Genomic DNA, 288,358 nt, shown 5'->3' with positions numbered 1-288,358 from the left:
TCGGTACGCATCGGATATCACGTAACGGTAAATCAAAAGAGTTCGCTGCGGTAGTTTCCATTCCGTATTATTTTTTCGGCGCAAACGAAGCGAGTGGTTTCATGCTACTGTGCGCATGCGTTTGCCGCCTTGGTTTTTCCCATAGCATCATTCCGATTACATGTGAACAAAACGAAAGCACAAGTGCAACGTAGTTTTAAACCATTTTTTGGATACAATTATCAAGTCGCAATGTCTGAACCTGAATCAAAACCCCGTAAGGTAAATGGAAGAGGTAAACATCAAAAAGAATGGGAGCAAATGTCAGGACGATACGAGGGATTAATACAAGCTTCGAAGAAAGGTGTGGAATATTCTTATTGTGTCGCTTGCAAAAAAGACCTTAAAGTGGCTGCCTCCGGTTTCTATGATTTAAAGACTCATTTTGATACTAAGAAGCACGCTGAAAAAGTAGCCGTCTCGAAAACCTACAGATCAACGGATGTTCATTTTGCTCCTAAAAAAGAACCAGAAGATTCCTCAACAGCTGCAGAAGTGATGTTTTGCCATTTCATCGCAGAGCACAACGTACCTCCAACAGTTGCCGACCACTTCACATTGCTTGTGAAAAACATGTTTCCAAATTACAAGGCTGCAAAGGTTTGTAGGCTTTTCTGTCCCTTTTATGAAAATTAAATTTCAAGCATATTTGCAAGTGAAGAAGAACTATGATGGCAAATGTTGTGACTTTGTCTCATCAAAAGATATGCTAGTTTCAGCAAAGAAGGCAACAGTAGCATACAACAAAGAGCACAGTGGTAGTTAAAGCAACACTGGTTTACGTAATTTTTTAAGCAAGTAATTTGTGTGTATAGAAGATTATAATGACATTAGTGTGAAATAGAAAAATGTTAATCTGGTTATAATTAATAATGTCCAACTATGTACATAAATAAACGCCTTTGAAAAAAAAAATGGTGTAAGGTTTTTTTGTGTTTTGTAAGGAAAAATACGGCGGTTTGTAAGGCCATGGAGCCTTGGAGGTTGACAGGTATGATTGTGACAATTGACCTGTAATCAAGCAAACTCCCCTCACCTGAGGCAGGGCTCAGGAAGGAGGGGCAGAGGCCCTAACAAGAGGACCCTATCCCTGTGTCGAAACAGTTTTTGAGATCTGTTGCCTTGCAATGGCAGTCTTCATCCACCCACTTCTCCAGAGGAAGCCATTCAGCTTTTCATGTTTTTACGTTCCTACATACAAGCTCAGAGTAGTATAATAAATTCAATGAGCTAAAACTACTGCCATAACGGACATCTAAATGTGTGCTGACAATGCAATAACTATGTAAAAAAAATAGGCGTTTGACTATAAATAAAAATTAAAGTAGAGTCCGGAGTGGTATGTTATTGATTAATTGATTGAATAATTTTATTTCAAGCAATAATAACAAAAACAGCAAGAATAGGGCAAAACAAATTACACTAGTACCAGTAATGTTGATTATAACAAAAATTAAATACATACATACGTAGCTCGAAAAGGAGTGGGAAGTCACTTCCCAACATCGTCATCATCATTGCACTATCACAACCACCATCACTACCACCGCCATCATCGTCGTCATCACCGCCATCCCCATATATTGGTTGTACATTCAAAGTCATAATTTATGTAATAACAGCTTTACTGGTGCCAATGGTGAGAATTGTTAAAATGGGATGTGTTAAAATGTGTATCATTCTGTTAGAGCCCCACAGCAGGCCTGTATACCTTTTTCCTTTTTTTCCCCCCTCAGTCATCAGCACTCATTCCACACACCTGTTCTGCACACCTGGTCATTACCACAGCCTCCCTACATAAGCACACACAGCCCTCTGCTCCATTGCGAGTTTGTTAGCCTTCACTGCAACTTACGAGCGTTCCTAGATACCTTGCCTTGCCGGATTTTTGATACACCTTTTGACCTCTTGGATTTTTGCCTCTAGCCTGCTCCTCGTCTGTGCCTCTGTCTCTGCCTATTTTCTGTGACCTGAACCCTGCTACAGGACCGGAGATAGCCGCATCCTGCCTGGGGCCTTCGCCTTGCTCGTCCCCCCCCTGCTCGAACAGCCTTCCGTGCCGCTCCAAGAGCCAAGACCTCTTCCTCTCAAAACCATTGTTAATAAATCTGCTCTGAGCACTGCATTATTGGGTCCGTTTGTTCTCTGAGCCTTGTCACATTCATAATCCAATTATTTGTGGACCTGCTGCCATAGGGAAACAACCCCCATGCAATAGGACCACTCATTCCTACGTGTCCTAGCTGTGCATTAAAAGACAAGATTTGGGAACCTGAGCCAAAGGGTTAGCCTCTAGCGTCAGAGCTCCCACTTGCCAGCCCTATACTTCAAGTTATATTGAATGTGTAGACATATAAACATGTTTGCGTACTAGTTCATCTATATAGATATGTATAACCATTTAACTATCGCCATCAGCACCGGCATTCTATTTTACTCAAAGACTTGTTCATAACAATAAAATCTAGACTCAGTTTGATTAGCGCAATAGTGACAACACCAACGATGAAAATGACAGTTATGGCCACAACAATAATGACAACAATGCAACAACAGCCATGATAACAGTGATGACATCAATGAAGACAACAAAACACTTATACGACACCTCTACTAATCATAATGATTACACAGATAATAACAATAATAGTCGCAGTGATAACACCAATATATCAGTAATAATATGTATAAGTAACTATAACACATGTAATAATTATATATATACTCCCACAAACATTTAGAGACCATCCACGACATTTAGAGACGACTTTCTGTGCACTGTGACCATACCAGATGTTTATAAAACAATTTCAATCTCCGAATACTTTGGCACTGCTTACATTTTAAATCCAGACTGTTCTAGAGTTTTACCTCACATACAGACACACAGAATCCTTTACGAGTACTGCAAAATTTTGGCATTGAAAAGTCCTCTCAAATGATAAGATTGCTCGCGCACTGTAAAAATGCATTGTGAGTTTAAGGGTAATAATCTATGAAATGCTTTAAATAATATATATATATATATATATATATATGTACTGTATATACAGGAGGTCACAGGAGCACTGTGGCCTGTTACCCCCACACTGGAGAAGTGGCTCCAGCAGATACCTGGAGAACCATCAGACATTTCTGCAGATATACTACGCAGGACCTTCAAGCTGCCATGCCTCTGGTAGAGGACCCGAGCGTGAGATGAACAGCCACCCACACTAAAAGGGGGGGATGGGGGGTTATTTTGCAGTATTTGCTTTGAGGATGTTGACAGAGAAGTACAGAGAAGGTCAAACGGGGCTTCATTGTGTCTTTGTAGATCTGGAGAAGGCTTATGACAAGGTGCCCCGAGAGGAACAGTGGTTTTGTATGAGGAAGTCTGGAGTGGCAGAGAAGTATGTTCAAGTGCTTCAGAACATGTATGAGGACTGTAAGACTGTGATGAAGTGTGTGTTTCTTGTTCACTATGGTAATGGACAGGATGACAGACGAGGTTAGACAGGAATCTCCATGGACTATGATGTTTGCAGATGACATTGTGATCTGTAGTAAGAACAGTAAAGAGAGGGAGGAGAAACTAGAGGTGTGGAGATCTACCTTGGCAAGGAGGGGAATGAAGGTTAGCCGTAGCAAGACGGAGTATCTGTGTTTAAATGAGAGGGACCCAAGCGGAAGACTGAGGTTACAGGGAGAAGTGTTACAAGCCGCCGTCAGCGGTACTGATTTAGTCATTTCATATCCTGTTTTATTTTGGTAGGGTACTCTCTGTTCACTTCAGTCAGCTTTGTCATCCTCCCCTAATCACCTGAGTGCCTGCACCTGGTTCCTATTAGAAGCACTCCTTAAAAACCCTTCTTGTCTGTTGTCATTTGCCAGTGCGTTTTCAGTGTTTTGAGATCATTTGGAATCTACGCCACAGCCAACCTTGAAGTTAAGTTTTTTGCCTTGCTATGTTTTTGCCTTTGACTGTTTGTGTTGGAACTTTGAATTTTGTCATCACGTCCCTTTTCCTGAATTAAATGTTTATTGGACAGTGTTAATCTCTTGTCTCGTGCATTTGAGTCCAGCTGTGTGTGCCCCAACCCGTGACAGAACGCACTGGTCAACATGGACTCAGCCGAGACAGAAAGACTAAGGGCCGCTCTGGGCGCCCAAGGAACCAGATTGAAGAAGCAGGAAGAACAGCTCCATGCACTCAGTCAGGCAGTGGAGCAGCTTTCAAAAGAACAGCGCGGAGGGCAAGAGGGTGTGGCTCTTCAGATCCAGCAGCTGGCTCAGACCCTGCAGCTGACATTGAGTCACCTGGAATCACCACCAGTCACCACCGCACCTGTCGCTGCTTCAGCGCAAGCCCCTCCTTCGCTGACTCCTGGGAACGGGCGGGCTTCGCTCCCCCACCTAGCGCCTCCTGACAAATTCTCGGGGGAAACTGGTGACTGTCGCACTTTCCTTTTTCAGTGCAACCTCCACTTCAAGCTCATGCCTCAGGTTTATGGAACTGATGCTGCCAAGTTGGCATTTATGGTCTCTCATCTCTCAGGCCGAGCAGCCGAATGGGCGACCACCGAGTGGGACAGACATTCCCCAGCATGCCGCTCGACAGAGGATTTCACCTTGGCCCTCCGAAGAGTGTTTGATCGGGCAGCCCCAACAAGGGAGGCAGTGTGGGCTCTGGAGAACCTGCGGCAGAGTCGGCTCAGCGTGGCAGACTACGCCATCAAGTTTCGGGCTGCTGCAGCAGGAAGTGACTGGAACGACGCAGCGCTGCGTGACTCATTCCGTCGAGGCCTTTCTGACACTATTAAGGACCATCTGGCACCGTATGAGAACCCAGCAGACCTAGATTCATTGGTGGATTTGGCGTCAAGAATCGACTTTCGTCTTCGGGAGCGAGAGAAGGAGAGGCGCCACACCACCCTGATACGCCAGGACCCTCGCCCCCAACCGCTCGAGGCAAATCCACCCTCCACTGCAGCTGAGGAGCCCATGCAGATTGGCCGCGCCCGACTCACCCAGGAGGAGAGACAGCGGCGTCTGCGAGCGAGGCTTTGCTTCTATTGCGGAAAGGAGGGACATCAGCGTGCGTCATGCCCGGTAATAATGTCACGTTTGACTAGGTCTCCTCCTATCAAAGTCCTAACCCACAACACAACTAACTATCCGCGGCGAACACCCACAGTAATCATGTTAAAGTTGCGAGCGCACCAGCACAAATTCAATGCACTCATAGATTCGGGAGCAGATGAGAACTTGATAGACCGTTCACTTGTCAAAACCTTACACCTGACTACTGTTCCACTTGCCACCCGTCATGACGCGCGCCTTGACAGGGAGGGACCTGGTACGAATCACCCATAGAACAGAGACCATGACCATGATCATAGGCAACCATGTAGAGAGACTGGCGTTTCATATAATTGGTTCACCAATGCACCCATTAGTTCTCGGTTTCCCATGGCTAAGGAAACACAGCCCAACTGTGAACTGGTCCACAGGGGTGATTACTGCATGGGGAAAAGAGTGTGATAAGGGGTGCCTGGTAGATGCGGTTGGTCTTGAATCCAGTTCCGGGGCACTGGACGGGCCAGGTGTGAGTGAGACCCTGCCAAATGTGCCTTCGTGCTATCATCACCTGCGTGAAGTGTTTAGTAAGACCAAAGCTATGTCGCTGCCACCTCACCGTGAATTCGACTGCCCTATTGACCTTGTTCCTTGGTCACCCATACCAAGGGGGCGTATGTATTCACTTTCCCACAAAGAAACAACAGACATGGACACTTACATTAAAGACTCACTAAAATCCGGGATAATTAGGCCGTCATCTTCGCCAGCAGGCGCGGGGTTTTTCTTTGTTGACAAGAAAGATGGTTCTTTGCGTCCATGTATCGACTACAGTCCACTGAATGCTATAACAATTAAGAACCGCTACCCTCTCCCTTTAATGTCAACTGCGTTCGAACACCTCCAGGGGGCGCGAATTTTCACAAAGCTCGACCTGCGAAACGCATACCATCTGGTCAGAATCCGAGAGGGTGACGAGTGGAAGACGGGGTTCAACACACCATCTGGTCATTTCGAATACCTTGTAATGCCATTCGGGCTTGCTAATGCTCCAGCGGTTTTTCAGAACATGATAAACACTGTATTAAGAGATTACCCAAACCGCTTTGTTTTTGTATATTTGAATGACATCTTGATATATTCTCAGTCTCTCGACGAACACATTCACCATGTCACGCAAGTTCTCCGAACCCTGTTAGAAAACAAGCTGTATGTAAAGGCTGAAAAGAGCGAGTTCCATGTGCACACCGTCAGCTTTCTTGGTCACATAATTTCACCTGGCAAAATGGAAATGGACCCCTCTAAAGTGAGCGCAGTTCGGGATTGGCCCGTGCCCACCAATAGGAGGAAGCTGCAGCAATTCTTGGGTTTTGCTAATTTTTATAGAAAGTTTATCCGGAATTTCAGCACCGTAGCAGCCCCACTGCATGCTCTAACGTCGCTAACTACGCCATTCAGATGGACGCCCCCGGCCGCCGAGGCCTTCCGCCGTCTGAAAGAGGCATTCGTCTCGGCGCCAGTGCTCACCATACCAGAACCGCAGCGACAATTCGTGGTGGAGGTTGATGCCTCAAACGTGGGTCTTGGTGCAATCCTCTCGCAGCGGTCCGGGAAGGACAACCGCCTCCACCCGTGTGCCTTCCTATCTCGGAAAATGACACCAGCTGAGCAAAACTACAATGTCGGTGACAAGGAGTTGCTTGCGGTCAAAGTGGCACTCGAGGAATGGAGGCACTGGTTGGAGGGGGCTCCTCTTCCCCTCATCGTGTGGACTGACCACAAGAACCTGGAGTACATTCGTAAAGCTAAAAGACTCAATCCCAGGCAGGCCAGGTGGTCATTGTTTTTTAGTCGTTTCAACTTTGCTCTGTCTTACAGACCCGGCTCTAAGAATGGGAAGCCGGATGCCCTCTCACGCCTCCATGACCCGACACCTATGGCCAAAGACCCCGAACCCATCCTTCCACCTTCCCGTGTGGTTGGAGCGGTGTCTTGGCCTATAGAAGACCAGGTAAAACGCGAACTCGGTGCGAGCCCGGTACCCAGGGGTTGCCCCCCTGGACGACTGTATGTACCCAATGGTATGAGGTCGCAGGTCATTCATTGGGCTCACACCTCGCGGCTTACTTGTTATCCTGGTTCCCAAAGAACTGCTTATGTTCTAGAGCAGCGTTTTTGGTGGCCTGGCCTGCGGCGTGACGTCAAGGAGTATGTGGCAGCCTGCACAGTGTGTGCTTGCAACAAGACGTCGACAAAGCGCCCCTACGGACTACTCCAACCGCTCCCAGTGCCTAGCAGGCCATGGTCACATATTTCCGTTGACTTTGTCACAGGTTTGCCACCCTCTAAGGGGAATACAGCAATCATGACTATCGTAGACCGGTTTTCAAAAATGGTCCATTTTGTGCCCTTATCAAAGTTACCTTCGGCCAAGGAGACTGCTCAGGTGATACTCAGTCAAGTGGTGCGGCTCCATGGAATCCCAACAGACATCGTATCGGACAGAGGCCCCCAGTTTACATCAAGGTTCTGGAAGGAGTTCTGTTCCCATCAAGGTTTCTGGAAGGAGTTCTGTTCCCTCCTGGGGGCCTCGGTCAGCCTAACATCTGGCTACCACCCGGAGTCGAACGGTCAAACGGAACGAATCAACCAGGACCTGGAAACCGGCCTCCGCTGCCTGGTGTCACAGAACCCCACCACCTGGAGTGAACACTTGTTGTGGGTGGAGTACGCCCACAATTCTCTGCCTACTGCTGCCACTGGTCTTTCCCCTTTCCACTGCGCCCTAGGCTTCCAGCCTCCCACATTCCCCAGCTGCGAGGGGGAGGTGCGGGTGCCATCGGCACATGCTATGGTTAAGAGATGCCGGCGGGTGTGGGCAGCTGCGTCCAAAATCTTGATGCGGGGGGTCACCCGCATGAAGGCTGCAGCCGATCGCCGGCGGCGTCTGGCACCGGGATACAAACCTGGGCAGCGCGTATGGCTCTCCACCAAGGATCTACCATTGAGAGTAGATTCGAAAAAGCTTGCGCCGAGGTTTGTGGGACCTTTTCCCATTTCGAAGGTCATTAACCCTGTCTCTGTCCGCCTCCGCCTGCCCAGGTCTCTCCGTGTTCACCCGACCTTCCACGTTAGCCGACTCAAGCCCGTGTCTGAGAGCCCCTTGGTGCCGCCTGTCGCCCTTCCTCCACCGCCAAGGATGGTGGATGGCGGTCCGGTCTACACCGTCAGAAAGCTCTTGGCTGCCCGGAACCGCGGCAGGGGTCGCCAGTTCTTGGTGGACTGGGAGGGATATGGGCCTGAGGAGAGATCGTGGGTGCCGGCCAGCAACATCGTCGACAAGACCCTCATTGAAGATTTTGACCGTGCTGCCTCTTCTCGGCGTGGTCCGTCGGGAGCCGGACCTAGAGGGGGGGGTACTGTTACAAGCCGCCGTCAGCGGTACTGATTTAGTCATTTCATATCCTGTTTTATTTTGGTAGGGTACTCTCTGTTCACTTCAGTAAGCTTTGTCATCCTCCCCTAATCACCTGAGTGCCTGCACCTGGTTCCTATTAGAAGCACTCCTTAAAAACCCTTCTTGTCTGTTGTCATTTGCCAGTGCGTTTTCAGTGTTTTGAGATCATTTGGAATCTACGCCACAGCCAACCTTGAAGTTAAGTTTTTTGCCTTGCTATGTTTTTGCCTTTGACTGTTTGTGTTGGAACTTTGAATTTTGTCATCACGTCCCTTTTCCTGAATTAAATGTTTATTGGACAGTGTTAATCTCTTGTCTCGTGCATTTGAGTCCAGCCGTGTGTGCCCCAACCCGTGACAAGAAGAGACCAAGAAGGTGGAAGAGTTTAAGTATTTAGGCTCAACAGAGCTCCAGAGCAATGGAGAGAGTGGAAAAGAACTGAAAAAGGGTGGGCAGGCAGGCTGGAACGAGTGGAGAAAAGTGTCAGGTGTGATGTGTGATAGAAGGGTTTCAGCTAAATTGAAAGGATAGGTTTATAAAACTGTGGTGAGACCAGCGATGTTGTTTGGTCTGGAGACAGCGCCACAGAGGAAAGACATGGAGGCAGAGCTGGAGGTGGCAGAGATGAAGATGCTAAGGTTCTCTTTGGGAGTGACGAGAATGGATAGGATCAGGAATGAGCATATCAGAGGGACAGTGCATGTTAGAGGATTTAGCGATAAAGTCAGAGAGGCCAGACTGAGGTGGTTTGGGCAAGTCCAGAGGAGAGATAGTGAGTATATTAGCAAAAGGATACTGAATGTCCATATGCCAGGCAGGAGGTCTAGAGGAAGACCAAAGAGGATGTTTATGGCTGTAGTTAAAGAGGACATGAAGGTAGTTAGTGTGAGAGCAGACGATGCAGAGGACAGGGTAAGATGGAGACAAATGATTCGCTGTAGCGACCCCTGAAGGGAAAAGTCGAAAGGAAAAGAAGAATAAGATACTTTAGAACTGGTGTCACATGACCACATACAGTACATGGACATCATATTTTGGATATTGTTCCTGTATGTTGTTGTTAGGCAGTGTTGTTAATCTTACTGAAAAAAAGTAATTAATTATAGTTACAAATTACTTCTCCCAAAAACTAATTGCGTTAGTAACTCAATTACCTGAATGTAAGAGTAATTAGTTACTTGGCAAAGTAATTGGTGATAATTACTTCTTTTTTTTTCCCTCAAAAAAAAAACAAAAAACAAAAAAACATTGGCCACACTATGTGAAGTTTTTTTGTGGAGGTTTTTGGTACAATTGGCCCGAGCCCAATTCTTTACCCTAATTTACCCTTTACCCTGAATCAACTGTTAAAAGTTGTTAAAATTGCTCCCATTATTGCATTAGTTCCCTTCTCTCTACTTTCGACATATGAAAGTTTTAAAACTGTTTCATCATTTAAAGAAAGATTCAAGTCAAGATTTTGCCGATTTAGAAGTATTTTAGATAAAAAGTTCGCTAGGAAGGTTCTCTACAACAGAGCCGTCCTAAAAAGCCTACTGCTTTAAGATGGCGGCTGTCTACTAACGCATTTAGTGCCATATCTGTCATTTTGCATCTAGTTATATCTATATACAGTACATGTGATATCTACCATGTCTACCATATCTACCATAACATGCGGACATAGTTTGTCGGCTATCGGCTACAACATGTATTATTGGAGCTACCTAGCATCGCGTTTGCTCGGCGTCACAACTTTCTTGCCTCCTCCCCGCTCCTGCTCTGCTCTGTCGTCTCGGTGAGTCCGTCTCCCTCAGACTTTTCGACCAATATAGTAACGCATGCCTTTCCGTCCTCAGTAACGGTAACGGCGTTGCCAAGATGAGAAAAGTAATTATTTAGATTACCCACTACTGAAAAAAATAACGCCGTTAGTAACGCCGTTATATTGTAACGCCGTTATTAACAACACTGTTGTTAGGTAATAATAAGGGTTTATTTTTCATTGTATTTATTTTAGTTATTTATTTATTTATTTATTGTGTGTTAACAATAGTAATTTACCCTAAAACCTTACTATTCACTAATTTACTATGCAATATCAATTTAACAATTACTATTCCATTCCTTTAATTACCAGTAGAGGGGGTTGTAGGGCTTTACGTTGCTTACCTACATGACTTAATTCAATGTTTGCAAATGTTCATCCTTTTACAGTTTTGATCATTTGAATCTTGAATTAACAAGACTCTATTGAATTTAGTATGCAAATAACCTGGTGGTAATTTTGTGTGTTCAAAATTGTGACTGACGAGCATGCAGTTTTCACAGACAAAATGCATGCAATACACCTCTTTTGATATAAATAAAAACCAAAAAGTCCAATAAATTAAATGCTTGACCGAACTTCATCATAACCACGCCTACTCAATCACTGTTGGTTGAAAGCACCTGTTAAGGTTCGATAAGTCATCAAAGGAGCTCACCTCTACGTTTCTGTAGTCCATCTGCACTGACTCGGGGATCAGCGCGACCAAATTTGTGAAGAAATGGCCAACATAGAAGAGATGATGGGAAGGTTTTTTTTATTTGGCAAGATGTACAGTGTTGAGTTACGAGAGAAAAGCTTTGATAACTGGCCTTTTCGAGAAGACTGCAACTGTACACCTGAAATGGTAAGGCGGCTGCTCTCTAATTTATCAATTGAAGTCCGTTTGTACTAGGACTCGGTCGTAAAATGAATCAAATTTAATCAATGCTGACATCTAGCGGTATGTGTTGTACATTACATGGATAAAATTAGGTTCGCATGGGCCCAGTTGGTTTATGTCTTAATTTTACGACATTTCTGTATACTGAAACGTAATTGAAGCTGTTTAATGTGCGCAGATGGCCAAGGCTGGCTTTGTGCACTGCCCCAGTGAGAATGAACCTGATGTCGTCAGCTGTTTCTTCTGCCTTATTGAGTTGGAGGGCTGGGAACCGGCTGACGACCCCTGGTGTGTGTAACTTCCCAATTTCCTTTTTTATTTTATAATATTGTTTTGTATACCCCTTAAGCCGTTACAGGGCAAATACATATATTTTATTTCTGAATAAATGAAATGTGAATAAAATTAAAACAGAAATACTATCTGGTTATGAGCCCCAGCAAAACATGTTTAAACCCTGGTATTTATCTAATTGTCTGACAGTGACAGACGTCCAATTCATTTAAACTAGGAGGACTGGCTGCTATATATGCTAATCTAGCCGTGCTGCCAGCCTCTTCCAGTCAAAATGGATTGGACGTCTAGTGCCGTCAATGGCAACCAATGAGGTAAATGACTGCTCTAAGGTTAATTACAAGTTCTAAAAGGTTTTCACTGGCGCACAGTTGTGCAAGCACGCTTTGTTTTGTGTTTAATCTGTCAGTTTTAATTTTGGTGCATTTGAATAACAGCTGGGTTTTCATTTTGCTTCTAGAAACCCTTAAATTTGATATGACATTACATTTTTGACACAGGTTTGAACACACAAAACGCTCGCCTTCTTGTGAATTCCTTCTCATGGGGAAAGATTTCAGCGATCTGACAGTGGCTGAGTTCTATCGCTTGGAATTGGCGAGGGTGAAGATCTACGTTGTGAGTGACTGGGGAGCATTGTCGTGTCCTTCTGAGTGGAGTTTAATAGCCTTTTCTTTTGTGTAGAGAAAACTGATTCATAGGAAGATGGAATGTCTACGGGATGCAATAGATGTGACCCTGAAAGACATTAATTCTCAACAGAATTCTATATGAGACATTCAAATTGTGAGGATTTTTATGATTGCAAGTCATGAATTGTTTGTTTAGAAAGTAAATAAAAATGTTTCATTGTTGCGACATTGCTTTTGAAGCAATTATTGCTTTTTTTTGGTGTGTGTGTGCGCTTAATGTCGACATAAATCAAATGAGCTCCTAACTAAACAAAAACTCCACCAAAGCAATCTTAAATGAAAGCCCACATTGAGCTAGATTACAATGTAGTCTATATTCCCTCCTTTCAACCACATACTTACCATATCCGTGAACGTGTAGCCATCTCCAGCATCTCTTTTCAAACCTTGACCCTGGACAGATGGCCTAAAGCCCCTCCCTCTCAATACCAACTGTTGCCTCAGTAACATCTGTTACATATAGTGAGAGACCATCACAACATTCTCCTTACCCTATTGGAGCGGTGATATTTATTAGAAGAAATAGATATGTTGATATGAGCACCTTTTTATAACTCAAGAGGGCCGGTTAGACGTTTTAATGATTTTAAATGCATGTTCTAATGGAGTCAGTGGGACTCATTTTGTGGAGAGCTCACCATAGGCGGGTTAGTGAGATGGGATTAAAGAGATGCTGTATGTCTATTCTGACCTTCACTCCTCTAGATTAATGTCTAATGTAACACTCTGGCCACTCAGCCTAGATCAGCTGCTTAAGTCTCCTTCAGGGGGAAACTTTTTTTTTTTTTTTTTTTTTTTTTTTTTTTTTTTTTTTAAATCAAAGAAGCCAAAGTGACTCGTCGCAATATGTTGCATTACCATTGTTTCAAGCTCGCTACTGGGGGGGATTCTCCCTCTTGTCAATAAAAAGCATAAAAAATAATGGGACTACTGACAATCCAAAAATAAGGGAATGTTTGTGGAATTCACATACATTGACCATGAAGTGCATGTTTACAATTTTTATGATAGTGACACTAATCTTCCTGTGACAATCCATTTATTCATGTGAATGTGCATGACCATGACATGAGTTCTGAGCAGCAACAGATGTTGAGTGACAGGCTTATCTGGGCATGGGAATGGTGTTAATTTGTTTTGGATAATCACCGATCCTGAGAGAATATATTGTATTGCCGTCCGAAACCCCGTTTTGTGAAAAAGAGACAGTCCTATGTTCTCAGCATTGAAATATGGCAGGTCGCGCATATCTACTTTGGCTCATTAGTTTTTCAAGACTTACTGTTACACGTAACTGCTAAGCTCAACGTTGCCAAACAAAACTAAAATTTCATTGACGCTTTTCAAGTCCGTAAACATTAAGCCACGTCTTTGCTACCTTGGCCTGTGCAGTAGTAGGGATGGGAATTGATAAGATTTTTACGATTCCGATTCCATTATCGATATTGCTCAACGATTCGATTCTTTATCGATTCTAATTTGGACTAATAGACTGTATGACGTTCTGGGTTCAATTTTTTTGGGGGGGGGTTTCATTGCCTCGGGGTGTCGGAACACAAGGAGTGGAGAGTGGAGTTTTGGTCTTTGGCACTTTTAATCCAACTTGGCAACAGGCACAACAACATACAGGCAATGGCACATGATATGAGAATCAATGAGCAGATGAGGGCATGCGTGGAAAGATATTGATGTATTTGTATGTGTGTGTGGAAGAAGACTGGAATGTGTGGGTATATGTGTGGTTCTGAAAGGAAAGAAAATTACATCATATTAGTCCTGATGCAATAAACAATGCAAATTGACTGTAAAGCAGTCACTTGCCACGTTTACATGGAGCCAAATATTCCAATTACAATCGGAATATTTGTTCAAACCGAATAAATGTGTTCCATATAAACACCTCATTCGGAATGAACAGGCCCAAACCGAATGGAATTTCATTCCGATTCACAGGGGTGGAATATTCCTTTTCCCAAACCGATTAGAAGTAAAATTACAGGTTACACGAAGCCGGAATAGACCGGAGCGTTGACCAGATTAGAAACCGGTGGAAAACCGGCTACTACAAGGCAAAAGAGCAAAACAGCAGAAGCGGATACGACCCCACAAACACAACAAGTGGGTTAAAGTTAAAACGGCAGCACTCCGACGATCGATCTCCATGTTTTGCAACGTGACGCTTTGTTTTGATTAATCTGCGCATGTCAGACAGCAGTTGTCAAACGTCCTTTCGGAATAAAGGCAGTCACATGTAAACGCTGGATCGGAATAGATGAAGTGACATGTAAACAGCTGATCTGAAATTTCCATTCGGAATGATTTGAATCGGTATGAATAAAAGTCAGCATGTTAACGTGGCTACTAACACACATACATGACTCGCACAGTATAATGAACACAAAGGTGGGGGGGGGGGGTGCGAGAGCGCGCGCGCACAACCCGGAAGCACGCTGCGTGCACATGCGAGCATCTTGGCCATAAAAGTGGCGAAAACTAAGCACTTTACACTCATATGGATGTACAACATCATCTTAAGATGCTAAACTAACACATTCCCTCTTAACACAAATATGCAACAGGAATATAATGTAAACAATGCTCTCCTCGATGCAACGAGGATGAGCTGGAGCAACCAGCCGACGTTGCAATAAACACACAAAACGGTCACGCTGATAACGGCTCTAATTTATCATAAGATAAAAGAAAGTTCAAAAGAAAACATGGAACCGATATGTGCATATTTGCGTTGAAGGAATTATTACTGAAGTATCAAAGCCTGAACTCAACAATGTTTTTATCCTTGATTCATCGAAAGCTTTTGATCGGATCAATCATAGGAAAGTTTTTCTTATTCTGACACAAAGGAGGATGCCCAAATATATCATCCGTATTCTAGCCTTTTGGTATGCAAATCAACTTGATCACATTAAATGGGGTAGCACGGTTTCTTCTTGCTTTAAAGTAATGGTGTGAGACAAGGAGGAATACTCTAACCATATCTCTTCAATCTTTACATGGATGAATTGTTCAGCCGTCTCAATAGATGTAATACTGGCTGTGTTGTAGGAAGCACTCTCATTAACCATCTGATGTACACGGATGATGTGGTGGTGCTCTCTCCATGCAGTGCTGGCTTACAGGAGTTACTCTCATCATGTTCTCAGTGTGGTGACGAATTTGACATCAAATACAATGCAGAAAATAGGAACATTATGATTATACGATCTCAAGAAGATAGGGGGCTGTATTCCCTCGCTTCTTTCTGGGCAAAAAAGCGCTGAATGTCTGCAATGAGGCTAAATATCTCGGCCACTTTTTAACTGCTGATTTGTCAGATGACAAGGACATTTACCATCAATGCAGTAAACTTTATGCACAAGCAAACATGCTAAAGAGAAATTTTTTTTAGGTGTTCCTTCCATGTGAAAACATTGTTCAGGGCATATTGCACACCCTTCTACACCGCTCACCTGTGAATCAGTTACTTAGCTAAGTCCATACAGAGGCTAAATGTAGACTATAATGATGCCTTGAGGCTGTTACTGCGGGTGCAGAGATGCATAGGCGGATCAACTATTCAGGCGAAGTAGACGATCGCCTTAGGCGCCCAACCAGTAGGGGGCCCCCAACCAGCTGCCCTTGCACCAACGAGCAGCGGCTTGGGCCACCGGAGCCAGCAGCACCCCCAACTATTCGTCATGTATAATTATGTCAGCATATCAAACAAACAAATAACAAAACAAAAAAGAAAGCCATTTGAATGCTGCATTTATATTATCTCCCCCCCCACACACACACACACTACAATAGACTATTCCACGACGACGACGGACAGAGTATCAGTCGCTTAGCTTCATTTAGCGCCGTTCAGCATCGCTTAGCTCCGCTTAGCTGTTCGTTAGCTTCACTCAGCTCTCCCGCGGTTTTCACACTACTAAGCTCGCTATTTTTACAGCTCTCTTGCTACTTTGCACGCCGGCTATCGTTTATTTCGAACACATGAGCGAACGTGCTCTCCTTGAGAGCCAAAGTGCAGTGAGGGAGAAGTTGAGAACAGGCCTCTAATGCCTCTTTTAACTTTCTTCTTCTTCACACCGAACATAAAATACACGACAGCACACCCTGTGGTGAAACAATGTTTCAGTTCAGTTCCAATCAGTCATACAATAACACTCAACAGCTGGTTAACAGCAAAAGCATGTCATGTTCGTCATATAAATAATGATTTCTGGAGTTAATCCCACATACTTCAGAATTAATATAATATGTGGAGTAAATACCACATAATACATATTCTACACTAAGAATAGCTTTCAAATGACACTTCATGACAAATATGATTGGCAATGAATAATATAATTATTATACTATTATATAGGGGTGTAACGGTACACAAAAATGTCGGTTCGGTACGAACCTCGGTTTTGAGGTCACAGTTCGGTTCATTTTCGGTACAGTAAAAAAACAAAATGCAAAATATAAATGTGCTAGTTCTTTATTACACACTTTTGTGCTTTCAACAATAGAAACAGTAGCCTATACAAAGCTAAAATTCTGCTCAAAAAGTAGTGGGTATTTACTGTAAAGATAATAATCCAACAACAATTTGCCTTTCGGACCCCGCGTATTGGTCAGCTTTTTTTTCAGAAAGAAAAGTCCTGTGCTAAAGAGAAAAGCAATCCCAATGACAAAGATTTTAACATGTATTTTACAAATGAAATGCCTTAATGAATCTTTTTTTTCTTCTTATGAACGGTTTTCAAAAGCTTTATTGGTGGATTTTCTCAAGTTAAAGCGCCACACAGAAATTAATTGTGTAAATTAAATTGTGTAAGCAGGATCTGTCTATTATTCTTATTTAATTACAGGTGTTTTAGCTCATTTCAATTTATTTTATTTAAATGGGCTATTATTTACTTTATTATGTGTTTGTATTTTACAAATGTGATGTAGTATTCATTTATATTGTATATTTTATGTTGTATAACTTTAGTTCCTATGTGAATATTAGTTCCTACTTGTTTTGTTGTGGTAGGAGGGCTTTGTATTGAACACGGGGCCGTGTTGGTTATTATTATAGCAGAGAAGACAACTTTAAATCAACAAAGACAAGTCAACTGTGCCCCGATCGACCACTCAAGAGACCTGATGGACCCAAAAAGTAAGTTACATTGCATATTAGTTTGAAAATCGACCGGATCCACTGTATTTATACACGAGTGACTTCCGGTCTGCTAGCTAGTAGTATTGACGCAGGAGGGCCGCGTCTCGCGTCAAATAATCAACTCTGCCGTTCTCATGTGTCGTGTTGAGCCGCTTCTGGGACGCGTCTAACATGCGGCCGCACTGCGACTGGTGTGCATTGGCTGATTGACTTTAATGCCCGCGTTTCACTGCATTCTCGCGGCGGCCACATTGTCGCGCCATTGACGATTCTTACTGTCCTACCGTGTTGGTCCTCATTATAGTAGAGAATACTGAGTAAATATAATCTGCACAAACTGTAACCCGATCGACCCGCAGCCTCGAAAAGTAAGGGTTACAGAATCTCGTTCGGTACGCCTCCGTTCCGAACCGACCACCAAGTACCGAAACGGTTCAATACGAATACATGTACCGTTACACCCTTTCTATTATATATAGTAGTACACTATAATAATATTGCTACATTTTTTTTTTTTTTTTAAGAATTGTTTTGAATAAGGGCAGAAAGGCAAAGTCGGTGTTCTGAATCTGTTTACTTTCCATTCTTTTGCACTAGTAAATGCTATCAGCATTGTTTATTTGTGATTAATTATTGTTATTTACATGATTATTTGTACTTTTATAAAGAATTTAAGTGTTCCAAAATAGTTTTATGAATTAATAAGTGTCAACAAAAATTTCATTGCTAAATTAGTAAAAAAAAAAAAAAAAAGAAAATTATTAGATTAGTCGATTAATCGTAAAACTAGTAAGCTGACTAATAAGGAGAAAATTTGTCGTTTAGGACAGCCCTAGTGTACCAGAACATATTTCTTCCACACCCTTCTCACCTTTTTAACCCCTGACACATGAAAAGGGCCCCTGGATATGTCCGCCTTAGGCCCCAAAATTGCCAAGTCCGCCACTGCCTAGATGGTACAGCGCCAGCCAATTATTTGTCAGTTCTGGGTTACCCACCTTTTAAAGCGTTAAGAAATCTTATGTATAAGTTCATGTGTCGATTAAATGAGTCTGAAAATAGTATTTTAATGAAAATAGCGGACCCTAAAAATAGTTATAGATGTAGGTCAAGCATGTAGCGCCATTGACGAAAAAGCCTGTTTGTTGTGCACAGATAGTTTGTGCCTTTTTCATGTTCTTTCTTTTGTAGTTTCTCTTCCTGTGTTTTCTTATGTCATTTTTCTGTTGGTTTGTGTGCTATGGACACCCTGTGTGACTCCGGAATAAAGATCATGTATAAGAACTTTATGACATGAAGAGGAAATACTTACATTCGTTCATGGACGCACGCAGATTAAAAGGGTGGCCACACTTTGCTCGAAATGCGCACCTTACGCCTATTCTCGGTCCCAGAATACGCAGCGCTTGTGACGTAGGACAATAACAGGAAGTAACTGACTGGTTGCTATGGGAAGGAATGCATACCCAAGGAACTTTTCTAACTGGAGTATTAAGAGTGCTAGTAAAATCGTTCAGAATTATTTTAGATGCATATATGTTATTTTATTTTTTTCATAGAGTATTCGACGAGAAATATGATAGACCCATCAATAGACTTTTGGGGAAAAATCACAATTTCTTTAAGTAGTCTCAGGAATAATGACTTGGCCTGTGAAAAATAAGTTCATGATCACTCGGCGATGACTGCTCAGATTATACTTGGTGGGTTGTCCCACTTTGAGTAACATGTAGTGTTTCTTGTTGAATTGAATGAGTGTAACATGCGTAAATAACGTGACATAAATTGTTCTGTTTGGAATCGATAAGAAAATCTTTAGATAAACTGTCAAACGATTCCATGGAAATGAAACACACGGAGCTGGTTCTCTATAGGAACCGGTTCTCGATTCCCATTCCTAAGCATTAGTGACATTTCCTTAAAGCGAACTGCCGTAGGAAGTGTTAAATTGCTCTTAAAGTGTTTTGGAATCAGTTTGTGGTCTATAAACTGTTAACATAGGCAAATTACAATCACTTTTAAGGGAGCATCAATTAGTCACAGATATTCAAACCCTCTCTCAAGTTGAGTGAGTTATGTTGTAGCGAACACTGCAATTTAAATACGTGGCGCCTGTCAGACAGCCAAATAGTTTACTTTCTGTAGTCTTTTCAGCAAAACGCCCCCCCCCCCACCCATTTCTCCCCCGTCTTTGTATGCAACAGCACATTGCACCACAGTGAACTGACTTTTTGTGTGTCCTCCGCAATTCATTACGAGCCATAAATGTGATTTAATAATTCTCACTGCCCACAATGAGCAAGCAGAGCTTTTTAGTTCTTCCTATTATAATTGGTACACGGAGACAAAGGGGACCATATAAATGGCTTTCAATGCAGTTTTTCAAATTAATCAGCGTTTGCTAAACAAACTGTAAACGGTAATAAGTGTGGCAGATGGACAAACGGACAGATGTTGCAAGCCGAAAGTTTACAACCTGAGCCTTCCATTAGGCCCATCTGTTGCTGCTGAACCTGGTACCGCCCTCTTCCCTCCTCCACCGGCCTGGGTCTTCCTATTCTCTCTGCTTCTCTCATCAGCATCCATCACTGCACTCTTCTTCTGTTAAGCGGCCCCATTTAACCTCCTGCCTGACCTGCTCTAACCTTTGGCAGACAATTAGCCGCTTATTATCACATGTAAGCACAAGCTTATTTTACCTTACAATTTAGGCATTCCCTGCACTCTCTATTTTGACTTTTTTTTCCTATGTATTATGTCCTGATATTTAGGCGTAATTTTTTTTTGTTTGTTTTTTGGGGGGCGTTTTCAAAGAGGTTAAGTAATCAAAACCAGTGAATGTTAAATTGTGAAATGAGTACATCTAGTGGTGTGCATACTGTCTCTATAGTAGACACATGTATAACTGATAATAACGATTACAAATTTGTGCCTTGCACTCAATCAGATGCAGTTTGTAGCTATGCATTCAGCTGGTACATTTTACTTTTGGATAATGGTATGTATTGATAACACTTGTTGATTTCAGAATTGAATTGTTTTTATGTTTGTAAAAAAAAAAAAGTACAGATTTAACTTTTTGTACAATGTTTTAATGGAATCATTTGAGTACAGTTTTTTTTATGTGGTACTTGGAGAGTAAGCCTTATCTGAAGCAGTGTAAAAAGTTTTAAAAAACCACTATCCTATACTATGAGTAGTAAAGTCTTGACCCTAATTTAACAATTTGCTTCTGTACATTTTTGTACTTCTGATCCTGCTATAACCATCTGCTTTTAATTAAATATCTGTGAATTTAAGTATAGAGAAATTAATGTGTTTATCATTCAGTGGCAACAAGTAAAGCACAGTCCCTTACTGTTTTAACAGTGAAACACTTACTACATTTTGAAGTTCTGCTTTGTGAGAAGGCAATTTATTGTTACCTTTCCTACTTCCACCATAGCATTCATCAGATTATACAGAGACTCTACGATTGCCTTCCTTTTGGGTTCTCCTCCCCCCTTCTTTTTAAACTTATCCCACATCCCCTGCAGTTGCTCAGCCTCAGACACACTGGCCCTCCTACCTTGGCTGTTTTTGTGCCCTCTTCCAAAAGGGACCTCCATCTGTCCCCACACTCGGCCTATTGTGGAGTGCCAAAGCCCGGCAACTTCCACAATGCAGTGGGCGGGCAAAGGGGGGCCAGGGTAAACACGACAGCATCCAGATCCCATTAGAAGCTCTTTAACTTCCACACGCTAATACTGTGAGAGAACCCTGGGTGGAGAAGGCCCACCCCGTCTCCTCTTGCACACAATGTCACCTCTTGCATCCAGCCATACGTAGGTAATGAGTCAATGTTGGTCAATGTTTTTCTAGTGAATATTTAATATGTACGATGAATTGTCATGGAAGCGGCTGTAAAAGTATGCAATATGTTTCTGTTCATAATTCGCACATCATCATATCTGCTGTCCATCCTTCACCAGCTGTTCCTAAGGCTTCTCCATTTCAGGGTTCACCTCTAAACCTGTGAGTGCGTGCGTGCATGCGCCCCAAGAGGAGGGAGGGGATCACTGTGTTGGGCCCAGCTTAAAGGCTGAGGGATTACTGGCACACAGACACTGATTAAAGCCTTCCAACCTCCTATGGCCCCATTAATACAATCTTAATCACAATGCTTTATCCCTCAATCTAGCTCCTATGGATCAAGGCCTTTTCATTTTAGTGACGGGCCACTGTTGTTTGGCTTGTGGATTAAGCATGCGCGCCACTCACAAACTCTAATATAAAATAAGAAGATGGACATCAGAATTCAGGAATAGTATACAATTATGAATCTCAACGAAGTACTAATGTGACTGTGTTCTGTGAGCACATGGCATGACCCTCCCTTCATGGAAATCTTGTTTTCCCCTTCTCATTAGAACTCTGTTTAGATTTAGATTTGCCTGATGAATAGGACCTGGAGTGCTACCTGTACAGCTGGGGTCCCCAAACTATGCGGCCCGCCTCCACATTTGGTCCGGCCCCCTGAACAATACCAGAGAGCATTTTGATCTGTGAAAAACCCAGAGAGGGTTATTTGGTTATTATCTATTTAATTAATAGTGTTATTATTGGAAAGCCCCATTGCATGTTTGTGCTTTAGTTTAATTGTTACTACGCTGGCCCTTCAAGAAAAGCGACGCGCTCCCATCATTGGCGCGCACGAGTTAGTCTCTCCTCCGAGGCGTAGCAAGGGTCCCCGGGGGCCCCAAGCATCAAGCAACATGGGGCCCTTCGAGCGTGTGCCAGTAAGGGGGACTGTTGGACTTGGAGCAATAGCATATTTAATAAAAGTATAATAACACCTCGGTCTCATAGGGCGCTTTTTAGGACACTCAAAGTGGCCGGCTTCTACTACATTAGGACATAAAACTACAGTAACATAGAACACTCACCGCTGTCTTACTTTTCTCCTCTTCTGCTTTTTTTTTCTTTCTTTTGTCGCTTCCAGAAGGACAACTTCATTTTGGATATACGCCAATTAAAAAAAATCAAATCGTCGCTCGCTCTGAATCACATGGGGGGGGGGTGTAGAGCGAGTGAAGGGCCCCTTAGACAAGTTAGACAAGGCTTTCACTGGCACTGTCGAACTTGTCGCTGGGACAGTGCAGTAAAGCTGCGTGTGCTAAATCTGTTGACCCTCTGGGGCCCCTGCTTGCTGGGGGCCCTATGCAATTGCCTGGTTTGCCTAATGGGACGCAACGCCTCTGTCTCTCCTACCTTCACTGCCGGTGTACAGGAGTCACTTTTTCCTCCTTTCACTGCCTGCGGTTCGTTCCTCAAGCTGCCGTCCTGTTTAGTGGCAATCCAAGTGTTGTGTGTGAATGAGAGAGGTGGGTATATTGCAGAGGTATGCCTTGGCAGTGCATAAACACGTTTGGCAGATGAGTTACCTGCTTAGGGTCCCTTGTATTCGTTAGCCCCACGAGCTAACCGCTAGCCGTCGTGTGCTAACCGTTATCCGCTAGCGCTAATCGCTAATGCTAATCGTTGGCCCCTTTGGCTACATGGTGGAGGCTGAATTTTGTTTGTTGTTCACTCATCTAAATTGTTATTTTCCTGCTTAATGTGTATGCTCATTATTGTGAATGATTAGCATTGTATGCATTATGTAAGCAGTGTATTTCATTTATATTTAATGTTGTTCCCGTTAATTTAGATATGTTTATAATACAGTATATGTTTATAGGTTATAGACCCTACTCACCTACGTCACAAAATGGGCGTGTCGCTGTTTCCGGCCGCCATATTGTACCTATTTTTTAGACCTATTCTCATTGTTTTCAATTAATCGAGCAAGTTATAGAGCAATTCATGGAAGCCCCGGTGTTATCTGACGCTGTAAACTCATTGGATGCGTTGCATAAAAGGCGTTACGTGGAAAAGCTTCAGTTTATCCATTCGCCAGATCCGTATTTGATGCCTAAATCGATGTTTTTTGACCCGCTCCTGACATTTACAACTATCTTGTCCACACAAAATCAGCCTATTCTCACGAAAGTTCGAAAAACTTTAAGAGCTTGGAGGCTTATAAATGCTACGTTGCAGGTTGGGTCAAACAGGTCCTCGTACACGAAAATTCGGCAGGAATCTTGTGCTCGGAAGGTGAGTTACGAAATTTTCAATTCAAAATCTTTTGTTCTTGCTAACATCCACTGTCAAGTCTAATGTATTTCATGTCATTTGTCAATGGAGCTAGGACTTTTAATGTTTATATGGTTTAGCGATAGCACTCTCACTACATACATATATAATATGTAATAAATATGAAGTGCGATAGCACTACTCCAGATTGTCCCTAGTTGAATTTATTTTTTGGCTTTTGACCTCAATAGTGAAATTGTAAATTAATTGTATGACAACTGTCTGATTATCCCCTTATAATTATATATTTTCAGGTAGTTCATTCACAACGTCTGAGTGTATGTTGTCGGCGATTAGTCTAGCAATGATCTTAATTGAGGTTGTCAGCCCAAAACCCTCTAAATATATATTAAATGCATCTTACCAGATATAAAATGACTACTACATCATCTGTGGTAGTCGTTTGGAGCCCAGTTTTCTCGTCGAATTGCAGCAGTCAATCTCGGCCTCCTCTTCGGGTCTCTCGGAAAACGGTAAAACTTCAAGTCTCTCCGTCTATCTTCTCTGTTTTTGCAACCGACCGCCACACACGACTGCACCATTTTGATTATTAATGTTAACGAGCAGAAAAACACGCCATAATAGGAAGAATTTACGAAGCGCTAATGCATTAATATGACGAGTATACGGACAACATGGCGCGGGGGCGTGGCTGTGACGTCACGTGAGTAGGGTCTATATATATTACTGACATGTTATATGGTTATCTTGTATTCACAGAAACCACAATACAACAAAATAAATCTCATACTCCTTTCATCATGATTAAAGGAAACAAATAAATCCTGAACGTCCCCTGTTGATTCTCTGATCGGAGTCAGTCACAACTCCATAGCGTCGCCAGCTTTATACCACACACCCACTGAGGGATCCCCAGTCAAATTAACCCTCTTTTTCAGTTATTATTATGTATTATTATTATATAATGTATTTATTATTTTATTCACTTTTTGTTCCGTGAAGAATCCAAACAGGGTTATTTGATTGTGGCTTTCTGAAAAACAATACAATTTTACGTTTAGGCACTCCTGCAATCGTCACACTTTTTCTGTTCCAAACTGACCCCGGCCCCTCATCAGAGAAGGGAAAAGTTATGTGGCCCCCACAGGAAAAAGTTTGGGGACCCCTGCTGTACATTCATTCATTCATTCATTCATTTTCCATGCCGCTTTTCCTCACGAGGGTCGTGGAGTTGCTGGAGCCTATCCCAGCTAACTACGGGCAGTAGGCAGGGGACACCCTGAACTGGTTGCCACCCAATCGCAGGGCACATGGAGACATACAACCACGCACACACTCATTCCTACGGGCAATTTAGAGTGTTCAATCAGCCTACCATGCATGTTTTTGGGATGTGGGCGGAAACCGGAGTTCCCGGAGGAAACCCACGCAGGCACGGGGAAAACATGCAAACTCCACACAGGAAGGCCGAAGCCCAGGATTGAACCCTTGATCTCAGAACTGTGAGCCCGACGTGCTAACCACTCAGCCCCCTGCTGTACAGTAAAGTGAAAATACATTGTGTCAATGGTCTTTCGTGCTCTGTATGAAGTCTTATTAAGTCTGGACTATTTCTATTCAAGCCATATTTGAAATGGACATATCAAGGAAAATGGACTTTAGAACTGCTTGTTCACATGTACTGTAGTTGGGTAAAAAACAAAAATGCACAAATGTGAATATTGTAATCTCATAAATTATTTCATACAGTCGCAAAGTATTAAAAGTACTCGGGGTTTCACATATGCTTTTATTTTTTTTAGTATTCTATTTATATTTTGTGTTATTCTACTGTCAAATACTGCATTTGTCTAAAGAAGGGAGTCCCCAAACTTTTTCCTGTGAGGGCCACATAACTTTTTCCTTCTCTGATGAGGGGCCGGGGTCAGTTTGTAACAGAAAAAGTGTGACGATTGCAGGAGTGCCTAAACGTAAAATTGTATTGTTTTTCAGAAAGCCACAATCAAATAACCCTTTCTGGATTCTTCACGGAACAAAAGTAGATAAAATAAAAATAATTATGATATAATATAATGTAATGTATTATAATAATAACACTATTAATTAAATAGATAATAACCAAATAACCCTGTCTGGGTTCTTCACAGAAAAAGCCAGGAAATAAATAACACAAGTAGAAAAAAAAAAATGTTCAGGGGGCCGGACCAAATGTGGAGGCGGGCCGTAGTTTGGGGACCCCTGGTCTAAAGTGTGAAAACAAAATACCCTACTTTTTGCTGAATGTTATTGAAAATTGCAATCTTTGAAGAAAGTCATATTTGTCAGTTTCAGAAAGCTTTAATTACAGTCATTACACATGGAAGTTTTCCTTAAGTATAATTAGTATTTAAAGGTTCAATATTATGGAAAACACTTTTTCTTTTCCTCTTTGATTTCTGAATGAAATGCAAATTGTACTTCCATTAGAAAATAAGACATTAAGCAACAGTTCTTTACTCCTTTGCCAAGGAAAGACACCTTGGACTCAAGCTCTTATTCAGGATTTGCTTTTCACAAGCAATGCGAGCTTTGTAGCCAATGTCGAGAATCTATCTGTGTGCGGTGGCTCTCGATGCACTCCATGAGAAGCTCACCCAAGTTCTTGAACAGGTTTCACATGACAATCCTCTCAAGGATGTGGCTATTCTTGTTGCTGGTACACCTTTTCCTTCCACACATTCTGTGAATTCATCACTCTTTGAACAATAATCTCTTACCCTTCTTGTAAAGCGTGTTAATTACTCTTTTGACATCTGTTAAATTGGCATCTCCATGATTGTGTAATCTGCTCATCCAGTCAGTCTAAGCACGGGTGTCAAACATGTGGCCCAAGGGCCAAAAGCGACCTGCCAGGGCTTTCAATCTGGCATGCAGGGTAGTTTTTTTTTTTTTTTTGACAGACACGTTTTAGTTCATTCGTAAATAACGTGCAGAATTGAATGCTCTCTTTTTTTCTTTTTTTTTTTTTTTTTTGACACGAGCGCCATAAAACTAGAAACTCTTTTATGTCTGCAGTTGGCTACGAACCTGATAGTCATAGTGCGTCCATCATGTTTCTCTATGCAGAAGCGTCTGCGTGATATCAAAATGTCAGTCGCTGCGCCATGCGAATTTCAGCCCATGCAGACATCGTGTGGAGAGGCGTGATGAACACATGGAACAGTGCTGAACTTGCTAATGTGTTGAGTATAGCCTAGGTTAGTGTGCGCTCCTGCAGAAGCCACGCCTGTGATTACATAATTTTTATTTGTATTTTATTTGTTAGGCAATTTCAGTATTATTGATAGTCACTGCAATCCACTGTCTACTAACGTATTTTGATGCAAACATTTACAAGGCAGGGGGACAAGTGCACTTTCATTTGGAAATGTTCTCAATTTAGTTTGCAGGGTGTGATGATGTCCTGTGGAAGTTATCTCAAGATGGACATGGAAATGTACTTGTTTCAATTTATATCTACGTCATAGTTTGTTTTGTGATGAGCCAATGAACTGATAATGTATAGTAAATAGAGCAAAATGTTTTTGAGATTTGCACATAGGAAAACACTGACTCATGGTATTGCTAAAATTGCTCTTATTTTTTATTAAGACTTTGTTAATTTAAAAAACGATTTGCAACAAGGTAACATACATAAATGTGAATATATTTGTGAATATTGTATTTATTCGGAAAAATTTGTTTGGAAAAAAGGAATTATTATGTATAACTTATTAGGCCAAACATATACTGGCTCAGCCCTCTTGAGATCTAACTGCCATGAATGTGGCCCCTAAACCAAAATGACTTTAACACCCCTGCTCTAAAGTCTCTGGAAACCTTTTGTAGTTGTTTTTTTTTTTTTTTTTTAACTGATTAGGGTGTGACACGAGTTTCCAATATGAAACCTTTTCACAATTGTCTAATGTTTATTGTCACTGAACTTTGGGTTTAATCATATGTATTGCAAAAAAATTGATGCTTCTAAGCAGACCTGTAATGCCAACCAAGAATTGAAAGTCATTGGTTGGCTCACAAATCTGCTACAAATTTGCCAAAAGTAAATTGCCACTCTGATAGGCTGCTGATTCCATAAGTGAAAATACAAACTTGTCTTTATAAAGGGTTTGCTTTTCTCCTCAGACTCTTCAGAGCTTCTTGAAAACAAAAAGCTGCTTACCTAGCTTCAACTCGGTTGCCATGGTGACAAAACGCTACTGCAGCGGCTTTGGAGTTCAGCGGGCAGTGTGAGCATTGTCACATTTGCATGAAATAGAACCAGCTCCTCAAAAGCAAGTAATTTCAAATGTGTTGGAATGTTATGTATTTTGACCATAGATGGTCAGCAACCTTTTATTAACTTATTGTCTCCCATTGATGGAACTAGACGTCCAATCAATTCTGACTGGGGAGGATTGGCAGTTATCGATCACTGCTTAAAACTTCATTGAAAAAGGTGTTCAATATAATATGTTTCAACAATGAGAATCAGACAAAACATTAGATCCAATTATTTTTTGTTTTGTTTTTTTTTAATACAATTTACAGCGTTACATGTATACATTGATGTCACTTACTGCTATTCTTTTTTTTTTTCTTTTGCATTCATTAATCGCCCATAATAACGAGGAAAGGGTGATGATGAAAATCCTATTTCTTAAGGACAAAGTATTCACATCCCGGTAGATGAAAGCGTTCGCATCCGTCTTGTGATCTCACTGCAAAGTTCATTGACGTGGATTATTCCCAGCGACCTGCGTGTCCTGTATGTTAAAATTTAGGGGAATAATACATGCTCCCTGCCCCCACCACAGTCAAAACGGCACAAAGAGGGTGTGCGCAGGCTAACTCTGCCAGTACTTTCTCACAGGCCAAATGTCTGCCTGTATGCAAAGCTATGTGTCATTCGTATATGCCACTGCTGACACACAGGAGCAGAGAGGATGAACTTGTGAATGAATAGCAAGGACCCCAGTCACCTTTTCTGCCCTCAGCCACCCTTTGCACTTCTACTTTTTTCCTTCAGCACACTGATCCCCTTTTCTCTCTCCCAACCCGCATGCTCTCACTCTCCTCTTTTTCCCTTCCCAAATTGGCCCAGCTGTCCATCAGCCCCCCCGCAGTTCCCCCAGCTGTCTGCCCTCCCCAAACGGGAGAACCCCACAACAATACGGGTCACAGGTCAAGAGAAAGAACAGGCTGCGCTCACAATAGACTAGTGGCGCCCTGTAAAACAATCATTCCCTTTTTCTCCTCCAGCCTTTCACCACTGTTGCCTGAACTGGAAAAGACAAACCTTTAGAGAGGTATCTGAAGAGGGGGAACATTCTTTTGGACAACAGCCACCAAGGCACCTTCCTCTTCAACAATTGCCTGAAGGACCACGATGATAAACACTGTCGTACACACCGAGCTGCGTGGTTGCACTCCGCCACCCTGTGCTTTGTTCATCTCAAGGGCCATCAAGTCCCTCAACGTGCTCATTAAAGTCAAAACTCAATCTTTTGACACTAGAGGAGTGATACAAATGTGCTAGGAACCTAGCCAGATTACATCCGCCCAATCTGATAAAACGGATCGGGGATGCATTTTAAAGCTCCCTATTTGGTCTGTTCGGGTCGCATTTGAAAATGTTTTCAATTATTTTAGCATAATCCCCCCCCCCCCTTTTTTTTTTTTTTTTTTGGACAGTGAATGACAAATGACTTTTTGCCCAACAGTGTTTTGGCATGGGTTGGATGAGAAAGTGGGACATGTGGGAGAAACAGAGAAAAGCCAGTGACACGTTCACCTGTTCACCCAGTGCTGTTTCCCATGGCCACAACAGGGTCCCACATGACCTACTATAGACCCAAAAAGAATGTAACACATCATGCACTCGCACATCCTGCAACAGATTTCCCGTTGGGGATTCAACTTGCTAAAAAATATACAATATATAAACGTGGGATGAGAACCAACTTTCTGTGATACGTGTAAGGCAAGTGTTTTTTTTTTTTTTTTGTTAAAAACTAAAAACCCTTTATTTTTGTAACTACAATTTTAAAGTGATCAATCAATTGATTTGTATTGTGATTTTCATGAATAATATGCAAATCCAGGTGATTTATATTAATTCAAATCTGACCATTTGTGCATACACACATTATTAGTACATACTGTAGATATTGAAATTAATGTCGTACTGTAGATATTTATTTTATAGCAAAATGATAGAACACTACGTTAAATTATATTGTGCCAAATAAGCCTTGTAGAAATAAGGATTTTTATAAACAATGTAATATATTGTATGTTGGGATCAATGAAGTATTTGTCATTTTTTAAAATCCTTTTTATATACTTATTTATATAAAGGAAAATTACAGAATGCCAAACAAAATAACTAAATAGCATATAATATAAGAATATTTATTCAATTAAGTGCGAAACAGCAACATATTTACAATGACACCAAAAAAATAGTGGCATCCAATGAACAATTACCTGAAAGACGTCAAATAAATAACTTAAATACAGATAAGCTGCCAGTGACTGACTGATGACAAACCAAAGAAGACAGAGAAGAAAAAAACAGTGCTGAGAGAATACAGTATTTTCTAAACGAGACAGGATCCAAATAAATATTAAATACGCTTATAAATAAAATGTTTTGCTTTTCCTATGCTGAGAAGATCAGTGCAGGCTACAAATACAATTCAGGATGGATGGAAAGATTTAATTTTGTTACAAATCGCACTTGTGAGACTCTTGACTGTTGTCTCCATAAATCAACAGCAAAGCATGACAAAACTAAATAAATAAAACATCAAACATGACAGGTATCAGGCAGAGGAATGTAACGTAACGAGTCTTTCTTTCTCTATTTGAGGGGTCACTGCTCTCTCAGATAAGCAATATCCCAAAATGCAAACCAGTGCAGTCTCTATACAGTCAGTGAATGTGTCGTTTTCACATGGAGCCCATCTGAGAGGCCAGCAGATGAGATGACGTGAAGGAGTCAAAGGCCACATCCAGGGGAAGCTCATAGCGGGATCCCTGAAAAAGCGGGTGGCCCTGGTGCCCCCCAGGTAGGCCGGCAGTTGCCGAAGCAGTGTAATGGTGGGACGAGAGGTAGTGGGCGTGGTGGGTGGCGTGGCTGGTGTAGTTCCTCTCGGATTCTTGTGACGAAGGCTCCTGCTTTAGCGCAAAGTTTCCACTGATGCTGAGGGGGGGCGTGAGGGCTCCGTCGTACGGCGGGGTGCCACCGCTGCACTCGTTAGGGGAGGGGTTGTCGAACCCCTGCCCCTTGAATCCCTTCATGTGGAGGAGATGGGATGCCTCCAGGGAGCCGTAAGGCGGGCTAGGGAGCCCTGGGGATGGGTAGCTGAGGGCATGACTAGCCTGACCGCCCACCCCGCTCAACCCCGGGGGTCCGCACTTGTCCTCGAGCTTGTTGATGTGCAACGGCGTGGGACCAAGTTGCAGGCAGCCGGCAACAAGGTTGCTGGTGGGCTGGGAGAGACCTTTGCACAACATTTCCATGAAGCCGTGGCTCTCCGGCGACTGACCGTTCTCTAAGACCTCCGACAGCGCCCAGATGTAGTTGCGGGCCAGCCGTAACGTTTCTATCTTTGACAGCTTCTGTGTTTTGGAGTAGCAGGGCATCACTCTGCGCAAATTGTCCAACGCGTCGTTCAAGCCATGCATGCGTGAGCGTTCTCTGGCGTTGGCCTTCATTCGGCGAGCACGGAAGCGCTCCTGACGGGCTTTGGTCATCTTCTTCTTCTTTGGACCCCTTCTTTTCGGAACAATTTCTCCATTTGGTCCAGTCATCTCTTCATCCTCTTCCTCCTCCTCTTCCATGTCCTCACTACCCATCTCGGAACATGAGTGTCTGCTTCCTTCAATCAGGACTCGATGCCCCCTCATGTCGGGGCTTTCCTCCCCATCCTGAGAGCTGCCATCTTCGTCCAGCCAGGCGAGGGAGCCTACCAGCTCATTCATGTCGCCACTCTTTCCAAATGGCTTGGTCATCATTTTGATCTGGCAAAAAAAAAAAGGACAATGCGCAGAGTCAATTAAAGAATCCTTTGCGACTTCAAATCACATTTTGAATAAGCATTTTATGTCCCATTTCAGCATTAAACAGCGGATTCTTCAGAACTGAGATGAACATAATACGCTGTAAAATAATGAGTGCATGATTGCCCCCCTTTTTGTTGCGCTGTAGTCAGCGCCGGGACGCTGTCAATCTGGGACATGACAGGATTTAGCCGGCAAATAAAATCCAAAGATTAAACCGGCAAGATGTAGAGCAACAAACATGTAGGCAACTCATGCTCTGCATATAAGTCGCATGAAACTGATTTTTTTTTTTTTTTTAAAGGAATGTGTGTATTCGAGCTATATAGTTTTTGTAATCATAATCAAATCTTGAAGAAAAATAAATTCTATGGTATAGGGGCAAAATGTTCCCAATAATAATAGTGCACCAATGTTAAAATGTGGAATGAATTACAGTACTGCATGAATTGAATACAAACCATAGTCTATAAAAGGTCACTAAACACTTCAATAATGCACTTTTTTCTATTTTCTGTTTAGCCTTGGTGTGGTTGATATCAACTGTATCTAATTTGGACGTAAAATGGAGCTTACCTTTTTTGGATTGTTCAGAAAATTGGGGGGAAAATGTTGAAAAACGAAGTCCAAAGTCTGTGCGTTTATCTCGTCCGTCCACAAGTCCCAAACTCAGATGGCCGTCATGGAGGCGCGTGGATACTTCATCCCAAAGTGACTAAAGCGGGCTGAGATTTTTTGCCTTAAGCCCCGTAAGCCCCTCCCTCCCACGCCACACCCTCAACCCATTGAAACACGCGTGGCAGTCTCGTGGCCAGAAGTTTTACAACATTTGTCAGAGGAAGAGAGAGAGCACGCCCCGGTGCATGCGTAATCACAGTTTTATTTGGGGGCTTCACAAAGAGAGAATGGTGCTTTGGGAGAGAGAATTACGCACGGAAGCCTCCCATTAGAAAAATCGAATTTGAGCATTAGAAAAATAGAACTTGTGTTGTGGTCATCAGGTAATTTAGGAGGGTCGGGTTTTTTTGTTGTTTTTTTTGTTTTTTGTTGTTGTTTTTTTTTTTCAAAGTACATATTAAAACAGTTATAATTGTTACGTTAAGGGAGCATGAAACCATTTGTGTAATATCGAAATTTCCCCTTTCATCTGTTTTTGGCAATACATTTCAAATACTGCACAGATTACTTTTTCAATCTTTAAATAAAACTCTTTTCAAAACAATTTTTTTGCAGCATTTATTTTAGTCATGTGCAATACATTGTTATTATTTAACTTTTCTTCTGAGCTGCGGTGATAGCGTTCGAACTAATAAAACCTATAGGTAACTACGCCAATATTGTACATAATGGAGCTATGTAGTATCTAGGTAGTGTTTGGTGTAGGTACAATCTTGGGGGGGGGGGGGGGGGGCAATTGCGATGCATATGTAACGAATAATTAGAAAACGTAACAAATGCATCAGCAAGTTGTTTTCACGAAAACATATATTCTAATATCCATTCAACGCGTGCTCGCTCACAACGTGTTTAAAAAGAATTATCAAATAAAACATGTTGGCCATGAGTTAATCTAACAAGATGTGATATACAGTACAGTAGCATTTGAGACAAACCGTTTTAAAGCATCGTTACTCGCGTGAACCATTTTAATCGATTGTCTATCTCATCATTAGTCGGTTGGATTAGGAATTTTCCACTTCATTAGTCAGCCAGTGTACGTCTGCTTGTGGCCAAGCGAGGAGACGCTCCTCCATGCGCGCGTATTTAAGTGCTTGTGACAGCTTGGTGCGCCGGGAGCAGGTGTGTGCGTAATGTGCGCCGTCGTTTGATTGTTTGGAGTGCGCGTTATATTCCGTTTAAACCGAAAAAAAGTGAATGAGAGAGGAGATTGGATTTTTCCCCCTGAATATTTTAATATACTTGAAATTTGCGCTGAGGTTTTTTTTTTTTTTTCCAGTAACACCGATGGAAGGCTATGACATGACAGTAAAGCTCATGTTGTTTTTACACGCTCCATATTGAAGAGTTTTCACAGTTTGTAGGGCCATAATGAAGGCCTGGCGCCCCCGTGCGTGGCGAGGCACGGCCCGGTGGGGGTTCACATTGTCCTCTCGGAGGTCTCGCGCCACGCACGTGCCCCCACATTGATCCCTTTGTGCACCAGACGAGGGGGAGGTGATGGGGCTCCCAACTTTGCCAAGACCCAGAAGTTTGCATGCAGCCTCTTGTTGCGCGCGGGGCGACTTAAAGAGGATCACGTGACTCGTCCGCAACTTGGTGCTGGAGCGGCGCTCGCCCAACGATTTATTGAACAGACCTGACAGATGGCTGCGTTTTTAGAGGCGTCGGGGGTTTGTTGAGCTGGGGCTGAGGCTGGGGCTGGGTATGGGAGAGAAGGGGGGCATCTGTTGCTTGGATGCTCACGCGTCACTCGCTTGTCCGTGGATCATGTCTCGTGCTGAAACAGCATTTGGACATCCAGTAACGACACTAATCACTTCGGCCAGCGTGCAGGCCATTAAGGCATGCGGACAAAGAGGACGCTTGCGTGTGTGCGCGTGTCGGTGTATGCGTGTGCATGGTCGTGTTGGGGCAGTAAATTGAAAAAAAAGGAATCAGTGACCAGTTAAAGGTTAATTCTGAAAAATTATAATCAGATTAATTAACTATTTACTGTATTCTAAAAGTAATTTAAGTAAAATAATCAAGTTCAGTACCACTGCGGTACTATCATCAGGTGACCTTAAACACAGAGAGACTGAGCAAAAAGTGTGTTATTTATTCATATCAAATAGTTTTCTTCATTTGTCTGAAAGAACCTTTATTTTTTAAAACCAGGTGCATCTACATTTCCCTCAGTGCACCATTCACAAACTGTTTGATAAGACCACATTTTATGTACTCGCAGAGAAATTGAAGAACTTCTAAACTCTAAAGGGTCCACATACATTCTCCTGCAATTATAGGAACAAAAACAAATGGCGGCTTTAGTAACAAAATATAGAGCGATTGCATGTGTACAGACGAGGTGTACTGAATGCAATGTGTCCAGGCACTCCCCAGGTACTGTACATGCACCCCTTTCCCCTTACATACAGTACCCTCCCATATGTCCCATGAGTGAGCGTGGCCTCCATCACACCTGCAGCCTACACTGGGAATTGGATCCTCGTCTTCTCCCACAATCCCCACTGCTCACTCAAATGAATGGCAGTCGAATGGAAAGGGAATTGCATCCTGCTCCCATTTGCAGTAACACAGAAAGCCAACCTTCTGGAAGAGGTCATATTGGGTGCATACATCTCATCTGATTTTTTAAAATGATTATTTAATCATGAGTTACTGCTACTACATGGCGCTTGTATCTCAAATTTGTGCTCGGAAGTCAGGGGGAAAAAATCATCTGAATCACAGCTCGTATCTTAAAAAAAGTCAGGACACTCAAATCTTAAGGCAGGTTTTTAAGTTCAATACAAATCACAAAGAGTAACCTTTTAACTATTGCCTTTTTGTTGTTTTTTAAAGATGTTCATAACAGGGGGAGTCTTGTCCTGGCTCTTTAAGTTCTGTTGTTGCTATTAATGAGGAGAACCCCCTTCCTGACAAAAAAAAAAAAAAATCACTGCCACAAGTGAGTTGTCTCTCACTCCTGTCCCCAGGGGCTCAGAGTGAAATGGGAGGGATCCTTGCTCTGTGCTGACAGATGGGTCCTTGTTCCTGTCTTTTTCTTCATCTCCTTCTTTTGCGAAAACACAGTCACACTCACACACACCAAGACTGCACGAATACAATGGGAATTAAAGCTCTCCACACACATTCACCCTTGCACCGCTGCTGAAAGCTGAACCCCTTGTAGACATCATAAAAGATGGAGGGAGCAGGGTGGGTCTTACTAAAGGGTGGGCTGCATGGCACAGAGCAATGCAAATGCATTATTATGCAATGAGAAAAAACATTTTTGCACTAAATTTGTAGAATATGTTGAATAAAATTGCATATATTGACTTTAGTTTGTGTGCATACAGTAAATTTGCGTGTGTGTGTTAATAATTTCCTAAGCTGTTTTCTGGTTTTGATTTTAGCTCAGGCCGAAACATTACACCAAATAAGGTAGAACCAAATATGTAGCTGTTTTATTAAATTGCAAGTAGGCCAGTACGGCATAAGAAGATGTCACTTGTATATAAAACATATCGTTTGCAACTCTAGCGCTTGACTAAGATTCTTCAAAGTGTGTTTTGGTAAGATTCTGCACAATTCACGGCAATATAAGCAGATTGTTTGCAAGCTAATTCCGCCTTCCTTTGGGCTAATGGATTTGGAGAACATTCCGGTCGCACAGATAGCAACAGAATGGGAATCTGGCTTGAGGGCAATTCTCACTAAGTGGGGAGAGAGCCATTAAACAAAGGTGCCTGTGGTTTCATATTCAGGATACTTTACAACCTTCGTCCCAGGACATCAACAGTGTTTTTGGGTGTGCTGTGGGAGGGGGCAGAAGAGGGGGAGGAGGATCCATCTGCCACGCTACCGGTCCTGGGGGAGACGGGCATATCCCAGGGGTGTTTTGGAGAGAGGGGCTGAAAGGATTACACCCAACCACTAATCAACGGCGGTAATCTGCGGGCCCCCATACAAAATCCCATCCAAACAACAATTTGGGACAAAACATAATAGCTGCCTGCATTTGTGTTGTTTAATCATACAAATGTAAGGTATAGATTCTGTATATACAGGTGATTTTTAATGGGACACTCACTCCACTATGGAGGTGTGATTGGCAAAGAGCCATAGTGTATCTGTGATCAGGTGCGAATATCCCACAAGTGGCCTTGTTTGATTCCCAGTGTGACCATTATGCAAATACACCAACGCGGCAAGCCCATGACATAAATTAGACTAACCGTTAAACGCACTTTACTAATACATTCACATTCTCTTGTAGTTTCTCTTAATATTTTTACACCATTACCTTCTGACACAGTGAAAATAGTCCTCGATTTGATTTCGCACAACTGGCAAAACTCTTTGTCGCTGACTTTTTTTCAAAGCAGGAGGGTACTAAGGTGCATATGCTTGGCTTTTGTCCTGGCACAAAGCAGGATATCATTTTGCAACTTGTTTCACGCTCTCTTAGCAACACAGTTTTGATGTCTGGGGATCATGGACAGGGTCCTAGAGATTGTTTGAGGTGGCTTTAATGCTCCACCGGCCTATCCAAGAGGCTGCTTAATAATGATGCCAGTCCTCCGGGGCACAGGGAACTGGAGCACCCTGGCCTGCAACTATACTATACCTCCTGCGTATGCCCATTGGCTAGGCTGCCGCTAAGCTCCCGATCCCATTGCTTCATTGTTTAGCGGCCTCGCTCTGCCAATATTAAGCCCGGCTAATGTGATCTAGAGGCAGCTGGAGCAGCCCTGATTATTACCATGACACAGCCAACTGAGGGGTGTAATATCATTAAAAATAAATCAGGTGGTTTGGAGATTTGCTCAGGCAAGGGGGGTGAGCATTGGTAAGAGGGGCTTTGAATGGCATTAGGGGGAAGAGCTGCCATAATTTCATTAGCCAGTGGGAATATCTCAGAGGATCTGTTGAAACATTTCCTTCAAGTTACAGTAATTTAATTTCCCTTTCACACTCAACAAAGAATGAATAAAAAGGAATTTGTATGTTACCATTCCAAATAAACTGATACATAATTGCAAAAGAATATGACCAAGTATGCTTCGAAAATGACAACCGGATTAAAAGTCATTTTGTTAATTAAAACAGTAGCAATCTATTTGAAAGCGGGCGTACTCTATAGCATTATTGATGTTGTGTTGGATTATTGTTGGAGATGATAGAGGGAAAAATATAAGGGTGCTCTGTTAATCTTCTTAAAGTGTTTGACACTGATGCTGTCTGCTCGGCAGACCCGTCACAATCAGATGGCCAATGAATAGGCATCAATACAATACCAAGCTAATCTAGACCCTTGGTCAAGTTTTGAGACTTTCTCATTCGATTAAATGTTGAAAAGTCTCAAAACCCATATGTCCGCAGGCGTACATCCCAACAAACAAGTATGTAGTGTTTCATAACATTCGCTGAAGTTGAGGGGAGACATAGGGTTTGCTTTTTGCAATTTTATTCCGTGTTTGTTACTTTTGCTGTTTGAAACTTTTTTATATCAGATCTGTGATTGAGACTTGACAAACAAGTGCCGTTAGTCTCGCAGCTTGACTCTGATGTCGCCTTTTGTTTAGGGTTCAGCACACATAAATAAGGTCATTTCAGGGCCCGTTGAGTGTGCGATGGATTGTGCCCCCAAGTGACACTTGCATTAATTAGATACAGTAGATAGGTGGATGGGCAGATGAATGGATGTGATGCGATGAGATACTTCATGCAAGATAATAGTGACCTCTTGTGGTGAAACATGTAGCTACAAAGTTTTTCGCTCAATAACGATAATGTACAAAGTATACAGTACAAACATTAGGAGCAAGGGTAGAATAGGGTAGGATTTTTTTTTTAGATTAATATATACTAGAGATATTTAAAATAAATAAATAAATACAATACTCACATAGCTAAGCTTCTAATTGTAAACCTTCTCCTTATTGTAAACCAGTGGTGTCAAACTCGTTTTGGTTCGCAGGCCATTCAGGGCAATTAGATCTCAAGTGGGCCGAACCAATATATTTTTTGCCTGGTATGTTATAAATAACACTTAATTTTTCCCATCAATGATCGACATTCCCTTTTGCAGAAAAAAATCATTAAACATGTGACTTCACATGAAATTGTCTTACAAACAATATTATGATGTGATATATCCTAGCGTTGACCTGCAAAACACACTCATTTATCTTTGACTTGTCCGCGGTTTCAGTATTGTTCCGCACATCCACCGTGTCTCACCATGAGATTTCCACAAGAGCTGAACTTTCCGCACAGCGTACTCACTGAAATTTTTTCATCCATGCAGACATTTCCGCACAGAGAAACATCGCAGACAACAACTGGCGGGGGTTTGTAACAGACTGCAGCCACAAAAGACAGCAAAGTATTGCACTCGCTCACCAAAGTCCAAACATGTCTGGTTTTATGGCACTTGTGACAAAATAAAGCAATGTGATGCTGTATGTACTATAAGAATGAATTAAAATGTGCCTGTAAGACAGTTCAACTCTGCCAGCCAGATTAGACCCCATGGGGGGCCGGAACCAGTCCACGGACCATTCGTTTGACTCCTCTGTTCTAAACCCTTCATCTAAACTCTTCCTCCACTTCCTGAAGCGCTCTCTCTCTTTTTCACATGTTCCACGTATTCACCCCTGCAGTCCCTCAGCATCATATGTATCATCATCTAAGTTTTTTTTTTTCCCTCAACCCATTTCTTTATCGCAGTGACACACTTAGTAAGTGGTTCTCATCAGTAGCCACTTCTTAAATTGTGGCAGTCCAGGGGAGGTTGAGAATGGCTCCTAAAAGAGAACACTCCATCAAAAACTCAAACGCACCTGAGGCCCAACCCAGACTTGGTCCTCCTTTTCCTTGCCTGCCTGCAGCACCAAAGGCAGCCCCGGAGCAGAAACCTAAGATGCTACGAATATCAGATTCACCGTTTGACCCTGCTACTTTGGAGGTAAGTGACCTCAATCATCTGCCTATTGTATCAGATTAAACAGAATTTTGTTGTCAGATGACATAGAAACCACAAAAGGGGATAATTATAAATGTATAACATGGTGCATAGTGATGGCAGCAACGATCTGTGGTGATATAAAAGCTAAAATAAGAACTAGGGCACCAAGAATGATGCCATCAGTGTCGATTGAGGCTGACTCTGTCATGCCAAGCATAGAAAGGGAAACAAAATAATGAAAGCTCTGTTAAACTTGTCATTTTCAATTGGACCAATTAAATAAAAGAACAGACATTAGTGCAGATGTAAATAAATAAATAAATAAAAGCTTTTTCTGTCTTTTTGTACTCATGTTCAAGCCAACGCTAATTATGTATGAAATACTGTTTTGGCGCCATCGTGTGGCATTTTGGTGCCAAGGGAAAATGCATAATTATGAGTAAAGAGGAGGTTCATTATAGTCTTGCCATAGCCTTGTCTAACAGGAAAAGACCTTTGCTGATATCCTGATGCATTTTATTGGCAATTATAATAATCAATTACACCATTTTCTGTTTGCCATTTTAGTGGTGGAATGGTTACTTTGCAACTGTTCTTATAGATTGCATGCAAATATATTGTACTCTAAAAAAATTAAACAGAATCGTATTTAGATCATGGTTATTGATGCAACTAACAACTGACAACTTTATAATATTGTTTTTAATGTAGTTTATTTTGTATTCTGTGCATGAATTATATGTCCTCATTAATGTATGATGCGACAATATCGTGTAGGGCAGGGTTGATTGTCACACTTTTCCTCTTTCATGAATACTTTCAATCAACACTTCTCAGAATAATCATTCACTTTTAACAGGTTGGCTTAATAACTTGGCTCGGATTTGACAGCCTGTTCCATCCATCCATTTTCAGCTCCTCTTATCCTTGTTAGGGTCACAGGGTGCGGGAGCCAGTCCTAGCTGACTTTGGGTGAAAGGCGGACTACAGCCTAAACGGGTCCAGTCAGTCGTAGAGCACACACAGAGACAGACAACCCATTGACACTCACATTTACACTGCCACTGAGTAGGAATCGACTCTACAATGCCTGAGCGAAAAGCATAACTACTTGCTAGCAAAGAACTGGCTAGCTAGAAAATGTGAATAAAACTGTTGATTTGTCTTTGTACTTTTTAATGGTAGCAAATTTTTAATAACAATATAACTTTTGTGTAAAAGCTCACGAAAAGAATAGTAAACATCTTAAAATTCTTAAAATAACTTTAATAAAAGTAATTTTCTACTACCTCAAAGTAATGAGTGACATTACAGTAAAATCTTGGCACAACTATGGTCATTTCAATTCTGATATTGTGCTGATGGTCGAATTATAGCAAGTGTGACAACCAATCCATGGGACAACCGACCCTGCTCACCCTTTCTGCATGCGCATTTTGTGTCCGAAGACATCCACTGCTGCTCATGTTGCTTGCGCTTGGCAAATGTATATGATGTATGTGATGTATAATATTTCCATCATTCTTGCATGAGCATTGACTACCATCCACACTGCAAATTTGGAGCTTATTTTTAAATATTGGGGAAAGCTGGGGAAACCCCACATCAGCACAGGCGGCATCCAATTTCTGCACAAAATATAGGTTTGTATTCTTTTTTTTTTTTTTTTTTTTTTTTTTTTACTTACAAGCTACTTGATGGACATAAAAATCATTGAATCAATCATCAGTCACTGGCAGCACTCACAGTCCAACTTTATTGGACATGTCACTCTAAACAGCAGTCATTGAGTACTTTTTAAACCAGATGCTATTGAAAATTGTTGAATAAAAAAGACAGCCTTTTCTCGTAAAATAACTGCTGGTTCATCTGAAAACTGAGTCACTTTAACTCTTTCACATTTCAGGGACAGTGGTCACTATATTGGACAGCTATTCAAAAATTGACACTTCAGACATTTAGCCCTTTGTAAAGTAATTTACTTTTGGTAATTTAAAAAACATTTTTTTAAATCTTAAGACCTTTAACCCTTTATAGCAGGGGTCCCCAAACTACGGCCCACATTTGGTCCGGCCCTCTGAACAATACCAGAGAGCATTTTGATTTTTTTTTTTTTTTTTTTCAATAGTGTTATTTATTTCCTGGCTTTTTCTGTGAGGAACCCAGAGAGGGTTGTTTGGTTATTGTCTATTTAATTATATTATATTATATTATATTATATTATAATTTTTATTTTATTTACTTTTGTTCCGTGAAGAATCCAGAAAGTGTTATTTGATTGTGGCTTTCTGAAAAACAGTACATTTTTACATTTAGGCACTCCTGCAATCGTCACATTTTTTCTGTTACAAATTGACACCGGCCCCTCATCAGAGAAGGGAAAAGTTATGTGGCCCTTACAGGAAAAAGTTTGGGGACCCCTGCTTTACATTTAGGTTTGAATGACTATATTTGGTCATTTAAAAACAAACCATACATTGACAATTATATATATTTTATTGAAAACTAATAATTAAAAAAAATAAATAAATAACATAATTCGTGCATGAAAGAGTTAATGTATCTATCAAAATTAATATGCCTTTAAGATTTGGATAACGTAAAATATGGCAAACGTCACTTTGGTGACGTAACGACGTAAGGTAATGTGGTAATCCTCACCCCGCCCATCGACCGTACCGTCACTCCTCCTGAATCTGACGAGTACTTGTAGTCAGTGTCACATTCTTTTCTGCCAACATCGCGGACACACCTCAGTAGTCTCAAACATGGTGAGTTTTCTTTCCATTCGACATAAAAACAAACAAACAATCACGTTCAGTAATTATGGGTTCAGGGCGTCGTTTTAGTGATCAATTTTCGGTAATAAAGTGTTGATTTCAAAATGTCGTTGTGCTGTCTGCCTGCTAGCGGAAGTGCAACTTTTTTCAAGCTACTGTTGGCTTGTACCTTTTCTTCTGAACAGTCTCGCTATTACCTGGCAAAAAAAAAAAAAAAAACTATTGTGAACGTGTGTTTGAGTAATGCTAAACATGTATGAATCTGCTAGTGTTAGAAAAGAGACCTAATTGTATAAGCGGACGATTATGTTTCAAGCAGTAGTGAATAGGAGCTAACATTGCTAGCGTCGTTCAAGAAAACATTTACATCTCGTGAAATGTCTCCAACAGTCGGACTTCTCGGACGATCAAATCCAGGGTGAGTACTAAACATTTTTTCTACACCATTCTTCATCGTGCATGCTATCATTGTTGCTTGGTTCCAATGCCACTTTGCCACTTGTCGCCACTCTCACCCTGCTTTTTCTTCTCCTGTCACAATAGTAGCACTTTCCATTGATTCCCCCCTTTTATTTCCTTCAATGTGTCATCCTTTTCCACTTGCTACTGCTTGTATTTTTTCACAGATTGAATTTAACCCGGAACAGAAACATGGTAAGTGGGCACAAGGGTAAAAAATTTGGCTAATTTTGGCTTGTGCAGGGTTCGGTTTACATGTTCGTCTTGGCGGGTTTGTAGTTGGTGAGAATGAGATGCGTTGAGTTGTTTTATACGTCCAAGTCGTGCACATGTTTCATGTGACATGGCTAAATTTGCTGGCTATGTAATGTGGTCAATCGTGCGTTTGATGTGCCGTAACTACAAACGGTAATCGTGCAGAGTATTTTCTCATTCCTGGTTTGTGTAAGGTGACCATCAACTTTGGCTCATCTATATCAAGATGGTCATTCGCAAGCGCTTCCCCTTTTTTGGTGCTGTACACAGTGATGTGTTGTATGTTTAATCACCGTCGACATAATAGGCTGTGTCCCTTCTTGCTCTCCCCTCCTCCTTTCTTCCACTCCTCCATTACCAAATATGGTGCTGGGGAAAGGTTGTCTAATGCCAAAAGGGAAGAGGCGCATTCCTTCAACAGGAAAAAAAACTCACTACACTGCCTGAGCGACCTGGGCTTGGTTTTTGCTCAGCCCGATTTCTCTCCAATTCAGAATTAACATTTCAATCTATTGCATACCTTTGCAAGCACTTTTACTAGTTATTGTTGCTTTTATTTATTTATTTTTTTTAATTTTATTTTTTAAATATATATAAAGCAACATTTAGTAAAGCTGTGTAAATTTTTTGACGACTAGCCAAACCAAGACCTGATCGATATGAACTCTTAATTTCATATTTTTGAGCAACACACTAAAATATTGATGGAAAACAGAAGTCTGCTGGTAGACTTTGACCAGTTTAATGTAATCCACTGATAAGTTGCATTAATTATTGTTCACCCCATTGTATTCGTGTCAGTGGCACAGATGACAACAAATATTCAGTGATAGTCAGTGTTGGCCCTTTGTTGGTTTAGTGTGTATAATTTATCCCTGTCAGTGATCATCAGTAGTATAGAAGTTGATTTACTAAAAAGTTCTTTAATGGTGACCATGTCAAAAAATGAAAATGACTGCATTAATGTAATTTTACATGGAAATGAATTTTGTACTTGTATCTCGCTGTTTTTTTTTTTTATTTTTATTTTTTTTTAAACCATCTCATAGTTATTCCATCCATCCGATACACTTTACATTTTCTCCAAACAGCAATTCTGGGTGGGACGTCACAACCATAATTGATGTTAATGCCTCGCTTTCTCGTGCTGCGCTAGCTAGTACATGTTGACAGAACGGTCACACAGCGACAAAAAGAATAAAAAGTCTGATGAACATGCTACCAGACAGCTCATTCTGTGTGTGTGTGTGTGTGACATCCTGTTCTGTGTGGTGATTTATTTTATTTATTTTATTTTGCGGGCGGGGCAAAGGCAGCTGTGAAAGGAAGGCTAATTAGGATCTGCTTCATTTATTAATGTATAAAGCCTTTTATGTCCCCTTTTTATTAATGGTTCTGACTAAAAATTATGGTCTTTTATTTTAAAGTCGCTCATTGTACTATTTCATAACACCTTTAAACTGATGGTATGCTAAGACTTGTACACAAACTCAAATTGTTGATGGAATTTTCAGAGCTCAATGTGAGAGCGAGAAAATTGTTTCCACTTTTGATCAATGTGTTAACTTTTTAGTCATTGTCAATTGTAGGCAGAATTGTTGGTACAACTCTGTCAGTGAGAAATTTTGCTCTTGTGGAAGTTAAGAGTTTCACATGGAGGTGTATTGAAGGCTAGGGTGTTACAATATAAGGTGTCTTTGTAGTACGTAAAGCAGAACCTGAGCTTTACGCCTGTAAGCGTCCTTTTTTTGGTTTATAACCGGGATGTAAATATGGTCAGTTTGCATGTTGGCAGTGTGACCACGATGTAGTTTGCAAGTCATTTATTTATATAGCCCTTCCATTATTCTCTCACTATCCTTGTGTGGCTGAAAATCTCTTCCAACCCATGCACGTCAAACTTTGTTTGATTTATGTCCCTTCTTTTTATGTGGATTGTATTTTATTTTACAGAATTTAAGGAGGCATTCCTGCTGTTTGACAGAACAGGAGAGGGAATGATCTGTTACAGTCAGTGTGGGGATGTAATGCGCTCCCTGGGACAGAACCCTGTCACCGCTGATGTTCTCAAGGTTCTGGGCAACCCAAAAGCTGAGGGTGAGATTTTAATATTATTCCCTCCTATTCAGCGAGTTTAAATGTAAAGGCAAGGAATTGTCATCCGGAGCAGACACTTAAATAGTGCGTTCTCTTGGTCGTTAGAGATGAATACCAAGATGCTGGACTTTGAGAGGTTCTTGCCCATGCTTCAAGCCATCGCTAAAAATAAAGATCAGGGTTCCATGGAAGACTTTGTAGAGGGACTTCGAGTCTTTGACAAGGAAGGCAACGGCACAGTAATGGGTGCAGAGCTGCGTCACGTCCTCACCACACTCGGTAGGGCGTAGTCATTTTTTTTTTTTTTTTTTAAAACCTCCTCTAAAAAGATGTTGTTTTGTTTTTTTTATTGCCAGTATAACACATTTCTGACACCTTCCAGGTGAGAAAATGACAGAGGAAGAAGTGGAGACTCTCCTGGCGGGACACGAAGACGCCAATGGCTGCATCAATTACGAAGGTGAGATTACGCTGTCAAAATGGATGAGAAGTTCACCTGAGGAAGGGTGAAGTCATTTGAAGAAGCAAGTGCAATAAACGTAGTACTGTATTTTTCGGACCATACGTCGCACCTGAGTATAAGTCGCATCAGCCAAAAAATGCGCAATGAAAAGGAAAAAAACAAGTAAGTCGCACCGGAGTATAAGTCGCATTTTTTGGGGAAAATGTATTTGATAGAATCCAGCACAAAGAACAGACATATCATCTAGAGAGGCCATTTAAAATACAATAGAGAACAACAGGCTGAATAGGTGTACGGTATGCTAACATTACATTACGCTTGGAGTTAGATCGGGTCTAAAAAATCCAGCCCGACCCAACCGGCCGGCGTGTATTGAAGCCAGACGTGGCCCGAGCCTTATCAATTAACTTGATGCTTGCCTGAGCCCCAAACCCCCGAAATTTTATGTTTTATTTTTGAGGACTCAGGAGAAGGAGGAAATGCGTGGATGCGTTTTGTGTGATCACATTTGTGACAATGAGGTGCATATATGCATAATGATAACAAAGCCTTTCTTTTTCTCCTAGTTAAACAAGACTGTAAGATGGATATTCAATAAACATATCTTTTATATTTGCGTGTCTGTTCTAACAGGTGGATAGTGGATTTGACATTTATTTTAATCTCGAGTTGGCAGAAAAGTTTTCTCAATGTTTAAATAGTGTACTTATTTTTAGGATCATTATAAATGCATTTGCACAATGAAATAACACTGGAAAAGTTTGTTAAATATATTTCTCATATAAGACCAAAGCGCCACATTCGTTTACATTCAGCAAAGCTGACATAGGTTTCCGTATGGCACCTTCAACAATCAATTTGAATCCTTTCCATATCCCACTCAGACCGCAGTTGTTTGCTTTTCAATTCCCCTGTCTTTAGTTTTTCACTCCTAATGCTGCTTCATATCAAAAAAGGAAATACCAGAATGCTCGCGGAGGGTGCTGCAGGGCCCTGGCAGGGGAAGATTGGAAAGAGAGCCACTGCGTTCACGTGCGCAGGCATGCACAGCGCATTCTGTTTTATCCAAATGTTTTATTTTATTTAATATCCATACATCGTTTTAGTAGATATATATGAATACAGTGCCTTGCAAAAGTATTCAGCCCCCTTGAACCTTGCAATCTTTCGCCACATTTCAGGCTTCAAACATAACGATATAAAATTTTAATTTTTTGTCAAGAATCAACAACAAGTGGGACACAATCGTGAAGTGGAACAAAATTTATTGGATAATTTAAACTTTTTTAACAAATAAAAAACTGAAAAGTGGGGCGTGCAATATTATTCGGCCCCCTTGCGTTAATACGTTGTAGCGCCACCTTTTGCTCCAATTACAGCTGCAAGTCGCTTGGGGTATGTTTCTATCAGTTTTGCACATCAAGAGACTGACATTCTTGCCCATTCTTCCTTGCAAAACAGCTCGAGCTAAATGAGGTTGGATGGAGAGTGTTTGTGAACAGCAGTCTTCAGCTCTTTCCAAAGATTCTCGATTGGATTCAGGTCTGGACTTTGACTTGGCCATTCTAACACCTGGATACGTTTATTTTTGAACCATTCCATTGTAGATTTGGCTTTATGTTTTGGATCATTGTCCTTTTGGAAGATAAATCTCCGTCCCAGTCTCGGGTCATGTGCAGATACCAACAGGTTTTCTTCCAGAATGTTCCTGTATTTGGCTGCATCCATCTTCCCGTCAATTTTAACCATCTTCCCTGTCCCTGCTGAAGAAAAGCAGGCCCAAACCATGATGCTGCCACCACCATGTTTGACAGTGGGGATGGTGTGTTCAGGGTGATGAGCTGTGTTGCTTTTACGCCAAACATATCGTTTTGCATTGTGGCCAAAAAGTTCAATTTTGGTTTCATCTGACCAGAGCACCTTCTTCCACATGTTTGGTGTGTCTCCCAGGTGGCTTGTGGCAAACTTTAAACGAGACTTTTTATGGATATCTTTGAGAAATGGCTTTCTTCTTGCCACTCTTCCATAGAGGCCAGATTTGTGCAGTGTATGACTGATTGTTGTCCTATGGACAGACTCTCCCACCTCAGCTGTAGATCTCTGCAGTTCATCCAGAGTGATCATGGGCCTCTTGGCTGCATCTCTGATCAGTTTTCTCCTTGTTTGAAAAGAAAGTTTGGAAGGACGGCCGGGTCTTGGTAGATTTGCAGTGGTCTGATGCTCCTTCCATTTCAATATGATGGCTTGCACAGTGCTCCTTGAGATGTTTAAAGCTTGGGAAATCTTTTTGTATCCAAATCCGGCTTTAAACTTCTCCACAACAGTATCTCGGACCTGCCTGGTGTGTTCCTTGGTTTTCATAATGCTCTCTGCACTTTAAACAGAACCCTGAGACTATCACAGAGCAGGTGCATTTATACGGAGACTTGATTACACACAGGTGGATTCTATTTATCATCATCGGTCATTTAGGACAACATTGGATCATTCAGAGATCCTCACTGAACTTCTGGAGTGAGTTTGCTGCACTGAAAGTAAAGGGGCCGGATAATATTGCGCGCCCCACTTTTCAGTTTTTTATTTGTTAAAAAAGTTTAAATTATCCAATAAATGTTGTTCCACTTCACGATTGTGTCCCACTTGTTGTTGAATCTTGACAAAAAAATTAGATTTCATATCTTTATGTTTGAAGCCTGAAATGTGGCGAAAGGTTGCATGATTCAAGGGGGCCGAATACTTTTGCAAGGCACTGTATATTTATTTTAAAAAAGTTAGCGAGAGAGGTCGGCCCGACCCTAAATAATCACACGTAAGTCGCTCCAGAGTATAAGACGCACCCTCTGCCAAACTATGAAAAAAAAAAAAAAAAACTGCGACTTATAGTCTGAAAAATACGGTAACCATCCTAATAAATGATGTACAATATACAGTACACAAAAAATATCCAAACCCTCTGAAGCATGAAATCATGGGTTTACACATATGACCATTTGAACTTGCTAAAATTTGCTTTTATGGATGAAAATGTAAATTTCTCTGATCATGTGGCTGCGATGTGTGACACATTCTCAAAAACTTGGCAACTTGACTGCTTCTATAGGCCTTGTATATTTTGGACCACTCACAGTGTGTAACTGTTCTTCCTCCACAGCGTTTGTGCGCCACATCATGTCTGGCTGAGGGCCGGTACGGGTATTAGGTATACCATCAGGTGGCACGGCCAGGCTTTCCTGCTTCTTAGCCGTTTTCGTCATATTTTAAAAAAATATCCACTCACAATAGGCCTCCCTAACACTTGAGTCTAGATGGTGAAAGACCATGTAGGTTCAAAGTAGATTGAACCTTTCTGTCTGGGGAAAGCCTTGTGGTCCTTTGCGAATTTAGTTCCAAAGGTTATGACCCGCCTGCTGTCCTGTTACTTTTGGCCCTTGGCTGCAGCATGTCCCTCTGAATGTGCCCAGGCACCCTTTCTGAGGGGGTGTGCTGGACACACAGGGCTTGTCATTCATGGAAGGACTGTACAGATCACACGGCAGCTCCTTGTTTGCATGCCAGCAGCAATCTTAAAGGGCTTTTCTATTCTGTCGGTGTTTTTGATATTGTAGGTGTTGTTCTTTTCACGGAAACACTAAGGCCGTTGGCTTTCCCATTTAACTTGTCGTCTTTGGGAGGATGGAGCAGTACCCCCTATTCTACTAACCAGACAACTGCAAAGAGTCACATTTGTGCTTTGTTTTCTCCTCTGTGCTGACGAAAACCTGAATTTTTAGCTGGCCGCTCCCTTGAGCTTCCCTCCTCTCTTTGCATCTCGGTTGAAGGAAAGCACTCGACGCAGACGGCTTCTCTAACCTGCTCTTGTTGGATCCTAGACGCGGCCAAACGCTTTGGCTGAATAAGCGATAGAGACTATTTCCTCACCGCATTCTCTCCTTCAGTGTCCTCTTGAACCCATCCTTCCTATTTATCGTGGGATCAATATGGGGGAAGCGCCTTTATGTGCACTTCTGACATGTTTTCTTTCTCATCTCTCCTCACAGAACTGGTCAGGATGGTCATGAACGGCTGAAGACGAAAAGAATCACACTTGTCCTTTACCCTGTCACATTTCCCCTTTTTCAAGTTGGCTTTTTACATTCCCCACACGCTATATTCCGTAGATTTGATCCATCAAAGGAACAAGACACCTAGGTCACTGTTTCCAAGCCTAACAACATACTGTACATGACCAATCGAAATGTGTTTATTATAGTCTTAAGACTTGCTTTGTTTGAGGTATTCCAAGATGCATCGCCTGAGAATATTCCCCTCTGATGGTATTTTGTAATTACTACTGCTACCAATGTGTTAAAATTTGGATGGGGACTTAATATTTATACATGCACGTACACACGGAAATGGTTTTATCTACTTTATTGGCAAATCCTTAATTCACTTCAAAGCACTGGCTTGCATTGTCACCGGCAAATCAGTATAAGAAGTCCTATGAAAACCATAGTATCTAAAGCAAGACAACATTCCTAATGTTTTTCATGCTTTTGAATTCACCCTCTTTTGCATCTGAATAAAAGTCTCCTCAAAAATTATTGTGGCCCGGAATGCATTTCTTTGTTTTTGGTATTCAATTAAGTGAAAAGGTTGTGTTGTTGGTTGTCTGACACAAGAGGGCAGTGTTGGTGTTTCTATTGTGGTTCGAGTTCGTTTTAGATTAGTATAATATTTGCAGTAAATTGACCAGGAAATACTCATTTTAAATTCGATGTTAAACTCATTGGTAGTTATTGATACCACTAAACGTCCAATCCATTTTGACTGGGAGAGGTTGGCATCAGTCGCGCCGTCAAATGCGTCCATCGTTGCTAATTCATATTTTTCGACGTGTTATTCGCTACGAGAATACAGGAGTTGTTTAACGATTATTATGTTTAACTTGTATGAGTAACAGCAGTCAAGTAACGTTATGTGCCATAACTGCATTTTTTTTGGGGGTTGCATTTATTAGATTGCGAATTAGATGCGAACATTTGTGCAAACCCCAAAAAGCACATCCAGTTTGCTTCTTGGAATCGTGACCTTTTCATTTTTTATTTTATTTTTTTTTTTTTGTGCCCAAGGAGCTGCAACTGTTTTCCTCATTAAACATCGAGTAGCTTTCGGAGTGTGGGAGCGTGCCCGTTCGTGCGTGTGCTGCCTTGTGGGTTGGCAACTAATTACTTGCTGCGTGTGTTCGTGCGCGCGCGTCGGGTCGATGGAAGTCGGGGGCTATTGATTATTGTAATCCTCCTATTTGTGAGTGTGTGATCCACACGGCGGTGCATCGGACAAGGTAGTTGCTAATGGGCCGCAGTCCGCCCAATCCTACCCTTCAACTTCCGCTGCGGCTCCAAAGTGACCCGGTTTCTATAGCGGCTGGGCAGTCAATGAGAAGTGTATGTGATCTCTGCACCGAAGCAAGACATCCTAATCGTGTACTTAGGAGTGCAAGATGGCATCAGCGCTAGGCTAGTACTCTCTTTATCAATAATATAATAGGCTGCCACCACAAATCAACCATTACCGATGACATGCACGCTGCATCTGATAAATGTGATCTCATTAACCCTTTATAATAGGACAACTGACTATTTTGGTAAAAATATTTTTTATTGGTATAACTTCTCCATGCGTGATCATTTAGGCCACGATATTAACATTTCGTAAGGTCTGACTGAAAATGTGATATACATACCCCCCCTACACACACACACACACACACACACACACACGATCAAAGTTGCATGCTTATTGAGTAGTTCTCATGCCCGCCTCAGTTTTGAGATTTTGGGTTCAATCCTGCATTTAGGCCTCCCTGTGTGGAGGTAGGGTCGGCTCCAGCACCCTCGTCAGGATGAGTGGAACAGAAAATGAATAAATATTAATAAAGTTTTAAATCAATAAAACAATAATAAAAACTTAATTACTTTGGCTACTGAAATGCAAGTGCTCCCACCCCCTCATTAATTTTCTTAGAGATCGATTACCATAGGTGGTGTTTGTTGATGACCCCAAAACATATTGATATATTGGAAAGTCAATTACAAGCAATGACATTTTCGACCACCGGGTGGGGGACCTATGCTACCCGGTGTCAAATTAATTTAAACTGAGAGGAATAGCGGTGAATGCTCAACTGTCAACCAGTTAGTTAAATGAGATATTGAGATTAAAGAATGACAAAAAATAAGATAACTTTACTACTGCCTGGCAACTTCCTCAACCTTATGGAGCGGGAAATGAAAATTGAATGTTAAAATTTGTATAAATTTAGAAACAAACATTAAGCTAATTAGCAATTTATTCAGAAATGACATTCAATTAATTCAAGATGTAAAATAACGATAATTACTGTTGAGAAAAATAATCATAAAACATTGTACATTGTCCTAGTTTATTCAGAGGGCAAGTACAATCTTTGGAGATACAGTGGGGAGAACAAGTATTTGATACACAGTCAATGGGAAAACCCATTGGCAGTGTATCAAATACTTGTTCTCCCCACTGTAGGTCAGTATCACTTTTAGAGAATCACTTATAAATACAACAAGTTTTAATTATGGGTGGGACTTTAACTGATTGATCACAATTATTTACAAAAGATTAACAAGTTGGAAAAAAAACAAAAACTTTTCTGCCGGAATTCAACAGAAGAAGAATTTTAACGAGATATTATCGCGTACTTACCTCTTTTCGATCCAAATTCTTCATGTAGCATGTAACACCGCGTGTAAAGACACAGCTGTGAATGGCCACAGCCGGATTTTGGGGGGATTTTATGAGTGAAACATGGCAATTTAACAATCGGAAATCGCAGACATCAAGGATTGGTCGAGATTTTCAGTTTCATATATTTACCCTTTTAAACTTTTTTTTTTTTTCAATTTTTCTTTGTTTGGATCCATTATTATCTAAAATATTGGGGAAAATGCGACAGTAACGAAAAAAATACAATTAGGCGATAGTTATGAGGTAGATATCAGTGACCTTTTTACAGACGCTAATTTTTTCATTGTGACGTAATTTGTTTAAAAGTTTAAAGTATGCGGGTGAATAAATTTTTAAAGTTGTTTTTTTAACTAAATATTAGACATCAAAAAATGGTTCTGAGCTAAAAATGATATTTCAAATAATAAATACGAATACTTACCTTTTATTTATGGGTAGGTTGAAACAAAAGCGATTGCGCGATGTCTGTAAACGGGTTTCCAGGGTAAAACGGGGAGTTCAGGGACTTAATGCGGCATGAATCTCATATTGTTCTATCAAACAGAACAGTTCTTTTGGCTTAAAATACAGCAGTTTATTAAAGAGGGGTGCAAGAGCAGAAACTGCTTTTTCAGCCTTGTCTGTGTTTTCCGCCATATATATTTGCATTAAACCCTAATGTGCTTGTCTTTAAATAATTCACCCACTAAATTTTTGCTAAGGTTAGTAGCGTCTCAAATTCTCAAACTGGTTCTTCTACCAGAAAAAGAAAGATGTACTCTACAGTTCATAAATTTGGGGTCCAAGCAACCCCAAACTTTTGAACCGTAGTGTATCATGTGGGATTTTTCGTTATGTACACTATGGTTCAAAAGTTTGAACGGTAGTGTACACTTGACTATTTTTTTTCTGTCTTCTTTTGACCATTTGAATGTTTTTTTTTTGTTTGTTTGTTTTTTTGTTTTTGTTTTTAAGTGCTCAAGGGGCACATTAACTTTTAGTTCTTCAACCGAGTAATTTCTTTTCTACTGTTATGTATTGAAATGTACTTACTTTTGGCAACCCCATGCCTTCCTTGACTGACATTGGGTTGCCACCTTTCAGAAATAGAAATACGGGACGCCCCACCCCCACCCCCACCCCCTCCCTTCGCGCCCAAAGCTGTACAGGCAGAAAAAAGGGACATCCCCAAAACTCCTAAAATGCATAGAAATATATCTATTCATACAGTATATATTCCGTATTGGTTCAATACGGACCGCAACATTTAATTCCCAATTACGGATTGTTCCTTTTTTCAAGGGACGAGTGGCAACCCTATCTACAACTCCAGATGCCTGAACAGAGCAAAAAGCATAATAAAGGACACTACACACCCCGGCTTCCATCTGTTCAACCTGCTACCCTCTGGCAGGCGATACCACAAGAGTATCACTATTACAAGTCATTGACTCCCCACTGATGAATTTTATATTGTGTTTTATCCTGTGTTGTGTAATTTTTTTTCTCTTTGGAATATTGGGTATTATACATACATTTCATTCCATTGTAAGTGTGTGTGCACTCTATGGGGCAGCTTTGTGTAATGACAATAAAGGCGTTCTATGCTATTCTAGTCTAGTCTATTCTATTAATTTTCCAAGATATATTATTTTAATTCAGTCGTCCACTAAAATCCTTTCCAATTATTTTTTTTCTTGATGAACATTGCTATTCGATTAATCAGGAATAATTCATTAAAAAGTCTCTATATTATTATTATTTTTTTTTTCAGTCAAGTCCCACGCCTAAATTAAATCTTTTAATTTAAAAGAATATCAATTTGCAATGTGAACGAAATCATCTTGCTAACTGAGGGTCCACCGTGTGTTTATAAAATGTTTCAAATACCTTATGGCATTTTGTGGTTTTCCTGTAAACTCTGCTTCCTGAGTTGTAAAAAACAACAAAAATCTCACAGCCTGACCACTATTCATTTTAACTGCTTATCAATTAATGCAATTTGTGTACATTTAAAAAGAAAATCTTTATTTTGTGGGCGAAATGGTTAATTTTCAAAGTTACCTCATATTGACTCAGATGTAATTAAATAAGATGTGTCATCGCCATGCCTGAGCAATTTCAGAAATATACATTCATGTAACAACATAGTTAGTATAGTAGTTACAGTTTACAGCTCCATTTTACTCACATTTGTGTGCTGTTTTGGCCATCGACGAACCCCCCCCCCCCCCCCCCCCCATTTATTAAAATTGGAATCATCGCAATTACCCCTAAAAGTGTACTTGTGTCTTTCTTGATTGTGCAATTGGCTTAAGCTATGCATGTGCTTGTCAGTGAGCATATTTTTCTCCCCAAAGAAACCATGTGAAATTCATTCAGGGTCCATCAAAAATGAGCAAAATCTATATGGCGGAAAACACAGACAAGACTGAAAAAGCAGTTTCTGCTCTCGCACTCCTCTTTAAAAGAAACTGCCATATTTTCAGCCAAAACAACGGTTGTGTTTGATAGAACAATATGTCTATATGCTGCCACAGCAGATTCATGGTGCATTAAGCCCCTGAACTATTTTTAATTTGTCTGTTATACCCTGAAAGCCCCTGTTTACAGACGTCGCGCAACAGCTTTTGTTTCAACCCAGCCATAAAACGGAGGTACCGTAATTAATTATTCATAATGTCTGTCATTTTTAGCTTAGAATCATTAATTGATGTCTCATATTTCGTTTTTTTAAAAAGAACGACTTTAAAAAATTATTCACTCACATATTTTAGACTTTTAAACAAATTATGTCACGATGAAAAAAATGGCGTCTGTAAAAAAGTCACGGATACCTACCTCATAACTGTCGCTTAATTGTATTTTTTTGTTACTGTCGCATTTTGTCCGATATGTTCGATGATAAATAATCGATCCAAACAGAAAAATAATAAAATAAAAAAACTTTTAAAAGGGTAAATATATGAAAAAAAATCTCAACCACTCCTTGATGTCTGCGATTCCTGCATTGCGACCCTTGTTATATTACCATGTTTCACCTACAAAATCCCCAAACAATCCAGCTGTGGCCATTCACAGCTGTGTCTTGACACTCAGTGATACATGCTACATGGAATTTTTGGATCGAAACAAGGTAAGTACGGGATAATATCTTGTTAAAGTCACGGTGTCTGTAATTCTGCTCTCGTGTGCTCTCACCTGCAGATAGAGGGTTTTGCTGTTTAAAAAACTTTTTTTTTTTTTTTTTAAATGCCCTCCTGTTAAAAATTTTCCTTCCCCCAGAAAATTGAGATTTTAAGCTTTCCAATGATGTATCACTCATGCATATCGGACAATTTTGAAAGTTGGCCAAATTGGGGATCTCAGAGCAGAACTTACCTAAGTAACCTGAGTGTTTTCCTCCATAAATATATATATATATATATTTTTTTTTATATATATACTTTTTATACAGCACATACCAGATTTTGCAGTTATTACTGAATGTTTAGTTCAGTGAGAGTACTTACTTTTCACAGGAACAAATTACAAATCTGTTGTCCACTCAGTTCTTTGACCTAATTTAACATTTGCACAAATGATTGATATTACTCCATCTCAAAAAGCATACGCTCGCTGGATTTCGCAGATCCTATGTGAATTATAAATTGGGATCGATACCATGTAGTGCTATTAACGTTTGTGTCTTGGACAGTGTCTTAAGATATATTGGAAATCCATGTTGAAGCATGCACGCAGTGGCTCTGGTCTGTGCTTGTTAAAGGGGAACTTTGAAGTAAGGTTGGCCAACCATGTTTTTGAATAATATCAATGGCTAAACAATTATAAGCATATTTTCATTATTTTTTTTAATGCAACCCTTCCAGATTCTTTGTTTAACCCATAGCAACGCCCTTGACAACGAAAATGCTTTTCTTCGGCAATCTTCGGAAATTACGTCACACCTAGACGTGCGAGGGAAGTCCACCATAGAACAGTATTGTTTGTTGCATTGCTTCTCGGTAAGATGCCACAGCGGTGTGTGGCGATGTTTTGTTCTCGCTCAAACGTAAAGTTGTATGAGTGGCCAAAGGATAGCAGGGCACGTAAATGGACATCTTTCGTTCGCACGAAGCGAATGAATTTCACGCCATCATCGAGTAGTGTTCTCTGCTGCAAACACTTCGAAGATGCCTGCTTCCTTAACCGGTCTGCTTATGATCAAGGATTTGCCAAAAAGTAAGTGTGATTTTTGGATAGATGACTGATGACTTTGTCAAAGCATAGCTGCCTACTGTTGTGGAATTGAACAGTATAAGCTATGAGAGCCGCTGACAGGTGACAGCTGAAAAATAGCGTGTTGGTTTAGCGTAGCCATTGAGTCAATCTCGCAGCGAATCAGCGAGCGCGCAGGTCACGCAGTGAATCATGGGAAATGTAGTCTCGGGACAACACTGAAGTGGTGCTTTGTAATCTGTTCGCTTGTGTGAAAAAACTACATTTCCTCACGCCATTAGACGCCAATTCCTGCCGAGAGCTGTGCCGAGCTGTGTTCTAACTTTTCCATAAGAACTGCTCCATGTGTTAATAAAGAGACAAGGTTGTCAGCGCGTCGTGTGTTCGATACATTTGTAAACAAAAAGCTCATAACAAGACACTATGCACAATCCGTTTAAGAGACGCTGGAGTGGGAGGCGAGGAGGAGATCGGCGAGAAGCAAAACTTCGCGGTCGAATGTGGCGGCAGTCTGCTATTATTTTGTTTTCTTATTGTTGCCACAATAAAGTGGAGAAAGCCATCGAAGACTCATCTCCTTCTTTCCCCCCAACGTTTTTATATTATTATTTTATATGCACGAGAGCTGTCGGATCTGCCAAAATGAACATGAAGTCTGATTATTATTTTTTTTAACAATGTCATCAGATAGACAAAAACATAACATTATGTGCAAATGCCTGCATCTTCAAATCATAAAAATAATAACAGCCCATATCTTACCAATGTTGTAATCTCGATGGGTCTTGTATCCATTCCATGTCAGGTAGTCTAGGTACATTGTTTGCATTCTGATTAGCGTCTGGCTAATACATGTTAGATCCAACATAAAATTCCAAGCTCCTCTTCTTCCTCCAACTCTTCAAAAACTTGGATCTCCTCCCTTGCGCTCGGTCTATCGCTTATATCGCTGTTTGAATCATTGTTTGAAGGGCTTTGTTTGGCGGCCGTATGTATGGAGCTGCCAACGCTGTTCCCGGTGTGACGTACCACTTCCGGGTTCGTCCCCTTTCAGGCTCGAACTTCGGAAACGCGATTATTTTGTCAAATATACAACATATAAATTATTTTTTCATGCTTTATTTGGAGACAATGTTTAATTACTTTACTTGTGACCCTATTTGGCATGTGAAGAAATTAGTTCACACTACAGCTTTAAGTCCACGGTGACATTCCGTATGTTGAATTCTGCTCTCCAACCGAGTGCTGGGGAAGAATGTATGTTTAGGACCCCTGCATGTCCACACTTGTTTAACAATAAAACAGAACACGCATGATGTAGGCATAGTTTATTTAATAGCAATTGTTTACCCAACCTCTTCAACATACTGTAGCAGATAGACCATTAAATGTGGGCATATTCCTAAAGCGAAAACAAGAAAAATAAGGTCTGTGAAGGTGTAATGTACTGTACAACATTTAACATGGGTAAAACTGCATTTTGCTGGTCCTATATACTGCATCCGTTTCATACACAACACGCATACGCAGAACATCGGAATACACAAATGTGAATTGTAAAATGTGATTATTTGTTTACGGTACTTTCGAACATATAAAAAGTCAATCGTGTTTGGCTTGTAAAAGACAATGGTTCTAAATGTGTTGTAAACAGAAGGGGACAGACTCACAATTTACAACATAGGGTGTACTTTAGTACAATACAGTAGTTTTCCTTTGCATTTATAATACTGTATTCAGTTGTGATTGACTCTTTCATAAACGCATTGTCCGAATAAACATGCTTTATGACAGCAACAACATAGAATGACACAATCACAAAAATATGCATATTGTTGAGTGAATACATGTCTGATGGTACCTATCACAGCTGATTACTGTATTATAATCCTTTTAGGCTTTGTTGTTTTTTTTCTTTATATTCTCCCGATATGTCTATGGCACTGGATTGTTTTCAGGTGTTTATTCTGCACATGTATCAACAGAGAGCAGAATAAATGACTGTAGTTAAGTGCAAAGAACATCATTTTCCACATGATGAATGGGAATGCATTTATTGCATAAACAATCTGAATTATGGCATTATTTTTGATATTTGCTTAAGTGCAAATGGATCACATTAGAATATTTAGTATATTTTAGAGCCACAAGTTACACACAAAGGATGTTTCATGTCTCCCATATAAATCAACTTATTTGTAATTTGCCTTTTTTCATCACCTCAGTCCTCTCAGTTATGTTAATACTGACTTGAGTGTGTATATGCATGCATGTGTGCAGGTTTGTGTGCACATGCATGTGTGTTGAGTTGTATGCCTGTTGAAGTCTGTATGCATGTGTATGACTTGCCGAAAAGTGTACTTTTGTTGGTCAGTCTGGGTAGATGAGGAATCCAGAGAAGGTGCTGTACTTGTTTGTGTTTCCCCCGTGGACCTTGCCCCCATCCAGCTGCACGCACACCTCATCGCCGACATCCAAATGCAAGATCACACTGTTGGATGCGTAGTCGTAATTTTGATCGGCGTCCTGAGCGATGGCACTTGCTCTGACCTGTTACCCGCAAAGGACGCATGCATAACAGTTAGATTCCGGCCGTAACCAAGTACATGTGCAAATGAATTAATCACTTTTTCAACAGCTCTGACCACTCGGCAACCTCTTCAAATGAACCACAGGTCAATCTTACATCACCTTTTTTTACTTACATTCAATTATCAATTGCTTTTAAACGACACTCATACATGAGCATGGAATCGGCAGCTCGGTGACCTGTGACCCCTAGAGCGTAGTCTCAGAACACAGCTCCTCTCCATTGTATTGATCTGTCGTGCTAGGAGCTCGGGTGTGGAGAACTGATTGGGATTTGGAGATAAGCGACATTGTCAGTTGACGAGAGCCGAAGAGAGCTGCTGTGATTGACCTGTTGCTTATGATCCTATAGTATGGCTCAATATGTGTGCTATTGAGTGGTCGCTGCCGAAGCCAGACAGCTTCCCATTTGCATGCTGTTTGCGAGCAGGGGCTTATTGACCCAAAGGCAGTGGATCTTTACTTGTTTGCTAACACATTTAATTGGGTTTACTCTTTCTTGATGTTTAACTACACATGCCCGGATTGAGGGTGAAAGGATTGCTCCCATTAGTGTGCTATCAGGAAAACAGCAAAAATACTGTTGCATTAAAGCCCTTTCGTGTGGGGAAATAAGTCATTAATAGAAAAGAAGAAATTTGAACCATACTGTATTCCTAAGACACTTTTGGAAGGAAAATATCAGTACTTTGCGGAAAACACAGACAAGACTAAAAAAACAGCTTTTGCTCTTGCACTCCCCTTTAAAATTAACTGCTGTATTTTAAGCCAAAAGAACTGTTGTGTTTGATAGAACATGTCTATATGCTGCCATAGCAGATTCATGGCGCGTTAAGCCCTCGAAATATTTTTCATTTGTCCGTTTTACCCTGAAAACCCCCGTTTACAGACGTCGCGCAACCGCTTTTGTTTCAACAGAGCCATGAAACGAAGGTACTTTATTATATTTATTATCCAAAATGTCTGTCATTTTTAGCCTAGAATCATTAATTGATGTCTCTATTTTGTTTAAAAAAAAACAACTTTAAAAAATTATTCACTCGCATATTTAAATTTTTAAACACATTACGTCACAATGGGAAAAAATGGTGTATGCAAAAAAGTCACGGATATCTACTTTATAACTATCGCTTAATTGTTTTTTGTTTTTTTTTGGGTACTGTCGCATTTTTCTGTATGTTAGATGATAAATAATCGATCCAAACAAAGAAAAATTGGAAAAACAACGTTTAAAAGGGTAAATATATGAAAAAGAAAATCTCGACCACTCCTTGATGTCTGCGATTTCTGCATCACGACCCTTGTTATATTATCATGTTTCACCCATAAAATCCCCCAAAAATACAGCTGTGGCCATTCCCAGCTGTCTCTTGACACTCAGTGATACATGCTACGTGGGGTTTTTGGATCTGCAGCCAGTCACAACAGTTCCATTGACCTTCTCAGTCATCAATCCTTTCCACACTTTCTGTTTTTTTTGCATTGGACTATTAGTACTATTGCTCCTTTTGAGCCGTGTTTTTTTTTTATATATGCCGGTGAGTATATATATATATATATATATATATATATATATATATATATATATATATATATATATATATATATATATATATATATATATATATATATATACACACTCACCGGCCACTTTATTAAGTACACCATGCTAGTACTTTTGCCTTCAGAACTGCCTCAATTCTTCGTGGCATAGATTCAACAAGGTGCTGGAAGCATTCCTCAGAGAGTTTGGTCCATATTGACATGATGGCATCACACAGTTGGTGATTTGAGTGACTTTGAACGTGGCATGGTTGTTGGTGCCAGAAGGGCTGGTCTGAGTATTTCAGAAACTGCTGATCCACTGGGATTTTCACGCGCAACCATCTCTAGGGTTTACAGAGAATGGTCCGAAAAAGAAAAAATATCCAGTGAGCGGCAGTTCTGTGGGCGGAAATGCCTTGTTGATGCCAGAGGAGAATGGCCAGACTGGTTCGAGCTGATGGAAAGGCAACAGTGACTCAAATAACCACCCGTTACAACCAAGGTAGGCAGAAGAGCATCTCTGAATGCACAGTACGTCAAACTTTGAGGCAGATGGGCTACAGCAGCAGAAGACCACGCAGGGTGCCACTCCTATTAGCTAAGAACAGGAAACTGAGGCTACAATTTGCACAAGCTCATCGAAATTGGACAATAGAAGATTGGAAAAACGTTGCCTGGTCTGATGAGTCTCGATTTCTGCTGCGACATTCAGATGGTAGGGTCAGAATTTGGCGTCAACAACATGAAAGCATGGATCCATCCTGACTTGTATCAATGGTTCAGGCTGGTGGTGGTGGTGTAATGGTGTGGGGAATATTTTCTTGGCACTATTTGGGCCCCTTGGTACCAACTGAGCATCGCTGGAACGCCACAGCCTACCTGAGTATTGTTGCTGACCATGTCCATCCCTTTATGACCACAATGTACCCAACCTCTGATGGCTACTTTCAGCAGGATAATGCGCCATGTCATAAAGCTGGAATAATCTCAGACTGGTTTCTTGAACATGACAATGGGTTCACTGTACTCAAATGGCCTCCACAGTCACCAGATCTCAATCCAATAGAGCATCTTTGGGATGTGGTGGAACGGGAGTTTCGCATCATGGATGTGCAGCCGACAAATCTGCACCAACTGTGTGATGCCATCATGTCAATATGGACCAAACTCTCTGAGGAATGCTTCCAGCACCTTGCTGAATCTATGCCACGAAGAATTGAGGCAGTTCTGAAGGCAAAAGGGGGTCCAACCCATTACTAGCATGGTGTACCTAATAAAGTGGCCGGTGAGTGTACATATATGTGTGTGTGTGTATATATATATATATATATATATATATATATATATATATATCAGGGGTCGCGTTAACCGAATATTTTCCGTCGTTGACCGATTTTTTTAAAACGGTGACGGAAAAAACTGAAGTCCACCTGTCATTTTGACAGGTTGCAATTCACACCCCAGACCACAGGGTGGCGAGTGAGCATATTAATTAGCTATTGTCTCTCTTGATGCATGACGTCGTTGGCCTTACTCTGAAAAATGTCAAGGCCACTGAGTGTCCGAAGTTTCTTTAAAAAGCCCCAAAACGACGATGGTGTTGATAAAAGAGAAGAAAAAACAGGGACTGCACAAGCAGGCACGCAATTCAAGTCCATGCGCACCAGGAGGAAGGTGTAAGACTCCGTTCAGGCCACAGCAGGTGAACTGTTAATTTAATTGTTCCATATTTAGCCTTACCGACTGGGGCCACAGTCAGCTGTTTTTGTCACTGCGGAGAAAAAGTTACATATTCATCTGCTTGATGTGTGATGGCACGATGTGGATTCTCTGTTAAGCTTGTTCGGACAGAATATTAATTTAAAATGAATGAAAACTAAACACTATTGAATATGTTGAAGTGGTATGCAATGTTAAGAGTCTTGTTAGTTCGAATTGCTGTGTCCAGCCGCTGTAGCTCTGCTGCTCTCTGTGAACTCTCTATTCAAGCCGGAACGCACGCGGCTCTTAAGTGTCTCTGTCACGTGACTGTGTCGTAGCCGCTAACGCGCTCGGCCAAATGGACACACAAGTACGGAAGGTGAATTATGTCAAACAAAGGGTCACCACAATGTCATTATCATCATTTTAAAAATTTAAATGACGGGTAAAAATAGATTATGACCGGATTTTTATGACCCTGTCAGTCAAAATGACAGACAACGAAAAAGTCTAGCGCAACCTCTGATATATATACAGTGCCTTGCAAAAGTATTCGGCCCCCTTGAACCTTGCAACCTTTCACCACATTTCAGGCTTCAAACATACAGTAAAGATATAAAATTTTAATTTTTTGTCAAGAATCAACAACAAGTGGGACACAATCGTGAAGTGGAACAAAATTTATTGGATAATTTAAACTTTTTTAACAAATAAAAAACTGAAAAGTGGGGCGTGCAATATTATTCGGCCCCCTTGCGTTAATACTTTGTAGCGCCACCTTTTGCTCCAATGACAGCTGCAAGTCGCTTGGGGTATGTTTCTATCAGTTTTGCACATCGGGAGACTGACATTCTTGCCCATTCTTCCTTGCAAAACAGCTCGAGCTCAGTGAGGTTGGATGGAGAGTGTTTGTGAACAGCAGTCTTCAGCTCTTTCCACAGTTTCTCAATTGGATTCAGGTCTGGACTTTGACTTGGCCATTCTAACACCTGGATACGTTTATTTTTGAACCATTCCATTGTAGATTTGGCTTTATGTTTTGGATCATTGTCCTGTTGGAAGATAAATCTCCGTCCCAGTCTCAGGTCTTGTGCAGATACCAACAGGTTTTCTTCCAGAATGTTCCTGTATTTGGCTGCATCCATCTTCCCGTCAATTTTATCCATCTTCCCTGTCCCTGCTGAAGAAAAGCAGGCCCAAACCATGATGCTGCCACCACCATGTTTGACAGTGGGGATGGTGTGTTCAGGGTGATGAGCTGTGTTGTTTTTACGCCAAACATATCGTTTTGCATTGTGGCCAAAAAGTTCAATTTTGGTTTCATCTGACGAGAGCACCTTCTTCCACATGTTTGGTGTGTCTCCCAGGTGGCTTGTGGCAAACTTTAAACGAGACTTTTTATGGATATCTTTGAGAAATGGCTTTCTTCTTGCCACTCTTCCATAAAGGCCAGATTTGTGCAGTGTACGACTGATTGTTGTCCTATGGACAGACTCTCCCACCTCAGCTGTAGATCTCTGCAGTTCATCCAGAGTGATCATGGGGCTCTTGGCTGCATCTCTGATCAGTTTTCTCCTTGTTTGAGAAGAAAGTTTGGAAGGACGGCCGGGTCTTGGTAGTTTTGCAGTGGTCTGATGCTCCTTCCATTTCAATATGATGGCTTGCACAGTGCTCCTTGAGATGTTTAAAGCTTGGGAAATCTTTTTGTATCCAAATCCGGCTTTAAACTTCTCCACAACAGTATCTTGGACCTGCCTGGTGTGTTCCTTGGTTTTCATAATGCTCTCTGCACTTTAAACAGAACCCTGAGACTATCACAGAGCAGGTGCATTTATACGGAGACTTGATTACACACAGGTGGATTCTATTTATCATCATCGGTCATTTAGGACAACATTGGATCATTCAGAGATCCTCACTGAACTTCTGGAGTGAGTTTGCTGCACTGAAAGTAAAGGGGCCGAATAATATTGCACGCCCCACTTTTCAGTTTTTTATTTGTTAAAAAAGTTTAAATTATCCAATAAATGTTGTTCCACTTCACGATTGTGTCCCACTTGTTGTTGATTCTTGACAAAAAAAATTAAATTTCATATCTTTATGTTTGAAGCCTGAAATGTGGCGAAAGGTTGCAAGATTCAAGGGGGCCGAATACTTTTGCAAGGCACTGTATATATATATATATATATATATATATGTATGTATAAATGTATGTATGTATGTATGTATGTATGTATGTATGTATGTATGTATGTATATATGTATGTATATTCAATCAATCAATTTTGTCTCTGGTGTCCAGGTGTCTTTTATACCGATAATGAGTTAAAACAGGTGCCATTAATACAGGTAATGAGTGGAGCCTTGTTAGACCTCGTTAGAAGAAGTTAGACCTCTTTGACAGCCAGAAATCTTGCTTGTTTGTAGGTGACCAAATACTTATTTTCCACTATAATTTGGAAAGAAATTCTTTAAAAATCAAACAATGTGATTTTCTGATTTTTTTTTTTCTCACATTCAGTCTCTCATGGTTGAGGTTTACCCATGTTGACAATTACAGGCCTCTCTAATCTTTTCAAGTAGGAGAACTTGCACAGTTGGTGGTTGACTAAATACTTATTCGCCCCACTGTATGTCTATATGCTGCCATAGCAGATTCATGGCGCATTAAGCCCCCAAACTATTTTTAATTTGTCCGTTTTACCCTGTAAACCTCCGTTTACAGACATCGTGCAACAGCTTTTGTTTCAATCCAGCCATAAAACGAAGGTAATTAATTATATTTATTATTCAAAATGTCTGTCATTTTTAGCTTAGAATCATTAATTGATGTCTAATATTTCGTTAAAAAAACGACTTTAAAAAATTATTCACTTGCATATTTTAAACGTTCAAACAAATTAAGTCATAATGAAAAAAAATGGTGTCTGTAAAAAAGTCACGGATATCTACCTCGTAACTATCGTTTAATTGTATTTTTTTGTTGCTGTCGCATTTTCCCCAATTTGTTAGATGATAAATAATCGATCCAAACAAAGAAAATTTGAAAAAAAAACTTTTAAAAGGGTAAATATATGAAAAACAAAATCTCGACCACTCCTTGATGTCTGCGATTTCTGCATCGCGACCCATGTTATATTACCATCTTTCACCCATAAAATCCCAAAAAAATCCAGCTGTGGCCCTTCACAGCTGACCCGTTTGAGCTCAGTAGTGTCACCTGTGCACCCACAGTCAGTCACAATCCAACTGCTACAATGGGCAAGACAAGAGAGCTTTCAAAAGACACCAGAGAAAAATTGTTGAGCTCCACAAGGCTGGAAAATGCTATGGGGCAATTGGAAAGCAGTTTGGTGAGAATAAATCAACAGTTGCAGCAATTGTTAGAAAATGGAAAAGGCTACAAATGACTGATAATCTACCTCAGACTGGGACTCCATGTAAAATCTCTCCTCGTGGGGCATCACTCATGTTAAGAAATGTTAGGTTGTGAGCTTAGAATTACACAGCAGGAGCTGGTCAATGACCTAAAGAGAGCTGGATGCACAGTTTCGAAGTCTACTGTCAGTAGAACACTAAGGTGCAATGGTTTAAAATCATGCATTGAAGGTTACCCCTGTTGAAGCCAGTACATGTGAAGGCCCATCTGAAGTTTGCCAGGGACCATCTGAATGATGCAGAGGAGTCATGGGAGAAAATCATGTGGTCAGATGAGTCCAAAGTAGAACTTTTTGGTGCAAACTACTCATTGTGTGTGAAGGAAAAAGCAGGATGAGTACAATCCCAACCAAATTTCAGTGTTCTCCATCCACGAATAATGGAGGAATAGATCAAAATTATACAAGTTTTTAATACCAATACGAACATGAACTTGACAGGCCTCCAGCCTGTAAAAAACTTTCCTTTGTCACTACACACATATCTTGAAGTGGCTGCATGGAACGTTGCAGCTAATTGTCACATGCGTTACTGCTGCAACATGGGAAGTGAACAGAACGGCCAAACAAACCATACTAAGTTTTTTGGGGAATCGTTAACGATCCCACAGTTATTTATTCCCTTCTTAGCTTAGAAATTTTGAATTTTAGAGACAATTTAATTTTTGTTTAAGCATTCTTCACCTCAAAAGATGTTTCTTTATTAAAACTTGGTGTAGCAGTCACACACTGTACGAATGTCAGCCATCATTTGCCTTGTGTCTGGCTCAGTGTCCATCTTCATAGGGTGCAGTCAATCTCTGTCACCACGTAGACAAGCCTTGCGCATCTCTTTGACAGCTGCGGAATTTGACGTGCAACTAAACTACCGCCATGTCATCACTATTATTCAGAACTTTTCTCCCCAATGAACGTGTATCAATTTGGAAAAAGTCAATCACAGAGCAACAGAGCCTGAATTATTGTAATGAAAAGATACACTGCCCACTTTTTTCTCATTCATGTGTTTTTTATTCACCATCGATCATCCGCAGAGTAATCCTCCAATGCCTAGGCAGGACTTGCACTTCGCTTTGAACAAGATGTTGCTACCCATATACTGTATATTGGAGACCTGTAATTAAACAAGCTCCTTTTCTTTCTAAGCCACATTGATTAGAGGTGCAGTGAAGTCAGCCTCCTGGGGGCAGAGCAGCCCTGCAAACTTTTTCTTCTATTTTCTCTTCGATATCCCCTAATATGTATGTATATATCCCCTAGTATGCCACTGTTCTGCTTGCTTCCCTGTGTAAGTTCTCTCTGTGATAGCGGGCTGAATAAATAAACCAGAAATGCACAACGACAAACAAAACATAATTTGTGCCTTTGGGCTATCTGATGCTGAGTCTTAGAAATGGTATTTGTGCATTCGTACTTTATTTGTTAGAGTATGCTGCACACAAGGACATGCATTTAATGTAAAGGAGATTTAATTTAATAATTAAAAAAAGGAAAACAAAAAGAAAAAACAATCCCATCAAAATCCTTTGCTCATATATGAACCCTTACACCGATAGCAGGAGCTTCTCTCACAGTAGCAAACTGAGATATGATGCCCTCTAATTGCAATATGTTTATATTTTTTCAAAATGTATCACTAACTTTCACCTTGGAAACTTTCACTTAAGATTTGCATCCCCAAGTTGTGTTTTAACATGTATTTATAATCAGACTAGGGCTGTCAAAATTATCGTGTAAACGGGCGGTAATTAATTTTCTAAATTAACCACGTTAAAATATTTGACGCAATTAACACACATGCCCCGCTCACATTAAAATGACAGCAGTGTAATGTCCGCTTGTTACTTGTTTTTTGTTGTTTGGCGCCCTCTTTTATGGGTTTGGGGAGTGAGCATGGTGTAATGACATCAACAATGGCAAGCTACTAGTTTATTTTTTGATTGAAAATTTTACAAATTTTAATAAAACGAAAACATTAAGAGGAGTTTTAATACAAAATTTCTATAACTTGTACTAACATTTATCTTTTAAGAACTACACGTTTTTCTATCCATGGATCGCTTTAAGAGAGTATTAATAATGTTAATGCCATCTTGTTGATTTATTGTTATAATAAACAAATACAGCACTTATGTACCGTATGTTGAATGTATTTATCCGTCTTGTGTCTTATCTTTTCATTCCAATAATAATTTACAGAAAAATATGGCATATTTTATAGATGGTTTGAATTGCGATTAATTACGATTAATTAATTTTTAAGCTGTAATTAACTCGATTAAAAATTTTAATCGTTTGACAGCCCTAAGTCAGACCCATCATAGCCATGTTTTAAAAAGTAAGTAATTTTCGAGCAGCTTCCACCATTTTTACAGATATGAGCAACAAAATCCAGTATTCCAGGCAGTAGGGGTAATGATGCCAATTTTTTCTAACATGTTGACTTAGCACTGGGTGTGTATTTGTTAATTAAGCAACCTGAAATTTGAATCTTAAGTGGTGGAACGTAAACGTATGCTTTGTCTTTAACATACAACCACTTCCAGCAAATATCGATGACATGAAAGATTGAATAACAGCGGCAATCAACATGGAGGGCCACGACATGTTGGGGCACCTTTGGAAGGAGTTCTCCTATCGGCTAGATCAGTGCTTACTAGGGTTGTTCCGGTCATGTTTTTTTGCTCCCGATTCAATTCCAATCATTCCCGATAATTTTTCCCGGTCATATACATTTTGGCAATGCATTAAGAAAAAAATGAATAAAACTCGGACGAATATATACATTCAACATACAGTACATAAGTACTGTATAAGTTTATTATGACAATAAATCCTCAAGATGGCATTTACATTATTAACATTCTTTCTGTGAGAGGGATCCACGGATAGAAAGATTTGTGACTTTTTATGTTGTGACTAAATATTGCCATCTAGTGTATTTGTTGAACTTTCAGTAAATGATACTGTAGGCCATGCCCAATGCATGATGGGAAGTGGAACCATGACAAGTGAAACCACGACTGTGCGTGGTGCTACCAATTCAAATATCTTCTCTGCGATGAGATACAACTTAAGGTGTCAAGAAAAAGATCAATTGCTGCCTTGCTGACCTAACTCTAACCCACATTTCATCCCATGATATTTCTAATCATAGGGAGTGAGTTTGTAAGGCTTTAGCCAATTAAAATAAGGTTCCAAAGGCTGCTAAAATTCACTCTACTCATTATACACTGCCTTTTATCTCTCTATATAGGCAAAACGGCGCCATTACAGATGGAGCGCGACAAAGCGTGAGTGGGTCGTGCAGCGCATGCATTAATTGCGTTAAATATATTAACGTGATACTTTTTTTAAAAAAATTAAATACTGCCGTTATTGGAATAAATTTGATAACCCCACCTTAAGCCTAAACTAAAGACTCTGGATAAGTGTAACATATTATGTCTGTAACGTTAAATACAATTAGAAAACGATTAAAAAATATATATATATTAAAAAAAAGGCATGGCCGATATTTTTTTGCCGATTCTGATACTTTGAAAATGACGTGATCGAACCCGATCGATGCCGATCGATCGGGACATCTCTTACCAACTTATCTGCTTACCAACTAAATTTGCAAAAGTGGCCCAGAGTCTCGTAGGTGTAGGGATCCGCACGATTATATATTTTTAAAAAAATCTTAATTTTTTTCAATTGAATATATGGAGGCGGCATGGTGGCTGAGTGGTTAGCACGTCCGCCTCACAGTTCTGAGTAAAGGATTCAATCCTGGGCTTCGGCCTTCCTGTGTGGAGTTTGCATGTTCTCCCCGTGCCTGCGTGGGTTTTAACATTGGCACTTTTAACAGACTCCAAGCATATCAGACACACGATAGAACTAATTTTTAACTCGAATTTGCTGCTGGCAAAATAAAAAGTATTCATTTTAGATGACACGCGTTTCAGAGTTAACTTTTCTCATTCAAGTCAACACCATAATTAAGTCAAGTTTATCACTGCATTTACCGTGAAAACAACAGCACAACATTTGTGACTGCCTCGGAGGTCTGCCCCTCTAAGGACCCCAAGTCAGACATAGCTGCCCTAGTGAGCGCCTATTCAAAATGTCTTTCGGTAAGAACATGTTTGCCTTTATCAATTTCAAAAATGTTAGGAGGTCCGGACAAAATGGTGTCGGGGTACGGATATGGACCAAGGCCCGCTAGTTGACGACCCCTGGGCTAGATGTTGTCTGTGCTGCCAGGGGTGGCCACTGTAGATATTTATTTCCATTTATTTACTTGAAAATATATCTGTTCATTTCACATCGTTGCACATAATCATTCTTTGTTCTCATAACTGTGTGTTTATCTGTGAACGTCTGGTAACAGTACTGCTTGCGTACAAGGACTTTTTATTTCATTGTTTTATCTAGGCAGGGACTGGCACTTGGCTGCGACTTGTTTTTTTCCACTGTTTGTGTAGACGGCAAATATATAAACACTGGCACCTGTCCTGGTTCTGCCTGCTTTTAATTACTCTTTCCTTAATAAATGTATATACAGTATCTTACGTGATTATTGCTTTCTTTTTGTTCCTGAATTGTGTGTCGTCATCTCCTGTTCATAAAGAGAATAAAATATGTAAAAAGAAAAAATCTTTTTTCTACCTTACCACATTGAGCACTTGTAAAGCATGAAATAAAACTTGAGAGTATGTTCAACACGTGTCCAAGCTGCTCGATATATTGCGTGATGATTTTGGCATATCCTTTTTGAATCACACTCAAAACTTCCCTTGTGCAAAGTTGTCTGTGCTCAAAATAAAGTGTCATTGCAAAGGACTTGAAAGAAAAACATGCTTTGCCATGGTCGCAGGTTACAGATCTCAGATTTTCTCAAATTTCAAGGGGGAAAATTAACTACTTAATCAAATATAATCTTCGTTTTGGAAAGCCCATCAAAGCACAATAAGGCCAACCAAAAATCATAATTTGCTTTATCCAATTATGTGGTTCTGCTGCCAAGGGTCACATATTGGTTAAAACGCAATACATACCTGACATAATGCATGAGTTTAAAAAAAAAAAATTGACTATAAACAATTAGACTATATATAAACAACCTAGATGCACAATTAAAAGAGGTGCTTGCATTCTGTAATGTTAGAAATTGACCTTTCACAAACTCTGTCACCTAAACAGCCATCAACCAATCATACAAAAGACGAAAAGGATCAACTAGCTGTGGACATCCAAAATGGTGAACCGATGCGCCTTTAGAGTATATAAATCGGACACGAGGTAGCCGAGGAGTATATCAGTATGAAAGTGGTTCTTTCCCTTCCCAAAACAACTGCATACCAATGGATTAAATGTCGGGATGTACGTTGGGATGTGTCATTCCCAGCATAATTATATCCAACGTAAACAAGCACACATTTGAGTTCTCTTAAGTTAAGATTAAGCAAACACCAAAGGCTAACTAGCAAGCTGTCTTGCCTAACTTGTATTGAGAGGCAAACATTAATAGAACTGGATATCAAAATTTTAGTTACTGTTACCGAATATTATGTCTTACTAGGATGTCATCGCTATAATGTCTAAGTTTAGCTGTTTCATCACCTAAAGTTAAGTACTGAACCTGTATGCTTTTGCCTCGCTAGCTTTCTCCAATTTTGGATATTTTAAATATAACCCTCCGCTGCATATTATAAACCCATTTGCCCTAATCTGGAGGATGTTACACTGGTATTGATCCAAAATAAATCACTTAAAACACTCCAGTATACATCTGCCTGCAATTGCATGTGCCATTGGAGTCCTGAAGCTTGTTGGCTTAGTAATCGTAGCTAAAGGGTAGGGAGCTTTGCGAAAGGTCAATTGTACTTAAAACCAAAAAGAGTCAATACAATTCTGCTCAATGATGGTAGTTAAATGGTAAAATCCTGAGGAATTCCCCAAACAATCCATTTACTCAGCCATGTTTAAAGGTTAGATTGTTGTTGTGCTTGACATGTTTCATGACAGCCAATATCCCAATTTGCATCTTTGGCTGCTGCTGACAGTGATGCTGCAATGGCGACTTCCTATCAATGTCAAGCATATGTCATCCTGCTCATTATTTTGGCCGAGAGGTGGCAGACGATAAAACTTCCACCCCATCGGCTTGTGGTGGATTCTCATCACTTAATGTGTGAGTTCTTTACTTCCAAAAACACACATTTTTTGCTTTTCACTTGTATGTAAAAAGAATTGTTGTTTCAGATAGAGTTGTTCCACATGTAGCAATAACAGAGGTCATTGATTAATACAGCACGGAGAGGCAGGCAGGATTAAGATAGGAAGACAACAGAGGTGTTTGATCTGGATAGAGGACACAAACTGATCCAGCATGCTGTGTTGATCCTCAAGTTAAGACTATGTGTACAAACAGTGTTGTGAAAACCCCTAGAGCTTGCCAATGGCAGTCTCCACTCGCCACCCAGCACTCTCATTAAAGGGTCTCTTGTTAACCCACCTGGGAGCAGTCAGGGAACACAGGTCAGTAGAATGTATAGGAGGGGAGCTGCATTGTTGTTTTGTATGAAAGCAGAGTTGAAAGAAAGGGATACAGAAAAGAACAAGGGGAAGTCAGGAAGAGAGGGGGTTGGGTGTCCAGAGTCACAGACTGATCAAGCAAGGCTATTTTGTGAGACCAGAGAGATGCAGAGCTATATGAAGTCTTGTTTTCATCTGTGGCGCTTTGCTCCACTGGTAATAAAACTGACAGGATTCATTCACTGTGATATACTGACCTCTTAGAGCGGAGACAATAGAAAAGGAGCTGTTAAACTTACCTAAGGGACCACAGCACATAGGAAAACTGTTCGGGAAGGGCTGGAGTGTGGGCTCCACTTTACTGAGTGTTTGTGAGCAAATTGAATATTTATTGACAAGATTGCCCGTCTCCTTTGGGAGAATAAGGATTACGACAAGTGTCTATGGAGCCATATCCCAGATTGCTATTACCTGCCACTCTGTGTTATAATTCATAATGGAATTGTCTTAGTTAGACAGACGAACAGCATGAGAAAAGCTATAGCAAATATTAAATGTAACAAACCCTAACCCTTCTCTCATATTGATAAATATTGGACTTTACTATCAGACTAATTAGGATTAATTTTATTAGATTTACTTGTATCATCTTGTTGGGAAAATTCCTACAGGTAGCAGCAAGGGATGACATTTTAAGACTACCTGACCTTTAAAGAGGCAATTAAAGAGGGCCATGACAGGTGAGAAAATGGAGAAAAGACCGAACGGGGAAACCGGCATAATTATGATAAATTCTAGAGCGTATGCAAGTATATGGTCTAAATTTCATATTTTGATATATTTTTTAAGGACATGTATAAGACTGAAACAAACCAGATTGGTGTACACAATAAATGAGAAAAATAAAATAAAATTACCCTCCATTTTCCTTATTTTTCCTTGTGTGTGGGGGCGGCGAATGTGTCAGACTCAGCTGAATACCTGTAGTTGTTGGTGACATGCAACAGCCCTGGGCTGAGCCATTGCCCCCACCAGTTGGCTGGCCTAACATGAACAAGCCGTGACTGGCGGCTCGTGCATTGATTAACAACTGCCGTAATATTTGGCCTATAAGCGCAATTAGCCGCACCTACAAAGTTTTACAAGGAAAAAAAAAATATATATATATATATATATATATATATATATACAGGGGTGCACATAAGTGCTCCGCATGCGCGCATGCGTACCGGACGTAGACAAACGCGCTGGCCCTAAACGACTTCCATACGCTTTTGCGTACCGATGGCTGACCACCGTATTTGCGGCGGACACGAGAAAATAACTTCTCAAAATGTCAAAGAGGCAGGCCACACTGAGTAATTACTTCCGTGTTCCCCCACCCCCGTCAAAAGACAGACAGACGACAGAGACGTCACCGGAGCTACCGAAAAAAAGGACTTTTGCTGAAAAGTAGGAGGTACCATGGATAGAAGCAAATGATGCTCGCACGGGAATGCGGTACAAAATGTGCTGTGAGAATCCCAATGTCGCCGATAAGAGCAGCGCATTTTATGTAGGGTCAAAGAATTTCAGCCATCCAAACTTTGAAAAGCACGAAAAAAACAGAGCATGTGGCAATTAAGCAAACTATCGATGTCAAACAGGACCCCGCTCGCCCTATGGACAAGTGGCGGAATAAAGGTAATGAACAGCGACATGCACTGACAAACGTGTTTTTGCTCGCATTTTACAATGCTAAACATGCACGTTCAATGAGGTCTTATGAGGAGGACATCCCACTTTTAAAAAGGCTTGGAGTTAATGTGGGAGCCGCATAATTTTGAATTGGTGCTTTTTATTTCTTTACAATTCACTTCAAAGTAATGGCAATTTTGTTGTGCCAGTTGATGTTAATCAAGCATTAATTGTTAATATAATTATTTAAAGTTAATTGGCTCTAAGTAAAGCTTGTCATAAATTTATCGCATCAGGCGGGTCTGCTCTCAAGCTCAATGAGGACCAAGTCACATCTCCAGGTCCTCCTCTGAGAACCTGGGCAAAAAAATTATGTGCACCCCTGTATATATATATATATATATATATATATATATATATATATATATATATATATATATATATATACTGTATATACAGTATGTATATATATTGTATAATATTGGTAGGGACGATATAACAGCATAACATGCATATACACTTTTTGCTGGGGACATGACATTAATAAGACCAAACAGGGGTCAGGGCTACATTTCTCACCAATAGGAACCTAATTAATTGATAGTCTAAATGATTAATGCAAAAGAAATCTGTATTGACTTATACTAGCTTTCACACCGCACATTTATAACGTCCTAATTTGATCATCTGTCCGAAATCTACTCGCATAATTTTCCTCATATTGTTTTGAGTGTTAAAGGCTAGTTTACAGATTAATACATCCGATTCATATAATAGCTTTAAGTAAATATTACTATTTGTGACTTATAAAGCCCATACATCTAAAAGTCGGTCATTTTTCACCTAAATCAAGAAAAAATTGCTTTCAAATAATGTTTTGAAGATTAAATATACAAACCTTTTGCCTTAAAAAGGTCTGTTAAGCTTATTTTTAGCTAATTTTCTTATTTCTGGCAGATAGTTTGACTTATTTCTAGTAGATTTACACTGAAAACAAGGGAATTTATGTTTTTTTTTTTTTCCTTTTTCATTTTTTCCCAGTTTTAAGGAGGCTGATTTTTGCAATGCATACGTATTAGTTCATGTGATACACCGTTCAATTCAAACCTTTATTTTCAAAAACTACAAATGAAACATTTTGATTTTATCTGTGTTTCTGTCTATTTTTGCTTTTACTCTTTTATTCTTAGTCTTTTTATTTTCTTACATGGTAATGTGCACTTTGAGATTTGTTTTTCAAATGTAAAGTGCGTTATAAATAAAATGTATTATTATTATTATTAAAACCTCTAGAATCAATTTATTAGCAAATTTAAATTGTAGTATTCAAACAAAACTTAAAATGAGAAGACAATCTAGATTACCATATAACAATTTTAAAATGCAAATAAGGTTGCTTAAAAGTTGATGGGGACAATTTGAGCATCCTGAAAAGTTGGTAGTGTTATGTCCCTACCGTCCCTATGCAAACCTACGCCCTTGTATTTACACAAATATATCGGAAACTCATTAGCCATTAGCAGGGGTGGGGGACATATAGCCCAACTATAATGGAACAAACAGCCAGCATTGCCAACTTGATGACTTTCTCGCTAAATCTGGCGACTTTCCAAAGCCTCTTTTTGTCAGAAACGACTAGCAACTTTTTCTGTTTTTTTCTTTTTTTCTTTTTTAACTCTTTTTTTGCTTCTCCCACGTTATTCCTCTTTCCTACAGCGTCCATTCCAATTACATGCAAATTTCCAAATATGCAAATTAGCTGGTGCCGTCATCTAGCAACTTCTAGCAACTTTTAGAACAACCAATAGCTACTTTCCTTATCGGGGAGTTGCTAACACTGCTAACGGCGAAATTTTATAAAGCAGACGAAGAGCTAAATCACTAATTCCCACACAAGACAGAATGGGCCTGATAAGTTAACTTTGATTAGATTGGTATTTTTGCTTGAACATATATTTTAAAATGAATTTTGGCATAGAATTCTTCATGCCATGGGACCTAGCGTCTCTTCTGAAGCAGTAAGTCACCTCCATAACAACACTTCCTAGACAGCAAAATAGTCTGGAACCATAACCTTTCCTTGAGCTGACTGTTGCCCCCAATGGAGTACTTTGTTTTCTGTAAAATAAAATAAATAAATAAAAGAAACAAAATGTGGGATAAAAATGACTTTCCCAAATCCTCAAATATCGCCATTATGTCATTTGGGCCTATCTTAACAGCTAGAAAAGCAAATGATGGCTTGACATCGAGCTGATCATTACTTTACCTTGCTGGTTGATCGTGTCATGTTACCAACATGGAAGCTACTGAAGCAAGACCCATGCTCTTCAATCACAAATCCCCAGACCCTCAATCCCTGTCAGGCTGCAATGATTTGTGAAAGTTAGATTGAGGTGTGAGCATGTCGGGCTCACAGAGTGGGGATTTAGGGAATGTAATAGGTATTGGATCTACGGGAATCCCACGGAAGCCCAGCCACAGTCAGCACATCCTCTTAAGATGTGGGCATCACATTACCAACTTCTTTTTACACACACACTGTCCTAAATAGCATTTGGCTCAGAGTTACACACAGTAAGTAATGATATATGTATAAATGTGTAAATATATGGAAATGCTGGATATGACATCTTTTGTTCGGGGTGTATTCACTTTTGCACTAACCATTTTTATAAAATGGTTAATTTTTTCGTTATACTAGGTTCAACCATCTAACTTTCATGGTACGAGTCAAGCAAGCTATATATAAAACTCAATTATGTTGAAATTGTAAACACTTATTGCATTATTAATGAAGATGTTGATTAAAATCTTACTTTCCAGGGAGGGTGAACTCATGATGTGCACTAAATCGCTTTAAACCATGAATTTTTCTGGTTGGTATAGTTGACACTTGATACACAACTTTAAACGTAATAGTGCTGAAATAGAATAAGGGTAAAAGTGGTGAAAATGTTCCTGTAAGCGGATATTCATATACTATTATTCAACTTCCGGGTTGAAGTACTGTATTGGCCCGAATATAAGACGGCCCTATTTATAAGACGACCCCCTCTTTTTCAAGACTCAAGTTTGAAAAAAGACTTTTTGAACACCAAATTAATTTTTATACAGAAAATAATTACAATACATCCAAAACAAGTGATTATAACAATATATTTGAGAGAAAAAGCATGTTATTTTGCCTCATTCAAATCTTAATATCTGAACATTTAAATATGTAAACTAAAGTGCAATCACATTCGTAAATGAATGGCTTCTGGTTTTTGAAATGTTAATAAACCAAACAACAAAATTGCAATAACTGCATTAACCATCAAAGTGAAGTCTAACTGTAACTGTAGTTTTGAAACAAATCTGAATAAGGAAAAACATTGCAATGAAACAATGCAAACTGATTAAACTTGAGAGTAGCTGAGATCTGTCATGACAGAACATCGCTTCAATGATATCTGGCGCCATCTAGCATCGTGAATGGGGAGAGTAGCTGAGAGCTGTTATGACAAAACATCGCTTCAATGATATCTGGCGCCATCTAGCGTCGTGAATGAGTATCATGTCTAGACCGCGACTATAAGACGACCCCCTCTTTTTCAGTTTTATTTCAATGCAAAATACATCGTCTTATATTCGGGCCCATACGTTAATTAGCGTTTATATACATTATGGTGGTTTAAATCCTGTGTGCAGTGTGTACTAGTAGTGTCAACAATAATCGATGCGGCGATGCATCCCGATGCAGGGCATGGACGATTCGATTCGATGCGGGCAACAAGCCGAATCGATTTAGCGCATTTTAAAATATATAAGTACGTTCAAGAATCTTCCCTGCGCAATTCTGGTGATGCAACAGATTTGGTTTCCCCATTTGTATTATTATTGTGTTTCATGTTTCATTTTTTACACACCGCATAACTCTGGTCAAGTTTCCTACCAACCTCGTAGAAGCCAAAATGTCTCCAGATGTCTGCTATCAATGTCTTAGGTGCATCAATAATCTTTCTCGCTCCGTCTTTCTCCGCTTCAGCCATTGTTATGTTATTTCCTATCTCTTAGAGGTTAGATATTGTGCCCGAACCCCATTAAATTCGGGTCGGGTTGGGTCGGGCCCAAAATGTTAAGCATTCACGTTCGGGTCGGGTCGGGCCGCCGTGCCGGACTAATAAATTATTTAAAAAAAAAAAAAAAAAGGGATAAAACCGAGAGCAGGCTCTCTGTATTGTGCATTTGCTTGTGCACGCACATGAACGCCGTGGCCCGCATGTTTTTTCTTTATATTGAACTTTCCCAGCGTTATTTCGTTATGTAAATGCTTTTATAATGATCATAAAAATATGTAGACGATTTAAACATTAAGAAAACTTGCGTTTTTTTCTGCCAACTGAGAATTCGTTACGAAAGACACTTTTATTTATGCACACAAAGGCAACACAAATGTGATCCTTTTGAATCTTCTCCTCTGTGTGTCTGCAAAACCACGTGTTTTTTTTTTTTTTTTTTTTTTTAATATTAAACTTTCCCGGCCGTATTTGGTTGTGTAAATGCTTTTATAATGATCATAAAAATATGTAGACTATTTAAACATTAAGAAAACTTGCATTTTTTCTGCCAACTCGAAGAAAGGAAAATAAATTGCTGCTGCTGCGTTTTTTTTCCACGTCACTCCAAAAAAAACAAAAAAACAAAACAAAACCAAAAAAAATTCGGGTTTTTCGGGCTGGCCTGCAAATCTAGTTAATTGATCGGTCTTGGGCCAGGTCGGGCTTCAATACCAGCGGGCCGTGTCGGGTCGGGCTGGATTTTTTTAGGCCCGATCCAACCTCTATTGCACATACAGTGCTGCTCGAAAGTTTGTGAACCCCACAGCGATGGTCAGATTTTTTGTAAAAAAGACTAAAATAACCTTATTAAATGTTAAGTTATACCCAAATCCACAATACTGACATTCCAAATAATGGACTGAAACAAAAGAAATAGTTATATTGTCATTCTTTATTTAACAAAAGTGGTTGATTTAAGAAAAACTCAGATATCATGTGTGCAAAAGTATGTGAACCCCTTCAGTTAATAGGATATTGCGCCTCCTTTTGCAGAGATTACCTCAACCAAACGGTTTCTGTAGTGACTAATCAGCCTCTCACATCTACTTTGGGGGATTTTTGCCCATTCTTCCTTGCAGAACGCAGTCAGTTGAGAGAGGTTTGATGGGCGTCTGGCATGAACTGCTCGCTTCAGGTCCCGCCACAGCATTTCAATGGGATTTAGGTCAGGACTTTGACTGGGCCAGTCCAGAACACGAATCTTCTTCTTTTTCAGCCATTCCTTGGTTGTATTGCTGGAATGCTTTGGATCATTATCATGTTGCATGATCCACCTTCTGCCAAGCTTTAACTTCAAAACAGATGGCGTCAGGTTATGTTCTAGGATTTGACAATATTCCTCAGAATTCATGATTCCCTGGACTATGTGGAGTTGTCCAGGTCCTGAGGATGAAAAGCAAGCCCAGATCTTGACATTCCCACCTCCATGCTTCACTGTTGGGAGAAGGTTCTTTTGGTGGTATGCAGTGTTGACTTTTCGCCAGACATGGCGGTTTTGGTTGTGACCAAACAGTTCAATTTTGCACCTACATCAGTTGATGAAAACTCTTTTTAATTTAGTCTCGACAACACAACTGTTAAAAAAACAAAAAAAAAACTGCTGAATTGATTGATTAGGAAATCAGGTTGAAATAATAGAAAATTCCAAAATGTTGAGGGGGTTCACAAACTTTTGAGCAGCACTGTATATAGTGGGCTAGGCCTACATTTTACTTTTGTTCAACATTGCAATTTAGTTAATGTTTTGTTTGCAACTGAACTGATCCCTGCATTGATATTGTGATAAAGATGCTGCTGCACTACAATATTTTCGTTGTCTTTTTCTTTAATATTTACTTGAATATTTTTATTGATGGGTCGTTGTGACTAAAATATAGTGACTGTTATTACTGATTTTGCACAGGAGTTCAGATGTTGCACTGTGTGAAAGGCTGCTATATTGTATGTATAAAAAAAAAAGAGAGAGAAAGCCCTGGTCTCATTCAAAGCACTAATTAAATGCTGTGATCTGTTTTTTTTATATTTATATATCTGACAGTATTTTCATTTGACTTCAACCAGGAGTGACACAAGAGTCAATAAAAAGTTGTTTAATGTCTGACCGCTTGTGTTGCCTCATGATTCACGAACAATATGCTTTGCTTTAGAATTTTAATGCATCCCAGGCTTTAATGCATCGCGATGCATTGCCGAATCGAACCGAATCGAATCGTGACCCTCTGAATCGAATCAAATCGAATCGTGGCCCTCCGAATCGTAATCGAATCGAATCATGAGGTCAGTGCTGATGCACACCTCTACTGTGTACATCTTAATAAAATAGAAACATGTCAGTGAAGCACAGGCTTGTGCATTCAAAAGCTCGTGTTTCCACGTGTTAGTGAATAAGGCCCATTGCAAAAGAGCTCGTTGTCGTGGTGAAGTAGGCACATGCTCTCTTTGTTGATGTGTTGTTTATCAGGCCCTGGGCAAGAACTCACAGTGGATAATCCCTCACACCCAATAATATGATCAATATGACTTGGACTTTGGAAATCGACTGTTTTGCTTTGGTCGGTCCTGGCGACGGTTCTGGCATGTGGTTTCTGGCTCGTACTTCAGCACTCGTTAGCACTTCTGGTGTCACTGGTCTCATTATTACTCATCCTGCTGATTGCTTGACAACCTGACAAAAAGGATGTAAAAGCATGTGGGGACCAGCAAAAGTTCAATCTCGGCACACTGCTGAAGTCAATCCCATTCTCCATTATTTTGAAGGGGAATGCTTTTTATTAGAAATTCCTGTTTCCTCTTTTGACACCTGTTAGTAACCTTTCTGACACACCTTTTGTACCACCTTTGATTACAGGTTTTGTGTGTGTGTGTGTGGGGGGGGTGTATTTGTGTGTGTGTTTGTAGTGTGTAGCTCCTGTCAATTACATTATTACGGTTGTTTGAAAAAAAAATATTTCGCTTGTCGTCTAAGCAGTCTTCATCAATTATTGTTTTAGGAAAATCACCAGAAGGCCTACTCTGTCCTGTGTGTCTGCCACGGTGTGGAGGTTAAATTGCAAACAGAACGCCCTAATCTTTGTTTAGCTCTCTTTCTGCTGCTACTTCCTGTTTTCTTCGCCTTCCTTTTTGATAGCTTTTTATGAATAATCTAGCTTCGACAATGGTCTTTTGAGAGCATTTAGTGAAGATGTAAAATCAACACACTGCCCATGCAGTTGATAAAAGTTTTATAACGGCAGCAGTTTGGATTACCAAAAAATTATTAAGATACGACAAAGTAGAAAGAGATTTTCTTTTGGACTATCCAGTAAATGGGCAGAATGCAGAATACTTTTCTGCCTTTCCGCGGCCGACCTTGATGACTTGTCAAGCCCAGACGTGCCGAGCGAGTGCCTATTGGTCATCGAGCCTGATCTCATCCCGTCCTTCGTTGCCAGCCTCCCCGATGCCTCGTCTAGCAGCCCACTGTCTCCCTACCTCCATGAAGTCATCCATCTTCTTCTGCATCATCTCCCTGTTTTCCCGTCAACACACTTGTCTTCTTTTTCTCTCCCTTTCATATACACCAAGTGAACATCTCAGCTTGTCCCTGTCATGTCGAGCTGCTAGCATTTCATTCATTCTCACTCACTCTGTCCTGTGTGTCTGTCACGGTGTGAAGGTTACAATGCAAACAGAACGCCAGGGTGGATTTTTCTTTGTTAAAAGTTGGGCAGGCAACAACAACGAAAAAATGCAAGCACCTTCAGCAGTATAAAACAGAATATTTAATTTGAAACTAAACATTGCAGCCCATCTACCAGTGTCCATTTTGTAAAACCCTAGCCACCACCCGAGGCTGATTATGCAGTAGCCTGTGGGCTTTACAATTTTCAAATATGATCAAGTATTCTGCAGCTTTGACCGAAACTCACACCCTTCTTTCCTCCCTAGCAGCTGGTGTTGTCAGGCCCTGTTAGGCAAAGTCCTCTATTAACGGGACTGTTTAAAAGAGGCCACCCGCCGGGTGTAAGACAGACCTCATGAGTTTAAATAATTGAGTTGAACGAAAACATAATTAATGGAGAATCAATGAACAAGCCGGGGAAAAGGGATTTACGGTAAGAGGGTATAGGGGGCGTTCAGAGGATTTAATCTATAACGGTTCAATTATTTAACAGGCAAAGATGACATGAGTGACAACACAGGACATTGGACATACCACTTGATATGTTCGAGTGCATTTGTTTAGAAATTAAAAAAAAAAAAAAAAAAAAAGATGATTTCCACAATGTACCTTTTATGTTTGCAATATTTAGATTAACAAGCATAATATGTCCAAGATGACAATTGAGTATAAGCTTGTTTTTCAAAATTTGGACTCCTCTAATAACATTAAAGTGAATAGTAATATTTGCTGCCTCTTTGCTCTCACCCCTCCAAACACACCCTTACTTCTCACAAAACCCCCCTCGCCTGTTAATTAGTGTCTGGGGAATGCAGGAGTGGATGAGTGGACTGTCAATTTTGAATTCATTATTAATTTAGCTGTGGTGTCAACTGACTGGACGACATGATGATGGACGTTCCTCTGGTGCTCTTTTGCACTTGTGTTTAGGCGATAATCAAGCTCGGTGTCTGATCTTCTCTAATTAGACTGTTCCTTTTGGTAGCGGCTGCAAACTGCCACTTGTCATTTAGCGAGAGCGCACGTGCAAATGCAAATATAGGTGGCAGGCAGGCAGGTGACTTCATACTGTATGAATCCCCCTTTAATGAGGAGAAAGATTGCGCTTTCATTCCTCATCTGTCATCTGGCCACCTGCTAAGTGGAGTGTGGTCTGAATGTGAGGGGTTCAATGCTGTAGGTGGATGTGAGTCACTATTATGTACAGTTAAACGCATCTTCTATCGGGTCACTGACAATGCAGTGACTTGCGTGACTGACTTTTGTACAGGCAGCTCAGGGATGGTAAGTATGAGCTCGAATGGCGTTCTCTCACTTTTTGTGCTCTGTGATGGACTAGTGTCGTGAAAAATGTCATATTTGATATTGTATAACCGCCTTCAGTGTTTGTCTGTGCACTGTAAAATTAAGCTGCTAAATTTAAGGTTAAATATTCACAGATGTATGTAAACAACAAAAATACACGCAAAAACAGTATAGTGGTTCAGTATTGTAAATTTCATGGTAAGTTTTTGTATCACGATAGAAAAAATGTAATCATTATTTTATACGGTGATTCATATGCAGTGTTGTTAATAACGGCGTTACTAACGGCGTTATTTTTGTCATTAGGGAGTATTATAATTAATTACGTTTCCCATCTTCGCAAAGCCCTTACAGAAGATGTGAAGGTGTGCATTACTACAATTTGGGTGAATGATAGTGACGTAAGACACGGACAGAAGAGAGCAGATGGGAAAGAGGGGGTTAGCATTAGCATTAGTGTGGCGAGCGTCATCTTGAACTCTTTGGCTTGTAGATGCTACAGTATAATCATAATTTGGTTTTTATTACCAGAATTAGTCACTTGCCCTAAACTTTTCTTTAATGACGTATCCATAAACCTTGTGTGATTTTTTTTTTTTTTTTTTTTTTTTAAATCAAAACAACCACAGCAAAGATAGGAGAGGGAAGAGATTCAGAGCCTCACCTGCATGTTGAAAAATGTATCTACAGTGGGGCAAATAAGTATTTAGTCAACCACCAATTGTGCATGTTCTCCCACTTGAAAATATTAGAGACGCCTGTAATTGTCAACATGGGTAAACCTCAACCATGAGAGACAGAATGTGGAAAAAAAAAAACAACAACAGAAAATCACATTGTTTAATTTTTAAAGAATTTATTTGCAAATCATGGTGGAAAATAAGTGTTTGGTCAATACCAAAAGTTTATCTTAGTACTTTGTTATGTACCCTTTGTTGGCAATAACGGAGGCCAAACATTTTCTGTAACTCTTCACAAGATTTTCACACACTGTTGCTGGTACTTTGGCCCATTCCTCCATGCAGATCTCCTCTAGAGCAGTGATGTTTTCGGGCTGTCGTTGGGCAACACGGACTTTGAACCCCCTCCACAATGGGGTTGAGATCTGCAGACTGGCTAGGCCACTCCAGGACCTTGAAATGCTTCTTACGAAGCCACTCCTTTGTTGCCCTGGCTGTGTGTTTGGGATCATTTTCCTGCTGAAAGACCCAGCCACGTCCGTTCTTCAATGCCCTTGCTGACGGAAAGAGATTTTCACTCAAAATCTCTCGATTCATGGCCCCATTCATTCTTTCTTTTACACAGATCAGTCATCCTGGTCCCTTTGCTGAAAAACAGCCCCAAAGCACAATATTTCCACCCCCATGCTTCACAGTGGGTATGGTGTTCTTCGGATGCAATTCAGTATTCTTTCTCCTCCAAACACGAGAACACGTGTTTCTACCAAAAAGTTCTATTTTGGTTTCATCTGACACATAACACATTCTCCCAGTCCTCTTCTGGATCATCCAAATGCTCTCTAGCGAACCGCAGACGGGCCTGGACTTTTTTCAGCAGGGGGACACGTCTGGCAGTGCAGGATTTGAGTCCCTGGCGGCGCATTGTGTTACTGATAGTAGCCTTTGTTACTGTGGTCCCAGCTCTCTGTAGGTCATTCACTACCGTGAGGTTCTGGGATTTTTGCTCACCGTTCTTGTTATCATTTTGACGCCACGGGGTGAGATCTTGCATGGAGCCCCAGATCGTGGAAGATTATCAGTGGTCTTGTATGTCTTCCATTTTCTAATAATTGCTCCCACAGTTGATTTCTGTACACCAAGCGTTTTTCCTATTGCACATTAAGTCTTCCCAGCCTGGTGCAGGTCTACAATTTTGACTCTGGTGTCCTTTGACAGCTCTTTGGTCTTGGCCATAGTGGAGGTTGGCGTGTGACTGACTGAGGTAGTGAACAGGTGTCTTTTATACCGATAATGAGTTAAAACAGGTGCCATTAATACAGGTTACAATTGGAGCCTCGTTAGACCTCGTTAGAAGAAGTTAGACCTCTTTGACAGCCAGAAATCTTGCTTGTTTGTAGGTGACCAAATACTTATTTTCCACTCTAATTTGGAAATAAATTCTTTAAAAATGTGATTTTCTGTTTTTTTTCCACATTCTGTCCCTCATGGTTGAGGTTTACCCATGTTGACAATTACAGGCCTCTCTAATCTTTTCAAGTAGGAGAACTTGCACAATTGGTGATTGACTAAATACTTATTTGCCCCACTTTATCTATATATTACAGGTGTGACCATACACCCAAGTTACGATTCAGTACGTACCTCGGTACGGGGGTCACCGTTTGGTGCGGGTTCAGTACAACAGTGAAAACAAAAAGTCTTTTTTTTTTTTTTTTTCTCAAAGCATTGGCGAACTTTTAAAAAATTTAAAAAGTTTGACCTATGTTTTTTGTTAGTTTTTTTTTAGGGGGGGGATGTAAAAGACCGTTCACTTTAATTCAGTCAGTTAATATAAACATATATGAATATTTGTCGTGAAAGACGTTATAGAACGGATGATGTAATAACGTGTAAAACATGAAAAGTAACGTCAGTTACTTTGCCTGGTAACTAATTACTCTTACATTGAGGTAACTGAGTTACTAAGTCAATTACTTTTTGAGAGAAGTCATTTGTAACTGTAACTAATTACTTTTTTAAAGTATGATTAACAACACTGTCCCTATGCAACCGGTCTTGATGGTTATGTTACTGTGCTCGTTTTTTTTTTTTTTTTCATTCTCCTCCCTTTTCAACCAGGATCATAAACTACACTGTAATCTTGGCAGTCAAGCGTGCTGACTGCCGAGCTACTAAAGATTGGTTGGAGGAATTTCTGTACGTATTGAAGGTCAGGAAAACCATACTCCCTGAGAAGTTAAAAGCGGCAGCCTAAATTTGACTGGACTGTTGGCTCAGCTATCAGCACGTTCAACTGCTGCTGAAGCAATACTGATTCAAATCCTAGTTTGTAGAGGGATGAGAATGAGAAAAAGGGTGCAGTGAGGTCACCACTATCAGACAGGTTACACATACAGTAACATACTGTTTACAGTCGTTTGCTGTAAAACAGCAGTTAAAGTGTAGCCCTTTTCATGGTAATTTATTTCTGTGTTTGTTTTTGTTGTTGTTTGTTTTTAACTTTAATATTCTGGCAAACACAGCTGCCAGTATATTACCATAAATTCAAAGTCGTTGTTTTCTCATACAGTGTACCTTGACTAGTGAATCAAACAAGTTTACTCACCAGCCCGTTCTTCTTCAGGTCCGCCCACATGCTAGTACCATCACCTCCTCTCATGAGCACATGATAGGTGAAGAAGTAAATGCCAGGCAAGGGGCAGGTAAACTTGCCAGTGCTGGGCTCGTAGTAGTTGCCCACGTTCGTTACCACATCATCAAACTTCAGCACTTCGCTTCCCTCGTGCTGCTTGCGAAGCCCTGCGTAAAAGGCTATTTTAGGGGTGTAGAGGGAGGGAGAGTAGCCGCCAGGACCTGGACCGGGAGGACCTTGTGGCCCCGGCTTGCCTGGCTCCCCAGGGGGCCCGCGTGCTCCCTGGGGGCCAGGGATCCCAGGAGGTCCTCGGATGCCGGACTTGATCTTCTTCCCAGAGTAATCCTGGGGTGGCGGAGACACCGCTGTTAATTCCTGGCCCGGCTGAGAGGTGGTGAAGGGATCGCAGACCATTCGGCAGCTTCCCAACATTTCATAATGGCTCCCTTCACTTGCCGTGTTTCCTGCTTTGGTTGTGTGGACCAGCAGGGGAATGGCAACTAGTAGAATTAAAACCATGGCTACACCGACAGCCGCTCCAATCACACGCTTCCTTCGGCTGAGGCGCGAAGCGGCCAGTGTCAGGAAGTCTTCCTCCCCCTTGACTGGAATGGTGCCCGCCAGGGTGAAGCCTCTCAGGAAACGGATACGTTGTGAAAAGGTGGACAAGGATGTGAGCAAGAGGAGTGTTTTGGTGGTACCAGTTTACTGAAAGATTAGAAAGACCAAATGGCAGAGAGCCAGAGGGACAAGGCAGATGAAAAGCTCCTAGAAAAATGATGATGTGTCCAGGGGCGATTAAAAAAAAAAAAAAGAAAGAAAGAAAAAAAAAAACTAAAAGTCTGTGGTTAGAACGATAAGAAAAATGAAGCTTTAACACTGTAGTGATTTAGATCAAAAATATTTGAGCCGAACAAAAACACTACCAAAAATCATAGTTTATCAGATGTATTTTGATTCGGTTTTAATATCTAATTCCAAATTTCATGTATTTGCATCAAAGATGAATAATAGTGGGCACTTATTGAAATGAGCACTGTCAATTTCACCTTAATGGGGAGGGACCATGCACTTACTAATTTTTCTTGGATGTTGCTCACAGACAGCTTTATTTCAAAAGCCGTTAAAAAGAAAACTTAGGCATGTGACAAAAGTTGAGCGACAATCTTCTTCTTGACATCATCGTCTTGTTTATCCTGTCCAGTACAGCTTTGGAATGCTTCCTCCTCTGGTATCTATATTTGCACTAAAGGGGGAAAACACTCCAATTTAAAGATGGCCATACACAAATGATTAAGCTATTTCATTTGTAATAACACAAATTCAGAGATTCATTACAACATACATAAACATTACACATTGTGTTTATTATTTTTCATGAGTGAACAGCATGAATATTTCAGCACAATCAAGGAATTGAAATCCATCAGGGAAATTTCTTTACTTGCACAACTGAGTCAGGAGAAAAGTAAAAGGCAGCTCACCGTCGCTCCTTATGAATCCTGGAGTGTATTTAAGACCGCAAATCCTGTGCGCATCACTCCACTCATCGGTGGGTCACGTGGGAATCTCAATTAGCACCAAATAATACGGCATTGGTGCGTGTCTAGGTAGAAGAGGGGGGTGACGTCAGAGTCAGTGCAACCCCCAAAAAACACTTTTTGGGGGAGAAAAAAAAATCCAGTCCAAAGCAGCAAATTTGATACTGTCGATGTCCACTGTGACAATGGGCTGCTGCACGTTGGGAGACACACCTGTTAGAGCTCTCGCTCTCCCTTTCACTCTTTCTCCCTCTCTTGCGCTGTCTTACTCTCTTCCTCCCCCTCCTTCCCGCAACCTCTCCCAGTATGGGGTATCAAAATTCAGGCCTGGGGGCTGTTTGCAGATTGTCACCCTTTTTCCCATCAACTTTTTCTGCCATTGACAGTCGATGATTTTACAGCATGTTCTAAAAACAAAATGTAACACTTTAAAACCATACATGTAGATTGATGAAACATTTGCTTCAAATTAAAATGAATTTAATTCATCGGTTTAATTTAAATTTATTGGTTACACAACCTAAACCATTCTTTTCCTGGGAGAATTACCAAATAAATCGAACACACTTTATGTTGAGGAAAAGAAACACATGCTGATTAGAGCCCTTAGTCACTCTATTGTACAGGGGTATGAAAAAGCATCCAAACCTTTTGGAATTTCTCTCATTTCGGCATAAAATCACCATCAAATGTGATCTGATCTTTGTCAAAATCACACAGATGTAAAAACCATGTGTGCTTTAACTAAAACCATGTTTAAAAGACTGGATGTTCATCAATCAACAGTCAGAGAAGTTGTCTACAAATAGAGAGTTTGGCACGATTGCTTCTTTCCCAAGCAGTGGCTTTCCACCAAAGATGACGCCAAGAGTTCAGCGCAGAATACTCAAAGAGGTAAAATAGAACCCTAGGGTGTCTGCTAAAGATTTACAGAAATCACTGGCATAGACCAATATCTCTGTGCACACATTCACTATATGTACAACTATGGCCAAGAATGGTGTTCATTGGACGACTCCACGGAGGAAGCCACTGCTGTCAAAAAAAAAACATTGTTGCTTGTTTAATGTTCGCAAAAAGGCACTAATACCCCTTTCCCACTGAAACTAGTGGCTCAACGCGCGTTTTTCCAAGCCGATGCAACCCACTAGCAATTGGCATCTGGCACCTTTCCCACTGACGAAAAAAGCCGTGTCTTTTTTTTTTCTTTTTCACCCGTCTAACCCCCCACCCCTCCTCAGCCGTGCGTAAGGTTCGTGACGTCACCACGCTAAGACGAGCTTCAACAAGTGCGACCGAATTCATTCAGTTCAAGGAAGTTAACAATGCAAAGCAACATGGAAGCCTCCTTTCCGCTTGTGTTCTCTGTTTTCATGCTTTTTACTGCCCGCAAAATGGTCGAAATGCAGCAAAGGATCTACACTCTGCTTGTGCTGAGGCAACGTCGGCGACGTGAATTTTGGTTTAAAATTGAGAGGAGTCGTGTACGTCACAGAAGGAGGAGAAGAGCCTTTGTTTCATCTGTTTTGGCTATTGCTAACGCTGCTACACCGACTGTTCGCCGTATGTGGATCCGGGCTAGAACACATGTTTTTTTTGTTATGACGCATCGCATCACGTACTAGCCTACGTCACTACGTAGATTAGCGTGTTGACTGTTGACCCGGGGTTTTGCTTTCACACCGCATGGCGTTTAGAGCCGAGGTGATTTTAACGCGGGTCGCTTGGCGGGTCGATTGACACGGGTCGAAGTGGGTCGCTGCACCTTTCCCACTGCCACCAAAAGCCGATTGTTGGCGGGTTGACACGGGTTTTTTGGCCAGTGGGAAAGGGGTATTAGACACTCCACAGAAGTTTTAGCAAAATATTTCGTGTACAGATTAAACCAAAGTTGAATTGTTTGGGAGTAACACACAACATCATGTGTGGAGGAAAAATGGAACAGCTCACCAACAACGGGTTAGCATCATGATTTGGGGCTGTTTTAGTGCCTCGAGGCCTGGACAACTTGCAATCATTGATGGAAGAATTCATTCAAAAGTTTTGCAGGAAAAGCTAAGGCCATCTGTCGGACAGTTGAAGCCAAAAACAGGATGGATGCTGCAACAAAACAATGATCCAAAACAAAATCAACTTCAGAATGGTTTCAGAAGACTAAAATACACGTTCTGCCAAAGTCCAGACTTGAACCCCACTGAGATGCTGTGGCATGACCTAGCGATTCATGCCAGACATCTGAGGAATCTGACTGAACTACAGCAGATTTGTAGAGAAGAATGGGCCAAGATTAGTCATGATCGATGTGCCAGACTGATGTGCAGCTACAGGAAGTGTCTGGTTGAAGTTATAGCTGCCAAATGGGGGGGGGGGGGGTCGCAAAATATTGAATGTGATGGTTCACTTACTTATTTTTCACCCTTCTGTCATTGTTTGCATACCGTCCTCATTAAAATATGAAACCCTATAAATGTTTGTGTGGTTCTAGTTAAAGCAGACACTATTTTTTAGTTGGTTTTTTTTGTTTCTTGAAAAGGATCAGAATACATTTGATGGTGATTTTATGCAGAAATGTGAGAAATTCCAAAAGGTTCAGATCCTGTTTCATACCACTGTATGACCCACAAGCTGTTTTTAATTTTTCTCCACCAACAATATTTTTTCCTACTCTTATAATTAAAGTTCTTTGCTTTGATTTAAAAAAAAAAAAAAATTTTTTTTTTTAAAGTGATACTAAGGTACTACTACGATACTACTGAAGAAAAAAAGTGGGCAAGATACTGACTTTATTCCAAGAATTATGACTATAATGTCAGAATTCTGACTTTATTCTGTCTTTAATCTCCGAATTCTGAATTCAAAGTCAGACTTTAAAGGCATAATCTTACCTCCTTTTTTTTTTTTTTTTTCATCTTCAGTGGGCCTAATTTTCTTCCGTATGATGCATCCCAGCCAATAAATTATACATAAATTAAGAAAGATACACAGGTGTATGCATTTTGTTTTTAGTTGTAATCAAAAAATGATTCAGAATATACTGCAAAAATGTTCTGGGGTTTAAATTTGGGTTTCAAAAATATCCATCAAATTCCATTATAGTCATGATGAACAGTTAAGCCTTTGGTGGAGGTCACTGTTCTGTGAATGCTTTATTTTCATCCAAGTTAGACCTAGAATTTCCATCACACTGCTACTTCCATCTCTGTTGCTTGTCCTGACTTCTTACCTGTTATTTTGACTTTAATTTCACTTTTTACAATGGAAGCTCATTGTAGCAAAATGTGTGATGAAGTGTAGTAAAACAAAAGCAGATGTTTTCATCTTCTGGTGTGTGGAGGCGAGGGCAGAGGCAGCTGACAGCAGCTGCCTGGCCATGATTTGTGAGTAACGGAGAGGAGACTGTAAATGTTCCCCTGACCATGTGTGTGCGTGAGTGTATGTGTGTGTTACGTGGCCTCATTAGTGAGACATCCCGTCCACCATTTTGAGCTGAACCTGACTTGCACAAAAGCACACATATAAGGTATACACATTCACTAAATCACAATTAGCAGTCTTATATAAACTACCTGAAAGCAATACCTGAGTTAAAGTCCAGGCGTCTCAACAGAAAATAATGTTGACAGAAGTTGGTCACCTCAAATAATTATTGCTTGAGTAACAGTTCTAAAATATCAGAGATTTACAGAGATTTAAACTTGAGCCTTTATGTTATGTATGTTGATTAAATTGTGTGTTTCTTTTGTTGTTGGAACCCCCTGCCCTGCACCAACAGTCAACAGGGAACCAAAGGCATCTACCCACAGATCCCTGAGATCCCACAATATATGATATCAAAGCAAGCGCCAGTGCATATTCCCCTAGAACAGGGGTAGCCAACTCCGGTCCTCGAGGGCCCCTATTCGGCTTGTTTTCCATGTCTCCCTCCTTGAAACACCTGAATCAAATGATCAGCTCATCAGCAAGCTATGCAGCAGCCTGATAACGATCCTGATTATTTGAGTCAGGTGTGTTGGAGTAGGGAGTGCTCTCCGATATTGTTCAGGGGGCCGGACCAAATGTCGGGGCGGGCCGTAGTTCGGGGACCCCTGTTAAAAGTGTATTATTTACCAGTATATTGAAATGCATGCCTTTTAGTTTTTATGGTGCTTTCACGTTCAAGTGGGGGCGCCCTTGCGCTTCCTCACGCGAAGAAGAACGTGCTCACGCGAAGAAGAGCGCGCTTACACGCGAAGAAGAAGAAGAAATGCCACATCCAAGCGAGTGAACGGGTTAGTGAGAGAGAGAAGCACTGCTACGACCCTACGTTCTTTGTTAATGTTTGTAAAATATCTACAGAGGCAACGCTTGTATCATCTTTTGTGTTGTTGTTGTGTGTTTCCACTCGCGATAGGACACTTAAATCCAGTTGTGTAGTGGTTTGACCGATGTGCTAATGTTAGCGAACGCATGCTAACCATTTTGTTATTACTGTATTAGCAGCTAATCATCGCTGATTTACGTTGATGCAAACCTGTTTGTTATTGGGGACGAAATTGATTTGTTTCATTTCTGTTTTTAATTTCACTCTTCAAGTGATGGTTGAATAAAGTCAGCAAATTATACCAACGTCTTCTGTATCGTCATTTCGGAGTTTAGCTAGCTGTATAGCCAGGACTAAGCCTTAGCGTCTTGGTGATGACAGTGCAGTCTATTCCCTCCCGATGCAGTTATCTCCACCTTCCCTCCCGATGCAGTTATCTCCACCTTGCAATAACTGCAAGTCGTTTTGTTGTAATTTTTCCTCATGAAGTGAAGACACACTTTCGAGCGTTTGAAACTACGTGCTGTCATTGTTATGTTTACGGCTGCAATGCTGTGCTAAACCATCGTAACCTTTCATTTTCACCCTCTTTCCTGGTGAAGTGTAGCCAAACTTTGGAGCGGGTGGTCCTTGGCGCCATGCTAGTTTGATGCGTCTGAACAACAAGACAGTCACGACGCAATATGTGTCTTTAGGATTCATTAAAGGGATCGTTAAGGCTTATTCATTGTGATGTCGAGGCCTCGAAACACTAGGAACCGGTTCGGAATTGGAATCGGATTCCAATTCCCATCCCGAGTGGTTAGTGACACTGATGTGTACAAACGTGGTCAAAGGTTCAAATCCGGGCCAGGAGCACCATCACCTTCCAGTGAGGGTCCTTAGGCAAGGTCCCTTAATGCTGCCAGACCTACCTCAGCACATGAGCAAACACAATACAGATGAAGTCAAACCAGCTCGGACATCGCCCAGGTTAGCAAGGTCTGTGTCAGTTGCTAGGGAACCAGGGCAACCTGATGTGAAATGGGCTACTGGAACAAGACGTAAGTGGACAAGGGCAGAGACTGTGGAGCTGTTGGGATGCTAACCCTTACAGGACACTCATTTAACTCATTGACTGCACTAGACATCCAAACTATATTTTACTGTTAGAGGTGAATAGATGTTCAGTCATTCGCCAACCCTAATCAAAATGGATTGGACATCTAGCACTGTCAATAGCACCGAAACATGAACATTCACTTTCAATCTTCTCAGTTTAAATAAATTGGACGTCTATCGCAATCAATGACATGTAATGAGGTAAATAATACGGGAAAAAAAATTTGAATTTGTACTTGGAGCAGTATGGAGTAGTATTGTATTTAAGTTTTTATCCATTTAGGGTTATGGTTAGATTTTTGGGCTGCACAATGACTGCGTGGTTAGTACGTCCGCCAACCAGTTCTGAGATCAAGGGTTCAATCCCAGTTCTCCGGGCTCTGGGCTTCGTTCTTCCTGTGTGGAGTTTACATGTTCTGTCTGTGCCTGCGTGTGTTTTCTCCAGGTACTCCAGTTTCTTCCCAGATCCCCAAATCATGCATGGTAAGCTGACTGACCACTTTGAATTTTCCTTATGTATGAGTGTGTGTGTGACTTGTTGTTTGTCTCCTGCATTGGACCCATCGCAAAACCACGCCCCCAAATCTGAAAAGTCGAACATCTAGCCATATATTTGCATAGTAATGCTATGTGGTTGTGACTTAAAATATCATTTTTTTAACTTTAAAATAGCAAAAACCCGATGGTTTAATGCTGTGTGTGCGCTACCTTTAATTCCGACACCAGGTGCACTGAAAGTTTGTTGGGAGATTTTTTTTGTGTGTGCCTTTTCCAAAGCCAAAAAAGAAGGCTCACCAAATGGACGCTATTAATTAGGCTCTGTCGTGGACCACATAAACAACTGAATGTCATTACAGTCACCAAAGGACATTTAAGTAAGTAAGTTAATGATCGACATGTAAAAAAATATATATATATTTGATGTTGATTTGATTTGTTAATATTTGATGACGTAGTAAAAACGTAGACTTAACTATTAACGTTAGTTTGCTACAAAAATTGAAAAAATATAACTAAGCTGTCAAGATCCCAGCACTGAAAGTCCATAGTAAACACCACAAACTTTCTACAACAAAAGGAAGATGTACTTACTTTTGGTCACAGACGCACACGAAGGAAAGTTCTCCTCACCGACACACCTGGCATTTTGTTGCGGTCAACTCGAATGCATGCCGCTCTCTCAACGTTGAGCATTTATCTACGTCGTATTCATGGTACCTCAACAAACGAACGTATCGACATACGGCGTAAAATTTGACTCCTCATCATCTCAACATATGACAAAATGCTAAAGATACGACGATTTACGACAGTGTCGCAATTTCATTGTTTTCCCGCAAGCTGGCAGCATGTCAGATTTTCTTGGGGGAGAAATCATCATGGGTCCCTAGAAGGTTAGTGCAGGTGGTAGTAGTGGTGAAAAAAGGAAGAAGGTGACGCCATTAAAGCCATTACCATTAAAATGAACAAAGAAATCATCGAAAAATATGAACGCGGTGTGCGTTTGAGTGAACTGGAATTAGATAGATCATGGCTCACCATAGCTTCCTCTTCCTCCATACCCACTGTCTCATCCAACCTCCGTTCACAAGTCTCTATAAGACTATACTATAATAATAATTTATTTGTTTTTGATATGTGTAATTGCTATTTGTAAGTTTACCTGTAGTGTTTATTTAGGATTTATCTTAGGCTGTGGATCAAATTAATCGAAATATAATGTATTCTTAGGGGGAAATTCGTTTCGCCATATGATCATTTCGACATGCTAACCAGGTCCCGGATCAAATAAAATTTGTATGTCGCGGTACCACTGTTTACACATAGACTTCACCATTAGTTGACAAGACTGCTTCCACAAACATTCCACCATGCCTTCCTGTTGGGGGCCAACCCAGGCGGAGCGTTTGGCTTTCACTGTGATCAACTCAAACACACGCTGCGTTCAAGCACTGGATTTAGGTGGAAAAAGGACAAAGGTTTTACTGCATACAAGCAGGCGGGAGTGTCTCTAGATTGATTTGGTCGAGGATTCAAGGTATTTAGTCTATAAAATGTCACATGCATGCACTTTGAAACGTTGTTAAAAAAAATGCATGGAAAAAAATGATCGTAACTTTAACTTGAAATATACAGTGGGGAAAATAAGATTTTAGTCAACCACTTATTGTGCAAGTTCTCCCACTTGAAAATATTAGAGAGGCCTGTAATTGTCAACATGGGCAAAACTCACCCATGAGAGACAGAATGTGGAAAACAAAACAAAACAAAAAAAACTGAATATCACATTGTTTGATTTTTTTTTTTAAAGAATTTATTTGCAAATCATAGTGGAAAATACGTATTTGGTCAATACCAAAAGTTCATCTCAATACTTTGTTATGTACCCTTTGTTGGCAATAACAGAGGCCAAGCGTTTTCTGTAACTTTTCACAAGCTTTTCACACACTGTTGCTGGTATTTTGGCCCATTCCTCCATGCAGAGCTCCTCTAGAGCAGTGATGTTTTGGGGCTGTCGTTGGGACTTTCAACTCCCTCCACAGATTTTCTATGGGTTTGAGATCTGGAGACTGGCTAGGCCACTCCAGGACCTTGAAATGCTTCTTACGAAGTCACTCCTTTGTTGCCCTGGCTGTGTGTTTGGGATCACTGTCATGCTGAAAGACCCAGCGACGTCTCATCTTCAATGCCCTTGCTGATGAAAGGAGATTTTCACTCAAAATCTCTCAATACATGGCCCCATTCATTCATTCCTTTACACAGATCAGTCTTCCTAGTCCCTTTGCAGAAAAACAGCCCCAAAGCATGATGTTTCCACCTCCACGCTTCACAGTGGGTATGGTGTTCTTCGGATGCAATTCAGTATTCTTTCTCCTCCAAACACCAGAACCTGTGTTTCTACCAAAACGTTCTATTTTGGTTTTATCTGACCATAACACATTCTCCCAGTCCTCTTCTGGATCACCCAAATGCTCTCTAGCGAACCACAGACAGGCCTGGACGTGTACTGGCTTTAGCAGGGGGACACCTCTGGCAGTGGTGTATGTTACTGATAGTAGCCTTTGTTACTGTGGTCCCAGCTCTCTGTAGATTATTCACTAGGTCCCCCCGTGTGGTTCTGGGATTTTTGCTCACCGTTCTTGTTATCATTTTGACACCATGGGGTGAGATCTTGCATGGAGACCCAGATCGAGGGAGATTATCAGTGGTCTTGTATGTCTTCCATTTTCTAATAAGTGCTCCCACAGTTACTTTCTTTATACCAAACGTTTTACCTATTGCAGATTCAGTCTTCCCAGCCTGGTGCAGGTCTACAGTTTTGTCTCTGGTGTCCTTTGACAGCTCTTTGGTCTTGGCCTTAGTGAAGTTTGGAGTCTGACTGACTGAGGTTGTGGACAGGTGTCTTTTATATCGATAATGAGTTAAAATAGGTGCCATTAATACGGGTATCGAGTGGAGCCTCGTTAGACCTCGTTAGAAGAAGTTAGACCTCTTTGACAGCCAGAAATCGTGCTTGTTTGTAGGTGACCAAATACTTATTTTCCACTCTAATTTGGAACTAAATTCTTTAAAAATCAAACAATGTGATTTCCTCTTTTTTTCACATTCTGTCTCTCATAGTTAAGGTTTACCCATGTTGACAATTACAGGCCTCTCCAATCTTTTCAAATAGGAGAACTTGCACAATTGGTGGTTGACTAAATACTTATTTGCCCCACTGTATGTAAAATTCAGTTGTGTAGTTATATCCAGACGGGCTGCTGTTGGCCGAGACAATGTTGAGATTCATGGGGATTTAGGATCGGATTTAAATTAGGCCATCGGAGAGACAGCCAAGGTTAGATATTTTGGAGACAAAGTTAAACTACAAATTCATATTTTAGGCAATTTCAGAGGACAGGCAGTGACTACACTGGCAGAAGAGAGATGAAAATATAGGCTTATTCTGATTTGGATGACAAGCTGAGGTGAAAAAAACATTTAACTTCACCTTTACTACGAGGGTGTGTGGCACTTGCACATCAACCATACACATACAAATTTTAAAATGTATCATTAAATTCAACTGAGTACAGCAAGGAAAGTGTCTACGCCGTGGTTGGCCAGTCTGTGATTTCACGAAAGGTCAGTTGTATTCTGAAACGTGTCACATTCACAAGTGATAATCTTTCATCTCAGGAACATCTCGGGCTGATTTAAACTCATATCAACATTTCCTGAGTGTCACGCGTCGCCCGTCTGACAGGCTCAATCGTGACTTTAAAGTTTAATGGCGACGCAGCGGGAGCAATGAAGATAGGTCTACATACAGTATTGATAACTCCCATTTCATCAAGCACCACATATCACCATCTTTCTTATGTTTGGCGACCACTAGAAATATAGATGGTTGAATAATCCTAATGATGGGCCAGATTTTACTAGAAATTGAGATGTCAGAATTTTGCTACAATTTTTGTGACGGTTTTGTTTAGAGGTCTGCCGTGAGATATTTCCAAAGTAGAATGGGTGCCTTGAGTCAATATAAATTGATGACTAGGCTGCGGCAGTATGCTCTTTATAATAATAAAAATAATAATCATTATTACTAATGTAATTATTACTATTTATAATTATTGCTTCAACTGTGCTGCAAGAGTCCGATCATCTTTGCCATCAGAGGTAATATGCTCACAATTGGATTTTTAGAGCCTGCTAAAATATTACTGAGGTGATTAATATTGAATTATGTGCATGTCTCTCAACTGTCTGCCTCTCTTTCTTCTCCCTGGTCAGCGTGACTTCATTTCAATAATATTCTCTAGGTTGACTTAATATGTCATTGCTATTGCTTTATGATGAGGCTGGTTCCTGCACAAAACTCCATTGTCACAACGGACAAAACACAAGTCATTGGAGGATAAGTAGTGGCTTGTTGGAGTAGGAGTAAACCACTTTAATGATTAATTTCACATATTAAGGTATACGAAGTAAATCTCAGTCTTTTGTGCATATGCATCATTTTTGTTCTAACTACTCTTTCTTCTGTGTAAACAAATAAAGAGAGGAACAGGAACATATTTATGGCCACATTACTCATGTTATATTTCTTCACTGCTATATGGTTGCTTAGTCCGCTTGGTTTCCGAAACTAATTTTTCAAATCAACCGACCACAGCAACATTAAATAACGCCACGCTTTTAATGTGTAACATTTAGAAACTGCACGACACAAAATAAATCAATTATTTCTTGCAAGCATGCAAAGTAATATTCTTTACAATGTGCTGTAAAAGAAAAGTATTTACCCTCTTCTCCATTTGTTTATCATTCTATTGTGGTTTTTATCATATGAACATTATGAATGAAAATGTTTTATTATTTCCAGGCTCAGTGGCGTTACCAGGATGCCAGGTGCAGGTGGGCATTAGTCTTACCTGGGGGAGGGCGGGGAGGGGAGGGGGGGGGACCAAAATAAAAAAGCTACAATGCTCAAGTAGATCGAAATCCACCGTAGGGCTACTGCACCTTAAAACATGTTTTGTTTTCTCCTTGAGATAACTGTTGTTGTTATTTGGTCTAAACAAATAAAAGTTGATTTGATTTTATTTGACTTAGAACACATCCATAACTGAAGAGTATGGACATGCAGGTGACAATGTTTTTTTTTAGGCAACCTATTGTAGTTCCTCGGTTTTATTATTATTATTATAGTTATTCTTTGTTCCGCAGCCCCTTTGAGCTAAATTTGACCCCCTTAGAATGCTTCAAAATGCACTAAAATCGGCAGGAAGCTCAAGACAGGTGCAGTCTTTGATACCGTGTAAAGACAAATTCCAAATACACTATGTAGCCCCCCCTAGCAGTCATTCTTTGTCCCACCGATGCTTTAAGCCCTACTTTGATCCCCTCAGAATGCTTTAAAACTCACCAAACTCAACAGGCAGGCGAACACTGGTGAAAACTTTAATAAAATGTAAACAAAACAAAAAAATCAAAATATGCGTAAATGTGTGTAGAGCCCCCTAGGAACAAAACCAACATTTCATTTCATTTCATTTTTTTTTTTTTTTAAGTGAAACAGGAGGTAACAACACAAGGGTTAAAACTTACAACACATCAGTGCTTTATGATTGGGATACGGTACGCGGTGCCCAGACTGCCGTTAGTACTATATCCAGTTTTCTTTGGGTGGGCAGAGCGTGTCCATGGGTGGGCACTGCCCACCCCTAACCCCCACACACCCCAGTAACGCCCCTGTCCAGGATCCCTATATGCATCTGGCCTAGGCTTATAGATGAAAACTAACCTTTTGGATAATTCTGGCACATTTTACAATGAGTTGTAATGTTATTATGCACTGTCCTTGTAAATAAATATACAAACCGCAAATTTCTTTTCCCTTATTAAGATCATCAAACAAATGCAAAGATGAATTAACAATACAGTAAATAAAAACTGAAACCCCATGATGTCTTCACATGCTCTGGGAAAGATGATCCTTACCACTTGCTAGTCTGTAATTACGAGTCCTTTTGATGTACTTCTGTTGTCATAGTAAAAAAAAAAAAAAAAAACGTAGCAGATATGAGCTTCATTTTGGTTTGTTGCATGGGCAAAACTGATTTAGACCCATTAATTCATCTACTGCAACAAGAAGAGAATGCATGCACGCATAAGGATTCTCTCTTGCCTTGTTACTGTATATGCGGGGGTGTCCCGGGAAGATGTATGCATCCTTTTACTGATGATAACTTGACATGTTGACAACTGAACTGCATTTTCACACTCCCAGTAGCATTTGATAAATAATTTTCTTCCTTCAAAGTTTAGTCAGTCAATGGGTTTAATCTACAAAGAAACCCATAGACAATTTGGTTGTCAGCTGCTGGGGAATGTATGCATTTTTCTGAGCCACCCTATATATAAATTACCAGATTCAGATCAATTAAGGAACTATGTTTAAATAATACACTTCACTGGTCCTCTGCACACATCTAAGGGTGTTTGATAAATCTCTTCTTCAGACAGCTTCACAGGTGCTGGGTGGAGTTTGTTGGCATCCTGCCCTGTGCTCTCCCGTCGCTGGTCCTGGCCCCGGGTTTTCAGCTTGGGCTGGTCTGGATGCATCTGGTCGTGCGTGGGTCCCATCGGGCGTGCGGTGGTCTCACAGGGGGGTGGCGGTGTCGCACGGGTGCCGCCCCGGGGCCGCGGCCCTTTCCTGGCTGGCCGGGGTGGGGTGGACTGGGGTGAGGGGTGGATGGGTATGCGGCGGCCACAGTTCCCTCCCAGGTTGGCCGGCCGGAGCCGCGTCTCCTTGTATCGGGTACCGGGGAGGTGCTCCCTGGTGCCAAACTGCGCACCCCTCCTGGCCTGGGGGTGGATTTGCGGGTCGCGCTTCTGTCCACATGGTCTGTCTCCGGCCCTGTCCCCATCTCCGTACGGCGGCGGCTGCCGCTGCCCTCCTGTCAGCAGTGCCTGGTGTAGCGCCTGTTCGGGGTGGGTGCTCGGGCGGTGGAGAGAGGGGTGGGCGGATGTAGGTGCGCCGGAGATGGTCTGGGGCGGGGGTTGATTGTGGCCCTGGCACTTCTCCCACCCTGCGGCCGGTCGCTCTGGTGGATGGGGCCACGCCTGCGGGAGCCTGCCTCTTAATTCACGCACTCCTCACTTTGCACTGTAAATGCAAACCCTTTCACCCTGGCACCTACATACTCAGGGTTGGTGGAGCGTCCCCTCTACCCATCCCTGAAGGCCGGTTGATGGGGGCGCTGGTGGCCCTTGGGACCACCCTGGATCCCTGGGGGATGACGATGGCTCCTTTGCTGGGCTGCGGGAGGAGGAATGAGCTGCGCAGTCTAATGCCTGGTAATTTGCAGGAAGTATACACAGGAGGAAACACTTATGCAGCTCTTGTGTAAGTGAAAAATAAACTGACCTCCTCTCGTAGAAATGTAACAATTGAGCCCTTATGAGTTGCAAAGATTCAGAGTCGGCAAGAGTTAGATGTACTGTAAACCACTCTAAATAATGTTAATAATTGATAATTGTATTTACTTCTACTAAGATGCCCAAGCAATTAGTTGGAGAGATTTTTGGACACTGGAAGTCTTTAAAATGTTACCTCGATGCATCATCACAGTGGAATTACGTCAAACCGTAAAGATGCGTTAAAGCAGGGGTCTCCAAACTAATCAACAAAGGGCCGCAGTGGGTGCAGGATTTCATTCCAACTGAACATCTTTTCACCAGTCAGGTGTCTTAAAAGTGTAATCAGTTCATTGCAGTCAGATGGTGCTTGTTTCTGCAGAAACCTCATTGGTTATATTGTCTGTGGGGAATCGGTTGGAACAAAGACCAGGACACATCGGCATTTGAGGACTGATTTGGAGACCCCTGCTTTATAGGTTTAACAAAAACACAATATTGATTTTGAAAAATTGCATCAATTTCGTGCTACATACGAGGAGGCTCCCAAGAGTGCAATATGTGGTTAAAGCACTGCTTCTCAATTGTTTTCTATTACACCCCCTTCAGGAAGACATAAACATTTTGCGCCCCCCAACTCTGCAGCCACTGTACATTTGTCAGTAAAATTATTACAAGTAAACCTCTGTATAACATAGTGTCCTTCTTAACCTTTGGAGAAAAAAATGAAATATAGATCAACTTACAATAAAATACTGTATCACTTTATGAACATTGTTTACAAAGCGTATCAATATGCTGAATAAAAAAAAATCATCCAAAGGCACATCCAAACTGTTAACATTCACTCAGCTGATACTCCAAGCAGTATCAGCTCCTTCACTATAGTGTGGGGTTGTTTTGCACTGAGCAACATTTTCACTGGAAAAAAAAAATTAAGCAACTTATCAATGTGATTGGAGTCTAATATCTTTCAGTGACGTCTTAATTGATTTGGCTTTCTGCTCTCTGCTGCCAACATTTTTAGACACAGTAAAAATAAAGGTCTTTCCTCGTCTCCCACTGTATTAGAAACTGAAGCCATACGCTACAAATTTCCTCATCTTAGCTCTTCATATCACAGTGCTCGTCACTGTGTGCTCTTGTTTGGTTAAAAAAATAATGCGGGCTCTGAAAATGAGAGGGCCACTGCCACCCACTGAGTGGATGTGCAATAACACTTTATTCTAGTTCAGCAAAAAAGTATGTTCCCAGAAGTCACATGCGCCCCCCTATACATCACTTTATGTCTCCCTAGGGGGGCGCGCCCCACTATTTGAGAAGTACTGGGTTAAAGTAATAACAGTTCTAAATTATCATTATTTTCAACAATTCATGGTGACGGTACAGTTGAATAAAAATACACTTTTGTTGTCAAGATTATCCTTGATTTCTTTTAACATTTCAATAAGAAAAGCATTCTGGCAACTTCATTTTGTCTTCTAATGATCTTTCAGGGAGTTTGTGCCCTTTGATGAAAAGGCAAATAAACAGAAAATGTGTCCATTACAAATAATGGCCTGACGTCAAGCTAATATAAAATCATTTTAACTAAAATTCAAGGGGGCTGCATTAAATCACCAGGATGCAAACTAACATTTGAATGACTATACTTGTCATACACCCATTAACACCTAAGAATTTATCATACAATTAATCAAAGTGATGCTTATATTTACTAGAGGTGTGCAAAATTTCCGATTCTTAGATTATTCACGATTCGGCCGTGGAAGATTCGAGAACGATTCACAAACATCCAAATTCCGATTATTGAAATATGCCAAGTAAAGCGGAAGTACAACACACTCAGTGCGCTGCACGGTCAATGAGGAATGAAGCGAGAGTAGCTAAACATCATGCTTCTCATTACCCGGCTCCTCGGGTAATGCCAATGCTCAACTCACGGCTCTAGCTCAACTCATGCCACGAGATAAAAAAACACAACAACATACCTGACTGCTGCCGAAAAGCTGCTACAAAGTAGCATAATGTTATGGTAGATATCATTTATATAGGACTAGATGCATTATTGATTCGGTAGCGTTAGCAGCACACCTACAAAAAGGTAGATGTGGGCGTTAGTAAATGGCCGCCATCTTAAAGCAGTACACGTACCTGCAAGGCTGTTGTAGCGAACCTTCCAAGCAAACCTAATTAACTTTTTATCTAAAATACTCCTAAATCGGTAAAATATTGACTTGAATCTATCTTTAAAATAGTTTTAAAACTTTCACATGTCGAAAGTAGACAAAAGGGAAATTATGAAATAACGGGAGCAATTTTAACAACTTTAACGGTTGATTCACAACATTGAATTAATTGAATGTAGTTTAAAGCTGCTGATACAGAATGGGGACTGGAGTTTTTTATTTACTGTTATTTTTGTATATTTGTTTACTGCTATATGTTAACTTGATACTGAAATAGTAGTTTGGTTTAGCCTGAAAGTATTTTTGAACAATTTGGGAACTAATGTACAAAACATTAAAAAAAAAAAAAAAAAAAAAAAAAGGGAGGGGGGTGCATCAATAATCGTTTTATAATCGAATCGGAGCCTCTGAATCGTAATCGAATCGTTAGGTGCCCAAAGATTCCCAGCTCTAATATTTACTATTACGTCAATTGACCTTTTGAGCTCCTGAAAATGTAGGCATTCTTTATTAAATGTGTGTAATTCCTAAATGACAATTGACATATTTTATGTGAAACCACTAACATTACAGCTTCAACTGCATCCTTTTTGATGTACAATATTTTTAGTCCACCGAGGTTACCGACCAAAAATCATGTTGAAACTTACTGATAGTCGTTTTCCAAATAATTTAGAACTTAACTGTAATTACCCAGCTTGATCCTAAAATCACGTTGCTTGTAAGCCAAATGTGTCTTAGTCAATGAACGTCTGCATGTGCAGCATGGGTCATGTGTACCTCCCATGTATCATTTTCTCCCTGACACACAGCCAGCATATGAGCTCAGACAATAAGTGTCCATTTGTAAGCTGCACGTGCATTGGTGTGTACTTGTACATCCTGGTACCGTGCTGTTCCATTAAGATCTGATTATGGTGCCTGATGCAGAGTGGCAGTGTGTAGATTGAGTTGCACAACCACTCTAATTCTCTCTATTAATAACAAGCTTCCATATTGCTGTCCCAAACCACATTTATTAATCACAATTTGTCATCTGTCCAGTGCTCCACCCTCTTCTTCCCCTAACATGTACCCTCCCTCGGCCGAGCTGTGTTCTCCCACCCCCCGTCTCCTCTTCTCTCCTTCCAAAACAGTGCCAGTTATCCCCTGCACGCACTCTACAGCCTTACAGCTAACAGAGATGGTCCAGCATACACAAGGATGCTCTCATTCTCCTCTCAATGCGCTGTCCAGCATGTACTCACTGTGCTCAGCAAGGGATGTGTTCAATCAATAATGCTACAAGATTTATTAAAAGTATAGTAGTGTAACAACAACTTGAGTTAGGATATAGATACGTAAAGATATAGTCAGATCCATAAATACTGTGACATTGACATGACTCCTGTTTTTTGCTCTGAATGCCACCACAATAAATTAGACAGGAAACGGACAAAATGTTTTGTTTTGTTTTTTTTGGGGGGGGGGTTGTTTTTTGTTTTTTAAGGGCTGTTCAGCCGTGATTTGTATTCATATCAAGTGAACTTTGCAGGAATTTTACTTCATAAAGGGACCAAAAGTATTTGGACAAAATAGCATGGCATAAATTATAAATCCTTTGAGTTATGAAGCATTTGGTTGAGCATGAGCAGCTGACATTGCCCGACACACTTTAGCATTCTATCCTGCTGCTTTTATTAGCTGCCACATTATTGATACATATGTGCAGTCTAGTTCCCGAGGCAGCCATAATTGCCCATGCCATACAACAGTTGAGCAGTCAATGCCAGTCCCTTTGCTTTTGATAATATGGAAGGTATGTATTGTATGGAATAAGAAAAAATATATATTTAAAAAAATAAAAAATAAAAACATACAAGAAATATGTAACACCTGTCTGACAATTCTTATAATTTGACTTTTTGTCAGAACACTTAGCATTTGTGCTGTTTCTTTACCTAATCACAATTTGGAGTGTTATTGTATTGAACTATCACCAGTGTTTTTAATAACGGCGTTACAATATAACGGCGTTACTAACGGCATTATTTTTTTCAGTAGTGGGTAATCTAATTAATTACTTTTCTCATCTTGACAACGCCGTTACCGTTACTGAGGACGGAAAGGCATGCGTTACTATGCGTTACTATATTGGTCGAAAAGTCTGAGGGAGACGGACTCACCGAGATGACAGAGCAGAGCAGGAGCGGGGAGGAGGCAAGAAAGTTGTGACGCCGAGCAAACGCGATGCTAGGTAGCTCCAATAATACATGTTGTAGCCGATAGCCGACAAACTACGACCGCATGTTATGGTAGATATGGTAGACATGGTAGATATCACATGTACTGTATATAGATATAACTAGATGCAAAATGACAGACATGGCACTAAATGCGTTAGTAGACAGCCGCCATCTTAAAGCAGTAGGCTTTTTAGGACGGCTCTGTTGTAGAGAACCTTCCTAGCGAACCTAAGTAACATTTTATCTAAAATACTTCTAAATCGGCAAAATCTTGACGTGAATCTATCTTTAAATGATGAAACAGTTTTAAAACTTGCATATGTCGAAAGTAGAGAGAAGGCAACTAATGCAATAATGGGAGCAATTTTAACAACTTTTAACAGTTGATTCAAGGTAAAGGGTAAATTAGGGTAAAGAATTGGGCTCGGGCCAATTGTACCAAAAACCTCCACAAAAAACTTCACATAGTGTGGCCAATGTGTTTTTTTTTGTTGTTTTTTTTTTTGAGGAAAAAAAAAAAAGTAATTATCACCAATTACTTTGCCAAGTAACTAATTACTCTTACATTCAGGTAATTGAGTTACTAATGCAATTACTTTTTGGGAGAAGTAATTTGTAACTATAATTAATTACTTTTTTTCAGTAAGATTAACAACACTGACTATCACTGCATAGATGTTGAAAGAGTGATCATGTCTACAATCAAATTTCATTCAAGCGGCCCTTGACCCTGCTAGATACTGTACATAGGTGTCAATCAACACCACATATTTGCAGTTATTCAAACTAAAGCCAAAATGACTCAACATAACAACTTGGGCGCCCTTCTCGTAGCTGTCAGTGATTAAAAAACATATACTTTATGAGTCACACCTAAGTATATGGCGGAAAACACTCAGGTGACTTGAAGTTCTGATCTGAGACCCCCAATTTGGCCAAATTTCAAAATTGTCTGATATGCATGTGTGATATCACAATGGAAAGCTTAAAATCTCCATTTTCTGGGGGAAGAAAAATTTTGAACAGAAGGGCATTTTATTAAAAAAAAAAAAAAAAAAAGGCAAACCCCTATCAAGAGGCGAGAGCACACGAGAGCAGAATTACAGACGCCATGAATTTAACGAGATATTATCGCGTACTTATCATGTTTCGATCCAAAAACTCCTTGTAGCATGTATCACTGAGTGTCAAGACACAGTTGAGAATGCCCACAGCTGGATTTGGGGGGGATTTTATGGGTGAAACATGGCAATATAACAAGGGTCGCGATGCAGAAATCGCAGATATTAAAAGGTGGTCGAGATTTTCTTTTTTATATATTTCCCCCTTTAAATATATATATTTTTTTTAATCAAATTTTCTTTGTTTGGATCGATTATCATCTAACAAAACCGAGAAAATGCGATAGTAACATAAAAAATACAATTAAGCGATAGTTTTGAGGTAGATAGCCGTGACGTTTTTACAGACACCATTTTTTTCATTGTGACGTAATTTGTTTAAAAGTTTAATATATGCACGTGAATAATTTATTTAAGTGTTTTTTTTTTTTCTTTTTTAAACAAAATATTAGACATCGATTAATGATTCTATGCTAAAAATGACTGACATTTTGAATAATAAATATAATTAATTACCTACGTTTTATGGATAGGTTGAAACAAAAGTGGTTGCACAACGTTTGTAAACAGTGGCTTTGAGGGTAAAACGGACAAATTAAAAATAGTTTGGGGCTTAATGTGCCATGAATCTGCTATGGCAGCATATAGACATATTGCTCTTTCAAACACAACAATTCTTTTGGCTTAAAATACAGCAGTTTATTTTAAAGAGGGTTGCAAGAGCACAAACGGCTTTTTCAGTCTTGTCTGTGTTTTCTGCCATATATTCAGTCACAAGCCCAGACTATCTATTTTATGATGGTCCATTCCATGTGTTATGTATCATTTTCAAATAATGTTTCGCTTTCACTGGCTGTGTACATTTTAATTCTTTATTGGGCATGATGCTGATCAATTTTGTGCTTTTTTTTAAATCCAGCCTTAAAACGTACGCTTTTCTAATTACTTCACATTCCTTGAACCCCTTCGCACTAGAAACCAAGTATGGTACTTGAAATGTTTCCTTTGAGCAAACCAGTGTTTGGAGGGTGGGGGGTATACAGAGACGATTTTCATGTGCAAATGTCAGTCAATCCGCTCACAGCAATCACAGGTCTCCTCCAGAGATGGGGGGGCTTGAGACACAGCTTGAATAATTTAGCAGCTCTGTGCCACCGTGCTTTTGGGTCACAACCTTCCAAAGTGATGACAGAAAGATGTTGGCTGATTCCCTCCACCCCAGTCACTCCCTCCGTTCGCTTCCATTACCACTTATTTGCCATCCCTGATTTGTAGCAGATAAAGCAGAGGGCCACACGGGGGATGAAAAATCATTGGTGCTGAATGAATGGTGCCATAAAGCAGAACACAAGCAAACAATGACTTTTTGATTGTACCCCCCCCTCATAATCGGTGGTGATCTTTTCTTGTGCCCAGCTGTGACATGAGCACACTGCACAGGTGATCAGACACTAACTAAAGGGATGTTCTCAAGGGAAATGGTTGAGAAGTGACACACAGCAGGAACACGTACTGTATGTCAGAGTCAAGTCTGGAAATTTAAAGAATTATCAGAGTATTTCCAACACTTTATCACAGCTAGCAGGTAGTCACAAAGGCCCCAAAGAAATCAATATGTTCTTACATTCAGACCAACACACATTTTGATCATTCAGATGGACACCCACAGTGCAGAGTGGTCATCAGTCGTGTGCAGTGCTGCTCTGACAGCAACAAGACGAGAATGAATGGAGTGTCCTGGTTGCCACACCGAGACGTGTCGTTATAGCAGCGATATTCTTCAGTCAGTCAAAATCAAGTCTGCCGTTCTGCTCCAATGGGCTCTTCTACATGAATAATAAATGAACACACAATGGCTATTTAACTCATCAAATGGTCATTGATTGGCTTTTTCCGAAACCATCTAATGAAAATACAAAATTCAGTCACTGAATAAACATGTTTCAGTGCCATTGACAGCAAGTGACAACTCATCCATACTCTGTCACCTTCAATACCAGCCTTGGGTTAAAGAGGAAATAAGGTTCGCACAAGATATTAGTCTTCAATTCACTAATCTTATTTAAGTGTCTTAAAAAGGCATTGAATTTCAACTGGTAGGACTTACGTTCCTTACAAACTAAATTACACTGTTTTTTGTGTCTTAAGAAATGCCTACTGTAATTTCCCGAATATAAAGCGCACTTTTTTTTCCCAAAATGTATTCGTAAAATCATGGGTGCGCGTTATTCACGGGTACAGGGACGGAGACAGAAAAAAATCATCATGATTCATGTTCCATTGTAAGCATGGACCAGCACAATATTACCTAATCCAAACGACAGTGATATAATAATCAAGTTTCATGTGAGAAATAATTGTTTTTATGACTGTTCATACGGCTGTTCCCTTAACTAAACTCTTCCTCCCGGGAACTACACAACTTGCCAACATTAGTTCCGCTGGTGAGTTCTGTTAAAACTCACTACAACTCCTTACTTTGTGAAAATTATTATCGTATACTGTGAGCAATTTTACCACAGAAAATTAATTTTTTTTTTTTTTTTTTTTAATATTCTTTTTTTTTTTTTTTTTTTTTTTTTATTGACAAAAGGATTTAAAAATGCTGCAACCGCGTACTTTTTAAAAGTTCGAGACACGAGACTCATATTTATTGGTGCTAAAATTAGGGTGCGCTTTATACACGGGTACAAGAATTTTCCCTAGATTTTACAGGTAAAGTTGGGGTGCGCGTTATACACGGGTGCGCCTTATATCCGGGAAATTACGGTAAGTAGTTAAAGACCATTGATTGATTGTTATTTCGAGCAATAACAACAAAAAACAAGTATGAAAAAAAATAAATAAATAAAACAGTAATGATGATTGCAACAAAAATAATAACAATACATACACGCGTAGCTCGAAAAGGAGTGGGAAGAAGCCGCGCTTTTTTGTGTCCCACCCCAATTTCACTCCAAAAATTCCATAGTAATGCAGTCACTTCCCTACAACAGCTGTACTAATCATAATGATTACATCGATAATAATAATAATAATAGTTGCAGTAATCATAATAACACCAATATATATATATATATATATATATATATATATATATATATATATATATATATATATATATATATATATATATATATATATATATATATACAGTACTGTGCAAAAGTTTTAGGCAGGACACCTGCCTAAAACGTTTGCACAGTACTGTATATTTTTATTATATTATGTATATACAGGATATACTGTATGTATATATTTTCCCCAAGTCTTCCATGATCCTAATAAATTTAATAATTAAAAAAAAATATATATATATATATATATATATATATATGTATATATATATATATATATACACATACACACACACACACATCACTAATAATACATATGAGTAACTATCACATGTGTATTAAATGTTATACATAAAACATGTAATATTTCTATATATACCCAAGACATTTAAAGACCTCTTTCTGTATATCGTGACCAGACCTCATGTTTATACAGCAATTTTAAATTTCTGGATACTATGACACTGCTTATAATGTAATCCAAACTGTTCCAGAGTTCTACCCCACATTCAGACACGCAGAATCCTTTAAGAGTAGTATGAAATTTTGGTCGTGAAAAGTTGGTAAATCTTCTCAAATTATGAGACTGTCTTTTTTTGAAGTGCAAGACCATTGTAAATTGAGGGGTAATAACTTATGAAATGTTTTAAATAAAAATATTGATGTGTTGTATTTTACAAGATCATTAAATTTTAACAGTTTTGATTGAGTAAATAAATTATGAGTATGATCTAAAAAACCCACTTTGTGTATAATCCGAATTGCTCGCTTCTGTAATCTATCTAATGGATATAATGCACTTTGGTAAGTGTTCCCCCATACTTCGACACAATATGAAAAGTATGGGAGTACCAAAGTTCAGTATAAAATACAAAGTGCATTTACATCAAGGTATTGTTTTGCTTTATTTATGATTGACAGACATTTGGAGATTTGTTTTTCGTGTATCTGATATGGGGTCTCCATGACAGCTTGTTATCAATTATAACACCGAGAAATTTAGCTTAATTTACATATTCAATTGGTAGACCTTCAATAGTTATTTTTAACTCAGAATTAGCTATTAGATTAACAAATAATATTGCCTTTGTTTTCTTAATATTTAGGGACAGTGTGTTTATATCCATCCACTTCTTTATGGTTTTTAGTTCCTTATTCACAGTATGTTACTAGCTCACTATAATTATCACTACTATAGAATATGTTGGTGTCGTCAGCAAATAAGATAAGTTTTAATGCATTGGATACGTGGAAGATATCATTTATATACACAATGAAAAGTTTTGGTCCCAACACAGACCCTTGAGGGACACCACAGCTGATGTGAAGTGTGCCAGATATGTTCTCTCCCATCTTAACATATTGTGCCCTTTCTGATAAATAGCTTATCACTCAGTCCCCAGCCACACCTCTAATTCCATATTTTTCCAACTTATTTAGTACATTCAGTCCAGTGATGCAAATAAATGCACTTTCTAACATTCTGGAAGTTCTTTTGCGAGGTTGGGTGTGAAACATACCCTGGAATTGGCATTAAATTCTGTCCTGAGTGGCTTTAAAATGGTCTTCAAAATTCTTAAATTTTACTTGTTGAAACCTGTAAGAACAGTGACAAAAGATTTTATGTTTTCATTGAAGTTATGACAAGTGAATGAGTTGGCATGAATCATGCGCCAAAATGACAAGGTCGACTACTTTGTGTTCTACTATTTAGAAGAAAGGTAAAGCAGTTACACTGTCCGTGGTTGGATAATATCTACAAATAAGGAATGTGTTATTGTTGGGTATTTGTTGTGACCTCTTGCCATGGGAATGCATGACAGGGACAGGCAGTGTGTAGGGAGGACATGAAAGATCCCTCTGAATTACAGAGTGTGATTGTTAGGTGAGTTATGGCTGTTGGCTGTCGAGACCAGCATGATAAATTTCCTTGAGTGAGAATTACACTTTCTCGTTCCGTTTACCTTCTACTATTTATCTACTTTTCTGTTACCGAACCACCCTCTCTGATCCTTATACATTTTTTGTCCTTGTACTATATGCTAAGGCCATTGGGTGTGTCCTAGAAAGGTATTTTATAGAACACAACAACAGTGTGTAAATTACAGTTTATTTACAGAAAAAAAGCTGTATGAGTTGCATTCAATGTAGTCCATCTTGTAGTCCGTAAGTAAGCAGAAGTGTAATGACTCTGTGACTTGGACAAAGCCTCTGGGATGGCAGCAAATAAACCGATATAACCTGATCAGGAGACTGCCGCTCTACCCATGCCGCCCGTGTGCTTTTCTGTAAGAGCAAATAGTGTTAAGAGGAAAGCTTCCACATATTGTGAGTCTGAAGTGAGAACAAACTGCCTTGGAGACAGTTGGATGCAGAGAGGCGGATGGCAAGATTTAGTAAGCTGAAACGCCAGAGGGATTGTTTCACAATAGCGTTTGTCTCACAAATCCATCTAAGAAGACGAGAAGGGAGCAGACACTCAGAAATAAAACAACATTCAAAGGTCATTGGATGATTTTTTTTTTTTTATTTATTCATAGCAATGAATGATGTCATTCAGTTTTATGTCCACATGTCACACATGCCCGTCAAAACACACACCCATATCAGCATTGAAAGCGTGAGTGATCATTACCAAGTATCGTTTTTGAAGCATAGTTTATGGAATGCGATGCTTTCAAATAAAGCGATATCAAAGTCATATCAACGTCCTATTTTTGAGAAGAAACAACGAAATTTCCTTTAAACATTTTGTACGATCTTCACCCTATGATCAAACTTATGTCTAGGGATGTCCCGATCCAGGTTTTTGCTCTTCCGATCCGATACCGATATTGTTTTGCACTTCTGATCTGATACCGATACTGGCTGATACCGATACCGGCCTATCTGAGCATGTGTTAAAGTTTAAAGTTATTTAGCCTCCTTAACTAGTTGTCAGACTCATGTTGAAAAGAGTTTTAGTACTCTTGATAACAACTAGCCAGCTGAATTAGGTGAGTTTGAATAACAAACAACGGTTGGTAACGAGAAACTGACCTGTTTCTTCAATGACAAACACAAAACATTTTAAATAACAAACAGAAATGGCATATTCAGTCAGTAAAACGTGCCAACAATATTGTAAACTGTCTTAAAAAAAGCAAAACACACAAACAACCTTAGTATAAAAATCCCACAAACACCCCCAAGCTATTAGATGCTTTTAATGTTTCGTGCATTAGTTACAATAATTGTATAAAAAGCCTCTCAGGTTTAAATAAACGACTATTTCAGTATCAAGTTAACATTTTAAAACAGTAAATAAAATACTCAAGTCCCAATTCTGTGTCAGCTGCTTTAAACTACATTGAATTCATTTATTTTTGCGAATCAACTGTTAAAGTTGTTAAAATTGCTCCCGTTATTCCATAATTTCCCTTCTGTCTACTTTCGACATGTGAAAGTTTTAAAACTGTTTTGAAGATAGATTCAAGTCAAGACTTTGCCGATTTAGGAGTATTTTAGATAAAAAGTTAATTAGGTTCGCTTGGAAGGTTCACAACAGCCTACTAGGGAAGTCTCCTGCTTTAAGATGGTGGCCGTTTACTAAGGTATCTAGTTTTCCATACTTCAATGTTGCAACGCCGTCGAGTCTGTCATTTTGCATCTAGTTCTATATACATATGATATCTATTATCTACAGTAAAACGATGTTGATGTAGTTTGTAGCGGCTGTCAGCAGCAGTCAGGTATTCTTGTGTTTTTTATCCAGCGGCATGAGTTGAGCTAAAGCCGTGAGTTGAGCATTGGCATTACCCGGGTCTATGAAAAGCATGATGTTTACTCTCGGGACGCAATGCGGTCCATTTCTCATTGCGTCCCGAAGACCGCGCTGTGTATTAGTTCCGCTTTACTCGACATATTTCAATAATCGGAATCTGGATGTTTGTGAATCGTTCTCGAATCTTCCACGGCCGAATCGCTCAAGGATGTAATGACGGCTGGGAATGTTGTACCGTGGTTCTAAGTGTTGGATGGTGTGTCTTTACTCACGAGAGATAATGGCTCGTCATCCAGATTGAATTCTTCGGCAATGACTCTTGTTATTCCCTGGGCTTTGGGACTGTCGAGTGCCGATTTGTAACGCATAGCAAAAGTTTCTGCCAGTGTTAGTTGCGTAGGACCTTTCTTTTTGTCTTCAGTTTTCTCAACATACGCCTTATATTGTTTGTGGTGGTATTTCGCTAAATGCTTGATTAGGTTGGTTATATTAAAACTTCTTACAGCTTTACCACCACGCTTGACTTTATTTTGGCATATGTTGCACTCTGCCTCTTCGTCTTTGTCGTCCTTTAAGGTGAAATGATCCCACACAGCTGACATTTTTATAAATAAAGTCTCTCTGTAAATTGGGAGACGGTAATGTAGTGTGTTGAAGGTGTGCCGTAAAATACGGACCAGATTTTAGGGAAACCGAAGCAAAAACTGAAATGGATTATGTAAATCAGTGTGCTGGAAAACTTCTAAAACTTCTAAAAAAAAAAAAAAAATGGATCGGAAGTCTGGATCGAAATTTTTCCGTGTCGGCCGAGCCGATACCGAAGCGCATTTTTTTGCCCATATCGGCGTCCGATCCGATCCAAATATCGGATCGGGACATCTCTACTTATGTCATTGAGGGCTTTGTTTTCTGGACACAGGAGAAGCTTTACCTCAATTCCTCCAGACCTTCCCCATTGCATAATGTTTCTGACTGACCGATCAGGTATCAGAGATGAAGTTCTTTGTGTAAATGCAGTCTGAATAATTCATACAAGACTGTCGGTGGGAGAGCGAAAGAAAGAGCAAGAGAATGGGGCATCTTAGAAATCAGCTCGCAAGGCCCCTGATCATGAATAATTGATCAGAACTGATTAAAGTTTGCCATGATTACCCCTCACCTCCTCAACAGATAAAGTGCCACACCTGTGTTAACTGCCTCCATCCTCCTCAAACACCCAATCATATTTGGGGGGGGGGGGCCGCAAGGGACTGGTCAGGCTTTATTATACCCTACCGGCTACGAATACATAGTAGTGGGCTCACCATATGTAAACTCCCTAGTTTGGATCGGTTTGATTTTTTGCTTTTCTTTGCCATTTGAGATGGTATAGCTCAGGAGATTTCATCATTGATTGCATGTATTGCTTATTGTTTTATAATTACTTAATTCAAATCGTCTTTGTTTTCAATGAGACAGTACATGTCCTCACAACAGGAAATAAAGTTCACAAAATGCTCAGGAATCGACAATGTTGTGTGCATGCATGTGTGGCCACAGTTCATACTGTACAGTATTTCCATTTTAAAGTTCAGGATGCAGATTATTTCATGTACTCAATTAAATTGGAATTTTCCTCATAAATCTGCAATGTAAATCCAGCAAAAAGCATTTAAATTCTAATGTAATCTCTCTAGCATTTAAAAAAACAAAATCAATTTTTCAATACTGTAACAACAAATTTGTCAATAAAGATGATTAATTAGTCATTTTAATGCATTAGTAAGATGCTTGAGCTTGTTTTCTTTCCAGCCTTTGCCTTCAGATAGTGGAACAGATCCGGAATTAGCCACAAAATTGTTTCAAACAGCAACAGGCTGGAACACTTGCAGCCTCTCTACAATCTCCCAGCAGAGCCGCCTTGATCGGCTTATCTTTTTCTCTATGTCTGCACATCTGCACATCAGATAATGCTCAGACACTGAGAGCCCCTCTCCCCCCGTTCAAGACCGGGATCACTTTTCTCCACTCTTAACCTTCAAAGTCCAGCAAGGCTCACATCTTTGATCTGCGCTCTGGAGCCGAGGAGAGAAACGTCTGACGGAGACGATGAGAGACGCGTGGAACGGGAGGGAAGAGAGCAAGAGTGACAGCTCATGACATGACTACAAGCTGCGACCTTTCGAGCGACCACACGGGCATGACGAGGCGGGCTCAAGGTGACAGCAGCACGGGTTACTTTGGAGGGAGACAACAAGGGCTTTGTTTGTTTGTTGTTTAGTGGTCATGGTGGGGAACTAGATTATGAAGACCTAGGTGATCAAAACACTCAAATTTTTCCACAATAAAATTACAGTTAGTTAATGATGAAGTACAAACACTTTGTAAAAGTACTTCACTAGACTTTTTTTTTTTTTTTTTGCCTTGAGATATAAATGTATTTTTAAGACCTTGCTCATAACTCAGAACACCCATATTCCCAATTTAAATAAAGTGAATTGCGTTTAGCCAGTTTAGCCTTCCCAAAAAAATTAATGTATCGATTTTATAATTAGCTTTTTTTTTTTTTAAAGAAAAAAAACCTCAAAAATGTTTTACTGTACTTTAGAAAAAACATAGAAGAATCAACCCGTTTTTGTCAAACTTTTGTTTCAGTTCAATAAACAATGTGCTCCTCATGTGCTCACCTTGATTTCCTATCTTGGGTGCAGTCAGGGCCGGCCCAGCCTATACGCAGACTATGCAGCTGCTTAAGGCCCCTGACCACTAGGGGGCCCCCAATTTGGCAATTGATTAATTTATATTCTATTTTGTTTACTACAGTTTGCTTTATTTGACTTTTGTGAGTTTTGATACTTGATTACAAGCTTAAAAAAATAAAACTTCCTTAACTTCTTTCTTTCCTCTTTTAGAAAAAGGTTTGGCGCTATCTACTGTAAGTACTGACAATCATTCGGGTGAGAAGTTTGAAGTATGCAGTGAAACAAAATCTGATTAATATACAAAATATGGATGTATAGGTTGGATTGCATGTATGGGTTTCACAGTACACTGTGACGAAATGGTGGGCCAAAAATATGGGCCCCTTTGCATTATTTTGCTTAGGGCCCCCAAATGGCCTGGGCCGGCCCTGGGTGCAGTGTATGTAGTTGCTCATAAAGATGCAGTTTTATTAATCCTTCCTTGCAGACCTCGCTACATGTGATAATAAAAAATAAACTGTTGTCCAATTGTGTCTCCGTAATAGTTGTTCAAATGGTGGTTGGGAATATTTTTTTTGTACATGTGTGTAAGGATGAATTCTTAAATACACCATGTGAGAGAATTTTATTCATGCTTAAAACACAACCATTATACATCATATTTTGTAAGCTTTTGTTATGCTTGCATGAGAACATTGTAGCATAAAGCACTATTGTTATAGCAACCTGTTTGAGTGTGCCTTCCTATAGACGGTATCACAATATGCCCAAATATGGACTGTTATGTTCCTGTTTTCCAATATGCCCTGAATGAATACAATGAGCGACTGTGGTTTATCAGGCTAAGCTTATCTTCGTTCTAGCCGGAACCGGCGTTCAAGGTCTCAGCTCAAAAATGTTTTTGTATGGAAAAATACCCAGGTTTGTGAGATGATGAGTTTCGGTTCATAGTAAGTTTCGTTTCACAATGGGCTTCGGCACCATCCTTTCAACAGTATAAATGTCCAGCCTCTATTGTACTTCTTCGTACTTTCTGGGTGATCACAGCTCCTGGCTGGGTCACATCAGTTTGTACCCAAGAGCTCTTATTCATAAAGCCTTCGAAGCAAAGCAATCCATGGTTGGGGTCGTATTCATTTCTCTAATCGAGCTATCGAGGCAACACTTGTCTTGGAGTTCAAATTTGAGCTTCCCTGACACACCACGTATACAGTGCTTTTGTGATGACACTTTTTTAATAAGAAAAACCTGTAATATTATTGTCACCTTTACCATTAGCAGCAAAGATAAAAAGTATAAAGTGCAAGATAGTAAAAAAGTGCAAGAGTAAAAAGGATTTATAAAATAATAATAAAAATAAATTTAAAGATAGAATGAATACAATTCAGTATAATACCCTATTACTTAAGAAATACAATAAAAGAAATAATACACACTAGGCAGACAATAACATCTCTTTCTGCTTGTAATTATAGAACCAAAAAAACTAGACTTGCATGAACCTTTTTCCCCCTCAGCCTCTTTTGTCATCATTACACATGGGACATTGTTACTGTTCAGCGGCTTGTTGGGAGAAACCGGGGGATGGCGCGTCCATTTCTGTTCCCAGTGAGCGCTCTGAAGATCCTGTCAGCTCAGCACGGCCAAAAAAAGGAAGAGTTGGAGAAGAGTCCCTGCAAGCCTCACACACGGCTGGTCAGGGCCTCACTAGCAGACTACTTGTCCAACCCCACCAGCAGCAGCAAGCAGCAGCAGCATCTGCCCAGCCTTCACAAGAGATGGGAGGAATACTAAGAGAGCAGGCATAGATTTTCTGCTATGAGGTGGAGGAGGAGAGGGGAGGCTGTTTGAGGTTGCTGGGGTTGACTGCCCATGTCAAACTCCCCTCCTTTTCTCCCACCCCTCACCCCTTCTCCTCTCCCCTCTCATCTGCCTGACTCTGGAGGGACCCTCTGTTTGTCAGCCAGGCAGTGGACCATCACCCTCCCACTCCACCTCTTCCCGTTTCTTTCTCCTTTCTTCTCCATTTCACTCTTCACTTCCTTACTGTGCTCAGCTCTGTTAAGCAGCCTCCCAATATGAGCCCCAACGGATAAAGTCAATATTGACGACAGACTGCCTGGTGATGCGTAAATAATGGTGAATAATACTACAATGCTCTTAAATACTATTTCTAGTTATAATACACCCATTAATATCACTTGAGTTAATTCTAAATGTTCATTCCCATTGGTTTCTATAGTGATAACATATCAATGTTAAAATAACGTTCTAACTGACTGTACAATTGCGGTAACACTTTACAATAAGGGGGCCCTTAATTACCATTAGTTAATGCATTTTTAGACAATAACTCATGTTTAAGTAACATAATAATTCATTTAATCTCTTATCTAACATTTATTAATATATTAATAAACACGAGTTAATGCATCAGTTAATGCATTTTGAGACAATAACTAATGTTTGAGTAGCATTACAATTGCTTTTCTAACATTTACGCATTAATCGATTAATTAATTAACATGAGTTAATGCATGAGTTAATGCATAACCAGACAGTAACTAATACTTTGGTATAGATTAAAAATATATATAGGCCTATGTAGGGTTAGGGTTTGTTAACTTAAGCATTTTTAAGGGACACATGTGCTACAATTTACAATAAGGGTCCAAAAAGCATTCCGTAACGGTTAATAAAGGTTAAGAGGGGGGAACTTAAGCATTTATAATTTCTTAGTTAAGGGATACGTGTACTACACTTTACAATAAGGGTCCAAAAATTCAGTAATGGTTAATTAACCCTTTATTGCCAAATGTATCACATTTGATACACCTAAAATTTCATGATTTTGAGAGTAATTCAGAATTTTGACATTTCTTTTGGAAAAAAAAAAAAAAAAATCATGGATGCAAGTCAAAACATGCATCTGCAGGTTCCATGAGAAAGAAAAAACAGGATTTCACTAGGGTCATAGATATTAGAGCGCTTAATACACATATTCATTTTGACATTCCTTTTTACAAATTTGAAAATAAAGGTTTCATTAGGACCTTATTTTTCAAATTTTGGGATTCTCTGATAATTGCTTCATGTTGCAGGTCTTTAAGGGTTAAGGTTAAGTCATACTTATGAGGTACGTTCACGTGAAATAATACCATATAATAAATTACTTAACATTAATTCACATATACTTTAGTGCATTAATAAATAGTTATTAATGTATACTGGTTCTAGTAAGTGATTATGTTATTTCAAAATGAGAAGCATTGCTCTGTGAGTCCTTGGGTGCTGCTAACCTAACCTTAAGTATGGTATTATTTCACGTGAACGTACCTCATAAATATTACTTAACCTTAATTAACCATTACTGAATGTTTTTTGGACCCATATTGTAAAGTGTAGCACATGTGTCCCTTAACTAAGAAATTATAAATGCTTAAGCCCCCCCCCCACTTAACCTTTATTAACCATTACTGAATGCTTTTTGGACCCTTATTGTAAAGGACACATGTGTCCCTTAGCTAAATAATTATCAATGCTAAGCTAACAAACCCTAACCTTAACCCCAAAACCCCAACCCTAAACCGATATAGGCCTTTTTTTTTTTTTTTTTAATTTTACCAAACCATTAGTTACTGTCTGGTTATGCATTAACTAATCCATTAACTAATGCATTAGTTAATGCATTAACTCATGTTAATTAATATATTAATAAATGTTAGATAAGCAATTATATTAATTATTGTAATGTTACTTAAACGTTATTTATTATCTAAAAATGCATTAACTAATGTTAACTAAGGGACCCTTATTGTAAAATGTCACTACAATTGCTTTACAGAATATTCATTGCTGTGGTTGTAAGTCACACTTGGATAAGAATTATTAAGGGGGGAAAAAATTCAGCATAATGTGCAACATGTGAATGAAAATCCTGAAGCCAGCATATAGTTTATCAAAATCTGTTTATACAGATCTTTTATCATTAAATTCCAAAGTTGTGCCTAATATTATCGCAACTGGGAGTGTATACCTAACAAGTTGAATTAAATAAATGAAAGGGGAACAATATTTAAACTAGTAATATACTGAAATGCCTCATTACTTTTTGAAAATTTGGCTAAAACTATTTTCTTGTGGTACCAGAGGATGCAATCCATTTCGGTAAATGGTGGGCTTGTGTTATACTTTAAGGCTTTTTATAGACAAGTTTCCTGAGCGAAACATGGGCGGCGCCATCTTGGATAATTTGTGCTCCGAACTTCCGGTTTAGAAAGAACAACATGAACTGCAGTTGAAGTAAGCATTGTGCATACAAAGTTAAAACTGCAAATTAAACCAGAGGAACCCACAGAATCTCCAAAAATGGATTCAGCTCGACGTATAGGAGACTCCGAGACTTTTAGCTCCAAAAGCGTATCTTAAAGTTGCTACAGTTAAAAAGCTCGTGGTTGGATCTCGGGATCGAGCTGACCGTCTCCCAGCTCCAGCCCCTCGGCCACCCCCAGGTAGAACGCACGTTGTCTCAATATATGTCCATCAACATAAGTATGTGTTGTTGTGAGGCACATCAACTTGTCTTCCCTTGCCTAACAGCGTTTTCCACCTGTAAACAAACGAGCAAAAAACTTGTAACACTTGCATTTATTCGTTGACATAATTGTGCCATCATACAAGTACTGATTAGCAACAGGCTAGCAGCAGATAGCATGTGTTGCAGCCACAGCAGTACAGTAGTTGTAGTAAATAATATAAAAGATCATCATAATTCCTGTCATCGCCATAATAACAATATCAAAGGCAACAAGTCATTTCATGCGCAAGATTTTAGCTTTAGTATTTTTTGAGCACCGGACACATGAAAATGTAGGGATAGGAAGAACATACCTTCCATAACACAGTGGCAAAAAAACACCTGGTCTTTGTGGTGGCATGAGCTTGGTTCCACATCTGCCTGCATGAACATGTTGTCCTTCCCTGTCGTAATGATGGCAGATGGATGCGGTATTTCAAAATTGTCTTTTTAAGGGATTTTCATGACTAATGTTACTCCAGCTCCACTGTTGTTTTGGATGGAAAAATTGTAAAACGGAAGTTGCAAGCAGAAATGCGGGAGTAAAGCGGAAGTACCTCGGAAACTTGTCTATATAGTATATCTTTTCCTCCCACTGTTAGCTTGACGTTATCATGCACATCTGATTTTAGCCTGCTTAAATCTAGCATTTCCCATTGGCTGTCAACTATTTCATGGTGTACCCTGCCTACTGCCCACAATTAGCTGGCTGGGATGAGCTCAAGCGCCCCCACGATCCTTGTGAAGACAGGCAGATGGATATATGAATGAATTAGTGAATAGCTTCGGCATCTTGTCCCCCACAATGCTAACTTAAAGTCAGACCACAGTGTGTTTTATGATGCAAGCTAGTACAACTTAAAGTTCGACTTTCAACACATAATTGCAGTTTTCAATCCAAGGATTCCAGTTGTTTGAACAACATCATCCATGCATCCATTTTCATTTAATTTGACCTCCTTTTATGTTGCTTCTTCTACCTTGCTGTCTCTTTTGCTGCTCCGACTCTGCATGTATGCCCAGATTACAGGAAGCACGTTGGTTGATATTGATTTCTTTGAGAGGACAAGTTTCGGCTTACCTGGCCGTGTTGGCGTCTGACTCAGTGCGTTCTGCTGTTTTTGGCCTCAGGGAGCAAGACAACATCAGAAAGAAAAGGAAAGGTGGTGACTATCAGTAACACACATATTCTGGACTCTCTTTTTCTGTATGATGCCATTGTTTGGTTTTGAATGCACCGTGAGGCAGCCAGTCCAATTTGTTGCACTGCTGAGATGCCTTAGCAGATTACAGTGAATACTGCAAAGAAGGATGTGAGTCTAGGGGAAGTGTCTGCTCACGCAATCGATAACCACTGCCGATGTGGCCTTCAGTTGGGGCAGCGGGATCAAAAACTGCCCCAACATGGGAATCAGTGGGTATAATAGGAGGCAGTGGCAAAACAACAACAAACCATGCCGAAATATTTTCCTGAAGAAAAGATTTGGGTTTTTTTTTTTTTTTTAGTCTGACCTCCCTTGTATGCACTAAGTCTTCAAGGCAGCAGACACAAAAACAAATGTCAAATAACATTACCACACGTGTGTGTTAATTCATCACCTTTTCTTTGTCTGTTGACTAAACTATGTCTTGGATTGATTTGCAACCTTGCGTTTGAAAATACTTGCTGAAAATGTACAAAAATAAAGACTCTTTCAATTTTCCTAATTTTTGGGGTGGGAGCGAGCGGCTCATTTGCTTGCATCAGCAGTTAGCTACCTACAGTAGGGAGAACAAGTATTGGATACACTGCCAATGGCAATGTATCCAATACTTGTTCTCCCCACTGTAGCTATGCCTATACCCTGAAGCTGATCTTCCCATAGACTGCCTCATTTTCGGCTGTGGGTGCACATCAAGGTTTTTACAGTTAAAAAACATTGAACTAAATAACTACATCTTTAAAAATCATTTTCATGGGGCATACAGTGGGGCAAATAAGTATTTAGTCAACCACCAATTGTGCAAGTTCTCCTACTTGAAAAGATTAGAGAGGCCTGTAAATGTCAACATGAGTAAAAATCAACCATGAAAGACCGATTGTGGGGAAAAAAAACAGAAAATCACATTGTTTGATTTTTAAAGAACTCATTTCCAAATAAGAGTGGAAAATACGTATTTAGTCACCTACAAACAAGCAAGATTTCTGGCTGTCAAAGAGGTCTAACTTCTTCTAACGAGGTCTAACGAAGTCTAACGAGACTCCACTCGTTACCTGTATTAATGGCACCTGTATTAACACATTATCGGTATAAAAGAAACCTGTCCACAACCTCAGTCAGTCACACTACAAACTCCACTATGGCCAAGACTAAAGAGCTGTCGAAGGACACCAGAGACAACATTGTAGACCTGCACCAGGCTGGGAAGACTGAATCTACAATAGGTAAAACGCTTGGTGTAAAGAAATCAACCGTGGGAGCAATTATTAGAAAATGGAAGACATACAAGACCACTGATAATCTCCCTCAATCTGAGGCTCCATGCAAGATCTCACCCCGTGGCATCAAAATGATAACAATAACAGTGAGCAAAAATCCCAGAACCACACGGGGGGACCTAGTGAATGACCTAGAGCAGCGGTCTCAAACCGACTCCACAAAGGGCCGCAGTGGGTCCTGGTTTTTGTTCCAACAGATCTAGCACAAACAGTTCAACCAATGAGGTTTCTACTAACATAAGCAGCACCTGATTGCAATCAACTGATTACACTTGTAAGAAACCAGATTGGTGAAAAGGTATTTGTCTCGTTTGGTTGGAATGAAATCCAGTACCCCCTGCGGCCCTTTGAGGACCGGTTTGAGACCACTGACCTAGAGAGAGCTGGGACCACAGTAACAAAGGCTACTAACAGTAACACAATGCACTGCCAGGGACTCAAATCCTGCACTGCCAGACGTGTCCCCCTGCTGAAGCCAGTACACGTCCAGGCCCGTCTGCAGTTCGCTAGAGAGCATTTGGATGATCCAGAAGAGGACTGGGAGAATGTGTTATGGTCAGATGAAACCAAATTAGAACTTTTTGGTAGAAACACAGGTTCACACAGCCAGGGCAACAAAGGAGTGGCTTCGTAAGAAGCATTTCAAGGTCCTGGAGTGGCCTAGCCAGTCTCCAGATCTCAACCCCATAGAAAGTCTGTGGAGAGAGTTCAAAGTCTGTGTTGCCCAATGACAGCCCCAAAACATCACTGCTCTAGAGGGGATCTGCATGGAGGAATGGACCAAAATACCAGCAACAGTGTGTGAAAAGCTTGCGAAGAGTTACAGAAAACGTTTGGCCTCCGTTATTGCCAACAAAGGGTACATAACAAAGTATTGAGATGAACTTTTGGATATTTTCTGTTTGTTTGTTTTTTTCCACATTCTGTCTCTCATGGTTGAGTTTTACCCATATTGACAATTACAGGCCTCTCTAATATTTTCAAGTGGGAGAGCTTGCACAATTAGTGGTTGACTAAATACTTACTTGCCCCACTGTACTTACCTCTTTTAGATGGGTTCAAATAAATGTTCATTAATGTGCACTGTCTCTACCAAATAATGAATAAATAAATAAAATAATTGTGAAAAATCTCTTTTGTTTACATCTTTGTCAATTACTTTCATACACGTGTTTTCCAAGTGGATTTTAAATGGACAAAAGACTTATATTTATATTTATGTTTTCAGGAAGGCGATGTTTGGCCAGCTAATTTGTGGGTCCTCCATAGCTTGCAACATTGCGTTCAAGTGAGCGGGGGAAAAGAAACAAAGCCAAAGTAGGGGTTGTTTAGGAGCGTTTTGAGAGTTTTTACAACAATATTTGTACTGGGATTTGTTTTAAGGTCTTGCCCACATGAAATACGGATATTTTAAAAAGACTAAAAATGATACCAAAACTAACAAAAACTAAAGTGAGGCATTTTTTAGCAACGAAAAACAAACACAAAGTAAAACTAACTGAATTTGGAAAAATAAAATTAAAAACAAAATATAACCTAACCAAAATCATGAAAATAATTAATAAATATAATTTAACAAATGCTCTGTAGGGAAAGAGATAGAGATAGAATAGAGGGCATACTGTATTTTTACAGGGACTTTAAAGATTTGCCATCACTTCATTTATACAGGGTGTCCAAAAATAATGTATACACTCTTTGAATTTAAATAGCTATTTTTTTTTTCTATTCAGATTTGATTTTGGTGTAAGAATGGCACATACTGGGCTTATGTTAGGCCCAAAAAATTGGTTTTGTAAACATTCTGGAAATGTAAAAATAAAGCTGAAGTGGCAAGAAGCTTCACGAGTGAGTTCCACAGAGATGTCCCAACACACGTCACCATTTCATGAATTGTAGATAACTTTGAGAATCATGGGACCATTCGGTGCATTAGAGAAAAAAAAAACATTCCGGATGAAAAAGAACATCAAGAAGCCCAACTAAAGAGCAAGATGTTATTGCTAATGTTCAGAATTCCCTATTCTCAATTTTGAAACGAGTGCAATGGAAAAGTTTCATTCCAATATTAGCTCATGCTATCAACAACGATGAACCTGATACTATACTAATACTAAATAATTATTTAGAGTGACGGAGCCACATTTAAATTGAATGGCTCGATAAATCGCCATAACTGCAGTTACTGGGCACAAGAAAATCCTCATTTTACAGTGGAATGTAACTTGAATTTGCCTGGAGTCAGTGTCTGTTGTGGACTTTCAGCTAAGGGTGTAACGGTACATGTAATAGTATTGAACCGTTTCGGTACGAGTTAGTCGGTTCGGAACTGACGCGTACCGAACGAGTTTCTGACATAATATAACCCTTACTTTTCGAGGCTGTGAGTCGATCGGGTTACAGTTTCTTTGTGTAGACTATATTTACTCCGTCTTCTCTACTATAATGAGGACCAACACGGTGGGACAGTCCAGAAACGTCAACAGTGCGACAACGTGGCCGCAGCGAGAAAGCAGTGAAACGCGGGCGTTAGAGTCAAATCAGCCAATGCACACCAGTCGCAGTGCGGCCGCGTGTTAGATGCGTCCCAGAAGCGGCTCAACGCGCCGCACGCGAAAAGAACGGCAGAGTTTATTTGACGTGAGACGCGGCCCTCCTGCGTCAATACTACTAGCTAGGATCGGGCCGGAAGTCACTCGTGTAATAATACGATGGATCCGGTCGATTTTCAAACTGATATGCAATCGTAACCTACTTTTTGAGTCCATCAGATCTCTTGAGTGGTCGATCGGGGCACAGTTGACTTGTCTTTCTTGATTTACTGCTGTCTTCTCTGCTATAATAATAACCAACACGGCCCCGTGTTCATTACAAAACACTCCTACCACAACAAAACAGGTAGGAACTAATATTCACATAGGAACTAAAGTTATACAACATAAAATATACAATAAAAATGAATACTACATCACATTTGTAAAATATAAACACATAATAAAATAAATAATAGCCCATTTAAAGAAAATAAATTGAAATGAGCTAAAACACCTGTAATTAAATAATAAGAATAATACACACATACTGCTTACACAATTAAATTGATTAATTTCTGTGTGGCGCTTTAACTTGAGAAAATCCACCGATAAAGCTTTTGAAAACCGTTCATAAGAAGAAAAAATGTTTCATTGAGGCATTTCATTTGTAAAACACATGTTAAAATCTTTGTCATTGGGATTGCTTTTCTCTTTGGCACAGGACTTCTTTTTTCTTCTTTTTTTCAGAAAGAAAGCTGACCAATACGTGGGGTTTTAAAGGCAAATTGTTGTTGGATTATCTTTAAATACCCGCTACTTTTTGAGCAGAATTCTAGCTTTGTATAGGCTAATGTTCCTATAGACCACAGGTGTCAAACCGATTCCAGAAAGGGCCTAGTGGGTGCTGGATTTTGTTCCAACCGATAACGTCCAGAGAGTTTAACCAATGAACTTCCTGCTGAAACAAGCAGCACCTGACAAAGTTTAACTGATTACACATGTAAAAGATCTAATTGGTGAAAAGGTGTCCTCTTCATTGGTGGGAAAGCAAACCTGCACCCACTAGGCCCTTTCTGGAATCGGTTTGACACCTGTGCTATAGACCCTACCCACGTGACGTCACAACTCCGCTCTCCTGACTGGTGCCGCCCACTTGTCCGTCAACACATCGTGTTGACCTGTTACGGCTACGTACATTCCTCCTATTTACGGCGTGTTTTTCTGCTCGTTAACATTAATAATCAAAATGGTGAAGGCGTGTGTGGCGGTCGGTTGCAATAACAGAGAAGATAGACGGAGAGACTTGAAGTTCTACCGGATTCCGAGAGACACGGAGAGCGGCTGCTGCAATTCGACGAGAAAACTGGGCTCCAAACGATTACCACAGATTATGTAGTAGTCATTTTATATCTGGTAAGATGCATTTAATATATATTTAGAGGGTTTTGGGCTGACAACCACAATTAAGATCATTGCTAGGCTAATCGCCGAAAACATACACGTATGTATGTAGTGAGTGCTATCGCTAAACCATATAAAAATTAAAAGCCCTAGCTCCATTGACAAATGACATGAAATACATTAGACTTGACAGTGGATGTTAGCAAGAACAAAAGATTTTGAATTGAAAATTTCGTAACTCACCTTCCGAGCACAAGATTCCTGCCGAATTTTCGTGTACGAGGACCTGTTTCACCCAACCAGCAACGTAGCATTTATAAGCCTCCAAGCTCTTAAAGTTTTTCAAACTTTCGTGAGAATAGGCTGATTTTGTGTGGACAAGATAGTTGTAAATATCAGGGTCAGCCAGAGACGGCAAAGGCAGCCGGTCAAAAATCATCGATTTAGGCATCAAATATGGATCTGGCGACTGTATAGAACGAAGCTTTTCCACATAACGCCTTTTATGCAACACATCCAGTGAGTTTACGGCATCAGAAAGCACCGGGTCTTCCATGAAATGCATTTTAAATTCCTCGATCAATTGAAACCAATGCTAATACAGAGACAAAATGACGGACAAGTGGGCGGAACCATACAGCGAGCACGTGGTTTTGTGACGTCGGTGGGTAGGCTCTATTGTTGAAAGCACAAATATGTGTGGTAAACAACTAGCACATTTATATTTTGCATTTTGTTTTTTTTACTGTACCGAAAATGAACCGAACCGTGACCTCAAAACCGAGGTACGTACCGAGCCGAGATTTTTGTGTACCATTACACCCCTACTTTCAGCCATTTTTTTTCAAAGGCACAGTGACAGGGTTGAATTATCTCGTGTTGGGGTATCTCTGTAGAACTCCTCCGTAAAATGTCTTGCCACTTCAGCTTTATTTTCACATTTCCAGAATGTTTTTTAAGATCAACTTTTTTTTGCTCGAACATAAGCCCAGTATCTGCCATTCTTACTCCAAAATCAAATCTGAAAATAAAAAAAAAGAAATATTAGCTATCTAAAGTCAAAGAGTGTATACGTTATTTTGGGACACCCTGTATATTCTAGTGTCAATGACAGTCCATTATAATGTTTACGGAAACTCATGAACCCATCTGGCTTATTTTCCAGAAGCACAGTACACGTAAGCATCATATTATAGCAAAAACAAACGCCTATCCTTGCCTGCAGCTGTTTATCCACCTTTCAGTGCTTGTCACTTTCCATTGTTTTCAGCTGTCTTCCTGTCTGACCCGTGTCCGCTTTTGAAAGATGCATGTGGATACCTACCTGGCTGTCGGCTCCTTCATTTTCTGATCAACACGCCATGATTCAATGCATGATTGGTTTCCTTGAAACTTCTGTCCATCAGTTTAAAGCCGCAATTCCTAATGCGCCATATTTTATGTGAGAACAAACTTATTTCAAACAACCAAACAAAATGGTCAAGTTTACTTGCTGAAATAATCATATTGTCTCAATTTAGCTAGATATTTACTTCTGCATGACTGGCAATACATTAATGATGATTTTTTTTAACCTGTCCTGTTCAGCTGCATAGATACAGAGAATAGGAATCTGAGCATCCTTATGGTCTGAACAGTTTTGATGTATCACATGGAAGTTTTATATACTCCCATCGAGGTTGTTCATTATGTTTAATTCATTAGGAGAAAGCAACGAACCGGAGGGGCTTATGGGGGGACAGATAGGAAGGAAGTAGACAGAAGAGGGGAAGAACAAACAACAACAAGAAATACATTTTTACACGCCTATGCTACCAATAGTGGTACTATCGTTACCTATTGATTTTTACCCATGGACACCATGTGGGGGGTCTAAACACCGAGGAGAAAGAGGGGAAGCAAGTCAAAGAGGATGTGATTAGGTGAGGTGGAGCATACACAAATCAGCAAAGGGAGGTGTGGAACACAGTATTATGTGAATCACATGTAAGTGTGGATATGCTGACATCCTATTCTATGCTACCTGATCGCTAATCTTGGCACTGACGATCTCAAACATAAATTTACGCAAGTGTATATCTTAATTTTTTTTTAAGTGTTCTTAAAGATTGAATTCAAATGTATTGAATATAAAGTTAAATACAAATGAATTAAACTTCTAGCATAATTTTTTCACATACCACCCGATGGAGCCAGCGTAATTAGCATACAACTAGTTGTAGTCATTAATCACTATTGAGAATCACCAATTTATTTCATTGACTAAAAAAGTCAATTTTCCGATATTATCATCGTCATTTAAGATGTCTGTAATGTCACTTTGTCTGGAACAAATGACGCCACATTTATCATGTGGATGAGTTTTGTAAAAATGGAAATCCAAAATTATTTTTCAAATATCTCTTATGTGAATCACAGATATCTGGAATTAAACTGTGGATATCGCCAACTCCTGTTTGTGATTAGTACAATTGAATTCTGATGTGTTTGAATCCCAGTTCAAGTTAATGTATCTTTAATTTTCTTCAGTTCAACGTAATTACATTACAGATATCTCGAATTAAAATTTCACCCACTACAAAGAAGTTGTTATTCACAATGTCAATTCTGGTCAACATGGCTGAGGTAAAAGAAAGTGGAGGGGGGCAGGGGTTCTGGCATTGTCTCCCTGCGTTTTCGTCCATCAAGTGTCATGGCCGCTCTCAGCTTTCATGTTGTGTTTGGCTGAGTCTCCTGCTCCAGTGTCTCCATTTCCTCACTGAAGATCAGTGTCCCTCGGAGGCAGGAGATGCTCTCTCCTCCGCATCTACATTTCATTTCAGCTCAACATCGTCCGGTTCGGTGTACACCGGCTCTCACCTTGGTGTCACGGGCTCCTCAGCGGACACTCCACCACCCCATGTGTGGCCCTGCCTGTTCGACAGGCAGCTGTCCGTGCTGATAAAGCAGGAGAGGACACACACTGTACTCAGAGTTAACATCACTGCCTGCTTTTCTCACACCTTTGAAACCTCTGGGCTTTCAGGCACTTCTTCTGTAAAATCTCACGCTAACTCCAATTGGTGAAAAAAACATAACTAGGTTAGACTTTTTATCACATCAGACATGTCTTTGTTAGCAATCACAACATAGATCAATATTTTAATTCAATTAATAGACGAAGAACTGAAATTAACTATTGATTTTAAGATGAGTCACCTAAGTGCATATAAAGTGAAAACATCAATATTTTTCTATTCCTTTCCCGAACAAGTAAAAGCTAGGAATATATGTATCTAAGATGTTTGTTATGTATCGTGTGTGTGAATGGAGTAAGTTTGACTTCCGCATTTAGCTAAAGAAAAGCAGAAAAGCAGTTGCTTCTGATTCAAGTGATTGGTAGTGTTTGTCTCTTCTTTTTTAATTTCAATGATGTTTTTTATCGCATTTTAACGAAGGGTGTAAAGCAGAGGTTGCGCTAGACATTTTCGTTGTCTGTAATTTTGACTGACAGGGTCATAAAAATCCGGTCATAGTCTATTTTTACCCATCACTTAAATTTTTTAAATGATAATGATGACATATTCAATAGTATTTAGTATTCATTCATTTTTAACTAATATTGTAACGCTTGCTTGGCGGCGAAAAATTAGACACGGAAGTCGTGGTATTTTTCTCCCTTTTTACTCTGCTTACCGCCAACAACTCCGCCCCCAAAGAAAAAGAGGCAACGATATTGACCCCAATCACCAACGTCACACAATGATCTTAATTGTGGTTGTCAGCCCAAAATCTTCTAAATATATATTAAATGCATTTTACCAGATATAAAAAGACTACTACATAGTCTGTGGTGATCGTTTGGTGCCCAGATTTCTTGTCGAATTACAGTGGTCCATCTCGCTCTCATCTTCGGGTCTCTCAGAATACGGTAGAACTTCAAGTCTCTCCGTCTATCTTCTCTGTTACAGCAACCAACCGCCACACACGCCTTCACCATTTTGATTATTAATATTAACGAGCAGAAAAACACGCCGTAATAGGAGGCATGTACGTAGCGGTAATCTGTAAACATGACGAGCTGACACACAATATGGCGGCTCCGGTCAGGGGGGCGGAGTTGTGACGTCATGTGATTGGGGTCTATACACAGGCGGCAATCTTGTCCATCAATTGGATGACGCGCTGGCACACCGGGTGCACCAATAAGAACCTCGCGTTGATGTGTCAATCACGGTGCCGCCGCCAGACCCCGGTGACGCTACAATATTCTGACAGAAGAGCCAACGACGTCATGCATTAAGAGAGACAATAGCTAATTAATATGCTAACTCGCCACCCTGTGGTCTGGGGTGTGAATTGCAACCTGTCAAAATGACGGACGGACTTCAGTTTTTTCCGTCACCGTTTTAAAAAAACGGTCAACGACGGAAAATATCCGGTTAACGCGACCCCTGGTGTAAAGATATATAAAATTTGATCAGTATATCGGTTGGTTAAGCACAATCAAATTGCAATCAATCAAATGCAAAACATCGATCAACATGATCATCTAGATATTTAACCAGTGTTGTCAGTAACGCGCCTAACACGTTCATTTTTTTACACCAGTAATCTGATTAAAGTTAATTTCCTTACTGTCTGTGCGTTACTATTTTTTTCATTGCCTCATAATGTATGTAGAATGAAGAAGATTTTAGTCATGTACGAAGAGCATTTTTAATAGAAAATTCTAAAATAAAAGGTTCCAAGTAAGTGTTTCCATGACAACCGCTCAGCAACTTCCTGTTTTTACATGACTGAGAAAGGCATGGGCTAGGCATGTGGACATTCGAGCCGAGTGTTGAGACATTGTGAGGGAATGTTGATCTGTGGATATCAATGAATGAAGATGAGTATTTTTTCTTCATTCTGGAGGATATCAGCAAAAGGTTGGACCCCCTACATGCGCGGCCGTTTCGTAGCTTTGCCGTTGCAGTGAAGGGCAGTCATCACTCCAAGTTGGCAAGCTTTGTTTACATCATATGTGTGTTGTACATTTATGCCGTGAGGTGATGTGTTCTTTAACATCTTTGGGATGTGTTGTAAATCCGATTGAGTGTAAAGTGCTTAGTTGCCGCCATGTTTTGTGGCCAAAATGACCGTGTGTGTGTGTTCGGCTTACTTCCAGGTCGTGCACGCGCATCCACGCCTGCCTCCACCTTTGTGTCTATTGCACTGTACAATCCACTTGTGTGTTGTTGATTATTGTGCAGTCCGTTTGCATTGTTTTACATTGGCACTGATATGCTGTTAACCATAACCCGAAATTCAGAAGTTTTGACATTAGGCTAAATCTTTTAGGTAGCGGGGTTTAATTAGTTGGTGGAGTTGATTTCAACAAATTCCATGCAGTTTTTCAGTTATTTATTAGTTTCAGGGCTCCGGAGTGGCTAAGTTAGCGCGAGCCAACGATGCTTAAGTGACAAATTCTGATATTCCCCTTTAAATTGAATTATCGAGAAATCAATTACATGTGATTGCATTTTTCTGTTGTCATTCTTATGTTGAGGCGGCAAAGGGAGAAAAAAATGGTAAAAAGTAACTTATGGGTTACTTTTAAAGTAACTTAGTTAATTTGATAATGAAGTAATCAGTAAAGTAACTAGATTACTTTTGTTGAGGCGTAATCAGTAATCAGTAATTAAATTACTTTTTCAAGTAATCTGTGAAAACACTGTATTAACAAAACGGCATAACTTTTTGTTCAAATTTCTGACATATTGCAGTAGCAAAATTTTCAAAAACATCAAAATTTCTTGTTTTAGGATCATTTTAAAACTGATTGAGTAAATTTGTACAAAATATTCTAAGAAATCAACTGAAGGCCCTCAAATCACATCAAATTGTGGGAGACTACAATGTCGGTAAATATCATATCATTCTCCAAGGAATTGATATCATATTCATGTGTTACACTCTATTTTAATGTGATAGGTTATCAAATTAAAACATGAAACTTGTGTCATAAAATGAGACGGTAAAACGAGAAACTTATCACATTATAATTTGAAATGTTTTAAGATATTGTGTTTCAGCAACTCAGTTCCACAGACAGAAAAAATACACAAACAGGTGAGTTGTTTTTTGTTTTTTCTTCATGTAACGATTCCCAAGCCTGTTTACGTTGTGTTGAATAACTTTTGTTTGTTAGAGGCAAACTTTCGAGGCTAATATTGTGTAAATAGTTTGGAAAGCATAAGAAGTCAAACTGTTTGCTTACCACGGGAAAGAAAATGTCAGTCACAGAGGCCCAAACCAGGCCAGAGGCTGATGAAGACAAATGTGCAAACACATGTTGGCAGAATTGCTTTTTTGGTGAAGTGTGATCGGCTACACTCAGCAGGGCGGAACCAAGACTTGTGATTTATAGTTTTTTACACTGCCCATGGACCACCACTGTCTGCTGCCTCCCATGACTGCTATTACCAAAGGTGTCCATTAGAATCCCTCCTCCTCCTTCTGCCCTCAGTATAGGAGGCGAGGCGGGGAGGAGAGACGAATGAGACGGGACACGACCAGAGCTTCCAAGAGATAGTCTTGTTATTCAAACAGCGTTGTCTACGAAAGCATGATATAAAGGAAGAGGAAAGGCGAAAAAGACACTGCAGATGATATGATAAAGGTCAAAAGAAATCATTGTAGAAGCTTGAGGGGCCGGAACAATACAGACAAAAAAGGGCTTCTTCCCATAGGTCACAGATGACTTCATCACAATGTATGCAATGAACGGATTTATTTCTATCGTGACAAAAGGAAATGGTTTATTGCTCCTAGTATAAAAGGAAAAGTAAACATAATGTATTTTAATTTACCGGCTGCCACTGATAGCGATAAATGTCCAATTTATTTCAAATGGGAGGCCTGGCATTTGGTGGTGATCATTCGCTCCCAGTTAAAATAGATTGGTTGTCCATTGGTGTCAATGGCAGAAAGAGTGATAATGGCAGAATTTGCAGTGTGGGAGATAAACGTTTTGTCATGTTTGTTAAAGTAGTAATTATGACTTGATACTTGATGATCTGTGGGGGGTCTCTGGCCTTATCGTGAACTTAAAAGAGAAAAATCATGCTCAGAAAAGAAAAAACACCTAAAAGTACTTGATGATGTTGTGGTGTAAAACGTTTTTGTATGAAGTTAAATTATTATTACATTTTGTTGCAGTTGTTTGTTGTTTGGATGGAATGTGGTTGATTTGTCTTTTTCAGTGAATACGAAAGCAGTCAAGCATCCCAATCAATGACCAGCAAAATCTCTAGTTAGGGGCCTTGTGCTCTAGTACCCCCTAGCGGTAGACTGAAAGGACTCGCTCCCCATTTCCATGTACTTCAATGTACATGAAAAATAATGAACAATGTAATTTTCAGACTATAAAACGCACTGGACTACAAGCCACAGACGTCTACTTTACATTATGGAATATTAACCCCAAGAGACGTGCTGCTTATTAGCCTGTAAAAATTCATAAGTAAGATGCACTGGACTACAGGCCGCAGGGTTCAAAATGGGAAAAAAATTAAAAGAAGAGGCTTATAGTCCTCATTTGTTGCCATGGATTGAATAATATCCCTCCCAGTTCAAATGAGTTTCACGTGAATCGTAGTCAATGGCGGAAAATCAGTTAATTGTCGGAACTGTCTGCAATTCTCCTTTTTCAACTGGAAGAATTTGCATTAGACGCTGTGACTGAAGGCATGATCTTTTTTCCTTATACAGGATGTGAAACTCAAGAAGTGGTTCAAGTCATTAAGTGATCATAGAAATGTAGACAATATGACCTAATTAAAGTTCAAATCCCTGCCCATTTTACACTTCATCGTATGGTCTAACCACACTTGTTTATGAGTGTTTTTTAATGACTGAGGTGAGACAGACGACGGTTTATGCCTTTCAAAACTAATATCTTGGCTTATTAGAGAAATAATCCTGTCTTCAATTGATTCCTGTGAGCACAAGCTCAAGTGGTTCAGGCTGAATTTGTCATCTATTGATTCCTCTGGCTTATTAAAGGTATGAGTATCTGACTATACAGGAAAAATTTGAAAACAGGATTACCGGGAAATGGAGGTATTGATTTGGTCAAAGAGTCAGGGCTTATTTTTCACCTTCCACCATAGCAGCAGGATTTCATATGAGGTTTTTTCTTGAATTTATGGGGGCCAAAGGGAGACTATTCAGTCACGCTTTTTACGATTGGAAATAGTAATGAAATAACCTTCAGTAACAAGAGAAATTTACTTATCATGTATTTGACAAATATAAATGAAAAGTAAAAATTTAAAAAAAAAAAAAAAAAAAGTTCTCTTTTTACTCAAATCAGACTAAGCCTGTACATGAAACCCTTAATATAGTTTCAGCCAATGGCATAGCTTTGGTCAAAACATTGGTTGGGGCGATATAACAGCATAACTTGCATGTACACTTTTTGCTGGGGTAGGGACATTTATAAGACCAAACAGACTGGGTGAACGTGCTCAGGGCTATATTTCTCGACATTATGAACATAATAAATTGATAGGCTAAATGATCAATGCAAAATAAATCTGTATTGACTTATAGTTATTTTCATGTGTATTGGTTCAGGTGATACACCATTCGATTCAAACCTTCGTTTTCAAAAACTACTAAAGAAACATTTTTAAAACCTTCGAGAATAAATGCCTGGATTTTATGAGCAAATTTGAACTGTAAAATTTGCACACAAATTATATGAACATACAAAAGAAATACAAACTTGTTCATCATTAATTAACTATTTATAAGTTGGTAATCCTTAGTTCACTACATTCCTTAGTTTAATTAACATTATCAGTAGAAAACATACAGGAAGATATTTCAACGCAGCTTCCTCCTTGAGTTCGAGAAATTCACATAGATTAATGTTATGGTAACTCTAACGCAGGTCGGACTTTCAGTAGCAAAATTAGTGGTGTGTTAACCACCTCCACAACATTGACGTCGTTTTACATTACTTACAGTGGCTGCTGTTGGCAGAAAAAAAACTTCTAATATCACTCATCTTCAAAGGGGGCGGAGGAGGTTGTATTTATGTCGGGCTGTGAATGTGTTTGTGTTTGTGTGAAGGGGGTTAAAGCATCAGCCAATCACACGTGCGTTTAAGGGAAGAAATGGACTGGCACATGCAGCAAGTGAAAAGGGGGCAATGTACTGTAAGTCTGAACATAATGAAAGTATTCTCGCAGTCGGCGCGATGTCACGATGACGTCATATCGCATAGCAACGTGTCGCCATTTTGAGAGGGGGGCACGCACAGGTAAACATCCGATGACAAACGTCTGAAATTCATATATATTCAGACTGAATTCATATTCAGCTGTGTTTTGCGTCTTTTTTTCATAAAAACGTCTTAAACAAGATTTATTATTATCACGAGTCACTGCTGACAGACGCGAGGAGGCGATACAACTTAAAATTAGCATGTATTGGCCTGCAAATCTGCCCATACAAAGTCGCAGCTGATAGCTTGATAAACAATCCAAAGGAATTGACTGCAGTGGACTTCGGAAACATAATAAAGTCACCCAGTAAGTTGACCTTTATCAATTACGTGGAATATGTACTGTGTGGAACTAAGAAAACTGGTTGTATATATAGAGTGATTATTTCTGCCGTAACCGGTAATTGAACACGTCACGGCAAAATAACCAATTCCCACCAGGCCAATAATATACCGATTGACCGATCAGAGCAGTTCATGGCAAAAGAAAAATGTTGCGAGATGCAAGTTGTCGGTTCCGGTAAAAATAACCACTGCCTAGTCTATTGAATCCTAGCAGCTAATTGGGGCAAAAAAAAATCGATTAAAGTTTACTCACCAGTAATAAAATGTCGGCTGCAAGCGTAAATGTGCCTGGTCCACGGAACTGTCTTCTTTTACTGTTCCTCGATTGATTGCTTTCAGCCAATTGCTTGTCCTTTTCTTCTCACAAGGAAGAATGAAGAACTTCAAATGCGGCTCTGAACTCTTACTTGTGTTACAACCCGCAACACGGCAACTTTTAGTCATTCCGACGCAAAAAAAGACCACAAATAAGACAAAAGTTCAACGCGTTTGTACTACAATGCACGACAGAGCAACTGCTTGTGACTCGTGTTTTGACCCCATTTCAATATGGCGACGCTTTGTTGTGGCTGGTGACGCCATTAATGCCCGGATGTCCGACTGTGAGAATTGTAATTCACTTAATAATGGTGGGGTTAATTCTATCCTTACAACGTATGGGAAGACAATCTAAATGACCTATATAACTGAAGTTATTATATAATTCAAATAAGGTTGCTTAAAAGTTGGTGGGGACAATTTGAGCATCCTGAAAAGTTGGTAGTGTTATGACCCTACCGTCCCTATGGCCTATGCAAACCTACGCCCTTGGTTTCAGCCGATCAAGTGTAGTAGGTAGGTTTCTTTTTTATTTCACATTTTTCCTGAATGGAAAGTCACAGGAAAGATGACAGAATCATAAAACCTGACCGTAAACCTGAATAAAAAAAATAATAAATGAATTCATATGTATTTTAATGATTCCATTTGTCTGGGGGGGGAAAATGTATGTTTCTGTATTTTAACCAGCAGGTGGCAGCATTGCCATGTGTGACGACAAACCGGAAGCGGAAGTATTAGAATTCAGCAGCTGTCAAGCTACGTTTGCTTTTTGAGTATTCCGCATACGGTAGTTTATTTACTGTATTGCGTCGTCTTTTCACCGTCTACGAAATCTTGTTGAGGGCCTCTGAGAAAATGTTATTTTCCGGGGTGGCTTCATGGACATTGCTCGCGGCTGCGGCGGTGTTCGCGCTGCTTCTGGATGCTGCGGTCATTGCTGATGCGAAGGTTAGAGATTCATTCGTCCTAAATATACATAAACGTGAAATTATTATAAATTGATCATAATGTTACAAATACAGCAGGAACACAAGTCATATCACATAAGGCTTCTTCTTCATTTATTCATTTTTTTATGTCAGTATCGCAAAAATACTGTATGCAGCAAATGAAATACTGTATTGGTTTATTTAACCAAACCACTTTAATTTTGACAGAACTTTGAAGACGTTCGCTGCAAGTGCATCTGCCCGCCTTACAGAAACATCACTGGCAATATCTACAACAGAAATGTCTCCCAAAAGGACTGGTAAACGCCCTTTATTCTTGGACTCATTGGAAATTTAGGATGTGTTAAATTCCGCTGGCCTTACCATATATTCTTTTACTTCTAGCAACTGTCTCCATGTGGTGGATCCCATGCCGGTACCTGGCCACGATGTGGAAGCGTACTGCCTGCTGTGCGAGTGCAAGTACGAGGAGCGGAGTAGCAATACTATCAAAGTATGCCATATTTCTTCATTGGACAGCACTCCACTTCCATTGATAGACATTAAAGATGCACGATGATATCGGTTACCGATAATTATCGGCCGATAATGGCAATTATGACGTTACACTGATAATCCACATTTTTTAAGTAGAACAATACAGGTATATTGCTTAAAATAAGGCTGTTAAGCTTATTTTCAGCTAGCTATTTTTCTTCAAGAAATCTGAGTGACATATACTTGAAGCGCTGGCAGATAATTTCACTTATTTCCTATAGATTTACACTGAAAACAAGGGAGTTTAACTAGTTTTAAGGTGGTGTGTTACTGTGTTTTTGCAGTGTAATAATGTTACACCTTAGGAATGGCTTACTTTTAAAGGCATTTTTGTGCAACTTAGTTATTTACTCTGTAAGTAATTGTTGCCAAAAGTTCACCATTACACAATGTCAGACAATCTATCTTTATTTAGATATTGGAATTTACTAGTTCACATTTGATGTTGAAGAAAGAGCAATAAATTATATTTTTGCACAGCAATATTTTCTCTTGTGAATACTTTAAAATTGTACATTAATCTTCTAATAGAATTATCGGCTTGACATTATCGGTTATAGGTTGGAACGAGGAGGAAATCATCGGTCATCGGTTGAAAAATGTATTATCGTGCATCACTAATAGACATCCAATTCATTTGAACTGAGTGAGGTTGAAGGCTCAAATGGATTGGTCGTCTATTGTTGTCAATAGCAGGCAGAGAGTTAAGAATTAATGATCTGTATCTCAGGTGACGATTATCATCTACCTGTCTGTTGTTGGCGCGCTGCTGCTCTACATGCTCTTCCTCCTATTGGTCGATCCCCTCATCCGCAAGCATGATGCTTACACCCAGCCTCTGCACAACGAGGAAGATTCTGAGGTAGAAATGTAGCCATTTCTTTTCTTTGTCATAAAACTACTCTTCTCAACAAGCTCCCTTTTTCGTCTATCTCTGTTTAGGAGATGCGTCCACGGCTGGACAGCAGCCAGGCCAGAGGAAATACAGTGCTGGAGCGGGTTGAAGGGGCGCAGCAGCGCTGGAAGAAGCAGGTCCAGGAACAGCGCAAGACTGTTTTCGACCGCCATAAGTTGCTTAGTTAAAGACAATCCAGATTCGGGGTTTAAAACAGGTATATATTCCTGTCATCAGCTGCAATTCCATTATTGTTCTTCCCTCTCATCATTCCATTGCGCGGCATTCCATGGCTTGACCCAAAAATTCTGTTAGTATCACATGGATGATCATAATTAAAGATATTATGGATAGTGAAGCGCAAATAGGCGGCGTTCTGCTAATGCCCTTTGGATTGCAGTCACTAACTGCTAAATATCAACACAAGCATTTTAGCAGTTCGCTATCTAAATTTGACTTCCTGAACTTTTTTATGTAATAGTTTTAATGTATGTCCTTGCAAGGAATTTGTGACACGTTTCTAAGTTGTGCACATACTGTATACTTTGTACTCTTATGGTTCTGTTTTACTCTTTTCTCTTTGGGTTGATCAAGGAAGTCCAGACTAAATTTGAGCACTCAATGTACTCCATTTGCAGTTGTTTACAATAATAACGTGTAAATTATTAAGACCATCAGTAGGATTCAGTGATTGTTTGGGTGCATGTAGGTTAACTTTATTGTATTTAAACCCACTGTAGTACCTGATGTGGCACCCACAGATTTATCTTCCACAATTTTATTTGTCATGATTGTTTTATACTTATGACAAAATAATTTGAATGTTCTTGCTACTGATCTGTATTTATATTTAATTGTACATTTGCCATGATGCAAAATAAGAAAACACTGGTTGCACATTTTGGGCGTTTGTATGCTTTTCTTACAATTTTACAATTTGTTTTTTTTGTACAGAATATTCACACTTGAAGGTGACAAAAGACGCTCACATTCTGTCTTGCCAAATAATTATGCCTTGTGAAAATTAAATTCTAAATTTGAACCTCAGTTGACATTACACATTTTCAAAAGTTTACATTTTCTCCCTAAGCCAATTTAGAATACATTTTAAAGGGGAAGTTCAGGGGATGTTAGCGTGGGTTTAATTAGTCAGTGGAGTTGGTTGCAACAAATTCCGTGCAGGTAGTTGTTTATTAGTTTAAGGGCTCCGGAGTGACTGAGCTAGCACGAGTCAATGGGCCGTCCCAGCATGACAATGAAAAACAACATCTGCACGGATTAAAATCACCGATGACCTATGCAATCAATAGTGTTGGCTATGTTTTCAGGATGAAGTTATCAAAATTTACCATTGCATGTCAATAAATGTATGAACAACATTTGGAATCCAGCGGCTCTCTGTAGGTAACAGGCTGTAGAGCGGAGTGATATTTTTTCCACTGGTGTGTTTATGTCGTAGCCAGCAGCAAGTATTCACAGTTTGTATTGTTCCTCGTTCTTAATAGGGAATTTCTGGAAACTCTCATTTGCCCATTTCTTCTGTCTATTTCCACAGCCTCTAAATCAGGGGAAGCAAACTCCGGTTCTCGAGGGCCCCTATCCAGCTTGTTTTCCATGTCTCCCTCCTACAACACACCTGACTCAAATAATCAGGATCGTTATCAGGCTCCTGCAGAGCTTACTGATGAGCTGATCATTTGATTCAGGTGTTTTAAAGAAGGGAGACATGGAAAACAAGCTCGATAGGAGCCATCGAGGGCCGGAATTGGCTACTCCTGCTCTAAATGCATGTTTCACTATGTTGCCGTTCTTTAGTCAAGACTCCATTGACTGATGCTGCATTCGAGGATGGTGGGAAGTCGGAGTTTTCCAAGCTGCGACTAGGAAAAATATCATTGGAACGCCACTCGAACGAGTCACAAAGTCAGAAAAAAAAAGTACCCCCACTTCACGAGTTGCTTCAATCAGACGTCAGTCGAAAAAATGCGGTGCCTGTCGAAAAGCAGACTGTAGATAGTAAAACTAAAGGCAGTTTACAGTGAGGTCTTTTTACCCTAGCTGTTGTTTTTACTCCACTATTTGATCCCTTACAAGAAGGCAGGTTTGCTGGAGGTCAGTGTGTCTTTTGATGGCTAAAAAAAAAAAAACGCTTGGACCGCTTTGAGGTCGCAACTGATATCATCAGAGTGGGATAAGTCCGACTTTCCACATTCCTCAAATGCAGCAGGAGCATGAGTGGCTGAAGCACTCCTCTCTATTGTGGTCATATTACGCATCTAAAAAAATAGTCCCGCAGAAATAAATGAATTACGGGAGTTTGGTGTGACATTGTTTTTGCCGCATGGGTATCTTGAACAGCAATCTGCATTTTAAATTTATTTGACTATATTAGGTCTGTTAATATAGTTTTTTTATTGACATGCTAGGAAAAGACCACTGACTCGCGCTGGTTTAGCCACTCCGGAACCCTGAAATGACTATGACTAAATAAATAACTAACAAACTGCACGGAATGTGTTGAAATGAACTCCACCGACTAATTTGACCTCTGCTAACTCGAATAGTAAGCCTAATGTCAAAAATGTTAAAGTTGCGCTTTAATGCAGTGTGTTTGTTTCATATACAAACAAGGTGTAACACACTTGAACACCAATTAGCATTTTTTATGGTAATATTTGGGGCTGTCAAACGATTAAATTTTTTAATCGACCTCATCACAACTTAAAAATTAATTAATGGTAATTAATTGCAATTCAAACCATCTCTAAAATATGCCATATTTTTCTGTAAATTATTGTTGGAATGGAAAGATAAGACACAAGACGGATATATACATACAACATACTGTACATAAGTACTGTATTTGTTTATTATAAGAATAAATCCACAAGATGGCATGAACATTATTAACGTTATTTCTGTTAAAGGGATCCACGGATAGAAAGACTTGTAGTTCTTAAAAGATAAATGTTATAGTTACAAGTTATAGTAATTTTATATTAAAACCCCTCAATGTTTTCGTTTAAATAAAATTTGTAAAATTTTCAATCAAAAGTAGAGTTAATATAATAATAATAGGAATAAAAATAACAATAATAAGAATAGAGTGACCAAAGTCTGAGTAAGTTTTATGCTATTTTGCATAGCTATTTTGATTGGGAATGCCAGTTCTCTTCGCATAGTTGTTTAATTGTGTAAGAATAGGGCCTCATTAAAACAGATTGAAGTGCTTTTCTTGTTATGAACATTTTTTTTTTTTTTTGAGAGATAGGAATATTATTTTTGTTCTGCTTTCACAAAATGATACTTATGTTTGTTGTGAAGGAGTTGCCAAAGCTTATGCCAATAAACGGCGCGGTCTAATGAACGCCTGTGTCCACTCGCCTTTATAACATATATATCTCTGTTCATATCTTACTCAAAATACAACAAGAGACACATAATTGCCACTAAACGAAAGTAAACTTACAGAAATATGTGTGGAGCACAAATAGCACAATGCAACAGCATAAACGTCTCACAGCTACTAATGCTCCCATTAGGAGGAATAACATTAGTATGGAACGGCGCTGCCCCCAAGCGGCCAGTGGCATTCTCTTCACTCTCAATGTGCATAAACGCCGTCATTGTAATCTGTATGAGGCAATGCGTGAGCGGGTCATTCCGTGCATGCGTTAATTGCGTCAAATATTTTAACGTTATTAACTCATTTTCTCCCAGAAACGTATAAATATGTTCTATTTTTAAATGCTTCATTGTCCCAAAAACGTATTTCTACGTCTTTTGCGTTTTTTTTTGTTGTTGTTGTTTTTTTTGTTTTTGTTTTTTAATAAAGAAGCATATATAGCTTCCGCTCTATCTGAGAAACAAAGAACAAAGCTCCAAACCCATTTTAAAGCAATAAAACTGACCACTGTAGCAGTAGCGCATTTTGTAAGACCAAGCAACCCGATTCAACAGCACGGTCGGAGCGCTGGCGGCATGATGCCAGGCAGCGCTCCGACCGAACAAAACAACCGAGAGAACGCCTGGGAGGCCAGGCGCTGGACGACTGAGCAAAACGAGTGGGACCCCCACTGCGGCGGCTCGCCGAGCAGACCCCGCAGAAACTAAAAAATAATCCATTTTTGTGAGAGAGGCAATGATGAGGGAAAAGTTTACACGGCTGACGTGGCGACAACGCTGTCATCTCGGCGACAAACCTTCATCTCTCAGTAGTCGTGTGTGAATAAATAGTTACTTTGCTATCAAAAGCTCTATTTGGTTGTTCAAAAGGAAAACATTATTCAGATGTTTGGGATGTAACTAATGCAAAAAATAGCTTTGTTACAGTTAAAGTTATGTTTGAAATGTATGCGTTTACAAAAAGCTCATTTTCTCCGTTTTTTCATCAAAATTGGAAAATTGCTCAAACTAAGCTATTTTCTAATGCTGATTTCTAAAGAATGAAAAAAGATATTAACTTACTTTTTTTCTGCTGAAAGAAGAGAGTCTAATCTTTCTTTTGGTTGGTTTCATGTTTATATAGCATTAGAACAGAATTTTCTGTGGGCGTTGCAAAATCAGTCAAAATCCAGAAAAACGACCGGGAGTGAAGGGCCCTGCTGTGGTGAAAATGGCTGGGAGTGAATGAGTTAACTTAAAAAATTGATTACCGCCCGTTAACGTGATAAATTTGACAACCCTAGTAATATTGCATTATTGTAACTCATTGGCTGCCATTTAAAGTGATTTAGTCCTTAATCCTTTTAAACTGGGAGTGTCAGCAGGGATCAGTTGAGTTGATGGGCTTTCTGTTATGAATCCAACTCACAAATTTTGACCAATGTTAACAACACAAAGCAAGTCAGTTTGGGATTGTCATCTGTGTTCGAGGTTGTGGTGCTTTGAGGGACTCTATTGAGCAGTGTTCTGTTTTGAAAGTGCAGCCATGTTGGATGTCTGTTAGTAATGCCCCTGCTCAAGATTGTCTAACCTCTCTTGCCCTGCCCAGACACCCCCTTAATTTCATCTCCTCCCTTCTTCCACATCCTACCCCCCTAGCCTTTTCCCCAAGCATGGCTCGCCGCTGCTTCACAGTCTAAAATTAAACCCCAGCAGAGCCAACTGCGCTTCCACCCATTTGGCTGGCAGGTCTTCCTGTCAGAGGTCCTCAGCCAGGAGAGGCCCGAGGCTCCGGTGGAGGCGCACAGAGGAGAGAGTACGGATTATTGTACTGAAACCTGGAGGCTCCAACCAGTGGCACTCAACCCCGTGTTGGGATTATACAGTTGACGGACATATTTCTCCAGGATTAAGACCTATTGGAGTCTCCAGGATGGCGGCCAACTCTGACACGGCCAAGCCGGTCATCATGAATGAAGAGGAGCTGAAGAGGAAGCAGCGGGAAAAGCTGAAGAAGTTGCAGGCCACGGGGGGCAACCCCAGACCTGCCAGATCCCTGTTCTTCTTTACTCTTAAAAATCCCTTCCGAAAGGCCTGCATCAACATTGTGGAGTGGAAGTATCCTTTATATTGTATCAACTTTAACTTATTTATTGAGCTGAAAAGATCATAGTGTCAGATGTCTTCCACAATTCGTGATTAAGATGTTTGACGCTAGCCATGTGTTGAAATGATGCCAATGCATTGGCAGCGTCTCCTTAATCCCATTGGTTTCTGTCTGTGACGTGCAAAGACTTTTGTTATTCCCTGGCAGTTTACGCCCAAGTCAATTTTGCACCAAGAATGCAAGGACATTTTTTTTTTAATGTGGAAATAGAGCTCAAATGCGTCCACTATGCGAGGCTTGGCCGGCTGCTCAGTGATGTTATGCGGCCCCTGCAGGGACTTTCCTGCTTTTATTTTAGCCTCAAGCCAATTCCACATTTAGACATACATTTAAAATATAATTAGCTGATACTAATTACGAATTCTCAGCTAACAGCTGTAGTTGATGTTGACATGTATACGTATATTTGTTGATGGTGAAACGTTTTGGCCATTTTCTCAATTTTTGGCCTTATGACTCCCAAAGCAATATTTTACACAATGAGTTTCAGAAAGTTAATACAGGGTCCCTGTTATGAAATTGCAAAATTTTCCAACACGTTCCATTGTCATTTGTCACCACATACTCAACTAAGTCATGAGCACTTTTTATTGCACTAGTATAATCACTTTGGTATGTCACACTGGAGCACATGTAGGCCAGAAATGTTACAAAAAAATAAGAAGGTAAAGAAACATTTATATTGTCACAAAAGAAAGAACGTACAGTTCAGTATAGTGACGTTAAACAAGAACGGGGAAAATCCTTAGTCATTTTCTCATGCGTGTTGAGCTTCTTCAGACATATTCTTAGGCGCTGCAGCTGTCTTGCTGCATCACAGGGAGACAGGATGCTGACCTGGCAGGAGAATTCTCTTACTGAGCCCCCTATTGGTGAGGATGAGAAAGCATGAAGGGAGATATTACATTTACCTTATTAACTGACGCTGCAGCACTTTAACAGAAGAGAAAGGTCCCCGCGGGGTATAGATCTTGAAGATCAAATGAAAATGTATTGGACTCGTTTAAAAGGGAATTCTACTCATGAAATCCAAGAATCCTGCAGAAACCAAATGTGGCAGTCAAAAATACCTAACTTCATTTAGTTAATGTCTTCTACATGTCAGCACAATATAATTCTCACTAGACAGATATGGCATGCCAAGTTACAGTTGGGCAAATAAGTATTTAGTCAACCACTAATTGTGCAAGTTCTTCCACTTGCAAATATTTGAGAGGCCTGTAATTGTCAACATGGGTAAACCTCAACCTTGAGAGACAGAATGTGGGAAAAAACCCAGAAAATCACATTGTTTGATTTTTAAAGAATTTATTTGCAAATCATGGTGGAAAATAAGTATTTGGTCAATACCAAAAGTTCATCTCAATACTTTGTTATGTACCCTTTGTTAGCAATAACGGAGGCCAAACGTTTTCTGTAACTCTTCTCAAGCTTTTCACACACTGTTGCTGGTATTTTGGCTAATTCCACTATTGCAGATCTCCTCTAGAGCAGTGATGTTTTGGGGCTATCGTTGGGCAACATGGACTTTCAACTCCCTCCACAGATTTTCTATAGGGTTGAGATCTGGAGACTGGCTAGGCCACTCCAGGACCTTGAAATGCTTCTTACAAAGCCACTCCTTTGTTGCCCTGGCTGTGTGTTTGGGAACATTGTCATGCTGAAAGACCCAGCCACGTCTCATCTTCAATGCCCTTGCTGATGGAAGGAGATTTTCACTCAAAGTCTCTCGATACATGGCCCATTCATTCTTTCCTTTACACAGATCAGTAGTCCTGGTTCCTTTGCAGAAAAACAGCCCCAAAGCATGATGTTTCCACCCCCATGCTTCACAGTGGGTATGGTGTTCTTCGGATGCAATTCAGTATTCTTTCTCCTCCAAACACGAGAACCTGTGTTTCCACCAAAAAGTTCTATTTTGGTTTCATCGGACCATAACACATTTTCCCAGTCCTCTTCTGGATCATCCAAATGCTCTCTAGCGAACCGCAGATGGGCCTTGACGTGTACTTTCTTCAGCAGGGGGACACCTCTGGCAGTGCAGGATTTGAGTCCTTGGCGGCGCATTGTGTTACTCATAGTAGCCTTTGTTACTATTGTCCCAGGTCTCTGTTGGTCATTCACTAGGTCCCTCCGTGTGGTTCTGGGATTTTTGCTCACCGTTCTTGTTACCATTTTGACGCCACGGGGTGAGATCTTGTATGGAGCCCCAGATCGAGGGAGATTATCAGTGGTCTTGTATGTCTTCCATTTTCTAATAATTGCTCCAACAGTTGACTTCTTTACACCAAGCGTTTTACCTATTGCAGATTCAGTCTTCCCAGCCTGGTGCAGGTCTACAATTTTGTCTCCGGTGTCCTTCGACAGCTCTTTGGTCTTGGCCATAGTGTAGTTTGGAGTGTGACTGACTGAGATTGTGGACAGGTGTCTTTTATACCGATAATGAGTTAAAACAGGTGCCATTAATACAGGTAACGAGTGGAGCCTCGTTAGACCTCGTTAGAAGAAGTTAGACCTCTTTGATAGCCAGATATCTTGCTTGTTTGTAGGTGACCAAATACTTATTTTCCACTGTAATTTGCAAATAATTTCTTTAAAAATCAAACAATGTGATTTTTGGGGGGTTTTTTACACATTCTATCTCTCATGGTTGAGGTTTACCCATGTTGACAATTACAAGCCTCTCTAATATTTTCAAGTGGGAGAACTTGCACAATTGGAGGTTGACAAAATACTTATTTGCCCCACTGTATGTAGTGTAGCAAATATAATTATTATTCTTTTTTCTTTTTTGATAAAATAGAATACACATTCTTGTGTAATAATCCTCAGCGTCCTCATACAGAACCTTTGAGATCATCATTTTATTGACCATCTTTGCAAACTGTGTCGCCCTGGCTGTGTTCTTGCCCATGCCTGAAGAAGACAGCAATAACACCAATTCCAGCTTGGTAAGTAAGAGTGATGCGTCATTCGGGACATCAAAGTGAGTGAGCGAGCAAGTCAAGGCTCAAATGTACCCAAGGTCCAGAGGAATAATGGACAATATTTTGGATCTACATTTGGTTCACAAGGTCACAACTAATTCTTATCTGACCTGTCTGTATAATGGTTTAAAAACCGTGAAAATGTTGGAAATGCATGACGTATTTTTATTGAACAAACTAAAGCTGCTTGTCTGAGTGAACGGGTGTAATGTAGTGTTGTATCGGTCGCGAACGATTCGTTCTTTTTGAACGAATTGTTTTGGTGAACGAGACCGAACTAATCATCATCTGCACTGATTCGTTCTATGAAGGTGGTGCTTGTTCGCTGCGTGGGAGGGCGTTGAGCAAGCGGCAGCGTCTTCTGACATCGCACACGACCAATCAGACGCCAGCCTCATCGCGGGCAGGGGAGGGACCGGAAACAGAATCAGGGCGTTTGTCACTCACGTCCACGTGTGGCCAATAAGCAGCCAGCGTGCAGGCAGGGGGGCAAGACTGAGTTTTGTCACTTCCCGTTCAGTGACTCGGTCCTCCGGTTCCTGACCTAGCTTGCTGCTAACTTGATTTTCCAGTAATGACTATGCGGTGAATGAATCAGAAAATGAAAGGAAATGACTTTGTCACATATTTGTTAACGTGGAGCCTATCAAATGCTGCTCAAACAGACAAAAACACCACACAAATCTAGCGAGCATTGTTTAGAGTAGTACTTTTCTCAACAAACTCGTGACTGCCTATGACGACATACTATCAAATTTACAGTAATTTAAAACACGGGTAGCTACGAGGCAAGCAAAAGCTGAGCTGCGGTCGCGTGACGGCAGTGAAGCGGGCAGAGAACTGTCACTATATGGAGGCTTCATGGCAGCGATATTTACCTCATATGTGCACAGAAAAAAATATTTAGTATGATCACCATAATACTGATTTGCAATGAAACTGTATATACATGTCAATTTTTCCCCGAGTGTTTTATTTTATTTTTTTCGTGTCAGCGTGTCGGGTGTTGGTTGGTTTGACAAATTATGTCAATCCGTCCATCATGTGCTACTCAAGCGCCCAAAACAACGCACGCAGACACGGGAAATGTCGCAATATGTCTACATTTTTCTTAACAGACTAATGAGAGTAGAAAGGCGACATCGTAAAGAGCTAACAATTATTTCTCGTCAGCATTTGACGATCTGAGATGCGGGGACGACAGGGGAGCTGACCGGATTATTTTATTTATTAATACCAGTGCAAAAAAACAATATGATCACCATAATACTGATTTGCAATGAAACTGTATATACATGTAATTTTTTTCCGAGTGTTTTTTTTTTTTTTTCTTCGTGGCAGGTGTTGGTTGGTTTGACAAATTATGTCAATCCTTCCATCATGTGCTACTCAAGCGCCCAAAAACAAAGCACGCGGACACGGGAGATGTCGCAATATGTCTACATTTTTCTTAACAGACTAATGAGAGTAGAAAGGCGACATCGTAAAGAGCAAACAATTATTTCTCGTCAGCATTTGACGATCTGAGATGCGGGGACGACAGGGGAGCTGACCGGATTATTTTATTTATTAATACCAGTGCAAAAATGCAACACGATCATCTTAATACTAAAAAACAAAAATACAACAGAGCGAGATGTAAAAATGATGTGTTGGTCGTTCCATATTCAGAAATTAAACTTTCGATGTATTTTTATTTTCGTGACAGCAAACATGCTGTATATGTATGTGTGATCAAGAACCTGCTAAAGAAAGTCCGTGCGCCCCCGCCCCCTACTCCCCTCACAAAAGGAAAATGTTTAACCGTGTCCTAAATCGAAATGCAAGCACGAGCCATGACTTTGAGCCCATAGAACTAGGACAGACGACGCGGAAGTTCTCCCTCGCTTTTGCAGCAGCAGGAGGGAGACGAGGCTGTCTGTGAAAGCAGAATGATACCGCCTGTCACTCATTTCTGAAACTACGACGAGTGGTCAATGTGGAAGAGAGGGAGGGACCAAGCAATGTCACTTCCCGTTCAGTTATACTGCGAAGCGGTCTTTGGTGATTCGTTCGGCAACGTCACTTCCCGTTCAGTAACCGAACGATTCGTTTGGGCGGGGAGGGAGATGAGGGGGGCGAACGATTCGTTGAACGATTTGTTTGAACGAATCTTTTTACTGAACGAACCGGAATGGATTCGTTTGCTCAAGTGAACGACAAATCTCGTCACTAGTGTAATGTCTGACACTTTTTTGTTTGCTGGTTTTACTTTATGTAGTCCTCTGCCAATGTTTTTAGACACATCAGTTTTTCGTGTCTCCCACCATAGTAACAGTGAAGCCAAGCAGTACGTAGGCTTCGTCATATTTCTTGGCCTTCTGGCAGAGTGTCTTTTGTCCTATTATCTCAGTACCTCATCGAATCTCTTCTTATCCTTGTTAGATATTACATCATGTTGGTTCTCAAGAGTTTATTGTATTCACAGCACTTTAAATCTCCTGTTCAGTGCTGTTTCAGTGCACGCTTGGTGCATACAAACCCTACACCAGGGGTGTCAAACTCATTTTGGTTCGCGGGCTACAGCTATTAGATCTCATGTGGGCCAGATAAGTTAACTCACTGGCTGCCATTGACAGAGCTCGATGTCAATGGCACAGGAAGATTAGCACTCACAGCCAGTCCTTCCAGTATAATTGAATTGGATGTCTATGGTTGTCAATGGTCAATGCTTCTTTGTCATTTAAGATCCTAACAGGTCACTTCCTGTGAATTTGGGATCATTTCCCGTTGATTTTTTCAGCAATTTCCAACTGCTTCCAGTTGATTCTTAGGCATTTCCAGGTAACTACCTGTTTGTTGATTTGGTGTCACTTTTTGTTTGTTTTTGGGTCACTTTCTTATTAATTCGTTGGCTGCTATTGACGACACAAGACGTACAACACATTTTGACTGGGAGGTAGCAAATGAATGACACATTCGATCATTCAAATCTACATTTTTTACGGCGCAATGTCAAAATTAAAGCATGCGATTCTGTATGTACAGTATAAATGAGCTACAGCGTGCAGCCCGGCGGGCCAGATTGAACCTGCTGACGGGCCGCTTCTGGCCCACGGGCCGTACATTCGCCACCAATGCCATACAGAGCGCAAATACTCCATGTGCACACTCTGACAATGAGTGCTGCATTAGCCGGATAGCTGAGACAATTGTGGTTGTTTGAAATTATAATTCTATTTGTTGTATATTTAGTTTGCAAGTAGACTACAACTGGAGGTATGCAGACAATTCTCTAAATGACAGCTCGTATCTTTAAACTCAGGCTACATGTATCTCAAGGTGCCACTGTATATATTGGTAGTTGATCGTATCGCCAGCTGTGTGTTGAAACAGCTTCAGTGTGCAAATCTTCAATGTTGACAGCAGCATTCGTCCTGCTATTGGTGAGGCTCAGGTCGAAAGACTGTTGCGTCCCATGAAAGGCAGGCGTCTAAGCACAGGTGTCAACAAGCTGATCCAACAGCCAACAATTGCTCACCATAGCTGTCACACTCCTAAATGAATATCACAATACTTAGATGACTTAAGACTAATCAGGGGTATTTTATGGATTGACCCATTTGGCCAAAGTCAACTGACTTTTGTTACTCACTAGCCTGTCTCCAAATTTGAGTGCTGTAACAAGAGCTGTTGGACTTTACTATACGCTTGCTCTTAATAACTGCATACACAAATACCAAAATGATTCAGGACTTTACAAATACTTTCTGACACCACCATGTAACCTCATTTAAATATTGATGCTATATCGTCTAAACTATTGGCTGTTAACCTTGCTAGAGGTACTGAACCCCACACGTTTCACATGTGGATTCACCGAACCCTTTGGAATTACATAAAAAAGCCACTTTCTTCAAACTCAAAACCAATATATCTAAGCTAGCAAGCTAATAATTTAGCAAATTCCCGTTCCGAATTCTTCTCATTTTGACAGCATGTTTTATAAACAGGTCAAAATTTGAGACCACGCTGCCCATTGGTCTGTTGTATTCCCTCATACCAAGTGCGAGTCAATCTTCCACTGAGCAAACCAGTTCCTCCTCCCATCAGATCGAGGACTAGCAGTTAAAAAAGAAATTGATTAAGTCTGTAAATTGGGAGCAAACCAGTCCAAAACCTGGTCTAAAAAGCCACTTTTCCTAGATTTAATCAGCATACAAAAAATAGGGCTCTGCATTTCTTTACCTATGCTGAACCCCTTAGACTTACTCATCGGGGTTTCGAGCGAACCCAGGTTTGGATCCACTGGTCTAAACTAAACCAAGCATGGCTTTAGATTATTTTTATTTGTTCAATTGACGCCTGCGCAATAATGAATCAATGGTGACTGTGGCATTTGTTTTGCAGCAATTCACACAACATGACAACTAACAATGATCAAATCCAAAGACTGTTTCAACTCATTGTAACCAGTTATTATTTGAAGCAGAAGAAATCATTTAATATTTTTCTTTTTGCAGGAGAGTCTCGAGTACATCTTTTTAATCATCTTCACATTAGAGTGCTTTCTGAAGATAGTGGCATATGGGTTCGTGTTCCATGAAGGTGCATATTTACGGAATTGCTGGAATATATTGGATTTTGTCATCGTTTTCATGGGGTGAGAGCAGATTTGACTGACTGTGGAGCGATAAAGTATGAGAGAACTTACAATATAGCTGATGTCCTCCTCCAGTCTCGTCACATTTGCCTTGGATACCATCAATACGATAGCGGGTGTTCCAATGGAGAAAGGAGGTGGTTTTGACATGAAGGCGCTGAGGGCTTTCAGGGTTCTGCGTCCCTTACGCCTCGTCTCTGGAGTCCCCAGTAAGCACCTTTTCTCTTCTGAATGTGTATTAACTTTGGACTGTATCCGAGGAAAACCTGCTGTATTTCATTATACGTTCAAGGCCTGCAGGTAGTGATGAACTCCATCCTCAAAGCCATGCTTCCTCTGCTGCACATTGCCTTGCTAGTTTTCTTATTGGTCACCATTTACGCCATCATGGGATTGGAGCTGTTCAAATGCAAAATGCATAAAACCTGCTACTACACGGACACAAGTATGTGCAAATGCTTGACTGCCAAGTTCAGCAGGCTGCATTGAGATGAACTAACACATTGCATTTTGCAGATATCTATGCAACAGCAGAGGGAGAGATGCCCGCGCCCTGCGCTCAGGCCGGTAATGGACGACGCTGCTTAATTAACGGGTCTGAGTGTCGACTGGGCTGGGAAGGCCCCAACAATGGCATTACCCATTTTGACAACATCGGCTTTGCCATGCTTACGGTCTACCAGTGTATCACCATGGAGGGATGGACTAAAGTTCTCTACTGGGTCAGTGAATCCTCCTTTGGCGTTTTCATAGTGTTGGTCCTCTACAACAGTGTTGAAACTGTGATTTCTTTCAGATAAACGACGCCATAGGAAATGAATGGCCTTGGGTCTATTTTGTTCCACTCATCCTTGTGGGCTCCTTCTTTGTGCTCAATTTGGTTCTTGGTGTGCTCAGTGGGTACGCTGATTCAATACATACAGTGGGGCAAATAAGTATTTAGTCAAACACTAATTGTGCAAGTTCTCCCACTTGAAAATATCAACATGGGCAAACCTCAACCATGAGAGACAGAATGTGGAAAAAAAAAAACAGAAAATCACATTCTTTGATTTTTAAAGAATTTATTTGCAAATCATGGTGGAAAATAAGTATTAGTATAAATAAGTATTATAAGTATATAAGTTCATCTCAATACGTTGTTATGTACCCTTTGTTGGCAATAACAGAGGCCAACATTTTCTGTAACTCTTCACAAGCTTTTCACACACTGTTGCTGGTATTTTGGCCCATTCCTCCATGAAGATCTCCTCTAGAGCAGTAATGTTTTGGGGCTGTCGTTGGGCAACACGGACTTTCAACTTCCTCCATTGATTTTCTATGGGGTTGAGATCTGGAGACTGGCTAGGCCACTCCAGGAGCTTGAAATGCTTCTTACGAAGCCACTCCTTTGTTGCCCTGGCTGTGTGTTTGGGATCATTGTCATGCTGACAGACCCAGCCCAGTCTCATCTTCAATGCCCTTGCTGATGGAAGGAGATTTTCACTCAAAATCTCTCGATACATGGCCCCATTCATTCTTTCCTTTACACGGATCAGTCGTCCTGGTCCCTTTGCAGAAAAACAGCCCCAAAGCATAATGTTTCCACCTCCATGCTTCACAGTGGGTATGGTGTTCTTCGGATGCAATTCAGTATTCTTTCTCTTCCAAACACCAGAACCTGTGTTTCTACCAAAAAAGTTCTATTTTGGTTTCATCTGACCATAACACATTCTCCCAGTCCTCTTCTGGATCATCCAAATGCTCTCTAGCGAACCACAAACGGGCCTGGACATGTACTTTCTTCAGCAGGGGGACACGTCTGGCAGTGCAGGATTTGAGTCCCTGGCGGCGCATGGTGTTACTGATAGTAGCCTTTTTTACTGTGGTCCCAGCTCTCTGTAGGTCATTCACGAGGTCCCCCCATGTGGTTTTGGGATTTTTGCTCACCATTCTTGTTATCATTTTGATGCCACGGGGTGAGATCTTGCATGGAGCGCCAGATCGAGGGAGATTATCAGTGGTCTTGTATGTCTTCCATATTTAATAATTACTCCCACAGTTGATTTCTTTCCACAAAGCGTTTTACCTATTGCAGATTCAGTCTTCCCAACCTGGTGCAAGTCTACAATTTTGTCTCTGGTGTCCTTCGACAGCTCTTTGGTCTTGGCCATAGTGGAGTTTGGAGTGTGACTGACTGAGATTGTGGACAGGTGTGTTTTATACCGATAATGAGTTAAAATAAAATAGGTGCCATTAATACAGGTAACGAATGGAGCCTCATTAGAAGAAGTTAGACCTCTTTGACAGCCAGAAATCTTGCTTGTTTGGAGGTGACCAAATACTTATTTTCCATTCTAAGTTGGAAATAAATTCTTTAAAATTCAAACAATGTGATTTTCTGTTTTTGTTTCCACATTCTGTCTCACATGGTTGAGACTTACCCATGTTAGCAATTACAGGCCTCTCTAATCTGTTCAAGTTGGAGAACTTGCACAATTGGTGGTTGACTAAATACTTATTTGCCCCACTGTACAACTCATAACATACGTAGTTTTGTCCATGTGGACACGTGGGTAAAAATGTTGTCTCTCTAATCAGAGAGTTTACCAAAGAGCGGGAAAAAGCTAGGTCAAGAGGAGAATTCCAGAAGTTGCGTGAACGTCAACAACTGGATGAGGACTTGCATGGCTACATGGAGTGGATCACCCACGCTGAGGTCTTGGATGCTGACAGGGAGGGAAAAGGTTGGTGTAAGCACAAGAGCTGAGAATAGAATTGAATTGAAATGATCTGTCGATTGGGGGAATCTGTATCTACCTGCGACCCTTCAAAGGACAAGTGATACAGACAATGAAACTATGAAAGACCACAGTATATTTATCTTAATCTCCACCTTCTTCTCAGGTCTCCTACCTTTGACAAATGGAGATTCTGACACAGATAGCCTGTACGACCTAGAGGGAAAGAGCCGAGTGGTTTACTACTAGTGAGTGTGCTCCTCTAAACATACTTGTACAATTGTTGATATTCAGCAGTAGAATGACACTGAAAATGCCATTGATTTTGTATGAAGTCGCTTGGCTCGTCGTTGGAACCGCTTCATCAGAATGAAGTGTCTGGTTTATGTGAAAACCAGAACTTTTTACTGGGTGGTGATGTTCCTCGTCCTCCTCAACACACTGACCATCGCAACAGAGCACCACCACCAGCCAGCTTCGCTCACATCTCTTCAAGGTTCGCTAATGAGAATGTCTACATTTAACACAAAGTGTCGCTCCAAAAGCTTGATTCTTTTTCTTCTCTCTCCTCACTCATTACTAGATGTGGCAAGCCGTGTCCTCCTGGTGCTCTTCGTCATTGAGATGTTTGTGAAAATGTACGCTCTGGGTCCAAGAGCGTATTTTATGTCCCTATTCAACCGTTTTGACTTCTTCGTGGTGCTTTGCGGGATCCTGGAAATGATCATGTTAGCAGTGGGAGAGGTGACCCCTCTGGGTTTCTCTGTACTTAGGTGTATTCGCCTATTGAGAATCCTGAAAGTCACAAAGTAAGTCATTCGAACCAGGGAGTTGTACCGCCTACACATTTTACATTGAAATGGTTTCAATATGTATTTTGTTTTTAAAACTTTTTTTTTTTTAACTCATTGTTTTCCGAAATTTCCGGGTTCGCGGTGAGTCAGCAACCAGCACACTTTTTGCTCAATAGACGATGTTTATTGATTAGAATATGCAGAATAAATGAGATTTATTGATTACAATCCCACAAGAGCAAGCAAACACACATCAAAAACAAGAACAAGTGGTAACGATGACGTTAGATCTAGTTTGTCAATCCCAGAAACCCCGCGTTACCGTTAGAGCACAACAAACTGTTCCTTAACATGGAAAATCGCTTACCGTGACAAATGTGCGGGGAGGTTATCTCGTGAGATTCCCTCCTAACTATGGAACTCAAGTGCGTACTATGGTGCAAAACAAGTTATCTCGTGAGATTCCCTCCTAACTATGGGACTCAAGCGCGTACTATGGTGCAAAACAAGTTATCTCATGAGATTCCCTCCTAACTATGGGACTCAAGCGCGTACTATGGTGCAAAACAAGTTATCTCGTGAGATTCCCTCCTAACTATGGGACTCAAGCGCGTACTATGGTGCAAAACAAGTTATCTCGTGAGATTCCCTCCTAACTATGGGACCCAAGGTGAAAAACAATCACAAAGGCATAATTTGCTAATGTTAAGCCATCACATAATATTTTCCCCCATCACTCATTCACTGCTGTGGACGTCTGGCACTGTATATCACTGTATATCCTATCATTATGCTGCTTTTTATACAGATACTGGACCTCCTTGAGTAACCTTGTAGCATCTTTGCTCAACTCTGTGCGCTCCATCGCTTCCCTGCTTCTCCTCCTCTTTCTCTTCATTGTCATCTTCTCGCTGCTGGGGATGCAAGTGTTTGGGGGGAAATTCAACTTCCCAGATAACCGACCTCGACGAAGTAACTTTGATAACTTCCCTCAGGCCCTCATTAGCGTGTTCCAGGTGAGATCTTTTCCGAGACTTCAAGATTCAACTAGTGCAACATATTTGGTTTTAAAAGCCTTCACTGTTTCCCAGATCTTAACAGGGGAGGAATGGACAGCTATCATGAACAATGGAATTATGGCCTATGGTGGTCCAGTTATCCCTGGCATTCTGGTTGCCATCTACTTCGTCGTTCTTTTTGTCTGTGGAAATTGTATCCTCTCACAAACAATTAACTATGGCAATGACAATCAAAATGTCTCTTTTCCTGAGCTTGGTCTGACCAGATATTCTTCTGAACGTCTTTTTGGCTATCGCAGTGGACAACCTTGCAGAGGCGGAGAGTCTGACGTCAGCTCAGAAAGAAAAGGCGGAGGAAAAGCTTAGGAGGAAACTGCTGCGGTGAATTCACTAAAAAGCGTAAGTGATTGTCTGAACTCGATCATCACAGCTAAACTCCTTGTCCTGTGTCATGTAGGTCCAAAATGCCTGATAAGACAGATGAAGAAAGGGAGAGGATCTCCAAAAAACTGGCAGAGCAGAGAGCCAAGATGGAGGGCATGCCGACTACAGCCAAGGTTCATCAAGCTACACACACTGATACTGTACTGACTTTTTGAAGCAGCAATAATTAAGTATAGTTATCATTTGTAATTTTTTTCTTCTACCAGTTAAAAATTGACGAATTTGAATCCAATGTCAACGAAGTGAAAGATCCGTTCCCCCCTGCAGACTTTCCAGGTAATCACAAGTGTTCAACAGTAGTTGTTACTTTGCAGGTTTTCTTTAATTGTGGGGTTGCAGTACAGAACTGTGTTTCTTTTTTTACCCCGACATTCAAGGTGACGATGAGGAAGAGGAGCCTGAAATTCCCATCAGCCCTCGGCCGCGACCCATGGCTGACCTGCAGCTTAAGGAAGAAGCCGTTCCCTTGCCCGAAGCCAGCTCTTTCTTTATCTTCGGCCCACAAAACAAGTTGGTACCACTCCCGAGTTGCCTTCTTATCATGTGTATCTAATTATGTTCTGTTCTCTCATTTTTTTCCACTGGTTTCCAGGTTCCGTAAACTGTGCTACAAGATCATCAATGCCTCCTCTTTTACTAATCTCATCCTGTTGTTCATCTTGCTGTCGTCTATCTCCCTGGCGGCTGAGGACCCCATTGATCCCAATTCTTATCGAAATCAGGTGACGATAGACCCCAGTCACCAACGTCACACAATCACGTGATCGCTGTATTGTGCCGCCATATTGTCCGTCATTGTGTGTCCATATTGTCAATGCTCGTAGTTTCTAAAGGGGGGATTCACTTGCAAATTATGGAAGCCCCGGTGCTTTCAGACGCTGTAAACTCATTGGATGCGTTGCATAAAAGCCGTTATTTGGAAATGCTTCGGTCGATCCAGTCGCCAGATCCATATTTGATGCCCAAACTGATGTTTCCTCCAATCCGGTCCCGTCCCGTGCGTCAGAGCTTGTCCTGAGACCACAAAATTTCCAATCATACTCCAGTTCATGTCACGATGAGGAGTCGGGTACCCAAAATCGGCACCGGCCCGAATATAAACCGACATTTGGTCAGCTGAGCGTCACCGTTGTCACGACTGTAAAATGAAACTTGATCGACAACGGGCCGGTGTGTGCCGAAAAATAGCTGCCCCGCGTGAAATGTCCCCTCTGACGGGAGCGCTTATTTATAACGCTTTATTGACGTGAAAACATCAAATGTTTTCATGGACGCATTACAGTAATGGATTTACGACTGTAAGATCAGTTTTAAATAATTACATTAGACAAAATATTAGTACTGTATGTTTGTAACAAATCGTGGACTGGGCCACATAACCATCTTTGAACAGAAATGTATTAATCTACAGGTTTTCACAACCATATCCCAATGACAATCACACAGGTACGACATTTATTAGTTCAAGCAGAGTAAAATAATACATATTCATGGTACAAGAAAGTCGTTTCCGTGTGGGCGCTCCCGTCAGGGGGACATTTCACGCAGAGCGGCTATTTTTCGGCGCAACACCTGTTGTTGCGCTGACCTTCTTGCTGCACGACCGTGGCGACGAGCTTTGTAGTCTCCGCCTGATGATGTCTGCGATCGTGTTGGTATCATATCGATGTTTTCGCCGCTGTCTGGCGGCTGTCGACACAAACGCATAATGGACCAAGATAAACAAACCGTGCTGCTTCAGAGATTTGCCCTTTTAACAATGGGCACACAGCAACTACTAAAATGACCGTTTATCTTCTCTGTTACTGCAATTAACCGCCACGCATGCCTTCACCATTTTGATTAATCAATGTTAACGATTGTCAGGAAGGTTTTTGGGTTCGTTTACTAGGCGGTGATTCCTTAGACAAGCAGAAAAACATGCAGTAATAGAAGGAATGTATGTAGCGGTAATATGTAAACACGATGAGCTGACGAACAATATGGCGGCACCAGTCAGGGGGGCGGAGTTGCGATGTCATGTGATTCGGGTCTATACATTGTCATGTTCAAAACTGTTCAACAAAAGCCAAAACACAACCCTCTTTACTGCATTTCCTGCAGATCTTGGCCTATGCTGACATAGTCTTCACAACAGTGTTTACCATTGAGATTGTATTAAAGGTAAGTAAAATAACTACCGTAATTTTCAGACTATAAGGCGCACCTGACTATAAGCCCCCATCCACCAAATTTTAAACAAATGGCATTTGTTCATAGATAAGCCGCACTGGACTATAAGCCCCAGCTGTCCTCATTGTATTATGGGATATTTACACCAAAAGATATTAACGGATAACATTTTATTTGACAGCGGCATCACAAGACTGGCATAAGACCAAATGAAGCACTATGAAGCTTTGAAACAATTGGCTGCAAAGCTTCATTGCTTCAAAAGCTTTATTTGGCCATCGCTGCTCCCTTGGGGAGACAGTGAACCTCTGCTGCCACCTGCTGTCAACACTATTGTCATCCAACATGCCTCCTAGCATGCATTGCAGCTCTACTGATGTATATAACAATCAAAATTCAGGTTCTGTGCTAATTATTTCTTCAGTTACTGTTCCAGTTGTTTCATTAATTGCTAGTTATCTTATTTAGTAACACTTTGATTGACCGTGGCGCCATAAGATTGTCAAAAGACCATCATAATTATAACATCACACCGCCATGAGCAATTACGAATGCTTATGACAGATGTCATTTTGTGTCATCCGGAAAATTATCTCACTTTTGAATGGATGTAAAAGATCTGAGCTGGATATAAATGGAGTTGGTGACATAATTTGCCGGATGACACTAAATGACATCTGTCATAAGTATTCGTTTATGCCCATGATACTGCCATGTCATAATTATGACGGTCTTATGGCAGTGTTATGACGGAGCTGTCAAATAAAGTGTTTCCTATTAACCCAAATAAATCAACAAATCAACCACACTGGACTATAAGCTGCATGATCCAAAATAAGGGGAAAAAGTAGTGTCTTATAGTTCGAAAATTACAGTAAATGGAATGTCATTGGGTATATTGTAGTGTCTTATAGTTCGAAAATTACGGTAAATGGAATGTCATTGGGTATATTAAAGGATTGATTTTATCTTTTCTCTTCTAAATTGTGAAACGTAACGTCTTATGATACTTCTCTCCGTGACAGATGACCGTTTATGGCGCGTTCATGCATGAGGGCTCATTCTGTCGCAACTCCTTCAACATCCTGGATCTGATTGTGGTTGGAGTCTCCCTTCTCTCAATGGGCATGGAGTGAGTCGTCATTTGGAACTGCACCTTCAGCAAATGGAGTGCCTCAAGCGTCTTGTGACATGTCATCTGTTGTGTTCAGATCCAGTGCTATCTCGGTGGTGAAGATTCTCAGGGTGCTCAGGGTGCTGAGGCCTCTCAGGGCGATCAATCGAGCCAAAGGATTAAAGGTTGGCTAACAGCGGCAGTTTAGCCTCCATTGTGGCTTTTCATCCATACGAATTGTTTTTCTCCATGTGCAGCATGTGGTCCAGTGTGTGTTTGTGGCCATCAAAACCATCGGAAACATTGTGTTGGTCACCATGCTGCTAAATTTTATGTTTGCTTGCATAGGAGTGCAACTTTTCAAGGTTGGTTACACTGGACAATTATATATGTTAAATATTGTACAACATACCGCACATATCATTTTCTCTATGTTGTTTTTAAATTAGGGGAAATTCTATAGCTGCACGGACCCGTCCAAAATAACAGAGGAGGAATGCCAGTAAGGAAAATATCTTTGGAACCTTAGAAACCTATGGAATGGCTCGATTATGACTTTGTTTTCAGGGGATTCTTCGTGAAGCACATAGAGAACTCTCTGCAGGATACGGTGGTGGCCAAACGGGAATGGCTCAACAATGACTTCAACTTTGACAATGTGCTCTATGGCATGCTGGCTCTCTTTACTGTTTCCACGTTTGAGGGCTGGCCAAAGTAAGTGCCTTCTGTACTTACTGTGCACTGGAAAGAGATCTGGATGAGACCACTATAAAACTATCATTTCTGATCATTCCATGCACGTCCATATATGCAGGTATATGTTGTAGGAAAATCAGTACTTGTTTGTTTGTGGACAGTGGAGACCTTTTCAAAAGTAATCATTAGTTTAATTAATTCACTGTGAACTCATGTCACACAGTAGGTATTGTGGTATGTAGGTAAAGAGGGAAATAGATATTGAAAATATCTATTCAGAGCAAAAGGGGACCAGTGCATTTCAATTGGAAAGGGCCAGCACATCCCAGTTAAAATGGATTAGACGTCTATTGCCGTATATGGCAGCCAAAGAGTAAAGCTATGTGAGGTCATTAAAATACAAATCAAATACTGAATGTATGTCTTTATTCTTCTTCTTTTTTTTTAATTTATTACAATTTGTTTTCATTTATTTGTTGAAGTTTTTATATATTTTTAATTTCTTGTAGCATTTTTTTAATTGGCCTTTCTTTATTCATTTTTATTTATTACTAAATAAATGACTGTTATTTTTACTGGTGACTGTTTTTTACTGTTTAATTAGTTCATTTTATTTTAAATTATTTATATCTTATATTTTTTTCCCATGGCAAAACACATGAAGGCAACACTAATACTGTACTACAATTCGGTGGCAATTGGGGGGGGTCACAATTGTTCCCCGGGCTGCAGGTTTGAGACCACTGTTCTGTATGAATGTGATAAAAACATTTAAGAAAATAATAATACATAAATAATAATCATTCATGCATGACACTGTTAAATTGGCTGCCATTGAAGGCAATAGACGTCCTATCCATTTGAACTGGGAAGGTTGGCAGAAATTATTCACTTCATTTTAATCAACTGATGTATATTTCAATGGTGTTGTTACATTTCTGAAGGATTTAAATGACCATTTCTCATGCTAAAGTCTAATTTTAGGATACAAGGGCAGGCAGGTATCACAGTTAGTTTCAATGAATCATTCAAAATGTATTTAATGAATAGTACTCAATAAAAACAATATGCAGGACAATTTGCTTTATAAAAATGTGTTTTGCCTTGTTGGGTGAAATGGACCAACTGCAACTTGTAACTCACCACAAACATGTCCCCAGACTCTTGTATAGAGCCATAGACTCTGACCAGGAAGACATGGGGCCCGTCTTCAACAACCGTGTGGACGTCTCCATCTTTTTCATTGTCTACATCATCCTCATTGCCTTCTTCATGATGAACATCTTTGTGGGCTTTGTCATCGTCACCTTCCAGGAGCAAGGCGAGCAAGAGTACAAGGACTGTGAGCTGGACAAGAACCAGGTGCACTGAAACTCATTCGGACAAGAATTGTGTGATGTATTATAATGATCATGACACTCTTTCGACACATCTGTTCCCTTTAGCGCCAGTGCGTACAGTACGCCTTGAAGGCCCGACCGTTGAGGTGCTACATCCCCAAAAACCCGTACCAGTACAGGGTGTGGTACATTGTTACCTCCTGTTACTTTGAATACCTCATGTTCTTCCTCATTATGCTCAACACTTTGTGTCTGGGGATGCAGGTAGGTCTATTAGTTTCATATTGTAGCCTGTAAACATTTAAAGCACACCTGCCTTGGGATGCAAATCTGATATCAAATCAAATTTATTTCTATAGCCCTTTACAAAAACCCGAAAGGTCGACAAAGTGCTTTACAACAGTGATATAGTTCATAATAGATAAAAGGCAGGAAAGTATTATACGATGACATTGAGGAAAAATAAAAAACAAAAAAAACACTGCATCGTGATAAAAGTCAAAACAGCAAATAAAACAATAAAACTGATAACATTCAAAGCATTAAAACCCTTTAAAAAAAAAAAAAAAACAGGCTATCATAGTCTGGATAAAAAGCAAGTCTAAAAAAGTAGGTCTTTCACCATGATTTAAAAAGGGTTAGATTCTAAATGGTGCGGATTTCAGGGGGCAGGCTGTTCCACAATCTGGGAGCAGCAGCTGCAAAAAAATCGATCACCCCACTGTTTAAGTCTCGACCTTGGAACTTGCAAAATAAGCTGGCCAGCAGAACAAAGAGCCCTGCCAGGGTTACGGAGGGTTAAAATCTTCAACAAATAAGAAGAGCCAGGCCTTTAATAGAATTAAAAACGCAAAGTAAAAGTTTGGAATCAATTCTAAAATTAACTGGATGCCAGTGGAGCGATGCCAGCACAGGGGTAGTATGTTCATGTCTGGATGTACCGCTTAAAAATGGAGCAGCTGCATTTTGAACAATTTGCAGACGATAAATAGAGGACTTTTGAAATCCAACATAAAGTGCATTGCAGAAGTCCAGTCTTGTGCTTATAAAGGCATGAATTGCTTTTTCAAGGTCGTGGCAGCTAAGAAAAGGCTTCACTTTGGCCAAAAGACGGAGATGGAAAAAACTTGCTCTTACAGCAGAACTAATCTGTTTTTCAAAGTTGAGCTTGCTATCGAATATCACTCCGAGATTTTTAACGTTTGTCTTAAAACAGGGAGCTAGAGCGCCAGAGTTGGGCTAAAGGGCATTCATCATGGAAGGTGTGCCAAAAGTAATAGATTCAGTTTTGCTCTCGTTAAGATGTAAAAAATGTTGTGCTAGCCACTGCTTCACATCGGAAATGCACTCTGTCAATTTAGTGAGAGCAGTCCGTTCGTTGGGTCTCAGGGGCAAATACAGCTGCAGGTCATCGGCATAAAAATGATAAGCGATATTATGTTTTTTTTATATAATTGATCCTTAAGGTAGTTGATAAGTGTTGATAGGTACTTGATAAGTCCGTATCTGCAAGAAATCCCAGTGAAATTACTGGACATCAAATAACTTCGAAGCATCTCACTGGATGGTTTGCTCTATGTTTGCTAAACTGGTGTTCACTGTGAAATGAGTTGAACTGAGTTAACTGCCAGCATACGGCACTCATATATTTACAGTCATGTGAAAAAATTATGACACCCTGTGGAGGGCTATGTGTTTTCTAACATATGGATATTTAATATCATTTTTAACAATTTTGAGAGATCTGTTGAGGAATAAACTAGGACACCCCCACGTTCAATCCCAATTAAAATTGTTAAAATCATTCACAGGGGTATCACATCAGGTGCACATCATTAGAACATCATTACCCAGTGTTTTGAAGGAGACTTGCCTTATTTAAACCTCACATTTAGTTTGCCCCATTTAGTTTGTGCCCCTGAGTGTTGACGTGAGAGAAAACGCCATTGTGAGATCAAAGGAGCTGTCCGAGGCCTTCAGAAAGAAGATTGTAGACGTTTATGAGTCTGGTAAGGGATTCTAAAAGATCTCAAAAGAATATAAAATCAGCCATTCCACTGTCCGGAAAATAGTCTACAAGTGGAGGACATTCAAAACAACTGTCAACATTCCCAGGTCTTGCCGTCAAAGCAAGTTCACCCCGAGAGCAGACCGCAAGATGCTAAAAGAAGTCTCCAAAAACCCTAAAATGTCATCACAGGACCTACAGCAGGCTCTTGCTACTGTTGATGTGAAAGTCCATGCCTCTACAATCAGAAAGAGACTTCACAAGTTTAACCTTCATGGGAGGTGTGCAAGGAGGAAACCTTTGCTGTCCAAGAAGAATGAAGGCCAAACTGAAGTTTGCCAGAGTGAATGTAGACAAAGACCAGGGCTTCTGGAATAATGTTCTTTGGACAGATGAATCTAAAATTGAATTATTTGGACACTGGAACAGAGGACATGCTTGGTTATACCCAATACGGTATTCTAGGAAAAGAACCTCAAACCAACTGTCAAGTATGGAGGTGGAAGTGTCATGGTTTGGGGATGCTTTGCTGCAGCATATTCATCATAGAATCCACCATGAATTCTATCGTGTATCAGAGGGTTCTTGGGGAACATGTGAGATCATCCGTGAAAAAATTAAAGCTGCAACCAAACTTGACCCTGCAACATGACAATGACCCGAAACATACCAGTAAATCCACCAAGGACTGACTGAAAAGGAGGAAATTGAGAGTCCTGGAATGACCAAGTCAAAGCCCAGATCTTAATCCCATTGAGATGCTGTGCGGTGACTTGAAACGGGCTGTACATGCAAGAAACCCCCTCAAACAGTTGAAAGTATTCTGCGATGAGGAGTGGGGCAAACTTTCTTCAGACCAATGTCAAAGACTGGTAGATGGCTACTAAAAGCGTCTCACTAGTTATTTCAGCCAGAGGGGGTAACACTAGCTATAAGGTGGTAGGGTGTCCGAACTTTTCCCTCAGTTAGAATATGTATTTTTGTATATATATTTGGTTTAATGAGTAAAACAATGTTATTTTTTGTCGTTTACCTGCAATTAAATCACTTTATTTTCCAGAGATAAAAACAAGATCAGATATTGATATGTGAACATTTCTTAATGCAGAACTGAATATTTCATGGGGTGTCCTAAGTTTTTCACATGACTGTATACTGTATATACACTGTACTGTATATTGAAAAAAAACAAGTCAGCCAAATGACAGCTCAAATCTCAATAAACTCACAAATCGGGCCACCCAGATCACAAGGCACCGCAGGGTTTAATTACCAAAATGAAATTTGTTTTAATTGTTGTATTTCTGAATGTGGAACAGCCATTTGGCATGGGCTCACATTGATCTCATTAGTTTTAAAACAAAAAACTGTGGGACTCTCCATATCATTATTTGTGATGCCATGTTATGATGTACAGAGAAACAAAAATAGAAGGAACCATATTGTGATGTATAGAGAAACAAAAATTGAAGGCAGCAATAACAACAAAGGATCAAAGAAAGTTTATGTTTGACTAGCTGATTTATTTATTGTTAAGGCCAAAGCAAGTTTATCAGTTCAGGTCTAAAAACGATTCGTGCAGAGTTTAGTCCTTTTTATTCCTCGGTTTGCTGGCACAATAACACAAAAAGGGGATTAATATAAAGTTGTGTTCATGATTTATGATCAAAGATAAAAGAATTGCTCCTCTAAAAAGGTTTTTCAGTAGTTTTGAATGGCTTCTATCCCAACAGCACTGTAACCAGTCCGACCATGTGACCAAGCTATCAGACATTCTCAATTTGATCTTCACCGTTCTCTTCACCGTGGAGATGATTCTCAAGCTCATGGCCTTCAAAGCGAAGGTGAGCTTTGCTTTCAGAAGTGCACTTTTTTTTTTTTTTGCCCATTCCGATTCAAGTCGCACACACTAATTAGCGTTTATCATGTGTGTGCAGGGTTACTTCGGAGACCCCTGGAATGTGTTTGACTTCATCATTGTCATTGGCAGTGTTGTAGATGTCATCCTGAGTGAAGTGGACGTGAGTAAATGAGACATTGGAGTTCCTTTACATTATTATGTGTTTTATTTCAGGTTTTTTTAAGAGCTTCCCAGCTATTAGTGTGTATTCCGTAGAAAAATAACTGTATGTATGTATTCAATGCTCTGACCCAGACACGTATAACCGCGGCCCAGATTGGTGCCAGCACAACTAGCGCACAGAACATGGTCAGTACATACTGTTGTTGGCTGTTTCTACCACCGCCATCCACCAGAGAAGCATTTTTGCCAACACACCACCAAACAATCCATTATTTCCACATTTCTCTTCCATTTGGAATGCCTGTGTGTGCCTATTAAAGAGAATAGAGCACTGGTTGTTTTTTTTCACTGTATGTGATAATGCTGCCCAGACACAATTTTTGCAGCTGGTCTTCACCGCCTTCTCATTTTTCACGCACGGACACGCTTTTCCAGACACCGCAGTGCCAACCACGGCTTTTCTGGCTTTCCGACACGCCTTCCTCGTGTGCGCCTATGTTTTCATTCTTTTGCTCTCGAAATGACAGACGCGGTACAAAATGTCACACTTATGATTTGTCTATCATTGACAGAGTGCCCTCGCTGCCAGTGGAGGACTATACTGTCTACAAGGCTGCGCTGTAAATATCTCCTCACTACAGCTGATTTGCTGCATGAGCATGTTGTGAGGTTCTCTCCTAACTCCACTCAATGAGCTGCTGAAATGCTAGGTCTTACATACCTCCGGCTGTAACATAGCACCTCCCCTGTTCTGACGTTTGAACTGTCCAGCTACTCCCCCAGAAGTGCCCTCAATAGAATTAGCAGCTAATGTGACAGCTCAGCTCAGAGCGCAACGCACACAGCTGTTTTTTTAATTGACAGATTTTTTAAAATGTCGATGAGAAAATATATTTGGAAGCAAGAAAGGGGGTGGCGCTTTGTCAGAAATGGTTAGACTTTATTTTTGTAAACAACCCTTCTTTCCAAAAAGATCAACTATGTTTGGAACAAAAGCAGATCCCTAATGATAGTGAACTGATAAGCAGACTGTTGCTTAAAGACAATGTTATACCATATCATATTTATGGAGTACGATGTTGCGCGAGCACTTTCGTGAGGCCTGAGATATATGTACAGTAGCTCATGGATTGGAAATTTTCACAGGTTGGTTTGAGCTGAGCTGATCTGATCCGTGAATTTAACTTTTATCTGAACCTGATACAGATACTGGATCGAATCCAAGGCATTAGGTTTGGTCAAAACATTGGTAGGGACAATATAACAGCCTAACCTGGATGTACACCTTTTGCTAGGGACGGGACATTAATAAGACGAAACAGATTGGGTGAACAGGGTTCAGGGCTCCATTTCTAACCAATATGAACCTAATTATTTGATAGGCTAAATGATTAAAGCAAAAATTGACTTATACTAACATTCATGTGTATTGGTTCGGGTGATACACCGTTGGATTTAAACCTTTGTTTTCAAAAACTACTAAAAAAAAACCTTTTAAAGTGAAAGTCTCTTTATTTAAAATAAAAAAAAAAAATGTGGAGCTAACCAAGAATGGGTACACTTCTGGGAGACACTGGTGCACTGCTACACTCAAACTAAAGTATTGTAATATAAAACTTGATTTGGGAAAAATAATAATGAAAAAAAAACCTGAGATATCCAAGGACGTATCTACTCTATAGGATACTAGACTACCCCAAGACTCGAACCAAAGTACTCTTATGAAATTCTGATGTGCGATTTCATTTCACAGATTTCTTTTTCATGCCAGTTCATGGCAGTGTCCCCCTGAAGTGGACCCATTCTTGGATAGCTCCCCCTTTTTTAAAATCTTTTTATTAATTTTTTTTTTTTTAATAAAAGGACTTGCACTCTGAAGCCACAGGGTTGCATTACCATAATGCACATAATGCAAACAATGATCCAAATGAGGGACGGCTAGCTTGACTTCATTGTTGCTTGTGGAGGCTGGCCTGACCACAGTGCTTTTTCAGGTTAGCAAGTTCCCACAGTTTAATGTTATGCTAACTCTGAGGCAGGTCGGACTTTCAGTAGCAAAACTAATGGTTTTTCCACCCCCTCCACGATATTGACGTCTTTTTACATTACTTACAGTGGCTGCTGCTGGCCGAAAAAAAACATCTAATAGTCCTCCTCTTCGAAGGGGGCAGCATGTTGTTGACATTAATCCATCAGGACTGCGTGAGTGTACGTGTGTGCCTGTGTGGGGTGGGGGGAGTCATCAGCCAATGAAACATGCGTTTGAAGGGAAGAAAAAAATGGACCGGCACATTCAGAAAGTGAAAAGGGATAAATGTAAGTCTGAACATAATGAAAATAATTCAGTTAATAATGGTAGGGTCTATTCTATCCTTGCAACATATGGTAAGACAATCTAAATTACCTAAAAACTGAACTCATTTTCTAATGCAAATAAGGTTGCTTAAAAGTTGGTGGGGACAATTTGAGCATCCTGAAAAGTTGGTAGTGTTATGTCTCTACCATCCCAAAGCAAACCTACGCCCTTGGGATCGGCACCCATGTCTGATTAACATATTAATATTGTGACATTAACTCTATTAGGCTATGGGGAAACATTGCATTGTCCTGTTTGTGCTTCATCAACTTGGTTGCTCAGTTGTTTTTTTTCTCCTCCACTTTGCAGGACACGAATCACATGCAAGAAATTGCAGTAAGCAGCCATTTGGCAATCATCACTCTATAACGTTCTGTTTCTCATACTCCATATCAAATTATTCCTGGGATCTCATCTCCAGGCCTCAGAAAATGCTTCCGTTTCCATCACGTTTTTCCGACTCTTCCGTGTCATGCGCCTGGTGAAGCTGCTGAACCGCTCAGAGGGCATCCGGAACCTACTCTGGACCTTCATCAAGTCCTTCCAGGTTCCTCACGTTGTGGACATCTTTGCATTTAAGTTCCACCGGTGGACGACTGACTCTCATCTTGTCTCTGTCTTCAGGCACTCCCCCATGTGGCTTTGCTCATTGTCATGCTCTTCTTCATCTACGCTGTTATTGGGATGCAGGTATGGTCTTCAGTGGATGAATTACACATCAACCACAGGAGTTTGCATGAGTACAAATAAATTTAGTCTCACTTTTTACCATTTTAGATTTTCGGAAAGATAGCCTTAGTTGATGGCACCGAAATCAACCGAAACAATAATTTCCAGACGTTTCCTCAGGCAGTTCTCATGTTATTCCGGTGAGTTCTCGCTTGGAGTTCAGCACTTGCGCAACAGGAAAACTGAGCCACACTAAATTTGCAGGTGCGCTACTGGAGAAGGATGGGAGGAAGTCATGATGGCATCAATGTACGGACAGAAGTGCGACCCCAAGTCTGACTTCCAGCCTGGAGAAGAGTACACCTGTGGCTCCAACTTTGCCGTCTTCTACTTCCTCAGCTTCTACTGTCTCTGTGCCTTTTTGGTCTGTATTTTATCAAGCCACATTTGCCATTGCCTCATTGATACACATCATAGCGTTGATAAATGCCGCCTCCTATTGCAGATCCTCAACCTGTTTGTCGCTGTCATCATGGACAATTTCGACTACCTGACCCGTGACTGGTCACTACTCGGTCCGCACCATCTGGATGAGTTTAAGAAGATTTGGGCAGAATATGACCCAGAGGCAACGTAAGCCACATTGACTCATTTGTTACTCACAAAAAGTTAGGGTCTTTAGGGTGAACTTTCAGGGTGATACAAAAATGCATTTTCATAGCCTTCGAAAATGTGAACTTATTTTGACCTTTTGTAAATATTTTAATGCCCAACTTCCTGTCTCCCAGCAAGGAGCTGAGTTTAGCCGAATTGTAACCATGGCGATTGTTCCTCTGGTGCTCTGACATTCACATGACAAATGGGTGAAACCCCTGTTGTTAAAGAACAACAACTTGTGCAAAAGTAAAGGACTAGTGAGCATAAGTATTATAGGTTAAGATCGTCAAGTCGAAACGGCTAAATTAAGTTGATCAAAAAGGGTTAATGTCATTAAAAAGCATTAAAAATCATTAAATGTGTTTTGTCAAAATTCAGGCCTTAAAAAACAATAAACTAGATGTTCGAGGCATTAAAAATTATGTAATTTTTTTACATTATTTATTACAGTTGTCTGATATTATAGTGTAGCTGGGATAAGAGAACATAAGAGAGCTGATAATATCTGCCACCCGATAATATCGGCCGATAAACGCATTTTAAAATGATATCGAAGATATCGACATAGGTTTTTAATTATCGGTTTTGGGCCAATATGCATGTTGTGTTCAAAGTGAATGTAGAAGTCTTCTGACTATATATAAGGGCTGGTCACAGCGTAGCATAATAGTTATGTTTATTAACCATTAGATGTTTTGAAACTGAGGTCCTTGAGATTTGTTGTGTGAGCAGACCATTTGCATTAAAGGTTGGGAAATTGAATGAATAATAAATGATTGAAAAATAATGAATTATCAACTCATTACATGATTACATACCTCATTCACTGTACTGAAGCTGTGTGCCTTTGTTGTTATTTTGAGCAATAAGCACTGTGTGAGCCATATGTGATATGGCATTGACTTATTGGCACTTTGCAAGTATACTTGATCCAAAAAAAAAAAACTGATGTTTGCACTATTTTGATTTAAATAATAACTATAGTGGTGCAATAAAACTTTTTCCACAACTTCAGTTGAAGTTGCTGTTATTTTTCACAGAAAGCTTATTGGAAAACCTTGAAGTTGTTACAATTATCATTATTAAAGTATCCAGAGGGGAATCAGTAAAATTAGCCATAATATATTAAATCCACGACAGCATATATAACCGCTGATATCGGTATCAGATTTTTTGTTGTTGTAGATATCGGTCAAAAAGTCTTATCGGACGACTATACTTACGCTTTGTCTGTGTGAAACCATCTGCTGTTGGGCATGGGCATTGAATTAGTTTAAAGTGTCATTAAAAGTGACATAAAAAAATTCAATGTTCATCTTGAAATTTCACCCCAAAGCATAAAATCCCTAAATCCTGGTCAGACCTGAAGAACGTATCTCATATTCACTTCCTTTTTCATATTGGACACCAAAATAAAGACAATGAGCAGCAGCATGGTGGCAACTGGTTAGGTAGATCTTTGCTTCTTGTACAAAGTGATTGTCGTTTTTAGTGGCTTTGTGTTTTGCGTGTTCTATTTAGAGGCAGAATTAAGCATCTGGATGTGGTGACACTGCTGCGACGCATTCAGCCTCCTCTGGGCTTTGGCAAGTTCTGCCCTCATCGTGCAGCCTGCAAGGTACACTACCGGACATTACAAGGGTGTAGGTTTGCATAGGGACGGTAGGGACATAACTTTTCAGGATGCTCAAATTTTCCCCAACCAACTTTTAAGCAACCTTATTTGCATTATACAATGAGTTCAGGTAAATAGGTCATTTAGATTGTCTTCCCATATGTTGTAGGATAGAATTGAACCTACCATTAGCCTATTAAGTGAATTATTTTCATTATATTCGGACTTAGATTTACCCCTTTTCACTTGCTGAACGTGCTGGTCCATTTTTACCCTCAAACACATGTTTGATTGGCTGATGACTTGCATTTATTTAAAATGTATTTATTTATTTTGCACGTTATTTAAAAAAAAAATTATTAGCTGCCTATGCAGACATTTCTTCAGATAATCAACATACATTAATCATAATCGAGGTAAAAAGTTTTTTGTTTTTTTTTTGTTAAGTTTGCCTGTGCTCGTGGACAAAAGCAGTAGTCTTGTGCCTAAAGTAATGCTCCATTTTTATTTATTTGTGTTATACCATGTCTAAGAAGTTTTTTTCAGTTATATTTAATTTATCTAGACAGACAATGTTGAGTGGTCCTACGGCAAATGTATATTTTTTGCATTCCTAGATAGTAAAGAGATTTTTAACAAGGTTGTATATATTGTGTATGTTTATATAATTTATGTTCAAATGTTGCAATTTAAATTTGCTGATAAAATCCAGACATTTATTCTGGAAGTTTTCAAAATGTTTCTCTAGTAGTTTTAAAAAAAAAAAAAAAAAAAAAAATTTGAATCAAATGGTGTATCACCTCAACCAATAAACGTGATATTTAGGTCAATACAGATTTATTTTGCATTGATCATTTAGCCTACTAATAAATTAGGTTCATATTCGAGAGAAATGTAGCCCTGACCACTGTTCGACCAATCTGTTTGGTCTTACTTATGTCTGGTCCCGAGCAAAAAGTGGACATGCAGGTTATGCCGTTATATCGTCCCTACCAAAGTTGAGACCAAACCAACGCCCTAGGGACATTATGAAACTGCACAGGGTCACAAGGACCAAAAAAAGAACATCATAAGATCTTAAAGTTTAAGAGTTGAATCTGTCCGTACAATACAAGGTGAATATTAAAGTAGCGATGCCCTGAACATTTTGTGGCCGAAAGTTTTTGCCAGAAATTTGATTTAAAATGTGGTTTCAGTCCAAAATGCTTTTTTAAACCGAAATCAGAAGTTGCTTTGGCCCAAGCAAAAAGCTCAGTAGCGCGCACTTCAAGTTACGCACAGTGAGTTCAAGTGGTGAATAAGGATGTGTTGGCTCGGTGGAGCCATTCGCACTTACTGGGAAAAGCATCCGTGATATTCACGTCCCACTTTTACATCTCTCTCCTTGCCCCCTAAAAACAAGGCAACTAGGTTGTTGTTCCAGCTTTGAAAACTTTTATTTTGCTCTCATTTCCGTATGCGGGCAAAATCTATTTTCTCTTGATGAGTCGACTGCAACTTCTGCAAGCAATCACCACTAAAGGAACTACTGAACCGCTACATTTTAATGATTGTTAAGAATGGTTTATAAAACTCTGGTTAACCTTTGTTCACAGCGCTTGGTTGGCATGAACATGCCACTGAACAGCGACGGCACGGTCACCTTCAATGCTACATTGTTTTCTCTGGTTAGGACTGCCCTCAAGATCAAAACAGAAGGTGTAGTTCACAATCAATTTCCACAGTCACACTTTGCGTGTGTTGGTGGACATGTAAAAAGTTTGTTTTTTCTGAGCAGGAAACTTTGAGCAAGCCAATGAGGAGCTTCGCGCGATAATCAAGGCCATCTGGAAGCGCACAAGCATGAAGTTGTTGGATCAGGTTATTCCTCCGATAGGCGGTGAGAACATCAACGACATCCGAGCCACGTGACCTTTAAAAACTGACTACTGACCACATTTTGATTACCAGATGATGAGGTCACCGTGGGAAAATTCTACGCGACTTTTCTACTGCAGGATCATTTCCGAAAGTTCCTAAAGCGCCAGGAAGAGTATTACGGCTACCGGCCGACCAAGAAGAGCGCCTCTGGCCCTGAGATCCAAGTGAGTAAGCCCTTTTCCATTGGAAATGAAATGGTTTTAGAATCACCTTTCTACTTTGATGCTTCTTTTTTTCAGGCGGGTCTCAGGAGTATTGAGGATGAAGTGACCGGTGAAATGCACAGGGCTATTTCTGGAGACCTGCATAATGAGGAGGAACTGGAGAGAGCCATGGAGGAGGCTGGAGAAGAGCTCATTTACCAGGTGACACCTGTACCCAGTGTTGTTTCCTAAAGCATTTGTTATTTGGACTGAAATTTCTATAAATAACCCTGATATACGTTTTGCATTCAGCGTACGCACGACTTGTTTGGGAATCGTGTAGAGCCATTCGCAGCTGAGAACACCAACGCTCAGCCCCCTCATATGACCAACCAGAGACCCCTCAAGTTTTTGGAGAACCAGCCCGACTCGACGCTGATCTCCTCAGTCGCAGAGCCCATCACTGACTTTCTTCCGACGACGACCCCCAAAAACAACACCAACAACAATGCTTTTGCAGAGTGAGAGACACCTCAGATGGGTTGAGCCACAGTGACTATGAAAGTACTTCATGAAGGGCATCTGGTTGTATTTCAGATTGCATTTGCAGAGAGAAGGCAGTCCTGAAGAATTTGACGGTCCCGGTGAGGATCCAGAGACAGGTACTGTCCACAAAGAGTGGGATTTTATCACTTACAAGCTGCAGGAAAACTACTGAATTAGTTAAAAATATGCATTCAAGTTCAAAGGTTAAATTAATTTCACCTGTAACTAGAAAATGCAATTCATGCCGAAATTGTGTGAGAATGTTTCATAGCGGTTGATAACCGCACGTTTATTCATTTTGGGGCAAACACAGGTCACTTCCTGTTCATTTTTGGGAGAAAAATAATGGCCAGCATTTGTGTGTCCACCATTAGATTTAATAACAAAAAATATTTAAATTATAATTTGTTATTATGTGTAACACGACACATAATAAACAAAATATTACAGAAAAAAAATAGGTAAATAACATTGCCAAGTTGAAGTCAGTGCAACCTCCTTCTGAACACCACAAAAACCAAGGAAGGAAGTCATACTTGACTTCAGAAAGAAAGGCACAGACCCAGCACCACTTGTGGAGTGAGTCAATTCTTTCAAACTACTGGGGGTGCATATTTCCATATCTCTTGGCCTACTAATACCAAAGCAGTGGTAGGAAGGGCCCAGCAGTGACTCCACTTCTTGAGAGTGCTCAAGAAGAACCACCTGGAACAGAAGCTGCTGATGTCTTTCTACAGAGCCAGAGCATACTGACATACTGCATCACTGTGTGGTATGCTGGGTGCACAGCAGCAGACAGGAGATCCTTACAGAGAGTCATCAACACAGGCTACACAGCCCAGAAGATCACCGGCTGCCCTCTGCCCAGCCTCGAGGATATCGCCTCCTCTCGCTACCAAACATCATTAAGGAACCTTCTCAACTCTTTGACATGCTGCCCTCCGGCAGATGCTACAGATCTAATAAAACAAGGACTAATAGGCGGAGAGACAGCTTCTTTCCCAGGGCCATTACTACTTTAAATATGCACAAGAACTGAACTCTCCAAAAACGCTCTTTAATTGGTGTGTGTAACCTGCACTAAACTGTGAACTTGCACATTACTGTCAGCTTTTCTATTTATAGAAAATGAGGACATTTTATTCTTGTTTCGCACAAATGACGCTGCTAACTTCAGGACCGTATTGCACTATTCCTGTAATGCACATACAGTATTCAGTTCAAGCAAGCTATAATTACTCACTTATAGCCTTAGAGTATGTTTTCCTATTATTTATTCAATTTCTTTTTATTATTTTAATTCCTATTTTTATACTGGAGTGCCACGTCAAATTTCGTTGTTGACAACATCCTTGCTGACAATGACAATAAAGTTCTATTCTAGTCTATTTAAACTGAAATGCAAAACTACATACAGTATAATGCTTATAAAACAAAACTGGAAAAAAATCCAGACTTATACAAAAATATGTTGGTAACAAGATCCACACATAACTCAAAATTTAAAAAAAGAATCACTAACAAAATGATTTCAACAAAAATAGCGACTAATCAAAATGCACTTTTCAAACTCTGCTCTTATTTATTAACTCATACACTGTCATTGACAGTGATAGACATCAAATCCATTTCAACTGGGAGCGGTGGCACTGAGTGATCATGTTTCACTTCCATTTGACTGAGGGGCTAGCAGCGACCTGTCAAAATGGACTGGACGTCTGTCGCTGTCAATGGTAGCCAATAAGTTTAGCAAAACTACTCAAAACTTGTCTCTATCTACCTACTACCTAACTATCTACTTGCCAATCTTTCAATAGTGCTAACAAAGTCCGATATTATAATATTCACTTTTGTACTGTAGATAACCACCACTCCTGGGATTTCACAGTGAGAACAGACAGAACACAGGTAATACGATTGCCCACATTGCAATATGAAGCAGACGAGCATCTGGTTTAAAAAAAAAAAAAAAAAAACACACACACAACAAAAACCTCTTTCATTATTGCAGTTCCCCAATGAACCGAGGCTCAGCGACAGTCCGACTTCCACGGATCATGAAGTAAGTTCTAATAGAAAGTCCATCATATAGGAATCAACCACTTTCAGATAGAATCTTCATCTTTTATCCCAGGCCCAACTCGAGTCGGCCGATGACGCGCAAACGACAATAGAAGACCTTGAGGGAGCGGCTCGGGCCATCCTCAAGAAGAAGCGACGTAAGCCCGTGCCACCCCCCGCTGAGCCGCCCCAGCAAACGGAGCGGCCGGACCCGGCTGTGAGGAGAAAGAGACGTCCGATTCCCACAACACCCTCTGCTCATGCTCAGCACAGGGATGAGACACTTGAGGTCGACTCTAACGTTTAGAGATGTTGTCGGGTGACTTTTTAAGCTTCGTTTGACCGTGGCTGAGCGGAAGTTCGGCCCAGACTTCAAGAAGACACAAATCATGTGTGTGAATGTGCTGCATAACGTTATAATGGTGGGCACCCCAAATGTCAGTGATTTACTCACTGAGAAAAGGCAAACGAATTAAAAACAAGTTCCACCATTTCAAAGGCATAAGTCCCCAAACATGATATCATCAGAGAAGCATTGATTTAACAAACGCTTATGGTTGTGGTTGTAATTTGAAGCATCATACTAATAGCTCGTATGAGAAACTCACCGAAAGTCTAAAGTTGAAGCACCAAACGGAAAACTATCTTTGTGACAATTTTTGTGTGCAATTTTTGTGTCAAGGAGCCTCCAGTTCTTAATTACCGGTACTCGCACTTCAGCAGGTAGTTTAGCCTTGGTTTTTTGCTTTGTTTTTTTCTTTTTTGACTCATGCACTTTTTTTTTTTTTTTTTTGGTCGTGGGCCACGTCATAGTAATGGTTTCTTTCAGAGAGCCATCATAACTGCGAACTGGTTTAAGAAGACCTCATATTACAAACATGTCAAATTGAATGCTGGTTTTTAAATAGGGAGTCATTTAAAAAACAAAAAAAAATTGGAAAAGAAAACAGGGACGGGACGCCCTGACCCGAGCTGAAGCACTAATGAATGAATGACGATATGTCAACATTTTTTAGTGTGGCGATCTGCAATTTTGGCATTTGAGCTACAAACATGAGGTCGATATAAGTACACCATGATTTGCTTTCGCTGGCCACACAAAACGATGTAGCGGGCCTGATTTGGCCCCCAGGTCTCACTTTGACACCTTATTGTCGCAAGTTATGTTCTGCCACCTTGAAACCCTGTCCTATGTCAAGCACGACAACTGTGTCCTGATTCTCCACTTTGTTTCTTCCCTTTTCTCCAATTTGACTACTGGGTCAAATTGACACGAACAGTATCTATGGGATACGGTATACAGTATAAACATGCAGGAGGTGGTTGCAAAAATGTTAGCTGAACAACTTTCAACAATGTTATACAGTGATCCCTCACTACTTCGTGCTTCAAACTTTGCGCTCTCAGTCCATCGCAGATTTTTCAAATAATTTTTTTTTTTTTTAAATAAATACAGATGACCTCTGCTGCGTTCTTCGTCAGGCAGGCAGTGCACTGGAGTTGCCTATTAAGGTTAACGATGATTGGCAGTCTGACAGATGTTGGGCTTGATCTTGCCAGAGAAGCTTGAAAGTTCAAAGCGCCGCATGCATCAATCATCATTTAACATGTTAAACGGTTGCTGTGGCAACTCAATGTGTGTAAGTGGGCATCTTGAGCAGATTTGAGTGGGCGCACTCAATGAAGCATTTAATGCATGTCTAATAAGTATCTCTACTGCTAAATCTGAATACATACATTAAACACATTAATTTGGGGGGGGGGGCGCTACTTTGCAGTTTTTCCACTTATCGCGGCGGGTTCTGGTCCCATTAACCGTGAAAAATGAAGGATCACTGTATCTCATGATATCACATCACTAATATGTATCTGTATACTGTACTCTACAGCTGACCAAATCTTTTGATGTTACTCTTAACCATCACAATAACCCATATTTTTTGTCTACACAAAGGCTAATTTCTGGACTTTTTTTCCAATTAAAAATACCTCTTAATTGTACTTTGTTTGTTCCATCCTGTATGTATTTTAAACAGAGTTCTCAAATTTAACCACACATTTTGTAAATCTTTAGAATGATGGCTTTTTGGAAATTGTAGAATAGAATATAAGACGATACTGTATTTTGTAATGAAACAGTAGGGAAAATTATTTCAGCAGTTTTAAAGATAATAACCTTTATATGTATATCACATGAAAATGAGACACATGAGGACTACTATGCAATTACTGATTTCATTCATCAACTGAAATTCTATAGTTTCCTTCCTTGATTTAAACATTTGAAGTTTTGACCCCTTGGCAAGTCGAATGGAGAGTCACTGTTTAAATGACTAGCTTCATCTAGTGTTGAAGTTGAAAAATGCAAGAATGTTGGCTGAACTCAAGCTTCTTGTGTGGGCCATATTAAATGATATTGTCATAATTTGCTGCAGGCCAAAGAAAACTGGGCCACAGGCCATGGTTTGTACACCCCAGCCCTACTTTAACCCTAACCCTCAATGAGATTTAGTGGGAAATTTTTAATCAAAAATAGCTGCCAGTGGATTTTTTTAGTGTGTCCCAGTGTCACTGGGCGCCAACGGCTATTGTTTTAGTGGGTTCTTTTTCACTGTTAATGGGACTCATTGGGAATTTGTTTATGGATTGTCCTTCAAGAATGGGGGCCATCAAGTCATATTACTCTAGAGGCCAACGCAAACTTTTTGGGTGGAATATCTTCAAAAGTTTTCATAAGAGAGTTGGAACGGTTGAAATTATTGTAGGTTCTCTTTCAATGTATGGGAGGTTTTTGCCCAGAAAATAATGACTGTAAATAGGAGGGGGGTTCTTAACAGAGCAGTTCAGACACATTGCACCATTGATGAATGTTTGAGAAATAGCTACAATTTTGGCTGTGTCTCTTTGTGTACCTTAATAAATTGGTTAAATCGTGGGTTTGCTGTCCCTTGCAAACTTCTTGTAAAGTGAGAGCCTCTTTAAATAGTCTTGAGCGGCAGAGCACACTCCACTTAAGGAATGGAATCTCCTGCAGTATGGACAGCCCATATTAAACAACCACACTCAAACGCCCAAATTGCAAAACCAAAGTGAACATGTTCAAAAGGGTTGTAAATAATTTCGTTTTTATTCGTAGAAAGCAAAATCAGTCAGCAAACGACACTGGAGAGGAAATCGAGCTTGCCATTTACCTAATGGAAATTCATAATATTACTCAGGGGAACACAAACACGTCACTGTTATTAATAAAAATGCTTTTTCCATTTATTTTTCAGATGGCAGTTTGGTTCCACTTAGTAGCACAAACCTGGAAACATGCGGTAACAGCACATGTAAATGAAATGAAAATGTACAATAAGTCTGATGCTTAAATTCAGACTATATCCAATTGAGAAAATCTATGGCCGACAAGTGTGCCCGCCACTTTTTTCTCTCATGTCCAGGTGATTCTAATAATAATGATAATAACAGAATGTATGAACTAATACGGAGTCATTCATTACAATGTGGTTACTGTCAAGAGTGAAACCATTGGCTATTAGTAACTAAAAAAAATATCTCTACCCAAACAATACACGATGATACCTAAAAAGATACAAGTTACAAGATACAAAAATAAACAAAATAAAGAAATGGGAGTTTTGGGGAGACTTTCTTGTGATGGAAAGTTCTTCCTACTCGTTGGGATTCGGATTGGCGTCAGGATGCTGGGAGAGATCAAAGGTGAGCACTTTGCTGATCACACAGTCTCCTTGCTGTGAGTGAAAAGGGACAACAGATCACAAAAATGTTTGCCAGGCCCTCCCAATCAAATTCAATCGGATGTCTATCGCTGTCAATGGTAGCCGAGGAGTTAATTGTTTGAACTTGATTGTTCAGTAAAAGAAATAATACATTTTTAAAAATAAAGCTACGTACCTCTGGATAAACCCCGATAAGCGAGTCCGCTTTGGTGTAAAACTCCTCCTTCAGGGAGATGACGATGGCTTGGAAGTTCTCCACCGACTGGTCTTTGATATAATTCGCCACCTTGGACGGGAACAAGAGGATTCATTTGCGATAATGACGACGACGGAATGAAAAAAATACTCATTAACATGGAGGACAGACCTTGCCGATGTTTGTGTTGTCGAGCGCGGCGTCAATCTCGTCGAGGACAAAGAAGGGTGCGGGCTTATAGCTGATGCGAGCGAGAGAGAGAGAATTTACCCATGTGCAGCTTTACAGAACAGTTGCTGTTACAACTCCAGTCTCCTGAGTTGGACTCACCTGTGAATGGCAAAGAGCAGTGCCAAGGCAGCCACAGTTTTCTCTCCTCCAGACAAGTTGTCCATGGGTCGGAACCTCTTACCGGGAGCAACGCAGTTATAATTAATGCCATCTAAGTACGGTTCCTCTGGATTTTCTGGACCGAGGAAAGCCTACCAAAGAACAACACATTATGATCTTTTCATGTGAACAACAGCAGAAAGTTTGTTTGTTGTTTAAAGGGACCGACACAATTTTGATCAAGTACAGCAAGATTAGTGTTTGTGCATGGATATAACCTACCGTATATAAGTCCTCACAGGAATGCCTGCTCTCATACGCAGTGCCATTTTGTGTGTATACATTATTTTCTCTATTGTCAGATGTTAAGAAATTTGCCATTTTGTACACAGAGAGAAAGTCTTTCACATGAACGTCATTATACAACACAAGGTGTGTTCTGCCCCTTTTAACTCATTCACGACTAGGGATGGGAATTGATAGGATTTTTACGATTCCGATTCCATTATCGATATTGCTTAACGATTCGATTCTTTATCGATTCTCTTATCGATTCTAATTTGGGGAAAAAGAAGAACAAACGTTTTGATTGGCATCGAGTTTGTTTAATCAGAACTCACAACCTTACAAACTCACAACGAGATCAAAAGAGGCCCAAAGCCTCAATGTTAACTGTGGCAATAAGTGGCAAATACACAAGAATGTGTAACATTTTACTGAAACATTTATCTAATAGAAATAAAAAATATTGGTATATATTGGCAGATAGGTTGTTGTTCTGCCTTTGGCAATATGTGTTAAAGCAGGGGTCCCCAAACTTTTTCCTGTGAGGGCCACATAACTTTTCCTTTCTCTGATGAGGGGCCGGGGTCAGTTTGTAACAGAAAAAGTGTGACGATTGCAGAAGTGCATAAATGTAAAAAAGTATTGTTTTTCAGAAAGCCACAATCAAATAACCCTTTCTGGATTCTTCACGGAATGAAAGTAAATAAAATAAAAATAATAATATAATAATAATAATTAATAATAAAAACACTATTAATTAAATAGATAATAACCAAATAACCCTCTCTGAATTCTTCAAGGAAAAAGGCCAGGAAATAAATAACACGATTGAGAAAAAAAAAAAATTCAAAATGGCCGGACCAAATGTGGAGGCGGGCCATATTTGGGCCGCGGGCCGCAGTTTGGGCACCCAAAGAAATGCCGCATCCAAGCAAGTGAGCGAGCGAAGTGAGAGAGGGAAACACTTCTACGAGCCTACGTTCTTTGTTAATGTTCATATCTACAGAGGCAACGCCTGTATGTATCATCTTTTGTGTTGTTGTTGTTGTGTTTCCACTCGCGATCGGACACTTAAATCCAGTAGTGTAGTGGTTTGAACGATGTCCTAATGCTAGCGAACGAATGCTAACCATACTGTTATTAGCAGCTAATCATCGCTGATTTACGTTGATGCAAACCTGTTTGTTATTGGGGACGAAATTGATTTTTGTTTCATTTCTATTCTTAGTTTCACTCTTCAAGTGATGGTTGAATAAAGTCAGCAAATTATACCAACGTCTTCTACATCGTCATTTGGGAGTTTAGCTAGCTGTATAGCCAGAACTGAGCCTTAGCCTCTCTGTGAGGACAGCGCAGTCGTATTCCCCCCCGATGCAGTTATCTCCACCTTGCAATGACTGCAAGTCGCTTTGTTGTAATTTTTCCTCGTGAAGTGAAGACACACTTTCGAGCGTTTGAACCTACGTGCTGTCATTGTTATGTTTATGGCTGCAATGCTCGTGCTTACCCGTCGTAACCTTTCATTTTCACACTCTTTCCTGGTGAAGTGTAGTCAAACTTTGGAGCGAGTGGTTCTTGGCGCCATGCTAGTTTGATGCGTCTGGACAACAAGACACGTCACGACGCAATACGCGTCTTTAGGAATCGTTAAACGGATCGTTCAGGCTTTTTCATTGTGATGTCGAGGCCTCGAAACACTCAGAACCGGTTCCGAATTGGAATCGGATTTCGATTCCCATCCCTATTCACGACAAAGACAAATGTTCATGATGTTCAACTGCTCATAACTAAAGAATTAAAAAAAAAAAAAAAACAAACTTTTTTTATGATGAAAGATGGGAATCTTTCTTTTTGTGATCTCTGTCTCCATTGGAGGTGGGAATCTTGGTTTTGGGGCACCTAAAGATTCGATTACGATTCAGAGGCCACGATTTGATTATAAATCGATTATTGATGCCCCCCACCCCGGTATTAGCCGCTTTTAATGTTTCATACATTAGTTACAAAAATTATACAAAAATCCTCTCAGGCTAGAATGAACTACTATTTCAGTATCAAGTTAACAGTTCAAAACATTAAATAAAATACTTAAGTCCCCATCCTGTATCAGCAGCTCTAAACTACATTCAATTCATTTAATGTTGTTAATCAAACGTTAAAATTGTTAAAATTGCTCCCGTTATTCCATAATTTCACCTCTGTCTAATTTCGACATGTGCAAGTTTTAAAACTTTCATCATTTAAAGATAAAGTCCAGTCAAGATTTTGCCGATTTAGGAGTATTTTAGGTAAAAAGTTAATTAGGTTCGCTCGGAAGGTTCGCTACAATAGCCTTCCAGAGAAGTCTACTACTTTAAGATGGCGGCTGTTTACTAACGCCCGCAAGTATGTCATTTCGCATCTAGTTTTCTATACATGTGCTAATGCCGCCGAGTCTGTCATTTCGCATCTAGTTCTATATAGATGTGATAATTAACGTAGCTTTATGTGGGCGTAGTTTGTAGGGGCTGTCGGCCGCAGTCAGGTATTGTTGGTTTTTTATTGAGAGGCATGAGTTGAGCATGATGTTTCTGTTCCTCATTGCTTCCCGAAGACCGCACTGACTGTGCTTCAGTTCCGCTTTACTTGGCATATTTCAATATATTTTAAATATGAGAATGGGGACCAACCCCTTCCACACACTTTAATCGCTTTGAATGTGTTTCAGTACACTTTTTGTTGTGTATGTAGGGGGTTTTTTTTGTTCCTCTTTACCTGTAATACTAGGAAAGGTGATCTGGAAATTTCAACTTGAAATTTACAACTTCCTAAGTGAAGCGAGAATCCAAATTACCTGTGCACTGCTGTTGCGCGACAGGGCCTTGTAGATTTCGTCAATGTTGGTGGCCACAGATTCAAAGCAGGTATGGAATCGATCGAAGCGTTCCTTCTTGATCTGCTCAAAAGCCTGCTTGGCCTTTTTGGCCCGCTTGCGAGCAGCCTCGAACTCTGAGGGGACAAAAGCAAGCGTCGTCACACATTCGCGCTCGCCCCATCATCAGAAGCCGACCGGAGGCTCACCGTCACTGGTCTCTTGGAACTTGTCTCTGACGCTCTCCAGTTTCTCCATGGCCTTCATATTGGGGGCGCTGATCCTCTGTAGGATGCTTTGCTGCTCGTTTAGACGCTGCTGTAGCGTGTTCGTCTCACCCTTGATCTCTTCCTCTGACAAAGCATCCTGCAAGAAACGGGGATTTTTTTTTTTTTTTTTTTGGCCACGAGGCAAATATCATTTACAAACTCCACATGGGGAAGACCTCACCTTCAGATCTTCAGACAGGTTGCTGTAGTCGATTTCAATGAGCGCCTCTTTAGCCAGAACACTACTGGACGTTCTCTGGCTGTTAGACTCGTCATTCTGGGAACTTCCCTAATCAGAATTATTCAAAGTAAGTGGCAGTTTTTCCATTTATTGCAACAGCGCTGTTACAAACCTCCCCCTGACTGATATCGTCCATGGTTCCCGAGCGAAGAGGTAATCTGATGTCCTGCATTTTGCAGGCTTGCAGCAAGTTGTGACGGTCACTGCGCTTCTGTTCCAGTTTGGTCTCGATGGCAGTCACTTCTTTCTGCAGCTGCGTTAACTCCCTGGAAAACACCAACACTTGTATCAGACACCCTCTTCAAAAGAAAAGTTCTATGTATGAAGATTGCGGCAGCTCACTTGTTGGCGCCGCCCAGCCTCTTGCGGATCTCCTCCATCTCGTGGTTCTTATCGTTGACTTCAGATTTCTTCGTGAGATGTTGGTTCTTCAGGTCTTGCAGTTGAGCCATTGTCTCATCAATGATTTTCATGTGTCTGTGTTCCTCCTAACGGAACAAGAAAAATATATTGTATTTAAAAATTGGAAGTCCTGTAGATATTTGGAGAGAATGCGTACAATGCTTGAATGATGCAGAATAATGTTAAATGTAGCAGGGTAAAGTGGAATGATCATGAAAGATGTGGTCTTTAGGTCGCAGCAAAAGACCAGAGTTCAGCGTGGAACATCGGTTGATTCTGGGGCTTCTCTAGGTCTCTTCCTATTAGGGGTATTTACGGGTCGTTTTCTGTTGATTTTGGGTGAACATGGGATACAAGGTATCGCAATATACCACCATTTGATATTCTGCTTCACCCCTACTTTCCGGGGCAAATGAATATTTCTGGTAATTTAACAACATTAATTACTATTGCAGTTACACTCATTATTAATTGAGACATTTATAAATTAATGGAAAGTTAATAAAAATTAAACTTGAAAATGCAATATCTGGAGAAATTTAAGGAAATGAAAGCAAGGATGGTAAAACAGTAAAATTTATGATCCCCACATCCATACCTTCTTAAGTCGTTCAATTTCCGCCTCGTCCTTTTTTACGGTCTGCTCCCACATCATCACCTTCTCCTGGTCCTCCTTCAGCTGGTTTTTCTCATAGTCCACCTGGATCCCCAGGCGGGTCTTCTGTGTTTCAAACTCAAGACTGAGACAAAATTTTCCGCATGATTAATCCCCATTTCATTTCACTAATATTTAGAAAAAGAAGAAAAATGTGGCCCAAAATTTCAGCCACTTTTTTATTTAAATAAAATAATGTATATATGAACGCTCCATGGTAGCAGTGAACTTTAACAATAGGCATCAGTTTGGCAGGGAGTGAGAAAGTTTAAGATAACCACCAATCATGGAGCTTGACACTCACATCTCATGGCACCGCTTTATTAATTAACTCACCGCTTCTTGGCGATCTCATTCTGCCTCTTCACCTTCTCCTCCTCAAACTCTCGGATGTTCCTCACTCCGATCTCCTTACAGAACTCTACAAACACCTCATCCTCCACCTGAACACCACGGAGAAACATGAGCACCACCGGTGCTTGTTATAACTCGTTGGAGCCAGCTCATCTTGGTCAAAATGAATTGAACGGCCATAGCTGTCAATGGCGGTGAATAAATTAATAAGATGCCACGTTTTATGAGTCGCATACCAGATTCATGCGGTCCCTGAGGTCAGTAATTTCCCGCTCGCGGGACTGTATGATCCTCTTGATGTCGTTGATGCGGGGACCAAAGTTTGCCAGCTCACTCTCTAACTTGGACTTCTCCTGCAGGCCACAAAATGTGTTGATAAGCTTGAAAAGGAGGCGAGAACAAGAACGAGGCAGATAGACCTGCATGTTGAGAGAGAGGTGGCGGGTTTTGGTCTGCTCCAGGTCACTCTGGGAATACTTCAGTCTCATCTGAAGGCCGTGCGCCTGCGACTGGACCTGACGCAGCTCTGCTTCTTTCCTCTTGGCCTTCATTTGCTCCTAAAAAACAGCAAAGAGAGGACGGGGTTGGCGTCATCCTCATAAATAGGAAGCTGCTGTTCTTCCTGTGTATAGAAAATTCAAAACTAATATTGTTCAACCATTAAGTTGGGTGTCAAAGATTTTTTTTTTACTGCAAATGTTGTTTTTTTTAAATGTTGTGATTTTTGTTGTTGTTAAGAATGTCTTATTTCTCAGAAAACATTTATCTAAAATTGGTTACATGATGTCAAAATCAATGCAATTTCAGTCATTTCAACTCTAATTTCAGAGGATTCACATTGTTTTCTCCCTTGTCTGTTCAGGTTTTCACAGAAGCACGGCGCCAATGATTTTGATCGAGTGGCACAATAAATTCCCCAGGCGTAGACATAAAAGGGTTTGCAATACATGACAGACACATTGCGGCCTCACAAACTAGTCACTTGTTATTGTACGACAGCTGTATTGACTCAAAATAATCTTCACCCACCATTTAACGTGGACTTATCGAGCCAAATTTTATTACAATCGAATAGGTTTCCTTTAATTCTTGTGTCATATAGGATTTTAAGAAAAAGAAATGTTAAAGAACAATCACATGCATGTTCAAAGAAGGAGAGGAAAAAGTAAGTTTAGCCAAAGATTATCCAAATGACCTTGAGCTCGTCAGTAAGTTTCTCTTTTTTCTCTTTGAGCTTGTCCACTGCTTTTTCGTCCCAACGTCTGGCTTTGGCCTTCAGGTCGCTGGCTCCTCCTGAAATAACTCCCGATTTTTGGAAAAGGGTTCCATCCAGGGCGACGGTCTGGATATAAAAGAAAGTTGTTAAGAAATCCCCATCAGTACACATTCTGGAATGGCTATCTCAGTCCCCAGACCTGAATATTATCAAAAACATGTTGTGTGATTTAAAGCCGACTGCCCATGTTCAGAAGTCATCAAACTTGACCTAACCGGAGATTATTTGTAAAAAAAATAAATAAATAAATAAATAATGGTCCATATTACCTTCAACCAGAATCCAGACAAACCTTCACTGAAAGCTTGAAAAAGTTATTTATACAAAAGAAGAATCTGCTAAATATTGTTTTTTTTTTTGTTGCACTGCCAAATTTATGCACTTGGCTTCTTTTGTTTAAATAATGATTGCACACAGTCCATAACCCCTTAATAGTCCTTTCTTTTTCACTTCTCAAATATCACCGTGTTTTGTCTGCTATATGATATACCGATAATTAACTGAAATTGCCGATTCATACAACCAATGATTTATAGAAAGAAAGTCATCCTGGGTGCCCAAACTTTTTGTAAAATTTAGAAAGTACCTTGTGCCTGTACGGTCCTCCAAAAGCAATCCTCCTGGCGTCCTCCACGTTATCGCATACCAACGCATTGCCGCATGCGTACTGCAGAGCTTTTTTTATGTGAGGTGGCTCATAGCGGATCACGTCAATCACCAGCTTGGCTCCTCGCAGCTCTCGAAGTTTTTCATCTGTCGGTTTCACCTGGGAATAGGCAAGACGACACGAAGTCAACATCAAGTGAAAATTGTTCAAGCCCAGTGGTTCTCAATTTTAACCATCTTAAAAATATATAGGACTCTTTGACTACCACCGTAATGGCCAACATTTAGTCCCTGGCTGTCATTGACAGTGCTAGAAGTCACATCCACTCATGACTGGGAGAGGCTGGAGTCAAGATGGATGAGACATCTAGTGCCGCCAATGAATCTAGAACATTAGCAGTCAAATAGTATTACATTAAGAAGTAGTTAAAAAATATTTGAAAAGAAAACAGTGCTTTAAAAAAAAAAAAAAAGCATATTTTTATTTGGTTAAGCTGAATACAACTAAACTCATCTTTATTAATACACTGTCATGGAATTTCAATTAAAAAAAAAGTTGTTTAAACATTTAGTCAAAATTTCGCACACCACTCAAGCACAAGTGTCAGTTTGTGGCCCGTGAAAGTAATCCTGGTGCATTGACTTCATGTTTCTTGCTAAAATAAAATTTATATAAAAGATAAGATTTAAAGAAAGATTGAAGACTACAACGAGAATAGTTGATTTTTTTTTTTTTTTAATATTAGTGAAAAATAAAATACAAATATTAATTATTATATATTTAGTTATTAAACAAAAAATACATTTAAAAATGAGTATTATTTTTCCTTTTTGAAACATAATATTTAAAAGAAAATAAATTAATCAATGCTACATTTGAGAGATTTAGAGATGAAGATTTATCCATATAAATTTGCTCTTCATGAGCTTAAATCCATTCATTTGCACCTGATGTTTTTAATTATTATTATCTAAAGGTGCAACAACTAATTGATTAATCTACAACTAATCGATTGGCAAATTAATCGACAACTATTTTGATAACCAATTAATCGTTTAGGACCTTCTTCACCTCAAACTTATCTAAATTCTTGAAGTTATAACATACTTATAACTGCTCATATTTTTGTTCAGTCAACAAAAAAGTAACAAAAATCTGCAACAATTTACATTTTTGCCAATTTTCTGACATCTTACTGTCCAAACTAACGTCTTAATAAGGCTGTAACAACTAATCGATGAAAGCGATTAAAGTAAAATCGATCAATAAATTAGTTGCCAACAAATTTATAATCGATACAGTTGTAGACTTAAGTTAAATCAGAAAGCTGTAATAAAATATTTATTTTGAAGGAACTACGTAGTCATCCATTTTATTCTTTATTGTTACTTACAACATGTCTAAAACAACTTTAGGGTAAATTGTGAAGGTGATTGAAAAAGTAACATTGTTCTGTTCAATCATTTAATTAATTGTCTGATAAATCGATTATGAAAATAATCATTAGTTTTAGCCCTGTTATTATCGTATTGATACGCAATCATGGAGGAGTGAGTCATTCACCTCCAGGTAGTCAAGAGGCAAAAAGGTCTCAGGCTCTCCTCTCTGCTCCTTGATGTACTGGATGCAATCTCTGCCTGTCTTCTCAGAATCAACAATGATGGCATCCATATTCTTTCCCAAGACTTTGGTCACAGCTATCTGATATTTCTTCTGCGTGGGCTGGCACAAGTCAATCAAACGGCCATACTGGAGAAAGAATAACAACAGTGTGTCTTTAATATCAGTCGTGTTATCCTGTTTGCTTTTACGTGACAAACTTGGCGCCTCACCACAGAGCCTGGGTAGAGTCGTTTGATGCTCTCCATGATCTCAGCCTTACGTTGCTGTCGACTGTTCTCCTGTCGGTCGATCCTGGCATCGCCGAGCTGCTCCATGACCTTGATGGATAAGCAAATGGGACAGTTTGAACACGCAGTCATTGGTCATTTTGAGTGTGTGTGCGTGTGTGTATTGGGGTGGGCGATCCAGCCTCAAAACGATATCATGATGATTCGAGAAAATTTGCGATACAGGAATAAGAATGCTCAAAAACTATTTCTTCTTCGAATTACCAGCATTTTTATTTCACACTATATAACTACCCTTTTTTTTTACACAATTACACTGCAAGATAAATAGCGGATAACTGACACAGCTTGAAATGCAAACAAAAATTAGCCAAGTAGTTTTTAACCTCAGAAGTCGAATCTAAAATAGCAGGACAAAACTATTGTACCAGTTTTTAAATTTTATCATCCAACAGCAAGGAACACTAAGATGACATAGAAAGCTGAATACTTCAAAATTGATATCACCAACAAAAATACAGTGGTACCTCTACATACGAAGTTAATTCGTTCCAGGACCTTGTTTGTAAGTCGAAATGGTTGTATGTCGAGCAGGATTTTCCCATAGGAATACATTATAATTCCATTAATTCGTTCCACAGCCCAAAAACCTACACTAAATCCTTAATAAATACTGCTGGTACTATTACAAATGGCAATTACACATAGTAAAACGAATACATTACAAATAAACATCGGAAAAATATAATAATAATACAATAATTCCTGTAATAATGTAACAAATCGGGTTCTAATGTGGCGGATGTTTTTTGCTGTACCTGAACGCGCCACGGGGCTATCGTGCCAGAAACAGTTTCACTTTCCCTTTCACAGTTTCACTTTCCCTTTCAATGTTTTCTTGAGAACCCCGTCAATTGCGGCAGACAGTAGGCGTTTTGTGTTGAATAAGTTGTGAAATAAATGATAAACACGTGTCAAAGCTGGCGATTTCTTTGGCGATTTTACCACAATAATAATTATCAGTTTAACTTATAAAGACTGGCGAACGGTGGTCGGAAGAGGACCGTGGAGTTGTATTCTTGAGCCAGTTCACGGATGCGCACCCCACGCTAAGCCTGAACGATATATCGTTTAAACATCGCCATCGCGATGTGTGCGTGCGCGATAGTCCCATCGCGAGCACGTGCGATAGTTTTTTGTTTTTTTTTAATCCACATACGCCCTGCTTTCTGCTCTGCGCAGAGCCTCACACGCTCTTTGAACCTCACAGTCACTGCAGCACTTGCTTATTAAAGTTAACGATGCTGGTATCTTTGATCTTGCCAAAGGAGCGGACATCACAGCACAGAAGCTGTCAATCATCGTTTAACTGGGTAAACATTTTCTGCAAGGAAGCTGCTTTGGAATGAATGTGTGTGCGTGTGGAGACGTTTGAGACATAAATTAAATGCCAGAAGTGATCATGAGGAGTTTGTAATTTCTACATGTCCACCACGAGTCTCAGCTAAGGTAGATAAACAGAAGTATTTAATAAAGCCAAGCATTTTTCTACTACAGTACTATATTCTTGTTCAAAAATGATTTGGTTGGACAGTTATATTTAAAACTGATCATAATTATTACATTTGAAGTGCTTAAAACCATTTATTAATATGTATATACATTTTTTAAAATCATACTTTGGGGAAAAAGTGAGAAAAAAACATGCCTGATATGTATCTCTTTCCAATGCAAAATCTGAATAAATACATTGAGCACACACACAAAAAAATAAAAATTTGGGGGGCGGGGTACGCAACTTCGCAGTTTTTCACGTATTGCGGCGGGTTCTGGTCCCCATTAACCATGAAAAACGAGGGATCAATATACACTGGTCATTGTGAGTCATCCAAAGTCTTTCCAAACAGCTATTCAAGTCATCTAGTGAAAATTTCTTTAAAAAAAAAAATAAATAAATAAAATAAAATAAAATTTTAATATCGCAATATAATATCGCAAACCCCCCAAAAAATCGCAGCAATAGTTTTTTCCAATATCGTTCAGGCCTACCCCACGCTCATATTTTTCTATAATTTGCAACTCCATTTAAAAGGTAAGCGTCACCTTTTTCTTTGTTTCATCACCTGTACCACCCTTTTTGAAATCTTTTGTGTTGATTTCTCACAAAAGAAAATCCGCCGTGCATTTGTCTGCGGTGCTGTCATGTCGTCGTATTTCGAGCATGTCGTCAGATGTAGAAACAAATGGCAAGTCAAATTTTACGTCGGATGTCGAAAAGATCGTGTGTCAAAGCGATCGTATGTCGAGGTACCACTGTACAGAGTTAAAATTGCGTAGGTATGATTTGGCAAAGTCTAAGTGCGTATACTACTGTATCTACCTGGTTCAACTCCATGTTGATCTCATCAATCCTCCTCTTGGCCATTTCCACCTCTTCAGTCAGTTCCTCCTCCATACGTTTTTGCTCATCTAGAGACTGCCTACATAGTCATAGAGCAAACGAGGATGAAGGAATGATGTAGCACGATTCAATTAAAACAGCATATTACAGAGCAGAGCGGCAGACCTGCTCGTGGTGATGTAATCCTCCAACTTCTCTATGCGCTTCTGGTTCTCCTCAATCTCACGAATCTTCTGTTTGATTTTGGCCTGCAAGTAGTTTTGGATGGGAAGAACATTATTTATTGCTTGAATTTAAATATTTGTATCACCAGGGTGCTGGTTACCTCAGTTTCCACTTTCTTCCTCTCCTCCAGGTCAAGGCGGTCCTGGTCAGCTTTCTGGTCACGGTTGAACTTCTCCAGCTCCTGAGCTAGTGTGGCAGCACGTTTACTGGCCTCCTCCTTCAGACGATGGTACTGCTTGACCTGCAAAGTAAAAATGCAGAATTATTTCAAGTCCTTCATGGAAAAAGATCTGTCCATTTTAGAAAAGTCCTAGTCAAAAATTGTGATTTAAAAGTGGCAAATAATCTTTCAAATGTTAAATATGTGGCAATATGAACGGTACCTGGTTCTCCTCCAGGGTAAGGTCCTGGCCTTGGCTTTGCGCTTCCTCTTCCATGCGCTCCTCAAAATCTTGCTTGGCAAGCTCCACCGCTTTCATCTCCTTGTCGAGCTCATCCATGTCCGCCTTCCGCTTCTTGTACATCTTCTGGGCGTTCTGCAATGATTTCCGTGCCGCCTCAAGCTTCTTGATCTTGTGCGAGGTGTTCTCTTTAGCCTTAATATACTGCGGCCTTTTCTGGTTGAGCTCAGAGTCCTTTTCTCTGCGGACAGGAGTCGGGAAAACAACACGATGAAACGTACATCGACACTAAGGCTGCCACACGATTGTTTTAAAAGCTGACTAATCTATTATTTTTGTGATACGTCGACTCATCTCCTTGTACATAAATTATGCTATTTAATGTTATATTACTCTCATTGTTAGGAAAAATAATTTTTAAACAAATCAAAAATAGTTACTGCTTTGTCTGTTTTAACTTTTTAAAATTCATGGTGTAATTTCCTTTGTTTCTTTTTAAAATATATATTTTCTAAGTATAATTAAACAATTTTTACTTATTTCACTTATTTTTGTAATTTAAAAAAAGTAAGAAAATAAGAATATTTACAATTAACTCGTTCACTGCTCGGTACTGTATACAGTATGTATATTCACAGAGTAAGTGTTGTGGTAATAAAAGAGGAATTTATATTGAAAACATAAATATTTATTGCCCTTGACAGCGAATTGAGACACAAACTTACTTGATCTCTTTCTCAATTGTCTGTTGCTCCCTCATCAGCCTCCCAAGCTCCTTCTTCTTGTCTTTTAGCTCCTCCTCCACGTGGTCCATCCTCTTTCGGTCCTTGTCGATCTCCTTGTTGCGCTGTCCCAGCTCTTTGTTCAGCTTCTCAATCTCCGTCTCGTTGTGGTAGAGCTTGAAGAGCTGCAACTGGACACTGGCCCTCGCCACTTCATCCTTCAGTCGCTGGTAGCGCTCAGCCTGGAGGAAAAGTGAAGGGTGAAAAGAAATTGGCAGGTAAATTCAATGTCGTTTTAAAAGGGGGGAAATTAAGCTCTCAATCAAGTTTATTTAATTGTTTCTACAGTATTATTTTATGAGAGTGGTCACCTCCTCTTTCTCCTGTTTGGCTTCTTTGCGCTCAGCAGCAATGTTCTTCTTACGGTGGTAGTTGAACTGTGTGTCCTCCTCTGCCTTCACCATCTCCTTCTTTCTCCGGTCATACTCCTGGGCCAGCTCTCCTGAGCGTGATATCTCCTCAAAAAGAGCTGTACGCTCCTTGGGGTTCTTCATTGCAATGGACTCCACGGCACCCTATAGACATTGTGACAATGAAGATGATAACTATGTGTAAAAAGCACATTTTACGTAATTCAGTGAGTGATTGTTAACCTGCTCCAAAAAGCAATTGATATACTTCACAAACAGCTCATAAATTGTATTCTTACTCACCTGGAAAACTAAGAAGTTCCGAGCCTTGATCAGAATGCCAAGTTTTTCCAGCTGCTCGCTGTAATCCGGCAGTCCTACAACTTTGTTGTTGATGCGGTATTCCGAAGAGGAACCTGCCAGGAAAAAAAAAAACAATCAAAAGATTCAACAAAGTTCAACTAATAAGTGTTAGCACTCAGCAGTCATTCAACAAGTCACACAACTAGGGATGGGATCCTCGAGGTACTTCCTCATCAAATATGATTATCTCACAATACGGCAATACAACAATTACAGATAGATGGGTCAGAAAATCAATTTACAATATTATACGATACAATCGTTTTATTCTTCAACAAACGAATGTCTGTATTAACTCAATGCTTGCCACTGACAAACGTAGACGTTCAGTTAAATTGAGAGGACTAGCTTTGTATGATCATGTTCAAGTGCCATACGTTCATTCACCCCCTTCCAGTCAAATTGAATTGGACATCCAGCACCGTCAATGGCAGCCAATGAGTTCGAATTGACACTATTCCAGTGGAAAATTTGGGTCTAGCGGAAAATTCTGGCAGCAACTCAGTGGTTCCTTTGTGACAACTTTTGAAAACGATATACCAATTCTTGGCGGCAACATATCGACAACCTATTAGGGTACAAAGTATGGCAATATTAGTGCTGCAACGATTAATCGATTAACTCGAGTATTCGGTTAGAAAAAAAGATTCAAATTAAATTTTGCTGCTTCAAGTATTCGTTTAATTAAAGTGGCGTTGTAATGGTTTATTTTGAAAGTGTTTGCATTCAGTTTTATTGATTTGGGTGGATACACTGCCCTCGAGTCTGCCTCATTTCACATGGCTGAATCCAGCTGCTCCATGTTAAGACCAACATAAGCTAAGTTTTTGTTTGCGCCATTTTTTTTAATGCATTCGTAATTTAGTTATAGGTATAGGTATATTTAGCTGTTTTTTGTGGGAATATGTGTCTGAACCATTTGCTAAGAGCATTGTAATAAAAGAAAAGTTAGCATTTTATAGCATTTAAGCCAAGGGACTTTTGCTGTGTAATTTAGCCAATTGTTCTTTTGTTGTACATAGAACCTTATTCATTTATTTTTATATCGTTTGAGGCTCAGCTCAGGTATTTTAATTTTTCATGTTCCTCATCCGATTACTCGATTATTTGAACTAACTAGTTCACTGGTTAATCGACTACTAAAATAATCGATAGCTGCAGCCCTAGGCAATATATCACCATATCGACATATGTGAACACACACACTCTATGACTTCCAGAAGATGTTCGTACCAATGATCATCCTAGTGAAAGAGCGTTCCTCCCCATCATCCTCTTGGTAGACCATACTGACAAAGGCTCTGTTGGCAGCCGGCTTTCCAACGGGCGCACCATGGATGAGATCCTTCAAGGTTTTCACACGCAAATTGCTGGTCTTCTCTGCCAACACAAAGCTGATGGCATCCATAAGATTCGACTTTCCTGAAAAAGATTTTAAATTTTCATTGCACAAAAATTGAAAGTACAAGTGTTTCGTAATGTTACTGTATCACAGCAGATAAACACACTCAAGGCCTTCTGTACTGTGACCTTGCATATTCTTAAAAAAGGGGGAAAAGCGATTAGACTATAGTCAGCTAGTGAGAAACCACCTCTGGTAGTCACAAATCTCAAAACCTATCTAATCAGACGTGCATAACATGCTTACAATACTGTAATAATACGCGTTTGTTGTTATTTTTAATATGCACCAATTCATTGTGCAAAACATCACGACTACTTATTCATTTTTATGAATTTGGACAGCCTCGTATTTTATGAGGAAACATACCAGATCCATTAGGACCGATGATCGCCGTGAATTTATGAAAGGGTCCAATAATCTGCCGTCCTTTGTACGACTTGAAGTTTTCGATTTCAATGAGCTTTAAGTAACCCATTGTGCTTGTTATTCACTTGCAAAATGTACCGCTCACTTTTAAACAAAATGATGCAAAATGCTAGTGCTAGCTATGCTAACAAGCGATGTCTACTGGACGAGCTTTCAAACCAAAAGCTCGCGCGCAAATTAATACAATTCTCTGCTCAGTCTAACACCTGATAACATGACCGTTACATCGCGGCGTGCATGTTCTCTTTCTTCATTGCAATGCAGATATAAACTTAACTACTAGTTACGAAGGTGCGGTGATAACAATGCGCCATTTTACAATACTACAGGAAGGGCTTTTAGCGCGAGAGCTGTAAGCTCGCGGTTTCTCGCGAGAACAAGCACAGCGCGTTTTAATAGTTTGGGTATTTTAATGAGAACACTATGCGGTCTAAATGTTAAGTCTTGAATTAATATTCTTTAATATTTTTAATATAGTTCATTGTATAAAGGTTTGGATATATATTTTAATAGAAAGACCGCATTGGCGTAACCCTGGTAACCGAGGGCCACAAACACAGTGGAGTTGTGCTTAGAGTTAGAGTGTTTGAGTTTTGCTGAATCGTTCTATGGTTTTTGAATGCGTAGCCTTTGAATTCAAAGGACTTTATATAGGTACGTTCCTGATTGGCGCAAGCTTGAGAAAGTGAAGGGGTGGACATTTACAGATAAAATGACAACTTCATTTGGTAAGTAGTGGAGGATTTCAACTTTTAAATGTATATTATCATAAATATACATGTATGGGAGAGCGGGGTTGGTTTTCCCATTGGTTGGTTGTCACACTTGCTATAACTCGGCCACCGCAATATCAATACAGGTAGTCACCGGGTTACGACGTACCTGACTTACGCGATTTCGACTTTATGACGCCTGAGTCTCGTGTTTTTTTGTTTGTTTTTTTAAATGTTGACTTGTGTTTTGTGATGCATGCTTTTATTTTGGCGCAGGAAGCGTAGAGCAGGTAGTACTTTCGCACGCGCGCGCATTTACACACGCACAGAGGCGTCGCGTCCCATTAGGCAAACCAGGCAATTTCCTAGGGCCCCCAGCCAGCAGGGGCCCCAGAGGGCCAACAGATTTAGCACACGCAGCCAGTGAAAGCCTTGTGTCTGAGTTCCCTGAAGGGGCACCTTCACTCGCTCTACCCCCCACCCCCACGTGACTCAGAGTGAGCGGCGATTTGGCTTTTTTTTAATTGGCGTATATCCAAAATGAAGAGAAGTTATCCTTCTGGAAGCGACAAAAGACTAAAAAGCAGAAGAGCAGAAAAGGAAGTAAAACAGCGGTGAGTGTACTATGTTACTGTAGTTTTATGTCCTAATGTAGTAGAAGCCAGGCACTTTGAGTGTCCTAAAAAGCGCTCTATGAGACCGAGGCGTTATTATACTTTTATTAAATATGCTATTGCTCCAAGTCCAACTGTACCCCTAACTTGCACACGCTCGAAGGGCCCCTTGTTGCTTGTTGCCTGGGGCCCCCGGGGACCCTTGCTATGTCTCTGCATACGCACACATGAAGAAAAGCACAGCCGAGTGAGAGAGGTGACAGCCTGCGCGTACATTTGTTGCTTGTGAAGCATCCAGCGGCGACAGCTGTATAGAGCCCCTTTTGTACTGTTTATTGTGCGTTTTCAATTGTGGTCGAATACTTGGGGCATTTATTGTTTTTGATGATGTGCGGACGCTAACTGATACATGCTAAACGTTTGTTATTGCTGTAACAGCAGCTACTTGTAAACAAAAATTTGAGTTGCTGTTATTGAAGCTGAAGACTGATTTCATTTCATTTTATTTGAAGTTGAAGCAAGTATTGATGTTATAAGCAGCTGAATAAAGTCAGCAAACCACACGCCCGTCTGACATCGTCATTTCGGAGCGTATCTTACTAATTAGCTAGGATTTAGCTCCATTGTCTTGGCGAGGACAGTACAATGAGGTATAATACATGTTTTTGGATAGTTTTTTTTAGAGGGTGTTTAGAGGTATTAAAAGGGTTAATTCTGATTTAGGCTGAAATTCGGGTTACATATTTATGCGCAGGAACGGAATTCGTTGGTAAACCGGGGACTACCTGTATTGAAATTTGTGCCTCTGTGTGTGTTATATTGAAGCAAAATTGTAAACCTGTTCTCCTTTTTTTGTTAACTTGTTTTAATTCAATTATATATCTTTTTGATTATCCTTTTTTATTAAGATAAATTAAAACACACTTAGTTCATTGAAATGTTGTCATCATTTAAAAAAAAAAACAACAACAAAAAACAGTATGTGACAACCTTCCCCACAAAATAGGGATGGTTGTCACAAAGCATCAGGCTGTGTTTTGAATTTCCGCCCATTCTTAAAAAATGAAATGAAATAAACAAATAAATAAAAGTACTAAATGAATAAATAAAAATCCTTTTTGTTTGAAAAACAAAAATGATGATAAATCCAAGCCAAGATATTAAGCCTCCCTGTAATTAATGAATGATTATTCCAGATGCGTTGATGAAAAGATAGAGATTCATGCAAGAGTGAAACTCCCCTTTATGTTCCACTGTGATAAGTGTTTCCTATACCTTTTTCTGTACATATACTGTCATTTAATGATTGTATTTAGGTTTTTGCAATATTTTTCTCGCCTATTAATTAGTAAATAAACATCTTTACATTAGGCTGAATTGAGTTCCATGAGCAGATGCACCAAAGGGTATGCCCATCACACTTTTTTTAATGCAAAATTACAATGCTGCATCTTCTCTTTACAGACTTCAAAGAAAAAATATACAAAGTAAAATTTCCTCTTGACCACTCGTTTGAGACGCCTGTGGAGCGCAGACAAGCGGCTGAGGCCGCACGCAAGGTTCGGGTTTTTAATGTAAGGCAACGTGTAATGGGCCTTGACCTGGATGCGCTCAACCAACAGACACAGGAGAAAAAGCACCGTGAAAAAATGGAACGAGAAAGGGACAAAGTTTATGGTAAAAGCTACAGAATGATAGCAATGATGGTGTGCAGACTAAACGAAGGACTATTTCAATGTATGTATAGATGAACTGCGACTGAAGCATGATGAAAAGCTAATTCAGAAAGACAGAGAGGAAAGAAAATTGCGTGAAGCTTTGCACACTGATCTGACTCAGTACTGGAGCATCCAGCAGCGTGTGGAGGACTCGCGCGATGCCGATCTCAAGTGCAGTCTGAGGGGGGCATTCAGCATCAACCTTACAGAGCCTGAGCTGGGGCCTTCCAGCATGCAGATCTTTCAGGTGGGTGGAAACAAAGATATACTGTAGATTTCATAAAGAGCTGATCTTGTTTGTCTTACATAGGGCGAAGATATTGGAGAGGCACAGCGAAAGAGAGAACAAATGAAACAAACAGAAGGGGATTTGTTGGCACAAATGGAACAAAATGAAAGAAGGTGCATGAAGGAGAAGCACAGAGGTGATTCTATTGTGTTCTATTCCACTAAACACAATGATCACCAATACGCATCATTGTTTCCTGCGCACACCCACACATAGCCCTTCTTGCCAAATAGCATTCATTGATGGGCTTGCCTCACACACAGAGAGTATGTATGAGTGGGTGAAAACAAGAGTGACAAAGGAAACAGGTGTTGATTTGTAACACGTGTGTGTTATAAAGAGTGACAAAGGAAACAGGTGTTGATTTGTAACACGTGTGTGTCATAGAGATGTTGGCAGAGAAAGAGCTGTTGCAGCAGGACATCAGATGGAAACAGCGACACCAAGCTGAGGAGGAAAGCAAAAAAGCTGCCCGAGTAGCTCTCGACCACTACAATCAAGCTCTGGTACAATACACACACATACAAACGCACCAGTTTTCTCATTGAAGTTGACATCAGGCGACCTGATTAATGAGACAAATTTCTGCAGCCTTCAAAATCCTTCAGAATGGCAAGCACCCAAGGGGTGTCTTTTGAACATGGCTGGCATTGAGTAACTAAAATACACAAATGTTGAGGTCTGACAGTGCATGGCTCTCCGCAGGCTACAGAGCAGACTGAAACACGGAAGGAGGCACATGGGGATGAGGAGAGGGAGACTCTAGCTGAGAAATGGCACATATTGACATCGGCCATGATAACAGAAGGTTGGGACACGGCAGTGAAGCAGCTGAAGGAAGGGAAACCCGCTGCGACTGACGAGTGGAGGGGCATGAGCCCTGAGCAGCTGAGTGCCATCTACAAGGAAAGGGAGGAACAATGCATTGAGAGACAGGTAGATGATGTTACTGAGTGTGTCTGTTTGAATGCCAAAAAGATTCAATGTCAAATGGAATTGTGGAATGAGAAGATGAAAACACAACAACCGTCTGATTCATTATTGAGCATGGCCTCAAGACTTTTATCTAACAGCAAATCTTTATTACCCTGCTAAGAGACAGCGTGATATCGAGAAGAACCAGGAAGCAGCATGGAACTCCCAGATCCTGAAGGCATCCGGAGAAGCCCGGCAGGAGGAAACAAGAACCTCGGATCTAAGGCGAGCAAAGCGGATCCAAGCAGACCAATTCAACACGCAGCTGGCCAAAGAGCAGCAAGCACAGTAAGCGACAAATAGAATCCAAAAGTTTGAGAATGTTACTACTTACTTTTTGTGTCATGTTCATGTGTTTTCTTGCATTTAGTCAGCAGTACTTGAACAAGGAGCTGTACACCAACAAACCCACTCAGGATTACTTTCGCCAATTTAACACCACCTCTCGCTGATGATGCAAAAGTACCCAAGTAACATTTTTTCCGGCCTCAGTGTGACACTTCAATACATTACTAAATAAAGCACAGAGTAGATTGTTCCACATACTTTATTGTCCGGTCATTTACCCAGTTACAATGGTGTATTGATGATGCAATTACACATATGTTGGCCCCATGGAGAATTGTATGTGGGGCACCCAGTTCCGAGTTGCACCAAGTTGGGCTGTTCATATACCACAACGAGGCACATTTACAAACCGAAAGTGAAATAAACTCTTTGATTTCCATCACCCACGCAGTCATTACTCGTTTCAAAAATGCTCGTGACTTCTTCTGCACACAAATATTTTATTGTTGTTTATTAAACTATAAAATGGGGGAATGGGTGAAGAAGAACTGCACTTCCATTCGACACTTGAAAAGCAGGAGTGGCAACTGAGTGAACGTCAGGCCTCGTTGAAAGCTAATGTTTGCCAAGCACAGATTTTTAGCAGCAAATAATATTGGCTTATTTTTGTGTCATATATGTCCCAACATGAAAATATATTTCCCCATTTGTCCTGAGAGTGCGTGCATGTGTGTAAACTCCAAATCGACGAGATGCTTTATGGGTGCTCTTGGTCGTCAAACATCCCCTGTCATGTGACACTCGTCTAGTGGCCAGTTTTTATGGCTAGTGAGGCATCAACTGCTGCGGTTCACTACTTTTCATGATCAGACAGGGAGAGAAAAAGAGTTCACTGCAGTGCAGTTATTTGCTGTTAAATTAAACATTCATTGAAACGTAAATATTGACAGGGAAAAAATATGTTAAAAAAAAAAACTATCTACAGACCAAATGATTTTCCCCTTTCTTTATTTTATCTTCTTTTATTTTGCTAAACAGCCAAATTTTACTGCAATAGCATGTTCATAACAAAGGCAACATTACAAAGAAGAAAAGTGACAGCTTGCTTTAAGATGATGCTCAGACATTTTACACCTGTACATTTTTAAAGCGGTTGTGTTCGAGTTCACTATAACAATTTTACACGGGATGTATTTACATTTTTATGGGAAGAAAAAGGTCCTGCTCAATCCATTACCCGCAATAAAGTCTCCTGTATCCGATTTATCTAGGATATGTTGCAGTCAGTAGCGAGGAAAGTTGAGCCCAAGTTCATTCATACCCTGGTCAAATTTTGAATTAAAGTGGTTTTGTAAATTTGTTAAACAGCTGTGGATTTTTTTTGTACTGATGTTTATGACAGACCTGCCTTGATGACTTAAGTATGTTGGATCTGCAGTATTGATTAAAACTAGTTTTCATTATTTGGGACCCTTTAGTCAAAATGTAAAGAAAATACCAAATATTGTTTTTAAAATAATACCTCTAGCACAGCATCTCATGGTTCTCCAATCACTTTAACTCAAAACGTTGTCAGGATATGAACAGTTTATGGACTGAAATGTAATAATGTGACATAATGTAACAATACATTCTCTGCATGTAGTGTAAATACCTATTTGCCCTTATTACAGCTAGACCACCAAATTTGTTTACCTCGCTGCAATATTGAACTGCATTATTGAGTGTTTGGGATTAACCCACAAGACTCCACTCCTGAATCTTTAAGGTACTGCTCCTCAAACAAAATGTGTGGCATGACTGTGTAGAAAGAGACAAAGACAAGATACAAAAAGCAACACGAAGCTCATGACAAAAAATACATGATATTACAATATCATCTCCAATCATAACATTACACTTGATGAGGGAGTAATGACACCAATCTGGTGTTCAATGCAAAAACCAGCAGGCACAGGAACTTGTATGGACCAGGAGCTATAATACTGTAATATGGCTAAATAGATCAATGTCTATGCAAATATATACACCAGATGCTACGCGGCATTTTCACAGCAAGTTCCCCTTATATGCATTCAATGTTAGTTATGGTATGAAACCTGGCTTCAGTTCTCTCGGTCAAAAGATCTAAAACTATACACATACACACACTATATTTGTATGTATGTATATAGTGTTGGATATCTGATTAGATCTTAAAAATGCTATATAACATAAAGATAGTCTGTAACACAGTTATTAGAAAATACACTGGCACTTAAATTGTGTGAAATCATAGAGAGAGAAAAAAACCTGATAATTACAAAGCCGTGGCACAACAGCTGTGTCACACCACGCTTCACGTTCATTCTACAGCTGCTCGGAATGCAGCCCCCTTAGATCATTTCAACTGCACAACATTCTGTTTTTCAAATTTTTTGAAAAGGTTTTGAGGCAAGAAGAAAAGAAGACAGATGAATGTTAATCATTTACATTATACACGACACATATGAAAGAGGATCAGGTAAAGTAAAAGGATTTCTTCATGTCAGCGTTGGTCAGATTTACGTCACATCGTCCACTACTTTGGACATGCCTTTGGTCAAAATAGTCAAGTCCGTTACATGACACCACCGGCATCTGAATTGTCAATACATTGATTGCGTCTTAGTCGTCAAACTAGTTATTGGGGAACAGGAGCGTACGGGCACGTATGTGTTTACATGTTTTGGTCTGACGGTTCTCCACGGATGAACAGAGGTTAATCAAGGATGGCGACTTGGTTGGGCAGGCCATTGGTGGCAGAGGAAATGGTGGTGGGGTTATGCAGGGAGTTATCCAGCCCCTCTGATCCTCCGCTGGGTCGGCTAAGCTGGCTGGCCAGTGACTCATCCAGGTTGACCTCGGTGGTCAGCACGCTGCTACCGTTGAAGTCCAGGTTGTCCTCGCTGCACAGCTTGCTTTCCTCACACAACGATGGCTGGCTGGCAGTACGCTTCTCCTCCAGGTCACTGCGAGAAGGAGGAGATCAATGAAGTGAGGGAGTAGAGAAGAAGCATTTCTCTGAAAAAATAGCATAAGCAACATGCAAGGTGCAGCTGTCATAGAAAAAGTTTAGCTTGGCCAGAACAGTTGTGTAGGTTTGCAGTGAAAAATAGCATACCTTTCTAGAGATCTGCAAAGCAGGAGCAGGCAACAGGGAGAAGAGAGGACAATCAGGGGAGCGGAAAGGGTTAAGGAACCCCAAAAATGCAGAGGGAATTGGGATGGGATCAATCGAGTCCAGATCAAACGCATCAACAGAAACAAAAACTGACCAACCTGTACTCTCCAAAGGTCTCATCCTTCATCGGCCGGGCCTCTGAGTCCATCGGGCCTTCCTCTTTGTCTTTCACTAAAAGACAAAAAAAAAAAAAAGAGCGAGAACAACAGTTTGATTTCAAAATCAGTTTGATGTTCTCCTTTCAAGATTTATTTGGAAAAAATGAAAAAAATAGTGTTGTGTTTAAGACCACTCTATCAGAAATAAAATATTGACCAAGACTGGTCTTGAGAGTTGCAACACTATTATTCAGGGTTCAAATAAAACCTGTTTTAGACTTAAACAAAATTTAAAAATTTACTTTACATTTCATTACGTTTGTTGGTTTTGTGTGCAATTGGTGCATGTTCATTTTGTACTTTGTTCTTGAATTTAAAAAATCAAGGGTCACCACTAAGCTAATGATATTCCAAAAATAGAGAATATTGACACTTGCCTGAATACTTTCCCCCTTTGTTCCTCCGGACAAAGCAGATGATGAGAAGAATGAGCAGCAACAGCACAATGGCGCTCACTAGGCCAATGAACCAGCCTTGGGTGGCGATGCTGTGCTGCACTTCAGTCACTCCTTCAAAGTAGACGAATATTTGTTACAACACAGAATGGTGAGGGAATTCTTCAAAATAAGAGTGATCCAGGATATGATTTCAGACTGGGTGGCATCTCCCCATGGAACTGAAAAATGCACCTAAGAAATCATCACATAACGCTGACACTTAAAAGCACTTTTACAGTGACGCAGGGAACTACAAGGTGTTCTCTGTAGGATCGCTTTTATAGCTAATCAAGGGAAACTCTGGAGAGCGACAGACAAGATTAAAGAACCCGCTGTACTGCAGTACCTGTTCCCAGTGTGTCAGTCTCAGTCTGAAAAAAGGTTACATTGCTGTGGGTGAAGCGCAGATGGTAATGAGAACCAGGTTTCAGGCCTTTGACCTGGTAGAAGGACTGAGAGGAGTCCACTTTCTCAGTCTTCCATTTATCAGCGCCTGAAAGAGCGTAACATAACGTAAGATCAATTTTTAAAAGAATATTATTTTAATGTACAACTAGGTTTATAGGGTGATGAGACTGTACCATTCTTCTTGAGATATTGGATCAGAAATTTAACATTCCTATGCCTCTTCTTGGACAACCAACTTATATTAGCAAAGGTCTCTCCAGGAGACACACTAATGTTGACAGGAGGTGCTGAAAAACATGCGTGAAGAGAGGATGCATTTGTGAATGACTGATGCTGAAATGTGTTAGTGCTGGGGGCTATGAGACACTGCATACCTCCATCCAAAGTGGTGGCACCTTCCCTCTCAATGGGTTCTCCCTGTCCAGCAGCAGTGCGTCCCCTCACGTAGAAGCGGTAGTGACTGTGGCGATCCAGGGCCTTCAAGGTGAAGTGGTTTATTGTAGGATCATCTATATCCTCCACTTGCATGGGACTGTCATCACTCTCTACAACTGAGTGCGGACAAGAAGGACATCCAAACTAACGCCTTTCATTGTTGTCATTTCAGTGCAATTGTTCTTTAAATTATGGTTTAGGATTAATCAAGGATGTGGACTTGGTTGTGCAGGTCATAAGTGACTTCACAAGTTAACTGGATATAGAAGAAAATGGTGGCTAATATGTGGAGTTTAATTATGCTCACTTTGTTGGTACTGCAAACGGTACCCAATAAGAATCCCATTGGGCTGGCTTGGTGGTGTCCAGCGCAGCGTCATTTCTGTCTCAGATGGACTGTCTAGCGCCAGGGATGTTGGCGGATGAGGAACTAGTCAAAGAATATGGTTAAATGGGCTGTTATATTTGCACTCATTTTTTGCAACACTTCGCAATAACATTTATTCACTGCCACTGATGGCTGTAGATGCTAAATATCTATTTTCACTGGAACTGACCCTCAAACCCTTGCGTGGCCTCTCCCTTTCTCACCTCCTTCATCTGTCTCAAAAGGCAGCATCTGTGAATGCGGCCCATCTCCTTTGGCATTGAACACGCTGACAGTCAAAGTATAGTGAGAGTACGGTTGGAGGTCACCGATCACCTTCCTCTCCTCATTGGCTCCAGTCTCTACTACTACAGTAATCTTTGGCTCCCTAGCCCGTCGAGCTACGTGGTGACCCCGTGGGCCAAACCTAGTCAGGTGAATCTGAAGCCAGAGATTTATATTTGTTAGAACATACAATATATTCCCATAGATTGTTTTAAATAGCAGAGATTACATCTGTACCCTGTAGCCGAGCAGGTGTCCTCTGACCGTCTCTCTGTCTATTGGAGACCAAGTCACCTTGATGGCAGTGCTGTTCAATATGTCCATGCCCACATTCATGGGAGCCTCCAGTGGAACTAAGGCAGAAGGCAGAATGATTATGGGCTCAATGCCATGCCACATGCAAATAATCAGATTGAGAAACAGCTTATCTTACAATTCTCGCCGGAGTACCCTATTACAGGATCTGGCTCAGGTCCTTCCCCGTATTCATTGACAGCCTGCACTTTGATCTCAAACGCAGAAAAGTTGCCAATCTTACTGACTACCAATGGCGGTGCAGTTGTGTAGTTGGGGTGCCAGTCAGGCCCGCTGCCTACAACCCGTCTCCACAGGACACGATACTTGAACCCAGGTCCATTAAAGTCTCGTTTGTCCATTTCCTGTCATAAGAAGAACACGAAACTATGAAGGATAAAAACCTAATGAAAAGAGTTGATGTGGCTTGATGGAGTTGTACATCTATTACCTCCCAGGTGATTACGAGTGTGTCTGGGTCAGCAGATTCACTTCTGACATCTTCAGGATTCCTGTCTGGTACTATGGTCATAATGAGAGATTATAACATAGTCACAGACATGAGCGAATTGAACACGAGAAATACAGTAGCTTAGGTTACCTTCAGCAGTTGTACTGTGGATTTCAGTTGGCTTGCTTGGAGCACTCATGCCCACCTCATTGATGGCAATGACACGGAAACGATACGACATATAGGGCCACAGAGAGAGACTGGTACGGTTGTTGTTCCCTGATACTCTGTTCAACTCTTCCCAACCTTGCTCATTTGAAACCTGATCCTCAAACTCTATCACATACTCTGCAGAGATACGCATAATAGAAAAAGACTTTAATGGAACATCCCGGAAACATCCAGGATGTGGATAAAGCCTTAGTATCTAGGAAGCATCCAGGATGTGGATAAATTCTTAGCGTAAGGCTAATCCTCTCACAATGTGTGCGTTAATACTAACCAATCACTGGGCTGTTGTGTTCATCTCCAGGAGTCCAACTGAGGGTGATTGCGCGCCTTTCAGGATGAGTAAGCTGCAGTAGCGTAGGAGGGTCTGGGCGATCTGCAGACGATTAAATATATGAAATATTGTCATAATAAGCATCTATTATGCACTCAAAAAAATGACTCCGGTAGGTTGTAAAGTTTACTAAAGACAATGTGCATTTTCAGCAAGAACACATCATGTTTCCAAGGTGAGCATGATTAAGTCATGCAGTCCATACATAAACATGAACAATAAATGAGTAGCTAGATTAGATCATGTTGATGCAACATAATGTTAACGTGCCTTTCCAACCAGTCTCGTCATTTCTCGCGAGATTTAAAAGTAAGGTTGCCAACTCCCTGAAAAAATAAGTGACACCTCATTGATAGAGCCGGCCGGCCCAATAACCGTCACCATTTAATTGTTATTTTTTTTGTGAAAAATGATTTTTTTTTATTAGATGGGGCTTTGCAAGGCACAGGCCCAGTTAGTAAAATGCCTCAACTTTATTTCTATTTCTTTCTTTCATAATCTTATTATCCACGTTTTTTCGGCGCACTGGAGACTCCAAACCGTTTGACCGACCGGCACCGTTTAATTATCAAAATGAATTCCATTCATTTTTAATGGCAAGAATTTTTCCTTCATTTTCAATGACAGGAAAACATGGGTGGTTGTGATTTTTGACCACTTACCATTACAGCCCATTGACATTGAACTGGCGCCTAAGTAAGTCAATACCACTGACAGCTATGTACGTCCATGCCATTGACTATCATGAATGTCGCTACTATTGATGCCAATGTACTGGATTCCATTGAGGCATATATAAATTGATACCATTGACGGCCATTTACGTTAAAATTAGGGCTGTCAAACGATTACATTTTTTAATCGAGTTAATCACAGCTTAGAAGTTATTAATCGTAAATTAATCGCAATTCAAACCATCTCTAAAATATGCCATATTTTTCTGTAAATTATTGTTGGAATGGGAAGACAAGACAAGACGGATATATACATTCAACATACTGTACATAAGTACTGTATTTGTTTATTATAACAATAAATTCACAAGATGGCATTAACTTAATTTACATTCTTTCTGTGAAAGGGATCCACGGATAGATTCTTAAAGGATAAATGTGAGTTTGTATATTGTGACTAAATATTGCCATCTAGTGTATTTGTTGAGCTTTCAGTAAATTATACTGTAGTTACTAAACTGTTCTGCCCAAATGCATGATGGGAAGTGGGGCAACCATGCCTGTGTGTGGTGGCTGCAAATGCTATATCTTCTCTGCATTGTGTACAATGCAGGATGTTAAGAAAAAGATCAACTACTGTCATTCTTCCCCACGTCGCTCGCCTCAATAGTTATAATTGTTGTGGAAGAGATGTCAAAGCTTTTGACAATTGAGAGCACGGTCCAAATGAATGCCTGTATCCACTCCACTCACTTGTCACTGCCTCTTAGCTCTGTATATACGTAAAACGGCGGCATTGTAGTCTGTTTGCGGCAATGCGTGAGTGGGTCGTTCCATGCATGCGTTAAATATTTTAAAGTGATTAATTTAAAAAAATAATTACCGCCCGTTAACGCGATAAATTTGACAGCCCTAGTTGTGCCTTATGTTGGCTCAACATGTGTGCTTTATGTTAAACGAACACAATTGCTAAATACTGAAGGAAAGCAATTTAATCAGGTGCAAATTATGTATTTTTTTTTATTGTCGGTTCAACATGTATTTTGGGGTGAACATGAGTGCCTTATGTTGGCTCAACAAGAGTGAATTATGTTCGCGCAACATGAGTGCCTAATGTTGGCTAGACATGTGTGCTTCATGTTAAAAGGGCACAATTGCTAAATGCTGAAGGAAAGCAATATTATCAGGTGCAAATTCTTTCCATAATTTTTTTATGTCAGTTCAACACCCCATTTTTTGAGTGTGATTCATTTTGCACATATAATGTGAATAAGAATTTTTAGGCAGCCTTCATTGTTTATGTGGTAGTGATCTCACCATGGAGAGTGAGCGTGGCAGTTGCTTCAGCCATGTCCAGATTAGTGATGATCTGACACGTGTAGTTTCCTTGATCTTTAGCTTCTGTATTAGAGATGATCAAGTCCGGTCCTTTGAACGTATATCTACAAGAAGAAAAGTTGGAAATGTATGTATTATTTATAGAAGCACCTGCATATCTGATGGATGGATGGATGGATGGATGGATGGATGGATGGATGGATGGATGGATGGATGGATGGATGGATGGATGGATGGATGGATGGATGGATGGATGGATGGATGGATGGATGGATGGATGGATGGATGGATGGATGGATGGATGGATGGATGGATGGATGGATGGATGGATGGATGGATGGATGGATGGAATCATGTGATTTCTAACTTCATGTCACTGTCAGACGCAAAGAGCTTCTGGTTGTTCTTTCTCCACTGAATAAGTGGCGAGGCAAGTTTGGGGTCCACTTGGAAAAGACAAGTGAAAATAGCAGTTTGTCCAGGCTGCACCTTCAGATCCTGCGGAGGTGACTGGATGACTGTTCTGTCTGCAGAAAAAGTATAAGGAGACTCTGAGGCATTCTACCTCCATGAGTGTTTGTGTGTTTGTGTGCCACTCACTGAGCACCTCCAGCTCTGCACTAATGGACAGGTCAGTGTTCTCCACAGCGCACGTGTAGAAACCCTCGTCATAATGTGTGACATTGAAGATTTGCAGACCCCCGTTGGTAAGAGGGTTAATTCTGGAATCAGCCAAAAGGGAGGACTCCCTGTTGCTTTGCCTACAAAAGACACAAAGTCACACATCGCTTGAGTAACCTCGAAAAATGACATACCCATTCTTACACCAAGTGGCATAGTTTCAGGCTGCATCCTTTCCATTCAGAACATATTTTCTACCCTCTTGATCAATGGACTTAGAAACGGGCACGAAGCCCAACCTTGATACTTCCGGACTTTGTAAATAGATTAATGTGTTATAAATGTTGGCATGACAGTCTTCCAAGATCAATCAAAGATTCATTGGATGAGGGCCGACAATAATCACACTCCAGATGCAACAGTTTTTAAGCTGCTAATGAAATGCATCATAGGCTATCAAATCATTCAATCAAAGGACAATGAGAAGGAAAAAAAGAATGTAGAGCATTGTTATAGTTTGCGTAAGTGTCTCACCATGTGACTTTTGGTTTCGGAGATCCAAAGCTGTCACACTCCAGTAAAACCTTTTGGCCTTCAGTAACTGTGTAAATGTTGCCATCTTCAGTTAAGATCTGCGGAGGCAGCTCTACAAACGACAAAAGAAGACACACAGTCACAAATCACGTGGACAAAAGGTTTCGAAGGCAATGTTTGATTACTGTAGATCAGGGGTCGGGAACCTATGGCTCACGAGCCAGATCTGGCTCTTTTGACGGCTGCATCTGGCTCGCAAATCCAATCTTTAATTATTAAAAATAAAAAAAAGTTTTGTTACACTCTTTTTCGCTGTTACCTGCTGTCCCGTTTCAATATGGCCGGCATTGCCAATTTAGTGTAGAAGAACAAGTGGGCGAGCATAAGGGGAGAGAGAGACAGGCGACAGAGAGACAGAGTTTTGCGGGAGCTCTGTTTTGAGTGGCTGAGTGTCCCCCACTGGTTTTTGTTTGTGTTAATAAAGTCTCTGATAAAAAGCCATCCGACACGTCTATGTGTTTTTATACACTACGCCACCTCCCCGAAGGAAGAACCGGACATAGGAGCCCCGATGAACGAGCCACAGAAATCGCCGGTCCACTGCCGACTACGGTTCGGAGTTGAGAGCACCGCATTACCAAACAGTGCAGATTGGTAACAGCGCAATGCGCGAAACGGCGACGGTCACCGGCGACTAGAAAGCCGGTTCGCAGTAGTTTTAGTGGGAAAGTGGCAAACAAGTGGGAAAGTGGCAAACATACATGTCCTTGTGTCTATATTTATCTATCTATCAATCACATAGATAACGCAGATGAGGCAGAGACACTGTTCAAGTGGGGTTGTCAAATTTTGCTGTCGAAAATAGCACCCGATGTGCGCATGCGCGTGAGATCAGGAAATACACTTACCTCGTTTTCAGTTTCGTTTTCAGCATTGTGAGCTAATTTTGGAAACCCTTTTGAGAAGATGGCAAAAAGAAAAAAAGACGAGGAGTATCATTCTTTTCAGCAGAACATAAGGACATAAATGCGGCACCGTTTTTTTCTCTCGCTTTGGATGAGTCAACCGACGTAAGCAACTTATCCCAGTTTAGCGTGATTGCAAGGTTTTGACTATGAAAGGGACAACAAGAGGGAAGTATTCAAGTCCTTCACTGAGTTCGCTAAAGAAAAATATCTACCCATAGATAAACTTGTTTCGTGAACGTGAAAAGAGACGCTTCCTAAGTTTCTCAACGTCTGCATGAAGCTTAACCCCACCAAGTATCAACCAGACTACAAAGCCATCAGCAAAACCATGCAGCACCAGAAGTCGGATTAATGGTAGGAAATACTCATCATTGATTAGCCTCAGTATAAAAATGTTATTAAAAGTAATTCAGAGACTTATTGTACTTTGAAAGTGTTGAAATTACATAAAACGCACACATTACTTGTATTTTTAGTTTTAAACATATTGTATGGCTCTCACGGAATTACATTTAAAAATATGTGGTGTTCATGGCTCTCTCAACCAAAAAGGTTCCCGCCCCCTGCTGTAGATAATTGATCATTCAATCAGGGGTTAGCTGGACCGATTGGTTATCACGTTAAATTCAATCTGAAGACATTTTGGACATTTATAAGTTTCCAATGCTTTGGGGAAAGTTATAGGAAGACTATTTCTGTTTCCAGGAATTGATTAGTATGCTTTAATCAGTCCCTTTTTCATTTTTTTTTTTTTTTTTTTTTTTTTTACACAAGTCTACTTAAGTGCATACTCAAGACAAGTGTGTTATAAGTAGTACAGTATAATTATAAACCCTCACCAATAACATAAACGTTAGTGTTTGAAAGGATGGCTCCATGCTTGTTGGAGGCCCTGCACTGGTAGATAGCCGTGTCTTCAAAATTGACATCCTTTAAGATGAGAGAGCCGCCAGGCGTCAGAGTGCGTCTTGCATCTCTGTCGGTCGCTGTTTACAAAAAACACATGGTGGCAATGTATAAGTAAAAGAAAATGAGGTGCTGTATTCGTATGTGCATTTATTTGTGTACTGACATGAGAGGGGCATCCCGTTGATGGTCCACGTGATGGTTGGAGAGGGGATGCCCTCCGCCTGGCAGTCGAGTCGAACATTCTCACCGGGAGCGTACAACCTACTGACTGGTTCTTTGGTCCAGTAGGGAGAAGCTGTTTAATGAAATAATAAATCATGTAATAACTTGACTAAATAAATGGATTCAAGAAGCCAAGATTTTCAAAGTGCAAGCTAAGAGTTTGCATGAAACTAAATTTAATAATTTTCTACTTATTGAGTGTGTTTTTGGCATACCTTCCACTGACACGGAGTAAGTGTGTGTGCTCTTTCCTTGGGAATTCTCAGCAAGACACTGATACTCGCCGGCGTCGCTCTCTGAGATATTGGTGAAGCGCAGACGACGGTCGTACTTGTCTTTGGCAGTCCGCGATTCGGACATCTCACCATCCTTCCGAACCCAGAGTACTTTAGGAGTTGGACTAAGCGGAAAGTATGGAGGGGTGATTAAAAGTGAGAGGAAGTAGAAGGAGATGTAAAAAGCAAAGTTGGCAGGAGAGAGTATAGGCAAAGTTAATGTAAGGTGGTAAGAAGGAAGTGAGGAAGGTCGGGTTGATTAAAAGGTGTGTCTCTAAGTTCATATATATCGAACTTAAGTATATGTATTACAATATATACACACACTTAGACACTCACTAGCCTTGGACGATGCACTCAAGCTCTAGGGTCTGGCCCCTGAGTGCATGGTAAGTGCTGTGACTTCCAGTAGGTCTCATCATGTGGGGCCGCCTGTTCCGTAGCACTGAGTTGGCTGAAGCACAAACATTTAGATGCAAAAGACAAGAGGGTCATTCTCTAATTGTTGCTGACTTCGGAAGTCATTGCACGCTCACAGTGCAGAGGTCGTGTGTTAACAGGCGCAGGTATTTCTGACCTCTGCCTCGGACAGATGTTGGAGGTGTGCCCTACAACAGAGGCTGAGGAAGTAGGTGTCGCCTACACTTCCTCTGCTAGGTTGCATTCAGTAATATTATCTAGGCCTTAGTCAGCGTTACAAAATGGTGTTTTGGTATCTACGATATTGGTCAAAAGTTTTGAGACTCTTTCGCGTTCAACCGAATGGTGAAAGGTATCAAAACTTAATGCTCGCGGGTGCATATAGTCCTGAAGCCCTTATAAAGGGAAAGTGACTATTTTTGGTAATTAAAAAAAACTAACCCCAAAAAGACCCAACATTCACATACTTCGGCATCACATTTTGAGCCATGTAGTCCACAATATTATTATCTGGTATAAAAGTTTGGCCTACATGACCCAAAATGTGATGCCATTAAGTGTAATTCAGTAAATTGGTAACCTCTTCTGCCAAGTTGGCATTTTTTTCTAAATGTCTTTGGTTTAGTGTTGGGGTCAGAAACTTTGCTGGAGATAGGCTTAGATTAAAAAAAATAAAAAAATAAAAAAAAAATAAAAAACACCACAATAAAACATGTGGGGTCTATAAGGACACTAACAGAGGAGGATCATGTGTTGGTGCGTGTTGGTCATCCATTTAATTAAGGTTTATTTGTACTTTTTATACCAAAAGAATTGGTAGATTTAAAAAAATGATGGAGAAAAAGATATCTTTTGGAAACAAGTTTGTGACAGAGACAGGCGGTAGGAGTAAGTAGCATTCGTCCACTACTCCAAAAGAAAGTTGTTGTTTTTTTTAATAATTAAATTGCATTCATATTACCAAAGTGGTTTAGAATTAAGGCACTTCAAACATATGTCACGAATATTCATTCATGTTCATGCCAGATCTCATGTCATGATTATGACAGTCTCATGGCACTCATGAGAAGAATTCAGATAAAACAAAACGAATGGTAACACTTTAATTTAAAAATGTATTTTAAAAAAAATATTTACTGGTAATTCTTTAGATGCAATTGACAACGCTAAATGTCCAATCCCATTTTGACAGTGAGGGAGGGGCAGCTATCATTTGCTGCCAGTCTCACCCAGTCAAAACGGATGAGATGTCTAGTGCTGTCAAGGGCATCCAATGAGTACCCTATAAAGGATTAATGGACAAAGCAGGTTAATTTGGTGCATGTCTTGGTTGACCACAAGGTAAACTTACAGGGGTTGACAGTCAGAGTGACAGGCTCCTTTGCCAGAATAGTGCGAGTTGCCAGAAACTGGACATTGCAAGTGTAGTCATCCCTGCTGTCTGTGGTTTTCAGGTGGGCAAAATACAGGTTGCCATCCTTTCCCAGCATCACCCGTTCACTCTGGTTGATGTGGTGAAGCTCTGTGAGGAGAGATGTGACCACAATCGGATTAAATAAGACAGATTTTGCAAGTTCTCCCACTTAGAAATGATGGGCAGCTTTGGAATTTTCATGTACGTGCTTGTCCACTGTGAGAGACAATATAAAAAAAAAAGTATCCAGAATTCACAGTGTATGTTTTTTTTCACAATTTATTTGTATTATATTGCTGCAAATACATATTTGAACACCTGTCTATTAGCTAGAATTGAGAGCCTTTAAGACCTGTTAGTCGCCTTTAAAAAGTCCAACGAATAAGTGGAGGTGGACTTTTCGAGTCTGACTTTTTAACCTGTTTGAGGCAGTTAACTGCATATACAGTTGTTGTCAAAAGTTTACATACACTTGTGAAAAACATAATGTCATGGCTCTCTTGAGTTTCCAGTTATTTCTACAACTCAGATTTTTCTCTGATAGAGTGATTGGAACAGATACTTCTTTGTCACAAAAAACATTCATGAAGTTTGGTTCTTTTATGACTTTATTTTGGGTGAACAGAAAAAAGTGATCAAATCTGCTGGGTCAAAAATATACATACAGCAGCGCTAATATTTGGTAACATGTCCCTTGGCCATTTTCACTTCAATTAGGCGCTTTTGGTAGCCATCCACAAGCCTCTGGCAAGCTTCTGGTTGAATCTTTGACCACTCCTCTTGACAGAATTGGTGCAGTTCAGTTAAACTTGATGGCTTTCTGACATGGACTTGTTTCTTCAGCATTGTCCACAAGTTCCCAATGGGGTTTAAGTCAGGACTTTGGGAACCTTAATTCTAGCCTGATTTAGCCATTCCATTACCACTTTTGATGTGTGTTTGGGGTCATTGTCCTGTTGGAGCACCCAACTGCGCCCAAGACCCAATCTTCGGGCTGATGACGTTAGGTTATCTTGAAGAATTTGAAGGTAATCCTTCTTCTTCATTATCCCATTTACTCTCTGTAAAGCACCAGTTCCATTGGTAGCAAAACAGCCCCACAGCATCATACTACCACCACCGTGCTTGACGGTAGGCATGGTGTACTTGGGGTTAGAGGCCTCACCTTTTCTCCTCCAAACATATTGCTGGGCATTGTGGCCAAACAGCTCGATTTTTGTTTCGTCTGACCACAGAACTTTCCTCCAGAAGGTCTTATCCTTGTCCATGTGATCAGCAGCAAACTTCAATCGAGCCTTAAGGTGCCGCTTTTGGAGCAAGGGCTTCCTTCTTGCGCGGCAGCCTCTCAGTCCATGGAGATGCAAAACACGCTTGACTGTGGACACTGACACCTGTGTTCCAGCAGCTTCTAATTCTTGGCAGATCTGCTTTTTGGTGATTCTCGGTTGAATCTTAACCCTCCTGACCAATTTTCTTTCAGCAGCAGGTGATAGCTTGCGTGTTCTTCCTGATCGTGGCAGTGACAAAACAGTGCCATGCACTTTATACTTACAAACAATTGTTTGCACTGTTGCTCTTGGGACCTGCAGCTGCTTTGAAATGGCTCCAAGTGACTTTCCTGACTTGTTCAAGTCAATGATTGTTCAAGTCAATAATCACTCACAAGAAATTGCTAATTCGTGTTGCTGTGTGTATATTTTTGACCCAGCAGATTTGATCACTTTTTCTGTTAACCCATAATAAAATCATAAAACAACCAAACTTCATGAATGTTTTTGTGACAAAGAAGTATGTGTTCCAGTCACTCTATCAGAGAAAAATCAGAGTTGTAGAAATAACTGGAAACTCAAGAGAGCCATGACATTATGTTCTTCACAAGTGTATGTAAACTTTTGACCACAACTGTATATACACCTGTCCACCCCATTCAATCAGGATGACTCCAATTCCTACTATGGTCAAGACCAAAGAGGTGTCCAAAGACACCAGAGACAGAATTGTAGACTTCTACAAGGCTGGACAGGGTTATGGGGCAATTGCCAAGCAGCTTGGTCCACCGTTGGAGAAATTATTAGAAAATGGAAGAAGCTAAACATGACTGTCAAGCTCCCTCGGACTGGGGCTTCATGCACGATCTACCTCGTAGGGTGGGAGTAGAGTAGTTGTCCCCATACCCAGAGGTTGTGGGTTCAAGTCTCCGCCCTGATGAACTCGCCTAAGTATCCTTGAGAAAGATACTGAACCCTACAGCTCCCGGTGCTGCGTCACCAGTAGGTGAATGGCGATGTAGTGCCTCTAAAGGTGGAAAAGCGCTATACAAGTTTAACACCATTTACCATAGCGTCAAAATGACTCAGAAAATGGTAAGGAATCAGCCAAGAACCACACAGGAGGAGCTACGACCACCATTCCCAGTGTAACTCTTGGTAATACAGTAAGATGTCATGGTTTAAAAACATGCATGGCACTAAAGGTTCCCCTGCTTAAACCAGCACATGTCCAGCACATGGCCCGTTTTAAGTAGGCCTATGACCATTTGGATGATCAAGAGAAGTGGGAGAATGGGAGAAAGTCATGTGGTCATTTAAGATCAAAATGGAACTTTTTAGTCCTAATTCCACTCATAGTGTTTGGAGGAAGAAGAATGATGAGTGCCATCCCAGGAACACCATCCCTACTGTGAAGCATGCGGGTGGTGGCATCATGCTTTGGGGGTGTTTTTCTGCATATAAGACTAGACGACTGCACTGTATTAAGGAGAGGATGACCAGGGGTATGTTTTGTGAGATTTGGGGGAATAGCCTCCTTTCCTCAGTTACAGCAAATGGGTCGTGACTAGGTCTTCCAACATGACAAGATCCCAAAGCAGACAGCCAGAGTAACCAAGAAGTGGCTTTGTAAAAAGCATATAAGGTTCTGGAAGGGCCTAGCCAGTCTCCAGACCTCAACCCAATAGAAAATCTTTGGAGGAAGCGCAAACTCTGTGTTTCTCAGTGACAGCCCAGAAACCTGATTGATCTAGAGAAGATCTGTGTGGAGCAGTGGTTCAAAATCCCTGCTGCAGTCTGTGCAAACCTGGTGAAAAGTTACAGGAAACGTTTGATGTCTGTAATTGTAACCAAAGACTGCTGTACCAAAAATTAACATGAATTTTCTCAGGTGTTCAAATACTTATTTGCAGCAGTATAATACAAATAAATAGTTGAAAAAGCATACATACACTGTGAATTCTGGATTCTTTTTTTTTTTTTTTCCTCCAGATTGTCTCTCACAGTGGACAAGCACCTACCATGAAAATTTCAAACCCGTCCATCATTTCTAAGTAGCAGAACTTGCAAAATCGCAAGGTGTTCAAATATGTATTTTCCTCACTATAGCAAATTATAATAAAACAAGATTGAAATTTAGGGACCTGATTACTTACAGGGTACTTTTGAGTATTTTACTTAAATGATGAAGTGTGTTTCAACAACAGTACCAGTTAATATTCAATGGAAGTACATGTAAAAAGTATATATTGAGAGTAGTAGTCCAGAGAGTGTCAGGGATACATAAATATGAAGATAAAATGAAATGTTGGTATACTCACTCCAGTCCATCCAGTGAATGATGGGCTCCATGGAGCTCTCTGGGGGGTTGCACTTCAGAACGATGCTGCTTCCTTCTTCTGACTTCACATGAACTTTTTTCTCTTTCTGCTGGGTCGGTGGGGCTGAATATGGCAAGGAAGGGAAATGCTTACTCATAAGTGTAAACGACTACTTGTACTGATATTACAGAATGTATTTGTTGGCACATTGTGACACATTTTAATTTGTTCTATCACCATGTATTTGACTCAAATCACTTTTTTGGGGCCAGAATAGTCGTATCTCAAAAATTCACTCGTACAGCAAGTTACCACAGTATTATGTCGGCATCACCTTGGCAACAAGACTTTGAAAAGGAGGGGGGTACAGAGTAAAGCAAAGCACCTCTTTTGTCTCGAGGAAGTGGAACAATGTGATTTGTGAGTTGAGCGTGCTATATTTGTTTCCTGCCTCCCCTCTGCTCATTGCGCGTAACCCCACGGGAGCCACTGAAGAGGGCTTCGCGTGACATAAACTCACTAGCGTTTCTGGGGGAACGGTTGTCAGGGAAACTGAGCGAAGGAGGTCGCCCTGCAGAGATCCAGTCTCATAGGTGGATGGATACACAAAGGTGCTCTTTGCATCACAGTAGTCCAGGGGCTTGCCAGTATAAGTGTAGCTGATTATTATGTTCTCGCATTTCATTATGTTCTAGGTGACAGTTCCCTGTTGCCCATCCGTGAGCTTTCATTTAGCAACAAATTAGCTCCTTAGAAAGCTTCACACAGCTCTGATATTGCCAGTAAACAGATAATTAGCTTGCTAGAGCTCATTTACAGGAACACTGAGGCATGTCGAATATATTTCAACTACATCAACCTTCTTAGGTGTGGTAACAATTTGAAAATCTTAATTAAAAAAGTGGGGTTTCCAATGCTGGAAATGTAGTGCAAGCGTCATGAAAGTTTCAATGAGTGTGAATTTCTGTATGATTTTGTAACTTTAGATTCCTATGTATTTTGTATTTACTAGGGCTGTCAAACGATTTAAATTTTTAATCAAATTAATCACAACTTAAAAATTAATCGTAATTAATCGCATTTCAAACCATCTCTAAAATATGCCATATTTTTCTGTAAATTATTGTTGGAAAGGAAAGATAAGACACAAGACGGATATATACATTCAACATATTGTACATAAGTACTGTATTTGTTTATTATAACAATAAATCAACAAGATGGCATTAACATTATGAACATTCTGTTAAAGCGATCCATGGATAGAAAGACTTGTAGTTCCTAAAAGATAAATGTTAGTACAAGTTATACAAATTTTATATTAAAACCCCTCTTAATGTTTTCGTTTTAATAAGATTTCTAAAATTTTCAAAACAAAAAATAAACTAGTAGCTCGCCATTGTTGATGTCAATAACTGGCTGCTGGTAGCTACAGTACATTCAGTAACAGTAACAGGAATAGCATTGTACTTTGACATATTTACGTAAAATAAAAGCTACCTACATGTTTGTTTTGCTTTTATCCAAGAATGGAGACTGTTTTACGTCCATATCAATATAGAATTTGGGGATTTAAGCATTTATTCACAAGGATTTTAAACGGAAAAAGCTCTTCGTCTGTGTTTCCACTCAGTCAGCTTTGACAGCCACGCCACGCTACTTTGACCCCGTGCACCTTTGGAAGAACATCTACAGCATCTTTCACAACAGCGGCTGTATGGTGCTGCCCAGGTGTCCTGGGGCTGAAGTAAGTGGCGCGCATTATTAACTTTGTAAAAAAGATGAATCAAAACAAGTATGTTTCTAAAACAAACATGTTTTTTAGGACGCTAAGAGGATGAGGATGGCCCGATTCTCAAGCCTGAAGGTGCTGGCCAGGTGGGAGAACTACAAGTCTGTCAAGGCAGGCTACAAGTTGACCCAGAAGGTGCTGGCGCGCTCTTCGATCGAGTTGCAGAGCGTCGGGTTCATGATGGCGGTCATCAATGCCAACATTTTCGTCGGGCTGAGGCTCCTCGCCATGACCACAGGCAAGGAGGAACACAGGGACATGGAGACGGGGCTGGCGGTCCTCAAGCACCCATCTCTCCCCATTGCCCACATGGTGTCCTTTGGAATGTTGCTGTGGGACTCCCTGATGTGCAGGAAGCACAAGAGCACCTGCTGGAGTTCCTGGGGTTCTCTTTTCAACTGTTTTGGTGTGAACTTCTCCAAGGATCTGACTTCAGAAGCGAGGAAGAACAAGGCCTTGGAGTGGCCGATCGGCAGGACAGGAAAAGCAGCAGAGTCGAGGAGGGCAGAAAGGAGACGGCGAGGAACAGAGACTTGTACAAGTCGAGGAAGCTGACCACAAAAAGCAAGGCATAGAAAGAGGCTATGTGATTGTTGAAAGACGAGGCTCACATCCTGGTAACACCACATCAATTATTTGCACTGCCTGAATAGGACTATTTCATACACATTTTATATTTATGTTTATTTAGATTTCATACTTGCACGTCACTTTTGAGATTTTAACTTCTCCTGCACTGCAAAGGGAGATGCTCCACAATTTCATTGTAGAACTGTATAATGATAATAAAGGGCTATTATATTTGATAATAAGTTGTGATTGTATATAGAGTGTATTAATAATCTATTTATATATTATTTATGATTCTGCATTTTTTCCTCAAGTATTAAGTTTCTGATTTTAAATTGAGTGATTTATTAGCTGTTGAAAACTTGCAGTAAAGAAAAAAATAATTGCTATTTTGGTCAAAAACTTAACATATAATATATTAAACATTGCTATTGATCCTGAAAATATAAGTGATTATCTCTGCATTTGGTGATTTTTGTGCATCTCGTGTAAAATCTGAGATTTTTATAGCCATTTTAGGTTTTGTTATATTTATGCAAAAAACAATCAGGATTTTATAAGGGAACGACTTTGAATTTTTTCATGCCGCTCGCTGCTCATGGAGACTCGTATATGGCTAATGTAGGTGCCTGTTTTGGTTTTAGGTCGGTAGCAACTTTGGTTTTGAAAATATTTGAATTTGAAGTTTTTGAAAATAGGCCCCCTACGGATCAGCCCCGTTTCCCATGTCATGTCAAGTATCATGAAGTCTATGTTGGAACCCATGTTAATTTCTCTCACAAGAAAATCGGTTGTACGTCCGTCTTGCAGAAAAACAAAGAAACTGTGGCGCTGCCATAAATCGTCATATTTCGAGCATGTCGTTGCATGTAGAAACAAATAGCGAGTCAAGTTTTACGTGGGATGTTGAAAAGATTGTGTGTCAAAGCGACCGTATCTCGAGGTACAACTGTATGTGGTTTGGGTACAATAAGTTTGATTGTAGAATCAACACTTTTTTTAATAAAGTGTTTTACCAGACATGATACAATTTTGGGACACTAGCGAGTTTCCATGCTAACGATCTGTGTATGAGGCAGTAACAGCCACAAGCAGGACGAAAAAGTTTGTAAATTCCAACAATGCAATGTACGCTACGTAAGACCCTTAAAATTCAACTGTTTTAAATTGTCACTAAGCAATTTCTGATCAATCATTCTTGTGGGGTGCATGGCATCTTACCATCGGTGCGAAGCGTGGCCTCATTGGAGACGGCCGTGCCAAGCTCGTTGGATGCATAGCACACGTATTTGCCCTGGTACTGCTTCAGGGATTCTACACTGTTGCTAAGGGTGTAGAAGGCGAAGGAACCGGCTCGATCGATCACTTTCAGCTCCGGGTCGGTACCCGGGTCGAACTCCTCCCCGTCCTTCGTCCATCGGAAACTGGAAGCAAATAAAGACACAAAAAAACTTCAATAACTGCATGTCCTTATGTCACTAAATTTCAGGATGGAAATTAATTCAAGGCACGATGGGACTCTGAGCTTATTAAGTCTCATTGTGATATTTCTCTTTTTCTTGGCAAGCGCTGCAGTCTTCCACTTTGGGAAGATTGCTTGGTGACATTTGTCCTTTGTTGATAACAGAATTGTGACAGAGGGTTGATTTCCCCTCATGGTGGAAGAGCTATCAAGGAGATTGAAAGTCACCCAGAGTGACCAGAACAGGGTGTGGCGAGAGGAAGTGAGAGAGCGAGCATGAGTGGTTGTGAGCGGGAGTTACAGAGTATGTTTGAGTGAATGTGAAAAAATGTGGGGTACAGTGAAAATGAATGAAATGAGTTTCCATCATTTCCAGGTCTGACCACAAGTGTGTTACATTTAAAGGGAATGTGAAGGTGACAGCTTATTGGTTGCGAACAGAATGGTGAAAAATATCGCAAAACTGACTCATACTGTTGCACCAGCCTCTGGTGATCCACTCAATTTTGCAAAAACCTGGTCTAACACACCTCCTCGTAGGGCGCAACAATGCACCATTCTACAGTCCCTGACAGAAGTCTTGTTGCTTATCCATTTTGTAGAAACAATTGCTAATAACCTGACTTTTAATTATTCAATTGGTTTCAGAAATGGCTCATATGAAAGCTAAGACCCTCCCAAATGATGCTGAATGTACAAAAATATATTTGTTTCACTGAAAAAAGATTTATTATTTAATGAAGACATAAAGGTCAAATTTTGGCAAGACAAAAGTTTTGTCGCCTACAGAATGTAGTGTGAAAATTGAACAAAAAATGTACTTCAAATACAAAAACATGTTACATAACATAAGCGAATTAAGCAGTGGTGCTGTGAGGTTCAAAATTTAATATTTTGTATGACTTCCATGGGCTTGAAGGACTGCATCCATGCGGTTTGGCAAGGATTCATAAAATTTATTTTAAGAAGTCATCAGGAACATCAAAGAAAGCAGTCTTGCATGCCTCCCAGAGTTCATCAACATTCTTGGACTTTGTCTACCATGCTTCCTCTTTCATCCTACCCATGTCTGGTGACTGGGCTGGCCAGTCCTGGAGGATCTTTATCTTCTTTGCCTTGTGGAACTTTGAGGTAGAGATTGAAGTATGCGATGGAGCACCATCCTGCTGCAGAATATGTCCCTTTTTATGGTTAGGAATGTAAGAGGCAGCTAAGATTTGTTGATATTTCAGACTATTTATGTTGCCTTCCACCCTGCAGATCTCTCGCACACCCCCATACTGGATGTAACCCCAGACCATGATTTTGCCACCACCAAACTTCACTGCTTTGTGGCAAAAGGTGGATTTTTCAGATGAATCTTCCATTAAATTACACCACAGTCGCCGCAAATATTGCAGGAGACCTAATGGAGCCCGCTTTGATCAGAGATTCACTCACAAAACAGTGAAGTGAATCTCTACCTCAAAGTTCCTCAAGGCAAAGAAGATCAAGATCCTCCAGGACTGGCCAGCCCAGTCACCAGACATGGGTATGATGAAAGAGGAAGCATGGACGACGAAACCCAAGAATGTTGATGAACTCTGGGAAGCATGCAAGACTGCTTTCTTTGATGTTCCTGATGACTCCCTCAATAAATTGTATTAATCCTTCCCGAACCGCATGGATGCAGTCCTTCGAGCCCATGGAAGCATACAAAATATTAAATTTGGATCTCACAGCACCACATTCGCTTATTTTATGTAACATATTTTTGTATTTGAAGTACATTTTTTGTTCAATTTTCACACTACTTTCTGTAAGCGACAAAACTTTTGTCTTGCCAAAATTTGACCTTTAGGTCTTCATTAAATGATAAATCTTTTTTCAGTGAAACAAATATATTTTTGTACATTCAACATCATTTGGGAGGGTCTTAGCGTTCATATGAGTCATTTGTGAAACCAATTGAATAATTAAAAGTCAGGTTATTAGCAACTGTTTTTACAAAATGGATAAGCGACAAGACTTTTGTCAGGGACTGTACATTTGTGCTAGTTACAAAAATAGATAAGCGACAAGACTTTTGTCAGGGACTGTACATTTGTGCTAGTTACAAAAATAGAGGCCAGAGAGTGAAAAAAAGTGACAGAGAAAGAGGCAGCATGTGTGTGTGTGTGTGTCTGTGTATACGAACATGGGCGGAGGGTTGCCGGTGGCTTCACAGGTCATGACAAAGTCTTCAATGCTGAAGACAGTAAAAGACTCCGGCTGTGTGATGATAACTGGAGGCCTCTTGACTGCAAGGATCAGAAACACATACGGTTATACTACTGAAATGTTTGTGAAGAACATGCTAAAATGCACATGATCTCAAAACATATGCAGATCTGTTTAGCACCAGCTCCTACCAGATAAGATTTCACTTCATGGATATTCTTACTATAAGTGTGATGCTAGCATGATCTTAAAATATCAGTAGAAGGCTTATAGCATTTATCTAATCTTCAAAATAGTATCTTTATTATATGACAGTGCTGCATGTTTGATGGGTTCCATTACACATGCATTAACTTTGACGCATATTGCCCCAGAGAATGCCGGCAACCCTTGCGACCAGAAGATGGAGAGACACCAATCATTTGCAGGTTAACAGCTGCCAATAACTATCTATTCAGTCAATAGGATAAGGGAAGAGTCCCAAGATAAGGAGTGCAATGCCGGCTGAAGAGGAAATTGCTTGAGATGAGGGGAAATTGATGCGGCATCATTCAAGTAGGAGGTGAAGGAGGGATTTTAGAAGAACATCGAGATGGGAGCTCATCTTTTTCACTGTCACAGTCATTGGATCAAAGTCTGCAAACCCTTGTTCAAATACCTCTTTTTCAAATTAAAGGAACAATATCCCTCTAATTTGTATTCCAATGAATGTGACATACAATATTTATAAACCAGTTGAAAATTAAAAAAAAAAAAAAAAAAAGAATGAGAGGGGATTTTAAAATTAGCTTATTATCCGTAGAAATTTCAATCTTATACCAAGTCTCATTATCACCACTGTCAGAGCGGTATTCAAATTAAATTTATTTCTATACCCTCTACACCCCTTTAAAAAAACTCGAAAGGTCCGCAGAGTGCTTTACAACAATGATATGGTTTATAATAAATAAAAGGCAGGAAAGTATTATACAATGACATTGAGAAAAAAAAAAAAAAAACAATGCATCGCAATAAAAGTCAAAACAGCAAATAAAACAGTAAAACATATAAAATCCAAACCATTAAAACTCCTACGCAATTAAACCAAGCTACACCAGTCTGGATAAAAGACGGGTCTAAAAAAGTGGGTCTTTAACGGTGATCTAAAAAGACCTAATTTCTTAATTGTGTAGATTTCAGGGGGCAGGCTGTTCCACAATCTGGGGGCAGCAACTGTAAAGGATCGATCACCCCACTGTTTAAGCAAAAGAAGCTGGCCGGTAAAACGAAGAGCCCTGCCAAAATTATGGAGCGTTAAAATCTCCGACAAATAAGGAGCCAGTCCATTAACAGAATTAAAAACGAACAGTAAAAGTTTAAAATCAATGCTAACATTAACTGGAAGCCAGTGGAGCGATGACAGCACGGAGGTAATATGTTTACGTCTGGGTGTATCAGTTGAAAATCGAGCAGCAGCATTTTCAACAAGTTGCAGACGATAAACATTCAATTAAGAACAACATGAACAACTGATTGTGCATCTTTTGGGAGTGCACAACTGCAGTGCATTAAAGCTCTCGAGCAGCTCCTTGCGACCGTGATCATTTGACTTCTATTGCTGTCAATGGCAGAGAATGAGTTTTAAAATATGGCAAGTGAAATATGATCTCGGTTAAAGACACATTTTTTTAGACTCACCTTTCCCCCAGATTAGTGTAACCTGGTTTTATTTCTTAGGGTTTTTAATGTTTTCGGATTTTATCTGTTTTATTCTTTTGCAGTGGGAAAAATAAGTATTTAGTCAACCACTAATTGTGCAAGTTCTCCCACTTGAAAATATTAGAGAGGCCTGTAATTGTCAACATGGGTAAATCTCAACCATGAGAGACAGAATGTGGGGAAAAAAAACAGAAAACCACATTGTTTGACTTTTTAAAGAATTTATTTGCAAATCATGGTGGAAAAGAAGTATTTGGTCAATACCAAAAGTTCATCTCAATACTTTGTACCCTTTGTTGGCAATAACGGAGGCCAAATGTTTTCTGTAACTCTTCACAAGCTTTTCACACACTCTTGCTGGTATTTTGGCCCATTCCTCCATGCGGATCTCCTCTAGAGCAGTGATGTTTTGGGGCTGTCGTTGGGCAACACGAAATTTCAACTCCCTCCACAGATTTTCTATTGGGTTGAGATCTGGAGACTAGCTAGGCCACTCCCGGACCTTGGAATGCTTCTTACGAAGCCACTCCTTTGTTGCCCTGGCTGTGTGTTTGGGATCATTGTCATGCTGAAAGACCCATCCACGTCTCATCTTCAACGCCCTTGCTGATGGAAGGAGATTTTCACTCAAAATCTCTCAATACATGGCCCCATTTATTCTTTCCTATACACTGATCAGTAGTCCTGGTCCCTTTGCAGAAAAACAGCCCCAAAGCTTGAGGTTTCCGCCCCCATGCTACACAGTGGGTATGGTGTTCTTCGGATGCAATTCAGTATTCTTTCTCCTCCAAACACGAGAACCTGTGTTTCTACCAAAAAGTTCTATTTTGGTTTCATCTGACCATAACACATTCTCCCTGTACTCTTCTGGATCATCCAAATGCTCTCTAGCGAACCGCAGACGGGCCTGGACGTGTACTGGCTTCAGCAGGGGGACACGTCTGACAGTGCAGGATTTGAGTCCCTGGCGGCGCATTGGGTTACTGATAATAGCCTTTGTTACTGTGGTCCCAGCTCTCTGTAGGTCGTTCACTAGGTCCCCCCGTGTGGTTCTGGGATTTTTGCTCACCGTTCTTGTTATCATTTTGGCGCCACGGGGTGAGATCTTGCATGGAGCCCCAGATCGAGGGAGATTATCAGGGGTCTTGTATGTTTTCCATTTTCTAATAATTGCTTCCACAGTTGATTTCTTTACACCAAGCATTTTACCTATTGCAGATTTAGTCTTCCCAGCCTGGTGCAGGTCTACAATTTTGTCTCTGATGTCCTTCGACAGCTCTCTGGTCTTGGCCATAATAGAGTTTGGAGTGTGACTGACAGGTGGATAGGTGTCTTTTATACTGATAATGAGTTAAAACAGGTGCCATTAATACAGGTAACGAGTGGAGCCTCGCTAGACCACGTTAGACGTCGTTAGAAGAAGTTAGACCTCTTTGACAGCCAGAAATCTTGCTTGTTTGTAGGTGACCAAATACTTATTTTCCACTCTAATTTGGAAATAAATTCTTTAAAAATCAAACAATGTGATTTTCTGTTTTTTTACCACATTCTGTCTCTCATGGTTGAGGTTTACCCATGTTGACAATTACAGGCCTCTCTAATCTTTTCAAGTAGTAGAACTTGCACAATTGGTGGTTGACTAAATACTTATTTGCCCCACTTTATTTTTTTCATTCAGAATCACATTAAAATTGTAAGAAATGGTGCAAGGTTAGCTAATAAAGAGGGCGGGGGTATGTGTAATTGAGGCAAAGGGAGCAATTAGAACAGACTTGAAAAACATGACTCGACAGCAGAGCAAAAAGAATGATGAACGGCAATGATGCAGCTACCGATGGAGACAGAAATTGACAAAAGGCTCAGCGGAGAGAAAGCTAGTGAGAGAGTGATGGAATGCTGTGGAAGCTAATAAGCCTCTTTCTCCTGATCAAATAAAAGTTGAGGCTCGGGGCTGGGCAGAGAAGGGTGGCGATTTTATTTCCCAATACTCCCCATGTGACAGCACAAAAATTCTCACAGACTGAGGCGACAAACACGCACCAAAAAATGACTCGATGTCACATGTGCAAATACTGAAATGCACACGAACACATTGCAAATGCTGGATACATTAAAATGCAATACAGTGTAAACACTTTTTTTTTTACTGTGCACTGAATGGAAAAATAACCCTGCCAATGAAAGTGTTTACAAGCAACTTTGCCAGCACCTGCATTACCAAAGATTGTTCAGCGACGTTGAAAGCACTTACGGTCACTTATGTGGTCTGATGTTGTCCACAGTGGAGGCCAGAGAGTAAGCGTGAAGGAGAAAATGTTTTAGTTACAGTACACAAGAGAAAACTAATTATGGAGAAATTAGACAGACTGCAGTTGTTTCACACAGTTTAGTAATAGGAAAGATATGATAAATATATGATAAATAATAAATTCTGTTTCATATAGGTTTACAAAAGCAGCTTTCTGAGGTTTTGCTTATAAAATCTTTATTGACACCTTTTTTAATTTTGTTGACTTTATGCTAAGCCAAACATGTTCCAGTCATTAAAATTGTTACATTTATATGCCTTGGGATATGAGTGACCAGTCATCAGATTTTCGAAATAAAAGCCGTCATTTGCCAATAATTTGAATTGGGGTGAGGAGTAAATATGAGTGCTGGATGCTGGCAGCGGACTTGATGCAGCTCCTCATGTCGCAACAAAAAACGGCTTTGCAGAATATGAACAAATCTTCAAAATTGAGACTTCACGTTTGCCTATTGCCACAATAAGTTGAAGTTTAGTGTCAAATTTCTAAACCGTTTAAAACATACAGAACTGTATTGGCCCGAATCCAAGACAGTGTTTTTTGCATTGAAATAAGACTGTAAAAGTGGGGGTTATCTTATATTCTTATATATATCTTATATTCGCGGTCTAGACTTTATACCCATTCACGACGCTAGATGGCACCAGATATCATTGAAGTGATGTTCTGTCATGACAGATCTCAGCTACTCTCAAGTTTAACCAGTTTGCATTATTTTATTGCAATGTTTTCCCTATTTCAGATTTGTTTCAAGACTACAGTTACAGTTAGACTTCACTTTGATGGTTAATGTAGTTATTGCAATTTTGTTGTTTTATCACAATAGATTGGTTTATTTACATTTCAAAAACTAGAAGCCATTAATTTACGAATGTGATTGCACTTTAGTTTACATATTTAAATGTTCAGATATTAAGATTTAAATGAGGCAAAATAACATGCTTTTTCTTGCAAAAATATTGTTATAATCATTTGTTTCAGATGTACTGTAATTATTTTCTGTGTAAAAATTAATTTGGTGTTCAAAAAGTCTTTTTTCAAACTTGAGTCTTGAAAAAGAGGGGGTCGTCTTATAATCAGGGCTGTCATATTCGGGCCAGTACAGTATTTTTTCAAAGAAGTGTTCACCATCTGCCAAACTGCTTTCTGCCTCACTCTGCCTTGCTGTCTACGCTTGTATCTTCATTTTTTTGCTTGTGAATGAAGGCAAGGTAGGTTGTATCGATAAAATATGGTGTCTCTCATATACTAAGGAATTTCTGTATTTTGTTTTGTAAAGATTGTAGATTAGTATGTTATCCAGTCATCCACGTAACAGAATTTGAGGCCCGGTGTGTGATAAATAAATATTGTAGCTAGGTAACGAAATAACAACAATCATGATACATTACCGGCATAACGACATACTCTTGTGAAGTAGCCCTTCTTGACAAATTGATCTTTCTCACTGACTCTCTCTCTCATTGAAACAGCATGCTAATTGAAAGGCAAGGGACACCTTGACCTTTTACCTGCTCTTCCTCTTCCATCCTTCCTTTTGTACATCATCTTCTCCCCCCCTTCCCCCATTCGGGTAAATTAGATGGTTGAATTTATAGCTTTTCATCAGCATTCACGCTGCGTGTGTGCGTTTACGGTCTTGTTTGCTCACAAGTCTGTGTGGGTGGTGAAGGACACTGACTCACTTTTCCATCAAGAGAAGCAACAAAAGCAGTAACTGGATTGCTTTCTCTTTCTGTTTTGACACAATGCCAGATTGCCAGCCCCTAAAACTGCCAATTTACTTGCTGGACCTCCCATTCTTATTAGACTCATATGGCAAAGAGAGGAATAGACAAACTCTCCACAGGGTGTATGAAATTACCATATGATCGTATCGTACACATGTGAATCATATACGTTTAGTTCAGTTCAATTCATATATTACTGTTGTCATCATAAGATCATCTCAGCTCATCTGGTTATACCAGTGGTGCCTCGAGATGTGAAAGCTTCGAGTACACAAAAAATTCATTTTACAAAAAGATCTGTGAAGAATTTTTCCGCTTCATATTACAAAAAAAAAATTCAGTAGAGTATACGACATAATTCCTACTGTAACATTAAACGTTGCGTCGTAAAGCACTGTATGTGTCAGAATCTTTCCCATCATGCTCAGAAACATGATCCACCTATTCTATTGGCCAATTGTAGGTATCATCACTTTTGCTTTCGGACATTGCCTCTCGAAAGGACATTTTCGTAATTTTGGTCCTATTTTGTATTATGTTCTATTATGTACTTCATAACAGGTGTTAACAGTTGGTTTAGGTGTATTGAATTATTCAAGTGTATTTGGCTCTTATGTAATTCTGGTTTTATCGATTTACATGTAAAAACAAAATTCATTGTACGAAAAAAATCATGATACGAAAATCACTCTGGAACAAATTAATTTCGTATCTCCATTTTCACTGGAACCTGTTTGGTTGAGTGGCTGCTTTTATTTGGAGATTATAATTCGCTTAGTTGTCAAATTTAGTGGGAGGGTGCATATTGGCCACAGGAAGAATGAGCTTTCTTTTTTAAGCAAAATATTTTAAACAAATGGCATCATAACTGGTAAAATAAAATAAAATAAAATAAAATAAATGAATAAAGATCGTCTTCCCATATGTTGTAAGGATAGAATTGACCCTACCATCACTCCTTTTTACTTGCTGAATATGCCGGTCCATTTTTTCCCCCCTCAAATGCACGTTCGATTAGCTGATGACTTGCATTTATTTAAAATGTATTTATCTATTTTCTTTATTATTTGTTTAAAAAAAAAAATTATTTGCAGCCAATGCAAACATTTTTTCTAGATAATCATACATTAATCATAATGGCAGTAAAACGTTTTCATTTTTGTGGAGTTTAGGCTGTGCTTGTGTACAAAAGCAGTAGTGTTTTACCTGAAGGAAGACTCCATTTTTATTTATTTTTGTTATTCCCTGAGTAAGAGGTTTTTTCATTTATATTTAATTTCTTTATTTAGACATTGTTGTGTGGTCTAAAGACAAATGTTTCTTTTTTTGCATTCCTGGATAGTTAAGAGATTATTAACAAGTTTGTATTTATTGTTTATGTTAATGTATTTGAAATTATGTTCAAATATTTCAATTTAAATTTGCTAGTAAAATCAAGACATTTATCAAAGGTTTGAATTGAATGGTGTGTCATCTGAACCAATACATGTAAAAGTGTAAGTCAACACAGATGTATTTTGCATTGATCATTTAGCAAATAATCAGCCAATCAAATGTGCGTTTGAGGGGGAAAAAATGGACCGGCACATTCAGCAAGTGAAAAGGGGTAAATGTAAGTCTGAACATAATGAAAATAATTCACTAAATAATAGTAGGTTAAATTATATCCTTACATCATATGGGAAGACAATCTAAATTATAATTGAACACATTATGTAATGCAAATACAGTAAGTTGCTTAAGAGTTGGTGGGGACAATTTGAGCATCCTGAAAAGTTGGTAGTGTTATGTCCCTACCGTCCGTATGCAAACCTACGCCCTTGGTCTCGACCACCAGGTATCGCCACAGTCACAGGCACCAAACAGTTCCAAACAATTGAAAAAAGTATTTCATATGTAGGATAATAGATTGGTACAGAAAGAAATAGTGTGTGCATGCTGGACATTTTTCACGGTATCATGGTATTGCAATTACAGCTCTAAAATGTGTTACTTTGAGATACTTTTCCCCATTGAACAGGATTTTTATTTTTCAAAACATATTAGCAAATTGGAACATAAGTGTAATGTTAGGTTAAAATACATTTTGAAAAATAACAAAATATTCTAAATAATATTAAAATAAATGCAGTCCTTTAAGTGAGCCTAAACCCACAGTCACAGCTCAACACTAAAGTAATTGAATTATTTTCCATAAAAGCACGTGTGTATGACTCGTGTCATGTTACATTTTACACACACTCTCCTTCCCACGTTCTACCAGACACACTAAACACACTGGAGTTAACTCTCATGGCTGGTGGGAAACGTTCATGACAGTGTTTACTAACCTTTAATTTTGTATGAATGCAAAATCATATCGGAGGTATTGCCTCCTCAGTAGCCACCCTGCGCAAACATGTTTTACATGTCAGTTGGCCCTCCTCCTCTAAGCCGCGGCCATCTGTGGCCAGCGATTTCATTTTCTTGGATTGGGGGAGAAAGTTCAGGAGTTCCACCTCCTCCAGCCATCGTGTAGCACAGCTCACTCACTGACACTGAGCAACAACCAGTGGGGGAGGGTTGAGTCTTGCAGCTGCAAGCGAGGGATTTCTCCATGCATTTTTGGGACATAAAAAATAGCTAATTGTTAGGGTCTCTGCTAGAGATGTCCCGATCAGGTCCGATCACGTCATTTTCAAAGTATCGGAATCGGCAAAAAAACATCAGCCATGCCTTTTTGTATATATATATATACTGTATATATTTTAATTAAATCATTTTCTAATTGTATGTAACGTCACAGACATAATATGTTACACTCATCCAGAGTCTTTAGTTTAGGCTTAAGGGTTATCAAATTTATCCCGATAACAGCGGCAATTAATTTTTAAAAAAAATGTGTCACGTTAAAATATTTAACGCAATTAATGCATGCGCTGCATGACCCTCTCACTCATTGTCGCGCTCAATCTGTAATGACGCCGTTTTACCTATATAGAGAGATAAAAGGCAGCGCAAAATGAGTAGAGTGAACTTTGGCAGCCTTTGGAGCCTTTTACTAATTGGCTAAAGCCTTGCAATCCCTCTCCCTATGATTAGAAATATCATGGGAAGCAATGTGGGGAAGCAAGCTGGCAATTGATCATTGTCTTAACACCTTATGTTATTTCCCAACGCAGAGAAGATATAGCAATTGGTAGCACGTTGCACAGTCATGGTTCCACTTCCCATCATGCGTTTGGGATGGCCACAGTATCATTTACTGAAAGCTCAACAAATACACTAAATGGCAATATTTAGTCACAATATACAAAGTCACAAGTCTTTCTATCCGTGGATCCCTCTCACAGAAAGAATGTTAATAATGTAAATGCCATCTTGAAGATTTATTTTCATGATAAACAAATGCAGTACTTATGTACTGTATGTTGAATGTATATATTCGTCCGAGTTTTATTCATTTTTTTCTTAATGTATTGCCAAAATGTATATGAGCGGGAAAAATTATCGGGAATGATTGGAATTGAATCGGGAGCAAAAAAAACAATCGGATCGGGAAATATCGGGATCGGCAGATACTCAAACTAAAACGATCGGGATCGGATCGGGAGCAAAAAAACATGATCGGAACAACCCTAGTCTCTGCCCCTTTCTCCTGATACCTGGCCCACCTTGGGCAGGTATGTGTGTTTTTAATCTACTTGCAGGTTGGAATTAATGCTGTCAGTGAAATGCATTAATAACGCCGTTAACGCAAACCCCTTTTGGCGCCATTATTTTTTAAAATGCGTGATTAAATATGGCCCTTCCTTCACCCCGTAGTTTGGAATAGACCTATTGCAAAACCACGCCACCAAAACCGAAAAGTCGGACGCTTGCATAGGAATATATTGTGTGGTCGTGACTTAAAGCATCTTTTCTCTAACTTTAAAATTGCAAAAAACCCAATGGTTTAAGGCTGTGCGTGGGGTTCCGAAACCAGGTACCCTGAAAGATATGGGGGAGGATCTTTTTATTTTCCAGTCGGCAGAGTGGTTTGCACATCCGCTTCACAGTTCTCAGGTCAAAGGTTCAATCCCGGGCTCCGGCCTTCCTGTGTGGAGTTTGCATATTCTGTACCTGCGCGGGTTTTCTCCGGATACTCCGGTTTCTCCTCCACATCCCAAAAAGAAAACATGCATGTTAGGCTGATCAAACATTCAAAGTTATTCCTAGGCATGAGTGTGCGCGCGAATGGTTGTTCGTCTCTTTGTGCCCTGCGATTGGCTGGCAACCGATTCAGGGGGGTGTACCCCACCTACTAGGGATTGGTTCCAGCACCCTCGTGAGGATAAGCGGCTCAGAAAACTAATGAATTTTATCAGTGCCTTTTTCAAAGCCTAAAAGAAAGCTGGCCAAATGCAAGCTATGGATAAGGCTATAAGACTACATAAACAACTGAATGTCAAGTCACCAAATCATATTTCATCGCATGAAGTAGAAACGTAGACTTAACTATTAATGTTAGTTATCTAACATTAACAGACTAATTGTGTAGTTGCCTATCACTACACAAATATAATAAAATATAACAAATCTAAGCTGTCAAGACCCCAGCACTGAAAGTCCAAAGTAAAAACCACAAAATTTCTATAAAGAAAGGAAAACGTACTTACATTTAGTCACGGACGCACATGAAGGAAAGATCCCCTTACACACATCTTAGCATGTGGTTGCGGTCAACTCATTTGGCATGCCGCTCTCTCACCGTTTGTCTTAAGCATTTATTTACGCCGGATTCATGTTTCACATGTATGTTTAGGATGTAAGTTGTTTATTTAGCACCACTGGATAGTATTGAGAATCCAACTAAATGTAAAAGACTGCTTATTCATTGCCACAAAGCTTCAGAGAAAAATCTGACAGAACACATGACATGACATTACTAACGTTATAGCTAGATAGATATTCGCCCTGTGGGGTTTCTCGATTTTAAGTTTTGAGAGGTAGCATTTCATCCCCATTATAATAATGGTCTCCTCTCTGTAAAGTTTAATACCATTGACATACCGCTCCACTGGATACTGCAACGCTCTCTGTCTGCTTCTAGACGAAAAAATTAATAAACAGGTCTATTGCCAGCTCTGGTAGTGCAAATTCGGAAATTTGAACTCCCGCCATCATCCATAAATCGTTCGTACACTCAGTTACTGTCACTGAGAGAATTTGACAGAGCCTTGGGTTGTCCTGGTTTTCCGAGGGGGCGGGGCTTTGCAATTGGTCCATTCAAGGCAGCGGCCTTAAGATGATGATCTCTTGAATAAATGTCCACTGTAGTCTGTCACTAAATGTTCAATTGACTTTTTTTCCTACACTATATTTTACCACATGTGAGAGTGTTAGATTATATGAAATGCTGACCCAGGAAGACTTGTGATCAGACAAGGCAAAATCTCATTGCATTTTCCCAACTAACTCCATTGTTGATTAAATTACTCCACAATCAGATTCTGGTTTGCTCAAAAGAACTAGATCAATAATGGGACTAATCAATGATCTACGACAGGATCCCTTACAAAGTAATTAGACACAATCGGAGGAAGAAGAAAAAAAGAGCTCTTAGTAATCCAGCCCTGAAGAATAGTGCGCTCAATCTGCTCCATGTTCTAATTAATCACGTTGAAAGTAATTATTAGCACACTTTGATGGTTCAACTTTGTTTAAATAGCACAACAAATGGGTGAGTGCCCAAGCATCCGTCTTGCAATATGACATGGTGGTGTACTCACAGTTGGAGGGAATGTGTATGGTTGCTAGGCTGGTGTGGACTGCAAGGAAGAGGAGGGAGAGGATGGTGGGGAGGAGGCCCAAGCAATGCCTCCTACTGCCGACCTGCTGTCGCCACACGTGAGCCATTTCCCGCTGTCCGCGCAAGTCCTCACACACACACACTTGTTCGGATGGTCTATTCGCCCCTCGCAGCCTCCCGCTGCTCTTCTTTCTGCCAAGTAAAAGAGGAGGAGGTAAGGTGGGGCACGGGGGAAGCGGGGGCCATGTGCCACAACGGGAGAAACATGAGCGTGCGCCATGTGGTCAGACCTATTGACAGACTGAGAAATGGAGTTAGCTAACTGTAAAAATAGAGCAACAATTAACAGATTCACACTTGTTTAATAACATGTACAGTCGTCCTTATGGACAAGCGGGATGGATGAGAAAAAAAGAGCAAAACAATAAGAGGCCAATGGACAAATGATGGACAGACATGCATAAACCACCCCGATAGCAGGTGACTGTGCGCCGGATCCGGCGTCAGCTCACCAGGTTCACAAAGCAATCACATCTGCTGAATGCCTCAGTGTGCCAGATGCGGCAGGGATCATCAATCTCACTGTCCATATGATAGGTTACGCACTGGTCCGAGGCAGACCTTACAGACCGGACGTGCTAAAAATCTGAAATTTAACGGTCGGCGTGTGACGTCACAACAGCGCAGACCCTGAAGGCGGGCATCTGCTGCGACACTAAACAGGAGATCATGCAGGATCAGGACTCATATCGGTGTACGGAAATTTTTATGGTAAGTGCTTTATTCAGTCGTAATTGTGTTTTGAAGTCACTTCTTCACTGCTAAACAAGTTATTCAATTGAGCGTTAATAAAATGGCCGGTGTATTCAAGCGGTCTGCCATGTCTGCAAGTTAAGTAATTCAAAATTTGCTGCATAGCAACATATGGAGGGAGAAAGCATTTACTCATTTTTGTAAATGTTTCAATGTTTGAATACTATTATTCAAACTAAGCCACTCCTCCTTGCGTTTGTGTATTTGTGTCACTGCCTCGAATGCACAGGTGGGTGAACTTTGGACCAGGTGCCTCTCATCATCGTCAGCAGCTTACTTAAACCGGTCCTTGGTCTCACATGGTCGCCAGATCAACTGCTCACCTATATGACTTTCAGCAAAGAATCTTGTAATCCTGATACTGAGCTCTCTTTTTTTCCGTAGCTCCTGTACTGTTGCCTGCCAGAACCTCTGCCTGCCTGTTCACCTGCTCTATCACCAAACTGCCCAACGGATTCTTCAGATACTATCTGCCACTCCCTCTAATCATCAATAAACATTTATTACCATTGCTAGTTCGCCTTCCGTCTCACTGTGCTTAGGTCCCACATTACTCCAGAACCTTAACAAATACAATATGTTGTTTGCAGTCTCAAAATTGGTCATCTTTAACGTAGAGCTGTCAAAGTTATCACCTTAACGGGCGGTTATTAATTTTCTTTATTAATCACGTTAAAATATTTGACGCATTTAACGCACATGCCCCGCTCAGATAAAAATGACAGAACCGTAATGTCCGCTTGTTACTTGTTACTTGTTTTTTGTTATTTGGCGCCCTCTGCTGGTGTTTGGGTCCAAATTATTTTATGGGTTTGGGGAGTGAGCATGGTGTAATGACATCAACAATGGCGAGCTACTAGTTTATTTTTTGACTGAAAATTTTACAAATTTTAATAAAACAAAAACATTAAGAGGGGTTTTGATGTAAAATTTCTATAACTTTTACTAACATTTATCTTTTAAGAACTACAAGTTTTTCTATTCATGGATCGCTTTAAGAGAATGTTAATAATGTTAATGCCATCTTGTTGATTTATTGTTATAGGTTAATAAACAAATACAGTACTTATGTACCGTATGTTGAATGTATATAGCTGTCTTGTGTCTTATCTTTTCATTCCAACAATAATTTACAGAAAAATATGGCATAATTTATAGATCGTTTGAATTCCAATTAATTACGATTAATTAGTTTTTAAGCTGTAATTAACTCAATTAAAAATTTTAATCGTTTGACAGCCCTAGTTGTAATATATAATTTCTATAACTTGTATTAACATTTATCTTTTAAGAACTACAAGTCTTTCTATCCATGGATCGCTTTAACAGAATGTTAATAATGTTAATGCCATCTTCTTGATTTATTGTTATAATAAACAAATACAGTACTTTTGTACAGTATGTTGATTGTATATATCCGTCTTGTATCTTATCTTTCCATTCTGACAATAATTTACAGAAAAATATGACATATTCTATAGATGGTTTGAATTGCGATTAATTACGATTAATTAATTTTTAAGCTGTGATTAACTCGATTAAAAATTTTAATCGTTTGACAGCCCTACTTTAATGTGGAGTTTCTTTTTCCAATTTAAAAAAATGTGTGAAAAAACAATATTGTAATGTTATGGTGCATTCATATGTTAGCATCAATAAATGTCATGAAAAAATTGTTTTATTTCTTTTAATAGACTAATTTGCAATATAAACACATTAAAGAATAATACATTGAACAAAATGGACCCTAAATTTAATACTGTTTTAATACAAATCTGGCCCAGATTGGGTAACATATGTGTCATATCACTGGCCATACATTAATGTGGTTTCTGCACTTTGGACCAGTTCTGGCCCAAAATTGTTTGCTGATTTGGAAGTGAAATCATACTGAGTTTGGCCCATTGTTCCAAAAGACACTGGGGCAGATCCATTTTATGAAACTGTTCTGAAATTTGCAGTACGTCTTGCCCATGTCCGCTCCACTTATATTTTCCAATCTTGGGAGGTTGCATTTTAGCATCGGTTTCACAGATAAGGAAATCTTTAATCTTTTGAGAAATTTACATTATTTTATAATCAAAATAAGGATTTATACGAATACTTCGTCGTAGCTCCCTATTTGTTTATTTTAACGGAGGCAGTTCTGAGCTACGTAAAGTACGTAGCCACTAATTTAGCAACAATAGCAGTCCTGCTACTGTGTTATTATGTAATGTAACATTCCGACTTTTGTTCTCATAATCAGGGGTCGCGTTAACCGAATATATTTTCCGTCGTTGACCGGTTTTTTAAAACAGTGACGGAAAAAACTGAAGTCCGTCCATCATTTTGACAGGTTGCAATTCACACCCCAGACCACAGGGTGGCGAGTGAGCATATTAATTAGCTATTGTCTCTCTTAATGCATGACGTCGTTGGCTATTCTGTCAGAATATTGTAGCGTCACAGGGGTCTGGCGGCGGCACCGTGATTGACACATCAACGCGAGGTTCTTATTGGTGCACCCGGTGTGCCAGCGTGTCATCCAATTGGTGGACTAGATTGCCGCCTGTGTATAGACCCCAATCACATGACGTCACAACTCCGCCCCCCTGACTGGAGCCGCCATATTGTGTGTCAGCTCGTCGTGTTTACACATTACCGCTACGTACATGCCTCCTATTACGGCGTGTTTTTCTGCTCGTTAACATTAATAATCAAAATGGTGAAGGCGTGTGGCGGTTGGTTGCAGTAACAGAGAAGATAGACGGAGAGACTTGAAGTTCTACCGTATTCTGAGAGACCCGAAGAGGAGAGCGAGATGGACTGCTGTAATTCGACAAGAAATCTGGGCACCAAACGATCACCACAGACTATGTAGTAGTCATTTTATATCTGGTAAGATGCATTTAATATATATTTTGAAGATTTTGGGCTGACAACCACAATTAAGATCATTGTGTGACGTTGGTGATTGGGGTCTATATAGTTGCCTCTTTTTCTTTGGGGGCGGAGTTGTTGTTTTGTTGGTGTTGTTGGCAGTAAGCAGAGTAAAAAGAGGGAGAAAAATACCACGACTTCCGTGTCTAATTTTTCGCCACCAAGCAAGCATTACAATATTAATTAAAAATGAATGAAAACTAAATACTATTGAATATGTCATCATTATCATTTTAAAAATTTAAGTGACGGGTAAAAATAGATTATGACCGGATTTTTATGACCCTGTCAGTCAAAATGACAGACAACGAAAATGTCTAGCGCAAGCTCTGCTCATAATATTCAAACTTTAATCTGGTAACATATGACTTTATTCTCGTACCATTACAATTTTTTTCTTGAAGTGTTACCACTTTAATCTCGGTATATTATGACGCATGACTTTATTCTCGTAATACTACAACTTTATTCTCGTAGTCTAATGTTGTTTTTCTTAGTTTGGCCCCAATACACAATTATAATTAATCACTTCCTGGATTTTTCAAAACAGCTAAATTTCTTTCCAAAATGATTTTCTTTAAGTTAGGGTCGACTCCTTTCATATTGGGTCCACTACAAAACCTATGGTATGGTTTCAAGTGTGGTGAAACAGCTCTGCTAGGATTCGATCCATTCTCCATCTGTACCCCTGGACCCAGTCCTGCCATATACCCCGCACCCCTCAAAACCCCCTGTGACAGGCTGCCCGCTGATTGTTTGCACCACTCCATATCACACACAAAGAGCTGTTAACACACACCATCATTAAAGCATTGAAAACGGGAGACAAAAGAAACCGGCGATAAGCGTGCAAGGACGCTTATTTGGCAGCTGCGCAGTCATCGCAGTTAGAGTTCCTGGCACGACTTTGCTCGACGTTGGCACCGCCGCTTGAGAGTGCTCGGTGACCTTGGAGAGCGGGGGAAGGTCGCTGAGGAGAGGAATGAAATGATGGAGAGGGCTGCAGGATGTTTCACCAGTGGAATAATTACCTTTCATCAATACGAAGATTTCCTTGTCATAGAGTGAAGTGCAAATCACACAGACAGAATGATCAGCATCAGTAGACTCAAATGTACGGTGGCCGAGAGGTGTCAGGTGAAATGCAAAGTTCAAACACTTTGCAAATAGAAAAAAAGCAAGAACACCAATTACAAACGCTTGACAAAAGAAAGAAAAGCACGGCTACAAGCTGGCACAACACGACTCCCACTTGCCAAAGCACAACTGTAAATTGGCATAATGCAGAAATCTGCACAAATGCAGATGGCTTAAAACGATACTAGCACAAAAGACAATTTTTTACAGCACAAATAATTGACGCCATTTTTAAACAAAATGTGAGGCTGATTGCCTTAAAATAGTTATGACTATCTGAATCGATAGCAGCACAAAAAAGAAATTAATAGAACAAATGATTGACATCATTTTCATATAAATTTGCGTCTGATTGGCAGGGGGTGGGGCAACTTCACGGAGGTCCGTAGAGATGGTCACAAAGCACATATAGCAACCCCAATAGCAGCTGACTCCATGCCGGATTCAGCCTCAGCTCGCTGGATCTAGCCTGGTACAACAGACTCACCGCTGTTCCAGCTATAGAGTCTGGCAACCAATGAGCGGATCAAATTTCCAGGGCGGAGCAAGCCACATCAAACAGACAGCGGAGTGGACCAATCAGCGACGGGCAGACATGAAGTTGGTCAGGCGACAACTCGCGTGGCGCGAGCGGAGAACAGAGAAGTTTATTTAACATGGCTAGCGCGAGACAGCCTGTTGTCAATGACTTGTGTCTATGTGTTTTTGTTCATTTAAAACTGATTTTACCGTGGATTGGAACATATTCTTGGCTCTCCTGTTCGTCATCTGTGTTGTTGTGGAGACGACTTTCGACGCAGAAGAGTGACGTTGCTCGTTAAGAACACGGCACGCAAATAAACGAATCTGATTGGACGGCTGATTTTGTTCTTGCTCGAGAGGCCGTTAATGGGCTGGGTCCCAGACTATTCTCACAGTGTTTGAAAAATACAGGGAGAACAGTCTGGCCGTGCCAGGCAACGCTGGATCCACATAGCAATCACACCCGCTGAACATCATTGCGCCAGATGTGGCCCGTATTATCAATCTGACAGTGCAAATGATAGGTTACGAACTGGTCCGGGGCGGACCGTGCAGACCAAACCCTAACCCCTAAACTGAAATTTAACGTTTGGCTTGTGACGTCACAACAGCGCGCACCCTGAAGGCGTCGTCATTGAGGATTTTTTTTTAATCTAACACAATCATAGAGAATACAAACAAAAAGAGGCTACTGACACCAATCACAGTCCTTCGACGTTCGCCATGTCTGCAAGTACCGTATTTTTCGAACTATAAGTCGCAGGGTTTTTTTTTTCATAGTTTGGCTGGGGGTGCAACATATATTCTGGAGCGACTAATGCGTGAAATTATTAACACATTATTATTAAAGATGTCCCGATCGATCAGGATGCCGATCGATCGGGTCCGATCACATCATTTTCAAAGTATCGGAATCGGCAAAAAAATATCGGATATGCCTTTTTAATTTTTTTTAAAAATTAAATCGTTTTCTAATTGTATTTAACGTTACAGACAAAATGTCTTACACTCATCCAGAGTCTTTAGTTTTGGCTTAAAGTAGGGCTATCAAATTTATCGCGTTAACGGCGGTAATTAATTTTTTTTAAATTAATCACGTTAAAGTATTTAACGCAATTAATGCATGGGCTGCACGACCTACTCACGCATTGTCGCATTCAATCCATAATGGCGCCGTTTTACCTATATTTAGAGCTAAAAGGCAGCGTAAAATGAGTAGAGTGAATTTTGGCAGTCTTTGGAGCCTTTTTTTAATTGGCTAAAGTCTTACAATCCCTCTGTCAACTATTAGAAATATTGTGGGAAGCAATGTGGGGAAGGAAGGTAGTAGTTGATCTTTTTCTTAACACCCTATGTTATTTCCAAATGCAGAGAAGATATATCAATTGGTGCCACTACGCACAGTCATGGTTGCACTTCCCATCATGCATTTGGGCAGAACAGTTAAATGGCTATAGTATCATTTACTGAAAGCTCAACAAATACATTAGATGGCAATATTTAGTCACAATACACAAAGTCCTTTAAGAATTACAAGTCTTTCTATCCGTGGATCCCTCTCACAGAAAGAATGTTAATAATGTAAATGCCATCTTGAGGATTTATTGTCATAATAAACAAATACAGTACTTATGTACTGTATGTTGAATGTATATATTCGTCCGAGTTTTATTCACTTTTTTCTTAATGCATTGCCAAAATGTATATGATCGGGAAAAATTATCGGGAATGATTGGAATTGAATCGAGAGCAAAAAAAAAAGCAATCGGATCGGGAAATATCAGGATCTGAGCCGCTCCTCATTATGTTTGTGTATTTGTGTCACTATTTTGATTACACAGATGGATAAGCCTGGGACCATGTGGCGTTAATCATACTCAGCAGCTTACTTAAACTGGTCCTTGGCCTGACATCATCGCCCGATCAATAACACACCTACAGGTATGTGACTTTCAGCTAACAAAGAATCTTGTCATCCTGATACTGTGCCAGCTTGCATTCATGCTTTTTTTTCTTTTGCAAAGCTTTTGCAGTTGGGGTCCATGTTTTTTTTCTATTTGCAAAGTGTTTGGACTTTGCATTTTGCCTGACACCTCTCGGCCACCGTACTAATGAGGTGAAATGGACGACCAAACAAGCGCTGAGGCATTAATGGGGCAGTTAACCCTTTCATGCACAAATTCAAATTTTTCTTTTTAAACCCTTACAGGGTGCTCATTTACCGTTTGTTCAGTCGCAAGTCCCAATCGAAATGGATTGGAAATCTAGTGCTGTCAGTGGCACTGAAAGATGAGCCAGCTCCCACCCTGGCCCCCCCATTTAATGAACTGGATATCTGTCGCCGTCAATGGTACGCAATGAGTTAAATACGATGGAAAAAAAAAAAAAACTATTTAATAGCTATTTAATTGATAAATAAAAATAATGATTAATAATCAAAAAATACTAGCAAATACAGTGGGGAGAACAAGTATTTGATGTGTATCTAATACTTGTTCTCCCCACTGTATATATTACTATTAGGGTTGTTCCGATCATGGTTTTTTTTGCTCCCGATCCGATCCCGATCGTTTTAGTTTGAGTATCTGCCGATCCCGATATTTCCCGATCCGATTGCTTTTTTTTGCTCCCGATTCAATTTCAATCATTCCCGATAATTTTTCCCGATCATATACATTTTGGCAATGCATTAAGAAAAAAATGAATAAAACTCGGACGAATATATACATTCAACATACAGTACATAAGTACTGTATTTGTTTATTATGACAATAAATCATCAAGATGACATTTACATTATTAACATTCTTTCTGTAAGAGGGATCCACGGATAGAAAGACTTGTGACTTTGTATATTGTGACTAAATATTGCCATCTAGTGTATTTGTTGAGGTTTCAGTAAATTATACTGAAGGCCATGCCCAAATGCATGATGGGAAGTGGAACCATGACTGTGCGTAGTGCTATCAATTGATATATCTTCTCTGCGTTGGGAAATAACATAAGGTGTTAAGAAAAAGGTCAGTTGCTACCATGCTTCCCCACATTGCTTCCCATGATATTTCTAATCGAAGGGAGAGGGATTGTAAGGCTTTAGCCAATTAAAATAAGGCTCCAAAGGCTGCCAAAATTCACTATACTCTCTTTACGCTGCCTTTTAGCTCTCTATATAGGCGAAACGGCGCCATTACAGATGGAGCGCGACAATGCGCGAGTGGGTCGTGCAGCGCATGCATTAATTGCAATAAATATTGTATCGTGATACATTTTTTAAAAAATTAATTACCGCCGTCATTAGGATAAATTTGATAACCCTACCTTAAGACTAAACTAAACTCTGGATAAGTGTAACATATTATGTCTGTAACGTTAAATACAATTAGAAAATGATTTAATTAAAAAATATATATAAATTAAAAAAAGGCATGGCCAATATTTTTTTTTGCTGATTCCGATACTTTGAAAATGACGTGATCGGACCTGATCGATCGGGATGCCGATCGATCGGGACATCTCTAATTACTATTGTTATTTATACGTAATAGTCTTGATGACCAAAAAAATGCCACTTGCCCATAAAGTGTTCAAGGTCTTAAGTGTCAACTTTTGAATAGCTGTCCACTGTAGTGACTACTATTCCTGAAGGTTTATATAAGCCATTGAACTGGCCATTGAACTGGCTGGTCTGCCTTATAGAAGAATGGGACAAAGAGAGGGAGGAGCAGAGCTATTAAAGTGCAAAAGTGGAGGAGGAGAGGGTAAGGTCATAGCAACCTGACTGACTGGAGGAGAGGAAGGAGAAGGCTTGACAAACGCTGACAGCTGTCATACTAATCCCTTCCATTCTCAACTCAATTTTATTTGAAGAAAACTTGAAATCATTCATTGCCATTAACAGATATAGACGTCCAATCTATTTGGACTGGAAGTGAATGTTCACTGTAAGCATGCACACAGATACAACATGGTCCAGCAGCTAGTCAGGATGGGAACTTTGGTGGAATATTTCAGTCACGTTGAATAGAATCAGTGGAAGGGAGTACTGTAATGATTTGCGTGTGGGTGACACACGCACACTATAGGTACACGCAACCCAACAACACTATTATACACATGCAAATTGCTGCAGTGCACTGAGCCACATGCAACATCTGCCTCTTTTCACTCCAGCTCAATGGAGCTCCTGTTTGCCGCTCCATTGGGCAGGTTCAAAGGTCGTGCCTGGGACCGCCGTGATGAGTCGTCAGCAAGTCGATGAGTGCTTTTAAACACTATTATCACAGCTGGAATGTCAAGGGTGCCGTGACAAGCCGGTCGGTGTGATGGTTCGGTGGGGGTGGAGTGTTATGGCAATGCTGAGATGAGATTTGAGGGTGTGGTTGTTTTTATCCCAGGATTCCATAACCGAGTCAATTATTCATGCATGAAATTTCCTTACAAATAGCCTGCATGTTTTTTGCACGGCTGCAGTTAGAATTACCAGACATGACAAGGGGGAGAAACGTTTAATTTTGGCCACAATATGTGAGCGGGGGTGTATGGGTAGAGTATTAGAATTTTTGTTTAGGAGGTGATAGAGTGAAAAAGACATTCAGCAGCACCTTTGGCTGTAATCCGAATTTTAATTAATTCAACACATGGAACATCATTATTCTAAATAGATGAATAATTGATTAATTAACAACATATTTGAAGCATAGCCTATTTCCCTTAAAGTTTACAAACCGGCAATGATGATAATCTCAGATTAACAGAAAACATGATTTGTGAGGTTTTGTGGCTACAAATCCCTTACAGATGGGAAAGTCACCCAAAAAATAAACTAACAGTTATTAATAGGGTTGTTCCGATCATATCCGATCATTTTAGTTTGAGTATCTGCCGATCCCGATATTTCCCGATCCGATTGCTTTTTTTTGCTCCCGATTCAATTCCAATCATTCCCGATAATTTTTCCCGATCATATACATTTTGGCAATGCATTAAGAAAAAAATGAATAAAACTCGGACGCATATATACATTCAACATACAGTACATAAGTACTGTATTTGTTTATTATGACAATAAATCATCAAGATGACATTTACATTATTAACATTCTTTCTGTAAGAGGGATCCACGGATAGAAAGACTTGTGACTTTGTATATTGTGACTAAATATTGCCATCTAGTGTATTTGTTGAGGTTTCAGTAAATTATACTGAAGGCCATGCCCAAATGCATGATGGGAAGTGGAACCATGACTGTGCGTAGTGCTATCAATTGATATATCTTCTCTGCGTTGGGAAATAACATAAGGTGTTAAGAAAAAGGTCAGTTGCTACCATGCTTCCCCACATTGCTTCCCATGATATTTCTAATCGAAGGGAGAGGGATTGTAAGGCTTTAGCCAATTAAAATAAGGCTCCAAAGGCTGCCAAAATTCACTATACTCTCTTTACGCTGCCTTTTAGCTCTCTATATAGGCGAAATGGCGCCATTACAGATGGAGCGCGACAATGCGCGAGTGGGTCGTGCAGCGCATGCATTAATTGCAATAAATATTGTAACGTGATACATTTTTTAAAAAATTAATTACCGCCGTCATTAGGATAAATTTGATAACCCTACCTTAAGACTAAACTAAACTCTGGATAAGTGTAACATATTATGTCTGTAACGTTAAATACAATTAGAAAATGATTTAATTAAAAAATATATATAAATTAAAAAAAGGCATGGCCAATATTTTTTTTTGCTGATTCCGATACTTTGAAAATGACGTGATCGGACCTGATCGATCGGGATGCCGATCGATCGGGACATCTCTAATTACTATTGTTATTTATACGTAATAGTCTTGATCCGATCCGATCCGATTGCTTTTTTTTGCTCCCGATTCAATTCCAATCATTCCCGATAATTTTTCCCGATCATATACATTTTGGCAATGCATTAAGAAAAAAATGAATAAAACTCGGACGCATATATACATTCAACATACAGTACATAAGTACTGTATTTGTTTATTATGACAATAAATCCTCAAGATGGCATTTACATTATTAACATTTTTTCTGTGAGAGGGATCCACGGATAGAAAGACTTGTGACTTTATGTATTGCGACTAAATATTGCCATCTAGTGTATTTGTTGAGCTTTCAGTAAATGATACTGCAGCCAAGGCCCAATGCATGATGGGAAGTGGAACCGTGAATAGTAAAACCATGACTGTGCGTCGTGCTACCAATGGGTATATCTTCTCTGCTTTGGGAAATAACTTAAGGTGATAAGACAAAGATCAATTGCCACCTTGCTTCCCCATAATACTTCCCATGATATTTCTAATCATAGGGAGAGGGATTGCATGGTTATAGCCAAATGAAGACAGGCTCCAAGGGCTGCCTTAATTCACTCTCCTCATGTTGCGATGCCTTTAATCTCTATATTTCGGTAAACGGCGACATTACAGATTGAGCGCCACAATGAGTGAGAGGGTTGTGCAGCACATATATTAATACAGCTAAATATTTTAATGTGACACATTTTTTAATAAATTAGTTGCCGCCATTATCGGGATATTTTTGATAACCCTACCTTAAACTTAAATTATAGACTCTGGATGAGTGTAGCATATTATGTCTGTAACTACAATTAGAAAACTATTTAATTAAAATATATATATATATATTTAAAAAAGGCATGGCCGATATTTTTTTGCAGATTCCGATACTTTGAAAATGATGTGATCGGACCCGATCGATCGGCATCCCGACATCTCTAGTTATTAATTATAATAATAGTGACGTGATCAAGTAGGAATAAAATTATTTTTTCTTTTCTTGATGAGTGTTTCCAGACCATTAAAGGTCCTCTGTCTAAGGAGGCAGAGGGTCAAGAGCCAAAATGTGTACATGACCAACTTTTAGCAATCACCACTGAACGTGCACGAGGATAGATGAGTATTTATTCCGGGAACTCAATGCCATTCTTATCTACTGCCGTGAGAGTGCGTCAAATCAAACGTACACAGGTCCTGTGTGCTGTTTAAATTCCAACGACCTCATGCTGTGAAGATGAAAAGACGTCTGACGGAAGCGCGCAGAAAAATAAATGAATACATGTCTGCCCTCCCCTCATCTGCTTCCCTGAGGGTTCGTCTGTCGAGAGCAACATGGAAAAGAGCAAGCGTTTTCGACGAAAATAAAAAAAAGTCTTCACTCGACAAATGGAATGTTACGGAGCCCAACAGTCCGACATCATGAGGGTCAATGGATACCAGAGGCGAAGGGTGGGGAACAAGGTGATGCTGGTGGGGGGTAAGATAAACATCCCCTGGTAGAATGAATTATTCACATAAATCCGCTTCCTGTGGTAAAATTTGGCCTAAATTCACACAAATATATAATTCATCGGAACCCCTTGCCAAAGGACTTAGTCCCAGACCTGTGCTGTCCATCTATACCTGGCATTTTCTCCCTTTAACCCCTCCCCCACCCTCTCCCCTGACAGGGTCATACCTAATGCATGAGCCTGTTGCAGTGAGACAAGTGTGAGTGGCGATGGCAGAAAAATACTTCAAATCACTTAGAATAACACCGGCTACCTGCTCGTGCGGTTTCACCACTCGTTTCTGTCTGCCGTCATTTGCCGTGTCGAAGATAATGTCTCCCGGGAGGCTTTTAAATGTTTCATCAAAGCATTTCCACCAAGCGTGCGAGCCTTGCCAGTGATCAGAAACAATGAGGATCCATTTTCCCGTCCGCTTTTGATGCGTTTTCTTACTTGCACCTTAGCGCCCCGACACTAAAAGCGTTATTCCATTTCTGTCTCCGTGTCAATTGAATAAACTGCTGCAGTAGCACTCTGGTGAAGACAATAGGCAGTACAGCTGATAAATTCAATATCTGCAGCTTTAATGGGGAATGGGCTTTATGGCACAGTGGGAACGCAATCTCTCCTTCACGGTCACTGGATTGTGTTTCAAGACTAATGATTTACGGTCAACACCAAATGGAAATTTACTAGCCAGCTGAATGCAGATTGGCCTCTCAACTGGATTCATGCAACACATGTACTGTACCTTATTTTTCGGATTATAAAATTCACAATGAATAGGAGGGGGGTATTGTATTTTATTAGAGACCAAGAACAAAGATCATATTCTACAGTAATAAAATAAAATGAAGAACAACAGACTAAAAGATCTGTTAGCATATTAACAGTTACACAAATAAAGCTCCTTTAACACATACAGTATACCCCGGTAAATTCTCGTGTAAGGTGATGCCGGATTTACTTGCGTCATTGCTTTCACGCATGGAGAGATATCCCGAGAATAACACGGGTTGGACACTTTGACAGACTTGTCCCGTGTAGCCCACTCACCGCTCTCTGTGCAGGGAGGGCTGCAGGTGCGATTTTATAACTCGAACATTATGTCATTTTTGGTCGGCATCGGCTGTCAGATTCTTTTGGTCAGATCGTGTTTTGTTACAGAGCCGGTTGTGGGAGCGTTCCCGAGGTCGTACCTGCAGCCAATTCAAACTTATCAAGACTGTATTTAAGCCCATGCGATCCAAGAGAAGGGTGCCAAGATATTAACTTGCTGGGCGCCATTCAGTCTGCCACCCTTGTTTGGAAATCCCCTACGTTGTGCTGGTATTTGAGTGTTTTTATTTTGTTGTCTCATCGGGTCTCTGCCTACCACTTAGGTTAGTATTATTGATTCCCGTCGACCTACCGTCATGGACCCATTGTGTTTTATTCCCCCTTTTCCGCGATCGCGTGTATTTTTGTTTGTATTTGACAAACCGTTGAACGCAATCTTCTGTTGTTTTCTGCTTTAAAGTACAACCTTGTTTCCGCAGTTACGGACCCTAACATCATCAACAAAATAAACCACACATTTCCAAAGATGGACTCTGTTCTACGATCCAGTAGCAATTTAAGTTTGTTATGTTTTCAGTTTAATTTAGCTATTTCCAGCTTGCTATGTTGATAATTGCGATGTTCGCTTACTGCTTTTTGTCTTCCTGCAAAGAAAGAGGAAATGACGATCGGCCTGCCATGATATTTACGTCATCAGTGTGACCCGTGAACGACTGCTTTCACACACACACCGCTTCACGGGAAAGTCCCGGACATTTTACAAAGACGCGACTCTGTAAATGTCCATGTCATCTCCGTGTCAGTCGACCCGAGATATTGGCTTTCACATATAAGGGCTGTTGTTCGGGTGTATGTGAAATTGGCTTAACTGTAGCTTAAACAACACAACATAATGTATTAAGTTACACATGAGTATAAGGCTACGTTCATACTGCAGGCCTTAATGCACGATTCAGATTTTTTTCATGTTTTTCCGACTCGAATGAGGTATTAACTTGACGGTCTTAACGGAACAAGTCGCATAGAAGTGGACCATTTCAAATCCGATATGGGTCACTTTTGTATGTGGTTTAAATCCGATCTGGGCCACATTTTTCCAGAATATCACAGCAGTCGGAACTGGCAAGTCTCCCAAATTGGAATTCATGCAGCAATTACGTCATCAAAAAGCGAGAGAGACGGCGCGCTACAGTGGCGGTGCAGCTGTCCATTAGCGCCTAGCTTGCCTTGAACACGGCTTTTGGGGAAGGGTCGGTCTCGGCAACAGTCATTAAAAAATAAAAATGGGTTAAGATAAGCCTGAGAATGATCGGTTTTCGTTTTTATGAGCAATATTTCGGGATTGCTTACACGCCCGAGAGTTGGGGCAAACTGCCCGTATGTGTGTGTGATATGCACGGACAGTGCGTGCATGCTATCAATCCACAGAAACTTTGAATATAAGCCTAAACGGGGATTATTTATGTCTGTAGTTTGTGTTCTCTTTTTGGAAATCAAAATATGATCGCCCTGGAATGACGGATGACAGCCAGCATGTGTAGTCATTTGTTTTGATGCTTCTGCGCATGCGGGTCTTCTTGCACAGCGTGTGTCGGACCGTGAATTAGTGCGCATGCGTAATGGTTGAACAGTCTCAATGGACTAAGGCAGTCTGAATAGGCATGCCAAAAAAACAGATATGACAAAAAAATCGGATTTGTGCATTAAGACCTGCAGTATGAACGTAGTCTAAAGGCCGAGTTATGCTTCCGCGTCGGACCTGCGCGTCAAGGAAGACCCGATTTATGACCCTGTGCCGTAGCCTGACGTGCTCCTATTAAATTTTCAAACTCTAGCGTCACGTGGACGCATATGACGTGGCGGAAATAGACTGTGATTGGGCCGCTCAAACTGTTTTTTCCGGTTCAGCGCGAAATCACAGCCATTGTCAAACATTATTTTTCTGCACCCAAAAATGGACCAAACCGACAGGAATGTCATTGAAGAGCAAGTCTCGTCAAGACATTAAGATTGCCAAATGGCAAGGTCAGCGACTGAATAAAAAAATGGAAGAACCACCGAGACGTGTGTGTTCGGAATTGAGTGGTCACACAAAGCGGTGACCCAGTCGGCCAAAAACTGCCAGCTTTTTATCGCTTTATGTCGTATTTTTGGTTGGTGCACTTCATCATTTATTGTGTACATACAGGTATATTTGCTGTGAGTCTGACTTATTTACGTGTCACACTTCCAGTATATGAAGAATAAAGCACAGGTTTGGTGTCAAAAGATTTGTTTTTATATTTAATTTTCAACAATAGACAGTTCACACATGATACATCATCACTGATTGAGAGTGCCTCGGTGCTTTTATAATAACGTTAACATCAAGGCTTCCAACGCAGTTTGGGAAGTTCAATGGAAGTCAGAAATCTGATATGGCTTCCCACTGGCTGGTTGTAGAACACTGCAAACAAATCGAGCTGGAGGGCTTTGCAGACCTCGGACAAAACGCTGGATGCAGTGCTCGACACCAGTTTGAAGCTAGCAGCCACAGCTAGCTGGTTTCCACCCGAGGCTAGAACTCTCTATGCGGCATCAAAAGTTGGACATACCGCCTCGAAACCATCTTCTGCGTCGCCTGCACCTCAACATTTGTGTTATCAACATTTATTCAATGTTGATGAGGTGAAGATCCACATTCAAGCGTTCCATCTTGCATTGTTTATTTTTTTCTCCGTTAAACTAGACAAGAGGAAGTCAACAAGCATGCCCCAAAACTGTACAAACATAACGCCACATCCCTCTTGTGGCTTGGCGGTGAATTACAGAGCAACGCGTCACCTGGCCGAAGACCATCGAATGTCGAATGACGCTGTAGTCGCTGTGCCGTCACCGCAATGCGGGAGCTTAACTGAGGCCTAAGTCCCGAGCCCAGCCAAAATATGAAAACAGTGTGAGTTATGGTTCAGAAAATACAGTGCATACAAAGATTCCACCGTTCCCTGCGGACCGCACACTCATGGCAGACAACGAGGCGTTCTGTCGGCCAACTACCTGATGGGAAAATGTTATCTTCAAACATGTGTAATATATTCCTAAACAAATCTTTTCAATTCACTTCAGAGAGTCTTGAAAGACTCCACTCTCAGCCACATAATCCTTTGAGGGTTACAGGTAAATGCCAAAGAAAGAAAAGAAACGTTGTCAGAGGAACCGCAAGGGCAAACGCCTACTCTTGCTATATTGTGGTTTCCATGACAACAACCTCTCCTCACAGCATCCCTCCCTCCCTCTTGTACATACAAAATCAGTAATTCAAACACGGACACTAAATAGGCTACATATGCGTACGCACGTTGACCTGTTTATTCATCTGTTGCCAACATAGACAGGCTCTCACTCTTTTGAGTCAACAATCCTGAAGGCCAGAAACACTACATAAATTCATGGCAGCTAGTATTTAAGCTGATCAAATATGTAGAGGTCTAAACTGTTTTTTGACCCATCCATGAAAACATGAACGTGTCCCCAAATACCCCCAAATGTGAAGAATGATTCCCAATTATGCATGATGTAACTTATTCATATAGTTTGTCCCCTAAAGAGAGAGTGGTAGAATAAGAAAGGAGGTGAATAATTGAGGGTCGCTGGAGTTTAGTCATAAACACTTCCATGAAGTTGGAGATGGAGAGACTGAATGAGGGATGCGCTTCGGAATACGCACCGCGAAAGAAAGAGCGCCAGCGTGAGCTCGCAATGGAAAATTGATGAACACCAAAACATTTGAAAAATTTATAACGGGAGAAAAACGATGACAAATAAGAGGCATGCTGAGAAGCAAAAAGAGAGTGTTCCGGTAATGGGATCGGTGACCGGGACACACTGTGGGGTGTCACTCTTATGTAAGCATGTATCATACGGTGAAGATCAGTACGTGTCAGCAGGTCCGATAATCTCGCCTTGCAGCTTCTCCCGCTGCTTCTGCAGCCAACAATTTGGATGCGAGAGTCGTTACGACTAAACGGTTGTTGTTTGTACAATATGAGATAAAACCTGAGACAAGCGGAAAGTCACAGCAGGTAAGACAACTAAGTTTAATAACATACGTTTGAATATCATGTGTATTAAATTCGACATTCATTGGTGCATACTAGGGCTGTCAAATTTATCGCGTTAACGGGCGGTAATTAATTTTTAAAATTAATCACGTTAAAATATTTAACGCATGCGCAGAACGACCCACTCGTGCATTGCCGCAAACTACAGTGGCGCTGTCTTATGCATATTGAGAGCTAAGAGGCAGAGACAAGCAAGTGGAGTGGACACAGGCATTCATTGGGGCCGCCCTATTTATTGGCATAAGCTTTGACATCTCTTCAACAGCAATTATAACTATTGTGGCAAGCAACGTGGGGAAGAATGACAGGAGATGATCATTTTCTTAACGCCTTGTATTGAACACAACGCAGAGAAGATATACCATTTGCAGCCACCACTGACAGTCATGGTTGCCCAACTTCCCAGCATGCATCTGGGCGGAACAGTTAAGTCGCTATAGTATCATTTAGTGAAAGCACAAAAAAAAAAAATATTCCTATATATTCACAAAAAGAAAAGCGCTCAATGCAAAGAGAACTGGCATTCCCAATCAAAATAGCTATGCAAAATAATACTCAGACTTTGGTCAAACTATTCAAACATTTCGTTTAGCAAAAAAAATACACTAGATGGCAATATTTAGTCACAATTTACGAACTATCAGCGATGCCGTACATTGTGAAGTCAACACTAAAATGAACGTAAGGTACAATGAACCCGGAAACTACGGCGTCAGTCGAGGGGCAAAACGCACAAGAAAAACTTGGCTAGATCTCTAATTGATTTAAAACTCACCCTTGACACCTTGTGGTGTATTTCAATCACTACCTTGTGGCGAGCTGTTAGTTCATTTTTTGATTGAAAATTTTAGAAATTTTATCGAAACGAAAACATACAGAGGGATTTTAATATAAAATTACTATAACTTGTACTCACATTTATCTTTTAAGAATTACAAATCCTTCTATCCGTGCATCCCTTTCACAGAAACAATGTTAATAATGTTAATGCCATCTTGTGGATTTATTGTTATAATAAACAAATACAGTATTTATGTACAGTATGTTGAATGTATATAAAATATGTATATAAAATAGGGCATAATTTAGAGATGGTTTGAATTGTGATTAATTACGATTAATTGATTTTTAAGCTGTGATTAACTCGATTAAAAATTTTAATCATTTGACAGCCCCAGTGCATACAAGTACTTGCAGAAGTGGCGTTCACCCTGTCTGTCTTTATCTCCGTCTCTCTCGACTCAGTCTATAAATCCATTTGGACTAACAGCCTTCAAAGATGTCAAATGATTCAAAGACATTTTTGATTGTCACTTAACAGGGCACTGTAATTTCCATATTGTTTTTGTCAGGGAAAACGCGGGCAGGTGGTTGTGTGGACCCAATTGCAGGGAAACAAACGGCAGCCAAGGAGGTGGGGGTGATCTCAAAAACGTTTTAATAATAACTAACAAAACACAAAGTACAACCAAAAGTACTGGGGATCCAAAAAGGCAAGGTTCAAACAAAACTTACTTTACCGGAGGGTTTAGAAGACGAGGGCTTGGACAGGATCTTGGCTTTGACACAGACATAGACACTGACATAGACAATGACGCAACAAGGAGTGAAAAGAAACTGGGAGCTTATATACACACACACAGAAAAGGGTTAACGACACAACGAGGCACAGGTGAGGATGCAGATTAAGGGATACACTAGGAGCAGGTACAACAGGTGAAGTCAATGGGCAATCACAGGGACAGGTCACACAAGGAGAAAACCAACACAAAACCTAACAGTTTTCTTGATGTATTTGGAAATTGTTTTGGTTTTGACTTTACAACTATTTTTGAGCAGGTCTCTTGCATTTTCTTTTTCAGCATTTTGGTCTCAGTACAGCCAAGTGCTCATATAAATTGTCCGTTTTCGTATTTGGCGTATGGATATTTACTGTATTTTACATTTTGATATTGGCGGACCTAAAATGTCCTCCAATTCTGATATAACCCAATTAAACCTTTTCCATGGACTCAGTATTTAACCAATGATAGATCCTATAATCTTACCAACTCCTTACTCTTACGTGCCTAAATCTAATATTGTTTGTACAGCACGCATATATTGGTTTTACAACAATAAATACATTCATTAATTTATACGTACCTACTGTATGGATGCAATATGGACATGTGATGAAAATGCAATCATGTAAATGAGAGTGTGACTCTTCTTCAATATTGTTGTCATTTTATTCCTTCTGTCCTATTTCATCATTCAATGGGTTGATACGTACAATGTCCTGTGATTTACTAAAATCTAATCTGGATTGCATGATTAGCATCAGCAGCTACACTCAGATTGTACGAATGCGGCACAAAGCTAAAGCAGAGACACACCCTCGGTGACATGCAGAAGATGGGGTCGCACCCCCGCCCCTTGGGGGCGAACATCCTCGTATTATTATTCTTAGCAGGATCCTAGATGATGAGGACATGAAGCTTAAAATGTGGACGATGGTTGTGTATCCTAGAGTAGGACAAGGGGACATTATGAAATTACAAGGAGGAGGGGTCACCTTCTTATATCTCCTGCTGTGGCCAACAATCCCTGCCAGCCAAGGCACTAGAACTCAACATGCGATGCTGTGAAGGGCAGTACGTGCACTCAGGAGAGAGTGTGGGGGTGCCGGGCAGGTGCTTTTGCAGTCGGTCACGGCGCAGACAGACAAGAAGAGGAGGGAGTGGTCCCTGGAGCCCAGTGATAAGTGGGCCATATTGCATGGGAGGACAGCTCACATGACATGCAAGGACATGTCGCTGCCTCTACGGGGATAAACGGCACGCCCAACACTCTGATGAGCGGGGCCAAGTGTGGATGCGACCTGTGACCTCCAAAAACAGGTAGCAGTGACTGGACTTTGCCATAAATTAACTCACTGGCTGTCATTGAGGGTGATAGATTTGAAATCCATATTAACTGGGAGGGGCAGCAGCAAAAGGACTGGAAGTCTATCACTGTCAGTGGCACCAAAACATGATCGTTCACAAACTACTGTAAACCAATGATTTAGTAGTACTGAGGGAGTGCTTTCATGCTGGTTGGTAAACTTTCTGGTCAAAAACAACATTTTGGTCAAAACTCTTCAAGTGTCAATTGTTTCATCACTTACCGCTGTTAATGGGGACCAGAACCAACTACGTAAAGTGAAACACTGAAAAGTAGTGTCACTACCCCACCCCATTTTTCATATACATTTTTTTGTATATATACCGTATTGGCCCGAATATAGGATAGTGTTTTTTTTGCATTGAAATAAGACTGAAAAAGTGGGGGTCGTCTTATATTCTCGGTCTAGACATTACACCCAATAACGACGCTAGATGGCGCCAGATATCATTGAAGCGATGTTCTGTCATGACAGATCTCAGCTACTCTCAAGTTTAACCAGTTTGTATTATTTTATTGCAATGTTTTTCCTTATTCAGATTTGTTTCAAGACTACAGTTACAGTTAGACTTCACTTTGATGGTTAGTTATTGCTATTTTGTTGTTTTATCACAATAGATTGGTTTATTTACATTTCAAAAACCAGATGCCATACATTTACGACTGTGATTGCATTTTAGTTTACATATTTAAATGTTCAGATATTAAGATTTGAATTATGTACTGTAATTATTTTCTGTGTAAAAAATAATTTGGTGTTCAAAACGTCTTTTTTTAAACTTGAGTCTTGAAAAAGAGGGGGTCGTCTTATAATCAGGGTCGTCTTATATTCGGGCCAATACGATAATATCAATAAGTGTATATAAAACCCTATATATATATATATATACAGTATAATGTGCGTGTGTGTTATCATTAGAACATTAAAAAATAGTTTGAAACGTGTAAATCAAATATTGATATAACTAGATAAAATAGTGTATAAATGGTATAATTAAAGAGTACTGTACATTCCTTCTCTCTCTCATATGATACATGTGTGTAAGTGTATATACGTAGAGGTAAATGAAGTGTATATAAATGTTTTTTATTCTTATAACCACATTTATAATAACCATAAAAAAAATCAACAAAGTAGGAAAGGATCACTGTATTTTGAATAAAATCAATGATTTTATATGTGGACCATGTATTCAGTGTGTCACTGGGAAATAATAGGATGTTTTTGGTCAAAAACAGTGACCTCCAATGGAGATTTGGGGGAGGGGGTCCACAATAAAATGGCCTTTGATTGAAACATTTTTTTCTTTCTTTGAAGACACAGTAACAATACATAAACATATGCATTTGGTCATTCATCCAACCTTGGAGCCTTAGGTGTCAACAATTTGTCCTGCCTGGGAACGTTTGTCTTTTGTGGCAAGATGCAGCACTTCAGGCAAATTAGCTACTGACAATGCAAGCTTGACATCATGTCAGTTTCCTTCACATTTGCACGGTTTTTTATTTTTTTTCTCCCAAGCTTCACACTAGCAGGCTAGTTAAGGACACAAGAGGGTCACGTGTAGATGGGAGTGAAAGCACCAGAACGAAAACAGACATCAGTCAAGTTCAGCAGTGCACAAACAACACAAACAAGACACGGTTTAGTTCATCAAAGCGACGCTGCGCGGGACGAAAAGAGAAACAGTTACAGCATCAAAAAACAAGCAAAGCATTTGAGAGCCCACGAGCAGAAACGGGTAGAAGTGCAGGCGTTGTGCTGATTTGCGTTCCCTAAATGATGAACCGAGTCAGACTTGATTGGAGGCAATCCCATTAACTTTTCCAAAGCTGCAAATGCAGCAATTCCCCTTAAGTGCTCCTCAGCTAATGAAACATATTGCAAGCATAAGGCAGTCGCTGTGCCTTTTTGCTAATAAGCAACTGATGAGAGGAAAACGTGGGAACAAAAATAACAGAAGGGAGTGAACTGAGAAGACAGCTATCATCATTTTCACAGAAGTGTTGTTTGGGGGACCCGTTCTGGGAATTAGGATTCATTTTCACTAATTCAACATTTTTGCTCAGCTCTAGGCTGAAATTCATATTTTATATACCATAGATTTTTGGTCATCATTCAGTACACCCCTCTCAGTATCGTTTCTTTTTAGCAGCTCAACTTGACATTTTCTTCCATATCGAAGCCTTATTAAAATAATGGCCCAAGTCATTATTTTTCGCCCAGATTGATCAGGAAACACAAAATATCAACTATTTGATGCATTTTTAATATCTACATTTTTTTAATGTTTGTTTAAAAAATTCAAATTTAAAGCCGTGACGATGTTAATTTTCCTGCGGCAATTAGTTAGAGCATGTGACCCAACACGTGTATGCAAATGCATAGAATTCACTATAAATTGACAGGAAACGGGGCGTGGTGCCACTCCGTAGGGGGCCAATTTCTAAAAACTTAAAATTCGAATATTTTCAAAACCAAAGCCACTAGCGACCTAAAACCAAAACAGGTACCTCCCTTAGGCATACAGTATATGAGTCTGCATGAACAGCGGCATCAAAAAATTCGTTCCCTAATAAAATCCCGATTAATTATTTTCTATATCAGTATAACAAAACTTAAATGGCTATAAAATTCCCATATTTTAGACTAGAGGCACAAAAATCACCAAGCAACCTATGTTTTCAGGATCAATAGCAATGTTTAACATGTCGTATCAAGTTTTGCCCGAAATAGCAACTTAAATGTTTTCATTTAGTGTAATTTTGACATAGGTTTTCAACAGCTAATAAGTAATTTTCACATTAGAAACTTCATACGTCAGGAAAGCATGCAGAATCATCTTAATTTTATTCAACAAAAGCAAGTTTAGCATTTTTCTATATAAAATTACAACTTATTTAGGTTGAATTCCAATGTCACTATTGCCTCAGTACGTCTTGTCTGCTTTCTGGCCCTTCGTCATTTATAGATTGAAATGTTACATAAAATAAAACACGTTAACACCGATTTTTTTTTTTGAATGGACACAGAAATGTCTAAATTACTAGTTTTTTTTTTAAGAAAAAAAAAAAAAAATAGAACAGGCAGTTGAACAAAAAATACCTGGTTATTTGAATGTAAAGTTACACTATTGTGTGCGAATGTAAAATCCAACATGGCAGCCATCATAAAACAGAGCTTTTTCGAAAACTCTTGTAAAAATAAATGCATAAAACTCGGAGTTTCTATAGATATCAACGTAAAACAGTCTAGATTCTTGGTTAAAAGCAAAAAAAAAAAAAAAAAAAACGGGCTTTTTACGTAAATATTTCAAGCTAAAGTTGCGCTAATTTTTTTCTATTTACCGTAATTTCCCGAATATAAGGCGCACCCGTGTATCATGCGCACCCCAAATTTACTTGTAAGCTCTAGGGGAAATTATTGTACCCATTTATAACGCGCACCCTAATTTTAGCACCAATTAATAGAAGAATACAAGAAAACAGAACTCGTGTACAGATACAGAAATGTCATTTTACTGACTGGTGAAACACAGCACAAGCATAGCATATTGGTAGTTGAAAACATTACCATAAACTGACAATATTTATGGTAATAATATGATTTGACAACTTCTCCAACTTACCAGAATCTAGGAGAAAACAAAACAGATGTGACTTTTCTTTTAAAGGCTGCTGTATAATTTGCTCGTTTCATCATGATGAATAAATGTTTCTTCCATGGATTGATACGGTAAAATGAAAGTGAGAAGTTAAGTCAGAAATCCGAGAGCGCTCATCGCTGTCGACACGACAGTAACAATAGGAACTATTGTTATTTGGGTTTGAGTTTCCCGAGGGACAGATATAGTTGACGGACACACACAGGAAGTCTGTGTTGTTACGTATTTTATGGTCCGAGCTGTGGAGCTGCAATAAACGTTGACTCAAATGACTTAAAGAAACTAAATTCTGTGCTTTATGAAGAGTGAAAAAAGCAGAATTTAACACAGACGAAATCATTCGGCCGATCAGAGTGAAGTATTACCGAAACAAAATGGTGACTTCACGCACCGTAATGGTCGGCAACGGATCGCTACATACGTTTCTGCAACACAACGTGGCCGTGTCAATAAAAAAAAAAAAAATCGGTTTATATAATATATATATGTATATATATATAGATAGATAGATAGATAGATAGATAGATATAATATATCTGTCTCCATCCATGTACCCGTTTATAATGCGCACCATGATTTTACAAGTTGATTTTGGGGGGCAAAAGTGCGCATTATATTATGGAAATTACGGTATTTCATTTTTTCCACAACCTTTCAAAGGGCATGCATGGGGCTATTCTATATAATAATAACCTTGAATCCTCGACCAAATCACTCTTGAAACACTCCTGTCTGCTTGTAGGCACTAAAACATTTGTCCTGTTTCCATCTAAATCCGGCGTTAGAACGCAGCGTGTGTTTGAGTTTATCGCAGTGGAAGGCCACAAGGCTCTTCCTGGCCCGGCCCCCAGCGGGAAGCCGTGGCGCAATATCTGTAGGAGCTGTCTCGTCAACTGATATTGAAATCTATGACAAATGAGTAGAATCGGGACTTCAGATCATTTCTTTTAAGTACAAAGTCACCTTTTTTTCCAAGGGAAATCACTGTCATTTCAAATACGCATGTTTCAACAGTGTCAAATGAGCTCATTCGGCATAAATCTCCACATCTGTTGATGTCAACATTTAATCCTGTTAAAGTGAGGAGTGATGCTTTTTCCCACCGCGGCAGGCTGCTGATTGTTTGGCTAATTGACTTTGCATGAAGGATCGGTTGGAGGGGATTTGCCTGTCATTCAAATCGGCCGGTGAGAGGTTTGCATTCAGTGTGTGCATGTGTGTTCGTTCACATACAGTGGTAAGCTCAGAGTTCATTTTGCTCAAATTCACTTGCAAAACAAAAAATATTTCACAATGTGACGTGATGATTTGTACATTTCATTATTTGAATGGCCAAATCTACACTTTCAAATAATGTTCAACATGATTATACATTATGCTGTATATACCGTATATACGACTGCAGATATTAGAATTGCAGATTAAGCCTTCATCTTCACTCATCGATTCATTTATTGATCGCAAAAAGCCTCTACATAAAGTATTTAATTTGATCACGTACAAACAGGCATTTTGCTCTTTTCCTTGAAAATTAAAGTCAGTTTGCTACATTTAAATTAGTGTTGCACTGATACCATTTTTTGGCCCAGATACCAATACCTGGCTGTGCAGTATCAGCCGATAACGATACCATAACGATAACACTTCATTTGAAATATATACAATTATATATAGGGCTGTCAAAATTATAACGTTAACGGTCGGTAATTAATTTTTTTTAATTAATCACGTTAAAATATTTGACGCAATTAACGCACAAATGCCCCGCTCAAACAGATTAAAATGACAGCAGTGAGATGTGTGTTTTTCGGAGTTTTGTCGCCCTCGTGCGACTGATTTTATAGGCTTCAGCACCCATGAGCATTGTGTAAGTAATTATTAACATCAACAATGGCGGGCTACTAGTTTATTTTTTGATTGAACATTTTACAAATTTTATTAAAACGAAAACATGAAGAGGGGTTTTAATATAAAATTTCTATAACTTGTACTAACATTTATCTTTTAAGAACTACAAGTCTTTCTATCCATGGATCGCTTTAACAGAATGTTAATAATGGTAATGCCATCTTGTAATGCCATTTATTGTTATAATAAAGAAATACAGTACTTATGTACCGTATGTTGAATGTATATATCCATCTTGTGTCTTATCTTTCCATTCCAACAATAATTTACAGAAAAATATGGCATATTTTATCGATGGTTTGAATTGCGATTAATTTTTAGGCTGTAATTAACTCGATTAAAAAATTTAATCGTTTGACACCCCTAATAGATAGATAGATAGATAGATAGATAGATAGATAGATAGATAGATAGATAGATAGATAGATAGATAGATAGATAGATAGATAGATAGATAGATAGATAGATAGATAGATAGATAGATAGATAGATAGATAGATAGATAGATAGATAGATAGATAGATAGATAGATAGATAGATAGATAGATAGATAGATAGATAGATAGATAGATAGAATATTTACATAAACCTTTGGCTCTCAAAGTGCTAAATTAGTGATATCAAAACATGTATAATACTAGCCCAACAGTAATAAAATAAAACTTCAATGAATAATAAACTTTATTAAACCCTGAGTTTTGGCTCCCAAAGGCCAAACAGCACAACTTTCATGAAATTATAAGTAATAATAATTGACCACAGCATCCCGTCTCTCTTTTAGCCTCTCTCTCTGTGTACCAGCATCAACACATACTTAGCTACTTAGCTTAGTTTACTTTGCTTTCTTCTTCAGCACTTTTGAATAGGCTTGCCACCCGTCCTTTGAAATAGGGAATCGTTCCGAATTGGGAATTAAAAGTTATGTTCCGTATTGAACCAATACAAAATATAGATGCATTTCTATGCATTTTAGTAGTTTAGGGGATTCCCTTTTTTTCGTTGCATGTATAGCTTATTTCTATTCCTGAAAGGTGGCAACCCTACTTTTGAAACAGGTCTCAAATTACTGCGGTATTTCTTTCAGTAAAAGACAATAAAAGCAAAGTAGACGAAGTAAGCTGAACAGGGTTTGTTGCTCCGGTCCAGCACCCTTGCTCTTGGTAGGAGTTGTTGCTGTTGTAGCCTCAAACTCTATGTGTTCGTTCACGTTTCTTCTTCACATGTTTTATCAGTTTTGACGTATTGAAACTGACCGATTTAACTCCACCTCTCAAAACTTTCAGGCCGCAAATCTTGCATGCAGCCATTGTACCCGACAGAGATTATAAAATGAAATATTTCCAGACCGCTGACATTTACGTTTCGTTGTTTGTTTTTCCTACATATGAAAAAGCTGCCCCGGCATTGGTTAAGAGCGGCTATTGGCCCGCTCTCATTGGTCTGGAGCAGGCCGATAGCGATAACTGCTTAGCACTCAAAGTGATCACGTGTACACACAACAGAGAGTGTAGTGAGCGTCAAGAGAAAAAAAAAGGCTGCGGTAAATTGTTATAATACTGAACCGGTAAATGGTATCGGCGCCCTCTTTGTTGGTGCTCGCTGATACCGACACCACTATTTCGGGACGGATCGCTTCTCCCCTGCCGATACTGGTATTGGCGCAGCTTTAATTTTAATCATGTGCAATGATATAAATTGCAATTACTTTTTTCTCCATCAAAACGCTGCTGAAAACTTGGCTATCAAGTGAATGGAGTGCAACAAATATAGGAAGTAGCAAGCCATTTAAAACCAACGCACACTGTTACAATTGACAAAACATAAGCAAAACTGGTGAGCCTCTCCAACTATCAGGACACTAAAAACTCTGGACAAAAGTATTGAAACGCCCGGAGTGACTTTTCTGCTTTTTAGTTTAAGTCGGGACATTGCCCCACCGAAAGATGTTCTCACACATGCAGACATTGTGTGAAAGTCTGGAAGCACGTCCAGGCAAGGTGTCAATATGCAAGCTTCCTTTCCTTCTCCTCACCCTGCTGTCACCATGACAACCTACTGATTCCTGCTGCTAAATATCTATCTCCCTTCCCCCTCCTCCATGAATCTCACTCTCTCTCCCTCCGTCTGTCTCAGTCCCTCTCTTCTACACCTTCATCTCCTGTCTCCATCTCTGAGGCCACTCTCCCTGTTCTAGAAACATTCCACTTCCTATGAGACCAACATTTTCCACTTTGTTTTTAGACAAAATAATTACCCCTTCCACACACAGATTATGATTATAAATGTTTGATTGAATTCATATTAGACAAAGGTCATAAACTTGGGGACCCCTTTCGACATTAAATTTTAGTATCGGTGTAGGAGAAATAGTAATAATTAAGAAAAGAATTTAAAAATAATAAAATAAAATTAAAAAACGCACATTTTAAAAAGCCATGAGTAATGAAAACTATAAATAATTCTAAATTTAAAAAAAAAAAGAAAACTTCCAAAAAGCACACAACATGATGAAGACCACTCAAACACGTGGCTTTATTTGGGACATAAATTTTAAAAATAAGTTTAAAAAGTGTGGGGCTGTTTGTATTTTCCCCCTAGAATTTTGTTTTGTTTTATAAATCGGTTGTGACTTCGCATAGATTAATTCCATTAATCAATATTTCAATACCCCTCTTTCACTAACTACTACAACACATATTCAGTGACCTGGACTGACAGTGAATGAGTTAAGTATTTTTCTAAATCTCTCCACTGATTGCCTCTCACTAGGAGCATTGTGAAATTTTGTCTGAACTGTTTTACTCCCACAAACCTTCCTGAAAAAAGCTTACGTATGACATTCCTTGCGCGTCGTAATTAAAGGTGGCCTTCCTGTCAAGCTCCATCTTGCAATCAGGGGGAAACTATCCAGGGGAATCTGCCGCCTTGGACCCCTAAGTGGCTTACTAACTCCCACCGCATCTGCTATCATTATCATCAGGAGCCCATTTCTGGTCTGTAAATAAATCCAATTATTACCAATAGACTCCGCAGCTGAGATCGACCGAAGGAGGAAGCAGGGGCCATGCTTTCCACGAATGGCTGCGGCGTTATCTGAGGCGCACAGACCCCCGTCTCGACCGCAAATCCCCCCGCCCAATCTCCACGGATCACCATGTAGCCGTAGCAAAGAGATCAAGGACGTGACATTTTCTGGAACATGAAGCAATTTCCAGCCGTGCGCAAAATGAAACAGAATGACCAGACAACTAACTGGTTCAGTGAATATCATCTCTCATCTAATACAAATGGGCATTAACATGCAGATTGATATTAATAGAAACGACTGTATCAGGTAAATGGCTTTAGATTTGTTCTTTCCAAAGCCATCCTTCAATTCTGGGAAGTATTGTAGATGTCAAACCAGTGTATACACGATCCAAAACTAGAGAAGAATATGTTAGTAAAAGGCCACAAGGGAGCCAAAGTTGACCTTTTCCTGAGGCAAAACAACGAGTTGATGGGGTTTGCATGGAAACACTTGCCAATAAGGTCTGGCAGGTCTACAGTACAGTACACACACACATGCACAATGGTTGGCTACAAGCTGTCTTGCAGATCGCTATCTGTTGCGGTAAACAATCCCTGTATTTGTTCCAAAGACATAAATACATTCAGTATTTGAACTATGGCTGGGCAATATTTAAATTTTTTAATCACGATTAATAGGATGAGAAATTAATCGTGTTTGTTATTCATAGTCTGATAGGAAAAGTAGTTTATAACAGACTTTTTTTCCAAATGTACTTGCAGATATGTATGAAAATGCTATAAATATTGAGTTTAAATTAATTATTTCTGACATAACAATAGACACAATTTTCTTTTACCATAGAACAACATTAACCAAATGGTCATTTCCTACAACTATACATTTTTCTCGACTGTGTTAAAGTGCATGTGACACGAAAAAGCATGTTTATTTCATAATACACGCGGTATTTTATGCTCCTGAATGATATGGACCGCTTGGATGTGTGTGGAAGCGATCGCTATATTTATTTAGTTTTTTGAATCCCGCGCCATGAAAATCAGTGACTTACGGCTTCGGTCTTGCATTGAGGAGGAGGGCGCTGTGACGTGTACGCAGGGGTCGTGTTAACCGAATATTTTCCGTCGTTGACCGGTTTTTTAAAACGGTGACGGAAAAAACTGAAGTCCGTCCGTCATTTTGACAGGTTGCAATTCACACCCCAGACCACAGGGTGGCGAGTGAGCATATTAATTAGCTATTGTCTCTCTTAATGCATGACGTTGTTGGCTATTCTGTCAGAATATTGTAGCGTCACCGGGGTCTGACGGCGGCACCGTGATTGACACATCAACGCGAGGTTCTTATTGGCGCACCCGGTGTGCCAGCGCGTCATCCAATTGGTGGACAAGATTACCGCCTGTGTATAGACCCCAATCACATGACGTCACAACTCCGCCCCCCTGACTGGAGCCGCCATATTGTGTGTCAGCTCGTCGTGTTTACACATTCTGCTACGTACATGCCTCCTATTACGGTGTGTTTTTCTGCTCGTTAACATTAATAATCAAAATGGTGAAGGCGTGTGTGGCGGTTGGTTGCAGTAACAGAGAAGATAGACGGAGTGACTTGAAGTTTTACCGTATTCTGAGAAACCCGAAGAGGAGAGCGAGATGGACTGCTGTAATTCGACAAGAAATCTGGGCACCAAACGATCACCACAGACTATGTAGTAGTCATTTTATATCTGGTAAGATGCATTTAATATATATTTAGAAGATTTTGGGCTGACAACCACAATTAAGATCATTGTGTGACGTTGGTGATTGGGGTCTATATAGTTGCCTCTTTTTCTTTGGGGGCGGAGTTGTTGTTTTGTTGGTGTTGGCGGTAAGCAGAGTAAAAAGAGGGAGAAAACTACCACGACTTCCGTGTCTAATTTTTCGCCGCCAAGCAAGCGTTACAATATTAATTAAAAATGAATGAAAACTAAATACTATTGAATATGTCATCATTATCATTTTAAAAATTTAAGTGACGGGTAAAAATAGATTATGACCGGATTTTTATGACCCTGTCAGTCAAAATGACAGACAACAAAAATGTCTAGCGCAACCTCTGCGTGTACGGGAGAAGACGTCCTCTTCACTATACAGCCTATTGTTGTGTATGAGGACTAAGGATTCAGCTGATTTTTCGGATTAATACGTTTATTTTTCGCATCACGCCAGCCAAACGGCTGCAGAAAAATCTTGCTGTATGAGGGAGAGGCGTGTGCGCCTTTTTGGAGTTTCAAAAGGTTCCCATTCACCGTGGATATTGGCCAAAACAAGCCCTACTACTGTGGGACCATTGGACTTACGAGGAAGTGAGTAAACATCTTGTTTTGTATTATGTCAAATACGAATACAGCGATTACAAAGTAAACACTACAAACTTTCTTTAAATAAAGGACTACTTACGTTTGATCATTGATAGGCATGTAAAAAGCTCTCCTCATGCACATTAGCTGCACGTTAGCTGCACAACAACTGCAGCCGCCCTCCACCGGGGAACGAGCTGTAAATTGCTCTCCGTCGGGCAGTTTGCCGATCCGCGAAAACAATCGACAACCCAGTCGGGCTAGTTATGTGGGATTTTCCGCTTCGAAGACTTTGAAACATCACTCGGTTCGGGTTAGCATGTCGGCTAGCTGTCACGCCTCTTGGTTTGTTTACATTCTCTGAAGCCGGGGAAGGGAAATGACATATGTCCAATTTAGGTGTCATAAAATATCGTTCGGGAGGTGCGACAGTAAAGGTGAACTCGACACTTTTGACCATTATGGAGTAATTTTGCCATGTTGTCCTGAATAAATGCATTTTTATCATTTCATATTCCATTTAGCACAAGACTGTTATTTGTCATGACCATGCCATATATTTAGCAGTTGGGGAAAATACTTCAATAAAAAGAATATCCTGTAAAAATATTGAAGTAAAGAGACAGAAACAATGACATTTTGTGGCTCTCTTCGTCGCGTTTTCCTCGTTCTGAATAATTCCCCCTCAATGGGCTGTATAGTAAAACCGATGAGCCCAGTCTCCCGCTGACGTCATCCACCTGTTGGGGATGCTTGAGCACTATAATGGTAGGCGTGGCTAACCGGCAGATTAAAAGACTAATTTCTCGTCATCTGCGCTTTGCTAAATTGTTGTATATAGTCGAATCATCTCAAAATATGATTCTAATTCACATAATAATGCTATTTAAGACTTTTCTCTTGTCGTATGCCCTTTAAGCTAGTATTCATATGAAAGAGAAAGGGGTGGACGAGTTGGCGAACGCACGAGGGCTTTTTTTTGTTTGCTATGTTATGTTGGTGTCGGTAACGGTAACTTTTAGTTGCAAATAAACCTTTGAAAACCTTGATAAAGTTTGTGCTACATTACCTTTCATATGGAAATGAAATGATTTTGCAGGTGTGGCCAAGTACTTAGGCATATAGGAGGAAAGCCTGCATGTTTGGACCACCATTTTATCCACAGGACCTTGAACTGGTGGTGGGATCGGCTCTGGAATGAGGCACAATCAGTTGAATGTGTCTGAAATCAGACTCTTATCAAGTAGCCAAAAGGCTTTCATTTTTCAAGCAGATTTATTGTTAACACATTGACTAATGGCACTGACGGAGGTCATGCACGAACAGTGTTGTTAATTTTACTTTTTAAAAAGTATTTAGTTACAGTTCCAAATTACTTTTCCCAAAAAGTAATTGAGTTAGTTACTCAGTTACCTCAAGGAAACAATAATTAGTTACTTTGCAATGTAACTAATGTTACCTTTCATGTTCTACACATGAGGTCATAATCAATTCTGTAACGTCTTTCACATCAAATACGTTTATATTAACTGATTGAATTGAACTGTCTTTTTCATAAAAAACAAAAACAAAAAAAACATGTTACCTTTTTACATTTTTTGTTTTAAATTTCACCTATACCAGTGTAATGGTATACAAACTTTCAAATGCTGTGAGAAAAAAGCCTTTTTGTTTTTCCTGTTGTACTGTTATTATTATATAACGGTATATTTAGGGGTCTTGATAAAAAATCAGTCAGGAAGCTGCAGCTAGTACAGAATGCTGCAGCCAGAGTCCTCACAAATACAAGGAAGCTGGACCACATTACACCGGTTTTGAAATCGCTACACTGGCTTCCAGTGAGTCAAAGGATAGACTATAAAATATTACTGCTCGTCTACAAAACACTTAATGCCCTTGGACCACAATACATGCTTGATCGTTGTAAGGTCGTCTGGAACCGGTCTTCTGCATGTTCCAAGAACAAGAACCAAGCAGGGTGAGGCAGCATTTAGTTATTATGCTCCTCACCTCTGGAACAAGTTACCTGAACGTCTGAAGTATGTTCAAACTGTTAGCTCTTTTAAATCAGGGCTAAAAACGCTTTTGTTTAGCACTGCATATCCATAACCGTCTATATATTTCAATCTACTTGCTTTCTATTCCTCTTGTGCTTATCTCCATTGCTGATTTCAATTATTATTAGTAGCAGTAGTTTTTGTTTTATTTTTATTTATTTATTTTTATTCTATTTGTCATTAAATGCGATTTTTATGTATAATTTTATTTCCGATTTTGATTGTCTTAAATGTGATTTTTATGATCTTCATGAGATGTAAAGCACTTTGAATTGCCTTGTGTTGAATTGTGCTATATAAATAAATTTGCCTTGCCTTGCCTTACTGAACCCGCAGCAAACCGTGACCCCCGTACCGAGGTACGTACTGAACCGTGACTTGCGTGTACCGTCACACCCCTCATATATATGCATATATTTTTCAATATACAGGTGAGGCTCTGAATATCTTCCCTCTTATATCTTTGCTCTAGTTTTTTTTTTTTTTTTTTTTAATCAAAACATCACACAAGGTTTATGGATACGTCATTCAAGAAAAGTTTAGAACAAGTGACTTTATTTTTTGTAATAAAAAAGAAAAACATTATTGTTATAATGTAGCAGCTACAAGGACAACCCCCACTTGGTGATGATAATGCATACTGATCAGGAAAACAGTCCATCATTTTCAATTAATTGTACCCACCTGAACGCCACGAACTGTATGAAAAAAAAAAAAGTTGCCCGAGAGTTGACGCTCGCCTTGCATCGCGTTTGCAACGGCGTCACAACCACCTTCCTTCCTCCCCTCTCCTGCTCTGCTCTCTCCGTGTCTCTCAGACATCTCTCGTCATTCAACCAAATTGTAGAAACGCACGGCTTCCCATCCTCAGTAATGATAACGGTATTGCAAAGATGGGAAAAGTAATTAGTTAGATTACTCCCTACTGACAAAAATAACACCTATAGTAACGCCATTATACTCTAACACCATCATTAACAACACTGTGCCCGAATAAAGATGTAACCGAACTCATCAATGTTTGATTTAACTCATTAGCTTGCACAGCCTTAATTTAAACATTTAACAATGTTAAAACACACACTTATTCTCATTCATGTCATTTATCTCCGAAGCTACTTCTTATGTAGTACACCAAGAAGGCAGCTGAACAAAACACCAGCCCACACCTGTATTGTGTTGTCTTTTATTCAAAAATAAAAATAGGACATTGCTATCGTTACACTAGTGGAGGCTGATGAACCCCACAGGCAGGCAGAGGCGCAGTGAATTCAACGCATGACAGGTCCAGCCCTGTCACTTGTATTTATTGTGTGTTTGTTGTACCCTATGGACACAGGCATGAATAAAACAGAAGACTGTCTGGAATGTCAGTTTTGATGGGGAAGCACAGATGATTTAAATGCAGTGATGTATTTCAAGACTGAAGACATTGCAGTACTGACCTGACAGCGTGCTGATTTAAGTGAGCAGCTTAGTATACAGTAAAAACAGCTCGAGCAAAATCAACAAAATAAACCAAAATTGGAAGCAGTGATTACACAGTCAAAACTAGCATTAGAAATAACATTAATACTGGGTTCCCCACTAAACATAACTAGCACTGCTTGCACACTCACCCTGCCCTGTCAGACCAAATCCGTCTGATCGTCCCTCTTCGTATCTAATTGGTTATTAGATGTATCCCTTCCCCACAATGGCCCCACAATGTTTGTCGTAATCACCTTGCAATGCTAGTTTGAACTCGGTAGCGTGTGTATTCAATCATGTTTTTGTATCACTATTCCTTTAGTTCTTTATTTCGCTCTGTCCCATTTAACTCGTGTTCTCTGACTTGTGACCTGGGGGGAAATTGAAGTCATTTTTCCAGTCCCCTACTAGACGTGCGTGGTATTAGTGTGGCCTGCGCTTATTTCTGCATTTTATGAAGAAGGAAGAAAACCGGTTGGATAAAAATCGTAATAATAAAAATACCTTTAATAATGTAACGAATTAGGTTCTAATGTGGCAGATGTGTTTTGCGTTGTGTACCTGAACGCACCCCGTGGTTGACTTGACAGAGTGAGAGAGGACTTTTTATTAGGGCTGTCAAACGATTAAAAATTTTAATCGAGTTAATTACAGCTTTAAAATTAATTAATCGTAATTAATCGCAATTCATCGCAATTCAAACCATCTATAAAATATGCCATATTTTTCTGTAAATTATTGTTGGAATGGAAAGATAAGACACAAGATGGATATATACATTCAACATACGGTACATAGGGACTGTATTTGTTTATTATAACAATAAATCAACAAGATGGCATTAACATTATTAACATTCTGTTAAAGCGATCCATGGATAGAAAGACTTGTAGTTCTTAAAAGATAAATGTTAGTACACGTTATAGAAATTTTATATTAAAACCCCTCTTAATGTTTTTGTTGTAATAAAATTTTTAAAAATTTCAATCAAAAAATAAACTAGTAGCCCGCTAGCCTGGTACTCCAGACTCACCGCTGTTCCAGCTATTGAGTCTGGCCACCATTAAGCGGATAAAATTTCCAGGGCGGAGCAAGCCACAGCAAACAGACAGCGGAGTGGACCAATCAGCGACGAGCGGGACGAAGGGACTTGCGCGCGGAAGTAAACATACGAGGAGAGCAGAGTTTATTCAACATGGCTAGTGCGAGACAGACTGTTGTCAATGACTTGTGTCAATGTGTTATTTGTAATTTAAAACTGATTTTACCGTGGATTGGAACATATTCTCGGCTCTCCTCTCCTCCTGTTCGCCATCTGTGTTGTTGTGGACTGTGGAGACGACTTCCGACGCGGAAGAGTGATGTTGCTTGTTAAGACACGTCATAAACTAATCTGATTTGTCGATTGATTTTGTACTTGCTCGAGAGGCCGTTAATGGGCTGGGTCCCAGACCATACTCTCAGTGTTTGAAAAACACAGGGAGAACAGTCTGGCTGTGCCAGGCAAGTAGCCCGCCGTTGTTGATGTCAATAATTACTTACACAATGCTCATGGGTGCTGAAGCCTATAAAATCAGTCGCACCCAAGCGCCAGCAGAGGACGGCAAAACTCCATAAAACACAATTAACATGTGGGCATTTCACTGTACTGCCATTTAAACCTGTCTGAGCGAGGCATGTGCGTTAATTGCGTCAAATATTTTAACGTGATTAATTTGAAAAATTAATTACCACCCGTTAACGCGATAATAACGCGCCCTACTTTTTATACTTTTTATCTTCAGCTGCAGCGGACAGTAGGTATGTTGATTTGCACAAGTGCACAAGGTGATTTTTTGGGCGGCGATGTTGCCATGATAATAATCGTCACCTTAACTTATAAAGACTGTCAAACGGAGGTCGGAGAAGGCCCGTCGAGACTGTAGAAATTCTACGGCCGTATTGTCGGGCCTATTCACGGAGGCGCACACCACACTCATATTTTTCTATCATTTCCATCTTAATTTCAATGGTAAGCAACACCTTTATCCCTTTTCACCACCTGCACTAACATTCTTGCAACCCATGTTGAGTTCTCTCACTAGAAAATCCGCCGTGCGTCCATCTTGCGGGATAACAAAGAAACTGCGGCGCTATCATAAATCGGCGTATGTCGAGCATGTGGTAGGATGTAGAAAAAATTGCCGTGTCAAATTTTACGTTGGATGTCGAAAAGATCGTGTGTCAAAGCGATCGTATTTCGAGGTACCAATGAATATTAAATTTGAGACCCCTGCCTTTAACCCTCTTCTTTCCAGCCGCATTTCCTGAATAAACAACTACAAAGGGGCCATACCAAACTTAAAACCCTTTGGCACATTCAACTGATTCAACATTGAAAGACACTCAAATTTACCATTCCATGTCAAATCTGCTGAACAGGACACGTTTAAAAATAAATAAGTAAAAATAATTTTAAAAGTAAGCATCAGATACCATTATTGACCAAAAATCTCGCAGTATGCTGTAAATTTTTACAAAAGGTATGCTGCATATACTGAAAAATGCCAAGCCGTTTGCTGCTGATTGTATTCTGTCCTGTCATCTGATGAGATGCGCCACACCCCAAACAAGTGTCAAGACCTCATGCGAGCGATCTTTTGTCTCCCCTTCGATTGCCCTTCCTCCTCCCCCCTGGCCAATGTGACATGTGCGCCTGAATAAATCTCTTTTCCCCTCTTGTTGATCCGCCGCTTCCCCTTGGGGACGCCACCTTTCATGTTGTTGCTCATTTTAACAAGAAGCCTCACCCCGCCCCGGTCTGCGTCAATCAGTACACTGCTCGGTACAGGCACAGATCAAAATGATTAGCGTGCATCACCTTACACGGAGGCCTCTGGATTCAAAACAGAGAGATTCTCAAGCTCGAATACTAAATATAGACTCTAATGAAGCAGCTTGGCTCGGCTGGGGCCTCCATGTCGTGCCAATTACCTCTGCTCAGTCCCAAAACTCGCAAAAACAAGATGCAGATTTCAATGCACAAAAAGGAGGCTAATATGTAGCAAAAATAGATTTAGGCGTGAAAGAATAGAGGGCTGGCAGTGAGTGATGTTTCAGCGCCACTGACGGCAACAGACGTCCAATTCCCATCGCCGTCAATCGGAACTCATGATTTAACAATTTAGTAACAGTTAAATGATTCGTCATAATAACTTTACACTTGCTGTAGGTTGGCAAGTCATTGCGCAGGTAATTAAAAATCCACCGACTAGTCATTAAAAATGTACGGGGTTGACATTTCAATGCTGATATTCAGGGGCCTTTAAGGCAGCCTGAAGTTCAACAAGCAATCGTACTTTCAAAATTACTCAGGTACGAAGAGAGGGAAATCCTTTTCTAGCCTACTCAACTTACTTAAACTCATTTTTGTAACGGATCTCATCATAGTTAAAATTTCCCTTACATGACTTTAGGTCCTTCGATTGAGAACCGAAGTTTTCGGACTATAAGCCGCTACCTTTTCCCCCTCATTTTGAATCTTGCGGTTTATAGTCCAGTGCGGTTCATTTTTAAATTTATTTGAGATAATAGGTAACACTAAATCTGACAGCGGCATTATAAGACTGTGATAAGACCGTCATAATTATTGACATGACACTGTCATAGGCATTATTAATGCTGATTGCAGATGTCATTAACTCATTTGCTCCCAAAAATGTATGAATACATTCTATTTTTAAATGTTTCAGTGTCCCAAAAACGTATTTATACATCTTTTACATTTTGTTTTTTTTCACAAGAGACGTCTCTAGGTTCTGATGCAACTTCGCTCCAAAGCACAACACTCAAAATCCATTTTAAAGCAATAAAACTGGTCACTGGAGGGCAGTAGCGCATTTGGTAAGAACTCATACTGGACCATGGAAGTGAAGTGAAGAGAAATAGTCAGGAAAGAGAAGTTGGAAGAAGTAAGAAGTGTGAGAAAAATGTGGAGAGCGATGTAAAACACAAGGCAAACGACACAGGAGGAGTGTTTTGGAAAGAAAAAAACACAATCGTCAAAGTGTAGCAGATGATGTTGTTGAGTCTGTGTTGCTCGTTGAGTAGAGTTCGCGTTGCCGTGTTCAGCCGCTCGTGTCTTTCGTGACTCTCTAGTGTCTCCTGACTCAGCAGGAAATGCGCACGGCTAAATTAGTTCCTCCCCAGGAACACAACACAAGTTCCCTAGGTGAATTCTGTTATGAGGTAGAGGTCTAGTTATGTGTAAATAAATTGTTATTTTGCTATCAAAAGCTCTATTTGTCTGTTTATGTTTATGAAGAAAACATTATTCAGATGTTTGCGATGTCGAAAAAAGCAAAAATAACTGTGTTAAAGTCAAAGTTATGTTTGAAATGTATGCTTTTATAAAAAGCTCAATTTCTCTGTGTTTTCATCAGAAATTGGAAAATTGCTCAAACTAAGCTGTTTTGTAATGGTGATTTCTAAAAAAAAAAATAGAAAAAGATATGAACTAACTTGTTTTTCCTACTGAAGAAGAGAGTCTAATATTTCTTTTAGTGGGTTCCATGTTTATATAGCAATAGAACAGAATTTTTTGTGGGCCTTTCAAAATCGGTCAAAATCCAGTAAAACGGCCGGGATCGAACGGGGTTGCTCCAGTGAAAATGGCTGGGAGTGAATGAGTTAAGTGTCATGGAGTTAGTGGCAAATTTTGCCACTAACTCCATTTATGTCGAGCTCGGATGTTTTACATCCATTCAAAAGTGAGATAATTTGCCAGATGACACTACAGCCCCTTTCTCAAACATATCCCGGTGAATTCCCCTGCAAGGTGACGCGGGATTTACTCATGTCATTGATTGCATGTAGAGATATCTCGGGAATGACGCGGGTTGGACACTTTCACAGACTTGTCCCATGTTGCCCACTGGCGCTTTCTTTGCGGAGAGGTCTGCTGGCCCAATGTTATAACCCAGACATTAAGTCATTTTTGGTCAGCAACGGCTGTCACAATGTTGGTTAAATCAGGTTTTGTTACAGAGCCAGTTGTGGGACCGTTCCCGATGTCGCACCTGCAGCAAGTTCAAGCTCATCAAGACTGTATTTAAGCCAGGCGATCCAAGAGAAGGGTGCCGAGATATTAAATTGCCGGTCGCCATTCGGCACCTTGTACTCTCAGATCTCGAACATTTGCTAGATTGTTTGTCTGCCACCCTTGTTCTCAAATCCCCTACGTTGTGCTGGTATTTGAGTGCATTTGTTTTGTTGTCTTATCGGCTCTCTGCCTACCGCTTAGGTTGGTATTATTGATCCCTGTTCGACCTACAGTCACAGACCCTTTGTGTTATTCCCCCTATCGTGTGTATTTTTGTTTGTATTTAATAAAACCCTTGAACCCATCCCTCCATTGTGTTATGCTTTACAAAGTACAACTTAACAACCAAATATCGGCAACAAAATAAACCACACATTTCCAGTAATGGATGATGGACTCTCTTACTCGGTCCTACGATCCAGTAGCAATTTAATTTCGTTATGTTTTCAGTTTAATTTAGCTGTTTCCAGCTTTATACAGTATGTTTATAATTGCAGTGTTTGTTTACTCTTTTCCGTCTTGCTGCGAAGAAAGCGGAAGTGACGATCGGGCCCGCAATTATACTTACATCATCAGCCATCGTGCAGTGACCTGGGAATTTAACGCTTGCTTTTTCATACGCCTCATCCCGGGAAAGTCGCTGACATTATACTAAGACACGTCCTGTTAAATGTCCGCGTAATCTTCGTGTCAGCTGACCCGGGAAATTGCTTTCACATACAAGGCCTGCCCGTTTAAATGCTGGGATTTAAACTGTGTTTTAGGTATGTGTAAGGGGCTTAAATGACATTTATCATAAGCATTCATTATTGCTCATGACAGTATCATGTCATAACTATGTCGATCTTATGATGCCGCTGTCAAATGAAGTGTTACTGGTTAATATCTTTTGGTGTAAATATCCTATAATACAGTGAGGACAGCTGCGCTTTATAGTCCGGTGCGGCTTATCTATGAAGAAATGCTGTTTTCGTGTCAAATTTGGTGGTTGGCGGCTTATAGTAAGTTGCGCCTTATAGTCCGAAAATTAGGGTAGTACAATATTATATTCACAATTAACACAATCTGTTATATTTTGCCTAAAGCAGTTACAAATACAAAGCGTTTTTGATGTGTTTGACAATTTTGTTGCTGAAACATTTCAGGCATTTGAATGAAAACCTTTCTTTTTAGCAGCACAGCATACCAAAATGACGATGATATTAATCGATGATTTGTTGATTGATTGATTTCGATTCGATTGTGCTTTATAAATCAAGTTTCAAACCTGCATCTCGAGGGCCGATTGTGGCCCGCAGGACGATATTCTACAGACCCCATTGGACATCCAATCGTAGTATTAATGCTGCCTGCACATATTTTGCGATTTGAAGGATCCCTTTTGGGTGGAAAAAAATCTATGATTTAGTATCAAATAAAAATAATTTTTAGAAATGCACTCAAAAAAGCCATGACTAATAATAATATAAATAATTGTAATCAAAATTGAAATAACTAAACCTTCAAAATATATACAGGTATATTTAAAAATAAATAGAAAAAGAGGACGAAGAAAGACAGGATTTCAAATAAGTGTGGCCAGTGTATTTTGCTATGGCAATTTTATGTACTGTATTTATTAGGACTGTCAAACGATTAAAATTTTTAATCGAGTTAATCACAGTTTAAAAATGAATTAATCCTAATTAATCGCAATTCAAACCATCTCTAAATTATGCCATATTTTTCTGTAAATTATTGTTGGATGAATATAAGTAAAGTAGTGATTGAAAATACACCACAAGGTGTCAATGGCAAGTTTTTTAATTAATTAGAGATCTAGCCAATGCAAAGTCTGAGTAAAGTTGATGTGTATTTTGCATAGCTACTTTGATTTGGAATGCCAGTTTTCTTTGCATTGAGCGCTTTTCTTTTTGTGAACAATATTTTTTTGAGCGATAGGAATATTATTTTTGTTGTGCTTTCACTAAATGATACTGTAGCGACTTAACTTTTCCGCCCAAATGCATGATGGGAAGTTGGGCAACCATGACTGTCAGTGGTGGCTGCAAATGGTATATAATATGGTCTGCGTTGTGTTCAATTAAGCGTGTTAAGAAAAAGATCGTCTCCCGCTCCGCCCAAATGCATGCAGAGAAGTTGTGCAACCATGAATGTCAGTAGTGGCTGCAAATGGTATACAATATGTTCTGCGCCGTATTCAATTAAGCGTGATAAGAAAAAGATGGTCTGATCGTCAATGAACGCCTGTGTCTACTCGCATTTCTCTGCTTTTTTGCTCCCAACGTGCTAAAACGGCTAAAACTGATTGTTTAAGCATTCCCTACATGCGTTACTTGCGTCAAATATTTTAACATGATTAATTTAAAAAATTAATTACCGCCCGTTAACACGATAAATTTGACAGCCCTAGGATTTATTCTTTGATTTCTTTTAGAAATCTTTTGTGACCTCACATAGTGGCTGCCATCCTGTGATCCCTTCCAGACGCTCCCTGTTCGAATGGATTGGGCGTCTATTGCCGCAAATAGGTGCTTGAATAGCAATCTCCCTATTCTACCAACTACCACAACACATACTCTCTGGCAGTGATTGAGTTTAACTAATGATAACTTTTGAATAAATGTCCACTGTAGTAACCGCTGTCCCGAAAAGGGTTAAGGCACTATGTCCTCATTGTTATTTCTTGACATTTCCCTTTTATCCAGCCAAATCCTGTTGTACCTAAATCATTTCTTCAATGCTTCCTATGTGTCATGAAGTGGGTGTAGTGTGTAATGGGATGGCACGGGAGATGAGATTAAATTAGACCCATGTATGGGGATTACAACCCACTCGAACCCTGGTCTCCTCCCACTGTGCGTAATCCACACCTAATGAACGTATGACGGCTGACGCGAGTGCAATGCACAAAGAGTAATCGACGATGCCGTTTCAGCTCACGGGTGTCGCGCCTCATTCATCGAAATGATGTGCTATTGTGAAGTGAGAAGAGGACAAAATCAATGCACTGAAATCATGTCAACACTGCAAATAAACAAGCGCGCTCATGGATTGCTGCCACTCAGCGAAAACCAACACCGGCCTTGTAGTTAGGAATAATATTATTTTAAAATTGTGACTTCATTTTTGCAAAATTGTATATTTGTATTAATTCTTTTCAAGTCAATGTCAAGTTTCTACTTGAAAAAAAGTCCGTAAAGATAGTAATGGGAATATTCTGTAAGAATTTAGTGATGACGCACGAAGCCAAACAACACTGCTGACAACCCACGCCCCTGTGGCCCCACTGGACCTCCTAAGCCTCATTAAAAATGCAGCCTGTCTTTCAGCAGCAAATCAATACGTCAGAAAACCAACTTTACCACACGCCATTAATGAACAGTTTGAGCAAAGTAATCAAAGTTGGAAGAGGGATTCCCTCGACATGCTTTACAAAGCCAGCACTTATGTTACAAAACTGAACTCATTGGTTGCCATTGACTACCAATCCATTTTTAATGTGAGGGATGGCAGTGATCATCCCAGAATTGAGTGTCGCTATACACCCGTGAGAGTCTAGTAGCCTGGTAATCGAAAGTGTCTTAGTTTTTAACTGCCAAGTTTAAAATTAAATCAATAATGTAACAAACTGTCAAAGGGAAAACATTAAGCGCTCACAGACGGAGTGAAATATTTACAGGCAATTTAAATCCAAATGATTAGTGTACAAAACGCTGCTTGCTAGCAAGCCAATAGAATAGGATTTAAATGGGAAGTAGCTAAACATGTGCCAATTACCGGTTTCAACATATACCGTGGTATGAAAACATCAAGGTTTAAAAAACGCAAAAAAATTCTGTCATACCGTCCTTAAGGTAGTAGTTATTTTTTATGTCCCAATAATGCTTGGATAAATTCCTTGCTTGCAGCCTCAAGGCTCAACCCTCCCCCACCAGTTGTTCCTCAGTGTCAGTGAGTCAGCTGTGCTACATGATGCCTGGAGGAGGTGAAACCCCTGAACTTTTTCCCCCATTGAATAAAACGAAATCGCTGGTATGGGAATACTTAGACTACAGAAAAGTTACAGACGGCCACGCCTTAGGGGAGGAAAGCCAACCAACATGTAAAATATGTTTGCGGAGGGTGGCAGCCGAGAAGGCAATACCTCCAATATGATTTCGAATTTATACAAAACTAAACGTTAGTAAACACTGTCATGAACGTTTTCCATCAGCTTCGAGAGTAACTCCAGCGTGTTTAGTGTGTCTAGCGTTGGTAAAACGTGGAGGGTTTTTTTTCTCTCTGGCAACTGTCCTTGTTGAGAAAGAGTGTGTGTATAATGTAAACATGATACAAGTCATACACACATGCTTGTTATGGAAAAATAATTCAATTATTTGGTCCTGATGGTATTAATGTTGAGCTGTGGCTGTGGGTTTAAGCTCACCTAAAGGAATGCATTTTTTAAAATTTTATTTAGAATATACGGCGGAAAACACAGACAAGACTGAAAAAGCAGTTTCTGCTCTTGCACCCCTCTTTAAAATAAACTGCTGTATTTTAAGCCAAAAGAACTTGTGTTTGATAGAACAATATGTCTATATGCTGCCATAGCAGATTCATGGCGCACTAAGCCTCCGAACTATTTTTAATTTGTCCGTTTTACCCTGAAAACCCCCGTTTACAGACGTCGCGCAACCGCTTTTGTTTCAACCTAGCCATAAAAAGAAGGTAAGTAATTATATTTATTATTCAAAATGTCATTTTTAGCTTAGAATCATTAATTGATGTCTAATATTTAGTTTGGGGGGGACGACTTTAAAAAATTATTCACTCGCATATTTTAAACTTTTAAACAAATTACGTCACAATGAAAAATTTGGCATCTGTAAAAAAGTTACAGATATCTACCTCATAACTATCGCTTAATTGTATTTTTTTTTTTTTTTTTGTTACTGTCGCGTTTTCCCTGATATGTTAGATGATAAATAATCGATCCAGACAAAAAAATAATAAAAAATAACGTTTGACAAGGATAACTTTATGAAAAAGAAAATCTCAACCACTCCTTGTTGTCTGCGATTTCTGCATCGCGACCCTTGTTATATCACCATGTTTCACCCATAAAATTAAAAAACACAATCTGGCTGTGGCCATTCACAGCTCTGTCTTGACACTCATACATGCTGATACATGCTACATGGAGTTTTTGGATCGAAACATGGTATGTACGCGATAATATCTCGTTAAAATCGTAGCGTCTTTAATTCTGCTCTTGTGTCCTCTCGCCTCCAGTTAGGGTTTTGCTGTTTTTTGTTTGTTTGTTTTTTTAATGCCCTCCTGTTTAAAATATTTTACCCTCCAAAAATTGAGATTTTAAGCTTTCCAATGATGTATCACACGTGCATATCGAACAATTTTGAAATTTCGTCAAATTGGGGGTCTCAGAGCGGAACTTCAAGTCACCTGAGTGTTTTCCGACATATATATATATTTTTTAAACTTAAGCTTATAATTAAGTTCCAATTTTGTTAATATGCTTTGTTTTTTTAAACCCAGTTATCTTAAAGTAACACATTTTAGAGCTGTGATTGCAGTACTGTGAAACCGTGATATTTTGGCTTACGGTTATCATACAGTCAGAATATCATACTGGCACTTGCCTAGAAGTAGCTAATAGCTACCGAGATACTTTGTTCTAAGTGCTAATGTAGCAAATACTGTATGTATAACATTTGTATAATGCTCACCTTTCAAGGCCATGGACGGCGCTAGATGTCCAATCCATTTTTGGCCGGGAGGGGCGAATTCGCCAATGAGTTAAATGAGGGGCCCATTAGCGTAAACAACAACAACAAAAAGTCCAAATTTGTGCATTAAAGGGCTAATTTATAAAGATTTTTCACTTGTGTTTCGTGGCCTTTGTCTTCGTCTAACAAGCGCTCCTAATTGTGGCTTATGTTAATTGCTGCTACATACAAAAAGAAAAAAGAAGGATCTTTGGCATCAACAGATTATTATGGAGGCTGTCGGGAAACGAGGTAAACAGAGGCTCAATTTAGGGGATAATTCTGCCGTGTGACGGCGACAATAACGCTTCTTTCAGATGAAGATTCGCTGCAGGGGATTTTCTGCGACACACACAAAGACTCTTCTGTCAGCGTGACAAAAATAAAACATGCCAGCAAAAAGGTCATTCGTAGGGTTTTATGGCCAACTTTTTTTTATATATTTCGGATCGAATAGAAAAATTCGCATCATTTAGTTTCCGTATATTTTCTCATTTGAAGGTACAGTGCTGCTCAAAAGTTTGTGAACCCCCTCAACATTTTGGAATTTTCTATTATTTCAACCTGATTTCCTAATCAATCAATTCAGTAGTTTTTTTTTTTTTTTTTTTTAACAGTTGTGTTGTCGAGACTAAATTAAAAAGAGTTTTCATCAACTGATGTAGGTGCAAAATTGAACTGTTTGGTCACAACCAAAACCGCCATGTCTGGCGAAAAGTCAACACTGCATACCACCAAAAGAACCTTCTCCCAACAGTGAAGCATGGAGGTGGGAATGTCAAGATCTGGGCTTGCTTTTCATCCTCAGGACCTGGACAACTCCACATAGTCCAGGGAATCATGAATTCTGAGGAATATTGTCAAATCCTAGAACATAACCTGACGCCATCTGTTTTGAAGTTAAAGCTTGGCAGAAGGTGGATCATGCAACATGATAATGATCCAAAGCATTCCAGCAATACAACCAAGGAATGGCTGAAAAAGAAGAAGATTCGTGTTCTGGACTGGCCCAGTCAAAGTCCTGACCTAAATCCCATTGAAATGCTGTGGCGGGACCTGAAGCGAGCAGTTCATGCCAGACGCCCATCAAACCTCTCTCAACTGACTGCGTTCTGCAAGGAAGAATGGGCAAAAATCCCCCAAAGTAGATGTGAGAGGCTGATTAGTCACTACAGAAACCGTTTGGTTGAGGTAATCTCTGCAAAAGGAGGCGCAATATCCTATTAACTGAAGGGGTTCACATACTTTTGCACACATGATATCTGAGTTTTTCTTAAATCAACCACTTTTGTTAAATAAAGAATGACAATATAACTATTTCTTTTGTTTCAGTCCATTATTTGGAATGTCAGTATTGTGGATTTGGGTATAACTTAACATTTAATAAGGTTATTTTAGTTTTTTTTACAAAAAATCTGACCATCGCTGTGGGGTTCACAAACTTTCGAGCAGCACTGTATGTTTTTTTTTTCTACACGTTTGTATTCCTGGAGGGAAATGTATTTTTAAATTACTGCCATATCACTATATACCCTCTAAAATTCTGATTTTTTTTTTTTTTTTTTTTGCGAGATTGCAACCCCCCCCCCCCACACACACACACACACACAAAAAAGACATTGCTTTCTGTTATACTCCTAAAATTAAATTTCTCGTGAAATAATTTCTTTAATGACATAGTGAGTAAAACGTGTTTTTTGAGTTAATGCACATGATTAAGAGTTCATTCACACCTTGTAAGAATATTTTTTTGTATTTTTTCCAAATTCTTTGAGATTAGATGTGCAAATATTAATAGTCAATAATCAATAATCAAATGCAAATTATCAAGTCATTGATTAATCATTGCTTTACATTAAAACTGCCCAAATCGTCCTAATTACAGCCTCTTAACAGTTAATATTTCTAAATAGCCGTGAAGTCAGACAGCATTTTGCACAGTCTCTGATATTTTGCCAAATGAATAAACAATAATCCATTTGTTTGTCTATTTGTAAGGGGCCTGTTTCCGAAAACAAATGGAAATTTTGCAATTTATTCACATAATTACCAGACCATATCATTGAATACTGAAAGAAAGCTTACTTGCAAAACATATTTGTTTGGAATTTTATAGGATTTGAATGAGAAATAGACTTAAAAGTTTTAAAGTTTTTTCATTTCCAGGCATTTGCCAAGAAAAAGCCGCCTAAAAATTAATGCACGGAATATGATAAATTCATAAATTACATCTTGAGTTTTTCCCCTCAAAAGTTATTATTACATTCATAATGTAGAAAACAACTTACGAACTGTCCCTGAATGGTGAATGTATTCACAGTGGTTTTGTTGCCCATCTTTTTTCAGCCTCTAGCTCGCTGTAAGAGAATAAGACGCTCACAGTGAATTTGTAACCCTTCATATGGGAAGTAACTATTTTTGTGGAATAAAAAAAAAAAAACTCAATGCAATTGACCTGAACAATCGCTGCCAACCCTTCCAGAGAGCTGGCGGTCAAGGATCACTGTTCAAATGGATTGGACGTCTATAGATGTCATTGGCATTGAGATGTGATCATTTCCTACCAGTTCTACAAGTTCATAAATGACTGGGCATATGACACAGTCAAAGGTAGCCAATGCAGTAAAATAATGACTTTTGTCACACGAATCCTGGAACATCAAACACACTTGAGACTGACGTTAGAGGAAGAAAAAGCCGTTAGAAAAGTGCTTTGGCGTCATTCCCCTGGAAATTCTCAAAACCTTCATCTCTGCAGATAAAAGGAAAAGGAAAGACTGAAATCGTTGCCAAATAACTTGTATCTGCTTGTGGCGAATAGGACCATTGTAGGAAAAAAACTGGGTACTTTGTGTTTTAGTACATTAATCCGAACCTTGACATGAATAGCTAAACTAAAGTAAAGTAAACTAGTGGAGATATTTTGCTGAGAAAGAATCAAGGTATCATGGCTGTCTTAGCCCTATTAGCAAGGGTGCGGTTGGAGAGCTGTATGTCAGCTGTCATATGTACGCCAGTGTTGGGCACATTACTTTAAAAAAGTAATTAGTTATAGTTACTCAATACTTCTTCCAAAAAGTAACAGAGTTAGTAACTGATTTACTCTATAGTAAAAGTATCTAGTTACCAGGGAAAGTAACTATTTCTGTTACTTTAAAAAGAAGTTTTTGTATGTCAAAGAATTTTTAAAATTTCTGAGCAGTATTCGAGTCAGTTGAATAGAGTAGAACAGACAGGTAGTTGTGTTATAGAACCTTGTAATATTTATTGCACCTCACCAGCAACAGATTTATCCTATACTTGAAGTGCAACAAAAATAAACAGATTTGAATCGCTTACCACAGATGTCGATAAAAGCTTTGCCCCGGGACATAAATTACACTTTACATGCGTGTTCTTTCCTTTAATTTCGACCGACTTGAAATAGTGTTTATATCTCCATCTCGTAAAGGACAAATTTTTCACTGAATGCTCTGCCATCATATCCCTCTGCATCTTTTTTGCGTGTGTGTGTTTGCCGCACGCGCTGTTCCGGTTTGTGTGTGAAAACACCGGCTTTGAAGTACGTACGCTATTAGGCTCGAGCGTTTAGGTCACAGAATGGGGGATCACGTGAGATTTGACAACAACGCAGCCATATTGGAAGCAGGTCTGGCTCGCAGGACAATTAAACTTTAACTTGCCAGTTCGATAAAGAGACAAACTCATTACTAAGGCGAAGAACAGATATGTGATCAAACTTAAGGATGTGAACAATGTTGACCCTTACGAGCAAGCCGAAGACAAAAGGAGTAAAGATGTCGACGGGCTTCCACAATTACGCAAAATGGACATTCTGCTGTATTTATTATTTGGTGTGTGTTACTAAACTCATCAGCGCTTCCGAAATTACAAATCGCTACGAACAGTTTTGTTGCGGATGGATGCAGCACCTGCACATTATGACCGTATCAAACGGCAACTCCATCGTTCTTGCAAAGGTAGGCTATGTGTGTTTACTATTTTCATTGCCATGAACCTGAACGCATCCCAAGTCTTGGATGACAAATAAACAGAGCAGAGTAGACTCGCTACGGCTGGTAGTTTCTTCAATTTATTCAAAGTAAGTAACGCACCGCTTTTGACCGTCAGTAACGGTAATGGCGTTGTTACGGCGGAAAAAATAGTTAGATTACCCCGTTGCTAGAAAAAATAACGCCATTATGTAACGCCGTTATTTATAACGGCGTTATTCCCAACACTGATGTACACCCGCTTAAACCCCACTTTATAGCTACGTGCATCATCATAAATGATTTTTAGCACCTCCCCTCGCCTTCTACAGCCTCCTTTACAGCCCACACCCCCAGCAACGTGGTGATTTGCCGTTAAATTGGACAGGCAAAATAGCAGTCGCTACTCGCTAGCAATGGGCTTGTTTCCCCATTTCTAGATTCACTTCTGGGAATGGTCATGACATAATACACTTTTGCAAATTAACTTCATTTCCAGTTGTTAAAAAAAAAAAACTCAGGTCAGGTCACACTCCTCTCTAGACAGAACTACTTCACTAAACAATAGGTGTGTACATGTTTATGGTTGTGTTGTGGAACAAGATGGTTTCAAGACACGGACATGCTATTACAATCCTATCCATCATTTACACAACAGCTTTTATCACACAGTCATCCTTGCACTCACTTTTCAATCAATCCTTTCCATCGTTAGCTCTTCTTGACTTCTCTCTCTGCAAATTCAATCGTCCTCAAAGCTCATATATAATCTTTGCGAGGCCGCAGTCCTGTCAACCCATCTGACCCCAGGCTCCCTATATCAATGCCTGACAGGATGTCCATACGCAATCCACCCACGACCAGATTTAGTTTGCTTCTTAACTCACTGTCTGCCATTGACAGCGATAGACGTCCAACCCATTCACTGCCATCCCTCTCACTTCAAATGGATTGGATGTCTAGCACAGCCAAAAATAGCGAATGACTCAATTTTTGTTACAGCTACAGTATGGCTGTACAGCTACAGTATGGCGTGCGGCCAGGTGAGTGCCTGATTGTCATGCACACACACACCTCCAGCCGGATGTTAGCGCTGACTGCCCCACCCTTATTTTTTCCTGTCACATCTCTCTCTCTTTTACGACTTCATCTCTGTATCCACCTCTTATTTCAATCTCAAATTGCGTCCTTCCCGGGAGAACATTATTAACCCAAAACCTTCAAACTGTGGCTTTTGCTTATCAACACACCACACGGCTATTAGCTGGGGGAGGGGAACAAGAGGAGAAAATTGGAATTTATATTAAAGTAGCACAGCAGGAGAGGGGAAGCAAATGATTTTCATGAGGAATTGTCCTCATTTTACCACTGATTTTTGTTTTCATTTTGTTCCTAAAATGTCTACAGTGTCAAAAGCGCAATGAGATTTGAAAAACACAGTTTATAAAAGCAAAGCTCACTTTTGGTCACGTGCCAAGGATGCAAAATGGTAGCATGATGAGCACTGAGAATGTCAGGTGAGAGCCTGTTGCATGCAAACACAATATGAAACAGGAATTGAGAAGACACTGACATATCCACAGGTAGGTGAGATTCAAATCATTTAGATGTCATCATCATCAACACCACCACGCCTATGTATGAAGGTGTGATTTTACAGTTACAGATTGACATATGACACACCTATGTGATTTTATTCCTAATTACTGAATTTCTACGGTTGGAACTATACTGTTATGAAATATAGGCTACACATAACCAATTTCACACCACCAAGGTGATGCCACCTCCGCAGCCTAATTAGTCAAGTCATCAAACCTTCTCTTTTTTTCTCATCATTTGGTGTCCCGACACAGAAAAAGCTCCTCTTACCTCCACACGGATTCTCCTTTTCCCACTCAAGCTGTTGCTGCCTCGGCTCGGCGGCGTGGCCCGATTGTGTGCACCTCTGTGCTGTGCTGATGCTGCAGTGATAGAAAAACACACCCTCCTCCGGCCGCCCTCGCTCCCTCCCCCTTATTGGCTGCCTCTCGGAGGTGACATCACCCTCCGTCTGAGCCGCCGCCTCGGTTCCCCTCACTCTCTCTTGGAGCGTGCCTATCCTTGGTCATTCTTCTCTGTAGCTCCCCCCGCCAGCGCACTCGTCTATCCTATAGTCCCCTCCTCGTCCTCAGCCAGGATGAGTATCCAGCTGCTCTTATTCCCGCATTCGCATCCATCAAAACTAGGAATTTAGCACACTCCCTCTCCTCCTGCTGTGTACACGATCTCATAAATGAGGCCTTCAGAAAAAAAAGTCTTTTGTTTTTGTGCAATCAAAGGCACGTCTGGCAACAGATGTTATGCAATGGCTTTTTAAGGG

The 288,358-nt window shown here is 40.0% G+C and overlaps 9 protein-coding genes across 13 annotated transcripts; 5 read left to right on the top strand and 4 right to left on the bottom strand.

Annotated features, from left to right (window-relative positions):
• Window positions 1-10,987: 10,987 nt before the first annotated feature.
• birc5b (baculoviral IAP repeat containing 5b) lies at window positions 10,988-12,396 on the top strand. The gene is made up of 4 exons (XM_057830093.1): window positions 10,988-11,208; window positions 11,423-11,532; window positions 12,039-12,156; window positions 12,223-12,396. Exons 1-4 carry the CDS (start codon window positions 11,083-11,085, stop codon window positions 12,310-12,312), a joined length of 444 nt encoding a protein of 147 aa, XP_057686076.1. The 5' UTR covers window positions 10,988-11,082; the 3' UTR covers window positions 12,313-12,396.
• Window positions 12,397-29,303: 16,907 nt separating this feature from the next.
• Window positions 29,304-32,323, bottom strand: neurod4 (neuronal differentiation 4). The gene is made up of 2 exons (XM_057829545.1): window positions 32,188-32,323; window positions 29,304-31,572 (listed from the first exon to the last, which is right to left on the bottom strand). The coding sequence occupies exon 2, from the start codon at window positions 31,564-31,566 to the stop codon at window positions 30,499-30,501; it is 1,068 nt and encodes a 355-aa protein (XP_057685528.1). The 5' UTR covers window positions 31,567-31,572; window positions 32,188-32,323; the 3' UTR covers window positions 29,304-30,498.
• A 9,564-nt stretch (window positions 32,324-41,887) lies between these two features.
• zgc:153867 (uncharacterized protein LOC337226 homolog) lies at window positions 41,888-49,887 on the top strand. Of its 3 annotated transcripts, none has more exons than XM_057829549.1 (7): window positions 41,888-42,021; window positions 42,421-42,448; window positions 44,698-44,841; window positions 44,947-45,120; window positions 45,224-45,301; window positions 48,456-48,490; window positions 49,342-49,887. In XM_057829549.1, exons 1-6 carry the CDS (start codon window positions 42,019-42,021, stop codon window positions 48,482-48,484), a joined length of 456 nt encoding a protein of 151 aa, XP_057685532.1. In that variant the 5' UTR covers window positions 41,888-42,018; the 3' UTR covers window positions 48,485-48,490; window positions 49,342-49,887. The 3 variants fall into 3 exon arrangements, with proteins under 3 accessions (XP_057685532.1, XP_057685531.1, XP_057685530.1); XM_057829548.1 differs by having other exon boundaries at window positions 48,456-48,503; XM_057829547.1 differs by lacking the exon at window positions 48,456-48,490.
• A 7,715-nt stretch (window positions 49,888-57,602) lies between these two features.
• On the bottom strand, window positions 57,603-87,817 carry c1ql4a (complement component 1, q subcomponent-like 4). 2 transcript variants are annotated; one of them, XM_057830501.1, is made up of 4 exons: window positions 87,597-87,817; window positions 87,189-87,358; window positions 86,086-86,820; window positions 57,603-58,810 (listed from the first exon to the last, which is right to left on the bottom strand). In XM_057830501.1, the coding sequence occupies exons 3-4, from the start codon at window positions 86,629-86,631 to the stop codon at window positions 58,631-58,633; spliced, it is 726 nt and encodes a 241-aa protein (XP_057686484.1). In that variant the 5' UTR covers window positions 86,632-86,820; window positions 87,189-87,358; window positions 87,597-87,817; the 3' UTR covers window positions 57,603-58,630. The 2 variants fall into 2 exon arrangements, with proteins under 2 accessions (XP_057686484.1, XP_057686483.1); XM_057830500.1 differs by having other exon boundaries at window positions 86,086-87,358.
• Window positions 87,818-137,645: 49,828 nt separating this feature from the next.
• On the top strand, window positions 137,646-140,938 carry tmem9 (transmembrane protein 9). The gene is made up of 5 exons (XM_057828429.1): window positions 137,646-137,875; window positions 138,085-138,176; window positions 138,262-138,370; window positions 139,145-139,276; window positions 139,357-140,938. The coding sequence occupies exons 1-5, from the start codon at window positions 137,783-137,785 to the stop codon at window positions 139,495-139,497; spliced, it is 567 nt and encodes a 188-aa protein (XP_057684412.1). The 5' UTR covers window positions 137,646-137,782; the 3' UTR covers window positions 139,498-140,938.
• A 3,621-nt stretch (window positions 140,939-144,559) lies between these two features.
• On the top strand, window positions 144,560-178,058 carry LOC130907616 (dihydropyridine-sensitive L-type skeletal muscle calcium channel subunit alpha-1-like). Its single transcript, XM_057822916.1, has 45 exons — window positions 144,560-144,811; window positions 147,706-147,811; window positions 152,350-152,489; window positions 152,565-152,698; window positions 152,782-152,934; window positions 153,006-153,211; window positions 153,286-153,389; window positions 155,070-155,215; window positions 155,376-155,457; window positions 155,545-155,705; window positions 155,793-156,018; window positions 156,812-157,019; window positions 157,095-157,215; window positions 157,289-157,403; window positions 157,480-157,579; window positions 157,673-157,742; window positions 157,844-157,976; window positions 158,059-158,188; window positions 159,570-159,629; window positions 160,664-160,770; window positions 160,850-160,937; window positions 161,010-161,117; window positions 161,202-161,254; window positions 161,320-161,466; window positions 162,609-162,810; window positions 162,894-163,052; window positions 166,530-166,640; window positions 166,734-166,817; window positions 167,392-167,439; window positions 169,485-169,511; window positions 169,597-169,722; window positions 169,800-169,865; window positions 169,953-170,044; window positions 170,109-170,268; window positions 170,350-170,477; window positions 172,023-172,119; window positions 173,712-173,814; window positions 173,894-173,995; window positions 174,067-174,200; window positions 174,276-174,401; window positions 174,492-174,700; window positions 174,777-174,841; window positions 176,587-176,633; window positions 176,737-176,787; window positions 176,860-178,058. Exons 1-45 carry the CDS (start codon window positions 144,627-144,629, stop codon window positions 177,091-177,093), a joined length of 5,454 nt encoding a protein of 1,817 aa, XP_057678899.1. The 5' UTR covers window positions 144,560-144,626; the 3' UTR covers window positions 177,094-178,058.
• A 1,836-nt stretch (window positions 178,059-179,894) lies between these two features.
• smc1a (structural maintenance of chromosomes 1A) lies at window positions 179,895-196,532 on the bottom strand. The gene is made up of 26 exons (XM_057822927.1): window positions 196,139-196,532; window positions 195,601-195,789; window positions 194,308-194,420; window positions 193,966-194,169; window positions 193,598-193,836; window positions 192,855-193,113; window positions 192,572-192,712; window positions 192,412-192,494; window positions 192,226-192,325; window positions 189,828-189,935; window positions 189,559-189,744; window positions 187,975-188,154; window positions 187,308-187,454; window positions 186,532-186,669; window positions 186,349-186,465; window positions 186,095-186,201; window positions 185,702-185,843; window positions 185,044-185,189; window positions 184,814-184,967; window positions 184,642-184,749; window positions 184,401-184,557; window positions 184,174-184,328; window positions 181,056-181,207; window positions 180,897-180,966; window positions 180,705-180,815; window positions 179,895-180,541 (listed from the first exon to the last, which is right to left on the bottom strand). The coding sequence occupies exons 1-26, from the start codon at window positions 196,245-196,247 to the stop codon at window positions 180,461-180,463; spliced, it is 3,696 nt and encodes a 1,231-aa protein (XP_057678910.1). The 5' UTR covers window positions 196,248-196,532; the 3' UTR covers window positions 179,895-180,460.
• Window positions 196,533-196,594: 62 nt separating this feature from the next.
• ribc1 (RIB43A domain with coiled-coils 1) lies at window positions 196,595-201,428 on the top strand. The gene is made up of 8 exons (XM_057824579.1): window positions 196,595-196,926; window positions 198,990-199,202; window positions 199,273-199,490; window positions 199,554-199,668; window positions 199,920-200,038; window positions 200,238-200,468; window positions 200,629-200,795; window positions 200,878-201,428. Exons 1-8 carry the CDS (start codon window positions 196,911-196,913, stop codon window positions 200,957-200,959), a joined length of 1,161 nt encoding a protein of 386 aa, XP_057680562.1. The 5' UTR covers window positions 196,595-196,910; the 3' UTR covers window positions 200,960-201,428.
• On the bottom strand, window positions 201,033-288,027 carry l1cama (L1 cell adhesion molecule, paralog a). Of its 2 annotated transcripts, XM_057824562.1 has the most exons (29): window positions 287,869-288,027; window positions 235,869-236,080; window positions 228,331-228,345; window positions 224,359-224,461; window positions 221,942-222,144; window positions 218,359-218,481; window positions 214,707-214,877; window positions 213,275-213,389; window positions 212,876-213,060; window positions 212,602-212,733; window positions 212,369-212,515; window positions 210,562-210,673; window positions 210,007-210,167; window positions 209,774-209,933; window positions 209,386-209,510; window positions 207,335-207,436; window positions 206,983-207,180; window positions 206,833-206,903; window positions 206,521-206,746; window positions 206,325-206,440; window positions 206,027-206,243; window positions 205,743-205,865; window positions 205,375-205,551; window positions 205,174-205,287; window positions 204,939-205,085; window positions 204,533-204,664; window positions 204,096-204,168; window positions 203,938-203,949; window positions 201,033-203,785 (listed from the first exon to the last, which is right to left on the bottom strand). In XM_057824562.1, exons 2-29 carry the CDS (start codon window positions 235,993-235,995, stop codon window positions 203,536-203,538), a joined length of 3,837 nt encoding a protein of 1,278 aa, XP_057680545.1. In that variant the 5' UTR covers window positions 235,996-236,080; window positions 287,869-288,027; the 3' UTR covers window positions 201,033-203,535. The 2 variants fall into 2 exon arrangements, with proteins under 2 accessions (XP_057680545.1, XP_057680554.1); XM_057824571.1 differs by lacking the exon at window positions 203,938-203,949.
• Between the last annotated feature and the right edge of the window lie 331 nt (window positions 288,028-288,358).

This window comes from Corythoichthys intestinalis, chromosome 2 (assembly GCF_030265065.1).
Source record: "Corythoichthys intestinalis isolate RoL2023-P3 chromosome 2, ASM3026506v1, whole genome shotgun sequence".
NCBI classification, from domain to species: Eukaryota; Metazoa; Chordata; class Actinopteri; order Syngnathiformes; family Syngnathidae; genus Corythoichthys; species Corythoichthys intestinalis.
This window is presented reverse-complemented; position numbering and strand designations above follow the sequence as displayed.

Excerpts from the sequence above, each read along its gene's own strand:
- c1ql4a (XM_057830500.1), bottom strand. The coding sequence starts at position 86,631 with ATGGTTTTAATTCTACTAGTTGCCATTCCCCTGCTGGTCCACACAACC. Across the intron at positions 58,811-86,085 it reads ACCTGAAGAAGAACGGGCTG|GTCAGAGCAAGTGCCATCGC; the intron begins GTGAGTAAACTT and ends TGCGGGTAACAG.
- ribc1 (XM_057824579.1), top strand. Across the intron at positions 199,203-199,272 it reads AGAAAGGGACAAAGTTTATG|ATGAACTGCGACTGAAGCAT; the intron begins GTAAAAGCTACA and ends ATGTATGTATAG. Across the intron at positions 199,491-199,553 it reads CCAGCATGCAGATCTTTCAG|GGCGAAGATATTGGAGAGGC; the intron begins GTGGGTGGAAAC and ends TGTCTTACATAG.
- LOC130907616 (XM_057822916.1), top strand. The coding sequence starts at position 144,627 with ATGGCGGCCAACTCTGACACGGCCAAGCCGGTCATCATGAATGAAGAG. Across the intron at positions 159,630-160,663 it reads CCATTGAGATTGTATTAAAG|ATGACCGTTTATGGCGCGTT; the intron begins GTAAGTAAAATA and ends TCTCCGTGACAG. Across the intron at positions 167,440-169,484 it reads ACTGTCTACAAGGCTGCGCT|GACACGAATCACATGCAAGA; the intron begins GTAAATATCTCC and ends TCCACTTTGCAG.
- l1cama (XM_057824562.1), bottom strand. The coding sequence starts at position 235,995 with ATGGCTCACGTGTGGCGACAGCAGGTCGGCAGTAGGAGGCATTGCTTG. Across the intron at positions 222,145-224,358 it reads ACCGGCAACCCTCCGCCCAT|TTTCCGATGGACGAAGGACG; the intron begins GTTCGTATACAC and ends ATTTGCTTCCAG. Across the intron at positions 214,878-218,358 it reads CATTCACTGGATGGACTGGA|AGCTTCACCACATCAACCAG; the intron begins GTGAGTATACCA and ends CTCTCCTCACAG.
- zgc:153867 (XM_057829547.1), top strand. Across the intron at positions 42,449-44,697 it reads CTCGGACGATCAAATCCAGG|AATTTAAGGAGGCATTCCTG; the intron begins GTGAGTACTAAA and ends TTTATTTTACAG. Across the intron at positions 45,302-49,341 it reads TGGCTGCATCAATTACGAAG|AACTGGTCAGGATGGTCATG; the intron begins GTGAGATTACGC and ends CTCTCCTCACAG.
- smc1a (XM_057822927.1), bottom strand. The coding sequence starts at position 196,247 with ATGGGTTACTTAAAGCTCATTGAAATCGAAAACTTCAAGTCGTACAAA. Across the intron at positions 180,967-181,055 it reads CTGCTCTTTGCCATTCACAG|CTATAAGCCCGCACCCTTCT; the intron begins GTGAGTCCAACT and ends CGCTCGCATCAG. Across the intron at positions 180,542-180,704 it reads TTATCGGGGTTTATCCAGAG|CAAGGAGACTGTGTGATCAG; the intron begins GTACGTAGCTTT and ends TTTCACTCACAG.
- neurod4 (XM_057829545.1), bottom strand. The coding sequence starts at position 31,566 with ATGATGACCAAGCCATTTGGAAAGAGTGGCGACATGAATGAGCTGGTA.
- tmem9 (XM_057828429.1), top strand. The coding sequence starts at position 137,783 with ATGTTATTTTCCGGGGTGGCTTCATGGACATTGCTCGCGGCTGCGGCG. Across the intron at positions 138,177-138,261 it reads AATGTCTCCCAAAAGGACTG|CAACTGTCTCCATGTGGTGG; the intron begins GTAAACGCCCTT and ends TTTTACTTCTAG. Across the intron at positions 138,371-139,144 it reads GGAGTAGCAATACTATCAAA|GTGACGATTATCATCTACCT; the intron begins GTATGCCATATT and ends TCTGTATCTCAG.
- birc5b (XM_057830093.1), top strand. The coding sequence starts at position 11,083 with ATGGCCAACATAGAAGAGATGATGGGAAGGTTTTTTTTATTTGGCAAG. Across the intron at positions 11,209-11,422 it reads GCAACTGTACACCTGAAATG|ATGGCCAAGGCTGGCTTTGT; the intron begins GTAAGGCGGCTG and ends TAATGTGCGCAG. Across the intron at positions 12,157-12,222 it reads CGAGGGTGAAGATCTACGTT|AGAAAACTGATTCATAGGAA; the intron begins GTGAGTGACTGG and ends TCTTTTGTGTAG.